Here is a 288,358-nt window from a genome sequence, read left to right as displayed (position 1 = left end):
ATTTCCCAATTGCTGTTAGGGATTTTCCCCAGTAGAGTCAACTTTCAATGTCTCCCCAAGTAGAGTCAGGTATTTCTAGCCGTTGCTAGGAATCATCACTGAACCGTCAATTTCTATCATTTGGTTTCCTAGAAGAGTCATGTATTCTTATCCGTTTCTAAAAGAATTGTCACTCTACTCTTTTTATCCCTAAAAAATCATCACATCATTTTCATCCCCGCAGAGTCAACCTTTCTTAATCATTGTTAAGATTCGTCATTTGAACTCTTCCCTTTTTATTAAACACGAGGTATTTTGGGCTCATTCCCCAAGCCGAGTCGGATATTCATAGTTGTGGTTAAAAATCATCTTTGGATTTTCCTTCCCCAGCACGAGTCGGGTATTCCAATCTTCATAAGGGATCTTCACTGATATGCTCTTTTCCCCAACATATATCAAGTATTCCAGCCGTTGCTAGGAATCATCACCGAGTTTCTGTACTTTCGTCAACAGAGTCAGGTATTCTAGCCGTCGCTAAGGATCATCATTGTACCTTATTGAGAAGTTCATCTCTAGTTAAGTCAAGTATTCCAGCCGTCGCTAGGAATCATCATTGAATGACTTCTTTCCCCATAGATGTGGGTATTCTAGCTATCACTAAGAATCATCACCGTACTTTATTTATCTCTAGCTAAGTCAGGTATTCCAGTCGTTGCTAAGAATTGTCGTTGAACTTAGTTGTTTATTCCCATATGAGTCAGGTATTCTAGTTGTCACTAAGAATCATCACATAATTCACTTGGGTTAGTCCCTAGTAGATGTTAGGTATTCCAGTCGTTGCTAGGAATCGTCACTGATTCTATATTTCCCCATCAAGGTTAGGTATCCCAGCCGTTGTTAGGAATTATCTTCTTTTTCTCCACAGCCGTTGCTAGGGGCAGCCGTCATTTCTCTCTTTCCCGAGATTTTCATTCCCCAATGGAGTTTCTCCCCCCGTCTTTTTGAGATGTTGGCATCAAGAGATACTTATGTTGCATACATCATGTTACATGCATAATCATCATAACCATGCATAACCAATTCATATCACCATTATCCCCAACAAAGCAAATTTTTGGTTTCTCTTAATAGTATTTAATCCCCCGCTACCATGAATGCACTGGAAGCCGTCACTATCCATACCTTTAGGGGAAACTGCCATACCCTCAAATTTGACCTACCCCATATCATCTTCTTGAGCCCTAAACTCTAAGCATACATCCTATACATACATCTCATATGCATTTGTACTAAATGGCCGCAATGATCCACAAGCCCAAGGCATGAGATTCATCTGCAAAGCCCCATGATCCTTTGATCATGTTAAGGCGTGCCCAAGCCACCTCAGCCATAATATCATCCTCGAGCATCCCATAAATCTTGTAGGATCACTCAAGACACCTCACTCACTCCCCAAGTCCAATTTGGGTGGTGAGTCCCCTTTGAAGAAGCTTCAAGATTCATCTGGTCACCCAAGGACCAAACCCTAGCTCATGACCCTCCTCTTGGCTTGTAAAAGTCTTGGTTCACCATGGATCTTGACCTTTCCATTGAGGATCCCTCAAATCCAAAGTTTGTCCATGCCCCATGACCTTTAAACATCTCAATTGGATCTTACAACTCAAACTCTAATTCATCTGACCATGGTTCTTGATGAAACTTGTGGCTCAAGAAACCCTAATTTAGGGGCTTCTTGACCATTGAGTTTGATCATTTTTGTCCATCGAATCATCACACCATTTATTCAACACCATTTCATGTCCATTTCAATCCAAATAAACCATTTAAACATCCATTCAATCCATGTTGCAAGTAGTTGGTTCACACTTGATTTTTCAACTTTCCATGACTTGATCCACCCACCAATTTGACCTAAAATCATTCTACAAAGGACCAAACTTCTTTTCCCATCATGATATGATCATTTGAGGTCAAATCATCCATCATTTTGGCTTGAAAGGCAAGAAATCATAAAACCCCTAAAACTAGGTCATATTGGTTGGTCACTTTTTGGCAAGAAAGGCCTATGGGAAGTTCCAAAGACCATAAATTCTTCATTTTTCAAGATTTTTAAATTCCACTTAGAGTCAAATGTCCTAAATAACTTCCTCTCCAACTTTTTTTCAAGGTTCAGGACCTAATTCATTGAGGAAGGGGTTCAATTTTGCTATTGGCCAAGCTGATCCAACATGCCTACCATGCCCTAAAATCATGTCACGACCACTACTTTTACATGTTGCCATTTCCAAACCACAAGCCCTTTTGACCTAGTTCTTTTTGCATTCAATCAAGTTCATGGCAAGGAACAAATGGCCCAAAATTGAAGCAAAATGCACGAGTCAATTTTATTTGGCCTTGGTTCAAACATGGGTGTCCATCCAGATCAACATACCAAAACAAGTCAGTCAGAATTTGCAAAACCTTGCACCAAGTGTCCAAACCATCTCAATATGATTCTAATGGTCCCCAAACATGTTACATATGATAGTGTGGTGTAGTAGGAAGTCAACTTGAAAGCCAAAACATGCCAAGGATCAAAACCCGACCCAATGTGAAAAATCAGAAATTTCTCAAAATTGAAAAAACTAAAAACCATAGCAGACCATGTCAATACCCTTAGATGTTCCTAATTAATGCTAAGACCCAAAACCAAGTGGTTGGTGAAGGAAACTAGCTCAGAATGTACCATTTTGTGTCCCCTCAAAGCCGATTTCGAGCATGCTTCAAGTCACATGTGCTTTATGAGAAAGCCACCTCTTTTATACCTCCAAACCATTCCATCACCTTTCCTATAAATAGGGGAAGGTGTTCCACTTTAGAACCACGCTTGAAAATCCCCAGAACACCTGTTGCATTTTTGAACCAAAGCCTCCATAACAGAAATCGTGTTTCTGAGTTTCAAAGTGTTTCAATCCAAAATAACCACTCAGAAACCTTCACTAACCATTACTCAAGCTTTCCCAATCCCTAACTCATCCTCCCCAAGCGGAACCTGAGTTGAGCTCAGTCGTCGGAATCCTTCCCTGAGTTTTTTCTGACCAAGTAGAAATACTCATCTCCTTCACTCAAACAAGTTACCCTCTAGCTCGAAATATTTCACTGATCATTAGCCATGACCTCATAGCTTTGATTACTCCATTTTAAATTAGGTCAAGTTTGTTCTTCTATTTCGTTCATAAGAACTCCACACTCAGAGCCAATCAATGACTCATGAGTGTAGAGGTCAGTTTGTTTTTTATTGGGGAAGATGATTCCATGGAAAAATTTGACTAAAAACAGTTGTTTATGAGGTTTAATTTTTGGATGATTCGACATTTAAGATGACCGTTGCCACGTTTTTCAAATCTAAATGATTGTGTTGGCACTCAGTGAAAGGTTGCTTTGCATGCGTAGTCCATTTATTTACTATTTTTATTATTTATTTGTATTAGCGTGTTTTGTAGTCACAATTGGGCCATTGGCTTGGTGGGTGAGGGGATAAACTCCCCCATGACCCCAAGGTCAGAGGTTCGAGCCATGCTTGTGCACCATGGCCATGTTTTTCCATATTTATGTTATTTTGGCTATTTTTATTTTTCCTTTTTATTTTCTCTTTTGATTTGTTTCTTAACCCTTTTATTTTTATTATTTTGGAAAAATTTTGAACATCAACCCCCTTATTTTTACCTCTAGAATTTAATGGTGATTTTATTCATTTCATTTCAATTATTTTTGATGTACTTTTGAAGTCTTGAAGTTAAGGGCCAATGAAATCTATCCTTTGTCATGATGTTGGCTTGGTAAGGGTTGATTGAACCTTCCTTATTTCAAACCTCCTAATGGGTGACCAAATGTTCATCCATGGACTTCTAATCATGGATAGATTATCCCCACACCAACTAATTTGGGTCATTTGACTTATAGATGAGGTTTATTTGTACATATGTTAATGGATTCCTCTGATACATTGCCATTTTCATTTAGTTCATACTAACTCACTAACCCTTCTGTACTTTGTTTATTTATCATTTTGACTTGTTTATACTAACTCTCTAACTTGTTACTATTATACCTTGTTCATATAACTTATTAATATAATTTGTAAACAACTAAAATCAACCATTCAATTTTGAGTTGTATAGTCTTCTTTTTGTCAATATATTGATAAATGGAATTAAGGGTGAACAACTTTTATTAATGCAAATCTAGGGTAAGTTGATCCATTGATCATCTTCCTTACTTTGTATCAGTGATAAGTTATCCCTCGATACGCCATATTTTGAATCTATCGACCTAAAGATAGATAATCCTCAAAAGTTGTCCACTTGTTAATAACCCTAACTTTAACATTTACTAACATTGATTATTACTAACCTTTTGTTATTGTTATTATCATTGTTATTATTGTTATTTACTTATTATATCATTTATGTCCAAGTATTCGTCATCATTATCATTGTACAAATTCATCATACATACTCTACTTTTATCTTTATTTTATTGTCATCATTCAAAAACAACCAAAACATGATAAAATTAAAAGACCAAAAACACTTAATCACTTGGACTTAGAGGATTCCATTTAGGACCTTTTCTTGGAGGCCCTTCCTTTACTCTTTTGTGATACTTTGTATACACTTGAATTTTATCTATAACTTACATATTGATTGTAAGAATGGCATCATGATACCACCTTAGGGGGACATGTTTGTAAGAATATTATCCTTTTTTTAGCATAGGTCACTTTGCACACACAAGGCTTTCTCTTGGGATACCTTACAATGAGACCCTTTTATTTTCTTGTTGGTTACTTTGCATTCATATTGCATTAGCCAAATTTCTTAATCAAATAAACAAACCCTTGATTCAACGTCAATCAACATTTTCTTAATCAAACTCGAAATACTTAATAACTACGATTAGTATTATATGCCACGAGCCTTAAGTGGTGGAAAATAAGTGATAATGGAGCATTCCTACTCTCAGTCTGATTATTTTAGACACAAGACGCTTGGCTTGTTGTCTAGAATATTCACCTCCGCCCATAGACTTTAGTGTAATCTAATCACAAACTCTTTTAATAAACCCTTGTTTAAGGTAAAATCAACACAACCCATCAAACCTAATTTTTGTGCCTTAGGGAACCACCCAAAAAACCTTTTTTTCAAAGGTAAAATCAACCAACACACAAATATTTTCTATTTTGAACTACGGAGTTCTAATTCCTCATCCCCGAATGAGTGATACGTTGGCACAAGGGCCCCAATCCTTGACGAGCACTATAATAATAAAACTCCTCTTTCACACATTCTTTTGTAAAATAAAACAACGACGGGTAAATTACCATGTACGTAAAATAACCCAAGTGGTTCCCATGGAATACCATGGATATGAGGGGTGCTAATACATTTCCCTAGTGTAACCGACTTCCGAACCCTAATCTCGATTATGAGACCGATTATTTATCCTTTTTCTAGGGCTTCCTGTGCGCTTATCTATCTTTTAAGGGTTTTATCGACTATTTTTCCTCGCCTCCCTAATGGAGGCACAAAAATAAAACTCGGTGGTGACTCTTCTGATTTAGTTTCGTTAAGTCCGCCCAGTTCCCCTCGTTATCTGAAAACCCCGGTGGTGACAACTGCTCTACCTTAATTTCAGAGTTTCTCTTAGTCAGATGCAACTCTTGTGCCTCTAGACTTCTTTTCAGCTCTTCAATTCTCATGGTGCTAAGATCCTTAGAATGTTCAATTGCTACCACAATATAATGAAATTGAGGAGTAAGAGATCTAAGTACATTCTTAATGATCCTTTAATCAAAGAGAGTTTCTCCATACGACCTCATCTCATTTGTACTCAGAATCACTCTAGAGATGTAGTCAGGTACGTTCTCATTATTCTTCATGCTGAGATTCTCATATTGCTTACATAGAGCCTGAAGCTTTACCTTCTTCACTGATGTATCATCGTTGTAGCATCATACTAGTGTGTCCCACGCTGCCTTCACCGTCGTCGAATCAACAAATTTCTCAAACACGTTCACATCCATACACTGATGGATGTAGAACAATGTCTTCCGATCCTCTTTCCTCAGATCATGCTGAGCATTCCTCTGTGCATCCGTTGCATTTTATGGAAGTGCAACTGGAATGTATCCGTCGTTGAGGAGAACAAGATCATCTTAAGCGCCAAACAACACACACATCTGAATCACCCACCGATTCCAGTTCTTTCCATCGAACACTGAAAGCTTAGTACTCAGGTTATCATTTCCATTCATCTTCAACCATGTGAAAATCACTCAGATCTCACCAAACAATAGTGTTTCCCAATTCCGTAGAATCAAGAAATGAGATTATGTGACGATTCCAATAAAAAATTCAACACGAATTCAAGAAACAAAATCAATCACACAACATCTCACCATTCACTTGTGTTTTCCTATGTTTACATGTGAATTTGAACCGAAGCTCTGATACCATTTGTTGGTGCACGAGATGAAGAAGATAAAGATGAGATAAGAGAGAGAATAACAAACTTCCACTACTCTTACAAAAAACAGTTACACAATTATTACAGCTCACGTCTTGCGTATTGTGTGTTACATTACTTAATGACTAAGCACACTACTCACTTATATGCACAAATAATAATGTCACGTAGACAAAATATTAAAATAATGAATTACCCTTCCACAAGTTTTACTTTCTACACAATAATAAAATATTATCTTTTAGGTGTATTGGTGATTTGGATAGTTGTGTGTTTAGAGAGAGTTTTCTATTTTTTCGTCCAAAATAATTTGTTGAGAGGGTTTACTTTTGTTTTTTGTTCAAAAAGAGTTTGTTGAGAGAGTTTGCAAATTTTCCGTTCAAAAATTGTAGTTGAGAGAGTTTATAATTTTTTTGTTCAGAAATTGTAGTTGAGAGATGATTTGCAATTTTTCCTTCCAAAAATTTTATTTGAGAGTTTATAATTTTTCCCTTCAAAAATTTCAATTGAAAAGTTTGCAATTTTCTGCTTAAATAATGCAATTTAACGAGAGTTTGTAATTTTATTTTGTAAAGATTTGAAGTTCAAAAATGAACTTATGGGTTTTGTTTTTGATTTTTTTTTTCTTTTTCTTTTTGTGAGTATGTTTCCGCGTGCATAGAAATTTGTTTTTTTTTGTTGTTATTTTTCCAAGAACTGGTATCAAAGCAAAGGTTCTGATTAAGGGAGGAAGTAAGAGTAATAATTATTTTGATCAAAAGAGGAAGGACACAAAAAGATTGAAAAATAATAATTTTACAAATGTGGCTAATCATTATAAATTTAATGATCGTTTTGAAGATGAAGTTGAAGACAAAGTGAAAATATGTGAGACTTTGGATAAATGGATGATTTGTCATGTCAAATAGTATATTCATCCAAGTCTCACATAGTATGAAGAGAATATAATTTGAATATTAATATAAATAGAGATAGTTAGTTTGACTTTTTTACACAACAACAAAATGTAGTTTTTTTGGTGTATTGAGGATTTTGGTAGTTGTGTGTTTAGAGATGGTTTTCTATTTTTCTGTCCAAAAATAGTTTTGTTGAGAGGGTTTACTATTTTTCCGTTCAAAAATAGTTTGTTGAGAGGATTTGTAATTTTTCCGTTAAAAAATTGTAATTGAGAGAGAATTTATAATTTTTCCGTTCAAAAATTGTAGTTGAGGGAGGGTTTGTAATTTTCTTCTTAAATTACAATTTGATAACAGAGTTTGTAATTTTGTTTCGTAAAGATTTGAATATGAATAATGAATTTGTGAGTTTCGTTTTTGAATTTGTTTTGCTCTTTTTCTTTTTGAGAGTATGTTTCTGCGTGCATAATTTTTTTTTAAATTTTTCCAACAATATATTTATATTAATTATAATAATTATTAATAAAATTAAGAATCTTAATCAATTAAGTGATAAAATAAATTTTAAATTTTAATTAAATTTATATTAATTAATTAATTAGATATATACTCAAATATGAATTGATGTTCGATTGATCTATTTTGCAATAATGAGAACCTTAATTTATCTTCACTTAGTATATAAGCTATGGTCTTCAATATACTGTATGTAAAAGTTGATTATTGATTCTTTCCATCTAAAGAGTGTTCAATAAAAGTTGATTACTGATTCTTCCCATTTAAAGAGTGTTCAAAATATTAGGAATATCAGATTGAAGAAGATCCATCAGCGAATAAATATAGTCACTAAAGATTGTGTGTGTTCACATGCTCATATGTTTGGTTTGTTTCCGCCTTCAATAATGATTATAGTTTTAATCTTTGTATTCAAGCATGGTTAGTTTGTATAAATTAATTCCTACATAAAATTTAAATAAAATTTCAAATTAAAGCTTAAAGTTAGTGTATTTAAAAAAAAATCTTAAATTACTAACTATATAACTATTTTTCATCTCTTGAATCTAGATCATCCACCACAACTCCCCGGCAACAAATGTGAAAATGAAAATTTATATCAAACAAACAAATATGTTAACAGTGCATATCCAACAAGTATTTTCCACATGATCTTCAATATTTTGCTATAACATTAACATCAAATCAAAGCCATATTACAGTCTTTATTATGATCTTCAATTAGTAATAAGTGTAGTGATATTATGAATTAGTAGTACTAGTAGCTAATAAATTTTCATATGACTAATATGAATTATTTGTCATGAGTTATAACAATGTATTTAAGAGTGTTATGCAAATAAAAAGAAAAAGCAATGTGAAGTTTATGAATGGTTGTTATTGTTGTTGGTTATGTATTTGTGTCCAACACCACCAGAACTTGGACCTGAATCCTTCATCCCTCCGATAATCCTGTGCCCAACACCGCCCGAACTTGGACCAGAATCCTTCGTCCCTCCGATAAGCCTGTGTCCAACTCCAGGGGATGGACCATCTCCCTTCAATGTCCTAAAAACTCCAACTACACTTTCTTTGGGTTCCAATGGACTGAGCAATGGCCTAGCTTCTGATACATTGGGACGCAAAGAGATAAAAAAGGAAAGAAGAAGAAAAAGAGTGAGGAATGTGACATAGGATTTGAGTGTTGTATCCATTATGTTGAATGAAAATCAAAGTTTAATTATTTAGTTTTGAATTGTATTTGTATTGATGAAGTGGCATCATAGATGTCCTATTTATAGGTACACTATAAAACCATGTGACAATAAAAAATACTAAGGTGCCACTAGATGTAACTTTGCTAAGGAAACAAACAAGGTAGGTTCCTTTGAAAGTGATGTTACTAAAAACTACGACTTATACTTAAAATGACATATTTCAGCAGAATTCAGATTAATTTGTAACATCTCACGCAGCTTGAAGTTAAAATTCAAATTCATACTAGAAATTTCTAGTATAAATAACTCAATTACATTTTTAAAGATATAAATATTTCTTATAATAATTTGTTAGTTAAACTATTTAGTAGTTCTTCTCATTAACTATATATATTTTATGAACCCTCAATGTAAATCATATCTCTTATTATAAATATTATATCAGTTTTACTTTTCTCTACTTTATTTTTTTTATCAGTGAATACTATTTACATACATCATATAGTAGGAGAGTTTTTTCAACGAGTAAAAGTCGTGAGATGGCTTTGAACCTAACTATTCAGATGATGTCAAGTTCATTCACTGAATTATGTTTGGATGTTACGGTTCGTGGATTTTTTAAAGAAGTTCAATTCTTCAACAAAATAAATATATATATATATATATAATATATATATATATATATATATATATATATATATATATATATATATATAATATATATATATATATATATTATATATATATATATATTATATATAGAGAGAGAGAGAGAGAGAGAGAGAGAGAGAGAGGAGAGAGAGAGAGAGAGAGAGAGAGAGAGAGAGAGAGAGAGAGAGAGAGAGAGAGAGAGAGAGAGAGAGAGAAGAGAGAGAGAGAGAGAGAGAGAGAGAGAGAGAGAGAGAGAGAGAGAGAGAGAGAGAGAGAGAGAGAGAGGAGAGAGAGAGAGAGAGAGAGAGAGAGAGAGAGAGAGAGAGAGAGAGAGAGAGAGGAGAGAGAGAGAGAGAGAGCGAGAGAGAGAGAGAGAGAGATGTAAGTTTAAGGAGTGCCTTAGAGGTGGGGGGGGGGGGTGAATGAGGCACTTAGACGATTTTCCGGATTTTTTACGGTTTATTGATTTTTACTTTCTTGAGAGAGAGAGAGAGAGAGAGAGAGAGAGAGAGATGTAAGTTTAAGGAGTGCCTTAGAGGGGGGGGGGGGGGTGAATGAGGCACTTAGACGATTTTCCGGATTTTTTACGGTTTATTGATTTTTACTTTCTTGAGATGCTTATGTGATGAAAAGCGGTAAAGTGAGGAAAGTAAAGAACACCATGATGTATAGTGGTTCCCCTCACAGATCGAGAGTACTCCACCCCCCTTTCAACATGAAAGAGAATTCACTATAATGTTAGATTTCTAGACAAGACACCTTAAGGCCTTTCTATCTAATTCTAACACACCAAGAACAATCCTCTTGGATTTACAATGTTTAAAGTCCAATCGAGACTCAAATTCTCACAAAAGGACCTCTTGCATCCACACACCGGATAACAAGGATAAAACCTTACAAACTTATTCTTAACAATCCTAAAAATAAGTTGTAATCAAGAAATACAATTCTGAATTTTTGTAGAAGATGAAGTAGTTGGACATTTGAAGTATATCAATTTATCAATTGATCTTCTCCTTTGTAACACTCAATTCTCACAATGATTGTACAAGTGTTCTTTGTATGAAATGAAACTATGATGCTTAAAAAGAAAGTTTATGCAAGGTTTCACTCTTAAGAAAATTTGGAAGAACACTTAAAATATGTTTGAAAGAATATGAGTAATTGATTTGAAATTTTTGCAAGGAGGTGAATTTGAAATCTGAAAAAATGATGTATATATATTGTCTAAACACCTCCTCAAATGGATGTAATTACCCAAAGGATGTAATGGTTCATGGTAAAGAAAATAGAAAAGTTTCCATGAAGAGATGCACTGATTTTTGCCTCTGGTTCAGTGGTAATCAATTACCTTAATATGGGTAATCGGTTACTTGCCTCCAACGTGCAAAAATATTTGAATTTTTCACAGAGTAATCGGTTACCTTAAAATGGATAATCGATTACTTCATCCCAGATTTGAAAAATAGCTTAAAAAATGAAGTGTTATGATTTCTTTGATACATAAAATTACTTCCAATGATTATGGCATGAATGAGACATGTTTTGAACACTTGTATAGGTCAAGTTTATACCTATTCATTTGAAATACGAATCTTCATGAGTTTCATCGAGACTTGATCATTTAGTTGAAAACTTCCTTCATGAGCTTGAATATTGATCAATCCTTTTTGTTAATCAATCTTAGACTTGTAGAGAAGTTTGTCGTTATCAAAACATTTGAGAAGTCATGTTTTCACAAGAGAGAGAGAGAGAGAGAGAGAGAGAGAGAGAGAGAGAGAGAGAGAGAGAGAGAGGCCGAGCAGAGGCCCACTAAAACTAAGTCCAATTACAAGGGTCCAACCCAAAACATCAACACAGAACATCTAATTTGAACCGCAAATTCACTACCTACCATCAATTTTAATCAAACACCTCTCTGTGACGCACGCCAGATCAAACATATATGGTTTTAACCGTATACCATATATGAGCTATTCCACATATTATAACACGTATGTGCTCATTCTCATTCTTGCAAGTTACACCTCTCCGACCTCACTAAATTATGCGTTGGAGTGCTAACCTCAAGTCCACCCCACTTCACTGCACTAGAAATTTATACCGTTCTCTTGTTTTGTGACATGAACACTGACGTTGTCTGTAGGAATCGACTTCTAATTTTTGCGAACTTCTTAACTGAATTAATCAAATTCTAAAGTCATGTCTCTCTAGAGACAAACTTGCTCGTTTATGGCAACCCCTGATCCTACCACCAGAATCACCCCAACCTTGAACTTAAAACCACTAGCAAACATTATTGTTTCTTTAAACATCAGAGGATTATCATCCTCGAAATAGTCAGGAAATGAATCTACAAGAAGGAATTCCTTAGGATCAATCATGATGAAGGGTGAAGCGACGAGCGAAACTCTGATCCTAGGGTTTCGAGACGGTGAAAAAGTGAACAAAATCCTTAATGAAGTACTCTTGTTGGTGGTGACCGCCACATTGGTAAATCACATAGTGTAGACGATTCTTATTGAAGTCGGGAGTTTGTGCGATGTTATGTACGCCAACATTTTCTTGAGTTTGGATTGTTCGAAGATAACTTGTAAACCAAAAAAGAAATGGACTTCCAAGCTTTCAACGAGTGACTCTCCCTAGAGGCATTATAGAACTACCGGTTTCCTTCGAAGAAGAAGACACGTAAATACAGTAAACACATGCTTCTTAGTGATCCCTTGTGAAATAAATTATAGTTGCATCCTAGGGAGACCTTTCTTCGCGGTGTTGGATATAGTAACTATTTTCACGATTCTCGGTCATCATTTCGACCGATCTACTTGGAGCCTACTTAAGACATGAGATGATGCTAAAAGATCCTACGATGACCACTTTCAGAGAGGAAAAGGAATTGGTCCCTACACCCACTGTCAACACAGCCAATCTTTATGCATCTATAAATAAAGCCACACTGAACGATAAACTATATTTCCTAGTTTGAACCAAAATGAAGACCTTGATATCATTTCCATATGAAGAATTTAACATAGTGAAACTTGACAAAAACTCGATCAGATCATTCCATATAAGAGTCAGCCTAGTAGATCCAATAAAGAGAAACCTCATTATACGTTTCTTCAGATGGAGAATTGTTATTTAAATCCTATGAAGAAGGTTACAAGTTGATTGAGAGCATTACTACCAACCCCTATCAATGGTCAATTACTAGAGCAACCATTTTAACTTTTCCAAAAAATTAAACTAGAGTTCATGAAGTCACTAAAACAACAACCTTATATGACTTCTTTGGAACAACTATAGTTGCTAAAATACAACAAATGATGAAGAACATGATGACGACTTATGACACGGCAACTTCCGAGCCAATCAAAGTTGTAACTAATGCCAATGTTGTTGCATGTATCTATTGTGGGGAAGCCCTCCTGTTTGAGTAATGCTCAACTAATCTTTTTTCTATGAATTATGTAGGGAAAAACAAATACAAAAACTCGTAAAACAATACATACAACCTAGGATGGCGTAATCACCAAAATGTTTCATGGAGTAACACTCAAAATAAAATAAAGCCTCAACCACTATAAATTCCCCCTAATTTTTCTACAACAAATCATGTTGGAGAAACACGAGGAAACAACCAACTGGAGAAATTCTATATTCTTTTATACAAGAAACAAAGAATCAATTTCAAGATCAAGGGGTAAGCATCAAAGACTTGGAAAACCAGGTTGGAAAATTTTATTCTACACTTAGCTCAAGACTTATGGGAGCACTCCCTAGTTTTACTGAGACACAAACATTTACCTCTGGTACTAAGAGCATTGAGACATGAAAAGTCATATCATTGAGAAGTGGCAAGGAGTATGAAGGACCAAGCCAACAAAACACTAAACAACCAAAGAACAATATAAAGTCTTCTCATGCATGAGGAGAAAAACAACCTTCACCTATAAGCTAAGCAGCCTAGTATGACGACTTCTAGCACAACAAGTACAACATAAGAACTCACAACTGATACGCCAAAAGTCAGCACAACACCAAGATTTGTGCAAGATATAAAACCGCCATCCTTTTCCAAATGATTAGGAAGGCTAAAGAATAGCAACAATTTGGAAAATTCATAGGGATCCTGAAGCAACCCCACATCAACATACCTCTGATTGAAGATACTTAACAAATGCCAAATTATTCTAAGTTCTTGAAGCACGTGTTAGAAAAGAGAAATAAAGTGGGAGAGTTTAGTACTCTAGACCTAATAGTCAATTTGTTAAAGGAAAGTTACCACCCAAGTTGAAAGATCCTATAAGTTTCACCATACCATGCAACATAGGACATTCTTTTTGTCGTAGAGCATTGTGTGATTTTGGAGAAAGTATCAACCATGTGCCTTATCAATCTTCAAGAATATAGGAATTGGATTTGCAAGGCCAAAAATCATCGTACTTCAATTGACTGATAGAAGAATTTTCTATCCTTAAGGAAATATTGAATATCTTCTAGTAAGGGCAAAGAAATTTATACTTTTAGTTAACTTTACAACCGTGGATTTTAGCGTTGATGAAGACAACCATACTATTTTTGGAAGACAATTTCTTGCAATAGGTAGAACTCTAATAGATACTTAGAATGGAGAACTCACTATAAGGTTGAATGGGAAGAATGTGGTATTCAATATCCTTAGTGCATTTAAATACCATAAGGAAGATATAACTGATTTCTCATTAATCTCTAGTTGGGATTCCCTTATTCACAATAAGATCATAAAGAGTAAGGATGAGTTGGAAAAAAAGTTGGGTGAATAAGACCAGAATGCATTGGTAAGAGAAGGTATCATAAGTGGACCTCTTCTCCTCAATAAGGACATGATGGGACACTTTGAAACCTTGGAAATTTCAACTGAGTTGGTGGAACACAATGTTCCATCCATAGAAAAACCCCTTGAACTGGAATTGAAGCAACTCCCTTCCCACTTGCAATTTTCCTACCTAGAGGTAGGACAAAAGTTTCTAGTGATCATTGCTACTTATCTGTCTGATGAACAAAAATGTCAACTTTAGGGACTTCTGAAAAAAAACAAAAAATCTATTGTTTGGAAAATATATGACATTAAGGGGATCAACCCTACAATTTGTATGCACATAATAATTTTAGAATAAAATGCCAATAATAGTATAGAGAGCCAAAGAATGTTGAACCCTATCATGAAAGATGCGGTGAAGAAGGAGATTATCAAGTTGTTGAATGCAAGAAATATTTACCCTATTTCTGATTGTGTGTAGGTTAGCCTTATTCAACGTGTCTCGAGCAAAGGTGTTATTACAATGATTGATAATGAAAAGAATAAGCTAATTCCTTCAAGAGCAGCAACAACTTGGAGAGTATATATGGATTACTGGATGTTAGACAAGGATATAAGGAAGGACCATTTCCCCATTCCATTTATTGACCAAATGCTTGATAGGGTGAATAGAAAGGAGTTTTATTGGTTTCTTGATGACTAGTAGAGATATAGTCAAATTGAATCTCCCCTAAAGACCATTAAAAGACAATATTGATGTGTCCCTATGGATCCTTTTTCCTTTAGAAGGATGCCATTTTGATTATGTAGTTCTCTAGACAAATTTCAAAGGTCCATGACAGCCATCTTCTCTGATCTTAGTGGAGTGTTTATGGATGATTTTTCAGTATTTTGTGCTAACAAGGTAAGAAGAGAATAATTTAGGGTTGAGTTGGGCGAAAGGTCATTTCATGGTTAAAGAAGGAATAGTCTTAGGGAACATAATTTATAAGGTAGGATTAGAGGTAGAATTAGCCAAGACTGAAGTCATTGAGAAGTTAGCTCTAGCCTCTAACATTAAGGGCATAAGAAGCTTTCTTGGTCATGTTGGATTATAAAGGAGGTTCATAAAGAGTTTTTCAAAAATTTAAAAACCTATATGTGAGCTGGTACAACATGATGTGCCATACTTCTTTAATGCTAGGTGTGAACAAGCTTTCAAGGATTTAAAGAAGGTGTTGGTATCTACATCAATTGTAAAGGAACCTGATTAGACCAAGCCATTTGAACTCATGTGTAATGTAAGTGACTTTGACATTGGAGAGGTTCTTGAGAAAAGGTAGGATAAGTTGTTCCATGCCATTTATTAGTCTGGCAAGACATTGATACAAGCCTAAATTAATTACATAACTACTGAAAAATGAGTTATTAGCGACTGTCTTTCAATTTCTCAAGTTTATATCTTATTTGTGGTCCCTTAAGTTGTAGTATACACTGACCATCCATCAATCAAATATATCATCACCAAGAAGGATGCAAAGCCAAGATTTATTAGGTGGATGTTACTACTTCAAGAGTTTAACCTGAAAATTAGAAACAAAAGGGAGTATAAAACTTGGTGGTTGACTATTTGTCAAGACTTCCAGATGATGAACAAAGACACAATACATAGAATATGACGGAAGAATTTCCTGATCAACAACTTCTTTTCATGACCTCTATCGTGATACCCTAGTATGAAAACATTGTGAATTATTTGGCGAATGGATATGTACCTCTAGAATTAAATTCTTAGAAAATAAAAAGGTTTTTTATGATTCATATAACTAATAATGGGATGAACCAGTCATGTGCAAGAAATGTGTTGATCAAATTTTTCGAAGATGTGTGGACTATCCAGAGGCGCGCCATATCTTATCAGAATGCCACAATGCACCATATGATGGAAACTTTTGAGGAAACAAAACTACAACTATGGTATTACAAATCGGTTATTTCTAGCACTCATTATTCAAGGATTATAATGAGTTTGTTAAAACTTGTGATTGATGCCAAAGGATAAAGGATATTTCCATGAGAAAAGAAATTCCACGTACTAACATTTTGGAAATTGAATTGTTTGATGTCTGGGGCATTGACTTCATGGAACCATTTCCCCAATACTTTGGAAATCCATACATGTGGTTGTTGATTATGTGTCCAAGTGGATAAAGGCAATATCAACTCCCACTAATAATTCTAAGGTTGTGACTAAATTTTGGATCAAAAATACCTTTTATAGAGATGACACAACTAGAGCCATCATTAGTGATGAAGGAACTCAGTTTTGTAATAAACATTTTGAAGATTTGGTGAACAAAAATATGGGGTTAAACATAAAGTAGTTATAACCTACCATCCCCAAAGTAGTCGATAAGTTGAACTATTTCATAGGGAGATAAAAATAATACTTGAAAAGGTAGTTAAACCCTATAGAAAGGATTGATCCAAACATTTGGATAATGCTACAAGGGCATATATAACTGCTTTCAAAACACCCTTAGGAATGTCTCCTAACAGGCTAGTTTATTGAAAAACTTATCATATACCTATTGAGTTGCAATAGAAATCCTTTTGGGCTATCTAGAAATAATACTTCAACTTATAAGTTGTTGAGAAAGAAAGAATGTTGAAACTTAATGAAATGGAAGAGCATAATTTTTTTTCTTATTAGAATGTTGAGCTCTACAAGGAAAAGATCAAAAGATGGCATGATAGGAAATGTAAAAAAAAAATTGGTAAAAGGACAAAATGTACTCTTGTTTAACTCAATATTGAAATTGTCCCTAATAAATTAAAATCAAGATGGTAAGGCCTCTTTAAGGTTGTAAAAATATATTCTCATGGGGTTATAGACCTTTTGAATGAAGAAACATGGGAGATGCTCAAGGTGAATGGCCAACGAGTGAAAACCAACCATGGCGAGCCTTTAAGTAACACAAGGGCTTCCATTGATTTGAATGATAACGGAATTTGTTTAAAGTAGGGCTACAAGACTTCAAAATAGCACTACTGGGAGGCATGCCATAATAATGTAGTTGTTTGTGTTTTTCTATTTTATGATAAGTTGGAATTAACTTTCTTGAGCTACTGAAGACTTATGATATATTTTGTCACGATTGTTACATGTCAAGGATGTGTGAGAACTTCATGCCTTAAAATGAGAAAGGACGCATGGAAATTTCCAAAACTAGGTTGAGTAAAGTGAATGGAAAAAGTAAGTTGAAAGGATGACAAATGACGTGCACTAGCAGAAAAAAATTGGGGAGCTATACACATGGGTCTGACATGCCTTTCCAAGACTGTGTAATGATGGCTTTGTCCCCATGATAACACCTGCAATTTATAGCTAGTCCCTCAAGTTACCATGATAGTAATTACCCAATGATTATTTTTCTCTCTCATCAATTTCAAAATTCAAATTTTTTACTCTTGCTCTCACATGTCATTACTTAAACGCGTCCACATTTTAAAAAAACATCCTCACTTCTCTTTTGCAAGAAAACTACCCTAAATCTTCCTCTCTCTTCTGAATAGTAAAACTTCCCTAAAAAACTTAACCACCCCTAACCTCCTTATCATAACCTTTCAAACATTCATAAATGGAATTCATTTTTTAAAGGAAAAAGGATTAAAACTTGTGCACAAAAGAATCCCACTCCCCGTATGATATACTCTAATTCTAATACCTCTGATATTGAAACCTTTATGAATAGTGATGATCAGAAAAGGTACACAAAGTTCTTTGCTCCAAGAAATGTGTTGTCTAAAAGGTGATTTATCTTTGACGTAGAAGATGAACACCTTGGTCTTACTGATGACATCAGACGCATCATAACCAGTCAAAAATAGAAATATTTAGTAAACATACTCTTCCTTACAACACTTAAATTATGAAGGAGTTCTACTCCAACCTAATCGACACCTATCAAAAGAAGTTAGAAGTATTATTGAGAGGAAGAATGGTCCAATACTCTGAGAACACTATCGACATGGTCCTAATGGTAAAGAATGTTAAAGACTCTTTTTAGTCACTCTTTGAAAAATTTATTGATTATCATATGGACACGATCAGAAAATCCCTTTTCCTCCCTGGCACAATTTGTAAAGGAACAACATGCTTAACATAAAAGTTTGTACAATCTCCACAAGGGTGGAGTAAAGAATAACCCCCCCCCCCCCCCATCTTTCTAGATTACATATTAAGAGATCAGCCAACAGAGGAAGAACCCATGAGGCATAACTTGAAAAGAAAGAAAATTTTGAAGGAAACTTAGAGAAGAAACAAAAGAAAAAAAGATTAAGAAGAAACAAGTTTTCTTCTTAATGACTGATTCGTGCTAGTGGCGACTTTTGATTCGTTAGAAGGCGACTCATCTATGAAAAAGAAGAAGACAAAGAAGGAAGCTAAGAAAGACAAGATTCCATCTAAGAAGGCAAAGGCGACTTTTGACATGAATGAACTGGCTAAAAACAAGAAAGAGGAGGAAATTGAATATGGAATTATAATGGAAGAAGAACCAAAGAAAAGGGAGCCAAAGAAAAGTACCGGATAGGAAGATAATGATAAGAATAACCAAGATATGAGGAATTGAACACCAATAACAAATAGGAAGGAAGAACTTAAGATAAGGAAGCTGAGGAAGAAAATAAGAATGAAGCTGAAGAAAAGGACGAGGAAGAAAGCAACAAAGAACAAATTGAAAAAGAACAAGATGATGAACCAATGAACTGTAATTTGTTCTAGTGTAGGTACATGTTGAAGAAAGGAAAAATAAAAAAGAGAAAGTGAAAGTTGAACAAGACCTACAACAAAATTCTGATAAGGAGGTACTAAATTCCCAGCACCATTTAAGATAAAGGTTGTGTGGGAAAAATATCAAATGGGGGAAATATTGAAGGATGGAAATCCATATTTAATGGAAATGGGTACGATTGGAAATTATCATGAAACATGGGAGTCTCTGAAGAATATCGTCGTTCTAGAAGACGCTGAAATACTTGAGGATGTTGAACTAGTAAAACATAAGGCAGAGTACTCAAGAAAAAGTAAAAATAAAATAGGACAATGTGACGTGACAGAACATGTCATTGTGCACCATCAGAAGAAAAACTGAGGACCAATGAGTCCTCTCCAAAACTGATATCCAAGTATAAGCCTTCTAATGTTTCTAATGAGGAAGTTGATTGAGAGGGTGCTCCATCAAAAAGAAAGGAAACATAAGAAGGCAAAAGAGGAAGATAGTAGAAAAATCATTTATAAGTAGGAAAAGCAGCAGGCTTCATACCTAGCTGGTATTTTCAACCCATGATATTTATGTTTTTGCAATTTTTTTTTTCCAGATATGCCATAACTCACTAGACTAAAAGTGAGGACATTGTCCTTTCTTTAAGTTTATGGGTGAAGGCACCTATCATTATGATTTTAAGTTTCAAATATGTTTGTCTGTTCATTTCTAATTTCAATGAATTTTTTTTAAGTTCTTGTTGTTAATTTTGTTAAAATGACTATAAATATAAATAATAATACCCATCTTCATCTCAAAAATATTTTTTTTTTAATTCTAATAGGAGTGTTGACAAAATTGGAAATAAGATCTTAATTTTGAATCAACGCATTAATTATGACTTAGTGATGAACCTCTATCACGCTAGAAGAAATCAGAAAATTAGTTAGCCTCTTAAGAAATTTAAATTACTCTAAAGTATGGAATAAGACTCATTGTAGGATTTAGTTTAGGGGAGGAAAACTCTAGTAAATAAGGCATCTAATTCATGTTAAAAAAATATACAAAGTGTGCAAAAATAATGAAAATTGCAAAGAGCATTATAAATAAAGTTCATGTGTTCGAAATTGAAGGAACAATGGATGTCTTTAATCTGAGTAACACGTTAGACTCGTTACAAGTGAGATACCTCCAAGTGAAAATGTGATGCACCTAATAAAAGTGACTAAGAAAATGGTATAAGTAGAATCCATAAGTTCAAAAGGAACCAAAAAGCCAATGAAAACACTAAGTTAGTTAATCCCCTTTGCTAAAATTGAAAAATGAGAACCTTGGATCATAGGATAAAGTAACCAAACTAGGATCTATGTTAATTATATTAAATTAATATTTTTAGCATGACAAATGACATCATGGGTTACACGCACACACACACACACATACACAAGCCAGGCTAATATGTGACAATAATGTGGAGAATGGAGTATAAGTAAGATACAAAAATGGATGGATAAGATCAAACACAATAGGACAAAAACCTGCAAAAGTTGATGGACATTTAATTTCCCACGCTTCTTGTATGTCTATGATGTAGACCTACTACAGGACATGTTGTCACCTACACATTAGAGTTGTAATACCTAATGTTGATTAGAGGAAAAGCAGAAGAAATATGTTGATTTCTTGGGTCAAAATAACGAGTATTTACAAGGCCCATGATCCAATGACAAGACAAAACCCTGAAAGTTAGAGGATATAAAAGGAACCTCTTAAAAGAAATGAAAAAGAGGTTCATAATTTGAAAGACTCAAGAAATCACTAAGAAAAATATATTATTGAAAAAGAAGAAGTCTAAATAAGTAGTGAAGAGTTCCTTTCATTATCCCTCCATTGAAGAAGTGTTGAGATTCCTGGCATGGCAAAATTTTCCTCCTATTGGTTGAAGGATTGCGAGGAGTAGAGTGTCATACTTAGGTTTACAATTTATTTTCATTTTTGTTTAGAAGTTATAGTTTTAAGAACTTGTGTTTTTGTACTACTTCTGCTAACCCTGAGTTAAACCTATTTATGTTAAGCAACATGAAGTTTAAATGAAAAGTAGTATTTTATGTTAAATGGTGTGATTTGAAGTGATGAATTTTACTATGAGAAATATTTTTATGCATTTGTTAATTTGATTTATCACTTTATAAATATGTAGATTTGGTTAATGATTAAGAGATTTATTGACTAATGGAACTCATAAGTAAATATGGTTAAAAATAGTTGGATGGACAAATTCACTAGGCTAGTCACTTTAGAGATAAAGGGATACAACCATATGGGAAATTAGAAGTTAAATTATACATGGTTTAATGTTATTGTGAGACCTCGAAAGTAGTTATGTTGACTTAATGCACATGCTTTGATGTTGTAGACATACACCACTATATCACTTTCTACATCACCTGTCACGACAGATCTCATCAGACACACAAAAGATATGAAATTCTTTAAATGGATCATTGTCCAACATGCCTCACAGTATTTACCTAACTTCTATTTTATTATTTATTGTTATTCAACTTGAACATGTGACAACCCATTATTATTGTTAGCTTTTTGCTCATGGCCATTCACAATATTTTATTGTGAGAATCAACTTAATTTTTGCAATCTCTATGCAATCTATATTGTTACTTTTACATCAGTTGCTACTATTTGACTGTGTATAATTTCACATATAATTATTTTTCACAATAATAAATTGGTCGAAGTACGTGTGTAGTGTTTCTTCTTTCCCCAAGTTACTTCACTAATGGTCCATACTTACTAGTTATATTTTTATGGTTGTGATTTGGGTCGTAAAAGTTTCGTAGAACCCAGTCCAAGAATCTATGCACATGTTAAGGAGGTATCTGTACTAATCTCAAGCAGATTCTATCAAATTGAAAGCAAACAATTTTTATTCGATGTATCCATATGCATGGTAGTAGTGAAAACGGTCATCCATATGCTCAACATGCTCTTTGGGACCTCCATCCATGTTATAATCTTGAAGTTTAGGGTTTTTTCCAAGGATCGTGGAATTCTACCATCCATAATATGAACGCTAAGAGTATTCTTCTTATTAGGTGGATCTAAAGTGGCTTCCTCCTTCCTTCTTTCCTGGCCGACCTATGAGCTTTCAGCGGATTTTTTCTACCATTCATTCCTTCAGGATCTAGGGGAGGTGTGCGCTTTCTACATTCCCGACGGGGTGGGGATTTATGGAGTTCCTCCTATACCTTCCCGGTTCTATGACCTTTTGTGAGGCCGTTTCTTGTACGGTGCATTATTTTTGTATAACATTCTATAGACTCTCCTCTATACGAGTGAGTCTGTCGATGATGGCTTGAGAATTTTGCTATTGGATGATTCTAAGTTTTTCGTTTAGTAGCTTGTGAGTAACTTCTAGTCCTAAATTGGATTTTATAAGTTGGAAATTAGGAAGTGTTTCATGTCCAATGGTTACAATAGGTGTACTTGGTCAGATTGATAGTCATCCTACATGGAATTAATGATAATTATTTGCAAATTGAGGAGGTTGCGGAGCTCCTTGGAACGCTTCTAGTTGTATAAGGTTTGGATATAGAGGGAAAGGAGTAGACAGGGAATGATTTTTTGTGTTGCAAGTTGCTGGTGTGAGCAAATGATGAGCGGTAGAACAAATAGTTTTTGATGGTGCCATTTCTTTCCAATTCTGGTGAAAAGGAATTTAGTCACAAATTCTGTAGATTCGAATGGGAGTGTAGATCCACGTTCTGATTGGGATAAATCTAGGTATGGGATAAATAAATTATGTTTATCATAGGATTCTTATGTCAGCTCTCACATACAGTGTCAATGTTGTGTGTGAGAACAAGATAATGATAGAAAGAGGTGATCTCGATATTCAGTAGTGGCGAATATCTAGTTCCGATGTGGTGGATGAACCAAACCTGCAAGGTTAGCAATCTAATACTCAAGTTAGTATATGAAGTGAATACGTAAATTTCAAATGGGAGAAAAGTTACCTTAAAATGATGTGTTTTACTTCCTCTTATAGAGGAGTTTGTTTGTAACAGGAATATGAAGGGGGTTCAAAAAATACGGATGGTTGTATCATGGGTATGTCAGCTTTGTTTGCTTAGTTCTCCTGGAGACAAGATATGCATATGGGGTATACTTTTCATGTTTAGCTTCACCTAAATATTAGCATTTTCTCTCTACTAGGCCTTTGTGTTCTGCCCAAAACAGGTTGCATGTGTATATTTCCATTTACTAAATAACCATCAAATTTTTGGTTTTGTTATAAGGCATTATGTCATTATAGGTGTGTAAGGGTACTACATGCACATGTTTATCTTTTTAGGCATTATAGGTGTGTAAGGGTACTACATGCACATGTTTATAAAATTTAAATTTGAGAATTTTTTCTTTTTAGTCTTCTTGTGACATGGTAGGTGTGTAAGAGTACTACATGCACATGTTTATCTCTCCATAATGGAGTACATGAAGTCAAATGGAGTTCATGAGTGTGATTCTATGTGATGTGCATGTATTTATAAATTCAATTGTCATTTTAATAATGACAAAAGAGAAAAGAAAAATAATCATGAGAATCATTAAAGAAGAAAAATATTGATGATTATGAACAAAAAAGTTAAGACGGTTCTTGTGCTTAGAGAAAAGAAGTAAAATACTAAATATCAACACTAAAAATAAATGAAGTCTTTGAAATCTTGCATGATCCTATGCCTTAGTGTATTTTTATCTGTTTAGGATGAATATTGTATAGTTAAGTGTGAGTAGCTCTCAAGGTACTAAAGTAATGCACACACATACTCACTCAAAATGATTTTACAAATTTCATATCTTTCAAAACCTTCCTAAAAATAATTTATGGACATTTGCTAGTTGTTTAGGAAACGTTCTAACCAATTAAGAAATGGAAAACTCACTCTCTAATTGATTGGAACATGTATCAAATCGATTATGAAGAAATCTTGCCACCTAACTTATTAATAACCTTATAAATGGATTAGGTTCCAAATATGGCTAGATTTGTCCTAATTTGTAATGTGTAATTGATTAACATCGCAATCTAATCTATTAGATATCATCCTTTATTCATTATGCTATCCTTTTATTTTCAAATTTCTTCTTCTATATAAATAAGACCTAATGCTCACTTCAAATCGTAAATCATATTTTATACTCTTCTCTCCTAATCACTCCCTGTTTAGAAACTTTTTTTTATACACTTCTCATTATCATGGCACCAATAAAGTGAAAAACTTAAAGAAAGAGTTGTGTATTTTGTTTATGGATCAGATCGTGTTGTGAATGTGAATGTAGAGTCTTGTTCTCTTGTGACAATGTAATTGATATAAAGGTTACAAGTTGAACCTGAGTAACATCCTGTTGTGATGAGGTTTTAGATTAACCATTTAATAAAAGATCAAGTTGATAGTGAAACTCTCAAGGAGAAACTCTTGGGGACTAGAGTAGGCCTCATGGTTTAAGGCCAAACAACTATAAATCCCAGTGTTCACTTTCCTAAATCTTGTCTTACAAAATTGTATTTTATCTTTTGTTCTTAAAATCTTTGCTTCATCTCTATTATTAAAATTGACCGAGTAAAAATTCAATATTTTTGTAAAAAAATATAACCCAATCCATCCCTCCCTCTATTGTGTTTGCAGTCACTTGGTCAACAAGTAAAATCAAAGTCAACTATTGTTATTACAATAATTGTCTCAGGATGAGGAATGATGAATTCAGAGAGTTCTTTAATAGAAATTTTTCTATGGAAAAACCTCCAATGTTGGATGTGAAAGGTATATTCTTTGGAAAGTTAGAATGTAAAATTTTCTTAAAGTTTTTTATTTTAGTGTTTGGGATTCTATTAAAAATTTCCCATTTGTTCCCACTCGTTTTATAAAATATAAATTTGTGAATAAACCTAGAAATATATGGAGCAAAGAGGAAAAAGAAAAGGGAAACACAATTTAAAACCCAAGTACTCGATAACTAGTACTTTAATCATTAAAGAGTACAATTATTTATTTAAATGTGGCACTGTTAAAAAATGTTGGACTCTCTTGAAATGATTTGTGAAAGTTCTAGTAAAAAAAATGATGAACACATTAGTTCAAGAGTCTAAGATACCAAAAAATCCTAAAACAAAATTTCAAGATTGGCTCTCTCAAAATATTAAAACACTTGGAAGTCAATTAAAAAAAAATTATATAATAAAATTGTTGGATTTGAAAAATGGTGTTAAAAATACATAACAACCTCGGTATTAAAATATAAGGATCCATACTTTAAAAATATAACTATATTTGATAAGTTGTAGGAGATACTCCTTGAATTAAAAGATATCAAGATACTCCGAAAGAAAAAACCTTACAAAATTATAAGGTTCAAAATGATATAGAGGATAACCGAAGAACGCTACAAAATAGAGAGATGATTCACACTCATCTAATGAATTAGAACAAGGGGTAGAGGCAAACTAATGTCTGTTGTACCCTAAAACTTACCCTCCCTTTTTATTTTTCATCCAACCTATAATTTGAGATCCATCTATACTCGTTCATGATTCATCCATGTGCATCATTCATTCATGATTAACACATGCTAACAAACATCATAGATTCAAGATTGTGGTTAATGAAAATCAGGGTTTTGGCCTGAAGATTGTGGTATTGCTCATCATGTGGAAAAACCCTAATTTCTGGATTCTTTGGGACCTCGAATCTTGTGGCCTACATCTTGACATTCATTTGTATATCCCAACCCTAATTCTTGATTTTGCTCCTATGGGATCTTATGTTTGACCTTCTGTATAATTAACCTGACTTCTGAACCCTAATTGTGGGTCCATGGTTTGAGGTATTTCCTGTGGAGCTTTGGGCTTTGTTTGAAACCCTAATCTGGGATAATTGGTATTCAGGTGCTTTGCTGGTTTAGCTTTCTGATCTACGGTTCATCGAAACCCTAGTCCTTGGATTTGAGGTTCGTGAACCTGATGGTTTGCATTAAGGTAGTGGGAACCCTGGTTGTGGTTCATGGCATCGATGTGCCACTTGAGTTGACTTGTCACATGGCTTGAGATTCTTAATTGATACACATCTATGAACTTTGACCTAGTAAACCTTGATTCATGTTATTATGTGATTGATTCAAGGCATGTTCGCATTCATGTTTCATTGACCTCATGGTCTCATGATCCATTTGATCCGAGTCTTATTTCATTCCCACTCCATCCATTACTTTCATGGTTTTATTAAAATGTCAAGATTCATTAATGCTTTGATTTATAGTCCCATTGATATAAATTCATTTTAATCAAGTCATTCTATGACCCATTAATTCAATTTCATTCATTCATTCAAAGAAATCCAAGCCATTATGCCTCGCACATGACCCCATGCATCAAAACAAAGGAAAAAAAACCATTTTGCATGATGGAAATCGATTACCATGTTTGGGAAATTGTTTTCCCTACTCTAGTAGCCAAAAAATGCATTTCTGGATGATGGAAATCGATTACCATGTTTGGGATATCGATTTCCCTGCTCCAGTAGCCAAAAAATGCATTTCTGGATGATGGAAATCGATTTCCATGCTTGGTAAATCGATTTCCGTTGGGACAGTAGCCAAAAAAACCATTTTTCATGATGGAAATCGATATCCATGCCCGGTAAATCGATTTCCCCTGGGACAGTGGGCCAAAATACGACATTTTTTCAGCAATAATGCAGTTTCCTTTGCATTCCAAAACAATTCCAATGCTTGCATCAATGCACCTTGAAATCTCTACATAATTATGAAGAAACCAACCATAACATTCATGCATTAAACCAAGTATTCCTAACACTTCAAATCATCAACTTTAGGCTATTCTAACATCCTCCAATTGTCATAACAGTCCCAAACTAATTCCAAACTACATCAAACTAACACCAAACCTCTTCAAACTAATTCCAAACCATTTTAAATAATTCAAAGCCTAATTTAAATAATCCCAAGCCACATCAAAACTAACTCCAAACCTCCATTTGATCCAAACCTGTAGCCTATATGAACACAAGGGGAGCAAAAACTCAGGACTTGATCATTCTCTCAAATTACTCATTGCAAATTCAAATTTTCTCCTCTCACTTCATCTTCTCCAATTTCCCTCCCTCCACAAAAGCTCAAATCACCATTGGAGCAAGCTTCACATTGAAGTCTGTTATCAATTGAGGTAAACCTCTTGCATTCAACAATCATCCCTACATTCACATAATCAACATCAACAACAACAATTCAATTCAAAAATTTTCAGAGGTTATTCATGAAGAGGAGAAGTTCATAATAATAGTAGAAGATTAAAGATTCCAAGTGCATACCTCTGGTTTTCACCTAATCTTTTTCATCACCTTCAAATTTCAACAAGTTCCAAGGCATTCCTCCGTCTTGCGGGTCGGTGAATTTTCATCCTTTCTTGTTTGCTGGAATTTTGATACCATATTGTAGTTTGTATAGTGGAGAATCAAAACCCCAAGGTTTGGTGGTTTGATTCTCCTCCATCTCCTTTTAATTTCAGATTTTATGTTTAGGGTTCTTGACTTTAATGGCTTAATTTCCAGAATTTATTAACTTGTAGTTAGAATGGATGAGGGATTAGGATAAAAGAGGTTGAGAGGAGTAAGAAAGTGGTGTTTTTTCTTGATTCCGGCCAACTTCGCCGCCTCCGGCGTGGTGGTGCCGGAGCTCCGGTGGTGGTTCTGTTTTGACATGAAAATTATAAGATGATGTGTAGAGATGATCAAGTGAGTTTGTTGAATTTTTGCACTCCCATTTACAAATTCTGTTGGGCTTAACCATTAATCCTGATAGTTTGCTTTCCACACCCCTGTTTTTCTTAATACTTGTTGAACCCAACTACACTTCCTTGTATTTGGGATTATTCTGTTGGGCCCAAAGCCCCCTTTTGCTAAATTCTGCACACTATATTCAGGGCCTGCACCCCCTTTGGCCTAACATTTTAATTACCTTTAATTCCATTTTATTATGTATTTATATTTTTGGTAATTATTTTGTTAGCATTTTAATTATGTTTAATTAGGCCTTAGATTTTAATTAGAATTTAGGAATTAATTGGAGTTTTGTATAGTTTTCTAATTAGATTTTGATATAGTTTAATTAGATTAGGAATTAGAAAATAGTTAGATTTTGGCTAATTCTTAAACATTAGGTTAATTTTAGAATTTAGGACTTAATCAATTTGTAGTTATAATTAGAATTTAATTGGAATTAAATTTGTGTCCATGATTGGTTATTTTTGTGAAGTGACTATTTTATCCCTTTAGGGTTATTTTGGTATTTTGGCCTTACAATTGCATGTTCCCTTAGAATTTGTACATAGGATTTTAATCAAATTTGAACCACATATTAATATGACCCCTTAGGATGGTTTAACTCAATTATAATCTTTAGATTAGTATTAACCTAGTTTCTTAAATCAATTCAAAACCCTCGGATTCAAAATGATCAAAAGAAATTTTGATCAATTAAATCCTTTTAACTTGTATAATTCCACAATCTAAATTGAATGACCAAAAGACTCTTGGTCACTTAATAGGACTTTTTCTATAAGCTGTGGAGCTCAAGGCCACAAGTCAGATTCTCAATCAAGGCATCCTCAATCATACTAAGCAGTGGATAATACAAGCACATCAAAGGTGGCATCTTCAAGAGCTTGTCAAATCAAAGAAAGAATTGTGTGGCATGAACCTTAAGTAATAGAGAAGGAATGAGACTGGAGAATTCCTACCCCCATTCTGAATATCTTTGGGTATGGGAAGAATGACCCAATGCTCATTGTATTAACCTCTATTCATAGAGTTTAGCACAATTCTAATCATACGATTGACAACTCTCCCTCTTCACAAAGCATCATGCAACAAGAAAGGACTTTATCAACAACTTATCAATCATAATTCAAGTTGTGCGACACGAGCCTTTAGCAATGCAGAAGGAATGGTACTGGAGAATTCTTACCCCCATTCTGAAAAATTTTGGGTATGGGACGAATGACCTAGTGCTTATCGTATTCACGTCAATTCATAGACTTTAGTGCAATACGAACCGAACGATTGATAAGGTCTTCATCATCATCAATGCAAGAAACAACAACAAAGATTCTCCTCCAACAAGTTGAAAGTTAGGATGAGGATCATATGCCATGAGCCTTAAGTAGTAAAGAAGGAATGAGACTAAAGCTTTCCTACACTCATTCTAGATATCTTTGGGTGCGAGACGTTTGGCATGTTGCTTATCGTATCCACCTTTACTCATAGACTTTAGTGTGATTCTTATCAAGTAACTATCAAGTCTATTCCACTCTTTCATTCAATCATTATATCATCTCCTCTTTCCTCCTTAATCATCCTTGTTTTCATCCCTAGTGGGTTGAACTACGAAAGCTCTGATTTCCTTATTGCACTATAAGGATACGTAGGCATGAGAACCCAGTTTCTTCGTGAGCTACCATATTTATTCATCAATCATTCTTCACTCATTCAATCAATACCATCCTTTTGAGATCAACTATACTTCTCCTTGGACTCCTTGTACATCCTTTTAGGACGATATATCGGAAGTCCACCTCATCAATCCAGAGTTGTTTGGATCGTCTCCAAACATTTAATTCACTCTTTTTTGGCTAAGACGCCACCTTGCTCTTTGATTCATATACTATTCTTATTTGATCTCGAACTATTTGTTCCCCATCTAGTGATACACGGTTCCTTGTACACAACAATAATTTCTCTTGGGCCCCGCTTATACCCTCTTAGGACGATATAGCTACCATCCATCTTGTAAATTAAGAGTTGTTTATATCATACCTAGACAATTAATTCATCTTATTTTTGGCTAAGACGCCTATTTACTCTTTGATTCCATGTTCCACCCAGTTATGGGTTCCCTTGATACTATTTTGTTGGTGCAAGTTATACATTTCATCACCCTTGTCTCTTTCTCTATTATCGTGGTTCCATGAACTACGATTGCTCTGACTGTCTCATTGTACGATGAGAATACGTAGGCACGAGGATGTAAATCCTTGGCGAGCATACTTCTAGTTATTCCTCCTTCCGTCTTAGGGAATCATTCATATCTTTCGTTATCCATTATCTACATTCGATCATAAATCGTTCACCTAGTGACATATTATTCCTTTGACATCGACACACAGTTTTCTTTGGAATTCCATATATACCCTTTTAGGACGCCTAGAGAATAGTCCGCATTTTTACCTAGAGTTGTTTGGCTCGTACCCAAACATTTAACTCCTTCTTTTTAGGATAATGCGTTGTTTCCCTCTATGGTACAAATCCCATTTCTCCTATGGATTCCAATACACTTTCACCTTTCGGTTTCAAACAAGACTTCCTTCATCACTTCTTTTCACTTCCCACCACTAGTTCTTTGAACTATGAAGCTTTGAATTCCTCATTGCACTATGAGGATACGTAGGCATGAGGGCCCTAATCCTCACCGAGTACTTTATCTATTTCTTTTCATTTTCCCCATTCTTTTACGAGTAATCTTTAGATATCACACCCATTCGAGCGAGGACAATCAAAATGGTTCCCGTGGAGTACCATGGATGTTAGGGGTGCTAAAACCTTCCCCTTGCATAATCGACTTCCTTACTTAGCATATCTCTTCCCCCCGGGTTTTATCGATGTTTTCCCTTTTCTTCAGGAATAAATAAAGTTCGATGGTGACTCTGTTGTATGTTCGAGCATGCAATATGTTCAGGTATATTTCCGCTAGCTTCAGCTGGCGACTCTGCTGGGGAGTTTACTTGTAGTTGGGGGCCTTTTTTGAGCATCCCCAGCTTCAGTTGGCGACTCTGTTGGGGAGTTTGCTTGTAGTTAGGGGTCTTTTCTTGAGCATCCCTAGCTTCAGTTGGCGACTCTGTTGGGGAGTTTTCTTGTAGTTGGGGGTCTCTTCTTGAGCATACCCAACTTTAGCTGGCGACTCTGCTGGGAGTTTGGTTGTAGTTAAGGGTCTCCACTTGAGCATCCCCGACTTCAGTTGGCGCCTCTGCTGGGGAGTTTTCTTGTATTTGGGGTCTCTTCGTGAGCATCCTTAACTTCAGCTGGCGACTCTGTTGAGGAATTTGCTTCTTAGAGCATTTCTTAGTCGCTAAAAGGAGTTAAGCCTAGTTTTAATTCTTCTTCGTTAGTTTAGGTGTTTACCTTTATAGATTTACTCGCTTTATTTATCGCTTTCATTATTGCTTTAAATATTGTTTATTATGGATATTATATGTCATACTCTTTGTTGGGTTACGGGTTGATACCACATGAGTGAAGCTCTATACCTGAGCTTAGTATACACATAGGATAGACTCATGGATAGTCGTGTACACCTGCATTTCGCGCGTTGGGTGTAACACCCTTCTAAAAACACCCCCAAATGTTTAATTAAAATATAACAACACATCAATCAGAGTAATATGCAATCAAGGTGTTACACAATATCTCACAATAATTATTTAGTCATGCTCATTATTTAACTCAAAACATAGAGTATTGCACAGTACACAGCGGATAGAGATCAAATCGATCATTCAAACATGTAACATATTACATGTAAATTATTCAACAAAGCAAAACATCCCGCCCCGATGTTACATCTATCAGAGCATGACCCACTTAGGAGACTACACTAGACTCCAAGTATTAACTTCTACTCAACTCATTGCTCGTTACCTGAAAAATAGTTGTAAGGGTGAGTTCTTCAATCATTATAATAAGCATTATAAAATATCATGTAATGCTAAGTAATTAACACATTTCATCACCCAGATCATAACACACATTCAGCAACGGCAACATCAACTTATATTCATACTCATACTCATATCAACACAATCACCAAAACAACACGTATAATATTGGAATACATCCATTCATATTATACGCCATACATACATACATTATGCAATGCAACTCCACACATGCGGTACCGACTATTCGTGAACATATAGTTCACCTCACCGATCAAACCCAGATACGGCTACCAAGTCCACTAGTCCCACTCAATTGAGACCTAGTGACTCACTCACTAATTCCTCACCACGGGAATTAGCTACCACCGACTCACTAATTCCTCACCACGGGAATTAGCTACCACCAACTCACTAACTCCTCACCACGGGAATTAGCTACCACCAACTCACTACAATATGCATGCTAAATCACCTAGCAATGCAAAATCATCAACAATGATCCACAATGGACTTATGCTCACACTCTAAGCCATAAAACAGTCCATTCACCAACACATGCATAAGATATACACTCATAGCATTATGCATACCATCATACATCATCAACACATTCATTAAAACATCATATCATGTCAATAAATCAATCACAGTATTAGCACACTCTACTAATACCTACACTGCTCAAAACAGCGGGAATTTATCCCTATTACATCATATGCCAACATAGGCCAACCCTCAATTAGGTACACAACATTTAAAACACCAATTTTCCACTCTGCAACAGTGTTAACCGGTTAACGCCCTGGGTTAACCGGTTAACGCAGCATAACACGCTTCCTGTCCCAAAATTTAACAGTGTTAACCGGTTAACGCCCTGGGTTAACCGGTTAACGCAGCACAAACAGCAATATTTCAGCAATCACAACAGTGTTAACCGGTTAACGCCCTGGGTTAACCGGTTAACGCGAGCAAAACAGCACATTTTCACAATTCAAAACAGTGTTAACCGGTTAACACTCTGGGTTAACCGGTTAACGCAAGACAGAAGCTGTTCCTGCGCTAACTCAAGGCAGAATGCAGAATTCTCCGCATTTTCCGCCGTTGGAGGACTTCCGGACCTCCGATTCCAATTCCGTAAAAAGCCACACTTTCGGAATTTACAACCAACTCAAACACAAATTCAATTATAGTTTTCACACAACTTATCCATCACAATTTCTCAGCATTCCAAATCCCAATTAGGGTCAAATCAACGGCTTATCACTACCCATTACATATTATCCCATAATACCCATTAAACGACGATAAACCCCCCTTACCTGAGTTAATCCGGCAAATCTCTAAGCTCCAAGCTCTTCTCCAACCTTTGCTCTCTGGTTCTTCCTCTTTGCCCCTTTCTCCTCTTCTCTGCAGCTTCTCAGTTTTCACGTAAAACCCTTTTTACAAAATGAAAACTCTTTTTCCTTATTCCAACTTATATATTTTCCAATAATTATTATTCCAAAATAATAATAATAATAATCCAATAATAAAATAACCCAATTATTTGATTAAATTAATAATATACTATTAACTTAATTTAAATAATTATTTTATTTTATTGGGGTGTTACAACTCTCCCCCACTAAAAGAGTTTTCGTCCTCGAAAACATACCTCAAGCAAATAACTCCGGATAAGACTCCTTCATCTGACTCTCCAGTTCCCAAGTCAAATTGCCACCTGCTGGTCCTCCCCAAGCTACCTTCACCAAGGCAATCTCTTTACCCCGCAACTGCTTCAACTCTCGATCCTCGATCCTCATAGGTGATGTTTCAACAGTCAGGTTATCTCTCACCTGTACATCATCTACTTGGACAACATGCGACGGATCATGAATGTACCTCCTCAACTGAGACACATGAAAAACCTCATGCAAATTCGCAAGCGACGGCGGTAAAGCGATACGATAGGCTACTTCCCCTATCCTCTCCAAAATCTGATAAGGACCAATAAATCGAGGTGTCAACTTCTTCGACTTCAAAGCTCGACCAACATCAGTTATCGGAGTGACACGAAGAAACACATGATCTCCCTCTTGGAACTCAAGTGACTTCCTCCTCTTATCATGATAACTCTTCTGACGACTCTGAGCAATTCTCATCTTCTCCTGAATCATCTTAATCTTTTCCGTAGTTTGTTGAACAATCTCCGGTCCAACCACTGCACTCTCACCGGACTCATACCAACATAAAGGTGTCCGACATCTCCTACCATACAAAGCTTCAAACGGTGCCATACCAATGCTCGAATGAAAACTATTGTTGTAGGTAAATTCAATCAAAGGCAAATAACAATCCCAAGCGCCTCCCTTTTCTAAAACACAAGCCCTCAAAAGATCCTCTAGTGACTGAATCGTCCTCTCAGTCTGACCATCAGTCTGCGGATGATATGCAGAACTCAATCTCAGCTTAGTTCCCAAAGCCCTCTGCAAACCTTCCCAGAACTTCGATGTAAATCTAGGATCTCTGTCCGAAACAATACTCGACGGAATACCATGCAAGCTTACAACCTTCTCAATATACAACTCAGCCAATCTCTCTAACGGATAATCCATTCTAATCGGAATGAAATGAGCCGACTTTGTCAATCTGTCAACAATCACCCAAATAGCTTCAAAATTCTTACTTGTTCTCGGTAAACCAGAAACAAAATCCATACTGATACTATCCCACTTCCACTCTGGAATAGCCAACGGTTGCATTAGCCCAGACGGCTTCTGATGCTCAATCTTTGACTTCTGACAAGTCAAACAGGAATAAACAAAACTCGCAATTTCTCTTTTCATCCCCGGCCACCAAAATAACTTCTTCAAATCATGATACATCTTCGTAGCTCCAGGATGAATACTCAAGCCACTACGATGTCCTTCCTCCAGGATACTCTTCTTAAGTTCGGTAACATCCGGAATACACACCCGATTACCAAATTTCAAAACACCATTCTCATCAACTCTGAATTCACCACCTTGACCTTGATTCACTAAAGTCAACTTATCAACCAAAAGCACATCGGATTTCTGACCCTCTCTGATCTCATTCAGAATACCACTCGTTAACTTCAACATTCCCAATTTAACACTATTGTGAGTACTCTCACACACCAAACTCAAGTCTCTAAACTGCTCAATTAAATCCAATTCCTTAACCATTAACATAGACATATGCAATGATTTCCGACTCAGCGCATCAGCTACTACATTTGCTTTACCCGGGTGGTAATTCAAACCAAAGTCATAATCTTTCAGAAACTCTAACCATCTCCTCTGTCTCATATTCAGCTCTTTCTGATCAAACAAATACTTTAAACTTTTATGGTCACTGAAAACCTCAAATCTTGACCCATACAAGTAATGCCTCCATAACTTCAGAACAAATACCACAGCTGCCAACTCTAAATCGTGCGTCGGATAGTTCCTCTCATGAACCCTCAGCTGTCTCGAAGCATAAGCTATAACCTGCTTATTCTGCATCAACACACCACCCAAACCCAACAATGAAGCATCACAGTAAACCTCAAATGGTTCCGACGAACTCGGTAATATCAAAATAGGAGCAGTAGTCAACCTTCTCTTTAACTCTTGGAAACCTTCTTCACATTTTGAGTCCCAAACAAACGCTTGCCCCTTTCTAGTCAACATCGTCAAAGGTAACGCCAACTTAGAAAATCCCTCAATGAATTTCCTATAATAACCTGCCAAACCAAGGAAGCTTCGAATCTCAGCAACAGACTTAGGAACTTCCCACTTAGATACCGCTTCTATCTTAGAAGGATCAACAGCAACACCACCTCTTGAAATCACATGACCAAGAAAACTAACTTCTTCTAACCAAAATTCACATTTGGATAGTTTAGCAAATAACTTCTTTCCTCGTAGAACTTCTAAAACCACTCTCAAATGCTCAGCATGCTCTTCTTCAGATTTCGAATACACCAAAATGTCATCAATAAACACCACAACAAACTGATCTAGGTACGGATGGAAAATCCTATTCATATACTCCATAAATACTCCAGGCGCATTAGTCACACCAAAAGGCATTACAGAATACTCATAATGTCCATACCTTGTTCTGAAAGCAGTCTTCTGAATATCCTCAGTTTTCACACGTATCTGATGATACCCAGATCTCAAATCTATTTTACTGAACACACTCGCACCCACCAACTGATCCATCAAATCATCAATCCTCGGCAACGGATACCGATTCTTGATCGTCACTTTATTCAGTTGCCTGTAGTCCACACACAACCTCATAGTACCTTCTTTCTTCTTAACCAACAACACTGGTGCACCCCACGGTGACACACTCGGGCGAATAAAATTCTTATCCAACAGATCTTCCAACTGACTCTTCAATTCAGTTAACTCAACAGCAGACATACGATATGGAGCCATCGATATCGGTCTAGTACCAGGTACCAAATCAATCGAGAACTCAACTTCACGCTCTGGCGGCAATTCATTCACTTCTTCAGGAAACACATCAGGAAAATCACACACCACGGCTAGATCGCCAATCACCAGTTTATCTTTAGCCTCCAAAGTCGCTAACAGCATAAACAACTCTGCCCCATCAGCTACTTCCTCATTCACTTGCCTTGCTGATAGAAACAAACTCTTTTCTTCCTCAACCTTAGGAAAGATCACAGTCTTATCAAAACAATTGATATAGACTCGGTTAAACACCAACCAATTCATACCTAAGATAACATCAATCTGCACTAATGGAAGACATACAAGGTCTATCCCAAAGTCTCTACCAAAAATACTCAAAGGACAACTCAAACAAACTGAAGTAGTAGTCACTGAACCCTTTGCAGGAGTATCAATCACCATACTTCCAAGCATCTCAGATATCTCTAACTTAAGTTTCACAGCACAATCCAAAGATATAAAGGAATGAGTAGCACCGGTGTCAATAATAGCTACAAGAGGAAAACCATTTATATGACACGTACCTCTGATCAAACGATCATCTGCAGAAGTCTCAGAACCCGATAAAGCAAAGACCTTGCCTCCTGACTGATTCTCCTTCTTTGGCTTAGGACACTGTGGACTGATATGACCCAACTCTCCACAGTTGAAACAAGTCACAGTCTTCGACCGACACTCTGCAGCCAAATGACCACTTTTTCCACACTTGAAACACTTCCTCACAGCACTGGTACACTCATGAACACGATGTCCCGCCTGACCACATCTATAACACTTAGCAGGAGCACTAGAGTCTCCCCCACTAGGCCTCTTCATCCCGCTCTGACTCTGGAAACCTCTGCCAGCTGCATACGGTTTCCCACGATCATTCTGATTCTTGCCTCTTCTATCAACCCTCTGTTGATAGCTCTCTGCTCTGGCTTTGGAATCCTATTCAAAAATCCTGCAACAGTCAACCAAGTCAGAAAACACTCTGATCCGCTGATACCCAATAGCCTGCTTGATCTCGGGACGTAACCCGTTCTCAAACTTCACACATTTTGAAAATTCCCCATTAGCCTCATCATAGGGAGTGTAATACTTCGACAGCTCTGTGAACTTAGCAGCATACTCAGTAACAGACCGATTGCCCTGCTTCAATTCCAAAAACTCTATCTCTTTCTTTCCTCTGACATCCTCTGGAAAGTACTTCCTCAAAAATCTCTCTCTGAACACAGCCCACGTGATCTCAGCATTTCCAGCAGATTCCAACTCAGTGCGGGTAGCAACCCACCAATCATCAGCTTCCTCTGACAGCATATGCGTACCGAACCTGACCTTCTGGTTATCGGCACACTCAGTCACTCGGAAGATCCTCTCGATCTCCTTCAACCACTTCTGAGCGCCATCTGGATCGTATGCTCCCTTGAACATTGGAGGATTGTTCTTCTGGAACTCACTCAGTTGACGAGCAGCTCCCATTCCCACAACATTCGGACTCCCTCCAAGTACTCCAGCTAGCATACCCAGAGCCTCAGCAATCGCAGCATCATCTCTACCTCTTCCAGCCATCTCTATTCTGAAATCCACAAGCTAAACAATAAGTACTGATAGGGTTACACAACACCTATCCCGTACAGGGGAAACATAATAATCACGAATCAACTCGACCGACTATGCTCTGATACCACTAATGTAACACCCTTCTAAAAACACCCCAAATGTTTAATTAAAATATAACAACACATCAATCAGAGTAATATGCAATCAAGGTGTTACACAATATCTCACAATAATTATTTAGTCATGCTCATTATTTAACTCAAAACATAGAGTATTGCACAGTACACAGCGGATAGAGATCAAATCGATCATTCAAACATGTAACATATTACATGTAAATTATTCAACAAAGCAAAACATCCCGCCCCGATGTTACATCTATCAGAGCATGACCCACTTAGGAGACTACACTAGACTCCAAGTATTAACTTCTACTCAACTCATTGCTCGTTACCTGAAAAATAGTTGTAAGGGTGAGTTCTTCAATCATTATAATAAGCATTATAAAATATCATGTAATGCTAAGTAATTAACACATTTCATCACCCAGATCATAACACACATTCAGCAACGGCAACATCAACTTATATTCATACTCATACTCATATCAACACAATCACCAAAACAACACGTATAATATTGGAATACATCCATTCATATTATACGCCATACATACATACATTATGCAATGCAACTCCACACATGCGGTACCGACTATTCGTGAACATATAGTTCACCTCACCGATCAAACCCAGATACGGCTACCAAGTCCACTAGTCCCACTCAATTGAGACCTAGTGACTCACTCACTAATTCCTCACCACGGGAATTAGCTACCACCGACTCACTAATTCCTCACCACGGGAATTAGCTACCACCAACTCACTAACTCCTCACCACGGGAATTAGCTACCACCAACTCACTACAATATGCATGCTAAATCACCTAGCAATGCAAAATCATCAACAATGATCCACAATGGACTTATGCTCACACTCTAAGCCATAAAACAGTCCATTCACCAACACATGCATAAGATATACACTCATAGCATTATGCATACCATCATACATCATCAACACATTCATTAAAACATCATATCATGTCAATAAATCAATCACAGTATTAGCACACTCTACTAATACCTACACTGCTCAAAACAGCGGGAATTTATCCCTATTACATCATATGCCAACATAGGCCAACCCTCAATTAGGTACACAACATTTAAAACACCAATTTTCCACTCTGCAACAGTGTTAACCGGTTAACGCCCTGGGTTAACCGGTTAACGCAGCATAACACGCTTCCTGTCCCAAAATTTAACAGTGTTAACCGGTTAACGCCCTGGGTTAACCGGTTAACGCAGCACAAACAGCAATATTTCAGCAATCACAACAGTGTTAACCGGTTAACGCCCTGGGTTAACCGGTTAACGCGAGCAAAACAGCACATTTTCACAATTCAAAACAGTGTTAACCGGTTAACACTCTGGGTTAACCGGTTAACGCAAGACAGAAGCTGTTCCTGCGCTAACTCAAGGCAGAATGCAGAATTCTCCGCATTTTCCGCCGTTGGAGGACTTCCGGACCTCCGATTCCAATTCCGTAAAAAGCCACACTTTCGGAATTTTACAACCAACTCAAACACAAATTCAATTATAGTTTTCACACAACTTATCCATCACAATTTCTCAGCATTCCAAATCCCAATTAGGGTCAAATCAACGGCTTATCACTACCCATTACATATTATCCCATAATACCCATTAAACGACGATAAACCCCCCTTACCTGAGTTAATCCGGCAAATCTCTAAGCTCCAAGCTCTTCTCCAACCTTTGCTCTCTGGTTCTTCCTCTTTGCCCCTTTCTCCTCTTCTCTGCAGCTTCTCAGTTTTCACGTAAAACCCTTTTTACAAAATGAAAACTCTTTTTCCTTATTCCAACTTATATATTTTCCAATAATTATTATTCCAAAATAATAATAATAATAATCCAATAATAAAATAACCCAATTATTTGATTAAATTAATAATATACTATTAACTTAATTTAAATAATTATTTTATTTTATTGGGGTGTTACAACTCTCCCCCACTAAAAGAGTTTTCGTCCTCGAAAACATACCTCAAGCAAATAACTCCGGATAAGACTCCTTCATCTGACTCTCCAGTTCCCAAGTCAAATTGCCACCTGCTGGTCCTCCCCAAGCTACCTTCACCAAGGCAATCTCTTTACCCCGCAACTGCTTCAACTCTCGATCCTCGATCCTCATAGGTGATGTTTCAACAGTCAGGTTATCTCTCACCTGTACATCATCTACTTGGACAACATGCGACGGATCATGAATGTACCTCCTCAACTGAGACACATGAAAAACCTCATGCAAATTCGCAAGCGACGGCGGTAAAGCGATACGATAGGCTACTTCCCCTATCCTCTCCAAAATCTGATAAGGACCAATAAATCGAGGTGTCAACTTCTTCGACTTCAAAGCTCGACCAACATCAGTTATCGGAGTGACACGAAGAAACACATGATCTCCCTCTTGGAACTCAAGTGACTTCCTCCTCTTATCATGATAACTCTTCTGACGACTCTGAGCAATTCTCATCTTCTCCTGAATCATCTTAATCTTTTCCGTAGTTTGTTGAACAATCTCCGGTCCAACCACTGCACTCTCACCGGACTCATACCAACATAAAGGTGTCCGACATCTCCTACCATACAAAGCTTCAAACGGTGCCATACCAATGCTCGAATGAAAACTATTGTTGTAGGTAAATTCAATCAAAGGCAAATAACAATCCCAAGCGCCTCCCTTTTCTAAAACACAAGCCCTCAAAAGATCCTCTAGTGACTGAATCGTCCTCTCAGTCTGACCATCAGTCTGCGGATGATATGCAGAACTCAATCTCAGCTTAGTTCCCAAAGCCCTCTGCAAACCTTCCCAGAACTTCGATGTAAATCTAGGATCTCTGTCCGAAACAATACTCGACGGAATACCATGCAAGCTTACAACCTTCTCAATATACAACTCAGCCAATCTCTCTAACGGATAATCCATTCTAATCGGAATGAAATGAGCCGACTTTGTCAATCTGTCAACAATCACCCAAATAGCTTCAAAATTCTTACTTGTTCTCGGTAAACCAGAAACAAAATCCATACTGATACTATCCCACTTCCACTCTGGAATAGCCAACGGTTGCATTAGCCCAGACGGCTTCTGATGCTCAATCTTTGACTTCTGACAAGTCAAACAGGAATAAACAAAACTCGCAATTTCTCTTTTCATCCCCGGCCACCAAAATAACTTCTTCAAATCATGATACATCTTCGTAGCTCCAGGATGAATACTCAAGCCACTACGATGTCCTTCCTCCAGGATACTCTTCTTAAGTTCGGTAACATCCGGAATACACACCCGATTACCAAATTTCAAAACACCATTCTCATCAACTCTGAATTCACCACCTTGACCTTGATTCACTAAAGTCAACTTATCAACCAAAAGCACATCGGATTTCTGACCCTCTCTGATCTCATTCAGAATACCACTCGTTAACTTCAACATTCCCAATTTAACACTATTGTGAGTACTCTCACACACCAAACTCAAGTCTCTAAACTGCTCAATTAAATCCAATTCCTTAACCATTAACATAGACATATGCAATGATTTCCGACTCAGCGCATCAGCTACTACATTTGCTTTACCCGGGTGGTAATTCAAACCAAAGTCATAATCTTTCAGAAACTCTAACCATCTCCTCTGTCTCATATTCAGCTCTTTCTGATCAAACAAATACTTTAAACTTTTATGGTCACTGAAAACCTCAAATCTTGACCCATACAAGTAATGCCTCCATAACTTCAGAACAAATACCACAGCTGCCAACTCTAAATCGTGCGTCGGATAGTTCCTCTCATGAACCCTCAGCTGTCTCGAAGCATAAGCTATAACCTGCTTATTCTGCATCAACACACCACCCAAACCCAACAATGAAGCATCACAGTAAACCTCAAATGGTTCCGACGAACTCGGTAATATCAAAATAGGAGCAGTAGTCAACCTTCTCTTTAACTCTTGGAAACCTTCTTCACATTTTGAGTCCCAAACAAACGCTTGCCCCTTTCTAGTCAACATCGTCAAAGGTAACGCCAACTTAGAAAATCCCTCAATGAATTTCCTATAATAACCTGCCAAACCAAGGAAGCTTCGAATCTCAGCAACAGACTTAGGAACTTCCCACTTAGATACCGCTTCTATCTTAGAAGGATCAACAGCAACACCACCTCTTGAAATCACATGACCAAGAAAACTAACTTCTTCTAACCAAAATTCACATTTGGATAGTTTAGCAAATAACTTCTTTCCTCGTAGAACTTCTAAAACCACTCTCAAATGCTCAGCATGCTCTTCTTCAGATTTCGAATACACCAAAATGTCATCAATAAACACCACAACAAACTGATCTAGGTACGGATGGAAAATCCTATTCATATACTCCATAAATACTCCAGGCGCATTAGTCACACCAAAAGGCATTACAGAATACTCATAATGTCCATACCTTGTTCTGAAAGCAGTCTTCTGAATATCCTCAGTTTTCACACGTATCTGATGATACCCAGATCTCAAATCTATTTTACTGAACACACTCGCACCCACCAACTGATCCATCAAATCATCAATCCTCGGCAACGGATACCGATTCTTGATCGTCACTTTATTCAGTTGCCTGTAGTCCACACACAACCTCATAGTACCTTCTTTCTTCTTAACCAACAACACTGGTGCACCCCACGGTGACACACTCGGGCGAATAAAATTCTTATCCAACAGATCTTCCAACTGACTCTTCAATTCAGTTAACTCAACAGCAGACATACGATATGGAGCCATCGATATCGGTCTAGTACCAGGTACCAAATCAATCGAGAACTCAACTTCACGCTCTGGCGGCAATTCATTCACTTCTTCAGGAAACACATCAGGAAAATCACACACCACGGCTAGATCGCCAATCACCAGTTTATCTTTAGCCTCCAAAGTCGCTAACAGCATAAACAACTCTGCCCCATCAGCTACTTCCTCATTCACTTGCCTTGCTGATAGAAACAAACTCTTTTCTTCCTCAACCTTAGGAAAGATCACAGTCTTATCAAAACAATTGATATAGACTCGGTTAAACACCAACCAATTCATACCTAAGATAACATCAATCTGCACTAATGGAAGACATACAAGGTCTATCCCAAAGTCTCTACCAAAAATACTCAAAGGACAACTCAAACAAACTGAAGTAGTAGTCACTGAACCCTTTGCAGGAGTATCAATCACCATACTTCCAAGCATCTCAGATATCTCTAACTTAAGTTTCACAGCACAATCCAAAGATATAAAGGAATGAGTAGCACCGGTGTCAATAATAGCTACAAGAGGAAAACCATTTATATGACACGTACCTCTGATCAAACGATCATCTGCAGAAGTCTCAGAACCCGATAAAGCAAAGACCTTGCCTCCTGACTGATTCTCCTTCTTTGGCTTAGGACACTGTGGACTGATATGACCCAACTCTCCACAGTTGAAACAAGTCACAGTCTTCGACCGACACTCTGCAGCCAAATGACCACTTTTTCCACACTTGAAACACTTCCTCACAGCACTGGTACACTCATGAACACGATGTCCCGCCTGACCACATCTATAACACTTAGCAGGAGCACTAGAGTCTCCCCCACTAGGCCTCTTCATCCCGCTCTGACTCTGGAAACCTCTGCCAGCTGCATACGGTTTCCCACGATCATTCTGATTCTTGCCTCTTCTATCAACCCTCTGTTGATAGCTCTCTGCTCTGGCTTTGGAATCCTATTCAAAAATCCTGCAACAGTCAACCAAGTCAGAAAACACTCTGATCCGCTGATACCCAATAGCCTGCTTGATCTCGGGACGTAACCCGTTCTCAAACTTCACACATTTTGAAAATTCCCCATTAGCCTCATCATAGGGAGTGTAATACTTCGACAGCTCTGTGAACTTAGCAGCATACTCAGTAACAGACCGATTGCCCTGCTTCAATTCCAAAAACTCTATCTCTTTCTTTCCTCTGACATCCTCTGGAAAGTACTTCCTCAAAAATCTCTCTCTGAACACAGCCCACGTGATCTCAGCATTTCCAGCAGATTCCAACTCAGTGCGGGTAGCAACCCACCAATCATCAGCTTCCTCTGACAGCATATGCGTACCGAACCTGACCTTCTGGTTATCGGCACACTCAGTCACTCGGAAGATCCTCTCGATCTCCTTCAACCACTTCTGAGCGCCATCTGGATCGTATGCTCCCTTGAACATTGGAGGATTGTTCTTCTGGAACTCACTCAGTTGACGAGCAGCTCCCATTCCCACAACATTCGGACTCCCTCCAAGTACTCCAGCTAGCATACCCAGAGCCTCAGCAATCGCAGCATCATCTCTACCTCTTCCAGCCATCTCTATTCTGAAATCCACAAGCTAAACAATAAGTACTGATAGGGTTACACAACACCTATCCCGTACAGGGGAAACAGAATAATCACGAATCAACTCGACCGACTATGCTCTGATACCACTAATGTAACACCCTTCTAAAAACACCCCAAATGTTTAATTAAAATATAACAACACATCAATCAGAGTAATATGCAATCAAGGTGTTACACAATATCTCACAATAATTATTTAGTCATGCTCATTATTTAACTCAAAACATAGAGTATTGCACAGTACACAGCGGATAGAGATCAAATCGATCATTCAAACATGTAACATATTACATGTAAATTATTCAACAAAGCAAAACATCCCGCCCCGATGTTACATCTATCAGAGCATGACCCACTTAGGAGACTACACTAGACTCCAAGTATTAACTTCTACTCAACTCATTGCTCGTTACCTGAAAAATAGTTGTAAGGGTGAGTTCTTCAATCATTATAATAAGCATTATAAAATATCATGTAATGCTAAGTAATTAACACATTTCATCACCCAGATCATAACACACATTCAGCAACGGCAACATCAACTTATATTCATACTCATACTCATATCAACACAATCACCAAAACAACACGTATAATATTGGAATACATCCATTCATATTATACGCCATACATACATACATTATGCAATGCAACTCCACACATGCGGTACCGACTATTCGTGAACATATAGTTCACCTCACCGATCAAACCCAGATACGGCTACCAAGTCCACTAGTCCCACTCAATTGAGACCTAGTGACTCACTCACTAATTCCTCACCACGGGAATTAGCTACCACCGACTCACTAATTCCTCACCACGGGAATTAGCTACCACCAACTCACTAACTCCTCACCACGGGAATTAGCTACCACCAACTCACTACAATATGCATGCTAAATCACCTAGCAATGCAAAATCATCAACAATGATCCACAATGGACTTATGCTCACACTCTAAGCCATAAAACAGTCCATTCACCAACACATGCATAAGATATACACTCATAGCATTATGCATACCATCATACATCATCAACACATTCATTAAAACATCATATCATGTCAATAAATCAATCACAGTATTAGCACACTCTACTAATACCTACACTGCTCAAAACAGCGGGAATTTATCCCTATTACATCATATGCCAACATAGGCCAACCCTCAATTAGGTACACAACATTTAAAACACCAATTTTCCACTCTGCAACAGTGTTAACCGGTTAACGCCCTGGGTTAACCGGTTAACGCAGCATAACACGCTTCCTGTCCCAAAATTTAACAGTGTTAACCGGTTAACGCCCTGGGTTAACCGGTTAACGCAGCACAAACAGCAATATTTCAGCAATCACAACAGTGTTAACCGGTTAACGCCCTGGGTTAACCGGTTAACGCGAGCAAAACAGCACATTTTCACAATTCAAAACAGTGTTAACCGGTTAACACTCTGGGTTAACCGGTTAACGCAAGACAGAAGCTGTTCCTGCGCTAACTCAAGGCAGAATGCAGAATTCTCCGCATTTTCCGCCGTTGGAGGACTTCCGGACCTCCGATTCCAATTCCGTAAAAAGCCACACTTTCGGAATTTTACAACCAACTCAAACACAAATTCAATTATAGTTTTCACACAACTTATCCATCACAATTTCTCAGCATTCCAAATCCCAATTAGGGTCAAATCAACGGCTTATCACTACCCATTACATATTATCCCATAATACCCATTAAACGACGATAAACCCCCCTTACCTGAGTTAATCCGGCAAATCTCTAAGCTCCAAGCTCTTCTCCAACCTTTGCTCTCTGGTTCTTCCTCTTTGCCCCTTTCTCCTCTTCTCTGCAGCTTCTCAGTTTTCACGTAAAACCCTTTTTACAAAATGAAAACTCTTTTTCCTTATTCCAACTTATATATTTTCCAATAATTATTATTCCAAAATAATAATAATAATAATCCAATAATAAAATAACCCAATTATTTGATTAAATTAATAATATACTATTAACTTAATTTAAATAATTATTTTATTTTATTGGGGTGTTACATTGGGCTGTTATGAGAACCACACCATGACTATATTCACTTGAAATTACTTTTGTCCTGTGAGTATTCACTATGATTGCGTATTTTCATTTCGATTCGATGACTCTGGGAGACCATCTAGGGATCACCTTGGAGCATAGTACACAATTGTGAGAGGGATATGGGTTTTTCTTGTAGGAAACCATAGACTCTACATACCTTTATTCTCATGGACGTCTGACCTTTGATCCTGCATCAGGTAGTATATACAGATTGTCCAGACTATTTGTGTTATTAACCTATGTTATTGCATTGTTGCACATATGCCAAAACTTTGAACTTGGGTTGTTATACAATCAATGCTTTCAATATATGAATGCTGCATAATTATTTGCATTCCATCCTTAACATATGCATTCATTTATTTGAGTTTCATGCATATTAACCAGAAAATTCACCTTATCCATTCCTCTGTCAGAAAGACAACGATTCGCCGACACCAATCATTCAAAGATCATGGAAGAGACTAAGAGCATTGATAAAGCTGACATGGTTTTGGGGTTATTCTTGGATAGCATGACAACGAACTTCTTAAATCAGGTTGTGATGGATAAGCAAGCTGAAGACAGTCTGAAGAAAAATAACAAACAAAAGGTAGTTGCATCCCTTCTGCCACTTCTTCCTCAAGAACAATGTTTACTACCACATCAGATGCCTGCTCAAAGCAACCAGGAATTAAAGCAGAAGAAAATAAGTCAAAAGAACAACGATCAAGAAGGGAGATGTCCTCGCAATGATCCAATCCCTATGAGTTACGCATAACTTCTACCTATACTGGTTAATGAAGGAGAATTGCCATCCAAGGCGCAGCGGAATATAAAAAATTTCTCCTTTAATGATCCTTATGAATGGGCATGATCAGTGATATAATCGTTACCTCTTGTGGCGATTCAAACCTTTGGTGCAGATTCCTTGTAACGATCAAAACCTTGGATACAGATCCACGGGGAGATCACGAACGTTGAATGATGACAACGTCTCTACTCAGTCCACACGAACGGATTCCTTCAATCTCAGTGCTAGCTGGTACGAATGAAGGCTTTGAGTGAGAGAGAGAGAGAGAGAGGGAAACGAAACTCCAAGTCTTCACTTGAGTTTGAGTCTGAGTGGAGTGACCATGCTTCTACCCAAGGGGTTCTGTTTATAGAACCACTTGTGTGGGCTTCAAACTAAAAAGCCCACTTAAGTGTATTTTGGCCCATATCTCATAATATGCCAAAATCACTTAAGTATTTGGTACCTTACCATATTTCGTCTCCCACTTAAGTGCACCGTACCTTACGGTGTTCCTTAGTTACTCTATTTCTCATCAATCCGTCCTTTGTGTGTGACCCTGTAGGTTTTTGCGACGTTGGCAATTATATTAAATCACGCATTTAACATAATAAACCGTGAGCGGTATCTAGCAACACATCACTGCTACCCAAGACGGGAAAATATCATGTGATCTGACAAAACCTCCTGTGATAATAATTATGTGTATAATTATTCCTTTTGCTCTTATGTCTATATTGAACACAAGGTATAGACCGTGTCACCCTTGTCCAGTTCAATATTGGGCCCATAGACATTTATCCTGTTACGCAGGATGGGCAAATTCCATCTAGGACACTCATGTCCCTCAGCATGCTTTGTGGAGTACCCATCAACTGTCTTTATGGTTATCTAGTTACGGACAACATTGGATCAGCACTAAAGCACTCGACTCTACATCTAGGATCCATAGTGGTTTCAGGTCGAAGAGTGGTATACACTATTATCACCACAAGAATAACTTATGACACTTTGCATAACTTTCTATATAGTATTCTCATAGCGGGTCAATCCGGTATAAATATTACTCATAATATTCATACCTATGTTTAAGACTTGATAACTCTTTATCCATGATCCATGAGATGTGATCATCAGTCTACAAACATAATAGTCTTAATGCTTTAATGTTATCCCACTTCACACTAAAGATCGACTATGGATACTTTAAGAATAGTGTCCTTATGTTTAATGTGTTCTCATGATTAAGTCACACTTAATACATTAAACGGACTATCTATTCCAGGGACTTTATTAATCAACCATAATAAAGAAAATGCCTTTTATTATTAATAAATAATTCGATACAAGTACCAAAAGTATTGGCCTCTAGGGCTTACACCAACAGTTAATGTTGGGGAAATCATGCCTAAGCGGATCCAACCTGCTGGATTTCCCTATCATCCCAAGCATGATCCCAGTGCCACATGTGGATATCATGCCGAACATGTGAGGCATTCTATTGATAAGTGTAATCCTTTTAAGGCTAGAGTTCAAGAACTCATCGATCAGAAGCTGTTAAGATTTACACTTGTGATTGCTGAAACGCCTGTTAAGGAGAGGTTTGAATACAAGGGTCCTCTGATTCGTGTGCAAATTCATCCACCTGCAGTCCAGCATGTTATGCATTATTCGAATCAAGGATATCATCCTGGAATGTTGTTGGCCTATCCTGGGGCGTCATCTTCTACTGTTGTTGCACCTCAATACGCCTGTACTAGGACACCCTACGACCCATTTGGGATTCATTATGGTCAGACTTCTCATCAGATAGTCCATCATGGCTTGGTGCATTCTGCTCAAATGTTCCAACCTCAGTCTCAGATATCCTTGATGCCTATTCCATGTTACTCATTCCCACATGGTGTTACGTCCCAATATCAGCAGCCTCTTCAGAATCAAACTCTGAAAAGTCAACAAACTGTGCCACGTAACCATCAAGGGAAGAAACAGACCAGACATTATGATAGGAAGCGTCCTCATCGTGACCCAATCCCTGTATCATATGCTCAATTGCTCCCGTATCTTGTCCAGCAAGGACTCATTGAGACGAGAGAAGTTTCGCTTGTCATTTTCCCATATCATGCAAAGCACAGTCCCAATGCCTCGTGCGCCTTCCATACTGGGCATATAGGACATTCTACCGAGGATTGTTGGCCTCTACAATCAAGAGTACAAGAGCTCATTGATCAAAAGGTTTTTTCATTCCCTGAGGCGGGACCCAATGTCATAACCAACCCGTTGCCAGACCACTGTGGACAGATTGTGAATGGAGTTAATGGTGATGATTTCTCAGATTCAATTGCTTCTTTAGAGGAGTATCAAGGTTAGCAGTATCATATTGAGTCAATCATGTCTCATTTGTAATCTTTTCTTGTTTTTCATATGTAGTTCATTTGTAAAACTTGTCTAGTTTTCAGATGATAATAATAATGAAATAAACGTGTATGTTTTGCTTAAATCCATTCGTGTTCACTCATATTTTATTTATCAGTATCATAATATTGTTTGTCAAATAAATTCAAAAGAGAATGATGCAATTAAAATGCGCAAGATCGTTGCCTATATGCTTTTGAATAAGACTATGTTGATGATGTAAGGCATTGATCAAATCCCTAAACACCAGAGATATAAGGAAGTTAATCCCTAGTCAACCCCTTCGGGCCTTGAAGTAGGAGTTTTCTTTCTTTAATACATAAAACCCTCATGTTTAACCAGGGGCAGGGTAGTCTTCAGTTAGTTTTACCTTGCATTCAAATTTCAGAAGGAGAATATCCCATCATGTGATCAATCATATCATATACTTCCCAAGAGAATGGAATCAAGAATTCAAAATGGTTGTCCCTTACCAACGAAAGGAGTGAGATAGTCACGACCCACACAATGAATCAAGAAAGCACTATCATAAGGATTTACTAAAAAAAAGAGATGAAATGAAAAATCAAAAGTAAATCAAAAGCCCGCTAAGTCAAGAACTTGAAAACAAGATTGACTTAGGCAAAAATTAAGGCATCCCGGTGGGCTGCCGACCCAAAGGATCAGTCCAGGCAAAAAATCAGGATACATAAAACAAAAGAACAAGAGGATCAATATCAAAATCCTCAGCGAAAGAGAATCTCTGTGACTGCTAACGAAAGCAAAAGGTGAGTGATTGTCGCTCCAAACTCCCGTTGGGTTCCGTAACCATTATTGATACTATTCAAAATCCCTTTGAAAGATGGACGCTTGTTGTAAGCTAACTAAACGTAGGGCTGAAAAAACATCACGAAGAATGGGCGGGTTAGATTAGGTTTTGAGCCTTATATCCTTTCTTTCTAAAACCGTGAACTAGGCCACGTTACAACCCTCAAAAGACCTAATTGAAGCAGGGTTTATTTCGAAAGCATACTATGGTAAGATCACATTAAGTTGACTCCTAAATATTTGCTTGTCATCTATATTGATACTGATATGGCATTCTAATCAGTGATTCATTCACTAGATGTCATAATCTTAGTGAGCACACTTGAGTTTCAAAACTTGCATGAGCAAGACATTACAATTATTATTTTTAAAATGAGAATTTTACATTCGAGCAGCCATTTGACATCAAGGAAACTTACATATTTGGAACATTGAGCAAATTCCTGATATCACATAGCTCAGATCTCTTCAAAAGTTCGTCAATATGAGGAAACCACGTTGAGATTCGACGAATCTCTCTGAGTCAGCTGGATAGGGGAAAAGCTACTTCCAATTTCATATTGGGGAAGGCCACCCCAAGAGCACGATAAGACAATCACTCCCAAGATGGTTAATCTAGGGAATATAGTTTCAAGATGTTGGGGTAAGTCAGTTTGAGATCCTCAGCTGATGAGACTACTCTACGACTGGTGATTGGGGAAATTGAGGCAGATACCCAATGCATTGGGGCAGAGGCAGACTATGCAGGTACGAGCTCTCTCCATGTTTCAGATCATAATCCAGATGTGTGTTAACAACTGTTGATCTGGAAGTAGGTGTCGGAGAATCATGTCCGTATGTCCATTATCCTAGCCCAAAATTCCCACTTCCCTCTAGATGAGCATCTGGCCTAACGATTGCATAAATCATTATCATGCATATATCACGTCGTTTCACTAATGCATATCATTCATAAAACATAACATGAAATCGTGCAAACGAGAAAAGTCAAAAATCCAATTTTATTGACTAACCCAAAGCCTGACCTTTTCTTGTCAAACCACAAAATTCTCATCATATTACTTCCATTATCAACGGGCAAATTTTTGGATACGTTAGTATTTAATCCTCTTCTACCTTGAATACCTGAAAAGCATTTGCAATTCTTGTATTCAGGTTCAAGAAGATTAAATAAGGGCAGCTGTTGTACCCCAAAATTTGCCCTCCCTTTTTGTTTTTCATCCAACCTATAATTTGAGATCCATCTATACTCATTCATGTGCATCCTTCATTCATGATTAACACATGCTAACAAACATCATCGATTCAAGATTGTGGTTAATGAAAATCAGGGTTTTGGCCTGAAGATTGTGGTATTGCCCATCATGTGGAGAAACCCTAATTTCTGGATTCTTTGGGACCTGGACTCTTGTGGCCTACATCTTGACATTCATTTGTACATCCCAACCCTAATTTTTGATTTTGCTCCTATGGGATATTTTGTTTGACCTTTTGTATAATTAACCTGACTTCTGAACCCTAATTATGGGTCCACGGTTTGAGGTGTTACCTATGGAGCTTTGGGCTTTGTTTGAAACCTTAATCAGGGATATTTGGTATTCAGGTGCTTTGCTGGTTTGGCTTTCTGATCTACGCTTCATCGAAACCCTAGTCCTTGGCTTTGAGGTTTGTGATCACGATGGTTTGCATTGAGTTAGTGGGAACCCTGGTTGTGGTTCATAACATCGACGTACCACTTGAGTTGACTTCTCACATGGCTTGAGATTCTTGATTGATACACATCTTTGAACTTTGACCTAGTAAACCCTGATTCATTGTGTTATGTGATTGATTCAAGGCATGTTTGCATTCATGTTTCCTTGACCTCATGGTCTCATGATCCATTTGATCTGAGTCTTATTTTATTTTCACTTCATCCATTACTTTCATGGTTTTATTAAAATATCAAGATTCATTCATGGTTTGATTTATAGTCCCATTGTTACAAATTCATTTGATCAAGTCATTCTATGACCCATTAGTTCAATTTCATTCATTCATTCAAAGAAAGCCAAGTCATTATGCCTCACACATGACCCCATGCATCAAAACAAAGGAAAAAACCCCATTTTGCATGATGGAAATCGATTACCATGTTTGGGAAATCAATTTCCCTAATCTAGTAGCCAAAAATTTCATTTCTGGATGATGGAAATCGATTACCATGTTTGGGAAATTGATTTCCCTGCTCCAATAGCAAAAAAAATACATTTCTGAATGATGGAAATCGATTTCCATGCTTGGTAAATCGATTTCCCTTAGGACAATAGAAAAAAAACCATTTTTCATGAAGGAAATCGATTTCTATGCTTGGCAAATCGATGTCCCCTGGGACAGTTGTCAAAATACAACATTTTTCAGCAATAATGCAGTTTCCTTTGCACTCCAAAACAATTTCAATGCTTGTATCAATGCACATTGAAATCTCTACATAATTATGCAACAACCAACCATAACATTCATGCATTAAACTAAGTATTCCTAACACTTCAAATCATCAACTTTAAGCTATTGTAACATCCCCCAACTGTTATAACAGTCCCAAACTAATTCCAAACCACATCAAACTAATTCCAAACCATATCAAACTAACTCTAAACCTCTTCAAACTAATTCCAAACCAATTCCAAGCCTCATTGAACTAATTCCAAGCCACATCAAAACTAACTCCAAACCTCCAATTGTTCCAAACCTGTAACCTATATAAACACAAGGGGAGCAAAAACTCAGGACTTGATCATTCTTTCAAATTACTCATTGCAAATTCAACTTTTCTCCTCTCACTTCATCTTATCCAACTCCCCTCCATACACAAAATCTCAAATCACCATTGGAGTAAGCTTTACATTGAAGTGTGTTATCAATTGAGCTAAACCTCTTGCATTCAACAATCATCAATATATTCACATAATCAACATCAATAACAACAATTCACTTCAAAAAATTTCAGAGTTGATTGTTGAAGAGGAGAAGTTCATAGTAGAAGTAGAAGATTAGAGATTCCAAGTGCATACCTCTAGTTTTCACCTCATCTTCTTCATCACCTTCAAATTTCAACAAGTTCCAAAGCAATCCCCCGTCTTGCAGGTCGGTGAATTTTCATCCTTGCTTGTTTGCTGGAATTTTGATACCACATTGTAGCTTGTGTAGTGGAGAATCAAAACCCCAAGGTTTGGTGGTTTGATTCTCCTCCATCTCCTTTTAATTTCAGATTGTGTGTTTAGGGTTCTTGACTTTAATGACTCAATTTCCAGAATTGATTAACCTGTAGTTAGAATGGATGAGGGATTAGGATAAAAGACGTTGAGACGAGTAAGAAAGTGATGTTTTTCTTGATTCCGATCAATTTCTCTGCCTCCGTCGTGGTGGTGCCGGAGCTCCGGTGGTGGTTCTGTTTTGACATTAGAATTAGAAGATGATGTGTAAAGATGATGAAGTGAGTTTGCTGAATTTTTGCATTCCCATTTGCAAATTCTGTTGGGCTTAACCATTAAGCCCGTTAGTTTGCTTTCCACACTCCTGTTTTGCTTAATACTTGTTGAACCTAACTACACTTCCTTGTATTTGGGCTTATTCTGTTGGGGCCAAATCCCCCTTTTGCTGAATTCTACACACTATATTCAGGGTCTGCACCCCCGTTGGCCCAACATTTTAATTATCTTTAATTCCATTTTATTCTGTGTTGCTATTTTTGGTAATTGTTTTGTTAGCATTTTAATCATGTTTAATTAGGTTTAGATTTTAATTAGAATTTAGGAATTAATTGGAGTTTTGTCTAGTTTTCTAATTAGATTTTAATATAGTTTAGTTAGATTAGGAATTAGAAAATAGTTAGATTTTGGCTAATTCTTGAACATTAGGTTAATTTTAGAATTTAGGGCTTAATCAATTTGTAGTTCTAATTAGACTTTAATTGTAATTTAAATTTGTGTCCATGATTGGTTATTTTTGTGAAGTGACTATTTTACCCCTTTGGGGTTATTTTGGCATTTTGGCCTTACAATTGCATGTTCCCTTAAAATTTGTACATAGGATTTTAATCAAATTTGAACCACATACTAATATGACCCCTTAGGATGTTTTAACTCAATTATAACCTTTAAATTACGATTAACCTAGTTTCTTAAATCAATTTAAAACCCTCTGATTCAAATTGATCAAAAGCAATTTTGATCACTTAAATCCTTTGAACTTGTATAATCCCACAATATAAATTGAGTGACCGAAAGACTCTTGGTCACTTAATAGGACTTTTTATATAAGCTGTGGAGCTCAAGGCCACAAGTCAGATTCTCAATCAAGGCATCCTCAGTCATACTAAGTAGTGGATAATACTAAGCAGTGGATAATACAAGCACATCAAAGGTGGCATCTTCAAGAGCTTGTCAAATCAAAGCAAGAATTGTGTGGCATGAGGCATAAGTAATAGAGAAGGAATGTGACTAGAGAATTCTTACCCCCATTCTGAATATCTTTGGGTATGGGATGAATGACCCAGTGCACATCGTATTCACCTCTATTCATAGACTTTAGCACAATTCCAATCATACGATTGACAAGCCTCCCTCTTCACAAAGCATCATGCAACAAGCAAGGAATTCATCAACAACTTATCAATCATAATTCAAGTTATGCGACACGTGCCTTAAGCAAGGAGAAGGAATGGGACTGGAGAATTCTTTGTCCCATTCTTCACTCATTCAATCAATACCATCCTTTTGAGATCAACTATACTTATCCTTTGACTCCTTGTATATCCTTTTAGGACGATATAACGGCAATCCACCTCATCAATCGAGATTTATTTGGATCGTCTCCAAACCTTTAAGTCACTTTTTTCAGCTAAGACGCCACCTTGCTCTTCGATTCAAAGTCTCTCTCTCCATGAATCCAAGATACTAATCTTATTTGATCTCAAACTATTTGTTCCCCATCTAGTGATACACGGTTCCTTGTACACAACAATACTTTCTCTTGGGCCCCGCTTATACCCTATTAGGACGATATAACGGTAGTCCATCTTGGGAATCAAGAGTTGTTTGGATCATACCCAGACAGTTAATTCGTCTTGTTTTTGGCTAAGACGCATATTTATTCTTTGATTCCAAGTTCCACTAAGTTGTGGGTTCCCCTGATACCATTCTGTTGGTGCAAGTTATACCTTTCATCACACTTGTCTCTTTCTCTATTATCGTAGTTCTACGAACTACGATTGCTCTGACTTTCTCATTGCACGATGATAATATGTAGGCACGAGGATGTGAATCCTTGGCGAGTATACTTCTAGTTGTTCCTCCTTCCGTCTTAGGGCATCATTCATATCTTTGCTATCCATTATCTAAATTCGATCATAAATCGTTCACCTAGTGACATATTATTCGTTAGACATCGACACACGGTTTTCTTTGGAATTCCATATATACCCTTTTAGGACGCCTAGCGAATAGTCCGCATTTCTACCTAGAGTTGTTTGGCTCGTACCCATACATTTAACTCCTTCTTTTTAGGCTAATGCGCCGTTTCCCTCTATGGTATAAATCCCATTTCTTCTATGGATTCCAATGCACTTTCACCTTTCGGTTTCAAACAAGGCTTCCTCGGTTTCAAACAAATCCTATTTACATGGTCTGTCTTAGAAAGAAATCATAATCATAGGGTTAAATTTTATTTAAATTTAAAATATTCAAGCCAATCCAAATGATATATTTATAGATAATAAAAAATTACAAAACAATCGATAATCAATCATAGTCCCAGAGAAGCGATATATTTTATTACACGATTATACTGTGCATTTACGGCATATTAACTAGCCATCTTCAAGACAAACGGTCTCCTAATGTGATCCTCACTTTCTAAATTCTTTAAAGAGGATAATGTGGTCATTGCGTACACCATTCACCAAAAATTCCTTTATGAACCAATACACTAGAAGTATTAATTCAAACACATTTTTAAAGAACAAATTTAAAGAAGGATTTAAAAATTGAGACCGAGATTAGATCCATAATACAATATTTAAATTAACACCCGTTACATTCTCTCGACATTTCCTATCTTGCTAGTTCGTGTACGCTTTTTCTATATACATACACTTCTTCAAAAAACACATTTTACCTCGGTTGAAAAAAGGATTTTATGTCAGTTTCACATGCGAGATAACGAATGACGTCATGAAAACTTATCATTTTACCCCTCAGTTTTTGTTCAATTGAGAGGAAAGTTGAAATGGTAATTGGTTTGATCCCGAACAACAACCGTTTTTTCCAAAACTATAAAGCGCACGTCACATACTTCTCGATTTCTGTTTATATCCGAGGGAAAAAAGTATTTACGTATGTTTGAAATTTAAACTGAGGCGTAAAACCTTTTTTTTTGTCATTTAGAATTTGTTTTAAATCTCAATTTGAATAGCCTGCATTTTTTACACATAAACTATATATAATTTTTTTGATAGAATCATAATATTTTATTTTTATAACAGAACATAACTAAATATATACATAATACCAAATTACAATGTATACGAAACCAAATGTATGCATATCCAAAATGGTACACTAATAGAACCTCTATATATTTGAAAACAAAACCATATAATAACAAAACTAAATACATGGGTTACAAAAACCTATACACAATGTTTATAATAACAAGTAAAACTAGCATTGTTGAGATTAGGAAGCAACCGGCCCACTTGATCGGTTGTCCTTTATATCTTTGTGTGAGAATGATGTTTTGTCTTTAAATACCTATAATTAAAAAAAATTAAATTATGATAAGATAACAATAATATTTACTTCAAAAATATAAATAAATTACATGTGTATTGATAAAGTTAATAATTTAATCTATGAAATAATAATGCATGCAAAGACGATATTAAACATAAGCTTCATAACATCCACATGAATGATTGTCGGATTATTTTTCGCGACTATAAATAATTTTCATATAGTTACTAATTAGTACACACAAAGCACAAGTAATACATTAGAAAAAATAAAATTATGTCAAAAAGTACAAGTAATACTTACTTTTGGAAAAAGGAACCTTGGCATTTTACCTCTTATTTTAAGATACACTAAATTGTATTTCTCCATAGCTCTACATGTCCGTAAAAATTAAACACGAATAAAAACTATTAAAAACTAAAGGTAAATTCTTAGTATTACAAATAATACCACTTACCCACTCAAAACGACGTGCATCAATGAATCAAGATCATAGTGTAACGAGCATAACATAATTATAATATTTTGCTTTGGAGATAAAATAATTAGTTGCCAATATGAACTGCATAAGCCTTCAGAAAAATTAATAATGTGTATAAAATTGATTTATAAAATAAAATACAAATTAAGATGTACTTACGCCTGGTAAAATGGTCTCATGTTACATTCTTTGTTCCCATTAATCAATTTATTTTGTATGTATGTTTAGATAGTGTTTGATCCTTATTGTTTAAATAGAATTTTGAATGGGTCAAAGAAACAATATATTCTTATGTCCCTTTCAAGAAACCTCTCATGCATGGACCTAAAAGTTAACAAAAAAGTAAAACCTTAATATTAAAATATGAGAACACTTAATATAAATTGAAATCGCCATAAAAATGTACTTACGAGCATAAAAAATGTAGTAGGATTATGTCCAACTAATCATCTTCTTTCAAAAATTTCAAAAGAAACTCCTAGGAAGTATATAATCTTATTTTGATTCATGTTTTAATGTCATCTTGAAGATGTCTGACATCTCCTCTATTTTCCTCGATAGTCTTTGCATGTTATCTGGTTTAGGTAGTGTGGTGTAATTATTGTGTTATGGGGAAGAACAACTACTTTTCTTGCTTGCACCACCTATAACAACTTTCTCAACTACGTCTAATTGATTTGAATTTGGATGGATGAGTACATTCATTGATTTCAGTTGCTCCATCAAGAAAAAACCACAACACAATACATCAATTTAAATACACAAATAATAACAGCAACATACAACACAAATTTTATAAACCAAACTTATACTTACCACAATCACATTGTGGGAACACTTCTCTCACATTTTTTCGGTCAGCTTCTCTTGCTCCTCCTCAATCAACCTCTCTCGCTCATCTTAGAACCTCTCTCATTCCTCTAGATGCTCTCTCTCTCTCTCTCTCTCTCTCTCTCTCTCTCTCTCTCTCTCTCTCTCTCTCTCTCTCTCTCTCTCTCTCGCGCGCGCGCGCGTCCTGAGTCCACTTCTTCAGGGCCTCCTTAGTCCATTTCTCCTACTCCAGTTTTAATACTTCTTGTATTTTCTCCCCCAACCTTTGATCAACTATATCTTCACTTTGTTACTTGTTTCTGATGGTCCAAAAACTAACCTCAAGCTGACGCCTCTTCCAAGACCACAAACACATCCATCGCGCTCCTCTGTATCTAATCGCTTATAATAAGATGTCATGACGTTCTCGTGGAACAAAGATACCACCTTTGGATTTTTCAACCAATAAATCTTGCAACACATATAAAAGTTCATCTTTACAAAATTGAAATAACTTAAACAAGTAATTTTGAAAAAGTATCTACTTACAATATTTATAGCAACTTTGCGTGTAGCCTCTTATGGGAACTCACCTCCTTGTTTTTGATATGCCATCTTCCATTTCTCATGGTGTGATGATGGAGATGGGCTGCAATCAAGGCTTCTTGAAGGATCTTCCAACTCTAGTTTTTTTTGCTTTCTTTTTTATTTAATCATTATCTGTTCCTGTTTTTCATATCCTCCACAAGACAATCTATGTGGATAGATATTTATTTCTCTATTCTCCTTTCATTTTTAGCTATTATGGATGATACCATGAGTGCTACGAGACTTGACAAACTCCTCTTAAATGTTCTTATCAATATATGCATTTATCACGTATGGAGGCTCTAAGTTAAATTGTGGTTTTGTAATATAATAATTTATCATATCCAATCCCCTCTAACGCTCACCAATATATCCAATCCATTTCTTTTTTAGCTTATCATCCTCTAGAACAATAAACATTCCTACATTTACATAAAAGAGTTGATATTAGTATTAAACCAAAAAATATAAATAGTCATTTATACTTGTAAAACAAATCATAAAATTTAAAATTAATACTGTAATATCGGTCCATAATTGATCTTTCAACTCATCTCCAACTTCATGCCAATTATCTATCAAAATGTTGACTTTGCTTCTACCTTCTACTGACACGTAACTGATAAAACTATCTGCATGTTCACCATAAGCCTTACCATTTTTTAGAAAAAAATCAATCGGGAACCGAACACCGCTTTCATGGGCTTTTGTCACCTTGGTCAACATTGTATCACCCCTAGTTTTTCTTTTACTTTTAGTATTAGCATAGATTGTAGCAGAGGTTGTATTACAGGTGTTGGTCAAATTGCTTATCTCTATGTAAACCAAGAACAATAATACTAAAATCAACAAATCTCTGCTAAGACACCTAATGCATATGAATTATATTGCTCATGATACAATTCCTAAGAACATACATTCAACATATTCTGAAACTAACATTATTCGAGAAAAATAACCACTACTACGGAAAGCACATATAATGGCGGTTGTGAAACACATATAACAACGGTTGCGTGTCCGTTTTTAAGTAGCGTGTGATTGTATGTATGATGATTTCCACAACGGACGTACCATGGATATAAGCTAGATAGCTCGCTACTTACAACAATGGGTAAAGAAGACAACCATTTTGAAATAATTTATAGGTCATTAGTTCGAATCTCAACAACGTCATTCTTGTGTTTTAACATTTTACCACGGTTATTTGTTCCAACTGTGAATGTATGTGTAAGAGTTTATTATAAAATATGAGATTTCTTGTTTTTTTCCTGCCCCTCATTTACCATATACAACCATTCAAATAGATTTTTGAGATAATAATCAAAATAGTTAAATTATTCTTGAAAAACAACGTAAAAGGTCTAATATTTTTCAAATTGCATTCATCTTGTAATTCATGATTTCCTCATTAACTCATATAATTTGATTATCCCAAATTCTTCAAAGTAAAGATGGTGAGTGAATGTCTTCTAAGTCTTTTACACAAAATTTGATTTCCTCTTTTTTCAAGTATATTTTGCGAACATCAAATTTCGTGTGAAAGGCTCAAAATAATATCCATTTATCAACATTGTTTTGAAGAATTTGTGGTATTGAATCAAATTCTATGGGCTAAAGAGGATCATGAATTACAAGATGCGAATTTTTTATTTAAATATCCAAAAATTTCAAAAAAAATTCAAAAATATCCAATTTTTCAAAATAATTACACAAATGGCCAAAATTGGCCATTTTTTACACTTAGGCGCCACCCTAGTTGGCGCCTACCCTTAATGGGTAGGGCAAGTCGCCACTAGGGGTGGCGCCTATGCCCAATCCATTTTTTTTTTTTTTTTTTTTTTTAATGTTTTTTTTTTTTTTAATTTTTTATTTATTTATAAATTTATGTTTTTTATTAAGTATATTAATTTATGTTCACACATATATATAAATAAATTTTTTTATTTATATATATATATATATATATATATATATATTAATATATATATATATATATTAATTTATATATATATATATTATATATAATTTATAAGTAATTAATATTATTTGTAAATTTTTGGAAAAAAAATTATTTTATATATGTATAAAGATATGATAGACAATATTTTTAAAGATAAAGATAAAGATATAAAGATAATAAACAGAAAATATTTTTATTTAAATAATAGACAAGGCAAATATTACAAAGATATGATTAATCACATATGATGCGGTCCCTTGTACGATCCGCACGGGGGAGGTCTAGTTACTCGCCTAGACGGTTCACGTGGTGGTGGTGCTTCCCTATTACCACCCCTTGCCCTAACACGCCCCCTTGCCGCTTGCCGTTGTGGTTCGGTCGAAGTCCCTTCAGTGCTGTAGGAAAGACGGGTCCCCTCTGCGCCCTCGAAGCTTTGTCTCGGTGGGACAAACTGACTACTGCTGGGTGCGCCCTCGAATTGTGGTCTTTGGTAGTTTAGGGTTGAATCGGGTTGGCCAAAGTGCAATGTTTGTTGTGGTGTGTAGTAGTCCTGTTGGTAGTCCTCTTGTATACCCGTGTCGGGGCTAGGTGGAGGACTGGAAGAGCTTGGGAAATTGTCGTGTTGGAAGTGTTGGTATTGGTGGAAGTAGGGGGATTGATATTGTGGTAGGTGTTGGGACTGTTGATGGTGGTGGGAATGTTGAGTTTGTTGTTGGTAGTCTTCATGGTATTGGGATTGAGTTTGTGGTATGTATTGTTGATTTGGTTGGGGGTGGACATGTGTTGTGGTTGTTGTTGTTGGTAATATGGTGGTGGTGGTTGTTGTTGGTAATAAGGTGGTGGTGGTTGTTGTTGGTAAAATGGTTGTGGTGGTTGTTGTTGGTAATAAGGTGGTGGTTGTTGTTGTTAGGAATACTGTGGTGGTTGTTGTTGTTGGAAATATGGCTGTTGCATCCGGGGATCGTCCAAATAGAACGGGTCAGACACAATCATTTCTGGATTGGTATTTGCTCTATACCATTCCACATATTCCCTTGTCGGCTTCATTTCGTTGGGCGCCACCGGAAATTGTAGAACATAGTGGGCACGGTCTTTCCACATTTTTCGAAACTCCTTAGCAAATTCCTTCCAATTTTGGGCATACCACTGGTGGCTGACTTTTTTTAGATGCCAAGGTTCCATGGACATTGGGGGGCCTGGGATGTCTTGATGCATTCCGAATTGAAGCTTGACACGGTCACTTTGGTGCATCTCCACAGTGGTGAATCGCATTATGGCCGTTTTTGCTGTCCAAACAGCTGCATCTTCGGGGTTGGGTTGATGTTCCAATCCCAAATATGGCCTCCAAATAAACTGCAAAGAAAAAAGTAAATATGTTATTTATCGAGAATGCATGACATTAATAAATCAGTTAGAAGTTGAGTGATTTAGTGGTAATACATCCTGTGCTCGGAGACGATCCAACAGTTGACGATAAAATATAATTTTATTTTTGGGGGTAAGACTGTAATCCAGTCCGGTTGTAATGAACCTAAACAAAAAAAGATAAATAATATTAGTTACAAATATTTATAGAATAAATATACAAAATGAAATAAGATCATAAATTTACCTAGTTGCGTAGGGGAAGGAGTAGTCATTAGGATTTTCTGGGGCTAGCCTCGGCAATCTCCACCACCCCCATGTTTGAAGCAAAAAAGCACATCCAGAAAATGTACAGTGCTCATTTTGTGCATTTTTACACAAAGAGCTATATAGGAATGCTAATACTGCAGAACCCCAACTATATGTGCTTATTCTATCAATGTCCCCGAGCAAACTCAAGTACATAAAATTTATGCTATTTCCCGTCCCTTCGGGAAATAGCAAGTTCCCAAACAATAGCATAATGTAAACCCGGGTTTTTATGACTTTTTCTTGTTCGGAGGATTCCTCAGTCAAAGTTATGGAGTCGTGGTACAATTGTAGGCTAGATAATTTAATACCCTGACCCCTTGCTTTGGCAGACCCCTCACCCTCGACCAGATCTACCCCCAACATTTGAACACATATTTGGTTAGGCTGTTGAACATTTCCGGTCATAGGCTTACCATCTATTCTAAGACCTAAAAGCATGTACACGTCCTCTAATGTGACGGTACATTCACCAGTTGGTAGGTGAAAGGTGTGTGTCTCAGGTCTCCAACGTTCACACAGAGCCAAAATGAATTTGGCATCAATGGTGGCATTTACAACATGCATTACATGACCGAAACCCGCACGCTCTATGTAAGGTACGCACCATGGGTCTGGATAAGGCATTGGGTGTGAACGTTGACGAAATTTATTGGGATCCTTTAAAAACAAACAATATAAAAAATCATTATATTGGACTTTTAAAAAACTAATTACAAACATACGAAAGAGGCAATGTTCAAGAAAAACATACGAATGAGGCAATGTTTGCCCTAGTTCCTCTGTGTTCTTGGCCCATGGTAAGAAGCGACATGACTGCAATGTAGGAAGAAGCTTGGTGGATGAGAAGTTTCGCCTGAGTTCTCTGAATAAAAGTGTTAGTGGTTGATGAAAACTTGCAAGAATGACCCTCTATTTATACTCGTTTTCAAGTAGACTGAATATGCAAAAATGTGACAAGTGTAAGGCATGCGTGGTAGTGTTGGCATGCATTGGTGGAATCTGATGATGCAGAAACGTGACAAGTGTAAAGCATGCGTGGGAATCTTGCATGCATAGGTGCAGACTAGGTGGGAGTTGTCTTGTCTTGGGGAAGACTTGGTGGAATCTGATGATGCAAAGGTGTGACAAGTGTAAGGCATGCGTGGGAATCTTGCAGAATAGGTGCAGACTAGGTGGCAGTGTTGGCATGCATAGGTGCAGACTAGGTGGGAGTTGTCTTGTCTTGGGGAAGCCTTGGTGGAATCTGATGATGCAAAGGTGTGACACGTGGAAGGCATGCATGGGAATCTTGCAGAATAGGTGCAGACTAGGTGGTAGTGTTGGCATGCATTGGTGCAGACTAGGTGGGAGTTGTCTTGTCTTGGGGAAGACTTGGTGGAATCTGATGATGCAAAGGTGTGACACGTGGAAGGCATGCATGGGAATCTTGCAGAATAGGTGCAGACTAGGTGGTAGTGTTGGCATGCATTGGTGCAGACTAGGTGGTTATGGGTAATCGATCTTAAAATTCACCAAAAGTTTATTTGATTGGAATGAAAAAAATAAAATAAAACAATAACTGATATCAATATTTTGGTGTCTAAATATATTTCTCGAACACATTTACATTAGCATAATTTGTTACTATGATGCATAATAGAACAAAGCCACAAGCAGAAGCTGTCCATAGCTGTAACTCTGGGATCCCTAAATCTCTTGCCACTCTTCCAGCCAACCCGAAAGTTCCATCAGCATGGAAGGATTCACATGACCCTGTGCTGGAAATGGTACGAATTGGTGGTGAAGACTTGATGGGGTCAAAACAATTATCTCCCATTGTGTGGCTGTTTTCAAATATACACCGTCATACAGAAAGGCTTGGTTAGCGAAAACCAAGGCAATTGAACTGGTGTACGGTAACTGGGAGGAATCATACAAACAACTACCACGCTACCTGGCTGCACTACGATTGTATTCACCTGGGACAGTTACTATAATGGAGACCTTGCCTGCACAATCCCCTGACGGAACTCGTCTAGAAGGTAATGGAATTTTCCACAGACTTTTCTGGGCATTCCGTCCCTGCATCATCGGGTTCACATTCTGCAAACCACTTGTTCAAGTCGATGGAACTTGGCTGTATGGGAAATACAAAGGATCGTTACTGATGGCGGTCGCACAAGATGGCAATTCAAATATTTTCCCAATAGCCTTTGCATTGGTGGAAGGAGAAACGGCTGCTGCATGGAGTTTCTTCCTTAAGAATCTTCGAACGCACGTGACTCCACAAGCTGGCATCTGCGTGATTTCTGACAGGCACGCTTCAATAGACAGTGCATACAATAATCCAGCAAATGGTTGGCATGACCCCCCGTCTACCCATGTTTACTGCATCAGGCATATTGCCCAAAATTTTATGCGGGAGTTCAAGGATAACTTCTTGAAGCAACATTTGATAAACGCGGGGTATGCCTTAAACCAACCTGGATTCCAATACTATCGCCGGGAAATAGTGTTGGCAAATTCTGATGCAGGGAGGTGGATCGATAATATCGACCGAGCGAAGTGGACTAGATCATATGACGATGGGGTGAGGTGGGGCCACATGACAACAAATCTTGTGGAATCAATGAACGGCGTCTTTAAGGGGATACGTAACCTCCCGGTAACCGCATTGGTGAGTGCGACGTATTTTCGGATGGCAACGTTGTTCGTAACAAGAGGCAGGCGCTGGAATGAAGTGTTGCAGACGAGTCAGGTATATAGTGATGCCTGCATGAAGTTTATGAGGCAGGAATCTGCCAAAGCCAGCAGCCATCGGGTTACGGAATTCGACCGCCATGGCCACACTTTTAGTGTCAAGGAAACAATTGACCACAACCAAGGGCTTCCCAGACAAGAGTATAGGGTCCTAATACCAGACCGTTGGTGCGACTGTGGTCAATTTCAGGCCTATCGTATGCCTTGTTCCCATGTCATTGCAGCGTGTTCACACAGCCACTTCGATGCATTATCGCTAGTGTCTCCAATCTACAAAGTTGCAACATTGCTCAATGTATACGACAATCCCTTTCCGGTGGTAGCATTGGAGGCGTATTGGCCAGAGTATGACGGGGAAATTGTTTGGCACAACGAATCGATGCGGCGGAATAAAAGTGGTCGCCCAAATAGCAGGCGCATTAGAACTGAAATGGACGTCGCAGAGAAAATGCAGAGGAAGTGTAGCATATGTAGACAACTAGGGCATAATAAGAACAAATGTCCATATCGTGGATCTAGTTCCACAACTTAGTTTTCACTTTCATAAATCTGTGTACCAAAATCATTTTAAATTAAAGTTTACTTTTTATTCCAAATAGAAGATGACACTTGAACAACAAACACAAACATCTAACATTACAACACCAATTACTAAAACAAAAACAAATACTGGAACAAAAACAAGTACTAAAACAAGAACAAGTACTAGAACAATAACAAATACAACAACAACATGACAAACAACCATTAAAATCTAAGAAATTACAACAGTTAACACTATGTCGTCTGATCCATGCATCATTTGGATGCAATCAATGTCGCTTTCAACTTCAACCCACCAACGTATCGTTTCTCCAGTTTCAAATGAGAACCTTGTTCTAAGCCTCTGAATCCTTCTGATGACTTCACCAGGTTGGTAATCTCCCTCTAACCAAGACATCAAGGACCTTTTTAGTTGGTCCAACGAACGGATGTTCCAAAATTTCATCTCCATTGGGGGTTTCAAAGGCGAGAAAATAACATGCCCATCCCTTTTTAAGATTACTGGTTCAGGATCCGGGCGCCTTGATGATGTTCGCTGCCATGACGACGGTCTTGGGGATGCCATGAACTCAACTTGATACAGAAGGTGGTAGGAAACAGTGGTGAAGAAAATGCAAGGAAATAACACTTTATTTATAGGAAAAGATCTGGGTTGTACACCAGTCTACCTAACCCTAATTAGTGTCGCACTTGATTAATTAGGGTTTCAATTAGGTCATAACTACCAAACTCGGATTATAACCGATCAATAAACCCTAATTATAATTGATACATTAACCTTAACATGAATAACCCTAATTCTCCCAAAAATTTATAAATAATATTATTTACTTATAAATTAAATTAATATATATATAAATTAATATATATATATATATATATATATATATATATATATATATATATATATATCTTGTAAATAAATATTTATATATATTAATTAAATGTGTATAATATTAATTGTTTATAAATTAAATTAATATATATATATATATATATATATATATATATATATAAATTAATATATATATAAATTAATATATATATATCTTGTAATAATTTTATTTATATATAAGTGTTAATATAAATTAATATAATTTATAAAAAAAATATATTTATCAAATATCTAATATTTAAAAAAAAAATTAAAAAAAAAATTAATAAAACATTTAAAAAAAAAAAAAAAAAAAAAGGGATTAGGCATAGGCGCCACTCCTAGTGGCGACTTGCCCTACCCATTAAGGGTAGGCGCCAACTAGGGTGGCGCCTATGTACACAATTAGGGCAAATTTTGCCCATTTGTGTAATTTTTTTGAAAAAATGGTTAATTTTGAAATTTTTTTTAAAATTTTGGATATTTAAAAAAAAAATTCACAAGATGCATGCAATTTGAAAGAAATTGGACCGCCTAAGTTGTTTTTAAAGATAATTTAATATTTCTAATTATCATCTCAAACATAAATTTAAATGAATGCAAGTTCAATGTAGGGTTAGTGAAACAAACAATCACATATGATATAACAAACTCACTAACAATATTTATCAACAAAAAATTCAATTAATTAAGATAGATTATGAGAACTTGATAACTAATTGTTCCTGGAAAATTAAGACAAACTTGTAAAATGAAAGGAGGATGAAATTGAGGAGAGAACTGCAAACTTGTGTTAAATTTGAATGAATGACATTCTAGGTATATCACACAAGCTTGCATCTTTCACTTCAGCTTCATCCTCTCTTGCATTTTTTTCATAGCAACACAAATCAAGTGTAATCCTACAAATACCATGTAAAAAAACATAAACTAGCAGTACAATATAATCCAACAAAAAATTATCAACATACAAAAATTTGTCAACAACAACAACCAACAACAAATCATGTGAAACATAACAAGGTCTTCAATCCTCATGCCTAGTTGAATTCTTGCAGTTCTTAAGGTCTTCATAGTTCTCAAGGTCTTCCTCTGATTCAGAATCAGTTGCATCCAGATTCATTAGGTCCTTCATAGTATCCTCTACCACCCTCATCATTTAAGGGTTAAGATTCTTGAAAAGAATTTTCTTATAGTCTGTTCCACCAGACGGTTCAACAACACTAATGTGATCCCTGACAACTTCAGCTTCCTTGACTTTGTTCAACCATAACTCCAACATATCAATAACCCCCTTTGTAACCTCAATTTTGTGGATAAATTTGTTGCTACCACTATTCATATTGAGAGAAGGATCTGAAATTTGAGAGAAGGATCTGAAATCTGAACAAGAAGAGAAATCCTTTTTCAAAATAATATACAACAACATACAACAAAAAAACCCATAAACTTTCGAACAAGAAGAAAATCATGTGAAGCATAACAACAACATACACGAAAATGAGAGAATAATGAAGAAGAAGAATATATTTATGTATGAAGAACAATACTGAGGTTATACTATAGAATAGGAAAGCTAATGACGAAAATGAAGAGAGAAAATGTGTGTTAGGGTTTTGCTGTGGAAGATACAGTGATACAATCAAGAAGCGAGAGTTAATTCGCTTATATATGGGTAAACAATTTCACCACGGTCGTATTCAAAAATTGTGATGAAATATAATGACTTTCACAATGGTTGACATTAACAAGTGTGTTAATAGGAATTTTAATTTTAATTTTAATTTATATATATATATATATATATATATATATATATATATATATATATATATATATATATATATATCATATTATAAGGACAACAAACGAAAAAGTAGGAAATTGTGGGAGCTGAGATTCGAACCATGTCACTCCATGAATGTATAATCATGGTTAATTAGTTTGACCGTAGTGCAATGTTTTTACATAAATATAAATAAAACGCGTCCAAAAATGAGGTATTATCAGGGTTAACGGTCATACCGTTGTAACTTAGTGTTATGAAAAGTCAATTTTGTATTATGGAATATTTCAAGAAAAATAACATTCAGTGGTCACTACGTAACACCATTTTAAAAAATTAACACTATTCAATAAAAAAAATTATCAACATTTCAGTGGCAGTGACACCATTTTCTTAAACTATCACTATTCAAGAAAAATAATATTTATAACAACATGTCAGTGGTAAGTGACACCATTTTCTCAAACTAACACTAAATAAAGTGTGTTACATACCAAAAACGTGATGACGAAGTTTCGTTCGAGTTACGTTTGAAAGGGTTGATGTTCAAGTTAATGTTGGAAGAGTTGTGTTGGAAGAGATGATGAAATCTAAGTTTTTATGAAGATGAAAATCACATAGGATATTTTTAAGAGAATGAAGATGAAACGAAGAGTGTTGATAGATAAATGAAAAGTTAGAGTCTAAGTATACGAAGTATTTATGAAAAAAAACTTTTGTGTTAATTATAAATTAATTTAAAATAAATAAAAAATATAGAAAAACGTTATATTTTGGAACATTTATACAAATGAATCCCTCGGTTGGGAAAAATAACCGAGAAAATATACAAATTAAAAAAATTAATAGAACAAAATGTAACACTTTGATCTTAAACCAATTAAAAAATAAAATAAAAAATAGAAACTACAATAACTATATATTTCAGTCAGACAATTTTTTTATTATTTTTAGAATTGAATCATTTTTTATTTTGATTATATTTTTGCTAATTTAGTACCTTATCCCACCAAGAATTTGGTAAAGAAACATATCTTTCAATTTGAGCGTTTAATAGGCTAGAGTCCTTATTAAACAAATCTTCTCCATTGAAGATGCCTTAGTCATCTTTAATAGTATTGTAATAGTGCATCAAAGAAGAGATAGATAGTGTCTGAACAGGTGATTGTGTAGGTAATGGCACCTGTCAGCCACCATGTTTTTTTCCACAGTTGGCCACTTTCATAAGCGAGACAGATCAAGGTTTACAATAACAGTTACTTTCACAAAACTGTCAACTAATAAAAGAGAAACTTTAGCACTCACCTTATATACTATTGCAAAATAGAATATGGTAGGTATTTTGCAACATTCATTATCCCAATCATAAACTTTTTAATACTTTTTGAAAAATCTTGCCCTCTTTTAAAAAAAAACAAATCTTGCACTCTATCATTACAATTAAATAAATTTAAAACTGACCGTGCATAGTTTTTTATTTAGTTAAGAAGCTCGTAAAATTTATTATAAAAAACATTCTAATTTTTTGTTTGTTTTTAAAATGCATTTTTTAAATTATTATAATCAGTTTTATTCAACCATTTTTTTCATTCATGATATAGTCAGTTTATTTAATCTGTATTAAGATACTGATATTCTCATATAATACTTAATCGCTAACATTATATTTTTAAGCAATAAATGAAATTGAAAAATATTCCAGTTTTATTATATAATAAGTATGTTAATTGGCGTATGATATTCAATTTGAATGATTTTTCTTATTGTTAAAAATAAGTCTAATCCATCAATATTAGAGTTATTGCCTTGTTTTAAAGAACGTTAAGACAATATTTATTTTTTAATTTTAAATACTTGTTTCTTTAATTTTTCAATACTAAATATAAAAGCAAAACATATTTTGATATATTTTAAATTAATAAAACCTATTTTAATAAAAATAATTTTTTGATTTAATATCTATAAAAGAAGTTAGATTTATATTGCTCGATCTAATATCACATTGGTTTTTTCTATGAAAATTCTTTTTTCACAAAATTTAAGTTCTCTATCCCTTTTCATTTGCAGTTTTGTAGAATTATGCCTTAAAAATCAAGTGATGAAAATAAAGAAATTGTAATTTGAGGTTTTCAGGAACCAAAGTTGTAAAAAGCTGAAAAGCACCACTACAAATAAACGGGGAATACGGCGGTTATAAATGTCATGTTCGGCGGTTCCAAGCGCCACAGTATTCCGTTTTTAAGTGAATTTTGATGCGGCTAGGAAACAAGTAACAGTTTTCTGTAAACCTCCGTACCAACCATAATATACTTATATTTAGAACGGTGGTTCTTTAATAGAACATTGTGGCAGTTTTAACTGCCACAATTTTCAGTGTGTTTTAAAAAGTAAAAAATAAACTTTTTAATATACTGTCTTACCCTAAATTTTGAACACCTTTCTCTTAACCTAGCGTTTAGATCACTAAGTGTCCATAGTCGGTGTATGTCACCTAATCAATCCCCAGTGATCTAAAATATCAAAGGATGACCATTTTGACTTTTTTAATCCATCTTGATTAATAGTTAATTTAAGACATTCTAAGGTTAATTTGAAATAATATTTTGTTTTAAGAATTAAGTATATATTTTTAATTAAGTTAATTAGATATTAATTTATATTATTACTAAAACCAATTAATTTTTTATTAGTTTGTAATTAAGTTAATATTGACTAAGTTACATTATTAGCTAAATTAATTAGTTGGTTAATTAGTTTTTTGAATTAATTAGGTTAATTTTTATTTAGTTAATTATAATTTTTTTAGGAAGCTTTATTGTAAAGCATTGATAATATTATTATTTTGGTTTAATGGATTGGTCAAGAGTTGACCGAACCAATGCCTAAGTCCAGTTCAGTTGGGTCAAGTGAATAAATCAATGTCCAACTCTACTAGGTCAATATTGACCCAATCCACCAATGAACCGGATCAAGTCCATGACCCAGATTCATCCCTAATCCCCAATTCAATTCCAAAGCCTAATCAACGTGCAATGAGAAAACAAATTGAATCAAAAGGCTACAATTCCAAATTGAATAAAAAACTTATATTATTAGAATTCAGATTCATTACAGGTTTCAATTTACAAATAAAATTGGATCAAATACAATCAAATGGGAAACCCTAATTTCTAATTATAATCAAATAAATCACAAGTTTCATAATACAATCAATCTAATTTAAGAGTCTAAACTTAATTTAACCTATAAAAACCTAAGTCTAATTGAGAAGAAGGGAGGAAATTTTTGAACCCTAAAAGTTGCTGCAATCCCTAACCCATTCACTAAAGCTCTTATTCTTTAACTTTTAAGGTTTCACATTGAAACCTTAAGTGGCTCCGAGCTAGACCTTCATCATTAACCAGAAGCACCTACTAAAGAAGAAAGAAAGAGATTATAGAGGATACAATCAAGGGAAAATCCAGACAAATCAGAAAAAAGGGATAAAATGCAACTTAATTTGGACACGGTATGGAAGGTAGGGATTTCTTTGAACCAATAAATATGTGATTGTGTGTAATTATTGTTTCTAAGTTGGTTTACGATTTCAGAAATTTTGTTATTTGATTTGTTGCTTGAAGGTTTGATTAGGGTTCATATGGGGTTGATCTATGGACCAGCCAGGCTTGAGGTTGATTTGGATAGATTTAGGGTATTTCTGGGCTCGAGTTAGGGTTAGGGTTCCTAGGGTTCACATGGGGAACCCCTAGGGTTCACATGGGGAACCCTAGGGTTCATTATTTTTGGGTTGAGGGTTTAAAGGTTTGAAGATCCCGATTGATGTTCAACTAGAGATCTGGGTTAGACGGGGTTTCGTACAGTGGTGATCGGGTTCTGGGTTGGTGTTCATCATTTGGATGAACACCAGTTAAAGGTTTGCAGGTTTCAGTTGAAGTTTAACCAGAAACCTAGGTTTGGTGGTGGTTAGAGGGGAAGAGAGATAGGGAGCGTAGAGAGAAGGATATAGAGCATAAAGAGAGAACTTAGTGAAGAGAGGTGAAGAAATGAAATATTCTGAAGGAGGCTTCTTTAAATACCTCCCCCATGTGGATCCTTGTAACGCTCATGTGGTTCACCCTAGACCAATTGTTTCGCTGACTCACTTGAACCATTGTGCGTGTGTGTATGTCATACCCCAAAATTTATCCTCCCCTTCCTATCTTTTTTCATAATTCATTTACATACATCAAATCATATCATGCATGACCATTGCATTTGTTCATGGGATCACAAGCATGGCCACATCTTGGGTTGTATCTTAACATTAGGGTTTCATCTTGTTTTGCCTAACAACTAACCCTAACTTCCACAAGAATTGGTACTTGTTTATTCTTATTACTCATATAAATGATCATGCTCCAAATCAAGGCAAGACAAAGGCCTTTTGATAAAGAGAAATACAAGTTTGTTCATGATGATTCAAAGGTGGTTCATGTGTTTATTTCCATGCCACATCACTTAATATTCAAGATGTTCTCAAGATAACTCAAGCCCTAAATAAGTTTTCATCAAGGTATGCTTATTTCATCATCATTGTGGCCTAAAATGTAAGAAAACATCAAGTTTTCACAAAGGGATACAAGTTGGTTTGACCTAATTTTCAAGTATGTCATGCAAGAAAATATTATTCAATATTTTCTCTTCCATAAAAATTTTCCACCATATTTTCGTATTTTTCTCACTTTTCTTAAATGTTCCTGACTCTTATTTTGACCAAAAAAATGTTTATTTTCTTATTACATTAACTAAATAATTAAAAAGAAAATGAAAAGAAGAGAAAATGAGAAACTGAAGACGGGTGACTGGAGACAAAAAGAAGATGCCGAAACCCTAATCTTCATTTTTCTTCCTCACTCAACAAAAATTTTACCATATAGAAGAGGAAAAAAATGGAATAGAAGAAGACACAAAAACAAAAATAATGAAGAGGCAATGCCCACACCCTTTATTCCATACACCCTGAAGCAAAACTCACATTCGGCGCCATTCTCTTGTTCCAAAGTCTACAAAATAAGGTGAGTTCTCTTTTATCACTTTGTTTAATCTTCTATACTCACAGGCGTGAATGTAGAATCCATGATTTTGATTCAAAGGTGATTTCACCACTGCTCAAAAACACATGCAAAGACTATGTGCGACACTCAAGTGAAAGGGTGTCGCCTCAAAGGTTATAGATAATGTATACAATCTTTGTTTTATGTCATCAGTTGTGGTGTAGAGTTTGGACGATTCTTTCTCATTTCATCTTTATTCCTTAGATTTAGTTGAACTCAATGCTTTTAAAATTCTAGTTAAGGATTCATTTTATGCAATTGTCATGGTTTAATTGGACTTCAATCTCTTGTTTTTTCATAAAGGTAACGATGTTGATAAATATGGACATAGTTAAGGAATTAGAGATTTTACCTCTTATTATTGCTTTTGTAGTAACTTTTGATTTTAAATATGAATTTCTTCGATATTTGATACTTGTTTAACAATGTTTTTTGCTCTGACTAGTGTGAATGTCTTCAATAGAAACCTAAGCCCTCACAAGAAAATGAGAAGGTATATCAATCACATACGTTGTCCCTCTCATAAGTTTTACTCATATCATTTATCTTATTTCCTATTTGTTGTAATGGTTTATGTAATTTCTTACATAGTGAATGGATATTTTTTTTAAGGAATGTGTTTCAATCAACATCATTGTTACATTTTGTATAAGTGTTTAAATAACATTTAGGAGTTGTTTAGATGCAGACTTACCGAGTAAATATAAGCATTTTAGTAAATATTTAGAAGTTGTTTAGATGCAGACTTACTGCTTTGGTTCTCCACTACTCCCACTTAAGCTCCTTTGAATCTCTTTATATCTTCCTCTTCCACCACAAATTTCCTTACCTTCTAATTCAAATGAAGAGTATTATCTCCTATGTCAGGATACTATGATGAACATGCTAGTAATGAATTTTCTTGGACAACTCCTTATTCATTCTCACCACTTGAACATAGGTTTGAAAGCCCCTCCTTAAATCACCCTCTTGTACCTCCTTGCCTTTCTTGATGACACCTAAGAATTGACCATGATATTTTCTCACGCCCTCCCCTCTACCGAAAGTCGGCTTAGACTATCCTTTAATTTGTTCCCCTAACCGGGCTTGTTAAAATTAACGTGTTGTAACCACCACTATCTTTAGTATGCATTATGAGAGAATTGTAACCATCACATTATAATAATTGTCTTTATTTAGATTTATGGTAGATTTGTATCATTAAGATTGAGAGAACCAAATAGTTCTCATCTTGATTACAAACTTATTGTCTCCTATGTCAGTTTCCTTCAAGCCTATATAAAAGTGAGTGTGTGGTGAACTCAATAATATAAGAGTATTCAAAAAGTATATATTTTCTTACTCTAAATTCTGCAACAATATAATTTAGCATATAACACCTCTAGAATACCACCAACAGTGTGGTATCAGAGCTGCAGAAACAAAAAAAATGGCTTCCATAAGTAACTCTTCCACATTTTATAGCAATGTTAAAGTTCCTTTTTTTGAAGGAGAAAATTATGATTTTTGGGTTGTTAAAATGGAGACTCTATTCAGCTCGTTGGATGTCTTAGAGTTCATCCAAAACGGGTATGAAGAACCAACACCAACAGAGGTTGAAGAATCAAGCCAACGACTTGAAGAATTGAAGAAGAAAAAGAAGATCACATATGCTGGAGTTCTCGGGATGATTCAAAGAGCAGTCTCTATATCCATTTTCCCAAGGATTATGAGAGCAAAAATATCAAAGGAAACATGGTATATTCTAGAACAAGAGTTTGAAGGAGACTCAAAGGTGAGAATTGTGAAACTTCAATCTCTTAAGAGAGACTATGAAAATGAAAGAATGAAAGAGAATGAGAGTTTGAATGAATACTTTAATAGACTCTATGAATTGGTGAATCAAATGAAATCACATGGAGACACAATAGATGATAGCAGAATTGTTGATAAAATTCCGATTAGTTTGACAGTAAAATTTGATCCTATGGTGGCTGTTATAGAAGAAACTAAGGACCTATCAACTATGTCAGTTCAAGGGTTGATGGGGTCTTTGAGGTCCTATGAACAAAGGTTGTTACGACATTATGAAAAATCAGTTGAGAGTGTCTTCCAATCTAAACTCAACATTCAGCCCAACAATGGTGAAAATAAGCCCCCAATACAAAATAGAGGTGAGTCTTTTAGAGGTGGCAGATTTGTAAGAGGCATGGGCAGAGGAAGAAACTCACAAGGAAGAGGAAGAGGAGCGAATGGCGGAAGGTGGCATGAAGGAGCATCAAATAAATGGTGCAAAATATGTAAGAGTAACACTCATAACGAGAATGATTGATGGAACAAGGGAAAACCACAATGTCACAATTGCAAGAGATTCAGGCATATTCAAAAGGATTGTCGTTTTGTCAATCAACAACATGCTTCATTTGCAGAAGGAGAAAATGATGAAGGTAATTTGTTCTTTGCTTGTCAAAAAGCATTTCAAGAAGATAAAAATGGTTGGTATTTGGATAGCAATTGTAGCAACCATATGACAGGAAAGAAAGAAGCTTTTATAAATATTGATTCTTCATTTTGATCAAAAGTTAAATTGTTAAATGGAGAACATGTTAAAGTAAAAGGAAAAGACAGCATTTGAGTTACAACAAATCAAGGAAGAAAAGTCATTCATGACACTCTTTATGTGCCAGAGTTGGATGAGAACTTGCTAAGCATTGGACAGCTTTTGGAGCATGGCTATTCTCTAAATTTTGAGAATCGCGAGTGTAGAATGTTTGATTCAAAGAGAAGAAATGTTGTTATTGTAAAAATGACCATCAATTGAAGCTTTCCACTTTCTCTTAATTATAAAAAGAAATTCAGCATGATGGCTAGAGAAGAAAATGACTCTTGTTTATAGCACAAGAGACTTGGGCACTTGGACTACAATAGTCTCAAGTTGCTTTATCAAAAGAAGATGGTGTATGGGCTGCAAATAATTGAAGAAAAATATGGTGTGTGTGAAGGATGTATGCTTGGGAAACACCACCGCCAACCATTTCCAAAGGAAGGAGTATGGGGAGCCAAACAAGTGTTGGAACTTGTACACACAGATATATGTGGCCCTATGAATACTTTTCCTCATGGAAAAAACAAGTATTTTATCTTGTTTATTGATGATTTTACCCGCATGACATGGGTATATTTTATGAGACAAAAATTTGATGTTTTTGTAATTTTTAAGAAGTTTAAAGCTTTTATTGAGACATAAAGTGGTAGGTTTATAAAAAAGTTGAGAAGTGATAGGGGGAAGGAGTACACCTTGAATGAATTTCACAAATTTTGTAAAGATGAAGGTATTGAAAGACAACTCATTATTGGCTATACACCTCAGCAAAATGGTGTATCTGAAAGAAAGAACCAAACCATGATGGAGATGGCGAAGTCTATGCTACTTGAGAAAGGTTTGCCTAAAACCTTTTGGCCTGAGGCTGTTAATACTGCTGTGTATTTGCTGAATAGATGTCCAACAAAGGTTGTATGAAATAAGACTCCATTTGAAGCTTGGAGTTGAAGAATACCTTCAGTTAACCACCTTAAAGCTTTTGGGTGTGTTTGCTATGCTCAAATTCCTAAACAAAAGAGGACAAAGTTGGAAGAAACAAGTGAAAAATGTGTCTTTATTGGCTATAGTACCATGTCAAAGGGCTATAGACTTTACAATTTGAAGAGAAATAAGGTGATCATTAGCCGTGATGTTGTATTTGATGAGAAGGCTTCTTGGAATTGGGAAGAAGACAAAATGAAGGAGAAAACAGTCCCTACAATTTTATTACAACAAAATCCAGCAACTGAAAATGAGCAACCAACCATATGTACACCAAGTTCTTCATCCTCTCCAAGTTCACCAATTTCAAGTTCATCGTCTCCCAGCTCAACTCCAATAAAATTGAAGGACTTGGGTGATATTTATGAAAGGTGCAACTATTGTGTTGTAGAACCAGAAAATTTTGATGAAGCAATCAAAGAAGATGTTTGAAGGAATGCGATGCAAGAAGAAGTAAATGCAATAGAAAAGAATAAAACATGGCAGCTAGTTGAAAAGCCAAATGACAAAGAAGCTATTGGAGTAAAATGGGTGTACAAATTGAAACATAATCCCTATGGTTCAATTCAAAGAGCCAAGGCTAGGTTAGTAGTCAAAGGCTATGCATAACATCTTGGAATTCACTATAGTGAGACTTTTGCATCGGTTGCACGTTTGGACCCCGTGAGAACAATAATTGCGTTAGCAACTCAAAAAGGTTGGAATTTGTACCAACTTGATGTGAAGTCAACTTTCTTGAATGGAGAATTAAAAGAAGAGGTGTATGTGCAGCAACCTCAAGGATTTGTGACTAAAGGCCAGGAGGAAAAAGTTTACAAGTTGAAGAAATTTCTCTATGGGTTGAAACAAGCTCCTAAAGCGTGGTATAGTGAAATTGACAACTACTTCATTCAACAAGAATTTAAAAGAAGTCAAAGTGAGCCTACCTTGTATGTGAAGCATCAAGGTAAAGATGATATCCTTCTTGTTGCCCTTTATATTGATGATTTGGTGTATACGGGTAACAACAAGAAAATGATTGAAAATTTTAAAATAGAAATGATGAAAAAATATGAGATGAGTGATATTGGTTTGTTGCATCATTTTCTTGGTATTGAGATTTACCAAGATGAATATGAAGTTTTTATTTGTCAAAAGAGATATGCCGAAAATATTTTGAAAAAGTTTGGCATGTATGCCTGCAAACTTATTGATATTCCTTTAGTGGTGAATGAAAAATTAAAGAAGGAAGATGGTGGAAGATTAATAGATGCAAGCATGTATAGAAGTTTGGTTGGAAGTTTATTTTATCTTACAGCTTCAAGGCTCGATTTAATGTTTGCTACTAGTTTACTCTCAAGATTCATGAGTAAACCAAGTCATTTGCATCTCGGGGAAGCAAAAAGAGTTCTAAGGTATATCATGGGAACCATGGAGCATGGAATCAGATTTGAGAAGAATTCTAAACTTGAAGCTAAAGGCTATTGTGATAGTGATTGGGCCAGAAGTGTTGATGATATGAAGAGCACTTCAGGTTATGTATTCAACCTTCGCTCAGGTGTGATCTTTTGGTGCTCAAAGAAGCAAGATATTGTGGCGCAATCTTCAGCTGAAGCTGAGTATTTAGCAGTTGGTTTGGCTACACAACAATCAATTTGGTTGAGAAGAATATTAGAAGATATTGGAGAGCGACAAGAGGGAAGTCTACAGCTTCATTGTGACAACAAATCAGCTATTTCCATGGCAAAGAATCCTGTTTTTCATAGCCGGGCCAGACACATTAACATAAAACATCACTTCATTTGAAGTGTGATTGAAGAAGGAGATGTGCAATTAGCTTTCTGCAGTTCACAAGAGCAGCTTGCTGACATTTTTACTAAAGCACTACCTAGAGGAAAATTTCAGCAACTTAGAGAAGCAATGAGAGTGAAAGAGCAACACATTAAGGGGGAGTGTTAAAATTAATGTGTTGTAACCACCACTATCTTTAATATGCATTATGATAGAATTGTAACCATCACATTATAATAATTGTCTTTATTTAGATTTATGGTAGAGTTGTATCATTAAGATTGAGAGAACCAAAGAGTCCTCATTTGATTACCAACTTATTGTCTCCTATGTCAGTTTTCTTCAAGCCTATATAAAAGTGAGTGTGTGGTGAATTCAATAATATAAATGAAGGAGAAGGGTGATCCAAAACGCAGCGGAATTTAAAATTTCTCCTTTTATGATCCTTACGAATGGGCATGATCAGTGATAGAATCGTTACCTCTTGTGGCGATTATAACCTTTGATGCAGATCTACGGAGCGATCACGAACGTTGAACAATGACAAGGCCTCTACTCAGTCCACACGAACGGATTCCTTCAATCTCAGTGCTAGCTGTTACGAATGAAGGCTTTGAGTGAGAGAGAGAGAGAGAGAGAGAGAGAGAGAGAGGAAACGAAATTGCAACTTCCCTAATGCTTCTACACAACGGTTCTATTTATAGAAACACTTGTGTGGGCTGCAAGCTAAAAAGCCCACTCAAGTGTATATGGCCCATATCTTATAATATGTCAAAATCACTTAAGCGCGTGGTACCTTAACATATTTCGTATTCTACTTAAGTACATCGTACCTTACGATGTTCTATAATTCACTTAAGGGCATCGTACATTACGGTATCCCTTAATTACTCTATCTCTCATCAATTCGTCCTTTATGTGTGACCCTATAGGTTTTCGCGGCATTGACAATTATATTAAATCACGTATTTAACATAATAAATAGTGAACGGTATCTAGCAACACATCACTGCTACCCAAGACACAAAAATGTCATGTGATCTGACAAATCCTTCTGTGATAATAATTATGTGTATAATTACCATTTTTCCCTTATGTCTATATTGAACACAAGGCATAGATCGTGTCATCCTTGTTCAGTTCAATATTGGGCCCATAGACATTTATCCTGTTACGCAGGATGGGAAAATTCCATCTAGGTCACTCATGTCCCTTAGCATGCTTCGTGGAGTACCCGTCAGCTGTCTTTATGGTTATCCAATTACGGACAATGTTTGATCATCAATAAGGCACTCGACTCTACATCTAGGATCCATAGTGGTTTCAGGTCGAAGGTTGGTATACACCATTATCACCATGAGAATAACTTATGACACTTTGCATAACATTCTATATAGTATTCTCATAGAGGGTCAATCCAGTATAAATATTACTCTATATATTCTTACCTATGTTTAAAGACTTGATAACTCTTTATCCATGATCCATGAGATGTGATCATCAGTCTATAAACATAATAGTCTTCATGCTTTAATGTTATCCCACTTCACAATAAAGCTTGACTACGGATACTTTAAGAATAGTGTCCTTATGTTTAATGTGATCTCATGATTAAGTCATACTTGATACATTAAACGGACTAGTTATTCTAGGGACTTTATTAAACAAACATAATAAAGAAAAAGCCTTTTATTATTAATAAATAATTCGATACAAGTACCTAAAGTATTGGCCTCTAGGGATTACACCAACAATCTCCCACTAGCACTGGAGCCAATCAGGCATACCCCTAATGCCCATAGATCTAGTATGGCCATCATGCTTCTGCTGCGCAAGTGGCTTTGTCAGTGGGTCAGCAATATTGTCAAGTGTAGGTACTCTGCATATTTTCAAGTCTCCTCTGTCTATTATCTCTCGAATGAGGTGATAACGCCTAAGTATGTGTTTGGATTGTTGGTGAGATCTAAGCTCCTTAGCTTGTGCGATAGCACCATTGTTATCACAATAGAGACCAATGGGATCCACAATGCTAGGAACTATGCCAAGTTCACTAATGAACTTTTTGATCCAAACAGCTTCCTTTGTTGCACTTGAGGCAGCAATATACTCGGCCTCGGTTGTAGAATCAGCAACTGTATCTTGCTTTGAACTTCTCCAACTCACAGCGCCACCGTTTAAGCAGAACACATAACCAGATTGCGATCTAAAGTCATCCTTATCTGTATGGAAGCTAGAATCGGTGTATCCAATTACAGCCAACTCTTCCTGACCTCCATATATCAAGAATGAGTCCTTAGTCCTTCTCAAATACTTTAGGATATTCTTGACAGCTACCCAATGGGCATCACCAGGATCAGATTGGTACCTACTCGTTGCACTTAAAGCATACGAGACATCTGGTCGAGTACATAACATGGCATACATGATAGATCCTATTGCAGATGCATATGGAATCTTATTCATGCGATCCCTTTCTTCCTTAGTTGAAGGGGATTGTGTTTTTGATAGACACAGGCCATGTTGCATAGGTATGAATCCTTTCTTGGAATCATGCATATTAAAGCGTCTCAGCACTTTGTCTATGTACGTACTCTGACTTAGGCCAAACAGTTTTTGTGATCTATCTCTATAGATTCTGATTCCTAATATATAGGCTTCTTCACCTAGGTCCTTCATAGAAAAGCATTTCCCCAACCAAGACTTTACTTGTTGCAGGGTAGGGACATCGTTTCCAATGAGTAATATGTCATCTACATATAATACCAGGAAAACGATCATGCTCCCACTAACCTTCTTGTAGACACAAGGCTCATCTTCGTTCTTGATGAATCCATATTGTTTTACCGTTTCATCAAAACGAAGATTCCAGCTTCTGGAAGCTTGCTTCAATCCATAGATTGATCTTTGTAACTTACATATCTTTTGGGCTTCTTCTGGTATGTCAAATCCTTCAGGTTGTGCCATGTACACATCCTCAAGAAGATTCCCATTAAGGAAAGCATTTTTGACATCCATCTTCCATATTTCATCATCATGATATGCAGCGATAACAAGTAAAATCCGAACAGATTTAAGCATTGCAACTGGTGAAAAGGTTTCATCATAGTCAACCCTATGAATTTGTTTATATCCTTTTGCAACCAGTCTTGTCTTATAGGTATGTACCTTACCATCCATGTCAGTCTTCTTTTTGAAGACCCACTTGCTTCCTATAGGGTTAACTCCTACAGGAGGCTCTACCAAGGTCCAAACTTGGTTTGTGTACATGGAATCCATTTCAGATTTCATGGCTTCTAGCCACTTCTCAGACTCGGGACCAGTTATGGCCTCTTGATAGTTCACAGGCTCATCTTGATCCATGAGTAATACATCACCTTGATCAGTTATGAGATATCCATATCTCTCAGGTTGGTGACGTATCCTGCTTGACCTACGTTGGTCTTGTTCTACTTGAGCAGGTTTCTCTTCCATAACTACTTGCGTTTCCTGCTCTAATTCCTCCATAGGTGTATCGATGCTTTGTGATTCTTGAATTTCTTCAAGCTCTACTTTCCTCCCACTGATTCCTTTGGAAATAAAATCCTTTTCTAGGAAAACTCCAGTTCGAGCGACAAACACTTTGCCCTCAGAAGGACTGTAGAAGTAATACCCTCTTGTTTCTTTAGGATACCCCACAAATAAGCATTTGTCAGATTTGGGCTCAAGCTTAGTTGAAATTTGTCGTTTCACATAAACTTCGCAACCCCAAATCTTCATGTAAGACATATGTGATTTCTTACCACTCCATATCTCATATGGTGTCTTCTCAACCTTTTTGGATGGAACATGGTTAAGTGTGTAAGCTGTTATCAATAGTGCATGTCCCCAAAAGGAGTTTGGAAGTTCGGCGTGACTCATCATGGATCAGACCATGTCTAACAGGGTTCAATTTCTTCTCTCAGATACACCATTCCATTGGGGTGTTCCAGGAGGAGTAAGTTGGGATAGGATCCCACACTCTTTCATATGGTCATCAAACTCTAGGCTTAAATACTCACCACCTTGATCTGATCGAAGAGTTTTAATATTCTTACCTAGTTGGTTTTGTACTTCATTCTTGAATTCCTTGAACTTTTCAAAGGAATCTGATTTGTGTTTCATTAAATACACATAACCATATCTACTGAAATCATCAATAAATGTGATGAAGTACTGAAAATCTCCTCTGGCTGGTATGTTCAGTGGTCCACATACATCAGTATGTATGAGAGCCAAAAGATCATTAGCTCTTTCACCTTTTCCTGTGAATGGAGACTTTGTCATCTTTCCAATTAAACAAGATCTGCATGTATCATATGATTCATAATCAAAACAGTCCAAGAGTCCATCTTTATGGAGTTTGGAAATGTGTTTCTCATTTATGTGGCCTAATCGACAATGCCAAAGGTAAGTTGGATTTAACTCATTAGGTTTCATCCTTTTAGTATTAATGTTATAAATAGGCATTTCAAGATCAAGGACATATAGTCCATTGTTCATTTGTGCAGTAGCATAGAATATATCGTTCAAATAAATTGAGCAACGATTGTTCTTTATTATAAATGAAAAACCAAACTTGTCCAAACAAGAAACGAAAATAATATTCCTGCTAATTGCAGGTACATAATAACAGTTCTCTAACTGAATTATTAAACCACTAGGTAAAGTCAATACATAAGTTCCTACGGCTAAAGCATCAACCTTTGCTCCATTGGCAACTCGTAGGTCGACTTCACCTTTTGCCAAATCTTTACTCCTTTTTAGTCCCTGCACATTGGTACAAATGTGAGAACCGCATCCAGTATCTAATACCCATGATGCAGAAGTAGATAAATTAATTTCAATAACAAAAATACCTGAAGTTGAAGTCTATACTCCATTCTTCTTATCTTCCAGGTACTTTGGGCAGTTTCTCTTCCAGTGTCCGGTCTTACCGCAATGGAAGCATGTTCCTTCTTTTGCTATGCCTCCACTAGGCTTCAAAGCAGCAACAATGGGTTTGGGTTTGATAACTTCCTTGCCTTTCCCTTTATCACCCTGCTTGGTGGGCCTTTTGTTCTGTCTCTTTCCACTTCCGATCATCAGAATGGACTTCCCTTTTGACTTCAGGTTCTGCTCAGCAGTTCTTAACAGGGCTAGCAGTTCAGGAAGATATTTGTCCATATCATTCATATTGAAATTTAGGACAAATTGACTGAATCTATCTGGCAAGGATTGCAAGATCAAATCAGTCACAAGTTCCTTTCCGAGGGGAAAACCCAACCTCTCAAGGTTTTCCACATACCCAATCATCTTGAGCACATGGGGACTTACAGGGGCTCCCTCAGCTAACTTGCCTTGAAAAAGGGCTTTTGAAACTTCAAACCTTTCATGCCTTGCTTGCTCTTGATAGAGCATCTTCAGGTGTTCGATCATATCGAACGCTGCCATGTTCTCATGTTGCTTTTGCAACTCTGAGTTCATGGTAGCTAGCATGAGACAAGCAGTTTCATTGGCATCATCGACATGCTTCTTATAAGCATCTCTTTCTGTCTTAGGTGCAGAACTAAGAGGTTCCTCTTCAGAACAGGTTTCTCCAAGACGTACAGCTTTCTATCATGTTTGAGGACAATCCTCAGATTTCAGTGCCAATCCAGAAAATTTGTCCCAGACAATTTTTCCTTGTCAAGGATTGATCGCAAAATGTTGTTAGAGGTGTTTGTTGTCATGGTAATCTACATGAAAATAATGAAAACATAAGTATCAATAACATATTTAATTAGGCCTTTAATTAAATATGCTCCCACTATTTTACTCAAAACAAATGACCCTCACCATTTGATTCGGAAAATCCCGTTGGAAGATTTTCTAGTGGGTCGAGATCCATATTTCACTTTGTTTTAAGTCCGCGTAGGCGGATTACACAAAATTGGGTTATTTAGGTAGGAACTCCTTCCAATTGTATCTAATACAACTCTCGAATATTTTAGTTGGGTGAATAACTCCTTATTCCAATCCATCACATGGATCATTTCCAACTCTTGCTTCTAAACATATATAATCTTATTATAATTTGTTTAGTTAAGTTTGATCCATTGTTTTAACAATTGGATATTACAATTATCCCATCGCACCTTACTAATATAGAACATGCACCTCGCGTAGGCGAAACCTACATTATCCGATACTAGTCTTGATGAGTGCTAAAACTTGGAAAGCATAAACTTAATATTTAATTTGAGGGAATTTACAATTATTCTGATCTCACCGGCTTATTTATCATATAAATCGTCTCTCACATGCATCAACAGACATTCACATACATCAACATACATATATAATGAAACAGTTATGGCCCCTAGCGCAATTGTTCTCCCAAGCCAATGAGAGAACCTAAGTTAACCTAATAACGATCTAAGCTTCTCCAAGCAAGATATTCAAGGTTGTCCTCCTTTGATATTGAATTCTTCTCTTTCTTCATAACATTACATTACATAAAAGAAACTCGTTTTACATACGAGGGAGTGAGATGAGAAAAGAAGTTACATTAAGATATTAAAAGAAAGGCACGACACGCAGGTTGTATTTTAAAACCCAAAACAAAATAAAGGAAAACTAAGGACATAACCGATCACCACAAGACAATAATAATAAACACATTATTATTATTATTATTATTATTATTATTATTAATTTAATTATTTTAATTAATTAAAACCAAATTAAATTTCGGCGACCGATCACACTACGCAGAGTTAGCCGGGGACCCGCTGCCCAATCAGCGGGAACGGGTGTTCCGCTGCCCGGTCAGCCGAAAATTTTAATGAACAATTCATTTGAAATCGACGTCTTTTTTCGCATCAACACTTGATACTTGAAAGCACAACTCTTGCGCAGTCACAACCCTAATCGCATAACTCTTTGACAACACAACCCTTGTGTCGTCATTAACCCTAATGCATAACTCTTAGACAACACAACCCTTGTGCCGTCATTAACCCTAATGCACCAATTTCAGATTGTCAAACACATCTCGATTGTTGATTCAGTATGATTGATCAACATGTCATTGTTTCACCATAATAATGTCGGATCAAGAAGCAAACGACCATTGATCGCTCAAAGGAAAACAACCATTAAGTGTTTGAATGAATGAAATAGAAACAATATATCATATATACCGTATTTTGCATCAGGATTACTTATATCATATATATAACTTGATCGATATCAATTTAATTACTCGTTTATTCTTTGATTCATTTTGTCTTTTAATTGTATTAATACAAAAAATACAGAAAATAAATAGCTATCAGATGCTTGGTTTCGTAAGTGGCTCTGATACCACTGAAGGAGAAGGGCGATCCAAAACGCAACGGAATTTAAAATTTCTCCTTTAATGATCCTTACGAATGGGCATGATCAGTGATAGAATCGTTACCTCTTGTGGCGATTATAACCTTTGATGCAGATCTACGGAGCGATCACGAACGTTGAACAATGACAACGCCTCTACTCAGTCCACACGGACGGATTCCTTCAATCTCAGTGCTAGCTGCTACGAATGAAGGCTTTGAGTGAGAGAGAGAGAAACAAAATTGCAACTTCCCTAATGCTTCTATACAAGTGTTCTATTTATAGAACCACTTGTGTGGACTACAAGCTAAAAAGCCCACTCAAGTGTATATGGCCCAAATCTTATAATATGTCAAAATCACTTAAGCGCGTGGTACCTTACAATATTTCGTATTCTACTTAAGTACATCGTACCTTACGATATTCTATAATTCACTTAAGGGCACCGTACATTACGGTATTCCTTAATTACTCTATTTCTCATCAATCCGTCCTTTGTGTGTGACCCTATGGGTTTTCGTGACATTGACAATTATATTAAATCACGTATTTAACATAATAAACAGTGAGCGGTATCTAGCAACACATTACTGCTACCCAAGACACGAAAATTTCATGTGATCTGATAAATCTTTTTGTGATAATAATTATGTGTATAATTACCTTTTTGCCCTTATGTCTATATTGAACACAAGGCATAGACCGTGTCATCCTTGTCCAGTTCAATATTAGGCCCATAGACATTTATCATGTTACGCAGGATGGGCAAATTCCATCTAGGTCACGCATGTCCCTTAGCATGCTTCGTGGAGTACCCATCAACTGTCTTTATGGTCATCCAATTACGGACAACGTTTGATCAGCAATAAGGCACTCGACTCTACATCTAGGGTCAATAGTGGTTTCAGGTCGAAGGGTGGTATACACCATTATCACCATGAGAATAACTTATGACACTTTGCATAACATTCTATATAGTATTCTCATAGCGGGTTAATCCAGTATAAATATTACTCTTAATATTCATACCTATGTTTAAGACTTGATAACTCTTTATCCATTAACCATGAGATGTGATCATCAGTCTATAAACATAATAGTCTTCATGCTTTAATGTTATCTCACTTCACAATAAAGCTTGACTACGGATACTTTAAGAATAATGTCCTTATGTTTAATGTGATCTCATGATTAAGTCATACTTGATACATTAAACGGACTAGCTATTCTAGGGACTTTATTAAACAAACATAATAAAGAAAAAACATTTTATTATTAATAAATAATTCGATACAAGTACCAAAAGCATTGGTCTCTAGGGCTTACACCAACAATAAGAGTATTCAAAAACTATATATTTTCTTACTCTAAATTTTGCAACAATATAATTTATCATATAACACCTCTAGAATACCACCAACAAGGCTTCTAAAATCTTAGAATATTAGCAAAAAGTTTCATGGTTTCAATGAAAATATTGTCCGCTTTAGTTGCCAAAACTCTATTATCCTTGACATTGACAACAAAAACATATTTTCTTCCTCTTATATCCCTTTTTGCGGGATAACCATTTCCTCTAAGTCTCCATAACCTTTGAAAATATGATAAACTCTCTTGCTCCACACTTATCAAGAAACTCAGTGATAAAGAAAAAGCTTATCATGTTTCTACTTAGTCTGTCACCCATTATTATTTTTATCGTATTCCATCTTATGAGATTTCTCCTTTTTTATCCCTCTTTAACGTGCCTCCTTGATCGATTCCTAATCTTTGTCCAATCTTCTTCTTTGTCCAATGCGACATGACCATTTACGCCTCTTGAACTATAAAACGAGAACAGAAAACCCAGAAATCTTACACACACTTTATCATTAATTACATCACTTATTCTATTTTTGTTTTTACTTTGTGAATTGAAGTCGTCAATAACAAACCAAACTATGAGAAAAAGGTTGAGCTTTTTGAACAAACACAAAAAACCCTATTAGATTTTACCAAGGGAGAGAAGAGGGAAGAAGAAGAAGAATTGATTAAAACTGTTTTACTATTCACTTTCTCAATAATGGTTCAAAGATTACAAGTGAAGAACAACAATTAACCTATCTCAATAAGCTGATAAAATTAGTTTATTTATAGACTACTAAGCTAACAAGCTACAGGCTAACTTAACAGTTGGGCTTTACAATCAAGGCCAAATTCAACATGCTTTTAAACAAAATATATTTCGACAACATACTTGAACAAACTTCGATTACAACATGCACCACTCCTATCGAACCATGAAACTACCCTTGTCGACATCAGAGTTCCATCAAAAAATACTACAATATATATATATATATATATATATATATATATATATATATATATATATATATATATATATATATATATATATATATATATATATATATATATATATATATATATATATATATATATATATATATATATATATATAATTTGAACACTCAATTACAATTTGTATCAATAAATCTGATAACTAAGAGTTTCAATAAAGTTTAGACCGATTATCTAATTCATTTGTTAAAGATATAACGTTTACTGCAATTTACCATCAATAGAATATCAGAAATACATTCTCTAACGTATACATTTTAAAATTTATATATTGATTAAAATTCACATCAATCTTATTAAATTAGTGTAATTTATTATAACTTTAATTAATAAAAGAATATATTGAATTATATTATATGCATTAGAAAGTAAGTCGATAACACTCAAATTGTTAAGATGCAAGAAAGTGACATAGCAAGGTGTCCACGACAGAGGAATAGAATGTCCAGCAAATAGCTGATGCAACTAACCACATTGACTGCGTAGCAAAAAGCCATCCACCAATCTAGGTCATTGGCTATATGCAATGTACTCATGACAAACCAGTGCCTTTAATGGTGTGCTAATTTCTAACTTGGAAAAGTGGAAATCTATCCAAATAAGAAGGAACTCGTACATGCATTGCAAGAAGTCAAATGATTTATAAATTGATAAATAATTTATTAATTGATGGTTGTTTGAGCTTTAAAAAACTAGATTAACACTTCGGCAATTTGAGATTATTAAATACGAATATTACATTTAATGATTTAATGTCATTTAATATTTTAGTGTGGATGTTTGGTGTCGATTTTCTTTGATTCTCTTTTGTTGGGATTTAATTTGTTGATGGTAGATCTAATTCGTTTGAGATTTAATATGTGAGTAGTGCTTGATTTTAGTAGTTAGTGGTCTTATTTCTGATGATATCCTTTGTGATTTTTTTTATTTAAATAATCATGTTTTGTTAAAAAAGATTCTTAATAATTAAGTTTTTCTATTATTTTTTAAAGTATTCATGTTTTAAAAAAAAATTGGCAACGCAGAGATGCATGCATTTAATAATTAAGAGGTGTCGTCAATTGAATTTACGATTACATAAGGTTTAGCTGATCCACATGGCGACTGTGTCTAATGCTTAAAAGGAGACGTCAATTCATCAGTGTAATTTTCAAAATAAAAACAATAATATATATATATATATATATATATATATATATATATATATATATATATATATATATATATATATATATATATATATATATATATATATATAAAATTTAAATATGATTAAATATGATAATTTTTTTAACATAACGACGACCATCAATGTCATACATGTCATCTATTCCACACCCCCTAGGCACCCTATCTCGTACTGGTCTATCTTGATTCACCCGAGATGTTTGATATGAGGTCCCTGGAACATCACCATCACTAAATTCCCTAATAAGTTCTTGCATTTCTAACTAGGCTTGTCTATGCATTGACGCGCTGCCGTAATTGAGTTCGTGATCCATGCTGATGTAGTTGGGTTGTGTTGATGAGATCATTGGTGAGTGTCATGATAAATTGAATGTCGATATTGGCGTGAATGATTGGTATGAGAAAGGAAGGAATGATTGTTCTGGTGTTTGGTAGGCATATTTTGTTGCATGTTTTGGTGTTGTGATGTTTGAGCGTTTTGGCTATGGGAGGAGGAAATGTTAGTGTTATATATTTCATGCGTGTTTTGAATATGTTAGGATGATGTGTTGCGAGCATATGGATGTTGGGTATTTTGATAATAAGTATGTTGGTGGTGGTGGTTTTGTGGTTGGGTATCTGACATGTATTGGATATGGGTCAGTGATTTTGTGGGATAGGGGGTTATGAGTAAGTGGTTTGGTAATTTTGTGGGTGGTTAGACGTTGAGACTTCTTATGTGTAAGCGGTTTGGCGGGGGTCGTATAAATACACATCTTTAGAGAAAAATCCAATTGTAACTGATTTGTCTCAATACATATAATTATTAGTCATTTTAGATTCGGTTGGCATGAGAATGCAAGTTAAGACACGAATGATATCTTTTGTGAATTTTTTATTCAAATAATCATGTTTTCTAACAAAATTTCTCTAATAATCAAGTTTCCCCATTATTTATCAAAGTACTCTTGTTTCAAACCAAAAAAAGAATTTGATAACGCAGAGCACGATGAGTTGGAGTTTGCATTTAATAATTAAGAGGTGTTGTCAATTGAATTTGCCATGCACATGGTCTAGGCAATCCAATTGGAGACTATGTCCAATGCTTAAGAGGATGCACCAGTTCATCCAATGCCTCAATGTAATTTTTTTAATTTAAAAAAATAATATATATAAAAAATAATAAAAATATTAATATTTAATTTAAATATGATAATATTTTTAACACTAACGATGACAACCAGCTTGGTCTTACATGTCATCGGTTCCACATCCTCTAGGTACCCTTTCTCATACCGGTCTATCTTGATTCACCCTAACTGTTTGATATAAGGTCATTGGAACATCATCATCGCCAGATTCCCTAATAAGTTCGTGCATTTCTAACTAGTCTTGTGTATGCATTGACGCATTGTCGTAATTGAGTTCGTGATCCATGTCAGTGTAGTTGAGTTGTTTTGATGAGGTTATTGGTGAGCGGTATGGTCGATTAAATGTCGACATTAGTGTGAATGATTCATGTGAAAAATGAAGAAATGGTTCTTGTGATGTTAGGGCATTTTGGCAATGGTGGAAGGAAGTGTTAGTGTTATATGTTTCTTGCGTGTTTTGACTATGGTAGAGTGATGTGTTGGGGGCATATGGGTGTTGGGTGTTTTGGTAATAATTATGTTGTTAGCGGTGGTATGAAATATGTTCTTGGTTTTATGGTTGGGTATTTGACATGTATTGGTTTGGGTTTCAGTGATTGTGGTCGGTAATTTTGTTGGATAGGGGGTTGTGAGTAAGTTGTTTGGTAATTTTGTGGGGGGTTAGACGTTGAAGTTTCTTATGTGTAAGTAGTTTGGCGTGGGGAGTATAAATACCTATCTTTAGAGAAAAACCCAATTCTAACCGATTTGTACCAATAAATAACTATTATTTGGTTTAGATTCAGTTGGCATGACAACATAAGTTTAGACTCATTAACGACAACACCTCCAGTTATGACACTCAGCTTTAGAGAAGTCTTTCCAAATTGTCAAAGGCCCATTGTTCATGACTTTTACATTGTTTCCATTACGTGATACACATAAGAGGATTTAGAATTTTTTGATGCATGCAGAACTGCAGTTTCACACGGTCAATATGCTGCATATTCACAATGGTTAACCTGACGACCGATGTGCATGCAGTCCAAGAGGATGCGTCTTCGTTGTTGATGTCATGATGATGTTATAAACCTAGATATGACCTCCAAATAAACCGTAGAGAAAAATAAATTAGATTAGTAAACTGGTAATATTAAAAATAGTTTATTATGAAATTATTCTTTTAGTGGAAATACATCATCTAGAGTTAGATGATTCAAAAAAAATTGATAGACCATGATACGGTGTCTAGGACATTTGTTGTAAGCCATCCCACGAGCCGACCACCTAAACCAGAAAAGTTGAAATAAAATATTTAGAAATAATAATGGGAAAAGTAAGTAAATAGAAACAATGTTATTAACTTGCTTTGTTGCATATGGGAATATGAAGTTGTTGTTGTTGACGATCACTAAGGATGTCAATCTAGACAAACCCCATGTTGTGACAAACCTCATGCTTAGAGAAAAATGTCATATCTATAAAATGTAGATGTGTCTTTCTTTATGTTTTTACAGAGAGAGCTATAGAGACAGGACAAACAAGCTGAGCCCCAAATATATGTTCCTATTTTATCTATGTTTTTTAATAATGAACCAATTAATAACATAATATAACAACTAGTTTTAATTATTTTCCTTTCTTCGAAGAATTTTCATCTAGTATTATATTGTTGTAATAATTTTTAAGACGTGTAAGTAAAATACATTGTCCTCTCTGTCATCACCCAAAAGTTCCTCTCATATTGAATTTGCAAGTTGGTTTTTCCATTGACCGTCTTATCATTAATAGGTATACCCAATAACATGTACATGTTCCTTAGTGTTATAGTACATTCACCAGTTGAAAAGATGAAAGTGTGTGTTTGTGGTCTCCATCTTTCTTGTAAATCGAGTATAAACTTAGCATCAAAGGAGTAAGACATGTTTTTCTAACACGACCAATACCAGTGACCTCTAAATAAGATTGAATAAACACGTCGGGGAGATATATTCATGGACATGAGTATGAAATTTAGATGGATCCTACCAAAAAATAAAAATAAGTTTTTTTATAAAAATAATGAGTTAGAAAAAATATAATTGCAATTGTAGCAAAATAAACACTTACATAAAAATGAGCGTTGGCGATGGTTCCTCTATGCATTTCTACCATGTTAAAAAGATCCATTTTACATGTAAGAAAATATGAGAGAAAGTGAGTATTTTTTGGTGATGCAAATATGAGAGAATGTGAGTATTCTCTGGTGATGAAAATTAACTGAGTTGGGATCCTATTTATATACTGAAAGGAGTGATAAAATGTTGGTAAGCGGTTAATTTAAATTGAGTGGAATTTATTAATGAGCAAGGGAGATAGGTGTGCGTGATTAATGTATTCATCGGGTTTTTCATGCATGAAAAAATAAGGTGCCATCTCAATTGGCAACCATATTCAAATTTAAGTATCATCGCCAATTGAACTGGTGACACTGCATGTTTTGTGGGTTGTGCAAGACTCGTAAGCTACATGTTTCGTAGGCTTTGCAGGATTCACATTAAGGAGAAGGGCGGTTCAAAACGCAGCGGAAATAAAAATTTCTCCTTTAGTGATCCTTACGAATGGGCATGATCAGTGATAGAATCATTACCTCTTGTGACGATTGAAACCTTTGATGCAGATCTACGGAGCGATCACGAACGTTGAACGATGACAACGCCTCTACTCAGTCCACACGAACGGATTCCTTCAATCTCAGTGCTAGCTGCTACGAATGAAGGCTTTGAGTGAGAGAGAGAGAGAGAGAGAGAAACGAAAAATGCAACTGCACTGAATGCTTCTACACAAGGGTTCTATTTATAGAACCACTTGTGTGGGCTACAAGCTAAAAAGCCCACTTAAGTGTATACGGCTCATATCTTATAATATGCCAAAATCACTTAAGCGTGTGATACCTTAACATATTTCGTATTCTACTTAAGTACATTGTACCTTCCGATGTTCTACAATTCAGTTAAGTGCACCGTACCTTACGGTGTTCCTTAGTTACTCTATCTCTCATCAGTCCGTCCTTTGTGTGTGACCCTGTAGGTTTTCGCGGCATTGACAATTATATTAAATCAGTATTTAACATAATAAACAGTGAGCGGTATCTAGCAACACATATCTGCTACCCAAGACACAAAAATGTCATGTGATTTGACAAATCCTTCTGTGATAATATTTATGTGTATAATTACTCTTTTGCCCTTATGTTTATATTAAACACAAGGCATAGACCGTTTCATCCTTGTCCAGTTCAATATTGGGTCCATAGACATTTATCCTGTTATGCATGATGGGCAAATTCCATCTAGGTCACTCATGTCCCTTAGCATGCTTCGTGGAGTACTCATCAACTGTCTTTATCGTCATCCAGTTACGAACAACGTTTGATCAACAATAAGGCACTCGACTATACATCTAGGGTCCATAGTGGTTTCAGGTCGAAGGGTGGTATACGCCATTATCACCATGAGAATAACTTATGACACTTTGCATAACATTCTATATAGTATTCTCATAGCGGGTCAATCCAGTATAAATATTACTCTTAATATTCATACCTATGTTTAAGACTTGATAACTCCTTATCCATGATCCATGAGATGTGATCATCAGTCTATATACATAATAGTCGTTATGCTTTAATGTTATCCCACTTCACAATAAAGCTCGACTACGGATACTTTAAGAATAGTGTCCTTATGTTTAATATGATCTCATGATTAAGTCATACTTGATACATTAAACGGACTAGCTATTCTAGGGACTTTATTAAACAAACATAATAAAGAAAAAGCCTTTTATTATTAATAAATAATTCGATACAAGTACCAAAAGTATTGGCCTCTAGGGATTACACCAACAATCTCCCACTAGCACTATAGCCAATCAGGCATACCCATAATACCCATAGATCTAGTATGGCTATCATGCTTCTGCTGCGCAAGAGGCTTTGTCAGTGGGTCAGCAATATTGTCAAGTGTAGGTACTCTGCATATTTTCACATCTCCTCTATCTATTATCTCTCGAATGAGGTGATAACGCCTAAGTATGTGTTTGGATCCTTGGTGAGATCTAGGCTCCTTAGCTTGTGCGATAGCACCATTGTTATCATAATAGAGACCAATGGGATCCACAATGCTAGGAACTATGCCAAGTTCACTAATGAACTTTTTGATCCAAACAACTTCCTTTGCTGCACCTGAGGCAGCAATATACTCGGCCTCGATTGTAGAATCAGCAATTGTATCTTGCTTTGAACTTTTCCAGCTCACAACGCCACCGTTTAAGCAAAACACAGAACTAGATTGCGATCTAAATCCATCCTTATCTGTCTGGAAGCTAGCATCGGTGTATCCAATTACAGCCAGCTCTTCCTGACCTCCATATATCAAGAATGAGTCCTTAGTCCTTCTCAAATACTTAAGGATATTCTTGACAGCTATGCAATGCGCATCACCAGGATCAGATTGGTACCTGCTCGTTGCACTTAAAGCATACGAGACATCTGGTCGAGTACATAACATGGCATACATGATAAATCCTATTGCAGATGCATATGGAATCTTATTCATACGATCCCTTTCTTCCTTAGTTGAAAGGGATTGTGTTTTTGATAGACACATGCCATTTTGCATAGGTATCAATCCTTTCTTGGAATCATGCATATTAAAGCGTCTCAGCACTTTGTCTATGCATGTACTCTGACTTAGGCCAAGCAGTTTTTGTGATCTATCTCTATAGATTCGGATTCCTAATATATAGGCTGATTCACCTAGGTCCTTCTTAAAAAAGCATTTCCCCGACCAAGACTTTACTTGTTGCAGGGTAGGGACATCGTTTCCAATGAGTAATATGTCATCTACATATAATACCAGGAAAACGATCATGCTCCCACTAACCTTCTTGTAGACACAAGGCTCATCTTCGTTCTTGATGAATCCATATTGTTTTCCTGTTTCATTAAAACGAAGATTCCAGCTTCTGGAAGCTTGCTTCAATCCATATATTGATCTTTGTAACTTACATATCTTTTGGGCTTCTTCTGGTATGTTAAATCCTTCAGGCTGTGTCATGTACAAATCCTCAAGAAGATTCCCATTAAGGAAAGCAGTTTTGACATCCATCTGCCATATTTCATAATCATGATATGCAGCGATAGCAAGTAAAATCCGAACAGATTTAAGCATTGCAACTGGTGAAAAGGTTTCATCATAGTCAACCCCATGAATTTGTTTATATCCTTTTGCAACCAGTCTTGCCTTATAGGTATGTACCTTACCATCCATGTCAGTCTTCTTTTTGAAGACCCACTTGCATCCTATAGGGTTAACTCCTACAGGAGGCTCTGCCAAGGTCCAAACCTGGTTTATGTACATGGAATCCATTTCAGATTTCATGGCTTCTAGCCACTTCTCAGACTCGGGACCAGTTATGGCCTCTTGGAAGGTCACAAGCTCATCTTGATCCATGAGTAATACATCACCTTGATCAGTTATGAGATATCCATATCTCTCAGGTAGATGACGTATCCTGCCTGACCTATGTTGGTCTTGTTCTACTTGAGCAGGTTGCTCTTTCATAACTACTTATGTTTCCTGCTCTAATTCCTCCATAGGTGTATCAATGCTTTCAGATTCTTGAATTTCTTCAAGCTCTAGTTTCCTCCCACTGATTCCTTTGGAAATGAAATCCTTTTCTAGGAAAACTCCAGTTCGAGCGACAAACACTTTGCCCTCAGAAGGATTGTAGAAGTAATACCCTCTTGTTTCTTTAGGATACCCCACAAATAAGCATTTGTCAGATTTAGGCTCAAGCTTAGTTGAAATTTGTCGTTTCACATAAACTTCGCAACCCCAAATCTTTATGTAAGACATATGTGGTTTCTTACCACTCCATATCTCATATGGTGTCTTCTCAACCTCTTTGGATGGAACACGGTTAAGTGTGTAAGCTGCTGTCAATAGTGCATGTACCCAAAAGGAGTTCGGAAGATCGACGTGACTCATCATGGATCGGACCATGTCTAGCAGGGTTCGATTTCTTCTATCAGATACACCATTCCATTGTGGTGTTCCAGGAGGAGTAAGTTGGGATAGGCTCCCACACTCTTTCAGATGGTCATCAAACTCTAGGCTTAAATACTCACCACCTCGATCTAATCGAAGAGTTTTAATATTCTTACCTAGTTGGTTTTGTACCTCATTCTTGAATTCCTTGAACTTTTCAAAGGACTCTGATTTGTGTTTCATTAAATACACATAACCATATCTACTAAAATCATCAGTGAATGTGATGAAGTACTGAAAACCTCCTCTGGCTGGTATGCTCAGTGGTCCACATACATCAGTATGTATGAGGCCCAAAAGATCATTCGCTCTTTCACCTTTTCCTGTGAATGAAGACTTTGTCATCTTTCCAATTAAACAAGATCTGCATGTCTCTAATGATTCATAATCAAAAGAGTCCAAGAGCCCATCTTTATGGAGTTTGGAAATGCGTTTCTCATTTATGTGGCCTAATCGACAATGCCAAAGGTAAGTTGGATTTAACTCGTTAGGTTTCATCCTTTTAGTATTAATGTTATAAATAGGCATTTCGAGATCAAGGACATATAGTCCATTGCTCATTTGTGCAGTAGCATAGAATATATCATTCAAATAAATTGAGCAACAACTGTTCTTTATTATAAATGAAAAACCAAACTTGTCCAAACAAGAAACGAAAATAATATTCCTGCTAATTGCAGGTACATAATAACAGTTCTCTAACTGAATTATTAAACCACTAGATAAAGTCAATACATAAGTTCCTATGGCTAAAGCAGCAACCTTTGCTCCATTGCCAACTCGTAGGTCAACTTCACCTTTTGCCAAATCTCTACTTCCTTTTAGCCCCTGCACATTTGTACAAATGTGAGAACCGCATCCAGTATATAATACCCATGATGCAGAAGTAGATAAATTTATTTCAATAACAAAAATACCTGATGTTGAAGTCTCTACTTCATTCTTCATATCTTTCAGGTACTTTGGGCAGTTTCTCTTCCAGTGTCCGGTCTTACCGTAATGGAAGCAGGTGCCTGCCTTTGCTATGCCTCCACTAGGCTTCAAAGCAGCAACAATGGGTCTGGGTTTAGCAACTTCCTTGCCTTTCCCTTTCTCACCCTGCTTGGTGGGTCTTTTGTTCTATCTCTTTCCATTTCCGATCATCAGAATGGACTTCCCTTTTAAGTTCAGATTCTGCTCAGCAGTTCTTAACATGGCTAGCAGTTCAGGAAGAGATTTTTCCATATCATTCATATTGAAATTTAGGACAAATTGACTGAATCTATCTGGCAACGATTGCAAGATCAAATCAGTCGCAAGTTCCTTTACGAGGGGAAAACCCAACCTTTCAAGGTTTTCCACATACCCAATCATCTTGAGCACATGGGGATCTACAGGGGCTCCCTCATCTAACTTGCCTTGAAAAGGGGCTTTTGAAACTTCAAACCTTTCATGCCTTGCTAGCTCTTAATAGAGCATCTTCAGGTGTTTGATCATATTGAATACTGCCATGTTCTCATGTTGTTTTTGCAACTCTGAGTTCATGGTAGCCAGCATGAGACAAGCAGTTTCATTGGCATCATCGACTTGCTTCTTATAAGCATCTCTTTCTGCCTTAGGTGTATAACTAGGAGGTTCCTCTTCAGGAACAGGTTTCTCCAAGACATAGAGCTTTCTATCATGTTTGAGGACAATCCTCAGATTTCGGTACCAATCTAGAAAATTTGTCCCAGACAATTTTTGCTTGTCAAGGATTGATCGCAAAATGTTGTTAGAGGTGTTTGTTGTCATGGTAATCTACATGAAATTAATGAAAATATAAGTATCAATAACATACTTAATTAGGCCATTAATTAAATATGTTCCCACTATTTTACTCAAAACAAATGACCCTCATCATTTGATTCGGAAAATCCCGTTGGAAGATTTTCTAGTGGGTCGAGATCCATATTTCACTTTGTTCTAAGTCCGCATATGCGGATTACACAAAACTAGGTTATTTAGGTAGGAACTCCTTCCAATTGTATCTAATACAACTCTCGAATATTTTAGTTGGTTGAATAACTCCTTATTCCAATCCATCACATGGATCATTTCCAACTCTTGCTTCTAAACATATATAATCTTATTATAATTTGTTTATTTAAGTTTGACTCATTGTTTTAGCAATTGGATATTACAATTATCCCATCGCACCTTACTAATATAGAACATGCACCTCGCGTAGGCGAAACCTACATTATCCAATACTAGTCTTGATGAGTGCTAAAACTTGGAAAGCATAAACTTAATATTTAATTTGAGGGAATGGCAATTGTTCTGATCTCACCGGCTTATTTATCATATAAATCGTCTCTCACATGCATCAACATACATTCACATGCATCAATATACATTCACATGCATTAACATACATAATGGAACAGTTATGGCCCCTAGCGCAATTGTTCTCCCAAGCCAATGAGAGAACCTAAGCTAACCTAATAACGATCTAAGCTTCTCCAAGCAAGATCTTCAAGGTTGTCCTCCTTTGATATTGAATTCTTCTCTTTCTTCATAACATTAAATTACATAAAAGAAACTCGTTTTACATATGAGGGAGTGAGATGAGAAAAGAAGTTACATTAAGAGATTAAAAGAAAGGCACGACACACAAGTCGCATTTTAAAATCCCAAAACAAAATAAAGGAAAACTAAGGCCATAACAGATCACCACAAGACAATAATAATAAATATATTATTATTAATTTAATTCCTTTAATTAATTAAAACCAAATTAAATTTCGGCGACCGATCACATTAAGTAGAGTTAGCCGGGGGTTCGCTGCCCGGTCAGCGGGAACGGGGTTTCCGCTGCCCGATTACAAAACAGAAACCCCGAGAATTCTGACTCTGTGAATGTAACGACCGTCACAAGCATGTTACGACCGTCACAGGCCCATGACGAATGTCGCGCAACCAAAATAACTGAAACACCTAGAATTCCGAATCTGTGAATGTGACGACCGTCACAAAGCATGTTATGACCGTCACGTCTAGCTTGTTACGATCATCACAGGCCCATGACGAATGTCACGCGGCCAAAATCAGCGCTTTTGAAACAGTCAACAGACGTGATCCAACAAGCCCTCAATTCACAACTCTTTGACAACACAACCCTTGTGTTGTCACTAACCCTAATGCACCAATTTCAGACCGTCAAACACACCTCGATTGTTGATTCAGTATGATTGATCAACGCATCATTGCTTCACCATACTAATGTCGGATTCCGAAGCAAATGACCATTGATCGCTCAAAGGAAAACAACCATTACGTGTTTGAATGAAAGAAACAGAAACAGTATATCATATATACCGTATTTTGCATTAGGATTACTTATATCATATATAACTTGATCGATCTCAATTGTGTAACCTATGGACGATCGATGTATCGCTGCTTCACCATACTAATGTCGGTTCCAAAGCATAGTCAACAACAGTCATCCGAATCGTACACATATGATGCCAAATTTAATTACTCGTTTATTCTTTGATTCATTCTGTCTTTTAATCATATTAATACAGAAAATAAACAGCTATCAGATGCATGGTTTCGTAAGTGGCTCTGATACCACCGAAGGAGAAGGGCGATTCAAAACGCAGCGGAAATAAAAATTTCTCCTTTAGTGATCCTTACGAATGGGCATGATCAGTGATAGAATCGTTACCTCTTGTGACGATTGAAACCTTTGATGCAGATCTACAGAGCGATCACGAACGTTGAACGATGACAACACCTCTACTTAGTCCACACGAACGGATTCCTTCAATCTCAGTGCTAGCTGCTACGAATTAAGGATTTGAGTGAGAGAGAGAGAGAGATAAATGAAAAATGCAACTGCACTGAATGCTTTTGCACAAGGGTTCTATTTTAGAACCACTTGTGTGGGTTACAAGCTAAAAAGCCCACTTAAGTGTATGTGGCCCATATCTTATAATATGCCAAAATCACTTAAGTGGGTGGTACCTTACCATATTTCGTATTCTACTTAAGTACACCATATCTTACGATGTTCTACAATTCACTTAAGTGCATCGTACCTTACGGTGTTCCTTAGTTACTCTATCTTTCATCAATCCGTCCTTTGTGTGTGACCCTGTAGGTTTTCGCGGCATTGGCAATTATATTAAATCAGTATTTAACATAATAAACAGTGAACGGTATCTAGCAACACATCGCACTACCCAAGACACGAAAATGTCATGGGATCTGACAAATCCTTTTGTGATAATATTTATGTGTATAATTACCCTTTTGCCCTTATGTCTATATTGAACACAAGGCATAGACCGTGTCATCCTTGTCAAGTTCAATATTGGGCCCATAGACATTTATCCTGTTACGCAGGATGGGCAAATTCCATCTAGGTCACCCATGTCCCTTAGCATGCTTCATGGAGTATCCATCAACTGTCTTTATGTTCATCCAGTTACGGACAACGTTTGATCAACAATAAGGCACTCGACTCTACATCTAGGGTCCATAGTGGTTACAGGTCGAAGGATGGTATACGCCATTATCACCATGAGAATAACTTATGACACTTTGCATAAAATTCTCTATAGTATTCTCATAGAGGGTCAATCCAGTTTAAATATTACTCTTAATATTCATACCTATGTTTAAGACTTGATAACTCCTTATCCATGATCCATGAGATGTGATCATCAGTCTATATACATAATAGTCTTTATGCTTTAATGTTATCCCACTTCACAATAAATCTCGACTACGGATACTTTAAGAATAGTGTCCTTATGTTTAATGTGATCTCACGATTAAGTCATACTTGATACATTAAATGGACTAGCTATTCTAGGGACTTTATTAAACAAACATATTAAAGAAAAAACCTTTTATTATTAATAAATAATTCGATACAAGTACCAAAAGTATTGGCCTCTAGGGCTTACACCAACATCACATGCATGTAGGTTTTGTAGGCTTTGCACGTTGTGCAGGATTCACACGTGGTCTGCACTAGCACCAGTTGGACTGGCAACGCCTTTGAAAATTGGTTGCAATCCCCAATTGAATTGGCTGGTCTTTTTAATAGTGGTTGGAAATGCCAACAATTCTACACTATTAAAGATCTCCCTAACCAATTCCAGGTCAATCTAAACCAATTCAAGATCTATCTAAACCAATTCCAGGTCAATCTAAACCAATTCAAGATCTATCTAAACCAATTCTAGATCAATCTAAAAAAAAATACTCAAGCTATGTCTTATGCATCCAAATACATTATTAATGCTCATTGCAATGGAGATACATAAGTCTATCATGTATTCGAGTTAGAATTTTAAAAATACCGATATTATCCGATTTGTAAACAATAAAAAAAATCAAATTCTTGCATTTGAAAAATAGAATAAAATCAATGTTAAGATCTGGTCATGTATCACAAATTATATATCAAAATCCAATATATTTTTTAAACAATCACACCAAATTTTATTAGCCAAAGGTTCAAGATAATGAAGATGTTGAAAATATGTTTGTTAGTCATGAACATTATGGATTCAACTATATTGAGTTAAATATTTTACTCGAATAACCTCATTCGTCTCAACAATATTAGATATTTGATCAAGCTGAATCTGAAGTCGAAGTCATCGTCATTGACGATGAAGAAGAATAAAGTTAGGCACATGTCAACTTTATATTGAACAAAATAATTGAAGATACCGATCAAGAGTCGTTACCTCAATATCATGTATATTGTCCACCTCAATATATGACAAAATTGAATTTGAATGACAATGAGTCATCCTCAGATATATTTTATAACCAATATATATATAGTTAAAGAGTGAGTTAAAAGTGGGAGACATGTTCCACAAAAAAGAAGATTGTGTGTGAGCTATAAAAATGTTTCACATGGAAAACTCTGTTGATTATATTGTAGATCGCACTGATGCGGGAAGGTATATAATTCTTTGCCATAATGATCTTGCATGTTTCAGATGGTAACGTCTTACAGGAAGAGAAATGATTCACGGGATATAAGTTCTATGGATCCACCTCACAGTTGCACCACCATTAATCTTGTATGATATCACTGTAAACTAAGCTCAGACATAATATGTCAAGACATTTTTCCTCTTATTAGCAAGGACCCGTTAGTTAAGGTAAGTATAATAATCTCTCATATCGTTACACGATACAATTATAATTCCTCATACAAGAAAGAATGGATTGCAAGAACAAAGATTGTTGAATGAGTATACAGAAATTGGGAGAATTCGTACAAAGAACTTCCACAATATTTTGTAGCACTTAACAGATATGCTTCGAGAACTATTGCAATTATGGAGACATTGACGCCATATACGTCGGGCATAACTTGTGTTAGTGGAAATAGAATATTGCGTCAACTCTTTTGGACGTGTCAACCATGCATCAAAGGTTTTGCATTTTGCAAACCTATTATTCAAATTTATAGAAAATGGCTTTATGGCAGTGGAACAAGACGAAAACAATAATATATTTCCCATTTCCTTGGCTCTAGTTGAAGGTGAGACTGCTGGTGGTTATAGTTTCTTTCTCAAAATCTCAAAACACACGTTGCTCTACAACCCAATCTCTATTTTATTTTACACATACATGCATTTATTGATAGTGCATAAAACAATCCCTATAACGGATGGAAAAATCATCTTTCTACCCATGTCTCCTGCATTAGACATATTGTATAAAACGTCATGCGGGAAATCAAAAACAAGAACCTTCTGAAAAAAGTTGTTAATGCAGGATATGATTTATATCAACCATCATTCAGACACTACCGCGAGAAATTTAGATTGTCAAATGTAGATGCATTAAGGTGTGTTGATAATATTCCAATGGAGAACAAGACTAGGGAATTTGAAGAGGGTCGACAATGGGGCCACATGACAACAAACCTTGTGGAATCAATGAACTCGGTATTCAAAGGCATTAGAAACCTACCAATAATCGTGTTGGTGAGAGAAACTTATTTTAGGTTAGGATCATTGTTCGCAATCAGAGGCGAAAAATGGAGTTTGGTGTTATAGTCGAGGCAATTGTTCAGTGAAAGTTGTATGAAAGTGATGGAAAGCTAGTACACATATTGTTACATGCTTTGACCGTCATAAATACACTTTTGGTTTGGAAGAGACAATAGACCATAATTAGGGTAGACCAAAGGGATACTATTAGGTCGAACTATATAGAGTTTGGTGCGACTGCGAAAAAGTTCAAGCCTTTCGTATGCATTGCTCCCATGTCATTGCAACATGTTCATATGTTCGTTGGGATACTTCCTTACATCTATTCGAAGTTTAGAAAGCCATAAATGTATTAAGTGTGTACTATAATAGCTTCCCGATGGTAGAAAAGGAGGAATATTGGCTTACATATAAATGGGGCATAATTTGTCCGAACAAAAAATATGAGAAAGAACAAAAAGGGTCTCCCTAACAACATACTTATTAGAACCAAAATGGATACTGCTGATAAAATGGTAAGATTATGTGGTATATGTCATCAACCCAAACACAATAAAAAACGTTGTCCAAATGTTGGAACAAGCTATGCATGATAATATGTTTTTTTCTTAAAATTTTTGTAACCTTGACATATATATATATATATATATATATATATATATATATAAACGTTTGGTTACAACAAAAATTATCATAAACACCCCTAAAACAACATCACAAAAACATAAACACAAACAACAAATAAAAAGACTTAACACCATAACATGTCTAAGAGAATACAACAATAAAAACAATATCATCTGATGCAGACATCATATCTCTAACATCATTGTCATCTTTAACCCGCACCCGCATAGGCTGGATATCATTATTTTCATTCGCAATAGAGATGTACGAAACAAGTCGCTCTATTTTTCTTAGTCTTTCACCATCATTAACCTTTCTGTCTAAGCAACGGATCAAGTTCCTCTCAAGTTGCTTGAAACTCGGAATGTTCCGAAAACACATCTTCATCAGAGGTTTGGCTCTTGAAAAACATACATGTCCATTTCATTTGAAAACCATGATAACACTACTGAAGAAAAGAGTAAGAATAAAATTAGAAGAAGTTTGGAGTAAATGGTAGAAAGCACCTCTATTTATATTTTTAAAAAATCCAACACATATGAGTCAAATGAGTTGACGCCTCCATTTAAGTCTTGTACACATGAACCAACTGATTTGGCATTTCCTCTTAAGCATTGGACAAAGTCTCCAATTTGATTGACTAGACCATGTGCATATGCCAATTCAATTGACGACAACTCTTAATTTTTAAATGCAGACGTCACTTCATCTAACATGTGCTCTGCATTATCCTTTCTTTTTTTTTGAAATATAGATACTTTAAAAAATAGTGAAACTTGATTATTAAAGGATTTTTAGAAATATATATAATTATTTAAATAAAAAATCACCCTTCATAGTAGTGTGAGTTGGTGGTTTGTTTTATTTATTATTATTGTTGTATTTTTTTATCTTTCATTGTCTCCGAACATATTTCTTGTGATGTGTGGACTTTTTCTCCTATTTTGAATTTTTTTATTAATATATTCTATTTGCGATTCAAAAAAATTTATTTTATTTATTTGATTTACAATAAATTTAAATTTTAATATACTCTTCTTTTAGGATGTTATTGTTCAAAATTCAAAATAAGAATTCAGTATATCAAATGATTTTTAAAAAAATTAATTAAGTGTTCATATTAAATGTGTTTAATTAATTTTGATAAACTTATAGTTGCCCACTTTAACAAGTAAGAAAGGCACACATGGTTTACTTTTAAAAATAAAGTTTACTACCTGGCTTATACATTGCAATAGCATATAGTCGGCATTTTGCAATATTGATCACTATCTTAATCCTAAACTTTTTAATGCTTATTAAAAATCATATTCTTCCATTGTTACAATTCATTAAGTTTAAAACTGAGTGCTAATCTATTTCATGTGCAGTAGTTTAATAATTATTATTTTTAATATTATATTTGGTCTAAAATCATGACCATAGTTAAACACTCAACAATTGATAGAATTAAGTGACGATACATTGATATCTAGTTTATAAACTTACCCAATACATTTATTATTCAATGAATCTAAAAATTAAATTATCTCTTATATAAAGGAATATAAATAGTAATATATTTTTCTTAACTCTCGAATGTTAACCAAGACACGGCTTAACCAAATCATATTAACCTTATCTAATGTTTCTTTCAACGAGAAAGCATCTTGTCAAAAAGTATGAGTTTTGGTTGTTTCTAAGACTGGTCTTCAACTTGCCCTGGTTGTGAATATAATTCTTTGTGTCAAAACATCATTTCAGTAGAGTCTGTTGTTGTCGAAATGCTCTGTGTGTTGAATTGTATAGTTGTCGAAATGTCGAAGAAGTGTATCTCGACAGAAATATATACTTAATTTTATTTGTTTGTTTTAACTGAGTTAGTTAAGTTAGTTGGAGATTGTTTGGTGTGCAAGCAATGACAACCTATGAATATGGAGGTACCATGTTATTGTAAAGTACAAGTGAATGCAGTTGCATAGAGAAAGGTTGAATAAAAATTTCATTTTGAAAGCAGAGAAGTTTCTCTGCATAATTATTATGTTTCTTCTTTCTCTCGTCGAAACCCTAATTTCTTTTCTTTCTAAGATCCAATTTTTTCATTTTTTTCTTCAATAATCATCGCGTAGCAGAATCGTCTTGCAACCAAGGTTGGCTGATTTGTTCGAGTGAAGAGTGAAGAACAAGAGGAGTAATCAATCAGAAAGATTGATTCTTGTTCATCAAGATTGATTCAAAATTTTGCATAGGTTTGGTGCAATTCCAACATTAGAAATTTGGAAAAATTCCAACATCTGGTATCTAGAGCATTGGTTGTGTGATTCTTGGGAAGCACAGCATAATGAATCATTCGAATGGACATTTTTTCGGCGAGTCTCCCAATTTCTAAGAATCAAAATTACGAGAATTGGTGCAAACATATGAAGATTATTTCCTTCTATCAAGATCTTTGGGATCTTGTGAAGGAGGGAGTGACGCCGCTTGTACAAAATGCGACGAATGAACAAAAGGTTGCAGACAAAGAATTAAAGAAGAAAGATTATAAAGCTCTCTTTATAATTCATCAATGTGTTGATCTAGACAATTTCTAAAAGGTTAGTGATATAGAATCAGTGAAAGAAGCATGGGAAATCTCGGAGAAATCGTTTGGAGGCGGTGAGAAGGTGAAAAAGGTGATGTTACAAACTCACAAAAGAACGTATGGATTGTTTCAGATGGAATAAAGTGAGAGCATAATTGATATTTTCACCAGGGTTACAAAAATAGTGAATCAAATCAAGATATGTGGAGAAGCATTGACATCAAGATCAATTGTCGAAAAAATCTTGAGGTCATTTGCTCCAAAGTTCGACCACGTGGTAGTAGCCATAGAAGGGTCGAAATATTTGTCAACATTGAAGAAGGAAGAGCTTCAAATGACACTTGAATCTCATGAACAAGAAATGGTTGAAAGAGCTGCAAGCAATTGAAGAATGGTGTGGCTTTGCAGGCGCGATCAGCAAGAGAAAAGAAAGGAAAAAGCAAATGGTTCGACAATAAAAGTAGAAGAGGCTACAACAATTCGACTAGTAGAGGAAACTAGCAAGAATGAAATGCGTCGAACTAGAGAAAACCCGCATACCACAATAACCACAAAGGTGGTTTTGCTGGTAAAGGAAGAGGAGGTGGTAAAAAAACTAACAAAATTCACATTCAGTGTTTCAATTGTCAGAAGTATGATCACTACTTAAGTGATTGTCCTGAAAAACAAAAGAATCAAGCAAATGATGCAAAACTGGCAAAGCATGAAGAAAAAGAGATGTTGATGATGGTCACAACAAGAGATGGAGAAAGATTCAAGGACCAATGGTACTTGGACTTAGGATGCTCATCACACATGACTGGTAGGAAAGATTGGTTTGTCAACATAAAACCCTAGATGAAGAACATGGTAAAATTTGCAAATGACAATACTCTAGCAGCTGAAGATATTAGCGATGTTCTAATTATGAGGAAAGATGGCAAGATTTCAGTAATTTCCAATGTATTGTATATACCAGGCATGAAAAGTAATTTTCTTAGTATAAGGTAGTTGGTCGAAAAGAATTACAAAGTATCGATCAAATATAAGATGATGATAGTTCTCAACACAGGAGGAAGGTTTATCTTAAAGGCTCTCATGCCTCAAAATATAACCTTCAAGATTGAACTTAATATGATGGAGCACAAGTGCCTCGCAACAACAACTAGAAGGGATGAATGAATATGACACTATATACATGGCCATTTCAATTTCAAAGACATCATAGATTTGAAAAGAAGAAATATAGTTTTAGGTTTACTAGAAATAGACATTCCAAATGAAGTCTATGAGGAATGTGTGTTGGTAAAACAATACAAGAACAACTTCAACAAGGATGCGGGAAGCAAGTCGAAGGCAAACCTTGAAACCATATACTTTGATGTATGTGATCATATCCAGGGGGACTCGTTTGGAGGTAACAAATACTTTGTCACATTCATATATAATTTTAGTCGAAAAATATGGTGTTACTTGATCAAGAAGAATAATGAAGTGATTGAGGTATTTGCCAAGTTAAAATCTATGGTTGAAACACAAAGTGGTCGAAAGTTCTAGATTCTAAGGACTGATGCTAGTGGAGAATATGTGTCGAAAGACTTCAACACATTATGTGAAAAAGAAAGGATTATGCATGAGGTGGTTCCACCCTACACTCCATTGCAGAATGCAACTGCATAAAGAAAGAATATAATCATCATGAATATGGTGAGAAGTATGTTGAAAGGTAAGCATCTACCCAAATAATTATGGGGAGAAGTTGTGTCGACTACAACATACATACTAAACAGATGTCTGACAAAAAGGCTAGATAGAATCACGCCAGAAGAATGTTGGTACGGTGTCAAGCATAGCTTGAGTCATCTGAAAGTATTTGGATCTATAACACATAGACATATGTCTGATCAGTTTTGAAGAAAAATTGATGACAAGTCAAGTCAAATAATCCTAATAGGATATCGCTCGACTGATGGATACAATTTATTCGACCCAGTGAACAAGAAAGTAGTGATAAGCAGGGACATGATCATAGATGAGCTTAAGGAATGGGATTGGACTGAAAACATCAAGAAGGATTTCGTGAGAATCCTATATGAAGAACCAACTAGTGTAGTTGAAAGGGAAGTCCAACAAGAAGAAGTCGGAGGTCAAGCAAGCACAACCAGACCTCAAAGAACTAGACACTTGCCTGCAAGGTTACAAGAATGTATGATTACATCAGATGATGAAGGTGAGCCGGTACCCTATGCTCTCTATGCATATTTTGAACCAGTCAATACAGTTGAGTCATTAAAAGATTCACAGTGGATGAAAATAATGAGTGAGGAAATGAAGTCCATCGAAGTCAACAACACTTGGTCACTTGTCAAATTGCCTTAAGGAAAGAAGGAAATCGATGTGATGCGGGTATACAAGGTGAAGTTAAATACAAAAGGAGAAGTACCTCGACACAAGGCAAGACTTGTGACGAAAGGATTTCTTCAGAAAGAAGGAATCAACTCCGATGAGGTTTTTGCACCTGTTTCTACAATCAAAACAATCAGGTTGGTTGTTGGTATAGAAAACAAAAGAACTAGAACATGTGTCACATGGATGTGAAATGTGCATTCTTGAATGTCCCCTTAGATGAAGAATTTTATGTTGCACAACCAGTTGGGTTTGTGAAACAAGGCGAAGAAAACTAGGTATACATGCTGCATAAAGCAATGTATGGACTTAAGCAAGCTCCAAGAACTTTGAATAAGAGGATAGATAGTTTCCTAAGAGAGAAGAAATTTGTGAAGTGCACAACTGAGCATAGAGTATATGTAAGAAGAAGCAATAGTGGTTTGCTTATACTATGTCTTAATGTCGATGACTTGTTGAAAACATGTAGCTATAAGAAAGAGATTAAAGACTTCAAAGGTGATCTTAGCAAGGAGTTTGAAATGTATGATATGGGTAACATTTCATACTTCCTTGGCATCAAATTATACAAAAGTATCAGAGTCTTGATTATGCATCAAAGAAGACATGCAAGCGAGATACTCAAGAGATTTGAGATTGAAGACTGCAATTTGACTTCGACATCTATTGAACCAAGACTGCAACTGTCAAAAGACTCAAAGGAAGATAATGTCGACCTAAAATAGTACATAAGAATTATTGGATTGTTAACATACTTTTGTCACACAAGGCCTGATCTAGAATACAGTGTATGTATGGCGAATAGATTCATGCAGAAGCCAAAGGTATCACATCTAGCAGCGACGGGGAGGATACTAAGGTATCTAAAAGGAACTCTTGACTATGGAATTTTGTTTTCTGCAGCTGATGAAGGGAAATAATGCAAACTAGTGGGTTACACTACCTCAAGTTGGTGTAGTAATGGTGAGGATAGAAAATTACAAGGAACCAATTGCTTGGAACTCAAGAAAGGAACCAGTGGTAGCATTGTCGTCGTGTGAAGAAGAGTACATGGCTGCTTCTCTCCGTGCATGTCAAGAAATGTGGATCGTGAATTTGGTCAAAGAACTTACAAGGAAGAATCATGGAGCAATTACCATAAAGATCGACAACATCTCTATTATTAATCTGGTGAAGAATTTGATAGCACTTGAAAGAAGAAAACACATAGAAATGAGGTTCCATCATCTTCGAGTTCAACTAGAAAATGGGAAGTTAAACTTAGAACACTGTAGAACTAAGAATCAGATTGTAGACATCATGACAAAAGGTGTGCAGGTCGAAGTGTTCAAAACTCTAAGAACAATGATGAATGTAGATAGCTTATACACAATGAATTAGGTGGTATGTTTTTAATATAATTATTTGTGTCAAAGCATTATTTCGATAGAGTCTATTGTTATCGAAATGCTCTGTGTGTCGAAATATCAAAGAAGTGTATCTTGATAGAAATTTAAACTTAGCTTTACTTGCTTGTTTTGGCTGAGTTTGCTAGGATAGTTGGAGATTGCTTAGTGTGCAAGCAATATCAGCCTATAAATAGAGAGGTACCCTATAATTGTAAAGTACATAATGTATTTTCATAGAGAAAAGTTGAATAAAAAATTCAGTTTGAAAGAAGAGAAGTTTCTCTGCAAAATTATTCTCCTTCTTCCTTCTCTCATTGAAACCCTAATTTCTTTTCTTCCCCAAATTCATTTTTTCCTTTTCTTCATCAATAATCATCGTGCACCAGAATGATCTTGCAACCAATGTTGATTGATTCACCAGAGTGAAGAGTGAATAACAAGAGGAGCAATCAATCAGAAATATTGATTCTTATTCATCAAGATTGATTCAGAATTCTCCATAGGTTTAGTGCAATTCCAACATCGGGAATTTGGAAAAATTCCAACAGCATCCTGATTTTTTTATAAAAGAGAAGCGGTATCTGAACACACTTTGATGTCCAATTCAACAATTATCAGAAATGAAATATTTAAATTTTTTATGGAATTTTTTGCATGTACCAAACATGATGTCTATTATTCCTTTTATAAGGACTCTTTTAAGGTTTCTACCCACCCTTATACTTTAATTCCCATCCAAACTGCTCATATTAACAAATGGAAAAATATAACTCGTTATGTTATGTGTATGTCCTTCTTTTTCATTTTTGTTTGGATCATAAATTTTCTTTATGATGGGCCTAAACTTGCTCACTAAGTTTTAGTACATTTTCTCAATGGGAGATGTTTGTCCCTTGATGTCATTACTTTGGCATTATTTTGCCATATATATCTTCAAATTAGGCCTTCTTGACTTTGTGGATCATTATCCATCTAGTCATCTTCAAAGGCCATGATCGGATAAGACCAGTTTTCCACCAAACATGCTTCGGTGTGATCGAGGTGAGACATGTAACCCTGAATTGTCTTTTCTCTTTTTCCTTTGTGGGTTGCCATTTTTCAATCTATATTAGTCTCCTTGTTTTTCTAGGTCGGGCTTCTTTCCTTGAATTAAGGTCGTACTTTCCTTGACTGGTACCCTCTTTTTTGTTTATTTGTTTACCACCTTGAACCTTAATCATTTCCTTTGTGGATGTAAGTGTGAGACTCCTCATCGTGGGGAAAGTTCATCATTTATTGCTTCTTTGGACATGTGTCCACTTTGTGAATTTTCGATTTCTTTTATCTATATTACTGAGTATTTATTTATATATTTTTGCTTACAACCATTCTTTGTTTTTTCCCTTTCTCTTTCTTATTTCATCCTTTAAAAATTTCTTCTGCTAGGGCTGATATGCTTTATTGTCATCGACACATTCTTTTTGCAAGTTACTTTTATCTTTCTTTTTCTTTAACATGATTTTAATCTTTTCCTTTGATATAATTTATCTCTAGAAAGAAATGTGGTTCTTTAAACTATTTTGACATATGGTTTTATCTTCTCTTGTATGCCTACATGATCAATGTGTATCCTTTTCAGCAATTACTATGCGATGGTTATTGTGAGAAGTTTTGTGCGAGAAAATGGATAGGACAACACTTATTAGCAAACTTATTTTATTTGATTAGGTGATCATGGGGGATTCTCTGTAGTTTCCTCCTTATGGTTTTATCATCCCCAAAGAATTAGGCCTCTTAGGGGTAGTGTAAAGAAAATGTACCCAGGGTATCAGTCCATTTATTTGATTTCTGAGAGATCGGACCATTTTGAATCACATACCTCATTTAAAAGAGGTGGGGAGGTGGGAATGGGGCATGGTTTTTCCTAACCCTAAAGATCAGATTTATAGGAATTTATCATTGTGTCTCTTCCCTGTGTATGATATAACCATCAAGGATTACAGTTTTTGTTTTCCCTTCTCATCATCTGAACGACATCCATTGTTGAGTTCGAGTCTAGCCACATCGATGATTTCCCCCCTTTTTGGAGTTATATCCATAATTTCTAACGTTTATGTTCTCATCTTCACATCAAGCCTTAGGATGCAATGTTCTACTCTATTCTCCATGTCTTTTAATAATTCAATGATATTAATAACGATTTAGTGACTCTCGAACCTATTTTCCATCTTTTTAAAACCTATTTCTTCGCCTGTGAAAGATTTTTGTTGTCGGTTCGTAATACTTTACCTTTTTGTCTAGTTCCATCCACGAGTTTATATTTAGTATTAGGGATCTTTGTCAATTGTGCTTCCTTCGTTTTTGGTCAAATGAACACTTCTCATTAATCCCTAGGGTATTCCGTATTGTTCCTGATGATTTGGTCGATGATTTTCTGGATTTTTTATAATTGGATTAAAAAATATTTGAAAACTTTGGCCGAGCATAATCCATTTTATATTCTTAATTATTTATACTTGATTTCCGATTCAAGATATATAGTCTCAACCGTTTTCTCCATGTTCCCAACCATGATTTGCATGATTTCTGGACGTTTTTCACCACTTTTTGAGCAAAAATTCACTTATAAATAGCACCGTAATGACTTGAAATAATCATCCAAGCTTATTTTCAACAATAAATTTACTAGTTTATAGCATAAAGTTTTAACATTGGGGTTTTTATGCAAGTTATTTTTATGCATTTTTTTAGAAGTTGTTGTTGCTACCATTTATTTCCTACATTGCTATTTCATTATTGTTGTTGTATTGGATTAAAAGTTTCCCTTTAATTTTTTGTGTTTATTATGTATTCATCCAAAACATGCTATTTAAGTGCTTATTTCACAATTGTTGAGTATATTTATTTAGGGTATGAAACAACGAGGAAGTCATGTCAATTGCCGGTAGAATTAGAGCATAAAGCCTATTGTAAGAGATGTCACCAAGGTAACAAAGGGGTTGTGTTTAGGTTGTTTAACATAGAGTATTGGTGAATTGATGCAATTCCAATCATACTTTTGCATTCCCGACGAGGTTCCCACACAGGGACCATAGACGTTCGATTTCATCTTGTTCTGGAAGGGAACAAGTTTGATTGAATTCACAACCCTTCCATCCGCCACTTTCATAAATTCTTAGTGCACATCATTCTTGGCTGAGGAGATAGCGCGAGAAGTGTAAACATGAAAGAATTATTTATCATTTACTCCATTTTTTAGCCCCGCAACGTCCACACGATGACGTTTATGCTTGCCAACATGGAAAAGGTGGCTCACACAAAGAAATGGGGCATTGTGATTGGAGAGTTGATTACCTCCATAACCTTCTCCTTATGCCTAAGCACTTTGATTGCACAACTGCACCCTCTTGAGGTTAACACTTGAATGGATTTAAAATCTTGTCTGGGGAAAAAATTGGTTAAACTGAGATGCCATAATGAATATTTTTTTTTTGATTAGAAACAATGTGGTGAAAAATATTATGTTGGCGAATTTGGCAATCACCGATGATCAAGTTGAGGGGAACTAGCTATACCCCATGGATGCTTGTTGAAATGTATATTTCGTGTCGGGTTTTTGTTATCGTATCCACAGAGATTGTAAGATATCACTGCCGTTCAATGGTGGAATTAATCTTAACTTAATGTAACAATAGGGTTTTGGTTTTAATCAAGTTATCTTGCATACAAAGTAATTAATTGCGGTAAAAGTTATGTTTTGATTAATATGAGAAATATTGTCAAAGTTAGGTTTCAATGATCACTTTGCATGTATTAGCTCGGTCAACAATCTTATAAACTCCTTTAGATGATAAATAATTTCACAAGGTCCTCTCAATGCGTTTCTCTCGAACACCCATTGTGAGTTTTGCTATTTTGATCCATTGTTTCTCTCGAACACAATCTATCAAAATGACAACTTTTTGGTTCAACCTTATGGTGAACAAAATCATTCGTTACTATCTCTAGCTAACAAACAAGTTTGGATGAAAACCTAGGTCAAGAATCGGTAAACATCTCTCGATCAAATACCAACACAAAGAGTTTTAAATAGAAACAAAGTTTTCATCATATATTTACCGTTAAAGAGTTTACATATGAGGATCCTTACATTTACACACAAAGCTAGAAATCACCTACATCTAACCTTGACAAATGGATGACTTAGCTACTCATTTTCATGGTAGCTTGGTCGGCAAGTAAGGAAAGAAGGTTGATCAACATCCAAGTCGGATAATCGAAGTTGGATGGGAATCCACCTTCTTTTTGTGGAAGATGGTTGCTAGATGAAGAGAAATGAAAAACTAGGGCATAAGAGCTCCCAAAACAATGCTGTAAAATATCTAGAAGAAAGTACAGAAAATGGAAAAGTTGGTAAAAATGAGGTATGGTGCCCAAAAGTGGCACCTGCTACTTATAGACAAGTGCAGAACTGTCATGTTCGCTAGGCGAGCAGAATGGCTCGCCTAGCGAAGGTCAAATATGAGCACAAAAAGCCCCTGCGCCCAGAGCAAACAGGGCCTGCTGAACTGTCATGTTCGCCTAGCGAACATACCTTCGCCTAGCGAAGGGCACGCTTCAACCTTCGCCCCAGCGAGGTTGAGAGGTTTTGCTACTGGAATGCTCGTTGGGGACTCGCTAGAGCCTCGCCTAGCGAGTGAGTGTTGGCTGCACTTTTCACCAAAACAGAACGAATTCGCTGCAAACTTCGCCCTGAGCTCGCCTAGCGAATTAATTTGCTAATTTACTGGAGCTGTTCGCCAGGAGCTCGCCTAGCGAACCCATTCTTCGCCACAGCCTCGCCTAGCGAGCAGGCAGATGAAATGCTCCTATTCTTTGGTTCCTTTGCCAATTCTTTTGTGTCTTTATTATCAATTAATTCATGCCTTTCCTGCACAATAACACACACATCAAAGGCACCAAGCTTGTTTATCAATGTAACGCATTCCATGTAAAACAAATGTGATTTTGACAATTAGAGCAAGGAAAAAGAGTGAAAGATGCCCACATATGATAGCTCAAAGAAGCACTTTTGGGCATCTAACAATGCTCATGAGGGTACTAATGCCCATGCTGATGATAAGGAGGGCGATGGGGATACTAACATGGAGATGGAATGGAGAAAAAAGCTCTCTTTGTCCCATTTATCACATTCCAATTCCTACTCGCATATGTCCCCTCAACCACACTAGTCTCTTCTACCTCATACACCCCCCTTAATATGCATGATAATTTTTCTCCAGGTCACCCGCGCGATTATAGTAACATCATTAAGTATAAACTCAACACTTTACACCATGAGTTGCTAATTGGCGACTTGAGATACAGGCATGCAATGACCTGGATGCTGAGCGTGATCTCTTGCTAAACCTACAATACAATATGATTAGAGACATGTACTTATGGATGCAACAAAACACCAGCATGCGCCCGCACTAAAGCTCTGATTGGGATTGACCTCACTAGGTAATATCCTTCCTTTATCATGATTTTATCTCTTTAAATTGTGGGTCATGTATCCTTTCTCATGTTGGAAAACTGAGTTTGGGCATCATGGTGTATGAAGGTCATCCCGTCATGGCGCTTTGAGTGAGAATATTGATCGTGAGCCATGACAGGCACCAACATGGTTGATGGCTTGTCCATCATGACCTTCAAACACACGCTAGTGTTTTTCCTCTTAAATGACTGACAGTCAGTTGTTGAGGAGGCACGATGGGTGTCACTTTCTGATCTACCCATCATGACAATATGAATTTGTATTTTTGTGCCGTTTTTGTCATTTTTCTCCATTTTTTTCGCAATCAACGCTGATTGATCATTACCTAAAATACAAAGTACAAAACCATGATAACAGAATAAAATTACACAAAATGACACAAGAATAAGCTAAAATTGAGCTAAATACATAATAAAAATTACATGTTATCAAAATCCCACACACTTAGATTGTTGTTTATCCTTAAGCAACTTTGCTTGCACAATGAAAATGAAAATGTTGCAACAATGTATATGAGAAAGATTTATGCAAATAATAACGTTAGTACTCATACATTAATTCAAACTTAGATTGACTAAATGTCAATTCTTTCAGTACTCAGTTAACACTACAAGCATTGTAAGAAAATGAATTATGCACTACAGATTAAAGACTCCCTTCTAGGATTGACTAAATGTCAATTCTTTCGGTACTCAGTCTCACTATCTTATTTCTTTCATCATTTTTCATTCAAGACAATCACATTAAGACATTAATATATATATATATATATATATATATATATATATATATATATATATATATATATATATATATATATATATATATATATATATATATATATATATATATTGTCGTATGGTAGTCTCACTATCTAAGTTTGAATTCACGTATGAGTACTAACGCTGTTATTTGCATAAATATTTCTCATGTACATTGTTGCAACATTTTCATTTTCACTGTGCAAGAAAAGTTGCTTAAGGACAAACAACAATTTAAGTGTGTGGGATTTTGATAACATGTATTTCTTATTATGTGTTTAGCTCGATTTTAGCTTATTTTAGTGTCATTTTGTGTAATTTTATTGTGTTATGATGGTTTTGTACTCTATATTTTAGGTAATGATTAATCGGCATTGATTGTGAAGAAAAATGGAGAAAACGACAAAAATGGCACAAAAATACTAATTCCAGATTGTCATGATGGGTAGATCAGAAAATGACACCCGTCGTGCCTCCTTAACAAGTGACTGTTGCTCATTTAAAAGGAAAAACACTAGCGTGTGTTTGAAGGTCATGATGGACAGGCCATCAACCATGTTGGTGCCTTTCATGGAATCACGATCAATATTCTCACTCAAAGTGCCATGACGAGATGACCTTCACACACCATGACGCCCAAACTCAATTTTCTAGCATTTTCTTAAATGCTTACTCCATGTTCCTAGCCATGATTCCACGATTTTTGGAGGTTTTGCACCATTTTTTGAATGAAAATTTACTTATAATTAACACTAGAATGACTTGTAACAATCATCCAAGCTTATCTAGAGCATTAAGTTCACTAGTTTAGAACATACAGATTCCACATTAGGGTTTTTATGCATGTTATTTTTTTGACAGCTTTTTAGAAGTTGTTACTGCTACCATTTATTTCCTGCATTGCTATTTCATTACTGCTGCAATATTGAAAATCAAAAGTATCCCTTCAGAGCAATTATTTTATGCCAGAATTCAACTTTTATATAATTTCAAGGTTCATTTACTTTTCTATTTTTATTATATGTTAGTAAAATACATGCTATTTAAGTGTTTATTCACCGTACTACAAAAAATACATTTCACCTCAGATGCGAAGTTGATTTAACCTCGGTTATAGAGGTGAGGTAACGAAGGGTGTCATGAAAACTCTCCATTATACCCCTCTATTTTATAATAACCGAGAGGATAGTAGAAATGATCATTAGTTCGACCCCCCAGCAATAGATTTTTTATATTTTTAAAACTAGCGCCACATACCTCTCGATTTATGGTCAAAATCGAGGGGAAAGATATTTTTTTCAAAATAGTCATTAATTGTTTACACTAGAATATTAATAAATTAATTTGTTTACAAACTACATTATTTAGATAGAATATTACATTATTTACACATAATATTACATTATTTACACATAATATTAATGTAAAAATATATAATAATTTTAAATTTGATTCATCGTCATCGCTGTCAGTGAAGAACAAATGTTGGATATCTTGGGGAAGAATAAATGTTGGATCCTCGTTTCATTGAATCTTGGGGAAGATCAAATGTTAAATGCAATTTATTCTCTATGACTTTTGCATTAATTTGTTTCTGATATAAAAACAAAAATAGTTAGATAAATAAAATAAATATTCGGTTATATGATTATTTAAGAACATAAACTTTGAATCAAATGATTTTCCTGCTCTTGCAATCCATCTTAGAGAACTTTTCTTAAATAAAATTAACGCTTCTTTAAGTTTCAAAATTTTCATGTCAAATGTTTGATTATCAATTTTTAATATTCAAAATTCTTTTATAATGTCTTTTAGGTTTCACGCGGATCACTAGTGACAGTGTCTTGAGCGTTGATACTCATTAAATGGGCGATAAAGATTTGTTTAAGGATAGTGAAGAAACTCAATAAACACACTTATATTATTCCTCAGTTATTACTCAAAACCAAGGTAAAATGTATTTCTTTTTAAATAAAAAATACAATAAAATATGCTCCATCCCAAGTGCCATATACTTCTCGACTTTTGAAAAAACCCAAGGGAGTAAGTTCTTTTTAAAATTACATTGTTTACACAAAATATTAAAATAAATTGTTTAAACAAATCCAGATTTTGACAATAGATTCTCAACAATTCATCCCAATATCTGCTCAAATATTTCATTATCGTGAGAAAATATTTTCATGACAAATGATTTCATAAAAAAGAGAACAAGATACATGTGCTTGCAATTTACAACATGTTTAGGAATAAATTTCTCAATATTGTCAACCGAGGAAAGCAATAAACTATAAAGTGTTTTCTTTGATTGACAACATATGAAGATTATTCCAAAAATACAACAACAACATCAACACATTATGTTGGAATGAATTGCAAGAGCATAACAAATATTTTGTTCAAGATAGAAGAATATTGAAGATTTTTTTTGTCTTGTAATCCATCCCAAAGTATGATATGTACAAGTTTGGAGCGGCTACATATAAGTTATATTTATGATACAATTTGATTAACAAGTGCTTTTATAGTAAAAACTGATTATCCAATCACTCGGTTATTAAAGATAACCAAAGGAATAAATCATTAATTTAAAAAAGAAAAGAAAAGAAAGAGACCACTTTTAAAGAAATAAAAACATAAATTGTTGTTGCTTGGACTCAAAACATGTCCTGAACTATTTTTCCCCTCGGTTATATTTAGAAACTGATGGAATATGTGATATTTATTTATAAAAAAATGTCGTGCTTTGCCATTATACCTCGGTTATTTGTTGGGTAAAGTGAAAGTTTTGTCATTAAATATATTATTTGTAGTAGTGCATGCTTGAGTAGATTTATATAGGATCCGAAACATTGAGAACCATTTATCGGTAAAATTCATACAAAATGCTAAATTAATTGATTATAATGAAAATAAAATGTCGTATTTCAATTTCGTTTTTTAAACTATTTGTCTTACTACGAAAGTAGAAGTGTAGAGATATCGATTACATATCGAAAGAGCGAAACCAATATCTGACACTTTTATTCCAACCTTTAATTTCAAGGTAGTCAAAGCATCTTGAAATTAATTGAGAATTTAATTTCACCTTTTAAAAGAAATTTTAATATATTAATTTCACTGCGAAAGCGGATTTTTAACTTATTTAGGAATCTGGTGATGCGTCGACGTAAATGGGCGTCACCACTAGTTGAATAATTTCTACAAATAATTTTATTCTCATTATGATAAATTGTTGTATTTTGTATGAGTTGCGTTGATAAATAGAAATCCATATTTCAGCCCCTTATTCATTATCTGATATATTAAATTAAATTAACTATCTTTTATTAATTTTTCGCATAAACTATAATTCTTCGAGTAGTCTTAGCTAAACATATGAACGCTAAATAGCGATAGTTGTAATTAGCCTCTATGGATTTGACAATCTTTTATATTACATTGATATAGTCGTATACTTCCGGCTTATCAGTATGTAAAAAAACTTCTTGTGCAATGAAACTCTTTTTGTTACCTGTTTGAGGTGTATTTGTATGATCCTGAGTGCATGGCTCCAGATTTTTGCAAACTTGCGAGGTCTTCCCTTGAAATTATTTGGGCTCCATAATTTTAAGGTGTTTTGTATGATTATGGGTGCATAGCTACAAATCTTTACGAACTAACGAGGACTTCCCTCAAAGTTTATTGAACGTCAATATAACAATAAAAGATGGAATACGACTTTTATTTCTTTCCTTACCTGTTTTAAGGCATTTTGTAGAATTATGGAAGCCTATATATGCACCTTTGTGAACTTACGAGATATTCCCTCGAAGTTTATTGAACGTCACTCGGGTCGTTCCTGGACAAATGTCGGTTCCCCTTCCCCCTACCAGATAAAAATAGGATGAGGTAGACATATGGTCAACCTAACACAACATCTAAAGTGGCTAGCTGCTAGACGGGGTGAGTCGTTATTGCTTGTGGGGAATTCATTGCTTTAGTCGGATATGTAAAACGTTTCTGACACCACCTTTGACTTTAGGTGGGGAATTCACTGATTTAGTAGGACGTACAAAACGTCTCCAACATCACCCTTGACTTTAGACGGGGAATTGATTTCTTTAGTCTGACGTGCAAAGCGTCTTCGAGAACACCCCTGACTTTATGTGGGAAATTGATTGTTTTAGTCGGACGTGCAAAGCACTATGACAACATCCATGACTTTGTGTGTGCATCAGGAATTGATTTCCTCAATCATATCCCTGATTTCCAATAGTTATGCATTGTCATAAAGAAAATAATGTTTTAGTAAACATCATTTTATTTACTATTGCTCGACTTATATACTCATACAAGAGATAAATGCTATATGCATAATATTCATTATGATCAACAAATAGGAAGCATAATTAGGTCGGCCAACTATCGCTTATTCCTTCGTTCTTTTTATCGGCTTATCCACTTTTTGGAGGACGAATGTCCATCCTATTGAGTTGTCCAATGAGAGAAGTGACATTAATATCTATGACTATGCCTTCACCCTAATTTTTTTGGAGGGTCTAATATATTCTCTTTTTTCCCTATAGGTCAACCCCGATGGTGTCAGGTTCTCTGTACATATTGTGATATTTGACTTTGAGGTGCACTAATGAGGAAACAACGTCAAACGTGGTTGCAAAGGGTCATCCTATAATATAGTCGTAAAACTCCTTCAAGAAACAACAAGAAATTAAATATTTACTTCTCGAATGTCCTTTCCATTTTCAATAGAAACCACCTTCTCTATATATATTCCCAGGGACGGATTATGATTCTATCGTTCTTATGGCAACAAACCACTTCGGTCCAGCCCCAATTTTGCGAACAACTAAGAGTACACTATGTTACCGGAGCTACCACAGTCAATTAGGATCTGAGAAATATCACTGAGTTTTTTCCAAAGCAGCTTATTGGATTGTATCTGAATCTCACACATTAAGCGGTTTGAGAATAATTTATCAACAGTGGATTTAAAATTTATATTTTCTGTCTTCTATTGTTAAAATACTATGCACTTTATAACATAGCCATCATATTGTTGGATCGTTGGTATTTGGTAGTTTGTTCCTGGCATTAAAGTGTGTGTTCCTTAACTCTTGTAACGAATTAATAAAAATGAAAAAGAAACGTTGCATTGGAACCATTCATTCTTTGCATCATGCGTACGTTTGTGACCATATTGGAGTTTTCTACTATATTAGGATGAAGATTTATTAGAATTTGACATAATACATTCAAAGAGTCTAAGAACCTACTTAAAAAAATGAGATGTCTCATTTTATATAAATTCATTTTAAGATATATGTCTAATCAATATAAGATTTGAAATGTTTCATTAAGACATTTTTTTATATATGAACAATAGATAAGAGTTTTATATTAAATAGAAAAATAAATATTAAATATTACATAAATGACATAATCCAGTATCCTATTGGTTTTATTTGAAGAAGTAATAGTATAGTAATAATAGTAGCAGTAATGGCTATTTCAATATAATTAATTTCTTGAGAAAATGGGTGATGTACTGATAATAGAGATTATATTTTCATCATCGATCAATAACAATTATATATTTTGCTACAATATATATATTTAAAAAAATAATAATATGACAGACGGTTGATTTTCTATTAAATAATAATATAAAACTATTTTACATTGTCGTTGCATATTTATTAAACCCTACTAGTGATTATTTTCCGCGGATCATAGCAATATAATTAATGTAATGCAAATAAAAGCAAAAGGAATGGGAACTTTAAGAATGTTTGTTGTTGTTGGTTTTATACTAGTGTCCTTCACCAGGACTAGGACCAAAGTGATTGGTCATACCAAGAACTTGAAGCTTGTGCCCAACACCACCAGAACTTGGACCAGAATGTTTCATCCCTTGAATAGTTTGAAGATTTTTTATCCTATGTCCAACACCAGGAGATGGACCAGCTCCTTTCAGAGTCCTAAAAACTCCATTTACATCTCCAATGACACCTTCGTTGCCTTGTGAAGGACTAAACAATGGCCTAGCCTCTGATACATAAGGAACCAAAGAGACAAAAAAGGAAACAAGAAGAATAAAAGTGAGGAATGTGACATAGGACTTGAGTAATGTATCCATTATGTTCAATGGAAATCTAAGCTTAATTATTTAGTTATCACACTCAAAAGGGTAATTTTTTAGTTTTGAATTGTATTTGTATTGATGAAGTGGCTTCACAGAGGTCCTATTTATAGGTAAACTATAAAAGCATTTGACACAATAGAAATAGTATTATTAAGTGTTGCCATAGGTAAGTCTTACTTTTGCTAAGGAAAAGCAGGCAGATTCTTTAGATTTGAAAATTGATACTACTTGTGAAAGTGATGTTACTAAACCTAACATACAAATTTAAGCATTCACTCTTTATAAAAATATATAGTTGTATTATGATTTTTGTTGCAAATATGTTTTATATATTTTTTTTTGTCATTTTATGGCCTACTATATTTGTAGCATAAGTTAATTGGATTTTTATTTTTATCAAAGTGATACTTTTATTATACGATAATTCAAGTGCATGTTTATTTTGGTTTTTATTATAATATTCTTATTCCTTAGACTATTTTTGATCGTTTACTTAGAAGAATAAGCATAGATAATGCAATAAACTATATTATACTTAAAAACAACATTGTTTTATATTTTAGTTTTTTTTTATATATTTTTTTTAATTTGTGTCTTTTGTAAGCACTTAAAAATATTTCTCACTAAAAAATGCACAAAAATGCACAACGCAAATATGGTAAATTTAGAATTTATTATACCACTGAAACTAAAAGAGAATAACCAAGATGATTATAACAAAGTAAGAGATTTGGGTTTCCATTTTGGGAAAAAGCTCTGCTAGGGTTTCAGAGTTTGTCGGATCGGAGATCTACTACGGTGGTTTAAACTCCTAATCTTCGGATTAGGGATCATCCAGGGGAAATCAGACCGTCCTCCGCGCCAACTCCTGACCACCCCCGTCTCACCGAGAAGGTTATTCTGATGGATTTCACCGTGCAAGGTTTAGCCTGGACAGGTTCTTTCCTTCACGCTTAGGAAGAAGACCTTTTGAAAAGAAATGTCAAAAAAGTTAAAGATAAAGATATCATTGATCAATTCCAAGAAGAAGTTCAATTTATGGATAGTGCCCCCTTCGGCCCCATTGTTTTTCTCTCCTTCAGAAACGTGGTCTCCGGTGACTTCTTGGAAAAAGACCAGCGAAAGATTGAAGAAGATAAAGATAAAGGTGACCCAAAACTTATTCATATTGAGGAAAAAAAGGTTAGGGGCTACAAATGTTTGAAATTCATTCTTTCGGAAAAGGAGGAGAGACGCATTGTTAAGGCTTGGTGCAAAGGGGTGATTGTCAAGATGCTTGGAAGAAATATTGGCTTCAAGGAGTTAGAAAACCGTCTCAATCATCTTTGGGCCAGAAAGGGATCTATTCACTTTGTTGACTGAGGGCAAGACTTTTATCATGTCACATTTACATGTGATGAAGACCAAGTTGTTGCCCTTACTAAAGGCCCATGGATGATTTATGATCATTACCTCACTATCAGAGAATGGAGTACTAATTTCTTCCCTAACAGCGGTTCCATTGAGTAATTAGCCGTCTGGGTGAGAATTCATGGCCTCCCCATAGATTACTATGATGCTCGAGTGCTAATCTACATAGGGAACACAATTGGAAAAACGATCAAGGTTAATATGATCACCCTCTCCAGAGAGTGTGGGAAGTATGTCAGGTTATGTGTTCAGAAAATTCTCTCCAATATGTTGTTAGCCATGTTCTCTATCTAAGGGAAACATTATAAAATTGAGTATGAAGGCTTGCATTTTCTTTGCTTAGCATGTGGTCGATATGGTTATTATGATGAAACATGTGGGACCAAGACAACAAATACTCTATAAAAGAGGGTTGATAAAGGAAAAGGGGTGGACCTCAATGAAGAAAAATATTAACTTTTAGGTCCTTAGAAAATAGTCCAAAAACCTAAGATAATTCGTGGAAGCAAAAGGAAGGGTCTTCAAAATGGAATCGAGATGTAGAATTGTAGCAACCAACTGGATCTAAATGATATGGATTATACTCTTAGGCACAAAGAAAGGTCGCGTTTTGAAGTTCTAACTATTATCTTAGAGTATCCTGCGTTTAAGGAAATAATTGAGATAGGAAGTAAGCATGCTACTCTAAACAAGAAATCTGATAGTGATCTCATAGAAACTAGTCTAATGGGGGAAATGTAGGGTCTCACATATGAAGCTTATGAGAAATATTCAGAGAAAATCATTAAATTGAAAGGCAAGAAAGTGACAACTCATCAGAGATTAGAAATAGCCTCTCATGGCATAGAAAAAGATAAATGCAATATAAGCTCTTATAGAGGAGGTAAGCATAATATGGCGAAACTCTATGAAGATAATCGGGTGGAAACTCTTGTTAAGGGTTTGAATTTTAACACTAAGTCCAATAAAGAAGAGGACATCACTGATATCATCCCTATTTAAACCAACTGGGTCCAAAAATGATAAGAGCTCAAGGAGAGAACTACCACACCTCTCAGAAAGTGATGACAACCAAGGACTTTCCTGTCAACACTGGTTTTCTATCTCTGACTGAATACCCTAATGAAGTTATTATCTATGCGAGAAGGAAAGAAGAGTGACATGCAATTATCAATGTGAAGCATCTAATGACAATAATTTAGATGTGGAAGTGTTTGCTGAGACTCCTAATCAACTCCAAGGGGTAGCCTATATCAATAATTCTTGCCATGATCAGTTACCAATGCAACTTTTTCATTTGGAACTGTAGAGGGGTTATGAGCAAGGATTTTTCTGAGGGTCAAATAAAACTACATGCGTATGTATAAGTCTAATGTGTTTGTCATCCTTGAAACCAGATCCTGATAAGCTGCGTAAGAAGATTTAAAAGCTGGTATTTGGTAAGTTCGATTTCTCTGAGAATAGAGGTTACCCTGGAGGTATAACCGTGGTCCATAATTTTGACATCATCAAGGTTGATATTGAGATCAAGCACTTCCAATTTTTTCACATGAAAATCAAAGTCCATAATGGTATTAGTTGGTATTTTACTCCAATCTATGCTAAACCTAGGAAAAAGGACTGACAAAATCTTTGGGATAACCTCCTGAGGATGTCTTATAATCTGCAAAATGGTTGACTCCTTGGAGGTGACTTTAATGATATTCTCCTTCCTGGTGAGTGTCATACCCTAATTTTCAATCCTAAGATCCCACATACCATTTGCATCATTGCATACAAACAAGGTCACCTATTGGTCCTTACCCTATCCATCTTTGGGTTCCCTTCTTGCATGGATCACCAAACACCTATTTTTTGGGTTGTTTTACCTTTGTGTTTATATGGTTAATTGCTTATCTAACCATTAATCAAAATAGAAAAACTATGTTTTATTTTCCTTAATTTTATTTTGCAAGATAGGGCTTTTCAATCAAGAGCATCTCAAAGTTTTATTGCTTACTTCTCAAGGAAAGTCAAAGGTTCATGTATTTATTTCCATGCCTTCTTCAACAAGTAACTTTAAGCTTTGAGAAATTTAATCAAGAGGTAATCAAGGACACAGAACATTTGAAGTCAAGGTTCCAAGGATCACAACTCCTTCAATTCTCAATATTTTTAAATGCTTCTTTTTGAATATGACTCTTATCAACACCCTCTACAACTTCTCTTTACATGACAAGATCTAATTATTCTAGTAGGATCATCAAAAGTTTGGAGACATTATAAGTCATTTGTGGACTTTGTGAAATTTGACCTATTTTCAAGTGAGTTTTCCTCAACTTTCAAAGATCATTACTTCTTCAATTTTCAACATATGAGCCTGATTCTTTTTGCAAAATATCATTTGTGATACCCTTTACAAGTTTGTTTCAACTATCAAGGTCAAAATATGCTCGGAAGGCCATGAAATTCATTGAAACATTACATGTCATTTTCAGACGTGAAGCACTCGAATTTTTCTAAGTTATATGATCAGTTTTTCATTCTAACTTCAACATGACATAACTTTGTGCTCAAGCATCCAAATAAAACATTTCTTAGTACATTGCAATCTTTGCTATGATGTAAAGATATTTAAAAAAAATGGGATCAAAAAGCCTCTTGAGTAGGGTTCCCCATTGGGTTGAACACGGTGACTTGGAAGTGAAGAAATTACCATTGCCCGAAATTTAAACTTCACTAATCTCAATTCCAGGACAAATTAGCTTCTGTTTTGGACCTAAACATGTTTAAACATGTCTCCAGAAGTTAATTGACTCTTGAAACGCATGATTTGGCTGAGTTTTGGGAAGTTGCAAGTCACACTTTTCTCACATTAGGATCAAATTCGTTTTGCACGAATTCAACATCATTCCACACGTGTTTAGATCCAGACGCATTCCATATAAATAGAGGATTCTATTGCATTCATTTCTAATATTTGGAGAGCCAATAAAACCCTTATGCAACTTGAAATTTTCCAGAAAAATACAACTATCGTGTTTTGAGTTTCAGCTTGTTTCAATCCAATTTCTCGATTCCATTAGCATATTCGGCATACTCTGAAACTTTTGCAACAGTTCTCAAGCTCTGAGATCGTCTAACATGCTCTAACCAGATCGAGCTTCATCAAATTCTGGTCACCATTTGGACAAGGTATTTCTGAGCATCAGTTAAACTCAAACAAGTTACCACAATATAGTCTTTCACTCTCTGATGTTTCCCCTTAACTTATCTGGTGTTGATTGATCGTATTCATCATTTAATTTTATTTTCATGGCTTGCTTGCTTCTAAGACTTCTCTGAAATTCTCTTTGCTCGATTTAGATAAATGAATTTGGTGCATAAGATTTAATTCGGGGTGAGAAGAGGATCACAGTGGTGGTGGTGGTCTCCTGTTTTGAATTTACCAAACTAAGAAGCTCCGGTGAGAGCTCACAGGAGAATATGACCAGAGTGTTCCAGGTCGTCTGAGTTTGGCCAGACACGTTGGACATTTAAAATATTTTGATTCGTTGGATTTTAATTGGATTATGTGTGTTGCTTGTAGCATGTTCCATCGTGTTCTCTAACCTGATGACTGTTGGATCTGTCACGTCAATTAATGAGGCGTGATCCAATGCTTCGTGTTTTTTTGATTTTAATTATTTTTATTTTATTATTTTTAATTGTTTTTTTATTTTAAAATTCATAGTAATTCATTTTTTACCCACCATAGTTTTTCTATTTTTCATGAATTTTCTCTTTTCTCCTTTGTTTTAATTGGTTAAAAAATACTTTTCTGCATTTTTAAATTCTGAAAAATTATTATATGCTTCTTATTTTATTTTCAACCTTCCATAATTTTCTTGGCCATTTATTTGTGGCATGACTTTAGGAGAATTATATACATATCATTTCTCTAGCATGTATTAACACAAATACTATTATTGACCGACCTCAGATAGTTGTGACTTCTACATAAGTCCAATTAAAATTGCTTAACATAACGCTAAATTTTTCCCAAGAGAAAATGAATTTTCATAAGTGAGATTGTAAGTCTTCTACTCCCTTTTCACTTATGAGAGCTAGTGGCATACTTGTTGATTTTATCCAAGTTAGAGCCCTTCTCATAAATGATGTATAGGTTCATATTTTCATGCTTGTGAGTGAATAGTTTAGTGTTCTCCAAAAAATTATCAAACCATTATTTTTTTCTTCTTTTTTTATTACTAACATCATTTACTAACATTTTACTTGTATTAACTTTTACTTCAAAGTCATTTACTTTATGCTATTTTACTCTATGCCATTTACTTTATACTTTATGTTTAGCATCCCATATCATATTATTTTTGATGTTGTCATTTGTTTTTTTCCATTTGAACTTTTTATTTTATGTCCTTCTAAAGAAAACACTAATAAGAAAAACCTAAAAAGAAAGTGGGTTCTCCTGATTCATGGACTTGTGGTTATTATCCTTAGCAATATTGGGAAGCTATGGACTTAGAATTAGGATCTTGACCTTTGCTCTGGGACTGGCGATTTGATATCTTAGAATTCATCTTATATCTTTGGCTAGGGGACTTCCTCTGAAGACTTGATCTAGTCATTATGGTTTCATTTGATGTATGGATTATTATTTATTTATTTTGCTTGTTTGAGGCTTAATCCAAAGGAGGGAATTCTTGCTTGACTTATGTCACAATGCTTTCTTTCTCTTGGTTAGATCTTTCCTCCCTAACTTTTACTTTATGCTCTAGGATAGTCTCTTATTCTCATCCCCTTCTTTAATTTTCAAAATCTTCTGTCTTTTTCAAAACCTTCTTGTTTTCTAACTTAAACCACTTTCTCAATAAACCTTGACTTTTTGTCAAGTAACTTTCAAAACCTTTTTCTTAATAAATGCTAATTCATCTTAGGCATACTCAAACCAATTTCAAAAGACTAAAAATGCATAACTCACTAAAATCATTTTGTGCCCTTTATGCACATTTCCTTTTAAAACTTTTTTCCAAATCTTAGACATGATTCATTTCCATAGTAGAGATATAAGTCTCTTATCCTCATAGTATTGATAACAATTATTTTCCATCTGTGAGAGCAAGTGGCATACTTGTTGATCCTTATCCAAGTTTGAGTCATTCTCATGATAATGCAAAGTTCTCATACATGTGGGTGACTATTTAAGTATTCTCCTTAAAATGACAAAATGTCTTTCCATTGAAATTGAATCAAAACAAACATATTTGTTATTTTTACCATAAACTACGATATTTTGATCCTCAATTGCACTTTGTTGGTACGTAGGCATGAGACGTTAAAAGGTCTTGGCAAACACAAAAATCATAAAAAAATATTTATTTTCCTATCTCTCTAATCTTTTGCAAACAATACCCATTTACAAACCAAATGGAACATTTTCAATGAAGTTCCCGTTGAGTACCATGGATGTTTAGGATGTTAATACCTTCTCTTTACATAACTAACCCCCGGACCCTTATCTCTTTTATTAGTTTTCATTTAAAACTTCTTCAAGTTTTGTTCGTACTTTTTCCCTTTTCCTTTGGAAAGAATAAAAGAGCGTGGTGACTCTTGCTTTATGAGTTAAGCTAACCAATAACTTAATCTCAAAAATTTCACTACTACAGTGAGAAGAAATGTGATCTTCTAGTGTTCATCAGAAGTTGTGCCTTATTTAGGGATCATATCAATTCCTATAATATTTTGGAAATGGACACCTTGGGTCACAAGTTCACCTAGAAATGCTTGATTATGCCTTCTACAATGCAACTTAGAGAACTCTCTTTCTTGATGCCTTTGATAAGGCCTTTCCTAGGGTTGATTTCTCTAACCATCACCCTCTCTTAAACTCGCTAGAGGATTTCCATTGTCCTAGAAGACCTAGAACTTTCAAGTTTGAATTAGTCTGGATTGTTGAAGACTCTTTTGAAGACATATTATCTAGTACTTGGCATCAATATAATCCCCTCTTGAAAAACCTTGAGCTTTTCAAGATTGCTTCCTGTTCTTGGAATCTCCACATTGTCAAAATCCTCATTCAAAAGAAGAATAAGCTCTTGGGAAAAATGTCGGGTATTCAAAGGATCATTCAAGAGGGTAGAGGAAACTTTGGTTTGGATAAAATGGAAAGAAAGCTTTAACAATATCTATCCTTGACTATTCACCAAGAAGAAATCATGTGGTTATCTGATGGTGATAGAAACACTCGTTTCTTTCACCTTTTTGCGATCCAAAGAAGAAGAAGGAAAATTTCCAGCATTATTCAGCCCAATGATGAGGTATGGATTAATGATCCAATAAAAATTCACCAACTAGTTTAGAGATTGGTATCATCAAATTTATACGTCTGATGTTGATTTTACTCCATGGAAGGATACCTGCATAAAACTTCCTTCCTTTGATATACATATTCTTGAGGGGATTAATGATGATCTCAAGGAATAAGGAATCAAGCAATTCGTGATGAGCATGGCTCCCTATAAGTCCCCTAGATCTGATGGTTTCCCTGATGGGTTTCACCAGCACTCTTGGAAGAAGGTTGGTGCGAGTGACTGCAACTTCATCTTAGACTTGTGGACACTCCTACCAACAATGTTATTGTAAATTATATGGATGTGTGTTTGATACCTAAGATAGTTGATCCTTATTTTATTCATCAATATCGCCCCATAGCCTTATGAAACATGAGTTACAAGATTTTGAGCAAAATTGTTGTGAATCGTCTCATGCATATTATGGAATACATTATCTCTCCTTATCAGTACGGTTTAATCAATAGCAGAAGGATCCATGATAGCAATATCGTTGCCCAAGAAATCTTACATAGTATTCATAGAACCATGGGTAAGCAAGGGTGCTTTGTGATGAAGATTTACCTTGCTAAAGCTTATGAAAAGCTGAATTGGAGCTTCCTCGACAAAGTTATCTATGAAGTGTGCCTTCCTGACAAGATGAAATCCATCATTATGGAAGCTATTTCAAGTGTGAAAATGACTGTTCTTTAGAAAGGCCATTATGAGAACTATTTCACTACTAAGAAAGGCATAAGGCAAGAAGATCATATCTCTCCTCTTTTTTGTCTTATGCATGTAAAAGCTTTATCACTTAATTTATGAAGCCATGGAGGATGGAACTTGGAAGAGTATAAATACAAGAAGATGTGGTCCCAAAATCTCCCATTTGATCTTTGATGATGACCTCCTCCTCTTTGGTCAAGCATATCTTAAGCAAATGCAAGTGGTCAAGCACATTTTAGATACTTTCTATGGTATGTCGGGTCAAAGAATCAACTTCGATAAGTCTACTATCTTCTTCTCCAAAAACACTCCTGCTAGTTGTAGACATCATATTCTCCAAATGATTGGTATGAAAGAAACCATGTCCTTAGGCCTTAATCTTGGGACCCCTCTTACTAGGAGGAGTCCTAAAGCAAAAGAAAACCATCATTTAATTGATAAAGTCAAACAAAGATGATCCCTTTGGAGGGCCAACCCATTATTTATGGATGGAAGGATTACCCTTCCAAAATCCATCCTTGAAGCTCTTCCTACCTACTATGTGATGAATAGCCTGATTCCCAAGAGTTGCCTAAAATAAGTTCATCGTATCAATAGGAACTTCTTTTTGGGTGATGTGACTAACAAATGACATATTCATAATGTGAAGTGGGAGGCTATTATGAAGGCCAAATATGCTATAGGTTTTGGTTTGAGAAACCTCTATGTGATGAACAAAGCCTACTTAGCCAACCTGGATTGGAACCTTTATCGAGGGCATGATGAGCCTCGGTGCAAAGTCCTCATGGGGAAGTACAAACATATAATCAATTCTAGTGGTTCGTTATTACTAAGAGTTATCACTCTAGTCTTTGGAATGATATTCTTAAGTTGTAACCCTTGATTGCCCAATGGGAGTTCTGGGAGATAGGAAATAACGAATCGATCAATGCTTTGGATATCACTATTGGGTTGAAACATGTATAACCCTCAATAACTATATCATCAGCAGTTCGAATGTTCAACTTCCTCTTGTTGTTTCTAATCTTTTTAATGACAAAAGATATTCTGAATGGTGTAGATTAAGGTTAATGTTCTCTCCCGACATTCATCAGAAAATTGCATGTATTTTTCCTCGGAGGAAGGATTTTGGGCCATATGCTGGCATTTGGGGTAGAACCAACAACGAAACCTTCACCGCCAAAATTTCTTATGAAGCTTTCACTGATATTAATATAAACAATCATCACGGAAGGTGGAAGAAGATATGAAATTTAAAAGCTCATGAAAAAATCCAGATTTTCATCTGACAAGTGCATTAGGAAGGCCTGAAGACTAAGAATTTCCTCTTTAAGAACCAATTTAGTGACCCTTTCTGCAATGACTGCAGAGAAAAAGTTGAAACCATAACCCATGCCTTAAGAGACTACAACTCTATAAGGCATATGTAAGACCCCAATTTTGACCCCTAAAATCCCTCATGCAATCTCATTAACATGGCATTAGCATTGAGATCATATCTTGGTATCCTCTTCACCTATCATTCATTAGGTTTGCATTGGGAGAGATCATCAAGCATGTTTGATTGTATCATACTTTATTTTATTTTGTTTACTAACCAAAATCCAAAAATATGTCTAATATGGTTTTATTTCTTTTGTAGGTAATGTGTACATCCACATGTGCCTCATCAAGCTCACATCTAGGGTTGAGATCCTCAATGCAAGGGATCAAGTTAGAAAAGGTTCACATTGTTTAAAAGAATCATATATGGATCCCCATGTTATTTATTTTTCATTTTGATCAAGAATTCATCAAGAGTTTGAAGCTTGTTTGTCTAGGAAGCCCTAATTCATCTGGGTATCTTATGTGTTTTCCTCGGCAAGTTTCTTCAATATTTGGTCAAAGATATCAAGGGATACTCTATTTTACATCATCTTATGCATATATTATCCTCCATGATCCCCAAATATCAAAATAACTTCAAGTTTGCATGTTGGTTCAAGGAGGTTGAGTAGAGAAAGTCACCTGGTCAAATCTAGGGTTCCCTAGACCCTATCTCCTACAATATTTGTCATATGAAAATTATTCCAAGAGAAACTTTACTCTTTATGATATTCCAAACAAATTTCATGTTGGCATCAAGAGCTAATGTTTATTTTAATATCATTTTTTATGGTGAAAGATTATAGGTCATTTTGTGTGTGCCCTAGATAGAAGGTCAACTTCCAAGAACCATAACTTCCTCAATTTTTATGACATGAAGGTCATCCAAGTTTAATGATCAAATTCAAGATGTTTTCTATAACTTTTCTCCTGTTATAAATGTCAAATTCTAATTGCAAGGGCATGTACCAAGAGGAAACAATATAGGTTCATTTGGGTCATCATCATTTAACAAGCAATTTTCCTCAACTTCTAAAATCCATAACTCCGCCATGCAAGCTCCAAATGGTGTCAAATTTGTCACCAAATTGAATATAATTGAAAGAGCCACAACTTCGAATAAGGAACCAAAGTTATTTGAAGCTCATAGAAAAATTTATTCAAGGTAGAAAAATGGGTCATTTGACTTTTAACTTAGAAAATTTTCAAGTATGTTTGATTCCTCCAACTTCATGGCCAAAATTTATCATGTTCCAAGCTTCAAATCGAAAAGGTCCCAACATAAGAGTTGTTTCCCTTAATGGTAGCTTTCCAAAGAATCCAAGATAATTTCATTTGGATCAAAATTTAGGGACTTGTGCATGGTTCCTTTGCATGGCCCTATTTGGAAACTTTTGCACTCAAATGTTAAACACCTTTGCATGCTTCCATGTTACAATCTCAACATCTTGTATGCACAAATTTGGATTGATCACAATCATCATTTGGACCTAAGCACATGCCTATGCACCCATGCACACAACTTTCTATTTTTGGCCAAATTTTCAAATGGTGTGGAAATAAATTCATGAGCCTATAAATACACATGCATTGCCTTACAATTTAAAAAGAACCTTGCCCAAGCTCTGCTCAGCAACCCCATATCCCCCCTTAAAAGAACACCTTGAAGATTTCTTTGAAATCGAGTTTCTAGTTCAAATTTTGTTTCTGAACTAGAAATCCAAGGGTTCACATCCTTTTTCATCTCAATCATCTCCTACAAGCAAGTGGAAGCAAGGCCAAGTGTAATTGCATTGAGATCTAGCTCAGAATTCATCACCCGAAGGTGAAATTTCTCAAACTTTCCTTTTTCGATTCTCACTCGTTCGTTAACCTTTTTGTTTTATTTATGGTTGACTGAAGTCCTACCAATGTAGGCAATAAGATTGAGTTGCTTTGAGGTTGACTCGAAGCAATTAGTTATGGAACCTTAATTTTCAACTCCACATATCTTTTTATAGAGTGAGAGTTGAAGAAATTGGAGGTCATATTCGATATCCTCATGATTTTCACTTTAAAATGGTATATGATCCATTAATTTTGGTGAAGCTTTGGTCCTGACCAGTCCGGTGACATGGTCAGAGAAGATGACTAGAGCTAGGGCTCTGGTGGTGCACTGACATTGTCCAGGCCATCTGATCCTTAGTCCACGTTCTAAACTGAGCCATCAGTTCTGATTACCATTGGTACTTGTGCATTGACTTTGGTCTATGGTGGACATGATGTGCGTGGCCATCAGATTTGCCACCTCAATTAATAATGAAGATCTGATGGTCCTTGTTTTTTTTATTTATTTAATCTTCTGTTTAAATTTTTTAAAATATCATTTTCTCAATAAATTCACTATAAATTCAATTTTAATCCAAAAAATATGGGACTTTCACCAAAATTTCACAAATACTTTCCTTTTCCCACTTATGAATTAAAATTAGTTTTTGCATTGAGTTTGATATTTCTAGTGAATTTTGTCATTTTGACTTGTTTTTAATTGATTTTAAATACTTCTGACTTTTCAAAAATGCCAAAAAAATTAGTCTAAGGTCCTTTGACCATGTTTCACCTATGATAAATCCCTTCGAAATTTATATAGTGATTTGAAGGGATTTGAGGTTTTTCCCTTTTTAAAATTTATTTTCATTCATTTAAAAATTGAATTGAATTTGTTTAATTGCTTCAAAATTTTGTTGAGCTTTTGTTTGACTTTGTTTTGACTCAACTCTTATTTGGCCTTGATCTTGGTTGAATTGGACTTTAATTTGATCAATACTATTGGGTTTAGGGGGTTGATAAAGTTTGAACTTCATCCCTCAAGATGAATGGATAGTATTGGTCAAGTGAGGTTCATCCCTTGATCAATTTGGGATCTCTTTCACTTCATCTCTTCATCTTCATCTCTTTCTTCCCCTATCCCTCATTGGCCAATGATTTCTAAAAGATCAAATACTAGTTGATTCATCAATGACCTTGTGTTAGATGAATCAACATGAGCTTTATTGAGATAGGTCCATCCCATTGTATTTTTGTGTGTGGTATGATTTAGGAGCTTGATTGTTTATACCTTGTCTCTAGCATGTATTAACACCAATATTATTATTTACTGGCCTCGGATAATTGTGACTTCTACATAAGTCCAATTATGATTGCTTAACATATAGCTAAATTTGTCCCGGAGGCATAGCATTTTTTTAAGTGAGATTGTAAGTCTCCCATTCCTCGTGGTATTGTGTGAAGATTTTACCTCTTTTCCATTTATGATAGCTATTGACATACTTGTTGATTTATCTAAGTTAGATCCCTTCTCATGGATGATGTCTAGGTTCATATCTTCATGCTTGTGAGTGGATGGTAGAGTGTTCTCCAAAGAATGAGTTAAAACAATTTTCTTCTCCCACTAACATTCAATAACATCTCTTTATTGTTGGCTTTATTTTTAATTCCATTTACTTTAATGCAATTTAAATTCTTGCACTTTATCATTCATTATCATTTACATTTCATGCAAGTTGTTTATGTTTCAATCATTTTCACTTTGCTCACTTGAGCCATGGTATTTGTGCTTGTGATATACTTTGTATTTGTGACTTTGTTATTTTTGTGATCTTAGGACCTTAAAATACTTAATAATAACAAAACCCTAAAAAATTACATTAGTTGACTGTCGGACCTCTATTTAAGACTTGATCTGAACCCTATGGACTTAGAATAGGCAACATCCCTGAGCTTTGGAAGAACATGGCCAATGCCATTAAATTGAGACCATTTCTTGGCCAATGCCATTCATTTGATACAAACCTTGTGAGACTCTTTTAATTTATCTGGTATACTCACTCTCTCTTGTCTGATTTTTTTATTCTGATCTTATTGATATCATTTGATGCTTCTCTTTGAGTATGTTTCAAGGAAAATTTCATTTGATACATTTAAAAGACATTGAAGATTGCTTGCTTGGATGTTTGGTTATCTTTATTTGATACCACTTGGCCTTCTCATTAATTGCTTGGATGATTATGCTTGTTGCTTGCTCAACAGTCCAAAACAAATGGGTTTCTATTTGACATTATTGTCTTGTGGATGCTTCCTATTGGTTAGATCTTTTCAACTCTAAACTTTTAAATCTTGTCTAGGATAATCCCTTCATCTCCTTCTCCTTATTAAATTTCAAAAACTCTCCCTCATTTCGAAACCTTCTTTGTTTGTGTTTTCAACTTAAACTTGTTTTAATGAGTAGAAACTTTGGCCTTATGCCATTGATTTTCAAAATATTTTCTTAAAATCAAACTTGTAAATGAATTTAATCATATAGATCTTATTTTCAAAAAGACAAAAAGAACTAACCACCTCATCTAATCATTTTGGCAACTTTGTGCCTTTTTCTTTTAAACTTTTCAAAAAGAGAGCATTTAGATTTGAGTTATCTTTGGTTGAGATATAATTATCCCATTCCATGATATATTGATTGTAAGTCCTTCCATTTATTAGGGGTTAGTGGCATACTTGTTGATTAAATCCAAGTTGGAGCCCTCCTTATTAAATGTTGTAAAGCACTCATTATCGATGGATGTTTGGTTAAGTATTCTCCCATTGGTAACAAAAGATCTTTAAGCTTTTATTAAAATCAATCCATTAATCTTTGAAATTTTTACCACAAACTACGAGGTTTTTAGCCCTCATTTTTATGTTGGTACATAGGCATAAGACCGAAGGTCTTGTCAAACACAAAAATATAATAAATGGATTCTTTTCTCATCCCCACATTCAATTTTAAGTAAACATCTTTTTCAACTAAAACACTTGCACACAAAAAAGGGATCCCTAGGAGTACCTAAGACACTTAGGGTGATAATACCTTCCCTCTGTGTAACCAACCCCCTTACATGTAATAAATGACATTTTATTAGTTTTGATTTGAAAACTTCTTATCTTTGGGTTTTGTTCGTGCTTTTTCCCTTTTCCTTGGAAACAGTAAAAGCGCGGTGGTGACTATGGTTTTATTGAGTTGAGTTAACCAATACCTCAGTGGTCAAGAACTTACCGCTACATAAAGAAAGTGGCGACTCTTCTAGGGAGTAGTCCTCAGTGGCTTTAGCCTACTCTTTGTGTGTATATATTTGTTTGTTTGTTGATTGTATATATTGTTTGTGTGATACTCTTTATCTGTTGTGCTTGGTGATCTCTGTGTGGTGAGATAAGTTATAACCCGAACTTGAGTGCAATTAAGATAGGAGGATGGTTCAGTCATGTTCAACTCGTGTGGAGTAGTCCTTAACGAGTTGGCTTGAGACCCATCTACTCAGTGGAGACCCCTTTGGAATTACTGATGTCACACGAGTAAGTCGTAGATAGGCATTTGTTTTTCCAGCCTGAGAGTCTGAGAAGCTGAGGATCATAGAACATTTAACCCAACTTGGCCTATTTAGGATGTAATTTGGAGATATTTCAAGTGTGGACTTGATAACAGTTGTTACGCTATACTACACTCAGACGAGTTTCTCTTGAGAATATTATGGGTTGATGAGTCAGTCATCCTAACCTATAGTATCTGATAGATGGGATCACGACTATGGGAACTTTTTAGAACATAATCTACAGGTTTTTATTCCTCAGTACAATCCTTTGGGAGGGTTCTTAACTTGACTCCATGCTCGTGACTCACGACAAAGCCTCTGATTCTCGGTTGATCCGATCAGTTATCGTCAATATCAATGGAACTTGGGTGTTGATGAGTTGAAAACAGTAATCCACCAAAATGGATGATTGATCTTGATGACGACTTGATTCATCCCTTGACCTTTGTTTATGTTTTCCTTGTGTGTGATCCCTTGTGTGTGATTGTGGAATTCATTCATACATGCACATCATAACATTCATCACAACAATAAATTTTCAAGGAACTGAGGTCATATTTGCAAATATTTTTAGACCATGGATTATGGATGAAGGAACACTAAGAAGTACAGTTTCAAATGTCCAAACTTGAAAGAGCTAAGGAAGCTAGCATCCTTTGTAGTTAATCCCTTGAATTTCAAACAACGTCATGGGAAGCTTTTATTCGTGTTGTCTACTAAAGTTGTGGAATGACTCATGCCCAAGTTGGAAGAGTGTGCCCATATATTGGGTATACCCGTATCTAACAAGGTGCCTTTCAATGGATTAGAGGAGATTATGAGATCTCAAGTGATAGTTGATACTCTTCATTTGAAGAAGTCAGAGATTGATGTTAATATGACGAAGAAAGAAGTGATTTGAGGGTTAAATTTTGAGTTTCTCATTGGTAGAGCTAATGCTTTTGCTCAAGCTGGTAGTATGGACACTTTTGAATCCATCTTTGTCTTGGTCATATATGGTTTAGCATTATTCCCTAATGTCGCATCGCGCGAAAAACCGGCGGGAAAAGAAAGAAACAACAGAGCCGCCACCGTGCGTTATTTATCCCAAAAGAGGGAAAGGAAACGCTCAGAGTAAACCTGGGAAAGAACATGGTCTCGCGACCAAAGAGGATGGGTTCGGGAGTCGGTTATGCGAAGGGAAGGTGTTAGGCACCCTACGCATCCGTAGTACTCTACGGGATCCACGCACAAAAGGAAGGAAAGTTGGTTGCTAAACACTGCTCAAACTCACACACACTGGCTGAAAGAGACAAAAGAGACTGACTGAGACTGACTCGGCAGGATGTCGCATCCTGGGCCTACTTAGTCTATCAGGCAAAGACATCAGAGTCGAAGTAGTTCGGACTGGGAAAACGACACATGCTCGCTAGGATATCGCATCCTATGCATACGTATCTTCTCGGACGAGAGAAGAATCAGAGCATTCGTAGCTCGGCTGACACGCACAAACAAAACAGACAAACACAGGCAGACGTGGAGCCCGACTGCCAATCGCTGGACTTACATCAGCATCCGAACCAAAAAACACACACAGGAAACCAACTGCCAATCGCTGGACTTATGTCGGACTCCAACCAGAACACACACAAGGGTGGTTAAGGACACAACGGATTGAGAAAGAAAAAGGGCGCCCGGAGAGATCAGCTCAATCTCCTGCCTACATACTTCATCTGGTATGAAGATCAGGGCAATGTAGTTCCCCTACGCAGGGACAAGGATCTAGCCTAACCAGATAACAGAGGGAGACACAACTCTAGGGAGACTACGACTCGAGCCTAGATGTTGTCATGCAAAGTCAACCCTAAGTTAAGGTTTCTAGCTAACTGGCACAAGGGCCAACCTATCCTAGACACGGCTTGCACAGGAAGCAAGGATCTCGATTGCAACTAGGGCAAGAGAGAGGGGAGGTCTCAATCGCAACGAGGGCGAGAGAAGAGAAAGTCTCAATCGCAACGAGGGCGAAAGCAAGCAAGGATTAGCTGTTAGTCGTTAGTCAAACTCGGCAAGACATCGCATCTCGTGCCTACGTATCTCATCTGGACATGAGAATCAGAGTTGCCGTAGTTCGGCAGGCAGGGACAAAAGTCTCGATCGCAACGAGGGCGAGAGAAAGGAAAAGGCTCGATCGCAACGAGGGCGAGAGAAAGGATCGCAACGAGGGCGAAAACAAGCACAGATTAGTTGTTAGTCAAACTCGACAAGACATCGCATCTCGTGCCTACGTATCTCACCTGAACGTGAGAATCAGAGTTGCCGTAGTTCGGCAGGCAGGGACAAAGGTCTCGATCGCAACGAGGGCGAGAGAAAGGAAAAGGCTCGATCGCAACGAGGGCGAGAGAAAGGATCGCAACGAGGGCGAAAACAAGCACAGATTAGTTGTTAGTCAAACTCGACAAGACATCGCATCTCGTGCCTACGTATCTCACCTGAACGTGAGAATCAGAGTTGCCGTAGTTCGGCAGGCAGGGACAAAGGTCTCGATCGCAACGAGGGCGAGAGAAAGGAAAAGGCTCGATCGCAACGAGGGCGAGAGAAAGGATCGCAACGAGGGCGAAAACAAGCACAGATTAGTTGTTAGTCAAACTCGACAAGACATCGCATCTCGTGCCTACGTATCTCATCTGGACATGAGAATCAGAGTTGCCGTAGTTCGGCAAAACAACTCTAAGCATGGCTCACACAGGGAGTAAGCCACACAGACTTGACTTGCACAGGAAGCAAGTCAAGCACAACCTACCTTGCACAAGGGCAAGTCCAAACTACACCTAAAGAGGCAAAGCAAACAGGCAATCACAGGAAGCACACTCTATATGCATACAAGAGGCTCACACAAGGGTTAGGCACTAGGGCCAACTGGAATAGGGTAAGTGTGCTCTTAACCTTGCCATTGAGAGGCTAAGGTGAAGCAGATGAAAGGATGAAGTGAGGATAAGACCTCACAGCTCTTATCCCTGGCCAGGGAGAGCTAATAGACAAATGAGCATGGGTCCAGAAAGTGGGAACCCTTCTATACTCGAAGACTCTGACACTGTACACTTTGTACAAGATCTTGGGTTTGTATCCCAATGCATCAACACACAGCAATGTGAGCAGAGGGATGACACAACAAGAGTAGTGGGGGATAGATTGCATATCCCTACCTTCCACCAATTGCCTTACTTGAAGGACTTTTCCTGCTTGGGACAATTTTAAACACACACAAGCATGGCCTCTTAAGGAGGACTTCAGACAGTTTGCCCGGCCAAGTAACAGGCCGGGTCTCCAGACTACATGAAGTAACAGAGATTATACCTCAAGCAAGTTGCTAAAAAGCAAAGCAAAGCAAGTTCAGAGAACTTAAGCAACTAAAGTACCTAAAAAAGTCAAACCAATCAGTATCCAATTCAACAGTTAAAAGCAAAAGGAATGGGATCCACAGACAAAACAGATGATCAATTGTGCAAAGCACAAGACTCAAACACATGAGTCAAACCTACAAAACAAAGGTTAGCATATGATAAAACAATCAAGTTCAAACAAGTTTGAATGATCTTTGAGGCATTGGTGCTTAACCTGAAACAGGAACTCAATTGTAAGCTCAAAAGACCACTAGGACTAGCCTAGGGTCAAGGATGAAAGAAAAAGTCAAAACAGCAAAGAAAAGTCAACCAAAGTCAAGGTCAAACATTTAAGAAGCTATCACAATTGGATTCACAATCATATCATGCATTATTATCATTTCATGAACATTTGAAGTCAAAGTAAGGCAAATGAAAGCACAAAGAAGTCAACAGAATGACTTGCATCAAAAGTCAACCCAAACATTTTCAAAAATCATCAAATAAATCACACTCAATCCTAACATCTAACATGGTAAGCATGTCAAATTTCATGGCATTTGGATGAGAGGAAGGCAGTCAATGAAAATCAAGAAATCAAACCAAATTTAAGCATGCACAATGAAGGTCAACAAACATGGGTCAACTTCAAAAGATCATATCAAATTGAAAACAGATGAGAAATGAATGAGATTAACACCAATGCAAAGCTCAAGATGTCTAGTTATCACATATGAAATTTCATGGTCATACAATATGGTATGAGAATTTCCCAAAGGATATGGCAATGTGTATCACAAAAAGTCAACATTTGACTAGGCAGGGAAGAAAATTCTCAAATAAATGGAAAACAGCACAATCAATTCCAGGAAAAATCACACATGAACTAGACATGTAAGGGAGGGATCATGCAAAATTTGGGGTCATTTGGATGTAAGGAAGCATGCCATTGAAAATCATGAAAATGCACATTCATGGTGTGACACCAAATGTAACACCTAACTTCAAAAAATCAAAGCTTTCAATCCACATATGATAAATGCATAAACTCTACATGGAAACAAAGGTGGATGAGTCTAGTTTCTCCACAAAAAATTTCAGAACCAATGGATGCAACATGAGTATTTCACAATTGTTTTGGAAATATGTATCATTTAGGCATACATGACAAGAAACCTCATGCAATTTAAAATCCAGCCAACCAAAAATTAATTAAAAATCACAATAAAATACTAGACATTCTTGTTAACATTGTGCAAAAAATTTCAGAATTTTTGGATGAATAATGAAGATGTTATGAATTTTGCAAGATTGGTGAATAATTGAAGCAAACATGAACAAAAAGCATGGAAGAATGGTCAAACTCGGTTGACCGATGGCAATGTTGTAAATAGCGCATCACTTATCCAAAACTCTGCGTTTTGGCATGGAGAACGAAATGTTCTCATTGGCTGATGGCCAATGGAACAGTACCGTGGCCAATGGACATTCAAAATTCTGGGTTTAAAAACCCTAGGGTTTATGCAGCAACAGCAGCTCATATGCTCATCTTCAATCAATCATCATGGCAAACAAATTCCACACAAAAACGCACAAAGAGCATGGCACTGCAGCAGTATATCCATCATGCAAACAGAACAAATGAACAGCCAAAAGCAAACAACATTTCTGGGCAGATTTGGGGTTCATGAACAACAACCATCACCTTCAACATTCAAACTAGCTCGAAAATTTTTATGCCCAGAACAAACCATCAAGCGCACCAATGGAATCATCATGCAACATACAACATGAATATGCTATCTATTTTCATTAAATCAACTCAAGCAAAACAAATCGAGTGAAAACATATTCATACTCACAAATGGAAAATCAGATTTCTCGATCATAACACAACCATTTTAAGCAATGCATAGTTCATTAGAATCAGCATAACAAAAACTACCTAAAACATAGCATGATTTGGAAAAAAGAAGGAGTCGAAATTTTACTTGGCTGTGAAGAAAATCGAGCAACAGTGGTTATTTGTATGTTACAGCTTGAAACAGATCTCCATAATGCTATAGAATGATGGATACTTGAGGGAGATGAGCTCAGCAAGGCTTGGAAGCTTCCAAAATTCGATTCACCATTGAAGGTCCTTGAAGAAAACAGAGTTTGGAGCTGCAATACAGGTGAAGAATGATGCTTGAACAAGCTTCCAAATGTTGTCTAGATCATGGAACAAACAAGAGAACTCATGGTCTTTTGAGGGTTTTTGACAGAATTTGCAAAAAGAGTAAAAATGCAAAAGTGAGAGAGTGAGAAATTCTGCTGCGGCTGCTGTCTCTCTAGGGTTGAAATGAGCAGAAAATCCCTTATATGTGACTGTTTAGCATTGGTTTAGGAAGTGCTAAACTTGTTTATGCTAAATGAAGTGATTTGCAAAAGTTGCTAATTTTGACACAAGGCATATGGAGGGTGTATGGCTGCACGAATGGGCCTTTGGACAGGCTGCAAATGACCAAGTTAATTGCTGTTTGAAGTCTGCACATGAAATGCTACACCTTGTTTTACTTATTTCAAACCATTTGCAAGAATTGCCAAGTTTACACCTTTGGCCAAAATGGTGGTATAATGGTAGCATGAGCATGAATTAGGGCTTGGAACATGTTGCAAACATCATTTAGAACAAGTCCCAAATGGCCAATTGTGTCAAAAATATTTAAATCAAAAAGTCAACTATTGGTCAAACTTGAAATGAATAAAGTCAAGGCCAAAAATGCCATTTTGATTGGCAAGGTTTTGGTTCATGAAATTTATATTTTTGGAAAGAGGGGGAAAAATGTGGTTTGTAGGAAAAAACCCCACCAAATTTGGCCTTATGGTTCATGAGATATGGCTTGTTGAAGTTCACAAATTTCTGAAATTGAATTGCTCATATCTTGACAACCACACATGGGATTTGAGAGTTCTTGGACTTTTTGAAAATGGGAGGACAAGATCTTCAACTTTCATGTTGGGCAAAAATTCATTTGAAGCTTGTATCATGATGCAAGTTGAGGATCAAGAAGTTTCCATTTTTGACAGTTAAAATTACAGGTCCAGTTTCTATTTTGGGAAATTTTCTGATTGGCTTCAAATTCTTCCATGATGTTGATTGCCATGATATATGAGGCTTATTAGGACATGAATAAGCTCTCTCAAACCATTTCCATCCATCAAAACCATAGAATCAACCACAGTTGACCAACTTTGACTTTTCTAGGGTTTTGGACTGACTGTGCACTTCTGATGAATTCCGAACATCCAACCCTTGACTTAAACACTTCAAATGGGCCCTCTAGTCATGTGAACTTGATGAACAAACCCTAGGGCCTTGGCTCCTTGAGAAACACCTTTGCTTGATTGGTTGACTGATTCTCCTGATCAGTTTGACCTAATTCTTGACTGCTTGCTCTTGAGGCAACTGGGGACAATGCAAATGCTATGCAATGGATCATGATATGCTATGACCTAATATGAGATGGTATGTACAAAGATAGGTGCAAATTTGAGGTGCTACAGCTGCCCCTATTCAATCAGCTGGGAACCCGAACGGATGATAGCAATGGCTGTCAGGCTTTCAGGGTAAACAGGGATTGAATACAAAAGAACCGTAGAATTTGCACAATACAAGGATCCACCAATGGAAACGTCCACTGGGGTTTATTACTGGGTGTATATATTTTTTTGGGTTTTTGTTTTCAAAGAGTACGGCCACATCCAGACATCGCAACGACGATGAATGGGAAAAGAAAATCACAACTAGCTGCCGACGGACAACTAGGAAAAACTCAACGTTTATCGGAACCAACGGAGAGGTAACCAGACATTATGAATGACTGGGAGGAATACAACCATACGTCAATGGACGAAATGGGAAAAACTCAACGTTTACCAAGACCAACGGAGAGGTAAACAACTGGGGACGACCAGGAAAAACTCGACGTTTATCGAAACCAACGGAGAGGTAACCAGACATTAATGAATGACTGGAAGGGATACAACCATACGTCAACGGACGACATGGGAAAAACTCAACGTTTACCAAGACCAACGGAGAGGTAACCAGACGTTAATGAATGACTGGAAGGGATACAACCATACGTCAACGGACGACATGGGAAAAACTCAACGTTTACCAAGACCAACGGAGAGGTAAACAACTGGGGACGACCAGGAAAAACTCGACGTTTACAGACATCGAAAGATGATGTTTACAGACACCAAAAGGATCGACCAGACATTTACAGATGAATGGGAAGGCTCGACCAGACATCAACGGATGAATGGGAGAAAACTCGACGTTTACAGACATCGGAAGATGATGTTTACAGACACCAAAAAGATCGACCAGACATTTACAGATGAATGGGAAGGCTCGACCAGACATCAACGGATGAATGGGAGAAAACTCGACGTTTACAGACATCGGAAGATGATGTTTACAGACACCAAAAAGATCAACCAGACATTTACAGATGAATGGGAAGGCTCGACCAGACATCAACGGATGAATGGGAGAAAACTCGACGTTTACAGACATCGGAAGATGATGTTTACAGACACCAAAAAGATCAACCAGACATTTACAGATGAATGGGAATAAGAGAAACACAACCAGACGTCAACGGACGGATGGGAAAAACTCGACGTTTATCGACACCAACGGAGAGGAGTAATCTTCACTAGGGAAGGGAGGACGACGTTACGAACATCGAAAGATGATGTTTACAGACATCAAAAGAAAACCAGACACTTACGCATGACTGGAAATCACCGAAAGATGGTGTTTACTGACACCAAAGAGGACCAGACACTTACGCATGACTGGAAATCACCGAAAGATGGTGTTTACCGACACCAAAGAAGACCAGACACTTACGCATGACTGGAAATCACCGACGGATGGTGTTTACCGACACCAAAGAAGACCAGACACTTACGCATGACTGGAAATCACCGAAAGATGGTGTTTACCGACACCAAAGAAACAAACACACGCGGGTGCTGACGGGGTATACTGACATTCACAAGATGACAGGGCTAGGCTGAACACTTGCAGGGGGTCTCACTGGGGAGAAGTAGGCTTTCCTTTCACCGACGGATGAGGGAATAAACCTCTATGGGGATTATCAACACCAAATGTTGACTGGAGCAACTGTAGCAGATGCGTTTGTACAGGTTGAACAAAAATCCGTCTTTGTAGGGGATACGGTTTGATGGGGTTTCGAACACATGAATGCATATGTTTGAATTTTTCTATAGCGTAATGCTCCATGTATGAATGGAAATGCTACGCGATTTTTGAGGATGCAATGATCTCTACATGCAAAATGTAATATGAACCCTGGCTGGGGAGCCAAGAATGATCAGATACTCCGACTCTGTGGGGAGGTTCTGACTGAGGAAATACTCTGCGGGGAGAGCCTTCATGGGGAATAGCAAAGCGACTTCACTGGGAAGAAGACCCAACCAATCCTCGGATAGGATAAACTCTGCTTGGAGAATATCTGTTATTCCGCTGGGGATGACCCATGCCGTCTATAGGTAGAATCAACTCAGCTGGGGATGCAAATATCAGTCTACTGTAGAAACTCGTCCAATCCACTGGTAGGATGAACTCTGCTAGAGTGATTAATTCTACTCTACTAGGGACGACCCAACCAATCCATATGTAGGAGAATCACTGCTGGAGATGTATTTCATTGAAACTCGCTCCACTCGGGGAACTTGCTGAGGAAAACCCACACCATTCTGTTGAGGAGAACAACCAAAGTGGGGAGAACGACCATAGTGGTGAGAATAACAACTCTGTTGAGGATGATAACACGTCATATCATACTGGAGACGAATTCCCACAGACCTGCTGGGGATAAGCACTCAAGGCCATACTGGAGATAACAGCGTCACAAACCAATTATTGGGGAACACACAAGCAGTCTACTGATAGACTCCGCTGGGGTAACTCCCGGGGAAGATAAATGCCAGGCGCTCAGCGGGGATTCTCAACTGGGTAAATCTGCAAGCACGGGCCTGCTGGGGAGAAGCAATCCTTAGATCTGCTAGGGAAAGAAGGTACTGTCCACAGGCGTCTCTGTAGGGGAAATAACTCCGATAGCTTCAATACTGATTTGGGCTGAGGAACCGCCCTCTACTCTGAGAAACATTCTGCCCCTGCCCCTGCTGGGGATGTGATAACCTTCGGGCTTGCTGAGGAAACAACGATCGCGAATCTGTCGGGGAGATCACACTCTCAATCCTCTTGGGAGACATAGCTTGTTTGACAGGGATGTCGGCCAACTCGTCGAACACTGGTATCCATCATCCACCCACAGTGTTGGCTTTCCATTCTTAAGAACTTCCAGACTCTTCTGGACTTTTCTGCTCCATCATCTTGTATTCCCAACTCGTCCGTACTTCACGGAGACTGAACTCCTGGGGGTTCATACATACTTTCCAGTTATCAGACCTTGAAGAATCTTCTTGATTAACTTTCCGGGATCGTTGTCGTGACTCTGTCGCGGTCTCCACACTGTTCAACTATCTCTTGCCCCTGATCAGGCTCCGCAGCAAAGATCGTTAGATAAAAGCGTGCCCCAGGTATGCCCCAGATGTTCTGGTATTTCAACACTTAGGTCACTCAAACTTCCGAGCAATATTTCCAGATTTCAACCTCATAAGCATGCATCGAAGGGACCTATATGTTTTAAAATGCAAATATTCTTATCAAAACGAATGGATGTTTTCGTAATCAAAGCGGTAATGAAAACAAAACTATTTGACTGAACACGCACTTTATTGACTGAAACAAAAAGATGGCTCAGAATTGAGCAACACACAAGAAGCAAACCCTGGAAAGAGGTGATTGCGCACAAAGGAAAAAATCTACCCTATTGGCAATGCGGAACCGTGATCTCATTGGGTTCCAACTCGGTTACACCTCATATGTCCTCAAGACTTCCCGCACTTTCTGTCTTCTAAACGAGACGCTTCTAATTGGTCTCTGTCGGAGATTAGCCAAGTCATCAAGAGCACAAACGATCATGCTGGACGCAGTTGTTCGTTTCATTCCCTCTTTTGCCCGGACCGCCCTTTCGGGTTTCAGTCCACCGGGATACCCTTTTTTGCCCAAGTCGCCCTTGCGGGTTTTCAACTTGCCGGGTGTACAGTTCTTTTCTTTTATTTTTATCCCTAACTTTTGCCCGAACCTTCCTCTTTTTCTTGGTTCGCCGGGATGCCCCTTTTTTGCCTGGACTCTTTATTCTTTTTTTTTTGTCCAGCGGGTTTCTTTCACGAAGTATTTTCTAACTGCGTCCGCACTCACAGTGGATGGAAAATCGTCGTCATCCGTGGTCGTCAACTACAAGGTTCTGTCAGGGGAAACCTTCTTGACCACGAATGGACACTCATAACTGCTCATCCATTTGCCCTACGATCGTCTTGAGGAGGAAGGATCCTTTTCAACGCTACATCTCTCATACAGTACGCACGAGGTCACACTTCTCGGTCAACAACACGCTTCATTCCCTGGGTACAACTGTCCCATAACAAGTAACTTTCAGCCCTCTTCCTCAGTTGGACTCAACGTGTCATTCTGAGTCCTTATCCATTCAGGCTTCTCTGACTTCTCATACATCTGTGAGGAAGACACCGCCCCAAGTAGATGCACATCCCAAGGTTCGATACCCAGGATACAGACTTTATGTTCAGCCACCATTGTTGGTGCAACCAATTGTGATTCGGGAAGCACTACCTCATTCACTTTACTTCCCCATCAGACATCGGAATCCGTTCGGATTCGGGGTCAGACCCCTCCTCCGGGATCGGTCACTCTCAATCTTTCGATTTGAGTACCTCGATGTCATACGGTGAACTGGACCTTATTGGATTTGTAATCGCAATGTCGCGGTTAGCAAGAGTCGCCACCGACTTTTCTTTTATCCCATAAGGAAAGGCGGAAAAGAACAGGAAAGACCTTAATTTTAAATTCTTAGGTTCGGGAGGTACTTTATACAAAGGGAAGGTATTAGCACCCTTTGTATCCATGGTTATCCATGGGCTCTTAATTGCTCAATCATTTATGTTTTCCTTGTTTGAAAAAAAAGTGGTTGAGAAATGTATGAAAAATGTTTTGAAAACGAGAATTTAACTTTGTAATGATTCTTGCATGAATGTATACAAAGTGGTTATCTCGTATAGTTTTTTGAAAGTAGTTTAGAAAAATATAACTCGGCAATGATCCTAGTACGGATGTATGCTAAGTGGTGATTTTCTAAAAAAGGATGTTTGAAAGGTGTGAGGTGTGAAAAGCATTTTTTTTGTTATGAATGAGCAATTAAGGTTATACCTGTCCGAGGTCTTTCCGGGCGTTTCCTATCCTTATGAGGGTAAAACTGTCCTTACTATTGAGAAGTAAGTAGTTTCATCCTTGGGATGTAGAAGGGTCATCGTAGGGTCATTGATAGGTCATTGAAGGCAACAGTTGTAAGGATACCTTAGCATTCGAAGGGACGATCATCATTTAACCGTAGGCTACACCGAAGGGTCATCGCGGGACAAAATTGTATTTTCGAAGGCAACATCCGAGGGACCATGATTTATTTTATGATGATTTAATCGAAGGGCCATTGCTAAGTGTATCCCCACATTCGCGGGACATGACCATTATACCGTAATACCGTAAGGCAGCAAAGAGAGGTCCAAGACCGCTTATTTAAAGGTCATATTTTAAAGTCAATTGAGTAATTAAGTCCATACTAAAATCAATGCATTAAAATTAATACATTAAAATTAATACATTAAGATTAAGACATTAAAATGAACACATTAAAATTAATTAGGCCCCTTAGGGTGAGTCTCCACAAGGGTATCCCACAAATAAAGTGGGAGACCTAAACAGCAATCTTTTCCTGGGACATATGAACCTTTGCAAAATTCAGCAAACGGGTTAGAATACCAAATCAGGGTGCGATCGAGAGTTGCACCAAAGTAATAGGTAAACAAAGCATGGTTATGATAAAACAGGTCAGATGGGCAAAGATCAAAATAGGACGAAGAACAGCGGCATCCATTACAACAATTCAAAGTATCCAGGCATACTTAAGTTACATGCAAAGCCTCAAATATATTTATGAATCTCAATTATGATATCACATGTGAATTAGGAACATAAAGCGATAATAGTAACGCAAACCTGTTTGCAATTGAGTCGCAACCTTGAATTGGCCGATCGGATAGAATTGAGCGGAGGTGACCTTGCTGCCGCCGTAAGATTAGATTCGGTAAAAAGGCACACAATAGTTTCCGTTGTAGAAACTATTGTGCGAAAAGAATTAACTAAATACCAAAAGGGAATCCGGAATTGCAAAAGAAATAGTGTAGCACTTGTAAAACACAATGCCTAAGCTGCTGGAAAAGAAGAAAAAATGCAAAGGCGAAAACGGCAAAGGAAAAAGAATCTCCTAAAAAAGCCCCCTTTTAGGTTTTCAAGGCGGCTATTTATATTGTTGTCATTAGGTCATGCCTGCTGCCAAAAAAAAGTCTTCAACACGTAAGTGGATATAGGGCCCAACGGATCTTCAAGTCTCCGAAGCGTTGCCTGCGCCCACAAAGTAGGGGAATGGTGTGACGTTCGTCACACCATGTGTGACGCCCGTCACAGGGGTGTGCGAGGCGTGACGCTCGTCACAGCCTCTGTGACGCTCGTCACAGATGCCACACCCGTGTTCTTGTACTTTGGGTTGGGCTTTGCTGTTTGGTTCGTTTTCTTTCCTTTTTGCACCCCTTTTCCTCCGCTTCCAAATAAACCACTTTCATATTATCACTAGGTGAGCGTGTAGCGAGTAGGCCATTTTGGGTCATTCGCGAGCTGGGCCTTTGTTCCTTTAAGTGTCATAAAAATGAGTCGGAGTGCCCTGAAATGTCTTGAAATATTAATGGGCAAATTTTGGGGTATGACAGCTGCCCCTGTTCAATATTCTTGAACCGAGAGAGTAGAATGGTATGTGCACCATTCGTGGTCTGGAGGTGGAAGATTATTGAACACTAGAATGCCCCGAAAATTTGCGCTTGTCAATTGGTCTTGATGGAGATGGGCTTAAAGATGCCATCCAGGAAGTTTGATGATGGGAGCTTCAGACTGTGTCGTACGTTAGACGATATCTGAAGACATGGGTGTCATACCGGGTCATACACTAGACCGTATAGTGAATCATCCATCATGCTGTTGACTTTGCTGGGGAGTCAGAGTATGCTATATACTGCTGGGGATAAGGGATCAGAATGGGTCATACACTGGACCGTATCTGAATACCAGAGTGAGCTGTTCGTTAGGCAGATGACTTTGATGGGGATGAAAGATCAGAACGGATCGTACGCTAGATCGTTTCTGAGTTGCAGATAGAGCCGTCCGTTAGGCCGAATCTGCTTGAAGAGGGAGTAGCCGTATACTAGACTACCATTCAGAAATGTACCTGTCCGAAGGTAGCATCTGAGCAAGGGAGTAGTCGTATACCAGACTACCATTCAGGAATGTACCTGTCCGAAGGTAGCACCTGAGCAAGGGAGTAGCCGTATACCAGACTACCATTCAGGAATGTACCTGTCCGAAGGTAGCACCTGAGCAAGGGAGTAGCCGTATACCAGGCTACCATTCAGGAATGTACCTGTCCGAAGGTAGCACCTGAGCAAGGGAGTAGCCGTATACCAGACTACCATTCAGGAATGTACCTGTCCGAAGGTAGCACCTGAGCAAGGGAGTAGCCGTATACCAGACTACTATTCAGGAATGTACCTGTCCGAAGGTAGCACCTGAGCAAGGGAGTAGCAGTATACCAGACTACCATTCAGGAATGTACCTGTCCGAAGGTAGCACCTGAGTAAGGGAGTAGTCGTATACTAGACTACCATTCAGGAATGTACCTGTCCGAAGGTAGCACCTGAGCAGGGAAGTAGCCGTATACCAGACTACCATTCAGGAATGTACCTGTCCGAAGGTAGCACCTGAGCAAGGAAGTAGTCGTATACCAGACTACCATTCAGAAATGTACCTGTCCGAAGGTAGCATCTGAGCAGATAAAGGTCTAACTTGGTCGTACATTAAACCTTATCTGAGTTGTCCGAGGACTTGACGGTCTAACTTGGTCGTACATTAGACTGTATTTGCAGAATCTGACTTGAAGGTCCAACTTGGTCGTACATTAGACTGTATTTGAGTGGTATTTGAAGATTTGAAGAAGGTCAGAATGGATCGTACGCTAGATCGTATCTGAGTTGTTGAAGGTCATAGGTTGAGCTGAATCAGAGTGAACCGTACGCTAGGCTGTATCTGATAGTATTTGCCACAATTTACTGGGGATGGGCTTATAGATGCCATCGTTAGGAGGATGTCAGAATGAATGGTGACATGGAGTATATCCGAAAGATGTAGTTGAATCCTGAATGTAATTGATAAGGATGCCCGTCTGAATGGACCTTTGTTTTGATTGTATCAAGAGGATAATTAACCTGAAAAATAAAGTTAGCTTCATGCCATGTCATGATGCATGAGATGCAAATGTTGTATGCATGCGTGGGCTGTGAAATGATGTAATGAGTGAATTATGCGTCTGAAATAAATGCGAACATTGTATGCGTGTATATGTTATGAAATGATGTAATGTATATGATGCGGAATGAACATTGTATGTAGGTATGTGATGCGAAGTGATGTAATGAATGCACTATGTATCTGAAACGTTCTTCCAGGGGACTCTACTGGGGAAACAAATCTCAGTCTTCGGGTCGGAGATATTTGTATTGATGGCCCTTCCTTAGCTGGGGATTTGGGTTCTGTCCAACGGGGCCTGGCTGGGGATGGAAGGGATGACCTTTCGGTAGGGCGGTGCCGACCTCTTCTGGGGAGTAGTTGGCGTTGCCGGGGAATCGAATTAGTAACAGCCTCCTTGGAAAGCGTGGTTAGACCTTCTCCTCGATCCCGAAGTCGTGTAGTAATTGCTATTGCTATTTTAGGCATGCATTTTTGTAAACATCGGTCATATTCAAGTGCATAAGTCAATTCAAGTTAAATCAATGGACGTTTACGCAAACAAAACAGAAAAGGTAAAAACAAAAGCATCTTTTTTGGAGATAAAATTGTATTGATTTTGAAAGAGGGCCCATAAACAGGCAACTTGTGTAAGGGAGACAGAAATCCTAGTAAGAGGAAATTGCCGAAAACAAAGAGAAAGCTATGTGGAAGAAGTCCTATTGATTTTAAGCCTACTACTGTCGTTATGTCTTCGAGCATCTCATCCTTTGCTGTCGGATAGAAGTGATTGGCTTGGTCAGTCCCTCGAAACTTGGGTGAAGCTGACAGAGAACGGGGCATAGTCATACGCTTTAATCCCTAATTTTTGCCTGGACCGCCTTTTCAGGTTTTCAGTCCACCAGGATACCCGTTTTTGCCCAAGCCGCCTTTTCAGGTTTTCGACTTGCCGGGTGTACATTTTTATATGTTTATCCCTAATTTTTGCCCGAACCCTTTTGGTTCGCCGGGATGCCCTTACTTTTGCCTAGGTACGTCGACCTAGCGGGTCTCTTTTATGCGTAGTATTTTTTTTAACTATGTCCGCGTTCACAGGATGCGGGAAATCTTCGCCGTCCATTGTAGCAAGCATCATGGCTCCACCAGAGAATACCTTCTTAACTACAAATGGCCCTTCGTATGTGGGAGTCCATTTGCCCCTGGGATCACCTTGTGGTAGAATGATACGCTTGATCACCAAGTTGCCAACTTGATACACCTGTCTCTTGACTCTTTTGTTAAATGATTGGGTCATGCGCTTCTGATATATCTGCCCGTGACAAACAGCCGCAAGTCTCTTCTCATCAATCAAGTTTATCTGATCGAGTCGAGTTTGAATCCATTCATCCTCATCTAAGCCTGCATCTTTCACAATTCTTAGAGAGGGGATCTTGAACTTCCACTGGTAAAACGGCTTCCATTCCATAGACTAAAGAGAAAGGGGTTGCCCCTGTCGAAGTGCGGTAACCATGAAGAGCAAAAGGTAACATCTCGTGCCAGTCTTTGTACGTTACTGTCATCTTTTGTATGATCTTCTTAATGTTCTTATTAGCAGCCTCCACGGCGCCATTCATCTTTGGCCGGTACGGAGAAGAGTTATGGTGTTTTATTTTGAACTGCGTGCAGAGTTCAGTTTAGTACCATTATCAGTGATAACTCTTTCGGGACAGCAGATTTCTCGAACGTATATTTGATAAGATCCATCTTAGAAATCAATAAAGTGGTATGATTCAACATATGCTGTCTTAGTCGGCGAGCAGCCTAGGCCAAAGCGTAGCAAGCTTTCTCGAGCTGTGAGTATCTTGTTTCACAGTCGGTACCTTTTGCTAAGGCAGTATATGGCATGCTCTTTTCGACCAGACTCGCCATGTTGCCCCAGCACACCCTATTGAATTTTCTAACAAGGTCAAATGCATGATTAGAGGTCTTCCTTCAACTGGTAGCATCAGAATTGGAGGTTCTTGGAGATATTTCTTGATTTTGTCATTCATCATTCCATCTCTTGATTTTTATTTTTTAGTAATTTGAAGATGGGTTTGCAGGTAGCAGTCAAGTGTGGAATGAATCGGGCAATGTAATTCAAGTGTCCCAAGAAACCTCTGACTTCTTTCTTGTCTATTTCAGTACCCGGATTTACAATTTCAATTGATTCCTCATGCGGCTGCGTGGTCTTTTCTTCTTGTAGTACCAGTCTGGCAAGTTCTCCAGGGACTTCACAATCTTCCTCACTTCCATCCTCGGCTTGGTAGATCGGATTTTCAAAGTCATAATGAACAGTAGCAGAGTCATTACCAACAGGATCCAGAGTGGATATGGATCGGCAAATTGTTACGTGAGTGTGTGCAAGAAAACATAGCTTGTTTGAAAAATGCCAGGAAAGATAAAGAGCGCAATATTTGAATGCAAAAAGTCCATTGATTTATTGAATATGAATATGCTTATGAAAAATGACAAACCCTTGAAAAATTAGCTATTATGCCCCGGGTATAGACACAATGCTTTGAAACACTAAAATAGCAATAACAATTACTCCTGACTAGAGAAAATCGGGATAGTGTCCTCAGCCTTCCAATTATTGAGTCCATCATCAATTATTGGGAGAATCCAGCTATCCAAGTCACAACCGTTATCAGTATCCTCCACAGCATTGACAGTCTTGTCATGATTAGGCAGAGGGGCAGTGATGACATTAGGAGTCTCCGGAGGCTCGAACTCAATTTCCCCAGCGTCGATCATATCCTGAATTTTGTTCTTCAACAACCAACAATCGTTTGTATCGTGCCCGGGGCTATCGGAGTGATATGCACACCTGGCATTGGGATTATAACGAGGCGAAGTAGTGTTGACATTTGCAGGAGGACCTCTGAGAGTGATTAAGTTTACCTTTAGCATACTTTGCAGTGCTTGTGCTAAAGTCATATTGAGCTTGGTAAACTGCCTTCTTGGTCTGTCTGGTCTTTGCTGGAAGTTTTGAGCTGGCGGGGCGGCAATTGTAACTGCCCCAACAGTATGGTCACGATTCTTCTTGTTATGCTTCCTTTCACTGTACACAGCATTTGATTCATTCTTTCCCTGATAGGACTTTTTGGTGCTTGCAGAAGTAGTTGCCTGTATCTTTCCACTTCGAATGCCGCTCTCTACCCGTTCACCTGTCAGTATAAGTTCAGTGAAACCTGATGAAGAACTTCCCAGTAGATGGCTGTAGAATGGGCCAGTCAGTGTACCCATGAACATGTCCACTAACTCTCGATCAGTCATAGGGGGTTTGACTCTGCCAGCCAAATCTCTCCATTTCTGAGCGTACTCTTTGAAGCTTTCTTTAGATCCCATGGCCATATTCTGCAACTGTAGCCGGGTAGGTGCTAACTCAGAGTTGTACTGGTAGTGCTTGTAGAAAGCTGTTGCTAAATCAGTCCAGGTGCGGATGTCAGAGCTCTCTAGCTGATAATACCATTCCAACTGAGTGCCAGACAGACTTTCTTGGAAGAAATGGATCCACAGTTTCTTATCAGTGGTGTGCGGCTGAATCTTTCTCACATAAGCCCTTAAATGCATTTGAGGACAGGATGCACCGTCGTACTTAGTGAAAGTGGGGATTTTGAATTTGCGGGGAATGGTCACATCGGAGACCAAGCCCAAACTTTCGAAATCCAGACCAGGCGTCTTCTGACCTTCCATAGCTAGCATGCGTTCTTCCAGCAATTTGTACTTATCATCTCTTGGAGAGTACTGTTCATTTTCATAGTTCTCATCGTCATCCTCAGGGTTGGAGAAATCAGCATTCTCTTCCTCTGAGTCATTCTCCGCCCCCTCTTCTGGACCATTCGGGATTCCAAATTTGATTCCCGTAGCCTGTCCTTTACGCCTTCTTCCCGGGTTAATGAAACTCACGGCTTTCTTGTCTTTCTTCTTTTCGAACAACAGAGCCTTCAGTTCCTCCTGCCCCTTGGATAAGCTTAGCATCATCTCCTTGAATTGAGCATTCTGAGTCTGGAGATCCTTGACAGTTTGTTCGAGATCCATTTTTCTGTTTGCAATGAAGACCGTGAGAACATTGAACTTGTAGAATACCTGTTATGCAGTGTTATGTTATGTGATGCAATGCATGAAATGTTTTCAAGGACTTTTGGAATTTAACTTTGCGTAAATCACCAACAAGAGAGAAATGTTTATTGCTAGTTTCTTTGATCAATGTTCATTACAAAAGGAATAATGATAAAAATACAACGAAAGCTCAAGTCTCCCAGGGGCGACTTCTTTTTGGGCGAAGATACGCATTGAGTCTTCGTTCCTCATTAAGCTGACTGGTGAGTTCTAACACTTTCTTCCTTTCTGCGACGAACTGAGTCTCGAAAGTATCCCTTTCTTCTCTCAACTGGATCCAGGATCTCTTTAGTTCCTCAATGTTGGTAGGCATATCTGGATAAGGAATGATCTGAGGAGCACCTCCTTCAGCTTCAGGTTCGACAATCTGAGGTCCGATTGCAAGATATGGCATGACAAGTTCACGAGCTCTGGCGCATACCCATCTGAGATAAGGTTCCATAGGAATAGAATTTTTCTGTCCTAACGTACCTCTCTTCACCATGCCCCAAGCTCGTACAAATCTTTGACAGTGGCCTTGGGAATCGTTGTCATAGTCGAACACAATGCCTTCGGTGATCATTTCATGTGGACCATCTCTTCGAGCACAACCAAACTGTCGCAGAGCTAAAGCAGGATTATAAGTAATACCTCCTCTTATTCCTAGGAGTGGTACATTAGGGAACTCGCCACAACGGTCAATGATGGTAACATTTTCCTTGAACTGAGGACACCAACAGATGTCTGAATGGGAGAGTGACATTATCCTTTGAGACCATCTCAGATTTTGCTCATTCTTCAAGACTGATTGAGGAAGGTGTGAAATAAACCACCTAGACAATAGAGGTATGCAGCACATGAGAGTCCCTTGCCTTTTCATGGTACGAGTGTGGAGGGAATGCAGAATGTCTCCCAGCAAGGTAGGTACAGGGTTATGAGTGAGAAATATCTTAATAGCATTCATGTCTATGAATTGGTCTGGATTAGGGAATAACACCAAGCCATAGATTAGCAATGCCAGGATGTCTTCGAAAGCACGGACGTTCATAACTTTTAAGAATTCTCGGGCCTTATTTGTCAGGAATTTGGCAAGTAAACCCTTAACTCCACTCCTTGTTACCCAATTAGTTTCAATGTCGGACTTTGTCATGTGTAAAGCTGCGGCAACTTCTTCGGCCTTTGGCATCTTTTCTAAACCGCTGAAGGGTACTTGATCGAGGATAGGTATCCCAAGCATCTTGGAAAACTCTTCCAATGTGGGTACCAACTGATAATCTGGGAAAGTGAAGCAATGATGCTTAGGATCGAAGAACTGGAATAGGACTCTCATCATATCTTCTTTGAAACCAGTGGTAACTAAGTTGAGAAGATGACCATGTTTCTTGTTGAACTGAGCATGATCGGGGAGTTCTGACACCAAATCCTTGAGTTGAGGAGAGATTGCTACAAGATTGATCCGGATAGTCTTCCTGGAAGCCATAACCTGTTCAACAGAGCAAAGCTAAATTCCTAAGTCCTTGAAATGGTTAGTATGATGATGTTATGATGTTATGATGTTATGATGTTATGATGTTATGATGTTATGCAAGCACAAGCATGTCACACAACAATTATTCCTAGGTTTTACGACTTGCATGAGTTCCATAGGTAAGTACCCTCCCTACTGAAGTTTGGTTGGTTCAACCTGTCCTAGAATAGTAACCGGGTTCTAGAAGGATCTCAGATCATCGACCTTTCTTTAGGTCCACTTCAGTGCAACACCCAGTGGTTGACCGAAGCTTCCCTAAAGTCCAATCTCAAAGAGTGTAGTATCGAGTATCAACCAACCTCAGTCGGAACCGAAGCCAGTTATCTCACTACTTTCTAATGGCTAGGATGGGTCAATTAGGGTTCTAAAGGTCTGGTTAATGCTTTGATGACACCACGCGGAAGCCAAATTTTTCCTCAAATAACATGAGGACCATCAGGACAACCAAAGTGTCACATTAACCGTAGCTATCATTTTGACCATTCCAGTATACGCCGGATAGTCGCGATGATCTATTGCTACTTACCTAAGGTACACTAGATCCGGGTGTAGGATCTTTCACTCAAACAATCCCTTAAACGAAGGAACAATTCAAACATAAATGATTTTTTTTTTTAAGATGGACCTCTCTTTATGTCCCTAGCAGAGTCGCCAGTTCTGTCATACGGTGAACTGGACCTTATTGGATTTGTAATCGCAATGTCGCGGTTAGCAAGAGTCGCCACCGACTTTTCTTTTATCCCATAAGGAAAGGCGGAAAAGAACAGGAAAGACCTTAATTTTAAATTCTTAGGTTCGGGAGGTACTTTATACAAAGGGAAGGTATTAGCACCCTTTGTATCCATGGTTATCCATGGGCTCTTAATTGCTCAATCATTTATGTTTTCCTTGTTTGAAAAAAAAGTGGTTGAGAAATGTATGAAAAATGTTTTGAAAACGAGAATTTAACTTTGTAATGATTCTTGCATGAATGTATACAAAGTGGTTATCTCGTATAGTTTTTTGAAAGTAGTTTAGAAAAATATAACTCGGCAATGATCCTAGTACGGATGTATGCTAAGTGGTGATTTTCTAAAAAAGGATGTTTGAAAGGTGTGAGGTGTGAAAAGCATTTTTTTTGTTATGAATGAGCAATTAAGGTTATACCTGTCCGAGGTCTTTCCGGGCGTTTCCTATCCTTATGAGGGTAAAACTGTCCTTACTATTGAGAAGTAAGTAGTTTCATCCTTGGGATGTAGAAGGGTCATCGTAGGGTCATTGATAGGTCATTGAAGGCAACAGTTGTAAGGATACCTTAGCATTCGAAGGGACGATCATCATTTAACCGTAGGCTACACCGAAGGGTCATCGCGGGACAAAATTGTATTTTCGAAGGCAACATCCGAGGGACCATGATTTATTTTATGATGATTTAATCGAAGGGCCATTGCTAAGTGTATCCCCACATTCGCGGGACATGACCATTATACCGTAATACCGTAAGGCAGCAAAGAGAGGTCCAAGACCGCTTATTTAAAGGTCATATTTTAAAGTCAATTGAGTAATTAAGTCCATACTAAAATCAATGCATTAAAATTAATACATTAAAATTAATACATTAAGATTAAGACATTAAAATGAACACATTAAAATTAATTAGGCCCCTTAGGGTGAGTCTCCACAAGGGTATCCCACAAATAAAGTGGGAGACCTAAACAGCAATCTTTTCCTGGGACATATGAACCTTTGCAAAATTCAGCAAACGGGTTAGAATACCAAATCAGGGTGCGATCGAGAGTTGCACCAAAGTAATAGGTAAACAAAGCATGGTTATGATAAAACAGGTCAGATGGGCAAAGATCAAAATAGGACGAAGAACAGCGGCATCCATTACAACAATTCAAAGTATCCAGGCATACTTAAGTTACATGCAAAGCCTCAAATATATTTATGAATCTCAATTATGATATCACATGTGAATTAGGAACATAAAGCGATAATAGTAACGCAAACCTGTTTGCAATTGAGTCGCAACCTTGAATTGGCCGATCGGATAGAATTGAGCGGAGGTGACCTTGCTGCCGCCGTAAGATTAGATTCGGTAAAAAGGCACACAATAGTTTCCGTTGTAGAAACTATTGTGCGAAAAGAATTAACTAAATACCAAAAGGGAATCTGGAATTGCAAAAGAAATAGTGTAGCACTTGTAAAACACAATGCCTAAGCTGCTGGAAAAGAAGAAAAAATGCAAAGGCGAAAACGGCAAAGGAAAAAGAATCTCCGAAAAAAGCCCCCTTTTAGGTTTTCAAGGCGGCTATTTATATTGTTGTCATTAGGTCATGCCTGCTGCCAAAAAAAAGTCTTCAACACGTAAGTGGATATAGGGCCCAACGGATCTTCAAGTCTCCGAAGCGTTGCCTGCGCCCACAAAGTAGGGGAATGGTGTGACGTTCGTCACAGGGGTGTGCGAGGCGTGACGCTCGTCACAGCCTCTGTGACGCTCGTCACAGATGCCACACCCGTGTTCTTGTACTTTGGGTTGGGCTTTGCTGTTTGGTTCGTTTTCTTTCCTTTTTGCACCCCTTTTCCTCCGCTTCCAAATAAACCACTTTCATATTATCACTAGGTGAGCGTGTAGCGAGTAGGCCATTTTGGGTCATTCGCGAGCTGGGCCTTTGTTCCTTTAAGTGTCATAAAAATGAGTCGGAGTGCCCTGAAATGTCTTGAAATATTAATGGGCAAATTTTGGGGTATGACACTCGAGATGTCCTCATCAGGGACCTCAAACTTCCTTGGTTGATGACCTTCCATGGGTTGCTTTTAGCTTCTCAAACACTTACCTGATCAGATCCATTTTGGACTTCCATGAAGTGGTATGAATCAGCATACACTGTCTCAGTCGGCGAGCAGCCTATGCCAAAGTACATCAAGTTTTTTCGAACAGTGATTGTATTGTTTCACAGTCGATAAACTTTTTGCTTAGGCAAATTGCATACTCTTTTCGACAAGACTAGTCATGTTGACCCAATACGCCCCTCATAGACCCCTCGAGTGTTATCAAGTACCGGATTAACAGTTATTTCTTTCACTGAAGTATCGGAATCAGAAGTTCCTGCAATTTATCTTTTTCAAATGCCCCTTGGCAATCCTTATTCTACCTGACCGTTTGATTTTTCCTTCTCTCTTTTTTTGTTCAGGTAATTCTTTTTTTTTTTTTTTTTTTTTTAGCAGGATCGACCTTGATTCCTCTTATCCGCTCACAACAAGCCTTGGTGGCTTGATAGACAGCACTCCATAAGTGCACTGATTTGGACTCAATTGTATGAGTTATCTCAACTAGCCAACCAACTTGCCCTGGTCTACCGGATGCCCCTGTTCTGCTTGGGACTTTGTCATCATGTCCTCAACATGGGATTTGCTTTCACGATGAATCATATCATGAAACAAAGTCACCGTAGACTTTTGATACATGGCACCGGCCTCTTGTGATTGAACGACATCACCTTATAACAAGAAGGTGCCCCTTGTGTGATGGACCTGGTTTACTTCATATCATCTGGCGACAATTCAATCTGGACTTGGCCGAGAAGCCATCCATGAAGATAAACACTGAGACCTGAGCTATATAATCAACCAATACCTCATTGTGAAGTACCGGGAATTCATCCTTCAGATTAGCTCTGTTCGCATCTTGGTGGTCTATACACCTTCTCATCTTTCAGCACCAGTTTCTGCTTCACTAGAGGACAGTCTTCTCTTAAGGGTAGCTCGTGCCCCACAACATTGGTATTCCGCCCTGGTGTATCTTGATACAATCAGGCATACGTATCAACCTGCTCTTCTAACAGGGCTACCACTCTGTTCTAGACTTGTCTCTGAAGCGGCCTCAACCTTCATTTTCCCTTCTGACCTCGGCGGTTCCTGGGATGACAAACTTGACTCGCTCCTCGTGCGGTTGAATCATCTTCTCCTCTTGTTTCAACGACCTGGCTAATTCCAGCTGATCACAATCTTCTGCGCCTTCTTCTTCGGCATGATAGCTTGGATTGTCGAAGTCATATGGAGGTGTAACCAAATTGTTATCGATGAGCTCAGGAGAATCATTTTTAAGGTTGGAACCAAATGAATCAAAAAGAAAGAGAATAAAAACATTGCCATTTTTTATTATTATTTTTTTTTTTTTAAAAAAAACTGCAAAAAATGAAAAACAGGGAACACCGCTTTTTGATTGAAAAACCATCCATTTATTAATGATGCCGAAATATTGCAAAATGAAACATGAGGTGGCCCTTACAATGGACCATTACGTGTCGGGCAACACGTATGGCTTTCATGCAAACAAAATTAAAACACAGAAATACTACACTTCCGGATGAGCGACAGTGATGCTTTCGGAGGCCCTCCAATCGCCTGGCACGCACGACTTTATCCACGCCTCAAGCTCGCGGTCGCTGTCAACATCTTCACCCACTGAACGGGCATGGCCAGGATCCAACATCCCTGCACTGACGAAGGTGTAAGGTGGGCGACATCCTCTATTTGATCTAGACGACTCTTGACCCGGCTGATAACCGACCCCAAACATGTCTGCTTTTATCACAATGTCGATAATCCTTCCCCAGCCTTGGGCCTCTTTGTTCTTCACCACTTCCAGAGCTTGTTTATAAGAAGAAATGGACAGCTTCTTCTCTTTCTCGGCGACAAGAGCGTTCTCCACCTGGACGGTTTCAACTGCCAGACTGGGTGCTTTACATCTTTCATTGTCCATTTCTACTTTCTTCATCTTCTGGGTCGGGTCCTTCATCAATACACACCCTTTGGTAGTGACAGTCACACAAGCATTATCAACAGCAGGGAAGGCTCCATCCCGTAGCAGAAGTTTTGGAACCATAGCCATTGGACCTTTTAGCTGACCCTCTTCAATCACTTATATTCTTTTCTTGACCTTTTTCACCATCTTTACCTTTACTGGACCCTGCCTGAGTACGGGGTTGACATCCTCATTCATTATCTGTGCCAAGCTGACATCCTTGGAGTCCACCAGATCTTGGACAATATGCTTAAAAGCTCTGCAACCTTCAATGCTGTGTCCGGGTGCCCCAGAGTGAAACTCGCACTTGGCACTCTCATCATAGTTTGCATGCCTCCGCTGCTGTTCTATCGGAATCAAAATCCTCGGTCGAACTAATCCTAGATCCCTCAACCTTTGGAAAAGAAGGGCATAAGTCACAGGTGGTTCCTCAAACTGACGATCCCCATTCTTCTTCCTCACCCGGCTCTTAGCTCCCGGTGTCTTCTGTTGAGGTGGCAGTTGTTGCTGTTGAGCAAGTGGATTGCTGACAGGAGTGGTTACAGTGGCAGGATAAGGATGATAACGATCTTTGCTGCGTTCTTTCTTTGCGGGCGCACCAACTGGCTCAACCTCCTTCTGGGATGGACCACTGTCGGAGGGTTTCTTTGCTACAGTACCAGAAGGTTTGTTCACTTCGGAAGACGGAGCCTTCCCCTGGACTTTCTCCACTATCAGCCATTTCTCGATCCTTTCCAAACTCTCAGACATGGCTTTCTGCTCCAAGGCAAGTCCTTGCACAACACTAAACAACTCCCTCATCATCTCTTTCAGCTCAAAAATGTCGGCGTTGGGAAGATCCATCAGCTTGGATTTGTTGACCCCCAGCAAGTTATCTGAACAGATGAGCTACGCGTACCAGTTGAATACCGAAACCTACAAAACAGCAAATGGGTTAGTATGACTCACACATGCAATGTCTGTCCGTACTAGGAATATTCAGTCCTCTTTTTTTGGTTTCATTGAGACAGATAAAATTTATCAGCAACATTTTGACATCTGGATGTCTCTCGACCTGAGTTTTAATTAAAAATAATGGACCCTGAGTACGGACAGACATGAGTTGAATGCAGATGAATGCGAAATGATATGATGCAAATGCATGAATGCAGGCCACTGTGCCGCCAAGTCAACTGTAGACCCTCTGCTTTTCTGAACCAGTCAATTTGCGGGACCAAGTCACCATAAATCCAACTTGGGGAGTTCCGAAATAAACGGAACCGGAGATTACATCACTAGCTTCACAGGAACAACCACTGAACGGATGACAGTCAGATCCTCTAAACAAGTACTCTTAAATTCAACCCGGGGATCCGAAATAAACGGAACCCGCTGATAAACCACGGACAGAACTCCGGCGTCCCAGAAATAAATATCCATAATTCACAGTCACCGTCAGTACCGAGAGTCACCAACTGTACCTGTTAAAATGATCAATCCCGCCCCGCTCACGGGTGTCATCTAGGCCAGGGTAAAGTCGAGAGAAACGCAGCATAAATAACCTTTCGCAGAATATCATCCTGTGCACACCCGATGTATGCACCGATAATATCCCACCAGGGTCTGAACTGCTCGTGATATCAATGTTCCGCTAAGTGGCGTACACCACCCGCTTCCCATGAATCACTCTATTCCTAGGTTTCCTAGATTTCACTCATAGCCTGGGCATTGGGCCTTTTACCTTGAGTAACTCCCACCCCCAAACAGAGAAACACAGACAGCACAGCCAGGCAGAATGAATAATGAATATGAATGCAAACATTAATGCACACAATAAATGCAAACAGTAAATGCAAATATATACAAACGAATGCAATAAAACAGCACAAAGCAACCAAAACCCTAACCTAGAGAGCGCTAGGAGAGACTCGCTCAGGGAAGATGGACCAGCATAGGTCAACTTCTCTTACATCCCCAGCAGAGTCGCCAGCTGACGCATCGCGCGAAAAACCGGCGGGAAAAGAAAGAAACAACAGAGCCGCCACCGTGCGTTATTTATCCCAAAAGAGGGAAAGGAAACGCTCAGAGTAAACCTGGGAAAGAACATGGTCTCGCGACCAAAGAGGATGGGTTCGGGAGTCGGTTATGCGAAGGGAAGGTGTTAGGCACCCTACGCATCCGTAGTACTCTACGGGATCCACGCACAAAAGGAAGGAAAGTTGGTTGCTAAACACTGCTCAAACTCACACACACTGGCTGAAAGAGACAAAAGAGACTGACTGAGACTGACTCGGCAGGATGTCGCATCCTGGGCCTACTTAGTCTATCAGGCAAAGACATCAGAGTCGAAGTAGTTCGGACTGGGAAAACGACACATGCTCGCTAGGATATCGCATCCTATGCATACGTATCTTCTCGGACGAGAGAAGAATCAGAGCATTCGTAGCTCGGCTGACACGCACAAACAAAACAGACAAACACAGGCAGACGTGGAGCCCGACTGCCAATCGCTGGACTTACATCAGCATCCGAACCAAAAAACACACACAGGAAACCAACTGCCAATCGCTGGACTTATGTCGGACTCCAACCAGAACACACACAAGGGTGGTTAAGGACACAACGGATTGAGAAAGAAAAAGGGCGCCCGGAGAGATCAGCTCAATCTCCTGCCTACATACTTCATCTGGTATGAAGATCAGGGCGATGTAGTTCCCCTACGCAGGGACAAGGATCTAGCCTAACCAGATAACAGAGGGAGACACAACTCTAGGGAGACTACGACTCGAGCCTAGATGTTGTCATGCAAAGTCAACCCTAAGTTAAGGTTTCTAGCTAACTGGCACAAGGGCCAACCTATCCTAGACACGGCTTGCACAGGAAGCAAGGATCTCGATTGCAACTAGGGCAAGAGAGAGGGGAGGTCTCAATCGCAACGAGGGCGAGAGAAGAGAAAGTCTCAATCGCAACGAGGGCGAAAGCAAGCAAGGATTAGCTGTTAGTCGTTAGTCAAACTCGGCAAGACATCGCATCTCGTGCCTACGTATCTCATCTGGACATGAGAATCAGAGTTGCCGTAGTTCGGCAGGCAGGGACAAAGGTCTCGATCGCAACGAGGGCGAGAGAAAGGATCGCAACGAGGGCGAAAACAAGCACAGATTAGTTGTTAGTCAAACTCGACAAGACATCGCATCTCGTGCCTACGTATCTCACCTGAACGTGAGAATCAGAGTTGCCGTAGTTCGGCAGGCAGGGACAAAGGTCTCGATCGCAACGAGGGCGAGAGAAAGGAAAAGGCTCGATCGCAACGAGGGCGAGAGAAAGGATCGCAACGAGGGCGAAAACAAGCACAGATTAGTTGTTAGTCAAACTCGACAAGACATCGCATCTCGTGCCTACGTATCTCACCTGAACGTGAGAATCAGAGTTGCCGTAGTTCGGCAGGCAGGGACAAAGGTCTCGATCGCAACGAGGGCGAGAGAAAGGAAAAGGCTCGATCGCAACGAGGGCGAGAGAAAGGATCGCAACGAGGGCGAAAACAAGCACAGATTAGTTGTTAGTCAAACTCGACAAGACATCGCATCTCGTGCCTACGTATCTCATCTGGACATGAGAATCAGAGTTGCCGTAGTTCGGCAAAACAACTCTAAGCATGGCTCACACAGGGAGTAAGCCACACAGACTTGACTTGCACAGGAAGCAAGTCAAGCACAACCTACCTTGCACAAGGGCAAGTCCAAACTACACCTAAAGAGGCAAAGCAAACAGGCAATCACAGGAAGCACACTCTATATGCATACAAGAGGCTCACACAAGGGTTAGGCACTAGGGCCAACTGGAATAGGGTAAGTGTGCTCTTAACCTTGCCATTGAGAGGCTAAGGTGAAGCAGATGAAAGGATGAAGTGAGGATAAGACCTCACAGCTCTTATCCCTGGCCAGGGAGAGCTAATAGACAAATGAGCATGGGTCCAGAAAGTGGGAACCCTTCTATACTCGAAGACTCTGACACTGTACACTTTGTACAAGATCTTGGGTTTGTATCCCAATGCATCAACACACAGCAGTGTGAGCAGAGGGATGACACAACAAGAGTAGTGGGGGATAGATTGCATATCCCTACCTTCCACCAATTGCCTTACTTGAAGGACTTTTCCTGCTTGGGACAATTTTAAACACACACAAGCATGGCCTCTTAAGGAGGACTTCAGACAGTTTGCCCGGCCAAGTAACAGGCCGGGTCTCCAGACTACATGAAGTAACAGAGATTATACCTCAAGCAAGTTGCTAAAAAGCAAAGCAAAGCAAGTTCAGAGAACTTAAGCAACTAAAGTACCTAAAAAAGTCAAACCAATCAGTATGCAATTCAACAGTTAAAAGCAAAAGGAATGGGATCCACAGACAAAACAGATGATCAATTGTGCAAAGCACAAGACTCAAACACATGAGTCAAACCTACAAAACAAAGGTTAGCATATGATAAAACAATCAAGTTCAAACAAGTTTGAATGATCTTTGAGGCATTGGTGCTTAACCTGAAACAGGAACTCAATTGTAAGCTCAAAAGACCACTAGGACTAGCCTAGGGTCAAGGATGAAAGAAAAAGTCAAAACAGCAAAGAAAAGTCAACCAAAGTCAAGGTCAAACATTTAAGAAGCTATCACAATTGGATTCACAATCATATCATGCATTATTATCATTTCATGAACATTTGAAGTCAAAGTAAGGCAAATGAAAGCACAAAGAAGTCAACAGAATGACTTGCATCAAAAGTCAACCCAAACATTTTCAAAAATCATCAAATAAATCACACTCAATCCTAACATCTAACATGGTAAGCATGTCAAATTTCATGGCATTTGGATGAGAGGAAGACAGTCAATGAAAATCAAGAAATCAAACCAAATTTAAGCATGCACAATGAAGGTCAACAAACATGGGTCAACTTCAAAAGATCATATCAAATTGAAAACAGATGAGAAATGAATGAGATTAACACCAATGCAAAGCTCAAGATGTCTAGTTATCACATATGAAATTTCATGGTCATACAATATGGTATGAGAATTTCCCAAAGGATATGGCAATGTGTATCACAAAAAGTCAACATTTGACTAGGCAGGGAAGAAAATTCTCAAATAAATGGAAAACAGCACAATCAATTCCAGGAAAAATCACACATGAACTAGACATGTAAGGGAGGGATCATGCAAAATTTGGGGTCATTTGGATGTAAGGAAGCATGCCATTGAAAATCATGAAAATGCACATTCATGGTGTGACACCAAATGTAACACCTAACTTCAAAAAATCAAAGCTTTCAATCCACATATGATAAATGCATAAACTCTACATGGAAACAAAGGTGGATGAGTCTAGTTTCTCCACAAAAAATTTCAGAACCAATGGATGCAACATGAGTATTTCACAATTGTTTTGGAAATATGTATCATTTAGGCATACATGACAAGAAACCTCATGCAATTTAAAATCCAGCCAACCAAAAATTAATTAAAAATCACAATAAAATACTAGACATTCTTGTTAACATTGTGCAAAAAATTTCAGAATTTTTGGATGAATAATGAAGATGTTATGAATTTTGCAAGATTGGTGAATAATTGAAGCAAACATGAACAAAAAGCATGGAAGAATGGTCAAACTCGGTTGACCGATGGCAATGTTGTAAATAGCGCATCACTTATCCAAAACTCTGCGTTTTGGCATGGAGAACGAAATGTTCTCATTGGCTGATGGCCAATGGAACAGTACCGTGGCCAATGGACATTCAAAATTCTGGGTTTAAAAACCCTAGGGTTTATGCAGCAACAGCAGCTCATATGCTCATCTTCAATCAATCATCATGGCAAACAAATTCCACACAAAAACGCACAAAGAGCATGGCAATGCAGCAGTATATCCATCATGCAAACAGAACAAATTAACAGCCAAAAGCAAACAACATTTCTGGGCAGATTTGGGGTTCATGAACAACAGCCATCACCTTCAACATTCAAACTAGCTCGAAAATTTTTATGCCCAGAACAAACCATCAAGCGCACCAATGGAATCATCATGCAACATACAACATGAATATGCTATCTATTTTCATTAAATCAACTCAAGCAAAACAAATCGAGTGAAAACATATTCATACTCACAAATGGAAAATCAGATTTCTCGATCATAACACAACCATTTTAAGCAATGCATAGTTCATTAGAATCAGCATAACAAAAACTACCTAAAACATAGCATGATTTGGAAAAAAGAAGGAGTCGAAATTTTACTTGGCTGTGAAGAAAATCGAGCAACAGTGGTTATTTGTATGTTACAGCTTGAAACAGATCTCCATAATGCTATAGAATGATGGATACTTGAGGGAGATGAGCTCAGCAAGGCTTGGAAGCTTCCAAAATTCGATTCACCATTGAAGGTCCTTGAAGAAAACAGAGTTTGGAGCTGCAATACAGGTGAAGAATGATGCTTGAACAAGCTTCCAAATGTTGTCTAGATCATGGAACAAACAAGAGAACTCATGGTCTTTTGAGGGTTTTTGACAGAATTTGCAAAAGGAGTAAAAATGCAAAAGTGAGAGAGTGAGAAATTCTGCTGCGGCTGCTGTCTCTCTAGGGTTGAAATGAGCAGAAAATCCCTTATATGTGACTGTTTAGCATTGGTTTAGGAAGTGCTAAACTTGTTTATGCTAAATGAAGTGATTTGCAAAAGTTGCTAATTTTGACACAAGGCATATGGAGGGTGTATGGCTGCACGAATGGGCCTTTGGACAGGCTGCAAATGACCAAGTTAATTGCTGTTTGAAGTCTGCACATGAAATGCTACACCTTGTTTTACTTATTTCAAACCATTTGCAAGAATTGCCAAGTTTACACCTTTGGCCAAAATGGTGGTATAATGGTAGCATGAGCATGAATTAGGGCTTGGAACATGTTGCAAACATCATTTAGAACAAGTCCCAAATGGCCAATTGTGTCAAAAATATTTAAATCAAAAAGTCAACTATTGGTCAAACTTGAAATGAATAAAGTCAAGGCCAAAAATGCCATTTTGATTGGCAAGGTTTTGGTTCGTGAAATTTATATTTTTGGAAAGAGGGGGAAAAATGTGGTTTGTAGGAAAAAACCCCACCAAATTTGGCCTTATGGTTCATGAGATATGGCTTGTTGAAGTTCACAAATTTCTGAAATTGAATTGCTCATATCTTGACAACCACACATGGGATTTGAGAGTTCTTGGACTTTTTGAAAATGGGAGGACAAGATCTTCAACTTTCATGTTGGGCAAAAATTCATTTGAAGCTTGTATCATGATGCAAGTTGAGGATCAAGAAGTTTCCATTTTTGACAGTTAAAATTACAGGTCCAGTTTCTATTTTGGGAAATTTTCTGATTGGCTTCAAATTCTTCCATGATGTTGATTGCCATGATATATGAGGCTTATTAGGACATGAATAAGCTCTCTCAAACCATTTCTATCCATCAAAACCATAGAATCAACCACAGTTGACCAACTTTGACTTTTCTAGGGTTTTGGACTAACTGTGCACTTCTGATGAATTCCGAACATCCAACCCTTGACTTAAACACTTCAAATGGGCCCTCTAGTCATGTGAACTTGATGAACAAACCCTAGGGCCTTGGCTCCTTGAGAAACACCTTTGCTTGATTGGTTGACTGATTCTCCTGATCAGTTTGACCTAATTCTTGACTGCTTGCTCTTGAGGCAACTGGGGACAATGCAAATGCTATGCAATGGATCATGATATGCTATGACCTAATATGAGATGGTATGTACAAAGATAGGTGCAAATTTGAGGTGCTACACCTAACATTGACAATTTTGTTGATATTAACTCCATTAGAATGTTTTTGATTGGGAATCCTATTCTGACTTTGTTGGGTGACACCTATTTCTCTCTGAATTTAAGGAATTCTAAGGATGGAGGAACTATTGTGTGTTCCATTTCTCTTCTGTACAAGTGGTTTATTTCTCACATGCCACAGACACTAGTCTTCTTGGAGAACAAGCAATATCTACGGTGGTCTCAAAGACTTATGTATCTCACTAATTATGATATTATTTGGTATGATTATGCATTTGATGGCTTGGAGTTTATTGACAGTTGTGGTGAGTTCTCTAATGTGCCTCTTATTGGTACACAAGGAGGAATCAACTACAACCCTGCTCTGGCTCGTCGTCAGCTTGTATTCCCCTTGAAGGATAAACCTAATAACATTCAGTTAGAAGGTCTGTTTTATCAAGGGGGTAAAGATCCCCAAAATTTGAAGAGTAGAATGGTGCATGCTTGGAATAATATAGAAAGGGAAGAGTCGAGCTTGGTCCATGCAATTGTGTATCTTTTGAAGTTTACACTAGTTGGGTGAAGAAGTGGGCTTTAGATCTTAAGATGTCGTATGCCTGCGAGGGACCTATGTTTATGGTTGTCGTTGAGCCATCAACTCTCCCTAACCAAGATGTAGTGGAGTTGGAAGAGACGCTAGCTAAGATGAAGCAAGAGAGGGACATTTGGAAAGAACGACTCCATGCTTTGAATCGAAAGCAAGTGGAGTTGCATCTTGAGTTGAAAGACAAAGATGCACTCATCGAGATTCTTGAGGAGCATGCAGTGAAGAGACAGAGAGAGCCAACAGATTTATTTTCCTCTAGTATTCCTCAGCCTTATGGTGATTAGAAGAAGATCGTCGATCAACTCGTCATCGAGAAGGCTCAGATGAATACCGCTTATAAGTCAGAGATCAGACTCGTCCGAAAGAAGTATACACCCTTGGCCAGTAGCTGATCTAATGGCCACGCAAATTAATTCAAAATATGGAAGAGTAAATTATTTAAAGAACTTTGGTGAAAGTCCCATATTTTTGGATCAAAATTGAATTTAATATGAATTTAATAAGTAAGGAGTATTTAAAATAATAAAATGGAAAATCTGATAATTTGAAAAGGCGAGGGTCATTAGATCTCCCTCATTAATTGAGGTGGCAGATCTAATGGGCACGCGCATATCTTCCACCATGGTCATTAGTCAACGCGTAACATGGAGGGTAATTAAAACCAAGGACCAAGATTAGAAGCCATGGACCAGATCAGATAGCCTGGATTATTCCAGCGCATCACCGGAGCCCTAGATCCGGTCATCTTCTCCAGTGACTCTCACCTCACTAGTCCAACCAAAATCTTCATGAAAATGGAAGATATACACATGGTTTTAAAGAGAAAATCACGAGGAACATGAATCTGACCTCCATTTCTTCCAATTCTCATTATACAAAGAGATATGTGGAATTGAAAAATGATGCATGTAAATTGAGTTGCTTCAATTTGACCTCAAAGAAACTCAATCTTGTTGCCTACATTGGTAGGATTTCAGCCAACCACAAATCAAGTAAAATAATGGAGAATTGGGAGAGAATCAAAGGCTTGAAGTTTCTGAGAAATTCACCTTCGGGTGGTGAATTCTGAGATGAATCTCAATGCATATGATGCTGACCTTGCTTCCTATTGCTTGCAGGAGATGATTGGGACACAAAAGGCTTTGAATCTGTAGCGGTAAATTCATGATCATCAAGCTATGGACAAGCTAGACATCAATAAAAACAAGAGTCACCACCACGCTTTTATTGTTTCCAAGCGAAAAGGGAAAAGTACGAAAAAAACCTAAAAGGTAAGAAGTTTTCAAATCAAAACTAATAAAATGCCAGAGATTACAGGTAAGGGGGTTGGTTACACAGAGGGAAGATCTTAGCACCCAAAGTGTCCTAGGTACTCCTAGGGAGCCCTTTCTTGTGTGCAAACGTGTTTTTTGTACAAATGATGTTTGCAAATTGTCGCAACCTAAAAAAAGAATGCGAAAAAAAACAACCGGCGTAAAAAGAAAAGACATGACAGAAGAGTCGCCACCGTGCGTTATTTATCCCAAAAGAGGGAAAGGAAACACTCGAAGTAAACCTGGAAAAAGGAAAGGAAAAGACAAGGTCTCGCAACCAAATCTTGGGTTCGGGAGTCGATTATGCGGAGGGAAGGTATTAGCACCCCTACGCATCCGTAGTACTCTACGGGATCCACTCTTGTTGTTCTTATCTAAAGGGCGTGGGTTTATCTAATGTACTATTTACTAAAAGAGGGGTCAAAAGAAAATGACTCGCACGGATGTCGCATCCACTGCATACGTATCTCATCTGAATATGAGAATCAGAGTCTTCGTAGCTCGGCTACCTATGGATTAAAGAGGAGTGTGCTCGCTAAGACATCGCGTCTTATGCCTACGTATCTCATATGGAATGAGAGTCAGAGCAAACCGTAGTTCGGCTAACCTATTTGTTTGTTTTGTGTTTTTTAGGTGAACGACGTTACTACGCAATCTATCGGATGCTCGACCTTTGGAGACTTACTCGCCTGTAGTAGAAGGAGTTAACGGGTTCTTAGGAGAAGAAAAATCAATGAGTTTGTTTGTGTTTTAGGAATGCTCATGCAAAAAGGAAGTCCTAGACGAAGGAACCGTGCTACCTTAATTGACATGCAGACGAGAGACTATACGAAGCCTAGCAATCCTATGGGGAGACGATCACACCATACAAAACAAACATGCATAAAGTAAACACGCCAACAAGGGGGCTCAAACATACATGGGTATGGCTTTAGTCAAGAGGGGTCATATCAACCTCGACAAACAGGCCATGGAAAGGTAATCAAATGGGCTCTTAACCACTGACATTGAACGTCAGGGTGAGTAGATCAAAAGGGTAATGAGGATAAGACCTCATAGCTCTTAACCCTGGACAGGGTGAGCTCATGACAAAGAGTGGGGATTCAGAAAGGTGGAACCCTCTCCACTGACCGACTGGACAAAAGATCTTGGGCTTTTGTTCTGAAGCCTCGACACGTAGTGTGAGCATAGAGAACGACACACTGAATAATGGGGGATTGACTACTAATCCCTTTTATCCGTCAGTTGCCTCTTCATGGAGGTCTTTAGCACTGGTGCCTCTTCTTGGAGGTCTTTGGGCACAAAAGTAAGCAAACAAAAGAAAACATTGCCTCCTGTTGAGGTCTTCCAGCTAAGAAAACGGTAAAATGCGGGAAAGATAAAGGGATCAAGAGATCTACCCCACGGATAAAGATCCGAAGTAACAGCAACTAAAGGAACGAGAAACCCGGAGATCTCTCAAGCTAGCACCATCAAGGAAAACAAGTCAGTACAAGTAATCAGAATAAATCTCCAAATGGTATCCCACAAATAAAGTGGAATACCAAGCAAGCTATCTCTTCAGTAGTCATGTGAGCCCTCACAAAAACTCAACAAACAAGTTAGGATAATAAGATGGGGTGCAATCAAGAGTTGCACCAAACAGAAGAATCATAGCAACAACAGTGTCAGGTGAACAGTGCACGGATGCAATAGAAAGCATGTCGTAGCGAACACAACACAGATTGGAGAGCAAACAGAAAAAAAGCTATTGTCGCGATCGCTACTGCTTCGCCTAGCGAAGGCTTAGCGAAGCGTCGCTGCAGGCTCGCCTAGTGATGCGGCTAGCGAATGCCTGCAGGTTCTGGATTTCTCATGGATAACAGTACGATTTCAGAAATTAAGTGGTCAAACATTCAAGGCATTGTTCTACGCATTCATGCATATCTAAACCCGTGGGCAAAACCGAACGCTACCCACTCTTTCAAATTCACCATAATACCTCATACATTTAGAAATTTCAAATTGAAGGCATAAAACAATGGGAATAAGGTAAACCTGATTGGAGAGATCGAATGAAATTGAATTGCACCGTTGGGTTTGCAGAACAATCTTAGGGTTTATATGAGGTAGAATAGGTTCTTTACAGATGAGTTCCCTTTAGTGTCCGGAGGCTGCTCTGAATCCTGTTAGCTTTTCTCCTTCCTTCTAGTCTGCCTGCCTTTTCTTGGGAGATGGAAGTCTAGAATTTATAACCTGATTTTCGTGGCTTTGTGGGCTCAAATGAGAGAGGTCCAAGTCCAAGATTTTCTGTTATATTTTGAAAACGCGTGCGCTTCGCCTAGCGAAGAATTTGCTCGCCTAGCGAGCATGACAGTTCAGATTCGCTAAGCGAACCACGCTGTTCGCCTAGCGAGCATGACAGACTTTTGCTCCTTCAAGATTAGCGTTTTGAATGATAAATAGCCCCCATTTGAACATGTTGGAAGTAACTCAAGTCATTCCCCTATGTTGACTGATCATCTAAATAGAATCCACAAAGTGTCTTGGATGATATTCAAGCTTCTTGGATCTAATTCTGATTGACATGATGAAATGCAATATGAAATGTAAAATGACCTAAAAATGAATGCATGAATGAGGGGTAAAACATAATCCCATGCTTCCAGGAAAGGTGAAGGGTAAATTTTGGGGTATTACAGCTGCCCCTATTCAATCAACTGGAAACCCGAAAGAAGATAGCAGCGGCTTTCGCACTTTCGAGGTATTAGGGGATTGAATACAATAAAAGCCTGAAAATTTGCACTGAAGTGAGGTGAAGTAACAATGCCTGTCAGAATCGGCAAAGAGGTGGTCTTGAAAGAAGAATCCGTCTGGTACGGTGAGAGTCGGTCTGAATACCGAAAAAGAATGTTAACCTGGATACCAAAATAAATGGTAACACAGAAATAGCCATGGCCTGAATGCCACTCATCAGTCTGAATACTGGAAATGACTTCGATCTGAGCATCAGAAGATTTGAGATTATTGATATCGGTCTGAACACCGAGAGGCTGGCCCGAATGCCACTTCGGTCTGAATACCGGAAAAACTGGCCTGAATGCCACAAGTTACGTCGACCTGAACGTCGGAAACTTCTTCGATCTGAACATCGGAAAATCGGCTTGAATGCCACTTCGGTCTGAATACCGAAAAATTGGCCTGAATTCCACTTCGGTCTGAATACCGGGAGGCTGGCCTGAATGCCACAAGTTGCGTCGACCTGAACATCGGAAACTTCTTCGATCTGAACATCGGAAAATCGGCCTGAATGCCACTTCGGTCTGAATACCGGAAAATTGGCCTGAATGCCACTTCGGTCTGAATACCAGAAACTTTCATGCCTGTCAGCATCGGTAGAAATGGGGAAATGATAATTGAGGCGGCACGTGGGCCAACGACCTATGCTGGGGATAGTAGGTCATGAACAACCTTCAGTCTGAGCACTGGAAACCACTTCTGGCTTATCACTTGGGATACCGAGAATTCCTTATGCTTACATGCGTATGTTTGAATTTTTCAATGGCGTAATGCTCCATGAAAATGGAAATGCTACGCGATTTGGGAGGATGTAATGCAATATGATTCTACATGCAGGGATGCAAAATGCTGGGTAGAGGGAACGCCAGGCTGTGGCAAAGAATTCTGCTGGGGAAATGATTACAATCTTCTGGACCCTGGCACTGCTGTTGGAGATGTACAGCACAGAGAACTCTGTGGGGAAATGACCCACCACACGGTGTTCTAGCAATGACGAGATACCGAGACTCTGACTGGGGAGAGAATGGCATTGAGAATTTGCTGTTGAGGAAAGCGACAGTGGTTCTGGCAACCATAGTCTGTGAGAGAGACGACTCAGCAGGGGAACAAAACACCGATACGGTACCGAGATTCCACTTCAAGGAGAGAGACCATGGATTTAGCGTCGAGATCATCGATATGGCATCGAACTCTGAGGAGCAGCCGCTTCTGCTGGGAAGATACAGTCTGGCACTGTCAACTCCGTTGGGGATATACAGTCTGGCACTGTCAACTCTACTGGGGAGCGTATAATCTGAAGCACCTGCTTGGGGAAGTACAGTAGTGATAATCTGCTGGGGATTGAAGAATCCAACGCTTGGACCAGCTCTGCAAGGATAAGATACCAAATTCTAACTGTTGAGGAAAAAAATTCGCGATCATCTGCTGGGAACCTCAAGGAAATGCCCCGAATATACCTGTTATGAATAGACAATCCAAAGCACCTAAAATTTACAGCAATTTTAAATGTTTATTGAGCGTGTACCTGTAAAGCTCTTATGTTTCATGATGCAATGTTTATCAAAAATTCGGACGTCATTTTTGCACACAAAACAGTAAAATGAAAATGAACACTGAGATGTACTGAATAACACGATTTTATTGATTGAGTGGCCTCTGAATAGGCATTTACATCAGGAAGCAATCCTTGGAAAGAGGTAATCGCACAAAAGATAAAAACAGAAATTAATCTAATGGCAATGTGAAATGGATTCCTATTGGGTTCCAACTCTGCTATGACTCGCTCGTCTTCAAGATCCTCCAGATGATCAGCTTTCTGAAAAAGAGTGATTGGAATGTTTCCTACCTTTCGAAAGTTTCCAGTTATCGACATGAGATGAGATTCAGAACTACTCAGAACGCAGTCATTCGTTTAATCCCTAACTTTTGCCTGGATCGCCCTTTCGGGTTTTCAATCCACCGGGATACCCATTTTTGCCTAAGTTGCCCTTTCAAGTTTTCAACTTACCGGGTGTACAATCTTTTCATTTTTAATCCCTAATTTTTGCCCGAACCTTTTCATTTTCTTGGTTCGTCGGGATGCCCATTTTTTTCCTGGACTATTCTTTTTATTGTCCAGCGGGTCTATTTTATGCGAAGTATTTTTTAATTGCGTCTGAGTTCACAGGGGAAGTGAAGTTTTCACCATCCATAGTTGCAAGCATTAAGGCCCCACCATCGAAAATCTTGGTGATAATGTATGGTCCATCATAGTTAGGAGTCCACTTTCCCCTGTGATCTGTTTGAGGAGGAAGGATCCTTTTCAACACCAAATCTCCGACTCGGAAGCATCGCGGACGCACTTTCTGATCAAAGGCTCTCTTCATCCGACTCTGATACAACTGCCCATGACAAACGGATGCCATTCGCTTCTCTTTGATAAGACTCAACTCATTGAACCTTGTCCTAATCCATTCAGCTTCGTCTAACTTGACATCCAACAGGACTCTTAGAGAAGGAATCTCCACTTCAACAGGTAGGACTGCTTCCATACCATACACAAGGGAGTAAGGGGTTGCCCCGGTCGATGTACGTACTGAAGTACGGTACCCATGCAAGGCGAAGGGTAGCATCTCATGACAATCTCTGTACGTAATGACCATCTTCTGCACAATCTTCTTTATGTTCTTATTTGCTGCCTCAACAGCACCATTCATCTTAGGGCGATAAGGGGAAGACTTGTGATGCTGAATGTTGAAGTTCTGGCACAACTCCTTCATCATTTTGTTATTGAGATTAGAACCATTATCAGTAATGATTCTTTTGGGGATCCCATAACGACAAATGATTTCTTTCTCAATGAATCGGGTAACCACATGTCTGGTGACATTCGCGAATGACGCTGCTTCGACCCACTTGGTGAAATAGTCAATGGCAACAAGGATGAAGCGATGCCCATTGGAGGCGGTCGGCTCAATCTTTCCAATCATATCAATGCCCCATATAGCGAAAGGCCACGGCGAAGACATCACATTCAAAGGATTTGGCGGCACATGTACCTTATCAGCATAAATCTGGCATTTATGACACTTCCGAGCATATTTGAAACAATCAGACTCCATGGTCATCTAGTAATAACCTGCTCTCAACAATTTCTTAGCCATTGCATGTCCGTCGACATGAGTACCGAAGGAGTCTTCATGAACTTCCTGCATTAACATGTCTGCTTCGTGTCTATCCACGCATCTGAGCAAAACCATGTCGAAGTTCCTCTTATACAGAACATCGTCTTTGTTCAAGAAGAAACTGCCTGCCAATCTTCTCAAAGTCTTTTTATCATTGTTGGATGCCCCTGAAGGGTACTCTTGGTTCTTCAGAAAGCACTTGATGTCGTGGTACCAGGGCTTGCCATCAACTACCAGTTCAGCAGCAAACACATACGCGGCCCTATCAAGGCGCATAACATCGATCCTAGGAGCATAGTTCCACCGAGTCACTTTGATCATGGAGGACAGAGTAGCAAGAGCATCTGCCATCTGGTTCTCATCACGAGGTATATGATACAACTTTACTGTTGTGAAGAAAGTCAACAGTCTTCTCGTGTAATCTCTGTAGGGGACCAGATTAGGCTGGAGAGTGTTCCAATCACCATTCACTTGATTGATCACTAGAGCTAAATCTCCGAAGATGTCCAAAGTCTTGATTCTCAAATCAATGGTTTTCTCAATACCCAAAATACAGGTTTCATACTCAACTTCATTATTGGTGCACTCAAAAGTCAGACGAGCGGTGAAAGGCATGTGGGCACCTTTCGGAGTAGTAATGACAGCACCAATTCCACTTCCTCTGGCATTGACAGCCCCATCAAACAACAAAGTCCACTTTTCGTCTAGATCAGGTCCCTCCTCAACAACTGGCTCTTCGCAGTCTTTCATCTTGAGGAACATGATGTCTTCATCTAGAAAACCAAACTTCATCGGCTCATAATCTTCAACCGGCTGTTGAGCAAGATAGTCTGACAGAATACTCCCCTTGATGGCTTTCTGGGATGTATACTGGATGTCGTACTCTGTCAGTACCATTTGCCAACGAGCAACCCTTCCGGTGAGAGCTGGCTTCTCGAATATATACTTGACTGGATCCATCTTGGAGATCAATAAGGTTGTGTGAGTTAGCATATATTGTCTCAAATGCTTAAGAGCCCATACAAGTGCACAACATGTCTTTTCAAGCATTGAGTATCTCGACTCGCAGTCTGTGAATTTCTTACTCAGGTAGTAGATGGCATGTTCTTTCCTACCTGTCTCGTCGTGTTGACCGAGAACACAACCCATAGAATTGTCAAGTACTGTCAAATACATAATTAGCGGTCTCCCTGGGACCGGAGGCATGAGGATAAGAGGATTCTGCAAATAATCTTTTATCTTTTCAAAAGCCCTTTGACAATCATCGTTCCACCTGATAGCCTGATCTTTTCTCAACAATTTGAATATTGGCTCACACGTGGCTGTTAGGTGAGAGATGAACCTTGCAATGTAGTTCAACCTCCCTAAGAAACCACAGACTTGTTTTTCTGTTCTTGGCTCAGGCATTTCTTGTATCGCTTTCACTTTGGCCAGATCCACCTCAATCCCCTTTTCACTAACAATAAAACCCAACAGTTTTCCAGATCTCACCCCAAAAGTACACTTGTTCGGATTAAGCCTCAGCTTGAATTTCCTCAAACGCTCAGACAGTTTCTGCAGATTCACCAAATGTTCTCCTTCTGTCTGAGATTTGGTAATCATATCGTCAACATAAACCTCGATTTCATGATGAATCATATCATGGAACAGAGTCACCATAGCTCGTTGATATGTTGCCCTAGCATTTTTCAAACCAAACGGCATCACCTTGTAGCAGAAGGTGCCCCATGGGGTTATGAAAGTTGTCTTCTCCATGTCTTCTGGTGCCATCTTGATTTGATTATAGCCAGAAAAGCCATCCATGAAGGAGAATACCGAGAACTGAGTCGTGTTATCCACCAAAACGTCAATGTGAGGTAATGGGAAATCGTCCTTAGGGCTAGCTCTGTTCAGATCCCGGTAGTCAACACACATCCGCACCTTTCCATCCTTCTTAGGTACTGGAACGATGTTTGCAACCCATGGCAGATAATTTGTAACTGCTAGGAACCCTGCATCCAACTGTTTTTGCACTTCTTCCTTTATCTTGACAGCCATCTCTGGTCTTGTCCTTCTGAGCTTCTGCTTGACCGGAGGACAAACTTCTTTGAGAGGCAAGCGGTGTACCACGATGTCTGTGTCAAGCCCTGGCATGTCCTGATAAGACCAAGCGAAGATGTCAACATACTCTTGCAGCAATTCGATCAACCCCTTCTTCATATTATCCTCCAAAGCAGCCTCTATCTTGATTTCTTTCTTGACGTCCTCGGTGCCAAGATTAATCACTTCAATAGACTCTTGATACGGTTGAATGACCCTTTCCTCTTGCTTTAATAACCTGGAAAGTTCTTCAGGGAGTTCACAATCTTCATCACCCTCTTCTTCAGTTTGAAAGATCGGATTTTCGAAGTCGAAGCGAGTCATAGCAGAACCGTTATCAATAGGATCCGGTGATGTGCATCTGCATGAGTGATGGTATGTGCTTATGAGTGTGAACAAGGAATGAAAGCTAAACAAACATTGCCAAAATGTATTTTTTTATTTTTTTTTAAAACTGCAAAAAATAGAAAGACAGTGAACAAAATATTTGAATGCAAAAAGACGTCCTTTATTTATGATAAAAATGCAGGTATTCGCATAGATGAGCCCTACAATGAGTCATTACGCCCTGGGCGGAACGTAAGACTTATACATGCATGAATAAACAAGAAAAATTACTCCTCCAGAAAAGTGACTTGGACAATCTCCTCAGAAGACCAATTATTGATGACTTCACCCGGGATCCTCGGGCGCACCCAATTATCGATGTCGCAATCATTACCCCCATCTTCATCGTTGACTGCAGAGACCTGGCCATATTGAATGACGCCAGCGCTGGAGAAAGTAATCGGCCCCTGACGAGTCTGAAGTGTTGGAGTTGTAGAAGTCAGAGCTGATTGATACCCAATCCCGAACTTGTCTTCTTTCATTGGTAACTTCAACAGACGTCCCCAACCGGGGGCAACGCCCGAATCTACCAAGGCCTGTGCCTGCTTGAAGGATGAGATAAAGGCACCCACTTTAACTTCTTCCACCGGAGCTGCATCCTTGATCTGAACTGCCTCAAAGGCCTGACATAGGGTCTCATGAAATCCGCCTTCTACCTCTACATACTTGAATGTAGATTGGTTACTGACCAGAATATCCTCCTCACCACAGACGGTGATAATCCTTCCATTGACTGGGAATTTAATCTTCTGATGTAAAGTTGAAGAGACTGCCCCAGCCTTGTGACATGTTATGGGATATGCAAATGCACTGACATGTTTATCAATTCCAAAGGGCATTCTACCCCCTTGATTCCAGTCTCACATTTGATAAATAGTATAAGAAGAAAACCCCGACTAGAATCAAGAAGAAGATATGAACTCCTGGGAATAGATAAACATGTGTTAGATGATATGAATGCAAAATGATGTGATGCAATGCAATGACATGGGAATCAGGACTGCTGTATCTGCTTGAACATCTGTCAGGTTGCACTGCCTGAAGAGAAAACCACTGAGGAACATAATACAAGATCAAAACTCTGCTCCAGAAAACCGGGTTGGTTGAAGGTTAAGGTTTCCTGAATTTAGCCCGCCCCTCACTGGTAGGTTTTAAGAACAGAAGTTTGTCAAATTTGGCCCTTCAGTCGAGAATAATACGTTTACCACTGAAGGTTTGGCATTATTACGGGATAAAAGACTTCCACTGACTCCCCTCAACAGGATATCCTAAAGCAAGTTCCCAGCCTCTGGGTCCTCGGATTGAGCAGCGAATGCGCCAACCATAGCTAACATAATCGCGTCTCGGAGGAGAGGCCTCGACTGAGTTCTCGGGAAATGGTCACCAGAGTCGACGATTTCTAAAGGAACATCAGTCGTTATGGAACACCCATAAGACAAAATATATCCAAAAGAAACCTCGTCTGGAATGTGGGTCTTCATTAACGACTTAACGTAGCAACATGCCACGCAAGCCTCATGACTATCCACTCTAAAACCTGTGTGTACGCTCAAGCCTGGGTAGTGGGCTTATCTCATAGAACATCCCACCCCAACAAACAAACAACCCACCAGCAGAGCCAACAGATACAAGCAATGATATGTACACAAAAATGCAATAGGGTAAAGCAGGTAAATAAATAACTGTACAAAAGAATAAACACCCAACAAACAAGAAAAATACAAAAGCTAGGAGGGACTCGCATAGGGAAACCAGAGATTCTGGGTTCGGTCCCCAGCAGAGTCGCCAGCTGTCGCAACCTAAAAAAAGAATGCGAAAAAAACAACCGGCGAAAAAAGAAAAGACATGACAGAAGAGTCGCCACCGTGCGTTATTTATCCCAAAGGAGGGAAAGGAAACACTCGAAGTAAACCTGGAAAAAGGAAAGGAAAAGACAAGGTCTCGCAACCAAATCTTGGGTTCGGGAGTAGATTATACGGAGGGAAGGTATTAGCACCCCTACGCATCCATAGTACTCTACGGGATCCACTCTTGTTGTTCTTGTCTAAAGGGTGTGGGTTTATCTAATGTACTATTTACTAAAAGAGGGGTCAAAAGAAAATGACTCGCACGGATGTCACATCCACTGCATACGTATCTCATCTGAATATGAGAATCAGAGTCTTCGTAGCTCGGCTACCTATGGGTTAAAGAGGAGTGTGCTCGCTAAGACATCACATCTTATGCCTACGTATCTCATCTGGAATGAGAATCAGAGCAAACCGTAGTTCGACTAACCTATTTGTTTGCTTTGTGTTTTTTAGGTGAACGACGTTACTACGCAATCTACCGGATGCTCGACCTTTGGAGACTCACTCGCCTGTAGTAGAAGGAGTTAACGGGTTCTTAGGAGAAGAAAAATCAATGAGTTTGTTTGTGTTTTAGGAATGCTCATGCAAAAAGGAAGTCCTAGACGAAGGAACCGTGCTACATTAATTGACATGCAGACGAGAGACTATACGAAGCCTAGCAATCCTATGGGGAGACGATCACACCATACAAAATAAACATGCATAAAGTAAACACGCCAACAAGGGGGCTCAAACATACATGGGTAGGGCTTTAGTCAAAAGGGGTCATATCAACCTCGACAAACAAGCCATGGAAAGGTAATCAAATGGGCTCTTAACCACTGACATTGAACGTCAGGGTGAGCAAATCAAAAGAGTAATGAGGATAAGACCTCATAGCTCTTAACCCTGGACAGGGTGAGCTCATGACAAAGAGTGGGGATTAAGAAAGGTGGAACCCTCTCCACTGACCGACTGGACAAAAGATCTTGGGCTTTTGTTCTGAAGCCTCGACACGTAGTGTGAGCATAGAGAACGACACACTGAATAACGGGGGATTGACTACTAATCCCTTTTATCCGTCAGTTGCCTCTTCATGGAGGTCTTTAGCACTGGTGCCTCTTCTTGGAGGTCTTTGGGCACAAAAGTAAACAAACAAAAGAAAACATTGCCTCCTGTTGAGGTCTTCCAGCTAAGAAAGCGGTAAAATGCGGGAAAGATAAAGGGATTAAGAGATCTACCCCACGGATAAAGATCCGAAGTAACAGTCAGTACAATCAAGGAAAAACAAGTCAGTACAAGTAATCGGAATAAATCTCCAAATGGTATCCCATAAATAAAGTGGAATACCAAGCAAGCTATCTCTTCAGGAGTCATGTGAGCCCTCACAAAAACTCAACAAACAAGTTAGGATAACAAGATGGGGTGCAATCAAGAGTTGCACCAAACAGAAGAATCATAGCAACAACAGTGTCAGGTGAACAGTGCACGGATGCAATAAAAAGCATGTCGTAACGAACACAACACAGATTGGAGAGCAAACAGAAAAAAAGCTACTGTCGTGATCGCTACTACTTTGCCTAGCGAAGGCTTAGCGAAGCGTCGCTGCAGGCTCGCCTAGTGATGCGGCTAGCGAATACCTGCGGGTTCTGGATTTCCCATGGATAACAGTACGATTTCAGAAATTAAGTGGTCAAACATTCAAGGCATTTTTCTACGCATTCATGCATATCTAAACCCGTGGGTAAAACCGAACGCTACCCACTCTTTCGAATTCACCATAATACCTCATACATTTAGAAATTTCAAATTGAAGGCATAAAATAATGGGAATAAGGTAAACCTGATTGGAGAGATCGAATGAAATTGAATTGCACCGTTGGGTCTGCAGAACAATCTTAGGGTTTATATGAGGTAGAATAGGTTCTTTGCAGATGAGTTCCCTTCAGTGTCCGGAGGCTGCTCTGAATCCTGTTAGCTTTTCTCCTTCCTTCTAGTCTGCCTGCCTTTTCTTGGGAGATGGAAGTCTAGAATTTATAACCTGATTTTCGTGGATTTGTGGGCTCAAATGAGAAAGGTCCAAGTCCAAGATTTTCTGTTATATTTTGAAAACGCGTGCGCTTCGCCTAGTGAAGAATTTGCTCGCCTAGCGAGCATGACAGTTCAAATTCGCTAAGCGAACCACGCTGTTCGCCTAGCGAGCATGACATACTTTTTCTCCTTCAAGATTAGCGTTTTGAATGATAAATAGCCCCCATTTGAACATGTTGGAAGTAACTCAAGTCATTCCCCTGTGTTGACTGATCATCTAAATAGAACCCACAAAGTGTCTTGGATGATATTCAAGCTTCTTGGATCTAATTCTGATTGACATGATGAAATGCAATATGAAATGTAAAATGACGTAAAAATGAATGCATGAATGAGGGGTAAAACATAATCCCATGCTTCCAGGAAAGGTGAAGGGTAAATTTTGGGGTATTACACAAATAAATAGAATGGGGGGGATGAGAAAAGAATTTATTAATTATATTTTTGTGTTTGACAAGACCTTCGGACTTGTGCCTACATACCAACATAAAAATGAGGGATCAAAACCTCGTAGTTCATGGTATCAATTTCAAAGTGAGTGCATTGCTTTTAACAAAAATTTAAGTTTAACAAAGGTACATGGGCCTAAAAATTGTTTGAATGAGTGTTAGTTATTTTTGGCTTTTGAAATTTTAAGTCAAGTATAGTGAAGTCTATTTACAAGTTTATTTATAAAATGAGTTTGAAAATGCAATGGCATAAGGCCAAAGTTTCTAATTTGCAATATGGTCCAAGTTTAGAAAAAGATACAATCAAAGAAGATTTTTTTAAAAGGAGGGAGAGACTTTGAAATTAAAGAAGTGGGGAGGAGATGAAGAGACTAATCCTAAGCACCAATTTAAAAGTTAAGAGTTGAAAAGATCTAACCAATGGGTTGCAATCCAATAGACAAGAATGTAATATAGAAACCCAAATTTCCCTTGGACTTTAGAATCAAGCAATATCAATACACAAATAGAAAATTGAAGAGCAAGGAATCAAATAAAGATAGCCACATCCAAGCTTAGAAACTCCATGATCTTCTTCAAATCTGTCCATGTAGCATATGACTTCAAAAGATGGCATAAGTCACAGGTTCAAAATAACTGCTTCACAATGATCATGTTGCAGATGAACTCAAATAGATCTTCAATGATGTATTAGATGAAGTTTCAATTCACAAGCACTTGGTTACATGAAAGTTGGCATTGGCCAAGTCCTTTGCATAGGGAGTGTTGCCTAAATTCTAAGTCCAATTATCTCAGATCAAACCAATAGTCCACACAAGATATTTTTTAGGGTTTTTGTTCTTATTATGTACATTAATGGTCGAAGACCACACAAACAATCACAATATGCACAATCATAATATATCACAAAATATGGTCAAAGTGGACAAAGTGAAAATGACATTAACATAAACAACTTGAATGGTATGAATAATGGCAAATGAATAGAAGCATAGAAAATAAAGTGAATTAAAAGTAAATGACTTGAAATTAAATGTTAGTGGTTAATGAGTTAGAAGTTAGTATTTCTTTCGCTTTGCTTTTTTTTGTTTAAGTCATTCTTTGGAGAACACTTAACCCACTTATCACAAGCATGGATCCTTGTACCAAGACATCTTCCAAAGGAAGGAAAAAAGCCAAGTTTCCATACAATACCATGAAAGAGGGGAGACTTACAGTATCACTAACTAGAATGCTATGCCTTTTGTGTAAAAATTTAATGCTATGTTAAGCAATTGTTATTAGACTTATGTAGAAGACACAACTATTTGAGGTCGGGCAATAGAATTTTGGTGTTAATGCATGTTAGAGACATAGTATGATGAACTATGCTCATGAAACATACCACACACAAAAAGAATATGCAAAATGGGGGACCTAATATCATCCATACTTATGTTGATTTTGCAATCAACTAGCCTTATGATATAGAGATATTATAGGTCCATGACATGAATGCATAAAGAAGGGGAATAAGATGAAGAGGGAAGGGGAATGAATCAAACACAAATTGGACAAGGGAGGACTTTTACCAAGTTAAGATCATTCATTCATTTTGGGAGATGGAATGTCCATTCCATCAATCCCCTAAATCCAATGACCTTAACCTAGCAAAGTCAAATCAACATTGACCAAGGCCCAACAACACAAGTCAAACGCACAAATTCAATTAAAATGGCTCTACACAATTAATTTGGCATTTAATAAATTAAAATTAATAAAAATAATGCATTAAATCAAATATGATTGGTAAAATTCCTAAAACCTCATCAAAACACCAAAGAAATGGCCATGAGATTTATCATAGGTCAAACAAGGTCAAAGGATCTTGGAGAAAAAAATTCAGAATTTTTGGAAACTTAAAAGTATTTTTAAACAATTAAAATTATTCATAAAATCAATTAAATCATGAAAAATATTAATGATGATCCAAAAAATGATTTTATTTCAGAAAATGAAAGAGGATTTTTTTGAATTTTTTTGGTGAAACTCTCATATTTTTTGGATCAATATTAAAATTAATATGAATTAATGAAAATAAAAAGAATTAAAAAGAAAATTCAGATAATCAAAAAAACGTGGACCACTTGATCTCCCTCATTAATTGAGGTGGCAGATCGAGTGGTGGAGAGTGCGAGTTCCATGATGCGCACTAGTCAGCGTTCCAAACGGTTGGTAATCACAAGCAACGTTCCAGATTAAAACAATTTGAACTCATCCAATGGCTCAGAACACTTCCAGTGCATCATCATAGCCAAAGGCCGGTCATCTTCTCTGATGAACCTGGTCGGACTGGTTCTTTCATCACCATAACATAAATGAAAAAGGAGGACACGATCTTAAAGAAAAAATGGCGTAGATCACGAATATCACCTCAATTTATCCTAACTCCAAATATATAGGGAGATACGTGGAGTTGAATTTTGAGGTGTATGAACTGAGTTTTTGTTTCGATTTGACCTCAAAACAACTCAATCTTCTTGCCTACATTGGTAGGACTTCAGACAACCAAGGATCTAAGAGAATTGATGAGAATTGAGAGAGAATCGAAGAGAAGAAAAATCTGGAAAAATACCTTCAATGCTGTGCAGAAATGGATCTCTCTTGCTTCAATTCGTGCTTGATCTTGCTTATGGAGTTTGTGGAAGTGGATTAAGAATGATGCAAGGCTTTGGATCCTGGAGTTTTTGAATCTCCAAACAGTGAGATTCAAACTCAAATTTCAATTGAAATTTATTAGGTTTTCCTTTGAATTGTGAGGGTTTCAATGGTTGGAGGCAAAGTTGGCGCGCAAGAGCCTTCAAATTGAAGCATTGGACCTCTATTTATAGAAAATGGTGAGTGTTATTTGCACACATGAAAATACTTCCAAAATTGGCAATGTGAGGCACACGCTTGCATGGGCATGTGCAGGCCCATGAAGCAATTCTACTAGGTCCAAGATCAACTGAAATGAGGTTTGAATGAAGATTGAATTCCAAGGAATGATATTTGAATGTTTGAAGCATGATTCTTGCCAACTGATACAACCTTGTTCAAGCTATGCACAAACCCCTTAAACATTGTCCAAAATGAGTGAATTTTGACACTTTGGAAATGTTAGATCAAGAGGAACAACTCTTATGTTGAACACTTTTCTATTTGGAACTTTTATCTTGGTGAATTTTAAGGTGGAAGTTTGGAAATTTCAACATGTCAAAATATTTTCTAAGTGTCAAGCCATATGTTCGAAATGAGAAAAATGTCTCCATCAAAGTTGTAGCTCTTTAAAAACACCTTCAAAATGGTCACAAATTTAACATCATTTGGATTTGGGATGAATGAGTTATGCATTTTTGAAGTTGAGGAAAATCACTTGTTCAATGGTATTAGTCCAAAATGACCTATAATGTATCCTCATATCACATGCTCATAAAAGTTGAATTAACTCTCACTACAAACATCAAAGTTGAAGTAGACACCTTGAATTTTATTGTGCAACTTGGAAATTTTCATCTCATAAAAATTGAGCAAGTTATGGCCTTGGGAAGTTGACTTTCAAATTAGGGTTTAGAGAAAATGAGTTATAATGTTTCAACATAGAAAATGACTTTCCAAGCAAAAATAGCTATATGCTTAAACATGAAAGTTGTTTGGAATGGAATTTAGAGTAACTTTTATCTTTGTATAATTTTCATATGATGCAAATTGTAGGAGATAGGGTCTAGGGGGACCCAGTTTTGATTAGATGAATTCATCTGGCTAACCACCATCAACCAACTTGCTAACTTGAAATTCTCTTGACTTTTTAGGCTCATGGTAGATCATATATGCATAAGATGATTAAATTTGAAGTTACCCTTGAGATATTTTATTAATTGGTGAGGAAGCTTGTTGAAGAAGTTACTTAAGATACCCATATGAACTAGGGTTTCCAATGCAAACCAACTCCAAATCCTTGAAGAATGCTTGATCAAAATAACATGTAGAGATCATGGGGACTCATATATGATGCTTAGAGACATTGTGTATCATTCCTTGGTTGTGCTCTTAGCAATGAGGGTCTTAAACCCTAGATGTGATCTTGATAGATCAAAGGTGATCATGCCCTACCTAAAAGAGTTAGACAAATGCAAAGACATATTTTTGGTATTTTAGTTAGTAAATGATAAAATACAAAGTATGATACAATCACATGGTGCTTGGTGATCTCTCCCAAAACAAACCCAATGAAAGGGGAGTAAGGAGGATGCCAAGGTATGATCCCAATACTAATGCATATGATGAGATAGCATGAGGGATTTTAGTGTCAAAATTGGGGTCTTACAGCTGCCCCTATTTAAGGACATTCTAATTGAGGAGAAGAAGGTTAAAATCTTCGTATCGACTCAGTAGAATGGGCTTAAATAACAACATATAGAAACAAAATTTGGTCCCTAAGAGAGCTCATGATGCATATGATATGAATGTAAAATATAAACTCTGTGGGGAAATATTTCAACAAAGGAAAAGAAATCAGAGATGTAGCGGGGTATTCGTTACCTTTAGATTTATTGGCTAAATCAAAAGTAAACCATACAAGTCGATTCGCCACCGCACTTCTATTTATCCAAAGGAAAGGTTAGAAAGTGAACAAAAACCGAGAAGTTTTATCGAATCAAAAACTAATAAAAATGTCAGAGATTGGGGTAAGGGGGTTGGTTATGCAATGGGAAGGTGTTAAGCACCCAAAACATCCTAGTTACTCCTAGGGAGCCCTTTTCACACTTGTTGTAAGGTTGGTATTTTTTGTGAAAAATTTATTTGTGCAAACATGATTGGGGAGATGAGAAGAGAATCTACAAGTTATTTACAATTTTGTGTTTGAATGGATAAACTCATTGCCTACGTACCATCTTAAAAAAGATTAGGATCAAAACATCGTAGTTCGGGGTAAAAATCTCAAAACAAGTTGGTGAATTGATTGGTCCAAAAGCCTTAAGGTCTTTTATTATCCAAGGGAGAAAACTCAACCTAAAAACCACAAATCCACCATGTGAGGATAGCTTCAACATTCTAGTGAGGGGTTAACCCTATAATAAGCATGGAAGACTCATTGTCCATCACTAAGGATATAGGTGTGCATTATATCTACCTCAAGGATAACTCAAACCTAATAGCTAAAGGTTATGAAAAGTTTTTGATAAGAAGGTGGCCATTTAAACCACAAAAGCATTTGAATGAGTTATATTTACCAATGAAAAGTATTTACAAAATATGGTCAAAGTTTACTTAAAGATTCAATTCAAAATAAGTGTTATGAAAAGAAAGTTTGAAAATCAAAAGCATAACACTTAGGTTTCTAATGTTTGAAAACAAGTGTTAATGTTTGCACAAAAGTTTTGGCTTGGGTTAGAGTGGAGGGAAGAAGAAGAATGGCTAAGTCCTAATCATACAAGAGATGAAGGGAAAGAAACAGGACCACAAATGGAGTACCCTTCTTGGGATCATATTGATGATCCAAGTAGCTCCCATCCTTTGTAATAAGCAAGCAAATAAGTGTATACTCAAGCAATCAATCAAGCAAGCAAGCTCTTAGAAATCCTCCAATGACTCTTAGATCTCTCTCTTTAGAAGCTCATGACAATGGTTCTCCACTTAGGCTCAAATTGGAATCCCTAGCACAAGAACACACACATTAAAAAGTTCTATAATGCAAACAAAGAATGGACAATAGGGAGTTTAGAATTTGGTCCTTTCATTGTTCATCTTCAAGCTTTAAGCATTCTAAAGGCATGAGGCATAGTTTCTCTTTGACATTTTAAGCATTCTAAAGGCATAAGGCCTAGTTGCTCTTCAAACTCCATTAGCTTAGGTAAGGTCCTAAAATCTAAGTCCTTTGTCAATTTGCAATTGGTTCACAACAATCAAAACAACACAAGCACAATAGTATATACACAATTATGTGCTCAAGTGAGCAAAAGACAAATTGCATTAACATAAACATGTACTCAAGTGAGCAAAAGGAAAAAGCAAATGAATAATATGTACAAGAATAGTAAATTGCATAAATGTAAAGTACAATAATTAAATGTTAATGGTTAGTGTTAGAGTTAGTGTGCCATAAGGCAATTTAGTGATATGTTAAGCAATCGTAATTGGACTTAAGTAGAAGTCACAACTATCTGAGGCCGGTCTATAATAATGTAGGCAACAACACAAGTTAGAGATTTTGATTAGTGAATCAAACTCCTACAACTTGCCATGCCAAAAAAGAAGATGAGAAATGATCTTGTATTGATTTAGGTTCTTTGCTTGATTAGGAAGCAACCTATCCTTAATGCAAAGCCATTCACTTGATCTATGATCAAGATGAATTAGATTTGAATCAAGGAAGGTTAAACCTCCCATGTATCAAGGCTAACCACCAATCTCTAACTCATTGATAAAAAAGAAACAAGAAGAAGAAGAAGATGAATAATAAAGTGCATTAATGGAAATGAAATGAGGTAATCAACAAGCATTGACCAAAGATAGAGGAGATCAAGGTCAAACAATAGTAAACATAAGCAAAATGAAGATTAGAAGTCAAGAAACAAATAATATATTTTTGGTATTTTTCAAAAGTAAAATAATACTTGAATTAAAATAATAAAGAAAGGTCAAACTTCAAAATCACTTCAAATCAACTTTGAAAAGTTCAAGTGAATTATCCTAAGTTCAACAAGGTCAAACAAAGTTTGACACAAAATTTCAGCATTTTTAGAAGTCAGAAACTATTTTTAATCAATTAAAATGCATAAAAATAACCTAATTGAATTAAAATCTCAAATCAATTAATAAATTGATGAGAATATTTTTCATAGATCTATCATCATTCAAAGAAGTTGGAAAAATATTTTTGTATTTTTTGAATATCAAAAACTATTTAAAATGAATTAAAAATAACCAGAAAAGAGAAAATTCCTAAAAAATATCAAATGATAAAATAAAAAATATTAAAAATCATTTTTAGAAACTAGAAATTAAAAGAAGAAAAATGCAATTGGTCTCACACTTTTTGGACCAATAATAAAGGAGATATGATTTTTTGAAAATGAAAAGGAATTAAAGAAATAAAAGAAAATGAAATCAGAAAAATAAAAATGTGGAAAAACATGGAGCGTTGGATGAAGCTCATTAATTGAGCTGGAAAATCGCTTGGACCACATGCGCACATCCACCATGCGCTTCAGTCAATGCATCACACGTAACCATTAAATAAGTCATAACATGGGACGACTATGATTAAATCAGGAAAACAAAACGCACGACCATGATTTAATCTGGAGACCAGACGGTGGTGTACACCACCGTCTTCTCCGGCCAGACCTCCGGCGCCGGCCAGAAGTTGCATAGATTAAAAGTTCATCAAATGCCACGATCCAGGTACCAAATGAAAGCTGGGGTGATGTACATCACCCCTGTACCAACCAAATTCACTATAGGCTTCCATAGAAAGAGGAATCAGAGCTTGAATTTTATGGTGTTCAACTGAAACTTGTTGGATTTCAATAATTCAAAGCACAAAATGATTGCCTCTATGGAGAGGACTTCAGACAACCCAGCAACAACAAGAAATATGCAATATATAAGTAGATTCGGAGAAAACAAATTCTGAAGTAAACCTCTGAAATGGAGAGCTTGAGAGCACGATCTCTTGATGTTTATGCTTGCAGTATGTTTTATGGATCAAGGTGAGCAAGGCTTAGGAACTGTAGATCTAAGAATCAATCAAGGAAATTGAAGTTTAGATCTGAAAATTTTGAAAGAAAGAGGTGAGTTCCTTTGAGTATGGTTGAGGAGTGATTCGTGCAGCATGTAAGGCGCCCTTAGGTTGTGGAAATGAGAAGCATTGGCCCTTTATTTATAGCAACTCATGGCTTATATGCATGAACAAAGCATTGCATGGATGGAAAGGGCCTCCATGCATGGGCCTGTACAGGCGCATGGAGGGCCCAATTCCACTTGGATTTGCAAGCTTATCATCAGCAGACATAACTTGGACGTGCAGATGGTGTTTAATCAACTCATGCAATGTAATTTTAATTAGTTTCCAAAATTGTACCAACATGTTCATCCCTTCAAAAATAGCATTTCCAAAACTGAAGCATAGCCTTATGGGTAATGGTTGGAAAGCTTTTTGCATGAGGATCAATTTTTATATTGACCAAAACTTCATTTGAAACTTGGAAATTGGTGAAAATTGATCATGAAGTGTAGGGTGCAAAACATGTACATGTGAGAATTTCAAAAATGGCCAAACTTCAAGCCCTTCTGTTTCAATGATGCAAGCTCCAAATGACAAAACCTTCAACATCAAAGGTATAGCTCCAAATGATAAAATCAATTTGGACTGAAACTTTGCATCATTTGGTTTTTTGATGAAGAAGTTATGGGCACTTGAAGTTGGACTTTTTCACATTTCAATGCTTTTGGTCCAAAGTGACCTATAATATTTCGCATTATCACATGTATTTCTTTTAGGATTTTGAAAATTTGTTCAACATAACAAATGAATTAGACATCTTAAACTTTCCAATTCATTTTATCCCACCTCAAAATCATGAAAAATGAATGAGTTATGTCCTTGGGAAGTTGACCCAAAATTAGGGTTTCAGTCAAAATAACCTATAAAATCTTGAAATGGATGATGACCTTCCAAGCTTCAAATCAATTTTTGATGAACATTAAAGTTGTTCATATGGTTCTTAAGAACACGTTTTCTCTTGGGGTCATCTTCATTTGACAAACACATCAAAAGTTAGGTCTCAGTGTACTTCAAAATAGTCAGATGAATTGACTGATCAACTTCTCATGTCCAAACCTCAAATCTTGATGAATTGATGATTGAGGATAATCAAATAAGCTCAAATATGAATGAAATGATGAATTAAAGAAATTCCTTTGATTATATTTGATCATAGGTTGAGGTTGCTTCATGAGCAAGGCACAATTGATGAACTGATGAATTAGGGTTTCCTTGGGAAACAAGCCTCAAACCCCTTTGGTTTGCTTTGATCAAAATGATGAATTGAGATATTTGGGAGGCATATTTGATGGATGATAGCTTTGGGAACCATTTCCATGCTTGCTTTCATCTTCACCTATCCATATCAATGAACATAGAATCTCCTAGAAGTTTTGGATCTTGTGACTACTCAAGCTACAAACAAAAGATGTTAGTGACATATTTTTGTGCTTTTGGTTAGTAAATAAAGTAAGAAAAGCAATAATATACAATTCAAGCATGCTTGGTGATCTCAAACCAACTCTCAAGAGATCCCACCCAAAGGTAAGGAGCCAAGATGCTATGATCCTTGAGGTAAGATGCAAATGCAATGTTATGATGCCATGAGGGATCTTAGGGTCAAAATTAGGGTCTTACAAGAGAGACTGAAAATACGTCAGAGTATAATGCATTCCATAAGGAAAACTCACTAGGGAAACATAGACTGAGGGATAAAAGGGTTACGCGTAGGCCAGACTACAACTTAAAAACTGTTAGGAGACTAGAGGAATTCCATGAAAATGGAAAGACTCAGGCAGGGAATAAAAGGAACATCTGCAAGGGAAACAGGTAGCTCAGAACAAGACTGAAATACTCGAACCATGCAGGAAAAACAATTTCACTAGGGAAATACGCACTCAACTAAACTGGGGAAGAAACAAACTTCAATGCAGGAGGAGCAGAGATCTATTATCCACTACCTGTTACTGGGTAAGGAGATAACAAAAATCTGACAGAGAGGACGCCCGTTACCGGTTAGGGTAAACATATCAAGGATGACTCACTGAGGGCCGCCAGGAAGTGTATTCATTACCGGTTATTGGGCAAGAATAAACATGTTGAGGAAGACTGACAATAGGATTTACAACTATCGGTTACTGGGCAAAAGACCAAAAGAAGAGAATATCCATCACTAGTTAAAGTGAACATATCAAGGATAGACTCAAAGGAAAGAAAATATGTCATCGGTTAGGATGAACATATCAAGGATAGTCTTGCCTGGAAATGTTAAGGAGGATATCCGTCATTGGTTAGGATGAACATATCAAGGATAAACCACCTGAACAAAAAAGTAGGAATTACATCTATCGAATGCTAGATAGAATACCATTAAAGAGAATACCTTTCACCGGTTAGGATGAACATATCAAGGATAGACTCCTAGGGGAGAAATCGGAATTACATCTATCAGTTACTGGATAGAAGCCCGCAAAGAGGATATCTGTCACTTATTAAAATGAACATATGAAGGATAAACTCTACAAGGGGAAAAAGCAGGATTTACAACTACCGGTTATTGGGCAGAAGCCCACAAAGAGAAGGAAACCCGTCATCGATTAGGATGAACATATCAAAGATTAACCCTCTAGGGAATAAAATTGGGATTATAACTACCTTTTTACTAGGTAAAATACCAAAGATGAGAATACCCGTCATCGGTTAGGATGAATAAATCAAGGATAAGCTCAAAGCAAGGGAAGAAAATATCTGTCACCGGTTAAGATAAACATATCAAGGATATACTTCCTGGGGAAACGTGAAAACGAATCCGCTGGGAGAAAAAGGTTACTTTTGTCGGGTATTGGGAAAGAAGTAACAGACTGCAAACTAAGAAGAATATTACCAGTTACTGGGTAATAAACTCTCAGGGGACCAAAAACATCTATCTAGGTAAGATCTAGAATGAAACGGTCAATCAAGACTCAACCTAATGAGGATATAACTCAAAGGCAGTGGTTCCATCCAGATAATCAACTGGGGAGGAAGCTGAAGTAATTATCATCCACGTGGAAATAACTTAGTGGGGAAAGCAGAAAGGTTAAAGTCTTTCTGCTTAAGGGGCCAACACTCTACAATTGAAGGATGACAGACACCGAACTTGTACGGGGATAAAGTACTGCCATAACAGAGACTTAAAAATCACAAGAACGAATCAATAAGTGTGATGATGCAATAATGAAATTATGTGAGTGTATATGTATATGTGTATATATATATATATATATATATATATATATATATATATATATATATATATATATATATATATATATATATATATATATATATATATGATGATTATGCTGACAAAACCATCACGAAGGATACAAAATGTCGCAAATTTGAACCATCGATACAATTCTCGACCAATCCACAAAAGAGGGAAACAACTGCTAGAGAAGAAGAGAGATCAACATCCCAAAAGCTCAACCCTAGCTGGGGAAGGAGGAGATCTACTGAGGAAAATGTTATCAAGTCTACAGGGAATTTTAGGTTAACACTATACCAAATGGGAGACAACCACGCAGGGGATAAAGACAAATAGCTGCTCAGAAACCAGGAGGAAACTCTGACTGGGAGCGGATCTGATGACGACTTATGAGGAAACCAAAGTCCTATCGGAACCATGCGAACTGCTGTAACGAAATAATCGAATTCTGCTGGAGATAAAATATAAATTTGGCTAGGGAATAATCAACCAACTCAGTTGGGGACGATAGAGAAATAACCGTCAGGAGAAATCAACAAACACAAAGTGCTGAATAAAGCTGTTGGGGATGAAACAGAATCGCGCCTACTGCTTGGGGAGAACCAATAATGCTCCACATTTAGGGCTTAGTGCTTTCGAACTGCTGTTGATATTCCTTTTAAATGAAATCGATTGCTTAAAATTCATGCTTTTATATGTTTAAGAAAACAAATGATTTTGATTAAAAAAATTAATTTCAAAAATGCTCACAATAAAATTTAAAACTATTTGGCTGAATTAAATAAGAGTAGAAACAATTGGATAAAAGCTCAACTTTATTTAATAGAATGGTAGTCTGTAAATGAAAAGACTCCATAGATCTTTACAAAGTTGAAAATGGTAATTTACATGGAAAAGGGTCACATTGAATACAGTGATCATTAATCCTTCTACCAACTCTTGACATCCACTATGCTCTTGACTGTTACCGCGGATCAGAATCAAAACCGACCATCGTACTCAAGAACGTCTTCAAATCTGAAAATCAGCAGGATGTAGTTACTTTCCATAATCCCTAATTTTTGCATAAATTGCCCCCAAGGTGGGGTACTCAATTTATCGGGATAATTTTTCTGTTTTTATGTCTCTAATTTTTTCCTGGATCGCCCTTTCGGGTTTTCAATCCACCGAGACGCTCATTTTTGCCTAAGCCTCCCTTTCGGGTTTTGAACTTAGCGAGTTGTTCTTTTATTTTTTAGGCGAAGTATTTCTTGACTGCATCTGCGTTCGTAGGACGAGATAACTCTTCACCATCCATAGTTGTAAGAATCAAAGCACCGCCTGAAAAGGCTCTCTTAACAACATATATGCCTTCATCATTAAGATTCTATTTGCCCCTAGAATCTAGCTTGAAAGAAAAGATCTTCTTGAGCACAAGGTCGCCTTCTCTAAACACACGAGGTCTGACCTTCTTTTCAAAAGTTTTCTTCATTCTCTGCTGATACAACTGACCATGATACATGACAGTTAACCTTTTTTCTTCAATCAAATTTAGCTGATCATATCTGGTTTGACACCATTCGGCCTCAGTTAACTTGGCTTTCATCAAGACACGCAATGATGGGATCTGAACCTCTACGGGGAGCATATCTTCCATACCATATACAACAGAGAAATGGGTTGCCCCTGTTAAAGTGCGGATCGATGTACGATACCCATGTAAAGCGAATGGGAGCATCTCATGCCAATCTTTGTACGTCACAACCATCTTCTGGATAATCTTCTTAATGTTCTTGTTTGCAACTTCGACAACCCCATTCATCTTAGGTCTATAGGGGGAAGAATTATGATGTGAAATCTTGAAGTCTTTGTAAAGAGCTTCCATCATATTATTGTTCAAGTTCGATCCATTATCAGTAATGATCTTACTTGGCACACCATAACGGGATATGATCTGATTCTTGATAAACCTCATAACAACTTGCTTGGTCACATTTGCATACGATGCCGCTTCAACCGATTTTGTAAAGTAATCAATAGCCACCAAAATGAAACGATGTTCGTTCGAAGCTTTTGGTTCAATCATGCCAATCATATCAATTCCCCATATGGAGAAGGGCCATGGGGAGGAAATGACGTTCAACAGTGTTGGAGGAACATGAATCTTATCTGCATATATTTGACACTTGTGGCATTTCTTCACAAACTTGCAACAGTCAGATTCCATTGTTAGCCAATAGTAACCTGCTCGCAACATCTTCTTTTCCGTAGCGTGTCCATTGGAATGAGTACCAAAGGAGTCTTCATGGACTTCAGTCCTCAGTAGGTCTGCTTCGTGTCTATCCACGCATCTGAGCAAAACTATGTCGAAGTTTCTCTTGTACAATACATCACCATTTAGGTAGAAATTTCCGGCTAATCTTCTCAAAGTCTTCTTATCTTTCAAAGATGCCCCAGGCGGGTAAATCTGACTTTAGAGGTGTAGCAGGAAATTCATGATCATCAAGCTATTGACAAGCTAGAGATCAATTAACAAGAGTCGCCACCGCTCTTTTATTGTTTCCAAGGGAAAATGGAAAAAGTACGAACAAAACCCCAAAAAAGTAAGAAGTTTTCAAATAAAAACTAATAAAAGTCAGAGATCACAGGTAAGGGGGTTGGTTACACAGAGGGAAGGTATTAGCACCCAAAGTGTCCTAGGTACTCCTAGGGAGCCCTTTTTGTATGCATATGTATTTTGTACAAAGTGATGTTTACAAACAAATAGAATGGGGGGATGAGAAAATAATTCATTAATTATATTTTTGTGTTTGACAAGACCTTCAGACTTGTGCCTACGTACCGACATAAAACTGAGGGACCAAAACCTCGTAGTTCGTGATACAAATTTCAAAATGGGTGCATTGATTTTAACAAAATTTAAGTTTGAAAGGCACAAAGGCCTAAAAATGGTTTGAATGAGTTAGTTCATTTTGGCTTTTTGAAAGTTTAGGTCAAGTATAGTTAAGTTTATTCACAAGTTTGATTTAAGAAAAGAATTTTGAAAATGCAATGGCATAAGGCCAAAGTTTCTATCTTTTTGCAAAAAGTGGTCAAAGTTTTAGAACAAGAGTAGTTCACACAAAGAAGATTTTGAAAAAATGGAGGGAGAGATTTTGAAATTAAAGAAATGGGGAGAAGATGAAGAGACTATCCTATGTACAAAATTTAAAAGTTTAGAGTTGAAAAGATCTGACCAAGTCGGCAGCAATCTAATAGACAAAAATGTCAATAGAAACCCAGAATTCCCTTGGACTTTTAGAATCAAGCAACACACAAATGCACAATTATATTATCTTGAAGAGCAAGATATCAAATAAAGATGGCCTCATCCAAGCTTATCCATTCCATGATCTTCTTCAAAATAGCCCATGTAACAGATAAATTCCACAAGTCACAGGTTCAAAATAACAGCTACACCATGATCATGTTGCAGATGAATCTTAGAGAGGTCTTCAAAGATGTATCAGATGAATTTTAAATTGCAAGCACTTGGTTCTTCAATAAGTTAGCATTGGCCAATTCCATTAGCTTAGGAAGGTTGCCTAGATTCTAAGTCTCTTTGTCCAAGATCAAGCCAACAGTCCACTCAAAAGTGTTTTAGGGTTATTATTATTATTATTATGTACACAAACACAATATATCACACAATATGATCCAAATGGACAAAGTGAAAATTACATTAACATAAACAATTAGAATGATATGAACAATGGCAAATAAAATAAAGTGCTAAAAGTAAATTGCATTAAAGTAAAAGCTTGCAATTAAAAGTTAGTAGTTGGTAGGTTAGAAGTTAGTATTGTTTTGTTTTTGCTTTTGCTTTTCAAGATATTCTTTTGAGAACACTCAACCCACTTATCACAAGCATGGATCCTTGAACCAAAACATCTTCCAAAGGAAGGAAAGAAGGCCAAGTTTCCACACAATACCATGAAAGAGGGGAGACTTACAATCTCACTAACTAGAATACTTATGCCTTTTATGTCACAAATTTAGCATTATGTTAAGCAATCGTAATTGTACTTATGTAGAAGTCACAACTATATGAGGCCTGGCAATAGAATTTTGGTGTTAATGCATGTTAGAGACATAGTATAATGGACTATGCTCATGAAACATACCACACACAAAAAGAATATGCAAAAGATGTGACTTAATCTCATTCATACTCATGTTAATTTTTCAATCAACTGGCATTAGGACTTTGAGATGTCATAGGCCAAATGGAGTGAATGAATGAAGAAGTGGAATAAGATGAAGTGGGAAGGGGATGAATGAAATCACAAATTGGTAAAAGGAGTACTTTTACCAAATTAATATCATTCATTCATTTTGGGAGATGGAATGTACATTCCATCAATCCCCTAAATCCAATGATATTAATTTGACAAAGTCAAATCAACCTTGACCAAGGCCCAACAACAACAAGCAAACTCAAACAAGTCAATACAAGTGGTCAACAAAAATATTTGGCATTTATTCAATTAAAAATAATAAAATAGTGCATTTAAATCAAATATGGTTTTTCCAATTCCTAAAATCTCATCAAAACACCAAAGAAATGGCCATGAGATTTATCATAGGTCAAACAAGGTCAAAGGACCTTGGAGAAAAATTTTCATAATTTTTGGACATTTAAAAATATTTTTAAACAATTAAAAACAAATGCAAAATCAATTAATTCATGAAAAATATTAATGATGATCCAAAAAATAATTTTAATTCAGAATGTGAAAGAGAGAAATATTTGAAATTTTTTGGTGAAAATCCCATATTTTTTGGATCAATATTGAATTTAATATGAATTATTGAAAATAATGCAAATAAAATGAAAATTCAGAAAAATAAAAAATACGTGGACCATCTGATCTCCCTCATTAATTGAGGTGGCAGATCAGATGGTCCCTAGCGCGCATTCCACATGGTCTTGAGTCAATAGCGCTGCACAGGTGGTAATTAAAACCAACGCTCAAGATTAAAACAAAAGGAATGGATCATGTGGTTCAGAGTCTTGCCAACGTATCGCCGGAGCCAGAGCTCCGGTCATCTTCTCCGGTGGACCTCACCGAACTGGTCCACCATCAACCATCACCAAAATGAAAATCAAGGACATGATCTTAAAGAAAAAATGGCACTGAGCTCGAATCTGACCTCAATTCACTCTAACTCCAAGTATATTGAGCGATACATGGAGTTGAAATTTGAGGTACATGAACTGAGTTGCTTTGATTTGGCCTCAAAGGAACTCAATCTTCTTGCCTACATTGGTAGGACTTCAAACAACCAAAGAACCAATAGAATTGAGCAAGAATTTGAGAGAATCGAAGAGTTCAAAATTCCTGGAAAATACCTTCAATGTAGGTTTGGATTCAATTCATCTTGATCTTGCTTGTGCTTGATCTCACTCCACTTGCTTGCAGAAGAAGGATTAGATGCTTGAAAGGCTATGGATTCCTGGAGAACTGAGTTTCAAAACAGTGGAAATTCAATCTCAAATTCAAGAGAATTTTTCAGGCTTATCCTTTTCAAAGTGAGGGTTTGAGATGGGGGATCAAAGCTGGCGTGAATGTGTGTGTATTTCTGAGCAATTGAAGCTCTATTTATAGTTGAAACAGTTGATAATTGCACACTTCAAATCACTTTCCAATTTTGGCAAATGGTGATCCAAGTGCGCATGGGCGCGCACAGGCCCATGAAATGATTTCTTGAGGTCCACAAATGAATATTGGATGGTCTGAATTAAGCTTGGATTGCAAGGCAAGTGTGCATTGATATTTGAAGTTTGATCCTTGCCAAGTGATGTCACCCCTTTTATGCCATGTGCAGCCTATGCATTTCTTGACCAAAATGAATGAATTTGAACTCTTTGGAAAGGTTAGATCAAGAGGAACAACTTTCATGTTCAACACTTTTTCATTTGGAGCTTAGAACTTGGAGAAATTTGAGGTGGAAGTTTGGAAATTTTTGACATATCAAATTTTTTCTACGTGTCAAGCCATATGTCTCAATATTCCACCTTGCTTAAATTTTTATATGCGCTTCAAATGAGAAAAGTGTCTTCATGAAAGTTGTAGCTCTATCAAATACCTTTAAAATGGTCACCAATTTCATGTCATTTGGATTTGATATGATAGAGTTATGCATTTTTGAAGTTTGGAAAAATCACTTGATCAATGGTATAGTTCAAAAGTGACCTATAATGTAACCTCATATCACATGCTCAAAAAAGTTGAATTATCTCCCACTCCAAACATAAAATTGAAGTAGACACATTGAATTTGATTGTGAAACTTGGAAATCTTTCATCTCATAAACATTGAGCAAGTTATGGCCTTGGGAAGTTGACTTTCAAATTAGGGTTTAGACAAAAATGATCTTTAATGTTTCAACATAGAAAATGATTTTCCAAGCAAAACTAGATCTAGGTCTCAACACGAAAGTTGTTTATAATGTCATTTAGAGTAAGTTTTCTCTTGGAATAATTTTCATATGGTGAAAATTGTAGGAGATAGGGTCTAGGAAGACCCAGTTTTGATCAGATGCATTCATCTGGCCAACCACCATCAACCAACTTGCTAACTTCCAAATCTCTTGACTTTGTTGGATCATTGTAGATAATATATGAATAAGATGATGATTATTTAAGTGTCCCTTGAGAAATTTGATCAATTGGTGAGATAGCTTGTTGGAGAAGTTACTCAAGATACCCAGTAAACCTAGGGTTTCCAAGACAAATCACCCTCAAACTCTTGAAGAAAACTTGACCAATATAACATGTAGAGATTATTGAGACTCATATATGATGTTCATAACCATTATTGAATCAATTCTTGGTTGTGCTCTTTGTTCATGAGGGTCTCAAACCCTAGATGTGAACTTGATGAATCAATGGAGATCATGCCCTACCTACAAAAGAGTTAAGCAAATGCAAAGACATATTTTTGGTATTTTGGTTAGTGAAATGATAAAATACAAGTATGATATAATCACAAAGTGCTTGGTGATCTCTCCCAAAACAAACCCAATAAAAAGGGGTAAGGAGGATGCCAAGGTGTGATCCCAATGTTAGTGCTTATGATGAAACTGCATGAGGGATCTTAGGGTCAAAATTGGGGTCTTACAGCTGCCCCTATTTAAGGACATTCTAACTGAGGAGGCGAAGATTAAAATCTTCATGTTGACTCAGTAGAATGGGCTTAAATAACAACATATAGAAACAAATTTTGGTCCCTAAGAGACCTCATGATGCATATGACATGAATGCAAAACTTAATGCTCTATGGGGAAATAGAGCCACAAAGGAAAAGAAATCAGAGAGACCAAAAGTCTGCAGGAGTATAATGCATTCCGTAAGGAAAACTCACTAGGGAGACAGAGACTCTGGGGGATAAAAAGTAGTTATGCGTAGGCCAGGCTACGACTTAAAACTACTGGGGGACCACAGGGATTCCACACAAATATGGAAAAGACTCAGCCAGGGAAATCACGACGTTTGCAGGGGATACGAGTAAGTCAGGATAAAACTGAAGTACTTGTCTCACACAGGGGGAAAAAGATATTTCACTAAGGAAATGCACACTCAACTCAACTGGGGAAGATAAACTTCAACACATGAGGAGCAAAAATCTATTATCTACTACCTGTTACTGGGTAAGGAGATAATAAAAGTCTGACAGAGAGGACATCCATCATCGGTTAGGATGAACATATCAAGGATGACTCCCTGGGGATTCCAGGGGAGGAAATTCATTTCTGATTACTAGGTAAGAATATCTTGTTGGGAAACTGCGTAAAATAGGATTTACAACTACCAGTTACTGGGCAGAAGACCAAAGATGAGAGTATCCGTCATCGGTTAGGATGAACATATCAAGGATAAACTCAACAGGGAAGAAAATCTGTCATCAGTTAGGATGAACATATCAAGGATAGACTTGCCTGGAAATATCAAGGAGGCTACCCGTCATCGGTTAGGATGAATATATCAAGGATAAACCAACTGAACAAAAAGGGGTAAGGAATTACATCTATCAAAATCTGGAGAGAAAATCGCTGGAGAGAAAATCCGTCACCGGTTAGGATGAACATATCAAGGATAGACTCTGTGAGGGGACAAAGTAGGATTTACAACTACCGGTTACTGGGTAGAAGACCAATCAAATAGAAAATCCGTCACCTGTTAAAGTGAGCATATCAAGGATAGACTCTAAAAAGGGGAGCAAAAATAGGAATTACATCTATCAGTTACTGGATAGAATACCAAAGGTGAGAATATCCATCATTGGTTAAAGTGAACATATCAAGGATAGACTCCTCACAGGGGAAAAGTAGGATTTACAACTACCGGTTACTGGATTGAAAACTACAATGAGAAGAAAACCCGTCATCGGCTGAGATGAACATATCAAGGATTAACTCTCTGAGGAACAAAATAGGGATTACAACTACCTTTTTACTGGGTAGAATACCGAAGATGAGAATATCCGTCACTGGTTAAAGTGAACATATCAAGGATAGACTCCTGCGGGGGAAGAAAAGATATCCGTCACCGGTTAAGATGAACATATCAAGGATATATTTCCTGGGGACTCCACTGAGGAGAAAGAAGGGTACTTTTGTCGGGTATTGGGCAAGAAGTAGCAAACTACAAACTAAGAAGAATATTACCAGTTACTGGGTAATAGACCCTTAGGAGACTAAAGCATCTATCTAGGTAAGAGCTAGAAAGAAAACGGTCAATCAAGACTCAACCCAATGAGGACATAACTCAAGGGGAGTAATTCCATCCATAAAATTTACTGGAGAGGAAACTGAAATAACAACCATCCACGAGGAAACAAACTCAGTGGGGAAACAGAGAAAGGTTAAAGTCTTTCTGCTTAAGGGGCAGACACTCTACAATTGAAGGAGGACAGACACCAAATTTGATATGGGGATAAAGTACCGCCATAACAGAGAATGAGAATCTCAAACAAATCAAATATGAAGATGTCGAATATGCAAATTATGAAATTATATGAATGTATATGTATATGTATAGATGATGATTATGCTGATAAAACGATCACAAAGGATACAGATGTCTCGCAAAGAATTGAATCACTGGTACAATCCTTGGTCAATCCACAAAACATGGAGACAATCTGTCAGAGAACAGAGAGATCACCATCCCAAAGGCTCAACCCTAGCTGAGGACGGAGGAGATCTGCTAAGGATAGAACATCCAATCTGTGGGGAATTTTAGGTCAACACCTTAAAATAATGGGAGACCACCCTACAGAGAAATAATCAACAAAAGTTTCTCAGGAACCAGGAGGAAACTCTGACTGGGAGCAAAAATAAATGGTGATTGGTGAGCACACCAAAGCGATCTAATGGGGAAGATCAAACATCTCTTAAGATCAACCTTGCTAAGGAGATACAAGCTTCGCTGGGGACGTACAAACTCCGCTGGGGAAGGCAGAATTTCTATTAGGGAAAATAACACGCCGCAGGATACCTGGATCAACCAAATCAGCTGAGGATAACGAAATTCCACCGAGGGTCAATCATTACCAAGGAATTGAATCAACACTAATGTCTAGGGATACCCGAAGGATCAACTGCTTGGGGAACCTCTGATGTTTCGCACTTAAGGACTTGTTATCCATTGAAATGCTGTTGATATTCCTTTTACTTGCTTTGGAAAAATTCTTGCTTTTATATATTAAAGAAAACTTGATTTTGATTTAAAAATTTAATTTCAAAATGATCATAATAAAATTTAAAACTATTGGCTGAAGTAAATAAGAGTAGAGTCAATTGGATAAAAGCTCAACTTTATTTAATAGAATGGTAGTTTGTAAATGACAAGACTCCATAGATTTTACAAAGTTGAAAATGGTAATTTACATGGAAAAAAGGGTTACATTGAATACAAATGATCCTTAATCCCTCTACCAACTCTTGATATTAAATATGCTCTTGACCGCTGCTGGAGATGAACTAATGTCAACCCTTGTGCTCAACCAAGTCTTCAAAACACTGAAGATCAGCAGAATGCAGTTACTTGCCATAATCCCTAATTTTTGCATAAGTTGCCCCAAGGTGGGGTACTCAACTTATCGGGAAATTCTTTCTGTTTTATGCCTCTAATTTTTGCCTGGATCGCCCTTTCGAGTTTTCAATCCACCGAGACGCTCATTCTTGCCTAAGCCGCCCTTTCGGGTTTTCAACTTAGTGAGCTGTTCTTTTATTTTTTAGGTGAAGTATTTCTTGACTGCATCTGCGTTCATAGGACGAGTGAACTCTTCACCATCCATAGTTGTAAGAATCAAAGCACCGCCTGAAAAGGCTCTCTTGACAACATATGGGCCTTCATAATTGGGAGTCCATTTTCCTCTGGAATCTAGCTGAACGTCAAAATCTTCTTGAGCACAAGGTCACCTTCTCTGAATACACGAGGTTTGACCTTCTTATCAAAAGCTTTCTTCATTCTCTGCTGATATAACTGACCATGAGACGTGGCAGTCAATCTCTTCTCTTCAATCAAATTCAACTAGTCAAACCTGGTCTGACACCATTCAGCTTCAGTCAACTTGGCTTCCATGACCACACGCAATGAAGGAATCTCAACCTCTACAGGGAGCACTGCTTCGATACCATATACAAGAGAGAAAGGGGTTGCCCTTGTTGAAGTGCAAAGGGATGTACGATACCCATGCAAAGCAAATGGGAGCATCTCATGCCAATCCTTTTATGTGACAACCATCTTCTGGATAATCTTCTTGATGTTCTTATTCACAGCTTCAACAGCCCCATTCATCTTGGGTCTGTAGGGAGAAGAATTATGATGTGCAATCTTGAAGTCTTTGCAAATAGCTTCCACCATATTGTTATTCAAGTTCGATCCATTGTCAGTAATGATCTTACTTGGCACACCATAACGGCATATGATCTTATTCTTGATAAACCTTACAACGACTTACTTGGTTACATTTGCATACGATGTCGCTTCAACCCATTTGGTGAGGTAGTCAATTGCCACTAAAATGAAACAATGTCCATTCAAAGCTTTGGGCTCAATCATGTCAATCATGTCAATTCCCCACATGGAGAAGGGCCATGGGGAGGAAATGACGTTCAACTATGTCGGTGGAACATGAATCTTATCAGCATAAATTTGACACTTGTGGCACTTCTTCACAAATTTGCAACAGTCAGATTCCATTGTTAGCCAATAGTAACCTGCTCGCAACATCTTCTTTGCCATTTCATGTCCATTGGAATGAGTACCAAAGGAACCTTCATGCACTTCAGTCATCAACAAGTCTGCTTCGTGTCTATCCACGCATCTGAGCAAAACCATGTCGAAGTTTCTCTTGTACAGTATATCACCATTCAAGTAGAAATTACCGGCTAATCTTCTCAAAGTCTTCTTATCATTCAAAGATGCCCCAGGCGGGTAAACTTGACTTTGGAGGAAACTTTTGATGTCGTAATACCACGACTTCTCGTCTTAGATCTCTTCAATAGCAAACACATGAGCTGGCCTATCAAGACGCATCACAGATAATTTGGGAACTTCATTCCAATATTTCATTACAATCATTGATGCCAATGTTGCAAGAGCATCTTCCATCCGGTTTCATCTCGAGGGATATGATGAAACTCAACCTTTGTAAAGAAAGTTGAAATCCTCCTCGTATAATCTCTATATGGTATTAAACCGGGTTAATTCGTCTCCCATTCTCCTTTGATCTGATTCACAACCAAAGTTGAGTCTCCAAAGACATCCAAATACTTGATTCTGAGATTTATGGCCTCTTCAAGCCCCATAATGCAAGCTTCATATTCAGCCATGTTGTTTGTACACTTGAAAGTCAATCTAGCTGTAAATGGTAGATGTGTGCCTTGATGAGTAATAATCAATGCCCCAATGCCATTTCCAAATTGATTACTAGCTTCATCAAATACGATGCCCCAACGAGAACCAGGCTCTGGCCCTTCTTCAAGCAATGGTTCATCACAATCTTTCATTTTCAAGTATAAAATCTCTTCGTCAGGAAAGTCATATTGTACTGACTGATAATCTTCAATTGATTGGTGAGCCAAATGGTCAACCAAGATACTACCTTTGATCGCTTTCTGAGATCGGTATTTGATATCATACTCTAAGAATAACATCTGCCAACGGGCAATTCTCCCAGTTAAAGCAGGTTTCTCGAATATATACTTGATTGGATCTATTTTGGATATCAACCAAGTGGTATGATTCAACATATACTGGCGCAGATGCTTAGCAGCCCAAGCCAATGCACAACAAGTCTTCTCAAGCATTGAATACCGAGTCTCACAATCGGTGAACTTCTTACTGAGGTAATAGATCGCAAATTCTTTCTTTCCAGTCTCATCTTGCTGACCAAAAACACAACCCATACTATCTTCTAGCACAGTCAAATACATGATCAACGGTCTTCCTTCAACAGGTGGAGACAAAATCCGAGGCTCAAGCAGATATTCCTTAATACTATCAAATTCTTTCTGGCAATCTTCGGTCCAATCACAAGACTGATCTTTCCGAAGAAGTTTGAATATAGGCGCACATATGGCAGTCATGTGGGAAATTAATCTGGAAATATAATTCAGGCGGCCGAGAAAACCTCTGACTTGCTTCTCAGTTTTGGGCGTAGGCATCTCTTGTATTGCTCTGACCTTGGCAAGGTCAACTTCAATACCCTTCTCGCTGACAATAAAGCCTAACAACTTACCAGAACGAACACCAAAAGTACACTTATTGGGATTCAAGCGGAGTTTATACTTCCTCAAACGCTAGAATAGCTTCAGCAAATGCTCAACATGTTCATCTTCATCAATTGATTTAGCAATCATGTCATCGACATAAACCTCAATCTCTTTATGCATCATATCATGAAAAAGAGTAGTCATTGCTCTCTGGTAAGTTGCACCAGAATTCTTTAGACCGAAAGGCATCACTCTATAACAGAATGTTCCCTAGGGTGTAATGAATGTAGTCTTCTCCATATCTTCGGGTGCCATCATGATCTGATTATATCCGGAAAATCCATCCATAAACGAAAAGACTTTGAATTTAGCAGTATTGTCTACCAACATATCAATGTGTGGCAGAGGGAAATCATCTTTCGGACTGGCTTTATTCAAATCTCGATAGTCAACCAACATGCGTACTTTTCCATCTTTCTTCGGTACTGGCACAATATTGGCCACCCATTACGGATACTCAACTGTCACAAGAAAATCGGCATCCATCTGCTTTTGCACTTCCTCTTTGATCTTCACAGCCATATCAGGATGTGTTCTTCTCAACTTCTGCTTGATTGGCGGGCATTCTGGCTTCAACGGCAATCTATGCTCCACAATCTCAGAATCCAAACCATGCATGTCTTGATAGGACCAAGCAAACACATCTAAATACTCTCGAAGAAGATCAATCAACCCCTTCTTAGCATTTGGACACAGTCGAGACCCAATCTTGACTTCATTCACATCATCCTCAAAACCCAAGTTAACTAGCTCAATCTGCTCTTCAAACAGCTGAATAATCTTTTCATCTTGCTCAAGAAGACGAGACAATTCCTCACTCACTTTCGCATCACTTTCCTCCTCGGCCTCAAACACACGGAATTCAAAATTTGGAGAAAGAGAAGGATCATTGTATTCAATGGGGTTAGGAACCAACCTGCATAATGATTTGAAATTTTGATTTTAGAGAGGTGAATTTGTGACAAAATATTATGCAGGTGGACTATTATATTGTTTATTTATGTTTTTTGTGATTACCATTTTCAAAATAAAGCAAAAAGTAAAAACAAAACATCAAAGATGTGGATGAATAGAATTAATTTTATTGATGATCAATTTAAAATTCCCAAATAATGTTCACTTCTCCCTTAGGCATAGGAGAAGGATTTTAAAATATAAAATTAATTACTTAGATCGATGCAAAATAACAGGAATATCAACAGAAGTCCAATTGTTGCATGTCCTTCCATGCGTTACAAAGTTGGTGCAGTCTTCCTCTTCGTCATCCTCTAGCACAGCAACTAAGTGTTGTTCATTGCCATGAATGAACCCTCCGTTACGAAAGCTAAGTTGCATATCTTCAGATCTAGAAGTTGATGAGCCTTTTGGAACCCCAAACCGGTTCTTCCTTTATTGTCGGAGACCTCTACCATGTGCCCCCATTGATCAACAGTACCTTCTTCAACAATTTCCTGAGCGTCTTTCAGCAAAGACATAGGTGCCCCAACTCTCTTCTCAGTAGCAATAGATAAGGCTTGGAACGGGGTTCCAACCTCATCCTCACCTTCAACATACGAGAAAGATGACAGATAGCTAACCAACATCGCTTTCTCTCCTGCAACAATCACAAGCTTGCCATTCTTGACAAATTTGAGCTTCTGGTGCAGAGTGGAGGTAACAGCCCCTGCCTCATGAATCCATGGTATTCCCAATAAACAGTTGTAGGCCGGGTGGATATCCATTACTTGAAAAGTAATCTGAAAATCACTCAGACCTATCTTGACTAGAAGGTCCACTTCACCAATTACCATTTTGCGCGAGCCATCAAAGGCTTTGACAATTACCCCATTATACCTCATGGGCGCTCCTTGGTAAGATAGCTTTGACAAAGTTGACTTCGGAAGCACATTGAGTGACGAACCGGTGTCAACAAGCACATTTGACAAAGCATCTTCCTTACAGTTCATTGAAATATGCAAAGCCAGATTATGATTTCTTCCCTTCTCAGGGAGTTCTTTGTCACAGAAGCTCAAATTATTGCATGAAGTGATGTTAGCCACAATGTGATCAAATTGATCCACAGTAACATCTTGCTCTACATATGCTTGTTCAAGAACTCTCTGCAGTGCTTTTTTGTGCGCTTCAGAATTCAAAAGCAGAGACAACACGGAGATCTTTGAGGGAGTCTGGAGCAGCTGCTCAACCACATTAAATTCACTCCTTTTTATCAATCGGAGTACCTCATCATCATCATTGGCTTTCAAGTTGCTGGATTCACCAGACTTATTCTTTGAACAACCAACTGGATCTACATTAGGTACCTCCGCCTTCTTACCAACAATCGTTTCCTCTAGGACCACCGGCCTAAACACTCGACCACTGCGGGTCACCTTCGTTACATCAGCAATGCTCACCACTGAACTAGTCGTAGGTAACGGGACCTCTTGACCATTCTTTATCATTGTAGGATTATACTGGTATGGTACATCCTTATCAGATAAATACGGGACTGGGCCCGCTAACCGTATTACCAACAACGATACTGATCTTTGACTGACATTCTTATTGTTGCTGCTATCATACTGAATTACCAACCATTCTTGTTGCTTGAAAACGGGCACTATGATATCTACGTCGTCATCTACATGACGGGATTGAACAATATGGATCATGCCTTTATCCACCATACGCTGGATGTCCCTTTTCACCACATCACACCCTCTTGGGTTCACACTACAAATAACACAATCATCATGATCATGTTCGCAGTCACTCATCAAACAGATATCCTTGTGCATCTGCACCAAGGATCTTCGGATAAACTGGACAACAAAAACCTTGAATTCTCCAGGACAACCATCCACCATATTTACTGAGGAGTTCCCATGAGCGGGCAAAGGGTTTGCTTTCACATTCGGCGCGCGGTCCTCAAAGGACACCATACCACTCTTCATAAGCTTTTGAACCTTGTATTTCAATGGATAACAGTTTTCAATATCATGTCCGGGTGCTCCTTGATGAAAAGCACAACGAAGCTCAGGTTTATACCACTAGGGAAGTGGTTCGGGGATCTGCGGTGGGTTCCTTGGTTGAATTAAGTTCTTAAGAAGTAGTGAGGGACACAACTATGTATACGGCATAAGAATAGGGTCAAAAGAGACCTTCTTCCTCTCAAAGTTCTGCTGATGCTGATTATTGTTGGTATTGTTGTTGTTGTAGGTATTCGCTCTTTGTTGCGGTTGTTGTTGTTGACGTTGATGTTGTTGTTGTTGTTGTTGAATTGGTGTTGCTTGTTGATTAGAAAATATCGGAATTACTGATGACACTTGATGATGATGATGTTGACGGGGTGGTGGATTTCTTCTGATCTGAGGCCTCCTCTGCCTTCCACTGATTACTGCATTCGCTTCACTCTTCTTCTTCTTACTGATACTACTGCTATACCTCTTACTCGTTGATGCCTCATCTCTTGACAAACGTCCTTCACGAACTCCTTTTTCAAGTCTCATCCCCATGTTTACCATTTCGGTAAAATCACTGGGGGCACTAGCGATCAATCTTTCATAATAAAATGAACTCAGAGTTTTCAAGAAGATCTTTGTCATCTCTTTCTCCTCCAAAGGAGGAGTGATATGGGCATCCAACTCCCTCCATCTTTGCGCGTATTCTTTGAATGTCTCTTTTTCCTTCTGAGACATAGACCTCAACTGGTCTCTATTTGGCGCCATGTCCATATTATATTTGTATTGCTTCACAAAAGCCTCTTCTAAGTCATTGAAAGTGCGAATGCTTGCACTATCCAACCCCATATACCAACGGAGTGCAGCACCAGTCAGGCTATCCTGGAAGTAGTGAATAAGCAATTGGTCATTATCTATCTGATTTGACATCTTGCGGGAATACATCACAAGATGACTGAGTGGACAAGAGTTCCCCTTATATTTTTCAAAGTCAGGCACTTTGAACTTCACCGGGATTTTGACATTGGGCACCAAACATAACTCGGCAACACTCTTCCCAAATAGATCTTTACCTCTCAGTGTCTTTAATTCCTTGCGCAGCTTAAGAAATTGATCTTTCATTTCGTACATCTTCTCATAAACATCCGGACCCTCAGACGGATCCGAATGATAGATGGTATCCTTTATGCGAGGCAAAGTGTGCACAACGGGAGGTGGCACTGACATGAGTGGGCTAGATGTCGGCTTAGAAGAAAAGGTAGGCACAAAGCCTTCTGGCACAAAGTTGGGTGGCATTCCCCATGAGAATCCGGCAGGCATATTAGGTGCGAAGTGGGCGGTAGCGGCAGGCATGGTAGAGGTAGTCACCTCTGAAGTAACAGTCCTCGCGGGAGGAGTTGTAGGCGTTGGAGAAGCTTGACTCTGAGCAGCAAGAACTGACTCCATCATGGCGTTCAGACAGACGATCTCGTCCTTCAGCTCTCTGTTCTCTTTCCCCAAATGTTCCATAATTTTCAAATGATTGGCTCGGGTATTATACCGGTGAGTCAGCTTGGCTAAAACACAGAAGAAACACCAATCAGACACCTGGCAAAAACCTGCTTATGCAAATGATGCATGAAATGCAATGCTTGATTTTTATTTCCAATGAACTTACTATATAATTTGCAAATATTTAAATAGTAATTGCAACAGTTTGATATGACCAAAAATCTCTTTTTATTTATATAAATTGGAAGGATTACACTGAGTACAATTTCAGAAACCAAAATAAAAAGATACAAGAGAAAAGGAGACTAGTCATCCTAAGGATCCCTAAAAATACTGTCAGAAGATCTGGCTGAAGGCGCATACTTCCTTCGAATGCGACGGATCTCGGTCTCCAAAGAAGCCTTCATCTGAGTCTTCTCGAGGACAAGCTGGTCAACAATCTTCTTCCAAACAACGGAAGGCTGAGGCATTCTAGAAGATGAAACCTTTGGCTCTCTCTGTCTCTCCGTCACTCGGTCTTCAAGTAGCTCAATCAGTGCATCTTTGTATTTAGACTCCAACTGCAACTCTTCATGCTTCTTGCTCAAAGCACGAAAACGCTCTTCCCACATATCCTTCTCCTGCTTCATCTTGGCGAGCGCGTCTTCCAACTCCTCTACATCTTGGTTAGGGAGAATTAATGGCTCAACCACAACCATAGACATAGGTCTTTCACAAGGATAAGGCATCTTCAATTCCATAGCTCTATTCTTCACCCAAAGAGTGTAAGCTTCAAAAGCTACACAATTGCACGGACCAAGCTCGGATCTTCCTTTCCTATGCACATTATGCCAAGCATGCACAATCTTCTGCTTCAAATGTTGGGGATCTTTACCCTCTTGAGAGAAAAGGCCTTCTAACAACATGTTATTAGGTTGTCTCTCAAGGGGAACCCAAGTTGACGACGAGCCAAAGCAGGGTTGTAGTTAATTCCTCTCTGTGTACCAATGAGAGGTACATTAGAGAATTCACCACAACTATAAATAATCTCCAAACTGCTTAAGGTCGGATCATACCAAACTATATCATCATTAGTGAGAGACATAAGTCTCTGAGACCACCTTAGACATTGTTTATTCTCCACAAAAGCAGGCGTCTGAGGGAAGTGCGAAATAAACCACTTGTGCAGAAGAGGAATGCAACAGACAATCGTTCCACCACCCTTAGAATTCCTTAGATGCAAAGAGAAATACATATCTCCCAACAAAGTAGGCATAAGATTCCCAATCAAGAAAAGTCTAATGGCGTTAACATCAACAAAACCGTCAATGTTAGGGAACAAAGCTAATCCATTGATGAGCAACACAAAGATAGCTTCAAAAGCATCCACACTACCAACTTGAGCAAAAATAGTAGCTTTCTTGATGAGGAAAATAGATGGCAACCCAAATAACCCTCCTTTCTTCACCCAATGAGCCTCTATCTCAGGCTTCTTCAAGTGAAGAGGTTCAGCAATAATACTAGATCGGGGAATCTCCTCCAATCCACTAAAAGGCACTCTACTAGAAACAGGTATCCCCAAAAGATGAGAATACTCCTCCAATGTAGGCACAAGCTGAAAATCTGGGAAAGTGAAATAATGGTAGAGAGGATCATAGAACTGCAATAGACAAGATGGACAAAAGCTTCCCATGACGTTGTTTGAAGTCCAAGGGATCTAATACAAAAAGATGCTAGCTTCCTTAATTCTTTCAAGTCAGGACATCTGAAACTGTACTTCTTAGTGTTCCTTCGTCCACAATCCATGGTCTGAAAATATTTGCAAACGATACCTTAGTTCCTTGAAATTTTCGTGTGATGAATGTTATGATGCGCATGAATGCATGAATGCAACAATCACAAATAAGAGATCACACATAAGGCAAACAAAGGTCAAGGGATGGATCAAGTCATTGTCAATATCAATCATCCATTTTGGGGGATTATGGGTTTACACCTTATCAACACCCAAGTTCCATTGATATTGACAAGACTTGATTGGATCAACCAAGAATCAAGGGTTTGTTGCAAGTCACGAGCATGGAGTCTGGGTAAGAACCATCCCAAAGGAGTGAACTAAGGATAAAAACCGGTAGATCATGTTCGAAAAAGTTCCCAGAGTCTTAATTCCATCTATCGGATATTACAGGTTAAGATGACTGACTCATCGACCCATAATATTCTCAAGAGAAACTCGTCTGAGTGTAGTATCGTGTAACAACTATTATCAAGTCTAAACCTGAACAGTTTCCGTACTACATCCTAAATAGGCCAAGATGGGTTAAGTGTTCTAAGGTCCTCAGCTTCTCAGACCCAATTAGAAATAGTAATGCCTAACCACAAATACTTGTGTGACATTTCCAAATCCAAAGGAGTCTCCACTGAGCATATGGATCTCAAGCCAACTTATTAAGGACTACTCCACACAAGTCGAACATAACTATACCATCCTCCTATCTTAATTGCACTCAAGTTCGGGTTAGAACTTATCTCACCACTCAGAGATCACCAAGCACAACAAACATATTATATCACACATACATATATACACAAACATCACATATATACAAATATATACATACAAAAAGTAGGCTAAACCCACTGGAGACTACTCCCCAACAGAGTCGCCACATAATTTCTGTAGCGGGAAATTCATGATCATCAAGCTATTGATAAGCTAGAGATCAATTAACAAGAGTCGCCACCGCGCTTTTATTGTTTCCAAGGGAAAAGGGAAAAAGTATGAATAAAACCCAAAAAAAGTAAGAAGTTTTCAAATAAAAACTAATAAAAATAAGAGATCACAAGTAAGGGGGTTGGTTACACAGAGGGAAGGTGTTAGCACCCAAAGTTTCTTAGGTACTCCTGGAGAGCCCTTTTTGTGTGCATATGTATTTTGTACAAGGTGATGTTTACAAACAAATAGAATGGGGGATGAGAAAAGAATTCATTAATTATATTATTGTGTTTGACAAGACCTTCGGACTTGTGCCTACGTACCAACATAAAAATGAGGGATCAAAACCTCGTAGTTCGTGATACAAATTTCAAAATGGGTGCATTGATTTTAACAAAATTTAAGTTTGAAAGGCACAAAGGCCTAAAAATGGTTTGAATGTGTTAGTTATTTTTGTCATTTTGAAAGTTTAGGTCAAGTATAGTTAAGTTTATTCACAAGTTTGATTTAAGAAAAAAAATTTGAAAATGCAATGGCATAAGGCCAAAGTTTCTATCTTTTTGCAAAAAGTGGTCAAAGTTTTAGAACAAGAGTAGTTTACACAAAGAAGATTTTGAAAAAATGGAGGGAGAGATTTTGAAATTAAAGAAATGGGGAGAAGATGAAGAGACTATCATATGTACAAAATTTAAAAGTTTAGAGTTGAAAGATCTGACCAAGTGGGTAGCAATCCAATAGACAAAAATGTCAACAGAAACCAAGAATTCCCTTGGACTTTTAGAATCAAGCAACACACAAATGCACAATTATATTATCTTGAAGAGCAAGGGATCAAATAAAGATGGCCTCATCCAAGATTATCCATTCCATGATCTTCTTCAAAATAGCCCATGCAACAGATAAATTCCATAAGTCACAGGTTCAAAATAACAGTTACACCATGATCATGTTGCAGATGAATCTTAGAGAGGTCTTCAAAGATGTATCAGATGAATTTTAAATTGCAAGCACTTGGTTCTTCAATAAGTTGGCATTGGCCAAGTCCATTAGCTTAGGAAGGTTGCCTAGATTCTAAGTCCATTTGTCCAAGATCAAGCCAACAGTCCACCCAAAAGTTTTTTAGGGTTTTTGTTATTATTATGTACATTAATGGTCAAAGACCACACAAACAAGCAAAGTATACCCAAATAAAATATATCACACAATATGGTCCAAATGGACAAAGTGAAAATTACATTAACATAAACAATTAGAATGATATGAACAATGGCAAATGAAATAAAGTGCTAAAAGTAAATTACATTAAAGTAAAAGCAAGACTCTGAACCAATATGGTCAGTGCCATTTTTTCTTTAAGATAATGTCCTTGCTTTTCATTTTGGAGATGGTTGATGGTGGACCAGTCCGGTGAGGTCCACCAGAGAAGATGACCGGAGCTCTGGCTCCGGCGATGCGTTGGCAAGACTCTGAACCACATGATCCATTCCTTTTGTTTTAATCTTGAGCGTTGGTTTTAATTACCACATGTGCAGCGCTGTTGACTCAAGACCATGCGGAACGCGCGCTAGGGACCATCTGATCTGCCACCTCAATTAATGAGGGAGATTAGATGGTCCACGTATTTTTGATTTTTCTGAATTTTCATTTTATTTGCATTATTTTTAATAATTCATATTAAATTCAATATTAATCCAAAAAATATGGGACTTTCACCAAAAAATTCACTTTAATGCAATTTACTTTTAGCACTTTATTTCATTTGTCATTATTCATATCATTCTAATTGTTTACGTTAATGCAATTTTCATTTTGTCCATTTGGACCATATTGTGTGATATATATTTGTTTGTGCATACTTTGCTTGTTTGTGTGGTCTTTGACCATTAATATACATAATAATAACAAAAACCCTAAAAAACGTTTGAGTGGACTGTTGGCTTGATCTGGGACAAATGGACTTAGAATCTAAACAACCTTCCTATGCTAACGGACTTGGCCAATGCCAATTTGTTGAAGAACCAAGTGCTTGCAATTTGAACTTCATCTGATACATCTTTGAATACCTCCCTAAGTTCATCTACAACATGATTATTGTGAAGATGTTATTTTGAACCTGTGACTTGTGGAATTCATCAGTTACATGGGCTATTTTTAAGAAGATCATGGAAGGGATAAGCTTGGATGTGGCCATCTTTATTTGATGCCTTTGCTCTTCAAGATTAATATAATTGTGCATTTGTGTGTTGCTTGATTCTAAAATTCCAAGGGAATTCTGGGTTTCTATTGACATTCTTGTCTATTGGATTGCTACCCATTTGGTTATATCTTTTCAACTCTAAACTTTTAATTTTGTACATAGGATAGTCTCTTCACCTTCTCCCCATTTCTTTAATTTCAAAATCTCTCCCTCTATTTTTTTTAAAAATCTCCTTTGTGTGAACTATTTTTGTTCTAAACTTTGACCACTTTTGCAAAAAAAGGTAGAAACTTTGGCCTTATGCCATTGCGTTTTCAAACTTCTTTTCTTAAATCAAACTTGTAAATAGACTTAACTATACTTGACTTAAACTTTCAAAAAGCCAAAAAGAACTAACTCATTCAAACCATTTTTAGGCCTTTGTGCCTCTCAAACTTAAATTTCGTTAAAAGCTATGCATCCATTTAGAAATTTGTATCACGAACTACGAGGTTTTGATCCCTCATTTTTATGTTGGTACGTAGGCACAAGACCGAAAGTCTTGTCAAACACAAAAATATAATTAATGAATTCTTTTCTCATCCCCCCATTTTATTTATTTGTAAACATCGCTTTGTACAAAATACATATGCACACAAAAAGGGCTCCCTAGAAGTACCTAGGACACTTTGGGTGCTAACACCTTCCCTCTGTGTAACCAACCCCCTTACCTGTGATCTCTGACTTTTATTAATTTTACTTTAAAAATTTCTTACTTTTGGGTTTGGTTCGTACTTTTTCCCTTTTCCCTTGGACAAAATAAAAGTGCGGTGGCGACTCTTATTATTTGATCTCTAGTTTGTCAATAGCTTGACGATCATGAATTTCCCGCTACAGAAATTAAATGGTGACTCTGCTGGGGAGTAGTCTCCAGTGGGTTTAGCCTACTTTTTGTGTGAATATAATTGTATTTATGTGATGTTTGTATATATGTATGTGTGATATAATATGATTGTTGTGCTTGGTGATCTCTGAGTGGTGAGATAAGTTCTAACCCGAACTTGAGTGCAATTAAGATAGGAGGATGGTATAGTCATGTTCGACTTGTGTGGAGTAGTCCTTAACAAGTTGGCTTGAGATTCATCTGCTCAGTGGAGACTCCTTTGGATTTGGAAATGTCACACAAGTATTTGTGGTTAGGCATTACTATTTCTAATTGGGTCCGAGAAGTTGAGGACCTTAGAACATTTAACCCATCTTGGCCTATTTAAGACGTAGTACGTAAACTGTTCAAGTGTAGACTTGATAACAGTTGTTATGCGATACTACACTCAGACGAGTTTCTCTTGAGAATATTATGGGTTGATGAGTCAGTCATCTTAACCTGTAATATCTGATAGATGGAATTAAGAGTCTAGGAACTTTTTAGAACATGATCTACAGGTTTTTATCCTTAGTTCACTCCTTTGGGATGGTTCTTACCCAGACTCCATGCTCGTGATTTGCAACAAACCCTTGATTCATGGTTGATCCAATCAAGTCTTGTCAATATCAATGGAACTTGGATGTTTATAAGGTGAAAGTCATAAGCCACCAAATGGATGATTGGTCTTGACAATGACTTGATTCATCCCTTGACCTTTCTTTCCCTTGTGTGTGATCCCTTATTTGTGATTGTATCATTCATGCATTCATGCGCATCATAACATCCATCACACGAAAATTTCAAGGATGTAAGGTATCGTTTGCAAATATTTTCATACCATGGATTATGGACGAAGGAACACTAAGAAGTACAGTTTCAGATGTCCCGACTTGAAAGAGTTAAGGAAGCTAGCATCTTTTGTATTAGATCCCCTGGACCTCAAACAACGTCATGGGAAGCTTCTGCCCATCTTGTCTACTAATGTGGTTGAAGGACTCTTGAGTGTGCTAGTGCAGTTCTATGATCCTCTCTACCGTTGTTTCCCTTTCCCAGATTTTCAGCTTGTGCCTACATTGGAGGAGTATTCTCATCTTTTGGGGATACCTGTTTCTAGTAGAGTTCCTTTTAGAGGATTGGAGGAGATTCCCCGATCTAGTATTATTGTTGAAGCTCTTCACTTGAAGAAGTCTGAGATAGAGGCTCATTGGGTGAAGAAAGGAGGGTTATTTGGGTTGCCACCTGTTTTCCTCATCAAGGAAGCTACTACTTTTTCTCAAGCTGGTAGTATGGACGCTTTCGAAGCTATCTTTGTGTTGCTCATCTATGGACTAGCTTTGTTCCCTAATATTGACAATTTTGTTGATGTTAACGCCATTAGACTTTTCTTGATTGGGAATCATGTGCCTACTTTGTTGGGTGATATGTATTTCTCTTTGCATCTAAGGAATTTTAAAGGTGGTGGAACGATTGTCTGTTGCATTCGTCTTCTGTACAAGTAGTTTATTTTGCACTTGCCTCAGACACCTATTTTTGTGGAGAACAAACAATGTCTAAGATGGTCTCAGAGACTTATGTCTCTCACTAATGATGATATAGTTTGGTATGACCCATCTTTAAGCAGTTTCGAGATTATTGATAGTTGTGGTGAATTCTCTAATGTGCCTCTTATTGGTACACAAGAAGGAATTAACTACAACCCTGCTTTGGCTCGTCGTCAACTTGGGTTCCCCTTGAGAGAAAAACCTAATAACATGTTGTTAGAAGGTCTTTTCTATCAAGAGGGTAAAGATCCACAACATTTGAAGCAGGATATTGTGCATGCTTGGCATAATGTTCATAGGAAAGGAAGATCTGAGCTTGGTCCGTGCAATTGTGTAGCTTTGGAAGCTTACACTCTTTGGTTGAAGAAGAGAGCTTTGGAGTTGAAGATGACTTATCCTTGTGAAAGACATATGTCTATGGTTGTGGTTGAGCCATTAACTCTCCCTAATCAAGATGTAGAGGAGTTGGAAGACGCGCTCATCAAGATGAAGCAAGATAAGGATATGTGGGAAGATCATTTTCGTGCTTTGAGCAAGAAGCATGAAGAGTTACAGTTGGAGTCTAAGGACAAAGATGCACTAATTGACCTACTTGAAGACCGAGTGACGAAGAGACAGAGAGAGCCAGAGGTTTCATCTTCTAGCATGCCTCAGCCTTCCGTTCCTTGGAAGAATATTGTTGATCAGCTTGTCCTCGAGAAGACTCAGATGAAGGCTTCTTTTGAGGTCGAGATCCGTCGCATTCGAAAGAAGTACGCGCCTTAAGCCAGATCTTCTGACACTGTTGTTAGGGATCCTTAGGATAACTAGTCTCCTTTCCTCTTGTATCTTTTTATTTTGGTTTCTGAAATTGTACTCAGTGTAATCTTTCCAATTTATATAAATAAAAAGAGATTTTTGGTCATATCAAATTGTTTCAATTGCCATTTAAATATTATATATTTGCAAATGATATAGTAAGTTCCTTGAAAATAAAAATAATCAAGCATTACATTTCATGCATCATTTGCATAAGCAGGTTTTTGCCAAGTGTCTGATTGGTGTTTCTTCTGTGCTTTATCCAAGCTGACTCGCCGGTACAATACCCGAGCCAATCATCAGAAAATCATGGAACATCTAGAGAAAGAGAACAGAGAGCTTAAGGAAGAGATCACTCGTCTGACTGCCATGATGGAGTCACTACTTGCTGCTCATAGTCAAGCTTCTCCAACACCTACAACTCCACCCGCGAGGACTGTTACTTCAGAGGTGACTACCTCTACCATGCCTGCTGCTACCGCCCACTTCGCGTCGAACCTACCTGCCAGATTCCCGTGGGGAATGCTGCCCAACTTTGTGCCCGAAGGCTTTGCGCCTACATTTGTTTCCATGCCGGCATCTAGCCCGGTCATGTCCGTGCCACCTCCCGTTGTGCACACTTTGCCTCGCGTAGAGGATACCATCTATCATTCCGAGCCGTCTGAGGGTCCGGATGTTTATGAGAAGATGGACGAAATGAAAGATCAATTTCTTGAGTTAGGCAAGGAATTGAAGACGCTGAGAGGTAAAGATCTGTTTGGGAAGAGTGTTGTCGAGTTATGTTTGGTGTCCAATGTTAAAATCCCGGTGAAGTTCTCAGTGTCTGACTTTCAAAAATATAAAGGGAACTCTTGTCCGCTCAGTCATCTTGTGATATATGCCCGCAAGATGTCAACTCAGACAGACAATGACCAATTGCTTATTCACTATTTCCAGGATAGCCTGACTGGTGCTACACTCCGTTGGTACATGGGGTTGGATAGTGAAAGCATTCGCACTTTCAATGACTTAGGAGAGGATTTTGTGAAGCAATACAAATATAATGTGGACATTGCGCCAGATAGAGACCAGTTAAGGTCTATGTCTCAGAAGGACAAAGAGACATTCAAAGAATACGCGTAAAGATGAAGGGAGTTGGCTGCCCAGATCACTCCTCCTTTGGAGGAGAAATAAATGACGAAGATCTTCTTGAAGACCCTGAGTTCATTTTATTATGAACGCATGATCGCTAGTGCCCCCAGTGATTTTACCGAAATGGTAAATATGGGGATGGGACTTGAGGAAGGAGTCCGTGAGGGACATTTGTCAAGAGATGAGGCGTCAACGAGCAAGAGATATGGTAGCAAACTTGGTAAGAAGAAGGACAGGGAGACAAATGCAATTTCCAGTGGGAGGCAGAGGAGGCCTCAGATCAGAAGGAATCCACCACCCAATCAACATCATCATTATCAAGTGTCATCAGTAATTCCGGTATTTTCTAATCAACAAGCAACACCAATTCAACAACAACAACATCAACGTCAACAACAACAACCGCAACAAAGAAGGAACACCTACAACAACAACAATACAAACAACAATCATCATCAGCAGAACTTTGAGAGGAAGAAGGTATCTTTCGACCCGATTCCTATGTCATATGTAGAGTTGTATCCCTCGCTAGTTCTCAAGAACTTAATTCAATCGAGGAACCCACCGCAGATCCTAGAACCACTTCCCTGGTGGTATAAACCTGAGCTCCGTTGTGCTTCTCACCAAGGAGCACCCAGACACGACATTGAAAATTGCTATCCATTGAAGTATGAGGTTCAAAAGCTTATGAAGAGTGGTATGGTGTCCTTTGAGGATCGCACGCCGAATGTGAAAGCAAACCCTTTGCCCGCTCATGGGAACTCTTCAGTGAATATGGTGGACGGTTTTCCTGAAGAATTCAAGGTTTTTGATGTCCGGTTTACCCGAAGATCCTTGGTGCAGATGCATAAGGATATCTGTTTGGTGAGTGACTGTGAACATGATCATGATGGTTGTATTGTTTGTAGTGTGAACCCAAGAGGGTGTGATATGGTGAAAAGGGACATCCATCGTCTAATGGATGAAGGCATGATCCAGATTGTTCAATCTCGTCATGTAGATGACGACGTCAATGGTATAGTGCCCGTTTTCAAACAGCAAGAGCGGTTGGTAATCCAGTATGACAACAGCAACAGTAAGAATGTCAGTCAAAGATCAGTATCGCCATTGGTAATACAGTTAGCGGGCCCAGTCCCCTATTCATCTGATAAGGTTGTACCGTACCAGTACAATGCTACAATGATAAAGAATGGTCAAGAGGTCTCGTTACCTACGACTAGTTCAGTAGTGAGCATTGTCGATGTAACGAAGGTGACCCGCAGTGGTCGAGTGTTTGGGTCGGTGGTCCCATAAATTAAAGAGAAAATAATTGTTGGTAAGAAGGTGGAGGTACCAAATGTAGAACCAGTTGGCTGTTCAAAGGATAAGTCTGGTGAATCCAGTAACTTGAAAGCCAATGATGATGATGAGGTACTCCGATTGATAAAAAGGAGCGAATTTAATGTGGTTGAGCAGCTGCTCCAAACTCCCTCAAAAATCTCAGTGTTGTCTTTGCTTGAACAAGCATATGTAGAGCATGATGTTACTGTGGATTAGTTTGATCACATCGTGGCTAACATCACTTCATACAATAATTTGAGCTTCTGTGACGAAGAACTCCCTGAGGAAGGAAGATGCTTTGCTAAATGTGCTTGTTGACATCGGTTCGTCACTTAATGTGCTTCCGAAGTCAACTTTGTCAAACCTATCTTACCAAGGAGCGTCCATGAGGTACAGTGGTGTAATTGTCAAAGCCTTTGATAGTTCGCGCAAGACGGTTATTAGTGAAGTGAACCTTCCAGTCAAGATAGGTCCGAGTGATTTTCAGATTACTTTTCAAGTAATGGATATCCACCCGGCCTACAGTTGTTTATTAGGAAGGCCATGGATTCATGAGGCAGGGGTTGTTACCTCCACTCTGTACCAGAAGCTCAAATTTGTCAAGAATGGCGAGCTTGTGATTATTGGAGGAGAGAAGGCGATGTTGGTTAGCCATCTGTCATCTTTCTCGTATGTTGAAGTTGAGGATGAGGTTGGAACTCTGTTCCAAGCCTTGTCTATTGCTGCTGAAAAGAGAGTTGGGGCACCTATGTCCTCGCTGAAAGATGCTCAGAAGATTGTCGAAGAAGGTACTGTTGATCAGTGGGGGCGCATGGTAGAGGTCTCCGACAATAAAGGCAGAACCGATTTGGGGTTCCAGAAAGGCTCATCAACTGTTATATCTAAAGATATGCAACTCAGCTTCCATAGCGGAGGGTTCATTCATGGCAATGAACAACACTTAGCTGTTGCGCTAGAGGATAGCGAAGAGGAAGACTGCACCAACTTTGCAACGCATGGAAAGACATGCAACAATTGGACTGCCATTGATATTCCTGTTATTTTGCATCGATCTAAGTAATTGATTTTATATTTAAAAACAAAATCCTTCTCCTATGCCTAAGGGAAAAGTGAACATTGTTGGACATTTTGAAATTGATCATTAATAAAATTAATTCTATTCATCCACATCTTTTATGTTTATTTTTACTTTATGCTTTATTTTGAAAATGGTAATTACAAAAAAAAAACATAGATAAACAATATAATTGTCCATCTGCATAATATTTGGTCTCAAATTCACTTCTCTAAAATCAAAATATCAAATCATTATGCAGGTTGGTTCCTAACCCCATTGAATACAATGATCCTTCTCCTTCTCCAAATTTTGAATTCCCTATGTTTGAGGCCGAGGAGGAAAGTGACGTGGAAGTGAGTGATGAATTAACTTGTCCTCTTGAGAAAGATTAAAAGGTTATTCATCTGTTTGAAGGGCTGATTGAGCTTAGTCAACTTGGGTTCTGAAGATGATGTGAAGGAAGTCAAGATTGGGTCTCGACTGTGTCCAGATGCTAAGAAGGGGTTGATTGATCTTCTTCGAGAATATTCAGATGTGTTTGCTTGGTCCTATCAAGACATGCCTGGGTTGGATTCTAAGATTGTGGAGCATAGATTGTCGTTGAAGCCAGAATGCCCGCCAGTCAAGAAGAAGTTGAGAAGAACGCATCCATATATGGTTATGAAGATCAAAGAGGAAGTGTAGAAGCAGATTGATGTCGGTTTCCTTGTAACAGCTGAGTATCCGCAATGGGTGGCCAATATAGTTCCAATGCTGAAGAAAGATGGAAAATTCTGCATGTGTGTTGACTATAGAGATTTGAATAAAGCCAGTCCGAAAGATGATTTTCCTCTGCCACACATTGATATGTTGGTAGACAATATTGCTAAATTCAAAGTCTTTTCGTTTATGGATGGATTTTCCGTATATAATCAGATTAAGATGGCACCCGAAGATATGGAGAAGACCATATTCATTACACTCTAGGGAACATTCTATTATAGAGTGATGCCTTTCGGTTTAAAGAATGCTGGTGCGACTTACCAGAGAGCAATGACTACTCTTTTTCATGATATGATGCATAAAGAGATTGAAGTATATATCGATGACATGATTTCTAAATCAATTGATGAAGAGGAACATGTTGAGAATTTGTTGAAGCTATTCCAACGTTTGAGAAAGTATAAACTTCGCTTGAATCCCAATAAGTGTACTTTTGGTGTTCGTTCTGGTAAGTTGTTGGGCTTTATTATCAGCGAGAAGGGTATTGAAGTTGATCCTGCCAAGGTCAAAGCAATACAAGAGATGCCTACTCCCAAAACTGAGAAGCAAGTAAGAGATTTTCTCGGCCGCTTGAATTATATTTCCAGATTCATTTCCCACATGACTGCCACGTATGCACCTATATTCAACCTTCTTCTGAAAGATCAGTCTTGTGATTGGACCGAAGACTGCCAGAAAGCTTATGACAGTATCAAGGAATATTTTCTTGAACCTCCTATCTTGTCTCCCCCTATTGAAGGAAGATCGTTGATCATGTATTGGACTGTGCTCGAAGATAGTATGGGTTGTCTTCTTGGTCAGCAAGATGAGACTAGAAAGAAAGAATTTGCAATTTACTACCTCAATAAGAAGTTCACCGACTGTGAGACTCGGTATTCTATGCTTGAGAAAACTTATTGCGCATTGACTTGGGCTGCTAAGCGTTTGCGCCAGTATATGTTGAATCATACCACTTGGTTGTGTAACACCTCAAAATTTGCCCTCCTCTCTTGGGACTAGCTTAGCATATTGCATTTCATTATTTAGGACATTAGGCATTTGCATGTTGCATATCATGAGAAGATAAGCAGGTCATCCTCCTAAGTCTTTCTCAGGAGATAGAGAGGTTGAGAGATGCAAGCCTGAGGGTCTCATAAATTGATCACTAATCATCTGAGGTTTGTGATTCAATTAGGGTTTCTTGGTTCCTCAAGGAGGTTGAGTATTGTCTTGGTTGAGATGGTACCTCATCATCATCATGGTTCATTATTTCTGATCAGATTCCTTGAGATTAGGGTTTTGACCTCTGGTCAACCCTAATCAATTGCATTCTATCAGTCAGGGTTTTTCAAGGAGATGAGGTATTTATTGAGGTGGAGATCATCATATGATTTTATTGAGCTTGTATAAGCTAGGGTTTCATTTTTGAGTTATCTCAGCAAGGGTTGAAGGCTCAAAGCCCACAGTGCATGACCAAGTCAACTGCAAGTCAACTGCAAAGTCAATTGTGGATTTGGAGGTGGGAAGTGGTTAGAGATGCCTCATTCATGTTCAAACAAGTCTAATTTGACATTTCAAACATCAACATTGAAAAATTTGAAGTCAGGTCAAGACTTTCCAAAAATAGCAGGTGACCTATAATTTGAACTTTCCAAAAATGGAAAGGTTTTGGACTAACTTCAACTTAATATTACATCATCAAGAAAGCTTCCAATGAAATTTTGTCCAACATGAAAGTTGGAGATATTTCTCTCCCATTTCCAAAAAGTCCAAGATCATGAATTTCTCATGTGTGGTTGAGGAGATATGGTTCAATCATGGAAAAGTGTGTTCAAAAGTTCAAATGAGCATAACTTTCAAACCAAAACTCCAAAATGAGTGGTTCTTTTTGCAATTTGATCCTTATAACATGTACTTTCCAAGAATACCATTACCTGACATGAATTTCATTTGCATAGGCATGTGCTCACTCATGAAGTTTTTGGAAGAAAATTGCATAACATCTTTTTGGTTGATCATGAGCATACAAAACCAATCCAAAACCTTGCATGAACTCATTTTAAGTGGATTTGGGCCTTGAAAGAGTACTGTTCACGTGCATGGCATGCATGTGAGGTGAAATATAATTTTTGCACATACACCTTCAAAGTGGTTAATCACATTTGCATTTGGCTTAAGCTGGATTTAAACATGATTAGTGGGAAGTATAAATGGATAATCATAACTGTTTTTGAGCATTAGCAACATTTCAGATCTAGAATCACAAAATCACCAAATTTCTTCTCTCATTTTTTTTTGCAAAATTCTTCAAACAAAAGCACATTCTCTTGATCAATTCATGTTCATGAGAGGTTTCTGAGTAGAACTGGACTTGAATTCAAGGCAAATCGTGGCACTTTTGTTCAGATTCATAGCTTGAAGGTTCCATGGTGATTCCAAAATCTATTGGATTCGTGCATACTTAAGCTTCACATTCATCATCAAACACTTCAATAAGCATATTGGAAGAGTTCTGGAGCATCACAAGCCTTGAAGCAAGCTGAATCCAGTTCTGTTCATCAAGAGGTCAGTTTTTAGATCTCAATAATTCTCAAAATCTTTGTGATATTTGTGTAGATCATGGTTTGGTGATGATGCTGATGTAAAATTCGAGTGATTTGGTGCCCTATACACAAAGTTATGTTCAATTAAAGTTTTGATGTCAATTTTTGATTCCTTCGATTTGGCTTGATTGTGTTGTTTTTGCATGAATTATTGTTGGATCCTTGATGTATGTGGAAGGATGAGTTGATTGGTATAGGTTTCATTCATTTCTGGAACATTTTTGTGAAATCTGGAAAAATCGCATGAAGATCTTCATGATCTTCATCTTCCATGCATGAAATTCATCATTTCCAGGTTTTGCTATGATTTGGCTGGGATTTAGCTAGGAAAGTTCATGCGCATTTGCTACGAAAATTTGAATGCCATGCAGCGCGCCAGGTTTAGGGTTAGATTCAAAACGCAATCGTTTTGATTGTGGCATGCTTGGAATTTCAAAAATGCGCCATGTTCGATACTGAGCGAGGACATTTCTCAATTGCCTTGCAATTTTCTCATATTCCTTCACATTTTCATGCCTTATCCATTTTCATTTTCAATTTTTTCTCCAAACTTCCAAATATCATTTAAAATTGAAAAATGCATCAATTTGATCCCAATTTTTTGCTATGTGTTCCTTATCCTGTCTACTTTTTTATGATCATAAATTGCAAAGTTGTGTCTGGCTTAAAAAATGATTTGTCCTAGGGTGATTGAATGCATATGCATGTTTGACATTGCCTTGTTCCATTCATCATAAAATGCTAAAAAATGATCCAATGCTTCTGAAATTTTGTGTGTGAATTCTAGACATGTTGAGTGACATTTTGGCTTTGGTTTGAGATTTTTCCCATGCTCCCATTCTGTTTTATGCTCATGCTAACTTAGTGTGACAATTTGTGTCACACATGTGCTTGTTTGAATTATGCTATGTGATTGCCATGCCTAATGATGTCCAATGCCTCTGATTTTTTGTATGATGATCATGTTATATGTCCTGTTTACTCATGATTTTTTCCAAGATTATTTGAGTCATTTTTGATTTGATGTGCATTTGTTTCTTCTGATGTCTCAATGTGATCACCATTTGCATGCCTTGCCATGTTTTGCTCATGAAATGAATTTGATTAATGATCTTGATGTGAGACTTTTTGAGTTTTGTTCTGGATTGAATGAGGATGATTCGTGTTAAATTTCAAGTTCTGTTTTGAATGTTTGACCCTCTTTTGACCCAAGGCTTTGACCTAGTGGTTTGGACTAATTGTTTGGATTGTGGATTTCAGGTTCAGATGCACATTGCCATGATTGGAGTGGTTCATTCTTTTGAGTTTGATTAATTGGTTTATGTTGGATAACATTGTGTTGTTTTGTAGGTTTTGAGAACAAATCCCCTTGTGCTTGTACCTTGCTCATTGTTGCCTGATTGCTTTGTCTGTTTATTATTGCTTGATGACTGTTGTCTGTTTGTTTGAACTATGTACTGATTGTCTGGTTGTTTGCACAGGTACTTTAGTAGCTATAACTCATTGCTTGAGTTGCCTAACTTGGCTTGTGGTTTGCTTACCACCTAGGTATAACTCTCTGACTTCATGTAGTCTGGAAGACCTGTCCTGTTATGTGGGCAGGCACCTGTCTGAAGCCCTCCTTAAGAGGCAATGCTTGTGTTTGTTTAATTTTGTGCCAAGCATGTAAAGACCTCTTTAGAGGCAATTGGCAGATAAAAGAGATGTGTAATCCATCTCCTGATACTCAGTGTGTCATTCACTTTGCTCACACACCATGTGTTGATGCATTGGGAATAAAAACCCAAAATCATGTTGTGTCAATCATTTGTGGAGAAGAGTTCCTACATTCTGAACTCCCACACCTTCTATTTGAATCAAGCTCTCCCAGGCCAGGGATAAGAGCTGTGAGGTCTTACCCTCACTTCCTATTTCATCTGCTTCACCCTAACTCTCAATGTTAGGGTTAAGAGCTAACCACACCCCATTCCAGTTGGCTTGTTTTTGCAGCCTAGCCTTGTATGAGCCCAATTGCTTGCATATAGTGTGTGTGATTGTTTATTGTGCTGGTGTTCGTTTGACTGTGATGTTTAGGATAGCTTGCTCCCTATGCAAGTTAGATAGAAACCTCAACCTAGGACCATTGTGGATTACATGATAACTATTAGGCTCGAGTCAGGCTCCCTTCTAGTTTGTCACTTCCCAGTCTCTGGTTAGGTTAGAGGTTCTTTCCCTACGTAGGGGAACTACGTCGCCCTGATCCTCATACCAGATGAGGTACGTAGGCAGGAGATGAGCTGATCTCTCTGGGCTCGCTTTTTCTTTCTTCAACCCCTTTGTCTGTGTTGGAGTCTGACATAAGTCCAGCGATTGGCAGTTGGTTTCCTGTGTGTGTTTGTTGGTTCGGAGTCTGATGTAAGTCCAGCGATTGGCATTCGGTTCCATGTTTGCCTGTTTGTGTGGAGTCTGACGTAAGTCCAGCGATTGGCAGTCGGTTTCCTGTGTTGGTCTTGTTTGGCGTGCGTTAGCCGAGCTACGAGTGCTCTGATTCTTCCTCTGGTTAGAGAAGATACGTATGCATAGGATGCGACATCCTAGCGAGCACGTTTCCCCTGTCCCGAACTACGTCGACTCTGATGTCTGTGCTTGACAAACTACGTAGGCCCAGGATGTGATATCCTGCCGAGTCCCATTTCTTCCGTCTTTCTATGTTTGTTTTCAGCGTGTGTGCAGTGTCTTGAGCAGTGTTTAGTAACCTTCTTTCTATCCTTTCTGAGCGTGGATCCCGTCGAGTACGACAGATGCGTAGGGGTGCTAATACCTTCCCTTCACATAACCGACTCCCGATCCTATCTTTCTCTGGTCGCGAGACCATTTCCTTTCCAGGTTTACTTCGAGCGTTTCCTTTCCCTCTTTTGGGATAAATAATGCACGGTGGCGGCTCTGTTTGTTTGTTTTTCCCGCCGGTTGTTTTTCGCGGATGCGACAGCTGGCGACTCTGCTGGGGACATAGAAGTTGACCTCTTGCTGGTCCATCTTCCCTAAGCGAGTCACTCCTAGCGTTCTCTAGGATAGTTTAGGTTGCTTGTATTGCTCTATTTATTGCATTTACGATTATTATGTTGTGTATATATTTGCATAAATGTTTGCATGCATCATACTATCATTGTGTTGTCTTCTGTACAGGTGGTTCCTCTGATTTGGGGTGGGTGTTCTGAGTGGGGCTAAAACCCAGGCCCGAGTATACACCTAGGATTAGTGTGGTCTCATGTTGCCTCTCATGTTAGGTCAACATGTTTTGGGCGACATGACATACCACAAGCCGGACGAGGTTCATTTGAGAGTGCTCTTCCTTTGTGGAGTATCCACTTTGGTTGATTCACCTCATCTGAGTTGGTGACTTCGGTGACCGATCTTTCCCGGGTCTTTGGTTTAGACGATCTTATGAGAGCTGCAACGGCACACCCGAAAGGGCAAACTCGTTGAGTATCTTTGCCCGATTGTCGAGACCATTATCCGCCTTAGGATGACCTGATTAGAATTCACCTGTGAGGGGAGGGTTGATTCTTACAGAGGCATGTTCTGATGGTGACTCTTTGTTGGTGACTAATGGTTCAGCCGTTGATCAGAGTCTTATTTATAAGTTGGATTTATGGATATTTATTTCCGAGACGCCGGAGTCCTGTCCGTGGTATTTATCAGTGGGGATCCGTTTATTTCAGGATTCCCTGGGCTGGTTCAGAGGGTCTTGTGGTTATCTGTTCAGAGGACTTTATGATGATAATGGTGATATATCCTTCAGTTCCGTTTATTTCGGAACCCTGAGTGGGATTTGTGGTTACATATTCCTTCAGATGGTTGTGATCAGTTCAGAGGCCGTAACTCAGTGCAGTGGACGTTCAGATGACTTGGAGGATGGCACAGTGCATTGCATTCATACATCAGCATCATTCACATTTTGCATTTATCTGCATCTAACACATGTTTATCCATATGCAGGGCACATTCTTGATTGAGATCCTGGTTGAGAGACTTCTTTGTTCCAGACATGAGGACCGGTTTGAAAGACGATGTTGTCTACAGTTTCTTTGACCCAGAGATTGGTGTGCTGAGAGATATGATAGCATTGATTACACCTGACCATGTGGGGATGTTCCGTGAGACTTATGATGGTAGTCTGAAGTTGGTTTTCCGGCTCACAGATAATGATAGGAGTGCCATCCATACTTTTCTCCAGTTCTATGACCCGGGCTTGAGATGCTTCGTGTTCCCAGATTACTGGTTGGGACCCTTGATGGAGGACTATGCCAGCATCCTGGGTATTCAGATCAGAGATCAGATTCCATTCTATGTCACTAAGGGAGAACCTGATGTTGCTGAGATCTCTCGTGCTCTTTATTTGAGCCCAAAGATGATTAAGGGGGGTTTGAAGGAGAAGGGAAAGTTGTCTGGTTTTCATCTGAGTTTCTTGGAGGCTAAAGCCAAGGAGCATGCTGTTTTGGGTGATTGGAGGGCCGTTTGTGCTTTGATTGCTGTGAGCATCTATGGGATTATCATGTTCCCTAATCAGAAGAACTTTGTGGACATTAATGCTATTGGGTTGTTTATGCAGAGGAATCCCATTCCTACTCTGGTTGGGGATGTTTATTACTCGGTCCATAATCGGAACGAGAAGCGGCGTGGGGGATTGATCAGATGTTGTGCTCAGTTGTTGTACAAGTGGTTCATGGGGTATTTGCCTTCCAGAGGTGCCTTTGTCTTTCTTGATCCTACTGTCAAATGGTCAATCAGACTAATGGGTTTGCGAGCCAAGGACATAGCTTGGACTCACAATGCTATGGCTGGACGAGATTTCATTTACAGTTGTGGGAGTCTTCCCAATGTACCTCTTATAGGAGTTCAAGGTTGCATTAATTACAACCCGGTGCTTCTTAGGAGACAAATGGGATTTGCTGTGGAGGGTCCTCCTCTTGGACGAGAGATTCAGGAGTCTTTCTACTTCCCAATTGAGGGTAATCAGCCAAAGTTGAGACAAGTGTCTGATGAATGGCGCGACATTCAGAGAAAGGGCAAGGTTCCTTTTGGCAAGGTTAACAGCAGGTCTTTTCCTCCATTTGATGATTGGCTTAGGAAGAGGATTGAGCTCACACATCTACCATTTCCTGGAGGTGATCCTTGGTGTCCATTGATTGAGGGGCCGCGTTCTTCTGTCAGCATGGAAGAGTTCCTTGAGATGAAGAAATCCAGAGATCAGCTGCAAGCCGAGAAGACTGAATTGGAGATGAGTGTTGCTAGGATTCAGATGGCTAATCAGGAGATCAAAGGGAGAATAGAAGATCAGGATAAGAGACATGCCATGTGTAGCACCTCAAATTTGCACCTATCATTGTACATATCATTTCATGTTAGGTCATAACATATCATAACCCATTGCATAGCATTTGCATTGTTCCTCAGTTGCCTCAAGAGCAAGCAAGCAAGAATTAGGTCAAACTGATCAGGAGATCAGTCTACCAATCAAGCCAAGGTGTTTCTCAAGGAACCAAGGCCCTAGGGTTTGTCCAACAAATTCACATGACTTGGAGGTCCATTTGAAGTGTTTAAGTCAAGGGTTGGATGTTCAGAAGTCATCAGTTCATGCACAGACAGTCAAAAACCCTAGAAAGTCAAAGGTGGTCAACTGTGTTTGATTTTATGGTTTTGATGGATGGAAATGGTTTGAAGGAGCTTGTTCATGTCCTAATAGGTCTCATATGTCATGGCAATCAACATCATGGAAGAATTTGAAGCAAATCAGAAGATTTCCCAAAATAGAAAGTGGACTTGTATTTTCAACTGCCAAAAATAGAAACTTCTTGATCCTCAACTTGCATCATGATACAAGCTTCAAATGAATTGTTGCCCAACATGAAAGTTGAAGATCTTGTTCTCCCATTTTCAAAAAGTCCAAGAACTCTCAAATCCCATGTATGGTTGCCAAGATATGATCCAATCATTCTCATCAATTTGTGAACTTCAACTGAGCATATCTCCCAAACCATAAGGCCAAATTTGGTGGGGTTTTTTCCTACAAACCACATTTTTCATCCTCTTTCCAAAAATATAAATTTCATGACCTAAAACCTTGCCAATCAAAATGGCATTTTTGGACCTTTCTCATTTAAATTCAAAGTTTGACCAAACTTTGACTTTTTGAGTTTTTGACTTTTTCTTGATTTGGCCAATTGGGAAATGTGTTAAATCATATTTGTGACATGTTCCAAGCTTAATTCCATGTTCATTTCATCATCATGCTATCATTTTGGCCAAAAGTGTGAAGTTGGCATTTTTTGCAAATAGCTCCATTAAGTGAAGGCATGTTTAGCATTTCATGTGCAGTCCTTAAACAACTTTTGCTAAGGCCAATTGCAGCCTGTTTCCAAGGCCCAAGCGTGCAGTAACACACCTCTCTTTTCACTTATGTGCATCCTAGCATTTTTTGCATTTTGGTTCATTAAGCAAATCCAAGCCAAGCACTTCATGTACAGACATCAAACAGTAAATACAATTGCCATATGCAGCCTGTTTTGAGGCCCAGCTCGGGCAATCCATACCCTCCTTTTCACTTGTGCACACAATTGGTAAATATGCAAGTGATGCATTTTAAACCAAGCAAGTTAACCACTCATAAGTAGACTACAAAACAGCAATTGAGTGATCTGTTTGCAGCATTATTCAAGGCCCCATTCGACCACTAACTCACACCTCCATCCCCATACTTTCAAAATTAGCAAAATGGTATTTGGTTGTCTTTACACTAAACCAGTTTAGCATCGGATTAATGAACCTAAAACAGACATATTTAAACTTTTCTTCTGCTCATTCCACAACCCTAGAGCAGCCTTTGCACCAGAATTCTCCCTTCTCTCACCATCTTGCATTTTGGCCATAAGTGAACTTTCTGCAAAACCCTTGAAAGAACCTGAGCTCTTCTTCATTGCTTCACTATCTGTGCGTCATTTAAGGTTGGTTTCCACCATTATTCTCCACCTGGAAGTGAGGATCGTGTTTCTTTCCCTTCAAGGACCTTTCATGGCAAGTTGGATTTTGGAAGTTCTCAAGGGTTGCTGAGCTAATATATCTCATTCTCCATCATTGCAAAGGCCAAGAGTACACCTGTTTATGCTCAAAACCTTCAAACATCACTGTTGCACGAGTTCCTTCAAAACAGGTAAGTTTTTGGACCTTCCTTTTTCTCCAATCCATGTTACATTTCTGGTAGAGTGTTCATTGCTGAGGTCATTGATGTTTATATCATGCTAATTGGTTGATTGTGCTGTGAGAAAATGGACTTCATTGTTTATGCTCAAAAATGTTTTGGCTCGATTTGCATTGTTGGAGTTGTTTTGATGGAATGTATTGACATATTTGTGATATTGGATGAATGATGATGAGATTGGCATACCTAATTTTGATTTCTGGGCACAATAATTTTTCGAGTTGCATGAGGTTGTTGAGTTTATGCTGTTCATGTGTAAACATTTTTTTGCCCAGATTTTTTTCCATGGTAATGTTTTGTTATTGTTGGTTGATGATGCATGATGTTGTTGTCTCATGAGTCGTGCCTATTTGTTTGTTAATGCTATGCTGTTGATGGTTTGGTCGAAATTTTGCATGAAGAAGAATGCCAATGCCCTGTTTCTAAAACCCTAGGGTTTATTGTGTGAGAACCCAGAATTTCAATGTTGATTGGCTGTTGTTTTTTCATTTTACTGTTCCATTGAAATGAGCCAACCACAACATTTCCCGTGTCCCTCTGAAGCGCGGTCGTTTCATTAAGTTGGGCGCATATTTACTCAAATGCCATTCTGTTGACTTGTGTTGACCATCTAGCTCATGCTTTTGTTCATGTTTTGCCCAATTAATTATCAAACTTCACCAATTAATTTCTCCTTCAATTTTAATCCAAAAATTCTGATTCTTTTTCCATCATGTTCATGCTTAAGGCTAGTTTTTAATTGTAATTTTTAATGAATTTTTCAGTGGTTGGATTTTTTATGGTAATTATTTTCCCAACATGTGTGCATAATTGGTACATCTTACCATTTCAATTGTGAAATGCTCATGACATATCTATTGCCTTTGAAACTTTTTGTGGTGAAAATAGACACTTTGACCTTTGTTTCCATATAGACTTTGTGCATTTATCATTTGTGGATTGGGAGTTATGATTTTTTGAAGTTGTGTGTTACAATTGTTGCTATACCATGATCATGCATTTTCCCTAATTTTGTTCACATGCTTCCCTACATCCAATTGACCCCAAATTTTGCATGAATGATCCCTTGTATGTCTAATTGATGTATGAATTTTCTTGGAATTAATCTTGCTGTTTTCCATTTGATTGAGAATTTTCTTCCATACTTGGTCATTTGTTGACTTTTTGTGCTATGCCTTGCCAAATCTTTTGTGAAATTCTCAAATCTTATCACATGACCATGAAATTTCATATTTGATAACTAGACATCTCAAGCTTTGCATTGGTGTTAATCTCATTCATTTATCTTCTGTTTTCAAATTGATATGATTTTTTGAAGTTGACCTATGCTTGTTGACTTTCACCATGCTTACTTGAATTTAGTTTGACTTCATGATTTTACTTGCCTGCCTTCCTCTCATCCAAATGCCATGAAATTTTACATGTATACCATGTTAGATGTTAGGATTGAGTGTGATTTATTTCATGATTTTTGAGATTGCTTAGGTTGACTTTTGATGCAAGTCATTCTGTTGACTTTTGTATGCTTTCTTTGCCTTACTTTGACTTCAAATGTTCATGAAATGATCATAATGCATGATATGATTGTGGGCCCAATTGTGATTGCTTTCTAATTGGTTGACTTTGACTTTGAGTTGACTTTTCCTTGCTGCCTTGACTTTTTCTTTCATCTTTGACCCTAGGCTAGTCCTAGTGGTCCTTTGGACTTATGTTGAGTTCATCTGTTTCAGGTTGAGCACAATGCTTCAAAGATCACTCAAACTTGTTTGAATTTGATTTGTTTATCCCATGCTAACCTTTGTTTTGCAGATGGTTTGACTCATAACTTGAGTCTTATGCTTTGCTCAGTTGATCCCCTGTGTTGACTGTTTGCCATTGCTTTTGATTTAAACTTTTGACTTGTTTACTAATAAGTTTGACTTTTTCAGGTACTTTAGTTGCTTAAGTTCTCTGAACTTGCTTGCTTTGCTTTCTAGCAATTGCTTTGAGGTATAAATCTTTCTTCTTCATGTAGTCTGGAGACCCGGTCTGTTATTTGACCGGGCAAACTGTCTGAAGTCCTCCTTAAGAGGCAATGCTTGTGTATGTTTACTTTGTCCCTGTACAGAGTCAAAGACCTCCTAAGTGAAGAGGCAATTGGTGGAAGGTAGGGATATGCAGTCTATCCCCCACTATTCAGTGTGTCTTCTGTCTTGCTCACACCACTGTGTTGATGCATTTCAGATAAAAACCCAAGATCTTGTGCAATTGCACAGTTGAGTCAGTTTTAAATGTGTAGAAGGGTTCCCACTTTCTGAACCCACACATTCTTGTCAAGTGCTCTCCCTGGCCAGGGATAGAAGCAATGAGGCACACCCCTCATCTCCTTTCATCTGCTTCACCTTAGCCTCTCAATGGCAAGGTTAAGAGCACACTTACCCCATTCCAGTTGGCCCTAGTGCCTAACCTTTGATGTTTGAGCCCCCTTGTTGGTGTGTTTATTTTATGCTATCTGTGTTTGTGACTGCTTTGTTTGCCTCTTCAGGCTTTGGTTTTTGCTTGCCCTTGTGCAATAGGTTTGTGCTTGACTTGCTTCCTGTGCAAGTCAAGTCTGTGTGGCTTAACCCTTGTGTGAGCCACGTTTAGAGTTGTTTGGCCGAACTACGGCAACTCTGATTCTCATGTTCAGATGAGATACGTAGGCACGAGACGCGATGTCTTGCCGAGTTTGACTAACCACTAACACTGATCTCTTTTCTCTCACCCCTGTTGTGATTGAGATATCCCCTTTCTCTTGCCCTTGTTGCAATCGAGACTTTGCTTTTTCCTGTGTCTGTTCAGGATAGGTTGGCCCTTGTGCCATTTAGCTAGAAACCTTAACTTAGGGTTGACTTTGCATGACAACATCTAGGCTCGAGTCGTAGTCTCCCTAGTGTTGTGTCTCCCTCTGTTATCTGGTTAGGCTAGATCCTTGTCCCTGCGTAGGGGAACTACATCGCCCTGATCTTCACACCAGATGAAGTATGTAGGCAGGAGATTGAGCTGATCTCTCCGGGCGCCTTTTCTTTTCTTTTGTGTTTGTTTGACAGTTTTAGGCTGAGTCCCAGACTCCCTATCTATCTGTTGTGTGTTTTGGTTCGGATGCTGATGTAAGTCCAGTGATTGGCAGTCGGGCTCCACGTTTGCCTTTGTCTTGTTTGTTTGTGTGCGTGTCAGCCGAGCTACGAATGCTCTGATTCTTCTCTCGTCCGAGAAGATACGTATGCATAGGATGCAATATCCTAGCGAGCATGTGTCGTCTTCCCAGTCCGAACTACTGCGACTCTGATGTCTATGTCTGATAGACTAAGTAGGCCCAGGATGCGATATCCTGCCGAGTCAGTTTCAGTCAGTCTCTCGCTTTCTTTCAGCCAGTGTGTGTGTGTATTTGAGCAGTGTTTAGCAACCATTTTCCTTCCTAGTGTGCGTGGATCCCGTAGTGTACTACGGATGCGTAGGGTGCCTAACACCTTCCCTTCGCATAACCGACTCCCGAACCCATCCTCTTTGGTCGCGAGACCATGTTCTTTTCCTAGGTTTACTCTGAGTGTTTCCTTTCCCTCTTTTGGGATAAATAACGCACGGTGGCGGCTCTGTTGTTTCTTTCTTTTCCCGCCGGTTTTTCGCGCGATGCGACAGCTGGCGACTCTGCTGGGGACCCGATGAGAAGTTGACCTATGCTGGTCCATCTTCCCTGAGCGAGTCTCTCCTAGCGCTCTCTAGGATTAGGGTTTTGGTTGCTTTCTGCTTGTTGTATTTTATTGCATTCATTTGTACATATGTATATTTATTTGTTTGCATTGATTGTGTGCATTGATGTTTGCATTCATATTCATTATTCATTACTGGCTGGCTGTCTGTTTTTCTCTGTGTGGGGGGGGAAGTCAGTTGAGGTAAAAGGTCCAATACCCAGACCATGAGTGAAAATCTAGGATGATTAGGAATAGAGTGATTCATGGGAAGCGGGTGGTATGGCGCCACTTAGCGGAACATTGATATCACGAGCAGTTCAGACCCTGGTAGGATACTGTCGTTACATACTTCGGGTGTGTATATGATAGTATTTCTGCGAAAGGTTATTTATGCTGCGTTTCTCTCAGCTTTACCCTGGCCTAGACTACACCCGTGAGTGGGGAAGGGTTATTCATTACAGGTACCGTTGGTGACTTTGGTTCTGATGGTGACTTTATGTTCAGACAGTGTGATCAGTTTGACCTTAAGTTGGATTTAAGTTCCGAGTTTTGACCGAAGCTTCGACCTAGTCAGAGATCGCACAACCAGCCAGTCCAGTCTGCATCATGTGCATCATAGCATATTTATTTTTCAAAAGAAACGCATCGAAAAAAAAATATTGAAAAAAAAAGAGAAGAAAAAAAGAGAAAGAAAAAAACTAATCTCTGCATGCATATCATTTCTCAGGTACATTCCCGAGCTTGTCTACTGACAGAGATGGCAACAATCCCAGAGTTGAAGCGGAAGACCTGTTCTTACAGTTTCCATCGTGAGCCATTGACTCCACTAGTTGAGTTGGGTAGCCTTGTGAAGGATGATCACCTGAAGAGTTTCGTTGGGCGGTATGGAGATATTCTGACAGTGTTGAAGACGATAGTGGATCCAGTACCTCTGCAGACACTACTTCAGTTCTATGATCCAGAGCTCAGATGCTTCACTTTCCAGGATTACCAGCTTGCACCTACTCTCGAAGAGTATTCCATCCTGTTGAGTATCCCTGTTCAGCATCAGATTCCCTTCTTGGACGTCCCCAAGGAGGTCGACTTCAGATTGATTGCCAGAGCTCTCCGGTTGAGTGTTGAGGAGGTTGGTAAGAATTGGAAGCCCTGTGGGGAAGTTGTTGGTCTACCGTTGAAATTTCTGTTGAGAGTAGCCAGAGATGAAGCAGAGAAGGGGAATTGGGAAGTTTTTCACGCACAGCTAGCTGCTATGATCTATGGGATCATCCTGTTTCCTAGTATGCCGAACTTCATTGACTATGCTGCCATCAGCATTTTCATCAGAGGGAATCCAGTCCCCACGCTCTTAGCAGATACTTACTATGCCATCCACAGTAGGCATGGTAAGGGTGGAGCCATCAGGTGTTGCTTACCTCTCCTGTATAAATGGTTCATGTCTCTTCTGCCAGCCAGTGGACCATTTGTAGATACCCAGAGCACTCTGAAGTGGACTCAGAGGATCATGTCGCTCACTTCCTACGACATCAGGTGGCAGTCATACCGGATGGATGTTAAAGATGTTATCTTGAGTTGTGGTGAATTCCGGGGCGTACCACTCATAGGGACCAAGGGTTGCATCAACTACAACCCAGTTCTCTCCCTTCGCCAGCTAGGGTTTGTCATGTGTAGAAGGCCGCTCGAAGCAGAGATAGCTGAGAGTTTTTGTTTTGAGAAGAAGGATGACCCTGCTAAGTTGGAGCAGATAGGGAAAGCCTGGAGAGATGTGGGAGTGAAGGATGGATCCGTCTTAGGGAAGAAGTTTGCCATTGCCATGCCCGATTACACTGATTGGGTAAAGAAGAGAGTGGAAACTTTGCTGCTTCCCTACGATAGGATGGAGCCGTTGCAAGAGCAACCACCCTTGGTACTTGTTGATAGTGTGCCTGCTAAGCACTATAAGCAAGCCTTGATGGAGAGTCGTCGTCTGAGGGAGAAGGAGCAAGACACTCAGATGGAATTGTACAAAGCTCAGGCCGACAAGCTACACTTGGCCCATCAACTCAGGGAAGTGCAAGGAGCGGATGCTAGTAGGGCAAAGGGTAAAAAGAGATCATATGATGAGATAGAGTCCATGTTGGATACAGAGCATAGGGAATGTCTGAGACTGCAGAGAGCAGAAGTCAATTATCAGAAGAAGATCAGAGACTTGGAGAAGCAACTCAAGGACAAAGACAGTCAGTTGAAGAAAGAGATGGAGTTGAGACAGAAGTCAGAGGAGTATCTTGGAGGAGAAGTCTTGGAGCTGAGAAGACAGTTGAAAGAGAAGATCACTCCTTTACCAGATTGCTCAGAATGTTCACTGTTGATAGACCAGTGTCATTACCTGAAGACCCTCATTCCAGAAGACCGTCTGCCTTAGATTGTATCTTTGTTTGTATCTTCTTGTTGAATCACCTCCAGGCTTGTTGGATGGGATTCATTTGTGTGTAATCCATCTCTTTGGATCTTTTTATTAAGAATCACCTCCAGACTTGTTGGATGGGATTCTTTTTCTTTGTACTCTGTTTTCGAATATTCAGTTGTATGACTATTTTACCCTTATTCATATATAAGGATGTCTGATTTTCCCTGTTGCTCTCTTTTTCCCTGTATCTGTTTGATCTGTTCTTGTAGGTTGCCATCTTTCCAGAATGGGTCAGGCTCTTTGAATGCCTGAGAAATGAGCATCTCATGTGCATCATGCATATCATTAGACATCATAATCATATCATTTGCATAACAGGTGTTCTTGTGCAGTCTTCTTACTGTGGGTTCCTGTGTTCAGGCAGGATAGCTGATCAAAGACAACACCGCTACTCAACGAGGCTCAACCATCAACGCAACATGGATCAAGTACAAGCCGAGTTGGCAGAAATGAGGGCAAGCATGGCCCAATTCATCCACATGATGCAAGGGGTTGCGCAAGGCCAGGAAGAACTCCGAGCAATGGTCCAGAGGCAAGAAGCTGCATTGCCACCGCCCAACCAACCTCTGCAAGAAGGAAATCCAGTTCCTGAAGTCCCTGCCGCTGCTATTCCCGTCAACGACTATGCTGTAGGTGAAGAGTTGAGGGGTATCCGAGTCAACGGTCAACCGATTGCTCCAGATGCTGTTAGTCCCAGAGTCATCCATGCTCCGGTCCGTAATAGAATTCCAATTGTTGACAGACAAGAGGATTTGTTTACTATGCTCAGCGAAGACGACAACATGTTGGGTAGAAATGATGCGAGAGATCGCAAAGTGGAGGCCCTTGCTGAAAAAATCAGAGCAATGGAATGTCAAAACTCTCTCGGTTTTGACGTTACCAACATGGGATTGGTTGAAGGACTCAGAATCCCGCATAAATTCAAGGCACCGTCATTCGACAAATACAACGGTACCTCTTGCCCTCGCACCCACGTGCAGGCATATTACCGAAAGATATCCGCATACACAGACGATGAGAAAATGTGGATGTATTTCTTCCAGGATAGTCTATCTGGGGCATCCTTGGATTGGTACATGGAATTGAAGCGGGATTCAATTCGGTGCTGGAGAGACCTGGGTGAGGCTTTCCTCAGGCAGTACAAGCACAATATGGACATGGCTCCAACCAGAACTCAGTTACAAAGCTTATGTCAGAAGAACAACGAGAGCTTCAAAGAGTACGCCCAGAGATGGCGCGAACTAGCTGCGAGAGTTCAACCCCCTATGCTGGAAAGGGAGTTGACTGACATGTTCATTAGCACTCTGCAAGGTGTCTACATGGACCGGATGGGAAGCTGCCCATTCGGAAGTTTTTCTGACGTCGTTATCTGCGGCGAAAGAACTGAGAGCCTGATCAAGGCTGGGAGGATCCACGATACTGGTTCCTCATCTTCTTCAAAGAAACCCTTCTCTGGGGCACCTCGCCGTAGAGAAGGAGAGACCAATGCTGTACAGCACAGAGGGAGTGCTTACAGAGCCAACAACAGGGACCAGTATCGTCCAATAGCTGCAGTGACCATTCCTGCACCACAACCACGTCCACAACAACAAAGAGTTCAACAACAACCACAACAACCGCAACGACCTCAACAACAGCAACAACAGCAGCAACGTCCTTTTCAGCAGAGACAGAGGTTGAATCCTGATAGAAGATTTGATCCTTTGCCTATGTCGTACGCAGAGCTACTACCCGAACTACTCCGGTTAGGGTTTGTAGAGTTGCGTACGATGGCAACTCCTACCGTACTGCCACCCGGTTACGATGCAAATGTAAGATGTGACTTTCACTCTGGGGCACCAGGCCACCATACTGAAAGATGCCGGGCGTTTCAGCACAAGGTTCAGGATCTGATTGATTCCAAGACAATCAACTTCTCTCCGGTCCCGAATGTCGTGAACAATCCTATGCCACAACATGGGGGGCATAGGGTTAATAACATTGAAGATGGGGAAGCTGAAGACCTGGTAGTGAATGTTGAAGATGTTCAGACGTCTCTGTTGGTCGTCAAGGGCCGATTGTTGAAGGGGGGTGTTGACCCGGGCTGCGATGAAGATTGTGTGGGTTGTTCAGAATCTACCAATGGTTGTGACCAGTTGAAGGCTGGTATTCAGAGGTTAATAGATGAGGGTTGTTTGCAGTTTAGCCGTGCTACCAGAGATAATGGGGCAGTGTCTACTGTCACCATTTTTTATAAGCCGGCTGAAGGAAGAGGACGTGGGGCTGTCAGTACACCCACCACCAGCAATATTCCGGTTACCATTTCGGCTCCGGTAACCATCAGAGCACCTGCTACTATTGTGGCGTCCGGCAGAGGACAAGTTGGAAATAGTAGAGCTGTTCCGTGGAGTTATGACAATGCCTATCGCCGAGATAGGAGGGCTGGTAACCAGACAAGGCCAGTTAACCCAGCACCGGTTACTATCAGTGCTCCTGTGAGGATCCCTGCTGTTGCAAGTCCGGTGGTGGACAATGTTGGAGGACAGGGAGGCTTCACAAGGAGTGGACGACTGTTTGCGCCTCAGCCTGTGAGGGATGCTGCTGCTGAGTCATCCGCAAGAGCTAAGGGCAAACAGGCAGTGGTTGACGAAGAACCGGCTCAGAAGGAGGCTGAGGGTTCTTTTCAGAAAGATGTTGAGGAGTTCATGAAGATCATCAAAAAGAGTGACTACAAGATTGTTGATCAACTCAACCAAACTCCGTCGAAAATCTCGATACTCTCCTTGCTGATGTGTTCTGAGGCACATCGGGACGCTCTGTTGAAAATGCTGAATATGGCATACGTCCCGCAAGAGATATCTGTCAACCAGCTGGAAGGTGTTCTAGCAAATGTGAGTACCAGGCATGGTGTAGGTTTCACTGACCTAGACCTAACGCCTGAGGGTCGTAATCACAACAAAGCCTTGCACATCACTATGGAGTGCAAAGGTGCTGTACTATCTCATGTGCTAGTGGACACCGGGTCGTCTCTGAATGTCCTTCCGAAGCAAATATTGAAGAAAATCGATGTTGAGGGAGTCGTGCTCACTCCCAGTGACCTGATCGTGCGTGCATTCGACGGATCCAAACGGTCTGTGTTTGGTGAAGTCACTTTGCCAGTGAAGATAGGTCCGGAGGTGTTCGACATTGTTTTCTATGTGATGGACATTCAGCCTGCTTATAGCTGTTTGTTGGGGCGTCCTTGGATTCACGCCGCTGGGGCAGTCTCGTCGACTCTCCATCAGAAGCTCAAATATGTCTGGAACGGTCAGATTGTGACCGTCTGCGGTGAAGAGGAGATTCTGGTGAGTCATCTTTCCTCTTTCAAGTATGTTGAGGTGGATGGCGAGATCCACGAAACCTTGTGCCAGGCGTTTGAGACCGTGGCACTTGAAGGGGTAGCTTGTGCTGAGCAGAGGAAGCCTGGCGCTTCAATTTCGTCGTACAAGCAGGCCAAGGAAGTTGTTGACTCCGGTAGGGCTGAAGGCTGGGGCAAGATGGTTGACTTGCCAGTCAAAGAAGACAAGTTCGGCATTGGGTACGAGCCTCTCGCAGCAGAGCAGCATGTACAAGCAGGTCCGAGCACCTTCACCAGCGCTGGGCTGATGAACCATGGAGACGTTTTTGCTACTGATGGTGAAGACAGTGATCATGATTTGGATATCTGGGTCCGCCCTTGTGCACCAGGCGAGGTTATCAACAATTGGACGGCTGAAGAAGTAGTCCAAGTTACTCTACTGACAGAGTAATTTTCTTTTGTTTTTATCATTTTGCATGAAAACCCTACGTTCTGCCCAAGGCGTAGTGGTTCATTGTAGGGCCACATCAGGTTCAATGTTTATAAATAAAGGACGTTTTTTCAATCAAATTTTGAGATCTCTGTCTTTCTATTTTCTGTTTTTCCACTTTTTCAAAATATTAAAAATGGCAATGTTTTTGTTTTTTGTGACTTTATTGAAATCTTTTTTCTAAAAACAAAACATTAAACATGCAGAAGTGATCTTTTGGCATCCACTGTGAACGACTCTGTTATGGCTCAGTATGATTTCAACAATCCCATCTACCAAGCTGAAGAGGAGAGTGAGGAAGACTGTGAACTCCCTGCAGAATTGGTCAGACTACTGAAGCAAGAGGAAAGGGTCATCCAACCTCACCAGGAAGAGTTGGAAGTCGTCAATCTGGGTACTGAGGACGCCAGAAAAGAGATCAAGATTGGGGCTGCTTTAGAAGACTCTGTCAAGAGGAGGCTAATCGAGATGCTGAGAGAATATGTGGAAATATTCGCCTGGTCATACCAAGATATGCCGGGTCTGGATACAGACATCGTGGTGCATCGGTTACCTCTCCGAGAAGAGTGCCCGTCGGTCAAGCAGAAGCTTCGCAGAACTAGTCCTGATATGGCTGTCAAGATCAAAGAAGAGGTTCAAAAGCAGTGGGACGCAGGTTTCCTGGCTGTTACCAGTTACCCACCGTGGGTTGCCAACATCGTTCCAGTGCCAAAGAAGGATGGCAAAGTCAGAATGTGTGTCGATTACCGGGATCTGAACAGGGCGAGTCCGAAAGATGATTTCCCATTACCTCACATCGATGTGTTGGTGGATAATACGGCTGAGTCCTCGGTATTCTCTTTCATGGACGGTTTCTCAGGCTACAACCAGATCAAGATGGCGCCAGAGGACATGGAAAAGACGACATTCATTACACCTTGGGGCACGTTCTGCTATAAGGTTATGCCATTTGGGCTGAAGAATGCCGGTGCTACCTATCAGAGGGCAATGACGACTCTCTTTCATGACATGATGCACAACGAAATCGAAGTGTACGTGGATGATATGATTGCGAAGTCGCAGACGGAAGAGGAGCACCTGGTAAATTTGCAGAAGTTGTTTGACAGACTGGTCAAGTTCAAACTGAGGCTGAATCCGAACAAGTGCACGTTTGGGGTAAGATCCGGGAAGCTCTTAGGCTTCATTGTCAGTGAAAAAGGGATTGAGGTCGATCCAGCTAAAGTCAAAGCTATTCAAGAGATGCCTGAACCGAAGACGGAAAAGCAAGTCCGTGGGTTTTTAGGGAGATTGAACTACATTGCAAGGTTCATATCTCATCTAACTGCTACATGTGAACCAATTTTCAAACTACTCAGAAAGAATCAGGCGATCAAATGGAATGATGACTGTCAGGAAGCTTTTGACAAAATCAAAGAATACTTGCAAAACCCTCCAATCCTGATTCCTCCAGTTCCTGGGAGACCACTGATCATGTACCTATCAGTCACCGAGACTTCAATGGGGTGTGTATTGGGTCAGCATGACGAGTCTGGTCGAAAAGAGCATGCCATATACTACCTGAGCAAAAAGTTTACCGACTGTGAAACAAGATATTCACTGCTCGAGAAAACTTGCTGTGCTTTGGCCTGGGCTGCTCGCCGACTAAGGCAGTATATGTTGAACCATACTACTCTGTTGATTTCTAGGATGGATCCAGTCAAATACATCTTTGAGAAGCCAGCTCTCACTGGACGTGTTGCCCGTTGGCAAATGATCTTAACCGAGTACGACATTCAGTACACGTCGCAGAAGGCCATCAAGGGTAGTATTCTGTCAGACTATCTCGCCGAGCAACCGATCGACGACTATCAGCCTATGATGTTTGAATTCCCTGATGAAGACATCATGTATCTGAAGATGAAAGACTGTGAAGAACCACTTGTCGAGGAAGGACCGGATCCTGATGACAAGTGGACGCTGATGTTTGATGGGGCTGTGAATATGAACGGTAACGGTGTTGGTGCAGTGCTGATCAATCCCAAAGGTGCTCATATACCTTTTTCTGCCAGACTGACATTCGACGTCACCAACAACGAAGCTGAGTATGAGGCTTGTATCATGGGAATAGAAGAGGCCATTGATCTGAGAATCAAAACACTCGACATATTTGGAGATTCTGCTCTAGTGATCAATCAGGTCAATGGAGATTGGAATACAAACCAGCCACATCTGATTCCGTATAGAGACTACACCAGAAGAATACTGACGTTCTTCAAAAAAGTGAAGTTGTATCATGTCCCGCGAGACGAGAATCAGATGGCTGATGCCTTGGCTACTTTATCCTCTATGATAAAGGTTCATTGGTGGAATCATGTGCCACATATTGCCGTGAATCGACTCGAGAGGCCTGCATATGTGTTTGCAGCCGAGTTAGTTGTTGTTATTGATGATAAACCGTGGTATTATGACATCAAGAACTTCCTCAAGACTCAAGAGTATCCTGAGGGTGCGTCGAAGAATGATGAGAAGACCCTGAGAAGGCTGGCTGGAAGCTTTTATCTGAATCAGGATGATGTGCTATACAAGAGGAACTTTGACATGGTTCTGCTCAGATGCGTGGATAGACACGAAGCAGACATGTTAATGCAAGAAGTGCACGAGGGTTCGTTTGGTACCCACGCTGGTGGTCATGCAATGTCGAAGAAATTGCTGAGAGCCGGATATTATTGGATGACTATGGAATCCGATTGCTTCAAATATGCTCGGAAATGCCATAAGTGTCAAATCTATGCTGATAAGGTGCATGTACCACCAAGCCCATTGAATGTCATGAACTCGCCTTGGCCGTTTGCCATGTGGGGCATCGACATGATTGGAAGGATTGAGCCTACTGCTTCTAATGGACATCGCTTCATCTTGGTTGCGATCGATTACTTCACCAAGTGGGTGGAAGCAGCTTCCTATGCCAACGTCACCAAACAAGTGGTTGCCCGGTTCATCAAGAAAGAAATCATCTGTCGTTATGGAGTTCCCGAGAGAATCATCACTGACAATGGTTCGAATCTCAACAACAAGATGATGAAAGACTTATGCAGAGATTTCAAGATTGAACATCACAATTCTTCTCCTTACAGACCGAAGATGAATGGTGCTGTAGAGGCAGCTAACAAGAATATCAAGAAGATTGTGCAGAAGATGGTCGTTACGTACAAGGATTGGCATGAGATGTTGCCTTTCGCCTTGCATGGATACCGTACCTCAGTACGTACGTCGACCGGGGCAACCCCCTACTCCCTTGTGTATGGTATGGAAGCAGTCCTACCAGTTGAAGTGGAGATCCCTTCTCTGAGGGTATTATTGGATGTCAAGCTGGACGAAGCCGAGTGGATTCGTACAAGGTTTAATGAGTTAAGCCTTATTGAAGAAAGACGGTTAGCAGCTGTTTGCCATGGGCAGTTATATCAGAGAAGGATGAAGCGAGCCTTTGATCAGAAAGTGCGTCCTCGGACATTTCAAACTGGCGATCTAGTTTTGAAGAGGATCCTTCCTCCCGGTACAGATGACAGGGGCAAGTGGACCCCTAATTACGAAGGTCCATATGTTGTGAAGAAGGTCTTCTCCGGTGGAGCCTTGATGCTTACAACTATGGACGGTGAAGATTTTCCTTCCCCTGTCAACTCAGATGTAGTCAAAAAATACTTCGCGTAAATTGACCCGCTGGACAAAAAGAACAAAAGAGTCCAGGCAAAAATGGGCATCCCGGCGAACCAAAAAACAGAAAAAAAAGGTTCGGGCAAAAATTAGGGATAAAATGAAAAGAATTGTACACCCGGTAAGTCGAAGACCCGCAAGGGCGGCTTAGGCAAAAATGGGTATCCCGGTGGATTGAAAACCCGAAAGGGCGATCCAGGCAAAAGAGGGATTAAAAGCGAAGACTACAGTCTGAGTCATCTGTACCTCATCATGCTTCGTCAGCTACCATCTCGACAGATGTGATCGGTCCAGTCAGTCTTCTCCGAAAGCAAGGAATTGGGAGGAAACTGACGATCTATGAGTTATAACAGAGTTGGGAAATAGTGGATGCTGTGTTCACATTGCCATTAGGATAGTTTATTTTCCTTTTGTGCGCAATTACCTCTTTCTAGGAATTGCTTCCCAATGTATTCGCCTCTTCAGGCACATTTTCAATCAATAAAAGTCGTTATTCAGATAAATTGCTCTTTTGTTTTTACTTTTACTGTTTTGTTTGCAAAAACGTCCGAATTTTTGATAAACATTGCATATAAAAACATGAAGGCCAAACAATGACGTGCAGAAAAGTTAAAACATTTGAAAATCATTTTGAATGTTGAGGACACTTGACCGTATCTTGTCCATGTACTCCCTTGGGCATTTGTTGTCCCGATTTGCAGGTCGTCGCCTGTGATTATTTTCCCCAGTAAGGTCGTCACCTGTGAGCATTCCCTAGCAGTGCTTTCCCCAGACAGAATCATTCTCCTAACTTTGGATTGTTTAAGCCTTCCCCAGCGAAGCAGTTACCTCTCCAGCAGAGTTTATCCCGCCAGAGGATTGGATGAGTTATCGTGGCAGATCGATATCCGCATCCCCAGCTAAGTGGATATTGCGGGTCGTCTCCGGCGGAGTAGCAGTTATTCCCCAAGGCAGTCTATTTTATCTGAGGTTTGCATGAAGCCTCATCCCCAAAGAGTCGTATGTTTTAGCTTCCCCAGCGGAGTTTTTATTTCCCCAAGCGGAATTTTTGTGGATCGATTGGGCTGTCCCCAGCAGGTTTCCCTTTGCTTTCCCCTAGCAGAGTTGATTTATTTCTCTCCAACAGAAGTGCTTCATTACTCCCCAGTGAGTTGCCTTGTCTTCCCCTAGTGGATTTATATTGTTTACTCCCCAGTGAGTTGCCTTGTCTTCCCCCAGTGGATTTGTTGTTGGCTCCCCAGCAGTTGCTGTTTTTCCCCCAGGGGATTTATCTTGAAGACTTCCTCAGCACAGTCATCCTGTGTATCTCTCCCCGCAGAGTTCTTATCATATTGCATTGCATATAGTAATCATTGCATCCTCAAAATTGCGTAGCATTTCCATCCCATATGGAGCATTACGCCATAGAAAAATTCAAACATATGCATTCATGTGTTCGATACCACATCAGACCGCATCCCCGGCAGAAGCGGATCATTTTGTTCAAAATCAGCACCAGTCTGCTACAGTTGCTTCGATAGCATTCGGAATTGATTATCCCCACAGAGGTTTATTTCCTCACCCGATGGTGACAGAGGTTTATTTCCTCACCCGATGGTGACAGAAGTTTGTTTCTCCCCAGTGAGACTCCCAGCAAGTGATCAGCCTTGCTTCAACTTATCCCAGATTCTATTCTTGTGATATCAGTAAGTGTCACGTCAACACCCGCGTGTGTCTTCTTTGTTTTGGTGTCGGTAAACGCCATTGTTTCGGTGTCGGTAAACATCGAGTCTCACCCAGTCATTGGTAAATGCCTGGTCATTTTTTGGTGTCGGTAAACGCCATTGTTTCGGTGTCGGTAAACATCGAGTCTTTCTTTCAGTCAGCGGTAAATGTCTGATAATCCCCAACAGAAATCCCCAGTAGAGTCATCTGTAAATGTCCCACCTGGTTTTCAGTTGCGAATATTTGTTTGTCTCTCACCAATAAATTTCCCATCCCAGTCATCGGTAAATGTCTGGTCATTCTTTTTTTGATGTCGGTAAACATCATCTTTCGATGTCGGTAAACATCGTGTCTCATCCCAGTCATCGGTAAATGTCTGGTCATTCTTTGTTCTCTTATTAATAAAATCAAAATCCCCAGAAGTCGTCGGTAAACGGTTTGTCTGGTATCACCACAAAGATTTTGTTCCTCCCCAAGTGGAGACGCCATCGGTAAATGGCCCCAGTTTTCTTCGATATCGGTAAATATCGAGTTCCCAGTTGCAGCATGCCATCGGTAAATGGCTTTGATATCGGTAAATATCAAGTTCGCTTTGAAGCCACCATCGGTAAATGGTCTCGCTTCCTTTCAACATCATTTGTTTCCCAGCCGCCATCGGTAAATGGTTGTGCTGAAGTTGATATCGGTAAATATCAAGGTCCCAGTTTTAACCATCGGTAAATGGTTTGCTTTTCAGAAGTTTGTTTTCCCCAGCCGCCATCGGTAAATGGTTGCGTTGAAGTTGATATCGGTAAATATCAAGATTCCAGTTTCTTCAACCATCGGCAAATGGTTTTGCTTTTCTGAAGCTGTCTTGCAGTTTGTCATCGGTAAATGACGTGGTTCCTTTGTATTATATCCAGTCGGTGCAAATTTCTACGGTTCTTTTGTATTCAATCCCTGTTTACCCTGAAAGTCTGACAGCCGTTGCTATCATCCGTTCGGGTTCCCAGCTGATTGAATAGGGGCAGCTGTAGCACCTCAAATTTGCACCTATCATTGTACATATCATTTCATGTTAGGTCATAACATATCATAACCCATTGCATAGCATTTGCATTGTTCCTCAGTTGCCTCAAGAGCAAGCAAGCAAGAATTAGGTCAAACTGATCAGGAGATCAGTCTACCAATCAAGCCAAGGTGTTTCTCAAGGAACCAAGGCCCTAGGGTTTGTCCAACAAATTCACATGACTTGGAGGTCCATTTGAAGTGTTTAAGTCAAGGGTTGGATGTTCAGAAGTCATCAGTTCATGCACAGACAGTCAAAAACCCTAGAAAGTCAAAGGTGGTCAACTGTGTTTGATTTTATGGTTTTGATGGATGGAAATGGTTTGAAGGAGCTTGTTCATGTCCTAATAGGTCTCATATGTCATGGCAATCAACATCATGGAAGAATTTGAAGCAAATCAGAAGATTTCCCAAAATAGAAAGTGGACTTGTATTTTCAACTGCCAAAAATAGAAACTTCTTGATCCTCAACTTGCATCATGATACAAGCTTCAAATGAATTTTTGCCCAACATGAAAGTTGAAGATCTTGTTCTCCCATTTTCAAAAAGTCCAAGAACTCTCAAATCCCATGTATGGTTGCCAAGATATGATCCAATCATTCTCATTAATTTGTGAACTTCAACTGAGCATATCTCCCAAACCATAAGGCCAAATTTGGTGGGGTTTTTTCCTACAAACCACATTTTTCATCCTCTTTCCAAAAATATAAATTTCATGACCTAAAACCTTGCCAATCAAAATGGCATTTTTGGACCTTTCTCATTTAAATTCAAAGTTTGACCAAACTTTGACTTTTTGAGTTTTTGACTTTTTCTTGATTTGGCCAATTGGGAAATGTGTTAAATCATATTTGTGACATGTTCCAAGCTTAATTCCATGTTCATTTCATCATCATGCTATCATTTTGGCCAAAAGTGTGAAGTTGGCATTTTTTGCAAATAGCTCCATTAAGTGAAGGCATGTTTAGCATTTCATGTGCAGTCCTTAAACAGCTTTTGCTAAGGCCAATTGCAGCCTGTTTCCAAGGCCCAAGCGTGCAGTAACACACCTCTCTTTTCACTTATGTGCATCCTAGCATTTTTTGCATTTTGGTTCATTAAGCAAATCCAAGCCAAGCACTTCATGTACAGACATCAAACAGTAAATACAATTGCCATATGCAGCCTGTTTTGAGGCCCAGCTCGGGCAATCCATACCCTCCTTTTCACTTGTGCACACAATTGGTAAATATGCAAGTGATGCATTTTAAACCAAGCAAGTTAACCACTCATAAGTAGACTACAAAACAGCAATTGAGTGATCTGTTTGCAGCATTATTCAAGGCCCCATTCGACCACTAACTCACACCTCCATCCCCATACTTTCAAAATTAGCAAAATGGTATTTGGTTGTCTTTACACTAAACCAGTTTAGCATCGGATTAATGAACCTAAAACAGACATATTTAAACTTTTCTTCTGCTCATTCCACAACCCTAGAGCAGCCTTTGCACCAGAATTCTCCCTTCTCTCACCATCTTGCATTTTGGCCATAAGTGAACTTTCTGCAAAACCCTTGAAAGAACCTGAGCTCTTCTTCATTGCTTCACTATCTGTGCGTCATTTAAGGTTGGTTTCCACCATTATTCTCCACCTGGAAGTGAGGATCGTGTTTCTTTCCCTTCAAGGACCTTTCATGGCAAGTTGGATTTTGGAAGTTCTCAAGGGTTGCTGAGCTAATATATCTCATTCTCCATCATTGCAAAGGCCAAGAGTACACCTGTTTATGCTCAAAACCTTCAAACATCACTGTTGCACGAGTTCCTTCAAAACAGGTAAGTTTTTGGACCTTCCTTTTTCTCCAATCCATGTTACATTTCTGGTAGAGTGTTCATTGCTGAGGTCATTGATGTTTATATCATGCTAATTGGTTGATTGTGCTGTGAGAAAATGGACTTCATTGTTTATGCTCAAAAATGTTTTGGCTCGATTTGCATTGTTGGAGTTGTTTTGATGGAATGTATTGACATATTTGTGATATTGGATGAATGATGATGAGATTGGCATACCTAATTTTGATTTCTGGGCACAATAATTTTTCGAGTTGCATGAGGTTGTTGAGTTTATGCTGTTCATGTGTAAACATTTTTTTGCCCAGATTTTTTTCCATGGTAATGTTTTGTTATTGTTGGTTGATGATGCATGATGTTGTTGTCTCATGAGTCGTGCCTATTTGTTTGTTAATGCTATGCTGTTGATGGTTTGGTCGAAATTTTGCATGAAGAAGAATGCCAATGCCCTGTTTCTAAAACCCTAGGGTTTATTGTGTGAGAACCCAGAATTTCAATGTTGATTGGCTGTTGTTTTTTCATTTTACTGTTCCATTGAAATGAGCCAACCACAACATTTCCCGTGTCCCTCTGAAGCGCGGTCGTTTCATTAAGTTGGGCGCATATTTACTCAAATGCCATTCTGTTGACTTGTGTTGACCATCTAGCTCATGCTTTTGTTCATGTTTTGCCCAATTAATTATCAAACTTCACCAATTAATTTCTCCTTCAATTTTAATCCAAAAATTCTGATTCTTTTTCCATCATGTTCATGCTTAAGGCTAGTTTTTAATTGTAATTTTTAATGAATTTTTCAGTGGTTGGATTTTTTATGGTAATTATTTTCCCAACATGTGTGCATAATTGGTACATCTTACCATTTCAATTGTGAAATGCTCATGACATATCTATTGCCTTTGAAACTTTTTGTGGTGAAAATAGACACTTTGACCTTTGTTTCCATATAGACTTTGTGCATTTATCATTTGTGGATTGGGAGTTATGATTTTTTGAAGTTGTGTGTTACAATTGTTGCTATACCATGATCATGCATTTTCCCTAATTTTGTTCACATGCTTCCCTACATCCAATTGACCCCAAATTTTGCATGAATGATCCCTTGTATGTCTAATTGATGTATGAATTTTCTTGGAATTAATCTTGCTGTTTTCCATTTGATTGAGAATTTTCTTCCATACTTGGTCATTTGTTGACTTTTTGTGCTATGCCTTGCCAAATCTTTTGTGAAATTCTCAAATCTTATCACATGACCATGAAATTTCATATTTGATAACTAGACATCTCAAGCTTTGCATTGGTGTTAATCTCATTCATTTATCTTCTGTTTTCAAATTGATATGATTTTTTGAAGTTGACCTATGCTTGTTGACTTTCACCATGCTTACTTGAATTTAGTTTGACTTCATGATTTTACTTGCCTGCCTTCCTCTCATCCAAATGCCATGAAATTTTACATGTATACCATGTTAGATGTTAGGATTGAGTGTGATTTATTTCATGATTTTTGAGATTGCTTAGGTTGACTTTTGATGCAAGTCATTCTGTTGACTTTTGTATGCTTTCTTTGCCTTACTTTGACTTCAAATGTTCATGAAATGATCATAATGCATGATATGATTGTGGGCCCAATTGTGATTGCTTTCTAATTGGTTGACTTTGACTTTGAGTTGACTTTTCCTTGCTGCCTTGACTTTTTCTTTCATCTTTGACCCTAGGCTAGTCCTAGTGGTCCTTTGGACTTATGTTGAGTTCATCTGTTTCAGGTTGAGCACAATGCTTCAAAGATCACTCAAACTTGTTTGAATTTGATTTGTTTATCCCATGCTAACCTTTGTTTTGCAGATGGTTTGACTCATAACTTGAGTCTTATGCTTTGCTCAGTTGATCCCCTGTGTTGACTGTTTGCCATTGCTTTTGATTTAAACTTTTGACTTGTTTACTAATAAGTTTGACTTTTTCAGGTACTTTAGTTGCTTAAGTTCTCTGAACTTGCTTGCTTTGCTTTCTAGCAATTGCTTTGAGGTATAAATCTTTCTTCTTCATGTAGTCTGGAGACCCGGTCTGTTATTTGACCGGGCAAACTGTCTGAAGTCCTCCTTAAGAGGCAATGCTTGTGTATGTTTACTTTGTCCCTGTACAGAGTCAAAGACCTCCTAAGTGAAGAGGCAATTGGTGGAAGGTAGGGATATGCAGTCTATCCCCCACTATTCAGTGTGTCTTCTGTCTTGCTCACACCACTGTGTTGATGCATTTCAGATAAAAACCCAAGATCTTGTGCAATTGCACAGTTGAGTCAGTTTTAAATGTGTAGAAGGGTTCCCACTTTCTGAACCCACACATTCTTGTCAAGTGCTCTCCCTGGCCAGGGATAGAAGCAATGAGGCACACCCCTCATCTCCTTTCATCTGCTTCACCTTAGCCTCTCAATGGCAAGGTTAAGAGCACACTTACCCCATTCCAGTTGGCCCTAGTGCCTAACCTTTGATGTTTGAGCCCCCTTGTTGGTGTGTTTATTTTATGCTATCTGTGTTTGTGACTGCTTTGTTTGCCTCTTCAGGCTTTGGTTTTTGCTTGCCCTTGTGCAATAGGTTTGTGCTTGACTTGCTTCCTGTGCAAGTCAAGTCTGTGTGGCTTAACCCTTGTGTGAGCCACGTTTAGAGTTGTTTGGCCGAACTACGGCAACTCTGATTCTCATGTTCAGATGAGATACGTAGGCACGAGACGCGATGTCTTGCCGAGTTTGACTAACCACTAACACTGATCTCTTTTCTCTCACCCCTGTTGTGATTGAGATATCCCCTTTCTCTTGCCCTTGTTGCAATCGAGACTTTGCTTTTTCCTGTGTCTGTTCAGGATAGGTTGGCCCTTGTGCCATTTAGCTAGAAACCTTAACTTAGGGTTGACTTTGCATGACAACATCTAGGCTCGAGTCGTAGTCTCCCTAGTGTTGTGTCTCCCTCTGTTATCTGGTTAGGCTAGATCCTTGTCCCTGCGTAGGGGAACTACATCGCCCTGATCTTCACACCAGATGAAGTATGTAGGCAGGAGATTGAGCTGATCTCTCCGGGCGCCTTTTCTTTTCTTTTGTGTTTGTTTGACAGTTTTAGGCTGAGTCCCAGACTCCCTATCTATCTGTTGTGTGTTTTGGTTCGGATGCTGATGTAAGTCCAGTGATTGGCAGTCGGGCTCCACGTTTGCCTTTGTCTTGTTTGTTTGTGTGCGTGTCAGCCGAGCTACGAATGCTCTGATTCTTCTCTCGTCCGAGAAGATACGTATGCATAGGATGCAATATCCTAGCGAGCATGTGTCGTCTTCCCAGTCCGAACTACTGCGACTCTGATGTCTATGTCTGATAGACTAAGTAGGCCCAGGATGCGATATCCTGCCGAGTCAGTTTCAGTCAGTCTCTCGCTTTCTTTCAGCCAGTGTGTGTGTGTATTTGAGCAGTGTTTAGCAACCATTTTCCTTCCTAGTGTGCGTGGATCCCGTAGTGTACTACGGATGCGTAGGGTGCCTAACACCTTCCCTTCGCATAACCGACTCCCGAACCCATCCTCTTTGGTCGCGAGACCATGTTCTTTTCCTAGGTTTACTCTGAGCGTTTCCTTTCCCTCTTTTGGGATAAATAACGCACGGTGGCGGCTCTGTTGTTTCTTTCTTTTCCCGCCGGTTTTTCGCGCGATGCGACACCATGGAAGTGAAGCGTTTTGAGATAGACACTGCCTATTACTGCAAGATCAGCCAAGCATTGGAGTCGTCTACAAAGGAGCACGATATCACCAAGGAGAGGTTGGCTAGAGCTTTGAAGGTCATCGAAGATGAGAAGAGGAGACAAATCCTTGTGAAGGATCAGAGAGATGCCAGAGCCAAAGTCCTTGCCACAGAATGGGAAGCTGAGAAAGCGAAGATTATTGCTGAGAGAGATCATTATCTTGCTGAGAGAGATCATTACTCCAGACAGATGAAGATTCACCAGAAGGAGATAGGGAGATTGCAGCAGGAGAACACTGAGCTTAGGTTCGCGGTGAAGTTTACTAGGATGGTTGATGACGCGGAGCCTTCGGTGGGACCTTCGTCAGTTTAGACCTTTCTTATTTGTGTGGGATTACCGTTAGGCATGTTGACGGAATTCACTTGCTTGTATTTCCTTTCTGTTTCTGGAGGATTGTATTTGATTTGTATCAGACTTGATGTATGACTCTCGCACATATGGTGCACTTTTGATATGCAATGGTTATTATCATTCAGTGATTGGTCTTCAAGCTTTATTTGCTTTGCTTCACTCACACAGCACACACATGGTTGGGTGGTATCTTTGCTGAATCATAATCCTCTGCACTGTATGTCAAAATCAATCGATGAATGTCAGAATATTACTGCCGGATTATTATCTGTCTCGATGAAGCCAGGATCGAAAGACAGAGTGTTCCTCATATGGATAGACATTGCATTCATGCATGAATCATAATAACTTATCTTCTATTTTGCAGGTGTCAGTTTCTAACGTGCTTGGTTGTTTCCGGAATCATTGCTCGTGCGCGTAGAATCATTCCCTTGCACACAACCCGTCCACACAGATACTTTACCAGACGCAACACACCCAGGCTGATGGATTTACCCAACGCAGATTTTCTCGAGCTGAAGGAGAAAATGAATGAACTGATTAATGTCATGCAAGGGTTTGCTGTGGGGCAGAAAGCACTTGCTGATAAAGTGGGGAAGCTCGAGCGGGCTTCAGCGGCTAACAGTGGTATTAATTTAGAGGGGGTCTCCAACCACGGTCTTGGTGGTTCCAGGGATGGAGGAGATCTCAGAAAGAGGACAACTGTTGGTGTAGTGACTAATAATGCTGGTGGTTTTGGTGTCGCCACAGGCGGTGGACCGGGTCCGATGGGCAACAATTTGAAGGATAGCCTGTTTCCTCCTTTCTTCGGGGCAGAGGAGGATAGAGAGGAAGATCAGTTCTCCGTGCTTAATGAACAGTTTGGGCAGTACGGTGTCCAACCACCAAACAAAGAGATTCAGGTGCTGGCGGAGAAAATCAGGGCTCTTGAAAGCTATGCTACTCCAGGGGTTGTCAATATGTCTAATATGGGGCTGGTTGAGGGGATTGTGATCCCGCAAAAGTTCAAAGCGCCTGCATTTGACAAATACAATGGGAGCTCTTGCCCGGAAACCCATCTCCAGGCCTTCGTCCGTAAGATTTCTGCTTATACAATGGACCAGAAGCTTCGGATGTACTTCTTCCAGGACAGTCTGTCTGGGGGGTCCTTGGAATGGCACACTAAGTTGAGGTCGTCTGATATCAAAAGCTGGCAGGATCTTGGTGATGCATTCTTTAAGCAATACCAATTTAATGTTGATATGGCTCCTAGCCGTACCCAATTGCAGGGTATGTCTCAGAAGCCTAATGAGGGGTTTAAAGAATATGCGTAGAGATGGAGGGAGCTGGCTGCCAGGGTCCAACCTCCGTTGGTGGATAGAGAAATGTCAGATCTGTTCATGGGTACCCTTCAGGGGACATTTGCAGAGAGAATGGTTGGATGTCCGGTTACCAACTTTGCTGATATAGTGGTGGCTGGGGAAAGAATTGAAAGTTGGTTGAAGTTGGGGAAGATACAGGGTAGCGCTTCGTCATCTGGATCGAAGAAGCCCTTTGGAAATGGTCAGAGGAAGAAGGAGGGTGATACAAGCGCTGTATATGCTCAGAGGGGGCAGAGCAGGGATCATTACTACCAGCACACTGCTGCGGTAACTATTCCTGTTGATAATCAACAACAGCAACAGCAACAACCGCAACAACAACGACAGCCGTTTCAACAGAGACCGCAGAGGGCCGGGTACCAGGTAAGAGGGCGAATGAATGATCGTCAATTCGATAGACCACCTGTGACCTATTCATTCTTGTTGAAGAAGCTGAAAGACTTGGGGTTGGTACAGCTGAGGACGTTGGCACCGTTGAGACCTGATAAGAGGCCGGCCAGTTTTGATGAGAACGCCAAGTGCGAATTCCACTCAGGTGCTCCTGGACACAATATGGAAAATTGTAAAGCTTTTAAGCATGTGGTCCAGGATTTGGTGGATTCTAAAGCAATCAACTTTGCACCATCTCCAAATGTTAATGCTAATCCCATGCCAGCGCATGGTCAAATGGGGGTGAATGCAATTTCTGAAGATGGTAGAAAAATCGGGTTGATGAGTGTGAATCAGTTGAAGACTCCGTTGGCTGAGATCAAAAGACAACTGTTGAAGAATGGGGTCTTTCCGGGCTGTGATAACTGTTGTGCTGCGTGCACTGTTGCTCCTGACAGGTGTGTATTGCTGAGGGAGGCTGTCCAGAAGATGATGGATGAGGGAAGCCTCAGATTTGAGAAAATTGATTCGGGGAAGGAAGATGTCTCCACCATAACCATTTACTTCGATCCGGTTGATTTGTCAACGCTGGCAGATGCGGCTCCAATTACTATCACGGTACCCGGGCCAATTCCGTATGACAAAGATGACGCCGTGCCGTGGCATTATGGTGGAGGTCTATTGTAATGGGGAGAGGCTGGAAGATCAGACTGCGGATGAAATCACCGTTTCAAAGGTGGATAATGTCGGACCTAGTGGTTTCACTCGCAGTGGAAGGTTATTTGCCCCTGATGCTTTGAGAAGTAGGGAAGGAGAAAAAGAAAAGAAAGATAAGGCCGAGGCTTTAGCCAGGGCGAGAGGGAAGCAGGTGGTAAATGAGGGTACTCCTGTGGTGACATCGGCGCCTGGTGGGTCGGAAAGACTACTTGATGATGAAGCTGAAGAATTTCTTAGGATCGTCAAGAAGTCAGAGTACAAGCTTGTTGACCATCTGCAGCAGACCCCATCCAAGATTTCAATTTTGTCATTGTTGCTGAGCTCCGAGGGGCATAGGGAGGCCTTGCTGAAAATACTGAAGAGAGCTTATGTTCCCCAGGAGATAACAATCAATCAGTTGGAGACGGTGGTGTCAAACGTCAATGCCAGCCATGGATTGGGTTTCACTGATTTGGATCTAACTGTGGATGGGCGGAACCATAATCGGGCGTTACACATCACAATGGAATGTAAAGGAGCCGTGCTTTCGCACGTGTTGGTTGATATCGGCTCCTCTTTAAATGTGTTGCCAAAGAAAGCCCTAGCGAAGCTGGACTATGAAGGGTTAATTTTGACGCCCACTGACCTGATAGTGAGAGCTTTTGACGGTTCGAAGCGGGCTGTGTTCGGGGAAGTGGAGCTCCCGGTGAAGATCGGGCCCGAGGTGTTTAAGTCCGTTTTCTATGTCATGGATATTCAGCCGGCATATAGTTTCCTGTTGGGTCGCCCATGGATTCACGCTGCAGGGGCAGTGACTTCGACTTTGCACCAGAAATTGAAGTATATATGGGACGGGCAGGTCGTCACAGTCTGCGGAGAGGAAGACATCTTCGTCAGCCACCTATCATCGTTCAAATACGTGGAAATGGACGGTGAAATTTTTGAAACGCCAAGTCAAGCATTCGAAACCGTCAGGGTGGAGAATGCTCTTTTTGCCAAAGAAGAGGAGAAGCCGTCCATTTCTTCGTACAAGCAGATTACTGAGGTGGTGAAGAGTGGAGAAGCTTCCGGTTGGGGGAAGATGATGGACGTCACCGCCATGAAAGACCGATTCGGAGTGGGTTATCAGCCGGGCCGAGGCTCGTCTGGACAGGGCAGAGGACGTCGTCCGTCATTCACGTTCACCAGTGCTGGAATGCTGGATCCATATCACATTTGTATGGTGAGTGAAGAAGTTGACAGTGATTGCGAGATAGATCAATGGATAAAACCGTGCGTACCAGGAATGGAAGTCCAGAACTGGAAGGCTGAAAAGATCATCACTGTCACTCTACTTGAAGAGTAATATTTTTTGTTTTTCAATTTTATCTGCATGGAAGCCTTACGTTTTGCCCGAAACGTAATGGTTCATTGTAAGGGCCACCTCATGTTTCATTTTGCAAAATTTGCATCATAAATAAAAGGATGTTTTTCAATTAAAAGCGGTGTTCCCTATTTTTCATTTATTTTTGCAGTTTAAAACAAAAATAAAAATGGCAATGTTTTCATTTTATTTTTCAATTTGTCTCGCTCCGGTTCTAAAGCAATGCATGAATCAACATTCATGGAGATGCGATATTTCTCCGGATCTCATTGATAACAATCCTGTTACACCCTCATATGACTTCGACAATCCGATCTATCATGCCGAAGAAGAAGGCGAAGAAGATTGTGAACTGCCGGAGGAATTAGCCAGGTTGTTAACACAAGAGGAGAAGGTGATTCAGCCGCACGAGGAACAAGTCGAGGTTGTGAATCTGGGTACCGACGAGGTCAGGAAAGAAGTGAAAGTTGGGGCTGCTTTGGAGGCGAGTGTCAAGAGCAGAATGTTAGCCTTGTTGAAAGAGTATGTTGATATCTTCGCCTGGTCTTATCAAGATATGCCAGGGTTGGATACCGATATCGTTGTGCACAAATTACCATTGAGAGTAGATTGTCCTCCAGTGAAGCAGAAGTTGTGCAGAACCCGACCTGAGATGGCCATGAAAATTAAAGAGGAGGTTCAGAAGCAGTTGGATGCTGGTTTCCTAGCTGTCACTAATTATCCGCCTTGGGTCGCGAACATTGTGCCAATGCCGAAGAAAGATGGGAAGGTGAGAATGTGTGTGGACTACCGGGATTTGAACAGAGCTAGCTCGAAGGATGATTTCCCGTTACCTCACATTGATGTGTTGGTAGATAATACAGCTCAGTTCTCGGTGTTTTCCTTCATGGATGGCTTTTCTGGCTATAATCAAATTAAAATGTCGCCAGATGATATGGAGAAAACAACGTTCATCATACCGTTGGGCACTTTTTGTTATAAGGTGATGCCATTTGGTCTCAAGAATGCCGGTGCTACGTATCAGAGAGCCATGGTGACTTTGTTTCATGATATGATTCATCATGAAATCGAATGCTATGTTGATGGCATGATAGCAAAGTCCCAGACAGAAGAGGGGCATTTGGTGGATCTGGCCAAGTTGTTTGACCGGTTGAGACAGTTCAGACTGAGGTTGAATCCGAACAAGTGCGCTTTCGGAGTGCGGTCCGGTAAATTGCTGGGGTTTATAGTAAGCGAAAGAGGAATCGAGGTTGATCCTGCTAAAGTAAAAGCAATACAAGAAATGCCTGAACCGAGAACAGAGAAAGAGGTTCGTGGTTTCTTAGGTAGATTGAACTACATTTCACGGTTCATATCTCACCTAACAGCCACGTGTGAACCAATATTCAAGTTTTTAAGAAAAGATCAAACGGTCAGGTGGAATAATGATTGCCAAGCGGCATTTGAAAAGATAAAAGAGTATTTGCAGAAGCCTCCGATTCTGATGCCTCCTATGGAGGGACGACCATTAATTCTGTACTTCACAGTCCTCGAGGGGTCTATGGGGTGCGTACTGGGGCAGCATGACGAGTCTGGTCGAAAAGAGCATGCCATATACTACCTTAGCAAAAAGTTTACCGACTGTGAAACAAGATATTCACTGCTCGAGAAAACTTGTTGTGCTTTGGTATGGGCTGCTCGCCGACTGAGACAGTATATGCTGGTTCATACCATTTTATTAATTTCCAAGATGGATCCAATCAAGTACATTTTTGAGAAGCCAGCATTGACCGGACGGGTTGCGAGGTGGCAAATGATTTTGACCGAATATGATATACAATATACCTCTCAGAAAGCAATCAAGGGGAGTGTATTGTCTGATTACCTCGCCCAGCAACCCATTGAGGATTATCAACCGATGAAGTTTGAATTCCCTGATGAGGACCTCATGTTTCTCAAATCGAAGGATTGTGAGGAACCAATCCCGGAGGAGGGGCCTGACCCTGAATCTGAATGGATTCTGATGTTTGATGGGGCCGTTAACGTGAATGGTAGCGGAGTTGGTGCTGTTTTGGTTACGCCGAAAGGATCCCACATTCCTTTTGCTGCCCAGCTAACATTTGAGTGCACCAACAACGTGGCTGAATACGAAGCTTGTATCTTGGGGATTGAAGAGGCGATTGATTTGAGGATCAAGAACCTTGTTATATATGGAGATTCAGCTTTGGTTGTGAATCAGGTTAACGGGAAATGGTATACGCATCAATCTCATTTAATTCCATACCGGGATTATACGAGAAGATTGTTGACGTTTTTCACCAAGGTGGTATTGCATCATGTGCCTAGAGAAGAGAATCCATTGGCAGACGCTTTAGCTACTTTGGCTGCCTTGATTAAGGTGCAGTCGTGGAATCAGTTCCCCAGTGTTGAGGTGGGACGTCTAGATAGACCGGCTTATGTGTTTGTTGTTGACACAGCGCCTGATGATGAGAAGCCGTGGTATTACGATATCAAGCGCTATTTGGAAACCCAAGAGTATCCTGAGGGAGCATCCAAGAAGGACCAAAAGACTCTGCGGAGGTTGGCCATGGTGTTCTACTTGAATAAGGATGGGGTTTTGTACAAGCGGAATTTCGATTGGGTCTTGCTCAGATGCGTCGATGACAAAGAAGCAAGCCAATTGATGAAAGAGGTTCATGAGGGGTCGTTCGGTACCCATGCCAGTGGGAACGCAATGGTGAGGAAGCTGCTGAGGGCAGGTTATTATTGGATGACAATGGAGGCTCAATGTTTCAATTTCGTGCGGAAGTGTCATAAATGCCAGATTTATGCTGACAAGGTGCACGTGCCTCCAAATCCGTTGAGTTTGATGTCGTCTCCGTGGCCGTTTTTTATGTGGGGCATTGATATGATTGGGAAGATTGAGCCCACGGCTTCGAATGGGCACCGGTTCATATTAGTGGCTTTTGATTACTTCACCAAGTGGGTGGAAGCAGCCTCTAATGCGAATGTGACGAAACAGGTCATCGCCAGATTCCTGAAGAGAGACATCATTTGCAGATATGGGGTTCCTGAAAGAATCATTACTGATAATGGTTCTAATTTGAACAACAAGATGATGGCAGAACTGTGCCGGGAATTCAAGATCGAGCATCACAATTCTTCTCCTTATCGTCCGAAGATGAATGGGGCGGTTGAGGTAGCTAATAAGAATATAAAGAAGATTGTGCAGAAGATGGTTGTGACCTATAAGGATTGGCATGAGATGTTGTTGTTTGCATTGCATGGGTACCGAACTTCGGTGCGTACATCTACTGGGGCAACGCCTTTCTCACTCGTGTATGGGATGGAAGCGGTGTTACCGGTTGAGGTTCAGATTCCTTCGCTGAGAGTCCTGATGGACGTGAAGTTGCAAGAGGCTGAATGGGTAAGGACTCGGTATGAAGAGTTGAGCCTGATTGAGAAAAAGAGGCTGGCGGCCATCTGTCATGGGCAGTTGTACCAGCAGCGGATGAAGCGTGCTTTTGACCGAAAGGTGCGACCTCGGGTATATCACGTAGGCGATCTGGTGTTGAAAAGGATCCTTCCTCCTCAAAACGATTGTAGGGGTAAGTGGACACCCAATTATGAAGGTCCATTCGTGGTCAAGAAGGTTTTCTCTGGCGGAGCCTTGTTGTTGACGACCATGGATGGCGAGGATTTTCCATCCCCTGTGAATGCGGACGCGTTTAAAAAATACCTCGTATAAGAGACCCGCTGGACGAAAAGAATAAAATAGTCCAGGAAAAAATGGGCATCCCGGCGAACCAAAAAATGAATGAAAAGGTTCGGGCAAAAATTAGGGATAAAAAGAAAAAATTGTACACCCGGTAAGTCGAAAACCCCACAAGGGTGGCTTGGGCAAAAAAGGGTATCCCGGTGGACTGAAAACCCGAAAGGGCGGTCCAGGCAAAAGAGGGATTGAAACGAACAACTGCGTCTGGCATGATCGTTTGTACTTTGGATATGACATGGATAATCCCCGACAGGGATCGGTCTGAAGCGTCTTGTTCAGAAGGCAGAAAGTGCGGAGAATCTTGAGGACATATGGGGTGTAACCGAGTTGGAACTCGATGAGGTCACAGTTTCACATTGCCATTAGGATAGATTTTCCTTTTGTGCGCAATTACCTCTTTTCAGGAATTGCTTCCTTTGTATTGCTCAGTTTGAGCCACACCTTTTCAGTCAATAAAATGCATATTCAGTCAAATAATTTTGTTTTTGTTTTCATTACTGCTTTGATTGCAAAAACATCCGATTGTTTGTGATAAAGAATCTTTGCATTTTAAGACATACAGGTCCCTTCCAATGCATGCTTATAAGATTGAAAATTTGAAATCTTATTCGAAAGGTTAAGTGACCCAAGTGTTGAACTTTTGGCATACCTGGGGCACGTTTTGTCTAACGATCTCTTTTGCAGGTGCTGTTAGATATTTTCACTCACTTGCAGGTTGTGATGTGAAGCTTTTGACAAAAGATCCCCGTGGGGTCCAATCAGGGACAAGGTGTTGAAGAATGGTGAAAAGACGGCGAGGGATGACGACGATCCTGGAGTATTAATCAAGAAGACTCTTCAAAGTCTGAGGATTAGAAAGTTTGTAGGAATCCAGGAAGTTCAATCTCCGTAGAGTACGGAGAAGTCAAGAATACAAGGTGATGAATCAGAAAAGTCCAGACGGGTTTGGGAGTTCTCAAAAGTGGAAAGTTGACACTGGAGTTGGATAGTGAATACCAGGTTCGACGAGTTGACAGGTGTTCTATGTCAGATGTTCCTTGTTTCCCCAAGCAGAGTTGGGATTGTTACATCCTCAGCAGTTTCGAGGTCTGTGTCTTCCCAAGCTGGGTCGGGATGGTTATCTCCCCAGCAGGTTTTAGATCGGTGTTTCCTCAGCAGCCAGGCCTGAAGGTTGCTATTTTCCCAACGGAGGTGTCTGTGGGTAGTTTTTTCCCCCAGCAAGTCGGAGACTGTTGTCTTCCCCGCAGAGTGCGGTGGTGGTTTCTTCCCCAACGAAGTCCCCAAGTGGATCGGGTTCAGTGGAGGTCATCCCTGGTAAGGGTGGTCCTTTCCTCAGCAGCAACGTTATTCCCCAGCAGGGTGGAGATTGGAGTGTTGTCGAGTTCCTCAACAGAGTGCCTCGAGCTCCCCAGAAGAATCCCTTGAGGGGGATACTTTTTTTATGCATTCATCATGTAGATAAGCATAGAATATTGCATAGCTAATTGCGTAGCATTTCCATGATTATGGAGCATTGCGCTAAAAAAAAAATCATGCATCATCATCGCAAGCATAAACTAGTCTCAAGCCGTGATTACTGTTCGAGGATTGGTTTCGCCAAATGGTGAAGATGTTACTCTGAGGAGTTTATCATCATGATGTCAGATCCATAATATCCCCCAGTAGTGCGATATTGGAGGAGGAGTTTCTGTCGGGCGAAGATGGAGATAAAAATAAAAAATCAAGAGAAGTTTTGGGGTTTCAGGAAAAGCAAAAAGAGAATAATCCCCAGGTGAGCGTAAATTGTTCGTTTTCTAGGGTTGAATAGAGGATAGCAGGCTCATGGCTTGTTATCCCCAGCATGGGTCGTTGGCATGCGTGCCGCCTCATTTATCACTGTCCCTTATTTCTGCCGATGCTGACAGGCATGAAGAGTTTTTCGGGTATTCAGACCGTTGTGGCATTCAGGCCAAATTCCCGGTGTTTAGGCCGAGGTGGGTATTCAGACCAGTTTCCGATTCTCAGATCGAAGAAGCTTCCGAAGTTCAGATCGATGCAGCTTGCGGCATTCAGGCCAAATTTCCGGTGTTCAGGCCGAGGTGGGTATTCAGACCAGTTTCCGATTCTCAGATCGAAGAAGCTTCCGAAGTTCAGATCGATGCAGCTTGCGGCATTCAGGCCAAATTCCCGGTGTTCAGGCCGAGGTGGGTATTCAGACCAGTTCCCGATTTTCAGATCGAAGAAGCTTCCAACTATCAGGTTGAAGTACTTGTGGCATTCAGGCCAATCTCCCGGTATCCAGACCGAAGTGGTACCCAGACCGAAGTGGTATCCAGACTAAAATGGCATTCAGGCCAGTTTTTCGGGCATTCAGGCCAATCTCTCGGCGATCAGACCGGCATCAATACTCTCATGTTCCGATGCTCAGTATTCAGACTGATGAGTGGCGTTCAGGCCATGATGGTTCCTGTGTTACCATTTATTTTGGTATCCAGGTCAATGTTCCTTTTCGGTATTCTGGCCGACTTTCTCCGTACCAGACGGATTCTTCTTTTGAGATCGCTTCTTTGCCGATTCTGACAGGCTTTGTTAATTATTTTCCCAGCGGAGTGCAAATTGTTTGTCTGTTCTTGGTATTCAATCACTCTTCACCCTGATCATCTAAAAGTCGAGGTTGTTCATGTCGACAGGTTCATAGTGGATTGAATAGGGGCAGCTGTAACACCTCAAAATTTGCCCTCCTCTCTTGGGACTCGCTTAGCATATTGCATTTCATTGTTTAGGACATTAGGCATTTGCATGTTGCATATCATGAGAAGATAAGCAGGTCATCCTCCTAAGTCTTTCTCAGGAGATAGAGAGGTTGAGAGATGCAAGCCTGAGGGTCTCATAAATTGATCACTAATCATCTGAGGTTTATGCTTCAATTAGGGTTTCTTGGTTCCTCAAGGAGGTTGAGTATTGTCTTGGTTGAGATGGTACCTCATCATCATCATGGTTCATTATTTCTATTCAGATTCCTTGAGATTAGGGTTTTGACCTCTGGTCAACCCTAATCAGTTGCATTCTACCAGTCAGGGTTTTTTAAGGAGATGAGGTCTTTATTGAGATGGAGATCATCATATGATTTTATTGAGCTTGTATAAGCTAGGGTTTCATTTTTGAGTTATCTCAGCAAGGGTTGAAGGCTCAAAGCCCATAGTGCATGACCAAGTCAACTACAAGTCAACTGTGGATTTGGAGGTGGGAAGTGGTTAGAGATGCCTCATTCATGTTCAAACAAGTCTCATTTGACATTTCAAACATCAACATTGAAGAATTTGAAGTCAGGTCAAGACTTTCCAAAAATAGCAGGTGACCTATAATTTGAACTTTCCAAAAATGGAAAGGTTTTGGACCAACTTCAACTCAATATTACATCAATAAGAAAGCTTCAAATGAAATTTTGTCCAACATGAAAGTTGGAGTCTTTCTCTCCCATTTCCAAAAAGTCCAAGATCATGAATTTCTCATGTGTGGTTGAGGAGATATGGTTCAATCATGGCAAAGTGTGTTCAAAAGTTCAAATGAGCATAACTTTCAAACCAAAACTCCAAAATGAGTGGTTCTTTTTGCATTTTGATCCTTATAACATGTACTTTCCAAGCATACCATTACCTGACATGAATTTCATTTGCATAGGCATGTGCTCACTCATGAAGTTTTTGGAAGAAAATTGCATAACATTTTTTTGGTTGATCATGAGCATACAAAACCAATCCAAAACCTTGCATGAACTCATTTTAAGTGGATTTGGGCCTTGAAAGAGTAATGTTCACGTGCATGGCATGCATGTGAGGTGAAATATCATTTTTGCACATACACCTTCAAAGTGGTTAATCACATTTGCATTTGGCTTAAGCTGGATTTAAACATGATTAGTAGGAAGTATAAATGGATAATCATAACTGTTTTTGAGCATTAGCAACATTTCAGATCTAGAATCACAAAATCACCAAATTTCTTCTCTCATTTTTTTTTGCAAAATTCTTCAAACAAAAGCACATTCTCTTGATCAATTCATGTTCATGAGAGGTTTCTGAGTAGAACTGGACTTGAATTCTAGGCAAATCGTGGCACTTTTGTTCAGATTCATAGCTTGAAGGTTCCATGGTGATTCCAAAATCTGTTGGATTCGTGCATACTTAAGCTTCACATTCATCATCAAACACTTCAATAAGCATATTGGAAGAGTTATGGAGCATCACAAGCCTTGAAGCAAGCTGAATCCAGTTCTGTTCATCAAGAGGTCAGTTTTTTGATCTCAATAATTCTCAAAATCTTTGTGATATTTGTGTAGATCATGGTTTGGTGATGATGCTGATGTAAAATTCGAGTGATTTGGTTCCCTATACACAAAGTTATGTTCAATTAAATTTTTGATGTCAATTTTTGATTCCTTCGATTTGGCTTGATTATGTTGTTTTTGCATGAATTATTGTTGGATCCTTGATGTATGTGGAAGGATGAGTTTATTGGTATAGGTTTCATTCATTTCTGGAACATTTTTGTGAAATCTGGAAAAATCGCATGAAGATCTTCATGATCTTCATCTTCCATGCATGAAATTCATCATTTCCAAGTTTTGCTACGATTTGGCTGGGATTTAGCTAGGAAAGTTCATGCGCATTTGCTACGAAAATTTGAATGCCATGCAGCGCGCCAGGTTTAGGGTTAGATTCAAAACGCAGTCGTTTTGATAGTGGCGCGCTTGGAATTTCAAAAATGCGCCAGGTTCGATACTGAGCGAGGACATTTCTCAATTGCCTTGTAATTTTCTCATATTCCTTCACATTTTCATGCCTTGTCCATTTTCATTTTCAATTTTTTCTACAAACTTCCAAAAATCATTTAAAATTGAAAAATGCATCAATTTGATCCCAATTTTTTGCTATGTGTTCCTTATCCTGTATACTTTTTTATGATCATAAATTGCAAAGTTGTGCCTGGCTTAAAAAATGATTTGTCCTAGGGTGATTGAATGCATATGCATGTTTGACATTGCCTTGTTCCATTCATCATAAAATGCTCAAAAATGATCCAATGCTTCTGAAATTTTGTGTGTGAATTCTAGACATGTTGAGTGTCATTTTGGCTTTGGTTTGAGTTTTTTCCCATGCTCCCATTCTGTTTTATGCTCATGCTAACTTAGTGTGACAATTTGTGTCACACATGTGCTTGTTTGAATTATGCTATGTGATTGCCATGTCTAATGATGTCCAATGCCTCTGATTTTTTGTATGATGATCATGTTATATGTCCTGTTTACTCATGATTTTTTCCAAGATTATTTGAGTCATTTTTGATTTGATGTGCATTTGTTTCTTCTGATGTCTCAATGTGATCACCATTTGCATGCCTTGCCATGTTTTGCTCATGAAATGAATTTGATTAATGATCTTGATGTGAGACTTTTTGAGTTTTGTTCTGGATTGAATGAGGATGATTCATGTTAAATTTCAAGTTCTGTTTTGAATGTTTGACCCTCTTTTGACCCTAGGCTTTGACCTAGTGGTTTGGACTCACTGTTTGGATTGTGGATTTCAAGTTCAGATGCACATTGCCAAGATTGGAGTGGCTCATTCTTTTGAGTTTGATTAATTGGTTGATGTTGGCTAACATTGTGTTGTTTTGTAGGTTTTGAGAACAAATCCCCTTATGCTTGTGCCTTGCTCATTGTTGCCTGATTGCTTTGTCTGTTTATTATTGCCTGATGACTGTTGTCTGTTTGTTTGAACTGTGTACTGATTGTCTGGTTGTTTGCACAGATACTTTAGTAGCTATAACTCATTGCTTGAGTTGCCTAACTTGGCTTGTGATTTGCTTACCACCTAGGTATAACTCTCTGACTTCATGTAGTCTGGAAGACCTGTCCTGTTATGTGGGCAGGCACCTGTCTGAAGCCCTCCTTAAGAGGCAATGCTTGTGTTTGTTTAATTTTGTGCCAAGCAGGTAAAGACCTCTTTAGAGGCAATTGGCAGATAAAAGAGATGTGTAATCCATCTCCTGCTACTCAGTGTGTCATTCACTTTGCCCACACACCATGTGTTGATGCATTGGGAATAAAAACCCAAAATCATGTTGTGTCAGTCATTTGTGGAGAAGAGTTCCTACATTCTGAACTCCCACACCTTCTATTTGAGTCAAGCTCTCCCAGGCCAGGGATAAGAGCTGTGAGGTCTTACCCTCACTTCCTATTTCATCTGCTTCACCCTAACTCTCAATGTTAGGGTTAAGAGCTAACCACACCCCATTCCAGTTGGCTTGTTTTTGCAGCCTAGCCTTGTATGAGCCCAATTGCTTGCATATAGTGTGATTGTTTATTGTGCTGGTGTTCGTTTGACTGTGTTGTTTAGGATAGCTTGCTCCCTGTGCAAGTTAGATAGAAACCTCAACCTAGGACCATTGTGGATTACATGATAACTATTAGGCTCGAGTCAGGCTCCCTTCTAGTTTGTCACTTCCCAGTCTCTGGTTAGGTTAGAGGTTCTTTCCCTGCGTAGGGGAACTACGTCGCCCTGATCCTCATACCAGATGAGGTACGTAGGCAGGAGATGAGCTGATCTCTCCGGGCGCCCTTTTTCTTTTTTCAACCCCTTTGTGTGTGTTGGAGTCTGACATAAGTCCAACGATTGGCAGTTGGTTTCCTGTGTGTGTTTGTTGGTTCGGAGTCTGATGTAAGTCCAACGATTGGCATTCGGTTTCCATGTTTGCCTGTTTGTGTGGAGTCTGACGTAAGTCCAGCGATTAGCAGTCGGTTTCCTGTGTTGGTCTTGTTTGGCGTGCGTTAGCCGAGCTACGAGTGCTCTGATTCTTCCTCTGGTTAGAGAAGATACGTATGCATAGGATGCGACATCCTAGCGAGCACGTTTCCCCTGTCCCAAACTACGTCGACTCTGATGTCTGTGCTTGACAGACTACGTAGGCCCAGGATGCGATATCCTGCCGAGTCCCGTTTCTTCCGTCTTTCTGTGTTTGTTTCCAGCGTGTGTGCAGTGTTTTGAGCAGTCTTTAGCAACCTTCTTTCTATCCTTTTTGAGCGTGGATCCCGTCGAGTACGACGGATGCGTAGGGGTGCTAATACCTTCCCTTCGCATAACCGACTCCCGATCCTATCTTTCTCTGGTCGCAAGACCATTTCCTTTCCAGGTTTACTTCGAGCGTTTCCTTTCCCTCTTTTGGGATAAATAACGCACGGTGGCGGCTCTGTTTGTTTGTTTTTCCCGCCGGTTGTTTTTCGCGGATGCGACAGGTTGATATCCAAAATGGATCTTATCAAGTATATATTTGAAAATCCTGCTTTAACTGGGAGAATTGCCCGTTGGCAGATGTTGTTATCAAAGTATGATCTCGAATAGCGATCTCAGAAAGCGACCAAAGGTAGTATCTTGGCTGACCATTTGGCTCACCAACCAATTGAAGATTATCAGTCGGTACAATATGACTTTCTTGATGAAGAGATTTTGTACTTGAAAATGAAAGATTGCGATGAACCATTGCTTGAAGAAGGGCCAGAACCTGGTTCCCGTTGGGGCATGGTATTTGATGGGGCTGTTAATCAATTTGGAAATGACATTGGGGCAGTGATTATTACTCCTCAAGGCACGCATCTACCATTTATAGCTAGATTGACTTTCAAGTGTACAAACAACATGGCAGAATATGAAGCTTGCATAATGGGGCTTGAAAAGGCCATGAATCTCAGAATCAAATATTTGCATGTCTTCGGTGATTCGGCTTTGGTTGTGAATCAAATCAAAGGGGAATGAGAGACAAATCAACCCGATTTAGTACCATATAGAGATTATGCAAGGAGGATTTCAACTTTCTTTACAAAGGTTGAATTTCATCATATTCCTCGAGATGAGAACCAGATGGAAGATGCTCTTGCAACGTTGGCATCAATGATTGTAGTGGAGTATTGGAATGAAGTTCCCAATTTATCTGTGATGCATCTTGATAGGCCAGCTCATGTGTTTGCTGTTGAAGAGATCAAGGACGAGAAGCTGTGGTATTACGACATCAAATGTTTCCTCCAAAGTCAGATTTACCCGCCTGGGGCATCTTTGAAAGATAAGAAGACTTTGAGAAGATTATCTGGTAATTTCTACTTGAATGGTGATATACTGTACAAGAGAAACTTCGACATGGTTTTGCTCAGATGCGTAGATAGACACGAAGTAGACTTGTTAATGATTGAAGCGCATGAAGGTTCCTTTGGTACTCATTCCAATGGACATGCAATGGCAAAGAAGATGTTGTGAGCAGGTTACTATTGGCTGACAATGGAATCTAACTGTTGCAAATTTGTGAAGAAGTGCCACAAGTGTCAAATTTATGCTAATAAGATTCATGTTCCTCCGAAACTATTGAATGTTATCTCTTCCCCATGGCCTTTCTCCATGTGGGGAAATGATATGATTGGGATGATTGAGCCCAAAGCTTCGAATGGACATCGTTTCATTTTAGGGGCAATTGACTACTTCACAAAATGGGTTGCAGCGGCATCGTATGCAAATGTAACCAAGCAAGTTGTTGTAAGGTTTATCAAGAATGAAATCATATGCCGTTATGGTGTGCCAAGTAAGATCATTACTGATAATGGATCGAACTTGAATAACAATATGGTGGAAGCTCTTTGCAAAGACTTTAAGATTGCACATCATAATTCTTCTCCCTACAGACCCAAGATGAATGGGATTGTTGAAGATGCGAATAAGAACATCAAGAAGATTATCCAGAAGATGGTTGTCACATACAAGGATTGGCATGAGATGCTCCCATTTGCTTTTCATGGGTATCATACATCCATCCGTACTTCAACAGGGGCAACCCCTTTCTCTCTTGTGTATGGTATAGAAGCAGTGATCGTCGTAGAGGTTGAGATTCCTTCATTGCATGTGCTTATGGAAGCCAAGTTGACCAAAGTTAAATGGTGTCAAACCAGGTTTGACCAGTTGAATCTAATTGAAGAGAAGAGATTAACTTCCATGTGTCGTGGTCTATTATATCAACAGAGAATGCAGAAAGCTTTTGATAAGAAGGTCAAACCTCGAGTATTCAGAGAAGGTGACCTTGTGCTCAAGAAGATTTTGATGTTCAAGCCGGATTCCAGAGGAAAATAGACTCCTAATTATGAAGGCCCATATGTTGTTAAGAGAGCCTTTTCAGGCGGTGCATTGATTCTTACAACTATGGATGGTGAAGAGTTCACTCGTCCTATGAACGCAGATGCAGTCAAGAAATACTTCGCCTAAAAAAGAAAAGAACAGCTCGCTAATTTGAAAACTCGAAAGGGCGGCTTAGGCAAAAATGAGCGTCTGGGTGGATTGAAAACCTGAAAGGGCGATCCAGGCAAAAATTAGAGACATAAAACAGAAATAATTTCCCGATAAGTTGAGTACCCCACCTTGGGGCAACTTATGCAAAAATTAGGGATTATGGCAAGTAACTGCATTCTGCTGATCTTCAGTGTTTTGAAGACTTGTTTGAGCACAAGGGTTGACATCAGTTCACCCCAGCGGCGGTCAAGAGCACAGTGCATATCAAGAGTTGGTAGAAGGATTAAGGATCATTTGTATTCAATGTAACCCTTTTCCATGTAAATTACCATTTTCAACTTTGTAAAAATCTATGGAGTCTTATCATTTACAGACTACCATTCTATTAAAGAAAGTTGAGCTTTTATCCAATTGTTTCTACTCTTATTTACTTTAGCCAATAGTTTTAAATTTTATTATGATCATTTTTGAAATTAAAATTTTAAATCAAAATCAAGTTTTCTTTAATATATAAAAGCAAGAAATTTTCCAAAGCAAAGTAAAAGGAATATCAACAACATTTCAATGAATAGCAAGTCCTTAAGTGTGAAGTGTAACTCCTCAAAATTTGCCCTCCTCTCTTGGGACTAGCTTAGCATATTTCATTTCATTGTGTAGGACATTAGTCATTTCATATTGCATATCATGTGAAAATAGACAAGTCATCCTCCTAAGTCTTTCTCAGAAGATAGAAAGGTTGATAGATTCATGCCTGAGGGTCATGTTGAATTGATCAATCATCTGAGGGTTGCTCTTCAATTAGGGCTTTATTGGTTCCTCAAGGAGGTTGAGTATTATCTTGGTTGAAAGGGTATGTCACCATCATCATAGTTATGTCATCCTAAAGGGGTTCATTGTGCCTGATCATGTTCTTTAGGATTAGGGTTTTGACCTCTGGTCAACCCTAATCAATGGTATTCATTCAACCAGGGATTTTCAAGGAGATGAGGTCTTTCTGGAGAAGGAGATCATCATATGATTTTATTGAGCTTGTATAAGCTAGGGTTTCATTTTGGAGCCATTTCATCAAGTGGCTGAGGCTCAAAGTCATCTGAGTATGTTCAAGTCATCTGAGGACCTAGAAAGTCAACAGAAAGTCAACTGAGGGCTAGGAGGTGGAGAAATGAGTTTCAACATCTCATTCATGTTCAAAAGAGGCTTATTAATCATGTCAAATGCATATCTTGAAGAATTTGAGGTCATATCAAAACTTTCCAAAAATGGAAAGTGACCTATAATTGAAAGTTTCCAAAAATGGAAAGTTTTTGGTTCAAATTCAACTTGATCTTGCATCATCAAAGAAGCTTCAAATGAATTTTTGTCTAACATGAAAGTTGAAGATCTTTCTCTCCCATTTCCAAAAAGTCCAAGATCATGAATTTATGATGAATGGTTGAGGAGATATGGTCTAAACATTGCCAGGTGTGCATGGAACTTCAAATGGCCATAACTTTTGATTCATAACTCCAAAATGAGTGGCTCTTCTTGCATTATTCTTCTCATGACCTCTAATTTCCAAATCATTCATCACATCTCATGAAATCTTATCACATGATCATTTGCATATCCATGCCCATTTTGGAGGGAAATTGCAAAATTTAAAAATGGTGCATTACATGAACTTTTTACCATTGCCAATGTGTTAAGAAAATGATTTTAAGTGCATTTGAGTTGGTAATGGTTACTGTTCACGTGTGCATGCTTCACACACCCTCCAATTTGTCATTTTTTGCCATGCACCTTATCTTGATTAATTTCAACTAAAACATGTTTAATTTGGATTAAGAGTGGATTAGTGAAGCATATATATTGATAATCATAACAGAATTGAGGAGGATTCTAGATCTAGATCTCAAAATTCTCTCTCCCTCCAAAATTTTCTTCTAATCAAAATTCAAATTTCTTCAACGTAACACCTTGTTTTTGTTGAAGATTCATGATCAGTGAGTGTGATTGAGTGTGAATTCAACCTTTGTTTGGAGAATTGGAGCCATAATCGAGCAGTTGAAGCTCAAGAACATAGCCATGACAGTTGAGATTTAAGCTAGATCTACATAGTTCCAAGCCTCAATTTCATCATCAAACTTTATAACAAGTGATTTGGAGAGGATCTGCATGCTTGCCTGGCCTGGAATCTGCAGAATTCAAGAGCTGATCTTCAAGAGGTCACATTTTCGATCATCTTAATTCTCTGTTTTATGTGTATGTTAGTGTAGATCTTTGAGTGCTGATGAATCTGAGCTAAATTTTGGGTGTTTTGGATGAATATTGAGAGAGATATGCTTGATTAAAGTTTGATACATCAAAATGTTTTTGCTCGATTTGATTTATACATGATGAATTGATGTGAATTATTAGTGGATTCGTGTTCCTCATTGTGTAACGGTTCGAATGGTATAAAGATTGGCCAATTCTGGAAAATTCTGGAAATTCTGGAAAAATTGATGCATGTGAATAGTAACCACCACCGTCTTCATGAAGAAGACGGTGGTTTCCGCCTGTAGCGACGGCATAGCGTCGGCCTAGCGTCCAAATCTGGTTCTCGCTAGGGTTTAGGTTAAAACATCACCGTTTCATTCCCAGCGCTTCATTTGATTGGCCAGCGCGTTTCTCAATTCGATTCCTGGCGCCATCACTTTTCAAATTCATTCTCATTTTCTTCATTTCCCTCCAAATATTACATGCTATGCCATTTTTTATTTCAATTTTTTTGCCAACTTTAACCAATCATAACTATTTGAAAAATGATCCAAATGAATCCATTCTTTTTGCTAATTGTTCACATGAATGTACTCTATTTTTTGGTTTTGATTTTATGATTTTACACTTTCTGGTTTTTGAATGGTGACTGTTTGATTGAACATGTATGCTTTTGTGACCTTGCCTTACTCTTTCTATCATAAAATGCTCAAAAATAATCCAATGGACATGAAATTTTGTGTGATGATTCTTGACAGGTTGATTGACATTTTAGGCTTGGTTTGGTATTTTTCTCATGTTCCATCCCTGTTTTATGTACATGTTAACATGGTGTGACAATGCATGTCACACAATTGGATGTCCTATTTGAGAAATTTCATTTCCATATCAAATGACTTCTGTTGATTCTGATTTTTTGTATGATGATCATGTTGGATGTGTTGAATGCTCATAATGTTTTCCAGAATTATTTGAATCATTTCTGTTTTGATTTGGATTTTTCATTCTCAATGTCCATTTGAATGCTTTGAAATTGTCTTTGACTTCCCTTGCACATGAAATGCCTTTGCTTGATGATTTTGTTTTGGTCCTTTTTAGGACATACTAATATGTGTTTGAAGTTGCATTGTGTTGAAAATTAGCTACTGTTTTGAATTTTTTCTTCACCTTTGACCCTAGGCTTTGACCTAGGGGTTTGGACTTACATGTGAGCTTTGAATTTCAGGACCAGGCATCTAATCTCCATGGTTGATGATGCTTCATCATTTGAATGTTGATATTTGCTATTGATTGCTAACATTTGTGTGTTTTGTAGGTTGATGATAAGTCACTTGAGTTTGCCTTATGGCTTATGTGTTGTACATTGGGATTATCTGTTGCTTATTGACTGTTGTCTGTTGTCTGAATAATGTACTGATTTGTTTAGTTGTTTACACAGGTACCTAAGTTGCTTTAAGTTCATTTGAACTTTGCTTCGCTTGGCTTGTGGTTGGCATACCAATTAGGTATAATTCCTGATCTTCATGTAGTCTGGAAGACTTGTCATGTTACTTTGGCAGGCACATGTCTGAAGCCCTCCTTAAGAGGCAATGTTTGTGCTTGTTTATCTTTGTGCCTTGTACATTCAAAGACCTCCTAAGTGAAGAGGCATTGGCAGATAAAAGGGGTGTGCAATCCACCCCCTGCTATTCAGTTGTGTCATTCATCTTGCTCACACCCTGTGTTGATGCACTTTGAATAAAAGCCCAAAATCTTGTTGTGTCAAGTCATGTGGAATAGAGTCCCACATTCTGGACTCCCACACGTTCTTTGAGTCAAGCTCACCCAGGCCTGGGTTAAGAGCTATGAGGCATAACCCTCATCTCCATTTCATCTGCTCACCCTAACTCTCAATGTTAGAGGTTAAGAGCCTGACCACCCTTCCAGTATTTGGCTTGTTTGTCAAGGTCGATATGACCCCTTGACTAAAGCCCAACCTTGCTTGAGCCCCCTTGGTTGTGTATAGTGTGTGCTATTTGCTTTTGATGTTAATCTGCTTAGCTTCTCATCTCCTTTTTGTAGGAGTCGTATGATCAACTTTTGAGGAAGTTGACGTACGTAGAAATAGACTTGAGTTGACTCACTACCTGTGTGAGTCAAACTCTTGTTAGAAACCTCAACCTAGGACTATTGTGGATTACATGATAACTATTAGGCTCGAGTCAGTCTCCCTTCTAGTTTGTCATTTCCCAGTCTCTAGTTAGGATAGAAATTTCTCCCCTGTTAAGGGGAACTACGTTGCCCTGATCCTCATACCATATGAGGTACGTAGGCAGGAGATCGTGCGAGATCTCTCCGGGCACCCTTTTTCTTTTTTGTTGTGTGTTTGCTTGTTTGGAGTTTGACGTAAGTCCAGCGATTGGCAGTTGGTTTCCTGTGTGTGTTTGTTTGTTGGGAGTCTGATGTAAGCCCAGCGATTGGCATTCGGTTTCCTTGTGTGTTTGTTGTGTGCTTGGAGTCTGACGTAACTCCAGCGATTGGCAGTCAGTTAACTCGTTTGTGTTTGTTGTTCGGAGTTGGATGTAAGACCAGCGATTGGCATTCCGATTCCAGTTGTGTGTTTGCTCTGATGTCTCAGCGTCTTAGTGTGCGTTTTGTTTCGGCGTGCATTAGCCGAACTACGGTAGTTGTGATTCTCATTCCAGATGAGATACGTATGCATAGGATGTGATATCCTAGCGAGCCCGTTCCCCTTTTCTTCCATCTGTGTTTTTATTCCAGTGTGTGTGCATTCTTTTGAGCAGTTATTCAGCAACCTTATTCTATTCTTCTGAGCGTGGATCCCGTCGAGTACGACAGACGTGAGGGGGTGCTAATACCTTTCCCTTGCGTAACCGACTCCCGATCCTTGCAATCTCCGGTCGTAAGACCATTTCCTTTCCAGGTTTACTTCGAGCGTTTCCTTTCCCTCCTTTGGGATAAATAACGCACGGTGGCGGCTCTGTTTGTTTTGTTTTTCCCGCCGGTTGTTTTTCGCATTGCGACATGAAGCATCAGTGGTTCCCCAAGAAGTTAACCCTTCGGGTATCCCTAGACGTTAGTGTTGATTCAATTCCCCGGTGGAGTGTTTGATCCTCAGTAGAAAGTCTTTGTCCCCAGCTGATTTGGTTGATTCAGATACCCTGCGGCGTGTTGTTTTCCCTGACAGAGTTTTTGCCTTCCCTAGCAAAGTTCGTATTTCCTCAACAGAGTTGATCCTAAGAGATGGTTGATCTTCCCCGGCGGATCACATTGGTGTCCCCACTAATCGCCACAGTCAGAGTTTCCTCCTGGTTTCTGAGTAGTTTTTGTTGATTATTTCTCTGTAGGGTTGTCTCCCATTTTTATGGTGTTAACCTAAAATCGCCCACATATTGGATGTTCTATCCTCAGCAGATCTCCTCCATCCTCGGCTAGATTTGAGCCCTTTGGGATGCTGATCTCTCTATTCTCCAACAGTTGTCTCCATATTATGTGGATTGACCGAGGATTGTACCGGTGGTTCAATTTCTTTGCGACACCTCTGTATCCTTTGTGATCGTTTTGTCAGCATAACCATCATATATACATATACATTCATATAATTTCATAATTTGCATATCCTGCATCTTCATATTTGATTTGTCTGAGATTCTTATTCTCCGTTATGGCGATATTTTATCCCCATACCAAATCTAATGTCTGTCCTCCTTCAATTGTAGAGTGTCAGCCCCCTAGGCAGAAAGACTTTAACCTTTCTCTGTTTCCCCACTGTGTTTGTTTCCTCGTGGATGGTTGTTACTTCAGTTTCCTCTCCAGTAGATTTCCTGGATGGAATTACTCCCCTTGAGTTATATCCTCAATGGGTTGAGTCTTGATTGACTGTTTTATTTCTAGCTCTTACCTAGATGGATACTTTGGTCCCCTAAGAGCCTATTACCCAGTAACTGGGAATATTCTTCTTAGTTTGCAATTTGTTACTTCTATCCCAATACCCGGCAAAAGTACCCTTCTCTCTCCTCAGTAGAGTCCCCAGGAAGTATATCCTTGATATGTTCATCCTAACCGGTGACGGATATCTTTCTTTCTCCTGCCTGAGTGTATCCTTGATATGTTCACTTTAACCAAGTGACGGATATTCTCATTTCTGGTATTCTACCGAGTAAAAAGGTAGTTGTAATCCCTATTTTGTTCCCCAGAGAGTTAATTCTTGATATGTTCATCTTAATCGATGACGGGTTTTCTTCTCCTTGTGGTTTTCTACCCAGTAACCGGTAGTTGTAAATCCTACTTTTTTCCCTGTGCGGAGTCTATCCTTGATATGTTCATCCTAAGCAGTGACGGATTTTCTCTTTTATGGTATTCTATCCAAAAACTGATAGATATAATCCCTATTTTTGCTCCTCATCAGAGCCGATCCTTGATATGTTCATCCTAACTGATGACGGGTCTTCTCTTTGTTTGGTTTTCTACCCAGTAACAGGTAGTTGTAAATCCTATTTTATCCCCTTTTTAGAGTCTATCCTTGATATGTTCATCTTAACCGGTGACTGATTTTCTCTTTGATTGGTATTCTACCCAGTAACCCGTAGTCGTAAATCCTACTTTATCCCCTCGCAGAGGTAATCCTTGATATGTTCATCCTAACCGGTGACGAATTCTCTCTCCGAGGGTTTTCTATCTAGTTTTCGATATATGTAATTACTACCCCTTTTTCCTCAGCGGGTCATCCTTGATATGTTCATCCTAACCGATGATGGATGTCCTCTCTGTCAGATCTTTATTATCTCCTTACCCAGGAACAGGTAGTGGATAATAGATATATGCTCCTCCTGTGTTGAAGTTTATCTTCCCCATTTGAGTTGAGTGCGTATTTCCTTAGTGAAATCGTTGTTCCCCTGCACGAGTCGAGTACCTCAGTTTTATCCTGACTTACTCGTATCCCCTACAGATGTTGTGATTTCCTCGGCTTAGTGTTTCCATTTTGTATGGAATCCCTCGAGTCCCCCCACTAGTTTTGAGTCGTAGCCTGGCCTACGCATAACTCCTTTTATTCCCCCCAGAGTCTCTGTCTCCCCAGTGAGTTTCCCTTACGGAATGCATTATACTCCTATGAATTTTTGGTCTCTCTGATTTCTTTTTCCTTTGTGGCAATATTCCCCACAAAGAATAGAGTCCCACATTCTGGACTCCCACACATTCTTTTAGTCAAGCTCACCCAGGCCTGAGTTAAGAGCTATGAGGCATAACCCTCATCTCCATTTCATCTGCTCACCCTAACTCTCAATGTTAGAGGTTAAGAGCCTGACCACCCTTCCAGTATTTGGCTTGTTTGTCAAGGTCGATATGACCCCTTGACTAAAGCCCAACCTTGCTTGGCCCCCTTGGTTGTGTATAGTGTGTGCTATTTGCTTTTGATGTTTATCTGCTTAGCTTCTCATCTCCTTTTTGTAGGAGTCGTATGATCAACTTTTGAGGAAGTTGACGTACGTAGAGATAGACTTGAGTTGACTCACTGCCTGTGTGAGTCAAACTCTTGTTAGAAACCTCAACCTAGGACTATTGTGGATTACATGATAACTATTAGGCTCGAGTCAGTCTCCCTTCTAGTTTGTCATTTCCCAATCTCTGGTTAGGATAGAAATTTCTCCCCTGTTAAGGGGAACTACGTTGCCCTGATCCTCATACCAGATGAGGTACGTAGGCAGGAGATCGTACGAGATCTCTCCGGGCACCCTTTTTCTTTTTTGTTGTGTGTTTGCTTGTTTGGAGTCTGACGTAAGTCCAGCGATTGGCAGTCGGTTTCCTGTGTGTGTTTGTTTGTTGGGAGTCTGATGTAAGCCCAGCGATTGGCATTCGGTTTCCTTGTGTGTTTGTTGTGTGCTTGGAGTCTGACATAAGTCCAGCAATTGGCAGTCGGTTTCCTCGTTTGTGTTTGTTGTTCGGAGTTGGATGTAAGACCAGCGATTGGCATTCCGATTCCAGTTGTGTGTTTGCTCTGATGTCTCAGCGTCTTTGTGTGCGTTTTGTTTCGGCGTGCGTTAGCCGAACTACGGTAGCTCTGATTCTCATTCCAGATGAGATATGTAGGCATAGGATGCGATATCCTAGCGAGCCCGTTCCCCTTTTCTTCCATCTGTGTTTTTATTCCAATGTGTGTGCATTCTTTTGAGCAGTTATTCAGCAACCTTATTCTATTCTTCTGAGCGTGGATCCCGTCGAGTACGACGGACGTGAGGGGGTGCTAATACCTTCCCCTTGCGTAACCGACTCCCGATCCTTGCAATCTCCAGTCGTAAGACCATTTCCTTTCCAGGTTTACTTCGAGCGTTTCCTTTCCCTCCTTTGGGATAAATAATGCACGGTGGCGGCTCTGTTTGTTTTGTTTTTCCCGCCGGTTGTTTTTCGCGTTGCGAAAGCTGGCGACTCTGCTGGGGACTAGAGAAGTTGACCTCTTGCTGGTCCATCTTCCCTAAGCGAGTCACTCCTAGCGCTCTCTAGGATAGTTTTGGTTGCTTTTATTGCTCTATTTATTGCATTTATGATTATTATACTGCGATTATTTGCATATATGTTTGCATGCATCATATTATCATTGTGCTGGACTCTGTACAGGTTGGTTCCTCTGAGTTGGGGTGGGTGTTCTGAGTGGGGCTAAAACCCAGGCCCGAGTATACACCTAGGATTAGTGTGGTCTCACGTTCCTCACATGTTGGTTGGGCATGTTGTTGCGACGTGACATACCACAAGCCGGACGAGGTTCTTCTGAGAGAGCTCTTCCATTGTGGAGTATTCCACTTTGGTTGGGTTACCTCTTATGAGCTATTGACTTCGGTGGCCGTTCTTTCCCGGATCTTTGGTTTAGACGATCTTATGAGAGCTGTAACGGCACACCCGAAAGGGCAAACCCGTTGAGTATCTTTGCCCGATTGTCGTGACCATTATCCGCCTTAGGATGACCTGATTAGAATTCACCAGTGAGGGGAGGGTTTGATTCTTACAGATGCATGTTCTGATGGTGACTCTTTGTTGGTGACTACTGGGTCCTATTTATAAGTCGGATTTATGGATAATTATTTCTGAGACGCCGGAGTTCTGTCCATGGTATTTATCAATGGGGATCCCTTTATTTCAGGATTCCCTAGGTTGATTCAGATGATTTTGTTGTTATCAGATTAGTGGTTTCCCAGTGATGATGGTGATGTATTCTCTAGTTCCGTTTATTTCGGAATTCCCAAATCGGATTTGTGGTTACTCAGTACCTAAGATGGTTGTGATCAGTTCAGAGACCAGGGCTTCAGTACAGATGTTCAGATGACTTGGAGGATGACACAATGCATTGCATTCATGCATCAACATCATTCCCATTTTGCATTTATCTGCATCTAACTCATGTTTATCCATATGCAGGGGACATTCTTGATTGAGATCCTGGTTGAGAGACTTCTTTGCTCAGATATGAGGCCCGGTTTGAAGGACGATGTTGTCTACAGTTTCTTTGATCCAGAGATCAGTGTGCTGAAAGAGATGATAACATTGATTGTGCCTGACCATGTGGGGATGTTCCGTGAGACTTATGGGGGTATTCTGAAGATGGTTTTCAGGATCACAGACAGGGATAGGAGTGCCATCCATACTTTTCTCCAGTTTTATGATCCCGGTTTGAGATGCTTTGTCTTCCCGAATTACTTATTGGGGCCTTTGATGGATGACTATGCCAGCATCCTGGGTATTCAGATCAGAAATCAGGTTCCTTTCTATGCTACTAAGGAAGAACCTGATGTTGGTGGGATCTCTCGGGCTCTTTATCTGAGTCCAGAGGTGACTAAAGGAGGTCTGAAGGAGAAGGGAAAGTTACCTGGTTTTCATCTGAGTTTCCTGGAGGCTAAAGCCAAGGAGCATGCTGATTTGGGTGATTGGAAAGTTGTCTGTGCTTTGATTGTTGTGAGCATTTATGGAATCATCCTGTCCCCTAACCAGAAGAACTTCATAGATATTAATGCCATCCGTTTGTTTGCTCAGAAGAATCCTATTCCTACCCTGGTTGGGGATGTCTATTACTCGGTCCATAATCGGAACGAGAAGAGGCGTGGGGGATTGATTAGGTGTTGTGCTCAGCTGTTATACAAATGGTTCATGGGATATTTGCCTTCCAGGGGTGCTTTTGTTCCTCTTGACCATACTGTAAATTGGGCGACCAAGTTGATGGGTTTGCGAGCCAAAGACATAGCTTGGACTCACAATAGTGGGGTTGGACAAGATTTCATTTGCAGTTGTGGGGGTTTTCTCAATGTGCCTCTTATAGGAGTTCAGGGTTGCATTAATTATAACCCGACACTTCTTAAGAGACAAATGGGATTCGCTATGGAGGTTCCTCCTCTCAAGAGTGAGATTCAGGAAACTTTCTACTTCCCGGTTGAGGGTAACCAGTCACGGTTGAGGCAAGTGTCTGATGCATGGCGCAGCATTCAAAGGAAAGGCAAGTTTTCTTGGGGTAGAGCTAATAACAGGTCTTTTCCTCCGTTTGATGATTGGCTCAGCAAGAGAGTGGAGCTCACTTGTCTACCATTTCCTGTGGGTGATCCTTGGTATCCGTTGATTGAGGAATCTCATTCTTCTGTCAGTATGGAAGAGTTCCTTGAGATGAAGAGGGAGAGAGACCAGCTTCACGCAGAGAAGACTGAATTGGAGATGAGTGTTGCTAGAATCCAAATGGCTAATCAGGAAATCAAAGGGAAAATGGAAGACCAGGATAAGAGACATGCTCTTGTGGTGAAGCGCTTTGAGATAGACACCGCTTATTATGGCAAGGTCAGCCAAGCTTTAGAGTCATCCACGAGGGAGCACGACATCACCAAGGAGAGGTTGGCTAGAGCTTCGAAGGTCATTGAAGATGAGAAGAGGAGACAAATCCTTGTGAGGGATCAGAGGGAAGACAGAGTCAGAACCCTTATCGCTGAGTGGGAGGCAAAGCTGAAGATTAAGGAAGCAGAGAACGTGAAGATCATTGCTGAGAGAGATCATTATATTGCCGAGAGAGATCATTATCTTGCCGAGAGGGATCATTACTTCCGACAGATGAAGATTCACCAGAAGGAGGTGGGGAGATTGCAGCAGGAGAACACCGAGCTCAGGTTCGCCGCGAAGTTTACCAGGATGGTTGATGATGTAGGGCCTTCTGTGGGACCTTCGTCAGTTTAGACCTTTCTTATTTGTGTTGGATTACCGTCAGGCATGTTGACGGAATTCACTTGCTTGTATTTTCTTTCTGTTTCTGGAGAATTGTAATTTGATTTGTATCAGACTTGATGTATGACTCTCGCACATATTGTGCACTTTTGGTATACAGTGGTTATTTTCATTCAGTGATTGATCTTCAAAGTTTTATTTGCTTTTCTGTATGCACTCACATCGCACACACATGGTTGGGTGATATCTTTGCTAAATCATATATCTCTGCTCGGATTGGCAAAATCAGATGATTGATGTCAGAATGCGGCTGTCAAATTATTATATGTCCCGATGAAACC

At 38.6% G+C, this 288,358-nt stretch overlaps 1 protein-coding gene across 1 annotated transcript; it reads right to left on the bottom strand.

Moving 5' to 3' along the window:
• Positions 1 to 62,684: 62,684 nt before the first annotated feature.
• LOC127096940 (protein MAIN-LIKE 2-like) lies at positions 62,685 to 63,303 on the bottom strand. Its single transcript, XM_051035466.1, has 2 exons — positions 62,951 to 63,303; positions 62,685 to 62,869 (listed from the first exon to the last, which is right to left on the bottom strand). Exons 1-2 carry the CDS (start codon positions 63,223 to 63,225, stop codon positions 62,746 to 62,748), a joined length of 399 nt encoding a protein of 132 aa, XP_050891423.1. The 5' UTR covers positions 63,226 to 63,303; the 3' UTR covers positions 62,685 to 62,745.
• Between the last annotated feature and the right edge of the window lie 225,055 nt (positions 63,304 to 288,358).

This window comes from Lathyrus oleraceus, chromosome 6 (assembly GCF_024323335.1).
Source record: "Lathyrus oleraceus cultivar Zhongwan6 chromosome 6, CAAS_Psat_ZW6_1.0, whole genome shotgun sequence".
Classification (NCBI taxonomy): Eukaryota; Viridiplantae; Streptophyta; class Magnoliopsida; order Fabales; family Fabaceae; genus Lathyrus; species Lathyrus oleraceus.
The sequence above is the reverse complement of the archived record's forward strand: the minus strand, read 5'-3'. Positions and strand labels throughout refer to the sequence as shown.

What these genes read in the sequence shown, in the direction of transcription:
- LOC127096940 (XM_051035466.1), bottom strand. Translation starts at nt 63,225, where the DNA reads ATGCTATTGTTTGGGAACTTGCTATTTCCCGAAGGGACGGGAAATAGC. An exon ending in TCCTTCCCCTACGCAACTAG is followed by an intron (nt 62,870 to 62,950) that starts GTAAATTTATGA and finishes TTTTTTGTTTAG; the next exon opens with GTTCATTACAACCGGACTGG.